This window comes from Lissotriton helveticus, chromosome 10, assembly GCF_964261635.1.
Source record: "Lissotriton helveticus chromosome 10, aLisHel1.1, whole genome shotgun sequence".
Lineage (NCBI taxonomy): Eukaryota > Metazoa > Chordata > Amphibia > Caudata > Salamandridae > Lissotriton > Lissotriton helveticus.
This window is the reverse complement of record NC_136071.1, coordinates 190,843,500-191,062,120: the sequence shown is the minus strand read 5'-3', so window position 1 is coordinate 191,062,120 and position 218,621 is coordinate 190,843,500. Positions and strand designations below refer to the sequence as shown.

At 42.7% G+C, this 218,621-nt stretch overlaps 1 protein-coding gene across 1 annotated transcript; it reads right to left on the bottom strand.

The window, feature by feature from the left end:
* Positions 1–29,844: 29,844 nt before the first annotated feature.
* Positions 29,845–217,749, bottom strand: LOC144783975 (uromodulin-like). Its single transcript, XM_078662698.1, has 18 exons — positions 217,743–217,749; positions 217,302–217,420; positions 202,626–202,676; positions 182,134–182,289; positions 180,772–181,010; positions 180,533–180,655; positions 152,816–152,996; positions 149,101–149,238; positions 148,991–149,005; positions 124,437–125,234; positions 124,249–124,353; positions 106,479–106,687; positions 88,481–88,638; positions 82,193–82,438; positions 67,704–67,866; positions 67,526–67,610; positions 40,837–40,863; positions 29,845–29,963 (listed from the first exon to the last, which is right to left on the bottom strand). The coding sequence occupies exons 2-18, from the start codon at positions 217,402–217,404 to the stop codon at positions 29,845–29,847; spliced, it is 2,916 nt and encodes a 971-aa protein (XP_078518824.1). The 5' UTR covers positions 217,405–217,420; positions 217,743–217,749.
* Between the last annotated feature and the right edge of the window lie 872 nt (positions 217,750–218,621).

The following is a 218,621-nucleotide window of genomic DNA, read 5'->3' as shown; positions in this document are numbered from 1 at the left end:
CTTTTAACAGAACCAGCGGTGCCAGGGAACAACACCTATAACCTTCATGGGATACCTGTTTCGGCGCACAACTACAGAGACACGGGACACTTCCTTCGGCGTCAAAGATCAGCGTTTATTACTGCAGGGAAACAAGAGTCATTAGAAGTACATAGGCATGTAGGTTCTGCGAGTCTGCTTCGAATTGCATATGTAGGTCGCTCTCTTTTATACAAAATGCTGCCATTGCACAACATGTGAACAAAAGGTTACAATTCAGTTCCCACAGTAAAACTTCAAAAGGGTCGCTTTCATGTGTTCAGAATCCCGGAACATAATTACAGTAGCAATGTCGGTTCCCAACTGTAAAAGTACATCTTCCCACCACTAGGCACACCCATGAGAGTTGTAAATGACAAAGAAGAAAAACCAAGGGCAGCTGCAAGGAAGTCAGACACGTGTAGAGAAAAGAGGGTGAGGGTAATATCGGAAGCATGATCGTAGGATCAAAGAGCTGGATCCATCGCCTGCACGGCTGTCACAATAGGCCGGTACAACCAGATCACCCTCAAGCTGGGCCATCTGCCTTCGCTGTGTCATTCCTCCGGCCATAAAGATGCATGAAAGGAATATGCGTCTTCCGCAAGGCTTGGGAACTAGAGGGTCAGGGGGCGAACAGTTACCTGCTCGCTGACTACATGAGGGCAAGAAACAAAATGGATGCCGTATCTAAAATGGAACCCAAGGGTTCAGATGAAGAACCCGTAATATTAGACGAACCCTGGCAGGTAGTGTAGCGAAAATACACACTCTTGCCGAACTCACCATTTACGGTTCGTAGATACCAAACTCGTCCATATTCGGTAATGCCCAGAACGCCGTAATAATTTTTTACGGAACCTCAGACGGTCCTTTTGCCCTCCTGTAGGCAAGCACTAGTCGGAATCATAATCGATTTCGATACTCATCAGATCATTTAGATGTTGCTGATGCATTATTCTATCCTTCAATGCCTCTTTGGTGACAACGGGCTGTCTTATACACGTCGTAGCACAAAGGCCACATAAGGCAGGACCACATTGCACACAAAGACAACATGAGAACAGAAATGTCACGACAACCCCTATGATCATCAGAATCTTCCAACCCCAAGTCGATATCAGACCCCAAAACCATCCCAGAAGCGTCCAATTTCCTTCGTCCACGTGTATGGACTCCGAAATTTTGTGCAACTTAGAGATGGCTTGATAAACCGTTGGAGCGTTATCAGGTATGAATACGCAGCAGCTCGAATGGATGACTTTACAAACCCCACCTCTATCTGCTAGAACGATATCTAGAACCATACGGTTCTGCAACGTCATTAGTCTATCCGCCTGAAGTTCGGCTGTCAAATTACCAAGGGCACTTGCAGTTATATTGGCAGTTGATTCTACTACACGAGTTAACTGCCTCAGGTTCCTGCTATTAACCATCGGTCCCCAGAACGGTAGGAAACCCTTAAAGAAGTCTCCCGCTTCTTGTCCGGCAGTATCTTCTTTGCTAACCACACCTCTCACAATTCTAGTTCTGTGATAATCAGAGGCCACAGTGAAAGTCGGGGGCAAAAGATTCGCAATATAGCAGGTACCCGAGAAGTCATGAGGTAACCACGTATAGGCTCGATCATAACATACAAAGTAGGTACCCTTGGCAGGCAGGAAGACAGGGGAGGAGAGCGTTGGTAAGACATATGTCTCAGTACACGCGCTCTCCCCAAACTGAGCTCTCGGATTTCGACCAAGACCTTTCAAGCAGAAATCACCGAGGTGAGGTACAATCCATATCGGTAACGAGCTTTTAAGCTGCCTCTCACCCACTGATAAGCTGTACTCAGCCTCACTTAGTTCCTTATATGCTCGCACCTCTTCCTCTGGGATGAGCGATGCGTCAAAAATATCTCTATCTAAGTCTGCAATGGCTCTCGCCAGAGTCTTGTGGTACGGGCCAGGACCAAAGTTTGCTGATCGTGGTTCTCGATGGGGGTAGGAATCTAGTGCGCTACGGAACATGGTTTGCAATGCTCGAGCTGACCCTTGGGCACTATAAGGCAGAACTAAGTACGGAATACCCTTATCCATGGTATGTGGCATTAACCCACACACCCAACAATTGGTGGTGTTTACCACTAACTGATGCTGATGCAAGAGTTGAATAAAAGAGTTGTTTCTGAATTCCGCACGTCTGACTTGTTCGTGTTGAGGCAGAAGATAAAAGGAATGTGGAGAGACAGTTGAAACGGAATATAGATCACGAGATGCAAGAGTAGGTGTAGCAGCAGACAATAAGAATTGGGACCCATAATATACTCCCCCTACCAGTAACATAGATATAGTCAGGAACAGTATGATCACCTGTAAGAAGACCCATTTCGTATGAAACATTTTATGCAATGCAGATCTTTGCGCCAACATTTCCTCTCTTTTCGACAGCTCTGACAATGATGATTCCATCCCCTAACGACCGTCCGCGACGTTCTTGACGCACTTCGTTCTGAATAGCGATTACCAATTCCCAGGAGTTCCCAGAAATCGATAAAAGAAACCGACCTTGTGTCGATAGCTGCTAAACAGAAGGAAGTACCCGCACGGCCCTACGGCCCACCTGGATGGTAGGTTCTGGCTAAATAATGTTCTTGGCTGTACGAAAAAGGAAAAAGATACACAATATACAATGTCCACTATGTTCAGAGCAAATGTAGAACCTAAAAAACAAAAAAAATCTTTTTATTTGTGGCTCGTACGTGAACGGAGAAAGTATCGGCTGCTCCCAGGGCGAGTCTGATCTTCAAACAGTGGATTGGATGGCAAATGAGTGTTTAATTGTTCAGGCAATTTTTCAGAGTTCTCCAATGGCGATGGCAAAGAAATTGTTCGAGGGGTGTCAGCTATGGACTGAGCTTCGCTGAACGGAACAAAGTGTTGTGGAGTGTCTGTTTCACATGAAGAAAAACCTCTTCTTATCCAGGTGTCCAACGGCAAAGGAAGCGGGACTTTTTTGGTGTGGGTAGCATGTACCCAATTTTTGCGTCCCTGCAGTCGAACCGCCGTCCTCGTAGCTAGCTGTACTTGGAACGGACCCACAAATCTCGGTTCAAGATTCCGTTTTCGTCCGAAGTTTCGGACGAGAAGCCAATCTCCGGGTTGGAGCCGATGACCAGGACCCTCTGTTTGTGACGGCAGAGCCTCAAAGACCTGTTGATGAATCAAACTCAATTTAGCAGTCAGATCATAGAGATAATCAATCAACATAGGATATTCGACTCTATCAAACTCCTTAGGCCTTGGGACTCCCCATACATTAGCAGGACGGCCGAACACAATCTCGTATGGGCTGAGCCCTACTCGAGAGTGTACAGTTGCCCTGGTCGACAGGAGAGCTAGAGGCAGAGCGTCGGGCCATGATAGACCAGTTGTTGCCTGAATTTTAGCCAATTTTAGTTTTAGGGTGCCATTATATCCTTCCACCAAGCCTGCTGATTGTGGATGGTTTGCACTATGAAACTTTTGCACTATCCCTAAACCACGACACACACTCTTCATCACACTCCCAACAAACTCACTTCCGTTGTCCGACCATACGACCCGAGGCATTCCGTAGCGGGGAAAATACTCTTTGAGCAAAATTTTTGCCGTGGATAAGGCCGTATTATCCTTAAGGGGGTAGGCCTCAATCCACCTAGAGAATGCACACACCACAACCAAAACGTACTTCAAGTTGTTACATCGATCCATGTGGATAAAGTCCAACTGGATGACTTCGAAAGGGTACGTAGGAGGGGCAAAATGGCCAGGAGGAGTGGGGGTGCCCTTACCAGGATTGTGCATCAAACACACCATACAATTTTTAACCACTCTCTCTGCACACTTAGTGATCCCATCATTCTTCCATACATGAGACAACAACTTGCATATACCTTTCGTGTTGATGTGCGCCATACCATGAGCCATTGTAACAACAGCGAGCACATACGCATCCGGTAACATCCATCTCTGCTTCTCTGATAAATCAACCCAACATCCATTCCCATCCAATCTTCCCGTGCTCTCTTTCCATTTAGTCCTTTCCGTCTCAGTGGCTTCATTCTGTATTCCCTTCACACTCTCAATTGTGTCTTCACACATACCAGTCTCTGTTGGCCATCTCACTGAGCTCGTAACATACATTCTGTTCGTCAAATCTTTAGCTGTCTCTTTAGCCGTTTCATCCGCAAATGCATTACCACGACCCACATCGTCCGTTACTTTCTGATGCGCACTACATTTGACTACGGCCACCTGTTTAGGCAATGTGAGTGCATCTAAAAGATCATTTACAAGCTGACCATGCTGAATCTTCGTGCCATGCGACGTAAGGAATCCTCTCTCTCTCCACAGTCGCCCAAAACTATGTGCCACACCAAACGCATACTGGCTATCTGTAAATACATTCACCCGTTTATCTTTAGACAATACACACGCTCTCGTCAATGCGATCAGCTCAGCAGCCTGAGCCGAATTCTGACTCAATCTTGCGCTTTCCACAATCGTACTCAATGTTACTACAGCATACGCAGTCGTCACATCACCATTCGGCAACTTGAAACAGGAACCATCCACATATAAAGTACCATCGGGATCTGCCAATGGAGTATCTTTTAGGTCAATACGACCCTTAGTTTCTTCTTCAGTTCTGAGATAACAATCATGTAGTGCTTCACCACTTGACTCCGTGTCGATCGGCAGCAATGTTGCTGGATTCAACACATTACATCGTTTTATCCGTATGTGACTGGCCAGTAACGTCAACTCATATCCAGACAATCTTGCGCTCGTCAAATGTTGAGTTTTCGTTCGATTCAATAGAGTGTCAACTGCATGCGGAACCATCACCGTAAGCATATTATCCATGACTAGACCTGCGGACTGTCGAATGGACGCCGCAGCTGCCGCTGTTGCCCTCAAACAACTCGGCAAGGCTCTAACTACTGGGTCTAAAGTCGAAGAAAAATAGGCGCATGGGCGTTGCTTGCCGCCAAAAGGTTGTGTCAGAACACTCAACGCACAACCATCCCTCTCGTGAACGTATAGCGTAAACGGCTTACTGTAGTCAGGAGTGCCCAACACAGGAGCCGAACACAACGCATCACGCAATTCAGAAAAACTTTTCTGACACTCTTCAGACCAAGGCAATGGGGATGGAACATCCTTGCACGTAAGGGCTATCAATGGTTTCGCCAACAATGAAAAATTTGGAATCCATTGTCTGCAATAGGACGTAATACCTAAAAAGGCACGAACATCTCTCTGGCTCTTAGGCACAGTCATTCGGGAAATCGCTGCGATTCTTTCTGGGGTCAACCTTCTCCCCTCTTTTGACAATAAGTGACCTAGATAGGTAACTTCTTGACAACAATACTGTAGCTTTGAAGGCGATACCTTGTGGTGTAAGTCATGTAGATAGTGTAATAATGATACCGTAGCCGTTTTGCAAATAGCTTCTGTATCAGCTGCCACTAAAAGATCGTCAACGTATTGAATCAAAGCCGCACCCGTTGGTAAAACAAAGGCATCAAGCTGACCTTTAAGTGCTTGGCTGTAGATTGACGGACTCTCACAGTAGCCCTGTGGAGCGCGTTTTAGCCTAAAACTGCGACCACCTAATGAGAATCCGAATAGGTCTCTGCTTTCCTCTGCAATCGGGATGCTAAAGAAAGCATTCTTTAGATCGATCACTGTGAACCAGGAGGCAGATGCCGGAATCATTGTTAGTAAGGCCGTGATATCGGCAACCACAGGAAATTGTGGAACCACTATTTTATTTACCTCTCTCAAATCTATTACAAAACGATACACAGGAGGTTTAGTTGGGTCAGTTCGTTTCAGAATAGGCAATACAGGGCTATTACACACGTTTCCACGAGTTTCTTCAACAACACCTTTTCCAATTAGATCATGAACAATCGCTAACAGCGCTCGTTCGCCATCAAGAGAGATACGATATTGAGGTAAACGTGGTAATCGCACGTTCGGTTTCAATTGAATCACATAAGGTGGAATGTCTAACAGGCCCACATCATTGGGACCTGTGGCCCATAGGGACGCAGGGAGGGAACTTAATTCCGTTGGGAATTTATCGACCGACAAATACATGGGAGAGATCACTTTCCGTCCCAATGTAAGCTCCACTCCTTTGGGGGAACAATACAATGTTGCATATAGTCGTTTCAACAAATCCAGGCCCAAAAGATTCTCACCACAACCTGTAGATAGAATCAGTGGAGCCGTTAGCTCACGAGGTCCAATCATAAGGGACAAAGGACTAGAGACTGGGTTGCTAACAGGGGCGCCGGAGAATCCAACGGAAACATTTGTTAAGCCAGACAAAGGTGCGCCAGGGAGTTTCGAATGCATGATGGAACTTTTCGTCGCACCAGTGTCTAACAGAAAAGGCTCAACTACGCCCGATGTAGCCACTGCAACGTAAGGCCCACTCTGATCAACCGGAACTGATACTACTCCCTCTCTTTGCCGTTGGCTGTCCTAGTAATGGTCGTTTGCATCAGTCTCATGTTCTATGTAATAATCGTCCACATTATATTGTGCAGATCGAACTGACCCCGCATTTCGCTGGTCAAAGCAATTATTCGCATCCGATTGATTTTGATGGCGATCAATCTGATTTTGGGATGAACCACGACCTCTACCTCGTGATGCCTGTTGAGGACCACCACCACGGTTTCCTCGTGTTGACACACCATTCAAACGGTCCCGTAAGGCAGGACAATCATATTTTATGTGTCCCTCTCTCCTACAATATGCGCACTGATTATACCCAAGTGAAGGTCTATAATCAAAGTTATCAGAGCGCGGCTGCATCCTATCGGGCTGTGCCCGTGGTCGATACTGCTGTTGCGAATCATTTTGGTTTGATCGTGGAGGATATGCTTGCTGCAACAAAACCTTCGTTTTGAGCTCCTTCGTTTTCTTTTCTACACGATCACTTTCCTCCTTTTCCCTATTCTCATAATATTGGGCTGTTGCTAATATCTGTGCAGTGGTTGAAACCGCCCACGCACTTTCTGAATTCTTCAATTTGTTGCTTAGCTCAGGCAACAAATTCGACACGAACTTGTCAACAAATAACCGCTGGCCTCCCTCAGCGCCCATGTCCTGGCCGCTGTGGTCGACAAATGCTTCCTCAAACCTTGTGAAGAAATCCGAGACACTCTCGTCTTTCTTTTGCTTACAAGCTGATAACTTATCCCAGTTCACCTTCATCGCTGGCATGAGAGTTTTCATGAGCGTAATGATTTTCTGAGGCAAATCCAAGATCAGCTGTTCAGGCTTAGCCCCTCCAACTTGTAATGCATCAGCCGCTATCAGTGCAGCCCAATCACCCCCTAGCTCAATTGCGTGGTTGGCTTGACGAATCTTCGCCCAAACTGGTTGCGGTACAACATTACCGAACAACATGTCGATGTCGGCAAGGTTCATAACAGAAGCTTCCACCAGTTGGGATAACTCCTTATAATAACCAGCCGGATTTTTACGCGGATCGGGCAAGGATTGCTTCACTTGCAAAACTTCCGATCGTTTCCATGGTAGGTGTATCCACACTCTTCGAAAATGCGGTAAAACCGGAGGGGCAGCACCAGGGTCACCAGGCACCCAAAGTGGCGGAACCTCTCTCATAGGATACTGACCAGGAGCCGCTTTCCAATTCTCAGTGGTATCATCTAATGATACCCGAGAATGCGTTGTGGATCTGACTGCTAACAAGCGTTCCACGGCACGTCGTACATCTTCACCTACGATCATACCGTTCGAAAAGTGACTCTGGAGTTCAATTATGTCGGGCGGTACATTATCCACATCATCGTTATACCATTCTTCCCTCAAAAAGTTACACATCTCTTCAAACACGAATCTCTGCGTAGGCTCATTAAACTGAGAAAACGTGTCAAAGACCACACGAGGAGTGTAGTTAGCAGGATGTCTTATCCACCTATGTGCCATGGTTACTAACGTCTCTTTCTCCCTACCACTAGGGATCTGACTCCGTCTCTGAGGAGTTTCAGATAAATCAGACGGGAATAACGGACCAGAAAGTGGTGAATAAAGGGTAGCAACAGAGTTAGGAACACGCTTACGAACAGAAGGAGAAAGAAAAACAGGGGCAACAACACTGGAGGTGAAGGAAGGCATAGTAGGAACGGACAAGGTAGTCGGAGTAGCAGAAACAACAGTCTGCGAAGGTACAGGTACAGGGGCAGTAGGAACAAGGACAGGTGGTGGAACAAACGTAGGGTTAACAACGGGCTGACCCGCAGCCGCTGGAGCAATAAGTGGAACAACAGGAGGAACAACAGGAGGAGGTACAGGGGCAGTAGCACCCTGTACATAAGGAGGTGGTGATTTCATTAAATACGATAACAAGGAATCCTCCTTCGAATCTTCTCCTTTCTTATCCAGACTAGTCGGTAAAACCGGATAACATTTATCTATTTTCATGTGATGCAATCTAGTAGAAATTTCCATTTCCTTTTCTTCTTTTTCCTGTTTACATTCTCGTATAGTTTGCATTATCGGAACGAACCCTTGTTTTTGATCCTTTTTAAGTTGTTTGATTTCTTCCTGCTTGGCCTCTTTACGCCATATCCGAAAGGAATCAAACATAGCTGGCCTAGCTTTCTTTAAAAATAATTTAGCCTCAAGATTGTCTAAAATCGAAAGTTCAAAAGTTCCATGTGGTGGCCATCTAAGGTCACCGTCTTTCTTTGTATAGCGGACCCAGTAATCATTATATATTATAGGACCCACCCCATGTCGACTATAAAGATCATGTATCGGAGTTCCAACTGGAGGTATCGGACACGAGTCCTCCAACCGGGAATCCATTGCGCAACATTTGAAAATACGAAACAAACCACTATGGCTAGGCATCGTGCACACTAACCTAGTATCAAACTTCAAGGATTACCGAAGTAGTTAAACCTCGTGTAAGTCAAAACCCTCGGTTTTTGGCAATTGCAACTGTCAAATAATACTAAGAACCAATACTAAGAACCACAAATGCAATGGAACCATGCAATACAACAAAGCCTTAAGGCTACCACAAAGCTCGGAGAGCTAACAACAAAGCCTGAAGAGGCTATAACAAAGCTCAGTGAGCTATTACAGCAAAGCCTTAAAGGCTACAACAAAGCTTTCGAGAAGCTAGAACAACCACTAAGGACTGGGAGCGACCCACAAATACTTAACTCAGAACTTCAATGGCGTCACCAGGAAGGCCCGTCTATCGTCTCGCTTGTACGTAAGGTCTGCGCCGGGCGTCGAAGACAGGTCGACAGTCAGGGCATCGGTCCGTCGCAGCCGTCAGGAGGCGGGAATCTTCGCAGGGAAAATCTTCGGGCCACTTATTTCGACAACAGGATCGATGAAGCGGGGTGCACCTTCCCTCGGAGATTTCACACGAAGTTCCTCACGATCATCAGGCTTTGGACCGGTACCGCTGAAGTCGCCCCACGTTGGGCGCCAACTGAAGGACTGGACTTTTAACAGAACCAGCGGTGCCAGGGAACAACACCTATAACCTTCATGGGATACCTGTTTCGGCGCACAACTACAGAGACACGGGACACTTCCTTCGGCGTCAAAGATCAGCGTTTATTACTGCAGGGAAACAAGAGTCATTAGAAGTACATAGGCATGTAGGTTCTGCGAGTCTGCTTCGAATTGCATATGTAGGTCGCTCTCTTTTATACAAAATGCTGCCATTGCACAACATGTGAACAAAAGGTTACAATTCAGTTCCCACAGTAAAACTTCAAAAGGGTCGCTTTCATGTGTTCAGAATCCCGGAACATAATTACAGTAGCAATGTCGGTTCCCAACTGTAAAAGTACATCTTCCCACCACTAGGCACACCCATGAGAGTTGTAAAGGACAAAGAAGAAAAACCAAGGGCAGCTGCAAGGAAGTCAGACACGTGTAGAGAAAAGAGGGTGAGGGTAATATTGGAAGCATGATCGTAGGATCAAAGAGCTGGATCCATCGCCTGCACGGCTGTCACAATAGGCCGGTACAACCAGATCACCCTCAAGCTGGGCCATCTGCCTTCGCTGTGTCATTCCTCCGGCCATAAAGATGCATGAAAGGAATATGCGTCTTCCGCAAGGCTTGGGAACTAGAGGGTCAGGGGGCGAACAGTTACCTGCTCGCTGACTACGTGAGGGCAAGAAACAAAATGGATGCCGTATCTAAAATGGAACCCAAGGGTTCAGATGAAGAACCCGTAATATTAGACGAACCCTGGCAGGTAGTGTAGCGAAAATACACACTCTTGCCGAACTCGCCATTTACGGTTCGTAGATACCAAACTCGTCCATATTCGGTAATGCCCAGAACGCCGTAATAATTTTTTACGGAACCTCACCTTGAATTGTGATCCCCTTCTTTGTATGTTAGAGAGTGCCTTGGGGGAAAAAAGTTGTTGTGGTTTCTGATGAGATATGAGGTGACAATTTAGGGCAGAGATTCAAACATGCCCATAGAAATCTCTGAAACTGGAGTGTGTCCCTCTCGGGTGTGTTCCTCACAATGAACACCAATGCAGGCAGACAGGAGTTGACAAGGATGCCTTCCTCCTGGTGGATGTAAGGAAGGGCAGCCAGTCCTCAGCTCTAAAATTACAGATCAGTGTTCAAAGAGGGGTTTGTACTAGGGAATATTGAAGGAAGAATTCCAAACTGTCACAATACTCTGACCAGACTATGGAGGGACATAATATTAGAGCGATAAGTCCACATCTACTTACCTTGAATATGTATGTAACACCAAGGTATGTATATGTGTGAATTAGGTATTGAAAATATATACAAACTTACCTTTCTATAGTTTGTACTTTGATATTCTGATCATGATATTCTGACCCTATAATATTCAGCCTTTGAAATTCCTGACCTGCACCCAAAGAAGGTACCTCTATTTGATGTGATACAAGGTACAGGATTGCAGAGAAGTGAAAAGGAACATTAGGACTCCTGTGCCATATCAAGATAGTACATAAGCACTCCGGCAGTACTCCACTCATACAAGGTCCACCAAACAGCTGGGGTTCACATATTTGTTGTGGCAGTTTCATGTACTTTGTGTCCATGGGACCCAGAAGTGAATCAGCAGTAAGTGGATTAGAGACATCCGCTTTTACATCATTCTCATGCAACCCACCTCAGCGATAAAGCAGAGACTCGAGTTTTCTCATTGTCCATAATGTCTCAGCTGAATCTACATCACCTTTATCCTATGATGTGCAGGAATATATGCTGCATGCCACTCCTGGTGTGGTTCCATACTTTAAGTGTAATAAACATGGTCGGGTTGTGAGGGAGTCATTCTTGGGTCCCATAAGTATGTGATGGTATGGGCCACCACAGTGCTTCTCTCAGTCAGGGGGGGGTTTCTCTGCTCCCCTAGATGCCCAGTTACTTGCCTTCAAGCCTCCATAAACACCACCCACCTTGGTGCATGTGGGTGGAATGGTCTTTACCCATTACCGCTGTACCGGAACCTCGCTGACCAATGTCCACCAGGGCTTCAACAGTGTACCATACATATGAGATAGCCTCTTTCAGGTCCCCCAAGCAGTTGGCCACTCTGCACTAAGACCCACTGCATTCAAGGCCTGATCCAAGCATGCATGGGTATGGACAGGGTATTCTTAACTCAATTCAAACCAATACCAAAGGGACACAGCAACACTCACCATCATACCACACAGTGTTGATCAGGATCTCCTTCAGATGGCTAGCAGTCCAGTCTCCTAATAATGCCTTTTTTTTAAAAGATGAGAGGGCTTCAGCGGGAATTGGAAGAGCTTTATAAAGTGGGGACAATCATGAGTGCTGCCAAGCCCCACATCCAAAGATTAAGTTTGGATGATCTTGCATTTGATATGGTCATTGGACATGAGAGCAACTCTTTCTCCAGCCTTTAGGTATCAGTGTTTGCAGTACAGAATCTTCACCTTATAAGTGTACATTTTAGTTGGGACAAAATATGGTAGAGTGTTGAAGTATATATGGTTGTAAGATTGTTAGGGCACACTGATCTGGGGGTTGTTCTGTGATGTCAGTTTTTGTCAAGGGCTAGTATTCTAGGTGAAGATCGCATCGGCTTATTTGTCTGGAGAAATGGCTGCTTAATCCTCAAAGGCAGTACCAGACCCCACAACGGAAACAAGCCATCCAACAAATCTCCAGAAAATAACACAGCAAGAAAGGAAAAAAAAATTGGTGGCCAGAATAATCCTTCAGGCTGAGCAAACGACAGGAGTTTAGCAGAGTACAGGAATTTGAGAATTTAGGAAGATCAACAGAGTCTAGTGAGTGAGGAATAGAATGAAAAAAGTATGATGCAATTAGATTGGACAGCAAAACTCCTTTGAATAGTGAATAGTAGGATACGAGGTAATATCAAAAAGGTTTGGCAGTCTTGGATTGGAAAAGAACCAATGATCAAAACTGATATTACAAATATAAAGAAATAATTAAAATATCTGAATATCACTATAAATTACTGGATTTATGCTTTTCTAATTGTGCTGATTCTTTAAAACAAGGTTCCCTCATACGGAGTTTACCAGGAACCTGTATGTGGGAACTGCAGTCTTCCAGGATAGCGCCAACTGAGGTCACTACTGAATCCTCAGTCTGGCGCATAGAAAATGGAATCCCAGGGGGATACATGGCGCCTCTGCAGCTGGACTCGCTGTGGCATAATGACTTGGCGATGCTGCAGAAAAATCAGTGACGGTAAAAGGTAAGGACATTTCCTTACAAGTTCTTTGTATGTGTAAAACAACACAATACACCATGTACTCAGGCACAATACTAGCACTCTCCAAACACTCCCGGTGGTGAATTCCACTACATGTGGATCAAGCTGTAGGTGTGTCATGGGCCTTATGGAAGGGTGCACTACAGGTGTTCATGCAGTACTCTTGCTTTCCAAGGCTGCTCACTTGATAAATTTTGCTAGCAAGAACATTATCAAAGTGTATCAATTATATTACAAATATCCGTGGCAAGTGGGCATTTATTTTTGCTAAACACATTTTGAGTAGACAGTTTTATGAAGAAGAATTTTCTTGCCAATATTGCATATTAGGCAATTATTCTCCAACACAACCTACTTTTGTAGTATTTAACTCACAATTCTCTTTTAAAAACATTGAGACTACCCTGAACTTAAAAAATGCCTGCAATACTTTGAAAGAGAATGCACAGAGTTTACAGAGGTAAGCCTTAGCAAATCACCTTCTGTCAGTGTTTCTCTTTTCCTCTTATATTGAGGAATGTATGAGATGGGGTGTGCATGTTTTGTTTGAAGTGTATATGTCTCCCCACTCATACTGGTAGACTGGATTACTCTATGCAATGGCCTTATATAAGATTCACTAATAGAGTTTGAGGTCCTTTTACTATTTCTAGTGTCAAAATGCCACATCCTCATTTCTAAATATCCCGTTACATGCAGAGAAACGGGCTTTATTACTAAAGCTCATACATTCAGTGGAACAGTAAGGAAAGTGAGGGATGTAGGACTGTGATGAGGAAGCATCTGACTAGGAGTGATAAAGATGACCAGTAAGTAATCAAGCATTATCTCCACATTCTCCCTTTCTCTTCCTAATGATGTGAGGATGTAGAAAGCTAAGGGACCATGTGCTGATTGTCATGCCTAAGACTACGAAACAACTTACCAAATCTGTTTTACATTGCTTAAAAACTCTTTATTGAGGCACAGAGTACATTCAGCTATTGGAAAGATAATACCGTCTGAGAGCATTTCTAGGAACATATGACCAAACCATAAACACAACAGTTCTTGGTTGACCTAGAGATATCTGACAGGGAAGCACCTTTGCTTCAGCCCAGGGTGTTGCCATTTCTCTATTCCACCTCCCTAACATCTCCTGGAGAACCTAAAAAACGTCTACCTTATAAGAAGTAGCAATAGCAGCTTTAACCCCTCTACTAACTGTGGTAGTAGAATGGCTGCTATACTTTCCAAAAAACAACAAGTCTTTTTTTGACATCCTACTTTTGGAACTGTTTTTGGAACTCATTTTCTCACTTTGAGAAGGGATATTAAAAATGTATATACCACAATTTCTTGCTCCAAATGAAACTTTGAATTCCTTTTATGACAAAAACCAAGACCATTTTTCAATTTGGGATAATTTGAAACTAGGCATGGTCTATCAAAAAGGCACTCAATTCACTCAGGTGACTCACTGATGTAATGACAAAAATAAAAGCGACCTTAATAGTTGGGAGAAAAAGAGACTGTTAGCCCTATCACAAAACCCTCTCTCAAAAGGAATATGTTCATTTTTAAACAGTTGAGGTGCTGATAATAATGTCAAGGGAAGAGCCCTTAATTTATAATGATCTAGATCCGGTGTGAAGCAAAGAAATCTCTGAGATGAACTTCAGATTGGTATATGAAGATCACCATCTCAGAGATCCAGGGTGGTCTGAAACTCTTCAGGGTTCACACAAGGAATAACATCCTGCAGAGGTACCATCATGAAATTTATTTTAGACAGAACACGATTCACCCCTTTAAGGTGAAACACTGAACGGATTCCTCCCCCAGGCTTGAGGACTACACATTGAATGCATTCTTTTCCCTCTCTCCTGAGATGGAACCTTGACTATTGCTCCCTTCTCTAAAAGGTCTGCCACCCCTTCTATAAGGCCCATTCTTTTCCATTCTGCTATTGGAAGGGTTGTGATATTGAAATGAGGATTCAAAGGAAGGGGTTGGGACTCCATATAGTATGCTCAAGAGACCATATCCAGCACCCACTAGACTGTCACAACTGTCTTTCATTTGGGAGCAAACAAGGAAAGCCAGCCCCTACCTGGTGTCTGAAATATACAACCTAGTCAGGCTTTTGGAACTGGCTAATTAATTGTGGTGCTGGATCAGGATTTGTCATTAAATGTGACCCCCATCCTCGGGCCTCCCTTCAAAGGGCTGTCTGAAGAAATATTGTGTTGAACCTGCCCTTGCAGACGTGGGTGACACAGAAACATATAGAACCGTGACTTAGATGTTTGAAATCTAAAAAACTTAAACAGCCTCTTCTCCTCTGCTGACTTTTGTTTAGTAACTCATGCAATTCTAGAACAAACATTTTGGACCAGAAAAGGGCACGTGATCTATGAGATTTCTGTGATGCATCCAACTTCCAAGGCCTCAACCAGATGTGAAGTAAACCTGCTATAACAGCTCCTGAAGATGTGGTTGTGGCACAGAGGCAAGGCAGCATCAGACAGAAAACATGTCATCAATTCCATAGAGCAGAACAACTCAATCTTCACCCACTGCACTCCCTCATGCAGAGTCTGAAAATCCTTCAGAAGAGTTTGAGAGGCATAAGCTGCACATTTAAAAGGATGGAAGTGGAAACTAAAAGACCTTCACCAGTAGGAATACTGTCCTCCCGAACAGCTGGCAACACATGCTTAGTGAAGGGCGGTCAGGCGTCACAGATAGACTCGTTAAAGAAGACCTCCAAAAACTCTTCTAGGAATCTAACAAAACTAATACTGCACCCTTACAAGTGCCTGAGTGTGGGGTCCTTTTTATTAAACAAATGAGCCAATTGACTTGCAAGTAAAAAAACATCCTGCTACAGCCGTAATAAAATGCACCTATAATACACATTTACCACAAACATCTAACGCTCCTGCTTTCTGAGCTGAGACCAGGAATAACAACTGGACATTTCTCAGCATGGAATGGGATATATGGGAAGAGGGGGTATTGGGTTTATATAAATAGTAAAAACACTTTCAAACTCTGTTTGTCAGTCTTGTGTTTGAGACATTACATGAAGCAATCCTGTCTCATACATAGGATTACCTCTCATCGCGAGGCTTGGGAAGAGGGAGGGAGGGTTTCATTTTCTGGCTTTTTCCAGAACAGATCCCTGGAGAGGGGTCTCTAGACCCCCTGTCTGCAAGGACTTTGTAAATGTGCCAACATGAGACAGAGAACCCGATGGAGTGCAACCCCCTGCAACCCACTGAACAACATGAGTTTGATATTGACCAGTCCTATGAAACTTCACAGGAATAATTTATAATTTATGGAACTCCAATCCTCATTCATCAGTAAGCACACTCAAGAACACAAGGAAGCTGGGAATATATTTTCAAGACTTAAATCAAAATCCTATCCTCGTGCACACAATGCGTATTGTAGTTGAAAAATTCATAATTTTAACAGCAACGAGATTTGTAACGAGACAGAACAAAAAAGAATATTGTAACATTATGACAGTATTATAAGGTTTTTCTGCATTCCCCATCCCTCCCTTCCCTGCGGCTGACAAAGCTAAACATAGCACCAACAAAGGGCCTAGTTGAGTTTTAGTGATCGTTCACACCTGCATACCATTTTAAATAATGGAAGCAGTGCTTAAAAAAAAGAATATAGCTGCTGCTTTTGTATCTGTGCTTCAGAATCTATGGCCCACATGCATCAAGCATTTTTGTAGTCGCAAACGGTGCGATTCCTTAAAATCGGCCGTTTGCGAATGCAAAAGTGCTTTTTGTGATGCATGAAGCAATTTTAGAATTCGTAACATTTTTGCGAGTTCTAAAATTGCGGGTGCTTTTAAGAAGTCGCAGATGTGTGATTTCTTAAAAGCAATGCATCATTACTTTTCAAAGTGTAAATTCGCAATTAGGGTGCCAAATTTACCGAGTGGTTGAACCACTCGGTAAATTTGGAAAAAGTGTTTCAAATGCTGAAAATGTTTGTTTTTTCAACATTCATGTTTCACACACACATGTCCAAAGGACCCCCCCCTGCACCCATGAAATTTTCAAAGTGCCACTCGCAATTTGCTAATGCCTTCCCATTGACTCCTATGGGCCTTTTGGCCCATAGGAATCAATGGGAATTGCGAAAAATTAACTTAAGAATTCGGTATTCATTTGGGATTCGGTAAAAATTGCGATTTTTACCGAATCACAAATGAATACCGAAAATAATGATGCATAGCATTTTGCACTTCTTAATTTGCGATTCCTTATTTTTCGCAAATTAGGAAGTGCAAAATGTCACAATGATGCATGTGGGCCTATGTCCTTGAGGAAAGCACATAAGCCAATCTGCGAAGAGAATTCGATGTGCCTTTTCTGTATCCTTCAGAAACAAAAGGTATTTACAGCCACCCGATGATTCTCTGTCTTGAATCGATGAAGCAAAGTTTCTATCTGTCTAAGAATGCTCAGTTCCAATTTGCACACTCTGTCTGCACATTGTTCAACATATCAGAACAAACAATTAATAACAAAGACCTTTTAACCTTTCACCTACTTAAGTACTGTGAAAGATTACTTTTGTTTAAAGACAATAAGCAATAAATCAAGATAACAAATTGTATGAAATGTTGTTCATTGTTTAAATAGAATAACTAGAAATGTAATACATTTTGCAATACATTTTATCAAACGCTATAATAAGCCACCCTGATTCGACTGGATACGGCTCCATTCTGTAACTTCAATGGATGACTTAGTCCACCAGGCTAGCTGGCACTATTAGTGGCCACTTAAACATGAACAGCAATTTTGACATGTTGTACATTGATGTCACACATGTATGTACCCATGAAATGCACTTCCATAGCTCAGCATTTTGCCAAAATGAAACATTGCTGAAAAGTATATTTTTTCAATTATGTTTTTATTTGCAAATATAGATTGAGTCACGTCATTAAATTTCTATTTTCTAGCCACAGAGTATCTGCACAAACCACCAGCTCCCTTAAGAAGTGAGACCTCGGGGCACACCATCTGTTTCTAGCACCAAGAGGGAAAAGAAACGTAGGGCTAACCTAGTATCAGGCGGGGTAGTGGCTTCACAGAAGATGCCACCTTGCATCATTTCAAGTTTTAGCAGGTGCAGGAACACATCCCGTAAAACCAAATATTTTTATTTGGATATTTTCCACTTGCTAAGTGGGTGTAAAATGTGCACAAAAAAGGATCTGGAATCAGGAAATAAAATGTGGAAATAGACTTAGTAAATCAATGTACCACAGGTTATTCCCCATCCTGGGCCCAAATGCTCACCAAGGCCCAGTAACTGGGATGGAAGTATAAGCCGAAATCAATACCTCATGCCAAGTATTACCACCTCCAGTCAACAGCCATGTCATTATCAGGATCTTTTTATTATATAGCCTCCAGCAAGTAACATTTCTAACATCTGAAAGCCAGGTAGAAAGTTGGGGTAGGGTGTAAACGTGGTCCTTATTGGTGCTTATTCTGGTCCAAAATTAAGAATAAACCTGAAGTCTTGATTTCATGGTCCAATATTTTGTGGTTGAGATAAAATATTAGAAATGTAGGAGCTCAAAGAAATACACAGGCACTATACCAAGTAACTCTACAAAACATGTTTAAAGGGTTCAAGAGATTCTAAGCCAGTGCATGCATTATAAACAAAATGTGTAAATAACTGATATAGTGTGAATTTTCAATCTATACTAATATAAACCTGTTTAAGTATATAAAACATAGTTGAGTAATTGAACCATGTCTTTATTCATATGAGTATACATTCATATGCTGGTATTATGTGTGTATTACATAGTGCAACCTACATAAGAGTAAAGAAGCTGCTCTAACATATGGGCCATCAAAGTGAAATAACCAGAAGTAGAAGTGATTCAAGGTCATGTACATAGATGGGGGAGTGCTTTATCATCTAGGGCTGTTTTTCCCAAACTATGGGGCCGATTAGGATGGCGGTTTTTCCGCATCCTCCGGGCCGGCGGAAGTGTCCGCCGGCCTGGAGGATGCGGAAAAACCGCTGCGGAGCCTCCAAAGACCCACCGCCAAATTAGGATGGCTGGTGGGTCTGGAATTCCGTCCGCCGCTTTTCCGCCGCGGTCGGCTTCCGACCGTGGCGGAAAAGCTATAACATGGCAGGCGGTGTCTATGAGACACCGTCCGCCATATTAGGATGTTCGTAAATACATGCTTTTCCACGGCGGCTTTTCCGCCATGGAAAAGCATACGGACATTCACTTTGGGGGCCCGTTGCGGGCCCCCTGGGTGAATGGGGGGTGGGGGGTGCACATGGGGGGTACCTATGGTACCCCCCTGCATTTGCGTGCACAAAGCAGCAGGCACCGTGCGGTGCCGGCCGCTTTGTGCATGTAAATGTAAAACATGCTTTTTTAACATTGCGGCGGGTGCAGCTTGAAGCTGCACCCGCCGCAATGTTAAATATAGAGGATGTGACCGCCACCCTGGCGGTCACATCCTAATCAGCACGGAGGGAACGCCGCAGCCCCTGCGGACGTTCCCTCCTCCTCAAGGGTGGCGGACGGACGCAAGTCCGTCCGCCATCCTAATCGGCCCCTATATGTCAGCTGCTGGTGGGTCATGATAGTCCAAGCAATAAATAAAGATACCTTTAAATTCTGTTTGTATCTTGTCACATTTGCTACACTTCAAAGACAAAGGTCAAATGTAAGACTATGTCTTCTGACAAACTGCAGCTTATTTAAACATGAGGATTGGTGTTTACGAAGTCCTATCACTTTGCAGTCATAGAAAGAAAAGCAAAGTGAATTATGTGACAATCATGCTGGGGCATAGGATGTGTAAAAGCAAAGGCTCTAAGATGTCACTTTTTGTAACACACACGGAAATGTAAATACCTATAAATTAACTGTATACATTTACTAGATTAATTAAGCACATTTTTGCAATCCTGAAGTGTGATGGAAACAAATATTGTAATAGGATCAGAACAAATCAGGCCACTTTACTTGCTGATGCACAAATTATATATATTCACTGAAACCTGATTTCCACACTTTATTTTGTGAAATACAGTTTTATCCGTCAAACTGTATGTCTGTGCAAATTTAGTCCTCATTTCAATGGGAAATGTGCTGTTGGTAATTCATAGTGCGCTGCTTGGGTTACCTCATATCCATTGAAGCTATGTGAGTTGCAAAATTTCACTGCTCTACAATGTGCAGTACATTAAACAATTGGTCACAGTAGCAACCATTTTACCATACGAAAAAATAGTGGCATTCACAACACCAATTTTACAAAATCAGCAGTGAATGCGATTTATTATCAAAGAATTAATTACTTTTGTTAGGCAACACCGTTGCTCATGCATCTGGAATAATAAATATATTTGTAATGAGGGTGCTCTAGTGTTGGGAAAGGAAGGGTAGGGGTGTTCTGGATCAAAGTGAGTGAATGAGGGTAATTGACAAGGGAGAGATAATGTGAAATATATACATCACATTTACATAGTGTTTCCGGCCTATCACAGGCCAAATGTTCCAGTAAATACACATAGCATTAGAAGACACCGATAATGAATTTCAGTCCTCAGAGCTTGTATAATAGTTGGTAGTAGTCAACGTTTCAACCCCTTAGAAGTTCAAGATGGTTCAATCCTTAGAGGGGGTCTTCATCAGGGCAGTGTAAAAAGAACATTATACAAGCTCTGACGACTGAAATTCATTATCAGTGTCTTCCAATGCTATGTGTATTTACTGGAACATTTGGCCTATGATAGGCCGAAAGATTCCATCTTCACTTTGATCCAGAACACCTCTACCCTTCCCTTCCCAACACTAGAGCACCTTTGTTACAAATATATTTACTATTCTAGATGCATGAGCAACTGTGTTGCCTAACAAAAGTGATTAATGCTTTAAAAATAAATTGCATTCACTGCGGATTTTGTAAAATTGGTGTTGTGAATGCCACTATTTCTTTCGTTTTGTTGCTACTGTGACCAATTGTTTATTGTACTGCAATTTTGTCCTGGGTCTGGTAGCATTTCGTGTAACCCCATTGATACTTAACTGCTCTAAAATGTGGGCATGGTTCAAAAAAATTTGGGAAGCACTGATCTAGAGAATAATATTGATGAAGGTGATCATGGGTTAATTAGATGATCCTTAAGAAATGTTATAATGTCATCTAATTTGCTTAATTGCATACAAAAAAATCATTGTCATGCAGTGTGGAAAATAAACGTCCTAGAATCCAGGTTTCTTCGATAAACCCTTGCACGTTACAAATGTGTTTGAAGTCCCAGCATCACCACTGCAAATAACAACAGTGTCCAGCGAGCATTCATCCCTAAAAAAGAAAAGACAGTTAAATATAGGAAATGGTCCCCAAATAGCAACATTCGCCTTATGTACTAAACAATCAATATGTGGATGACGCTCTTTTGCTTTTACAGAACACACAGATTTTGCTCCTGATAAGTCCCGATAAGTCTAATTAATATGAATTATTAATATTCTCCGTCATATTATTTATTTACTAATACCAAATAAGAAAACTTCTCTATGAAGTACTTTGCGCTGAATTGGCATTGAGATCTCCTGTATTCAGTAATATCAACATTGAATTAAGGACCTCAGCAACATTTTAGTTAAAAAAGTCCCCTTAAATCTGAAAATCAATACAAACATAATTGTTCCTAATATCATGAAGCTCCTACAACAGTGCTCTTTCCTGTAGATGATATGGTGGGGAAAAGGGTACTAAATAAATGATGATTGTACTTCATTCTTCTCAATTCTACCAAACCCCTTGTGCCACAAACCTTGAGAACATCACAATTCTACTCATTTATTAGATTGTGATGATAAAATATAAACAGAGGTAACTGTTGGAAATGGACCATTTTGCAGGGCTTCCCCAAACCTTTTGCCTTCCTCCTACTCTTTTTCTGACCCTGTTTTTGTTGGCTTGTACACATTTTCACTGCTAACCAGTGCTAAAGTGTGCATGCTCACTACTTAAAATGTGGTAACATTGGCTTATCCACAGTTGGCAAATTTAGCTTACTTATAGGTCCAGGTAAAGTACACTTAAATTACATGCTACTAGTGAGACTGCAGCACTGATTGTGCCACCACCTAAGTAGCCCTTCAAACATGCCTTAGACCTGCCACTGCAGAGCCTGTGTGTGCAGTTTTAAACTGCTATTTCGATCCAGCAAGTTAACCTACTTGACAGGTGCAAACCTTCCTTTTATTACATATAGGTCACCCCTAAGGTAGGCCCTGGACAACCCATGGGGAGGGTGGCACGTATTTAAAATTTAGGGCATGTCCTTTTAAGTTTTACAAGTCCTGATAGTGAAATACTGTTATATTCATTTTTACTACTGTAAGGCCTATCTCCCTCATGGGATAACATTGGTACTAACATGCCATTTTATAAGTGAAGTTTTCAATTGGGAAAGGATCCGAAAACAAAAATTGGTGTTGCTGGACTCACAATTTAAATAAACAACTTATGGTGATGCTTGTTTTTAAATTGCAGCTCTGAAAATGCCACTTTTAGAAAGTTGGTATTTTCTCACTTAAAGCATTTGGTGCCTTCTTGCTGTCCCTGGAATACACGTCTGGGGTGGGTGACAGCTGGCTTCCTACAGTCCTTCTGGACAGCCACACACAAATGAAGAGTAGGTATGACTGAGCAGCCATTTGCATGTAGAAGGCTCATCCTGGAGTAGGATGAGAGGGAGGAGCTGACGCTCTGCACCTCAAAGGGCTAGGTCCTGTCCCCACACAAAGGGTTGCACACCCCCCTGTAGTGAGTCTGTGGCCAGCACAAGAAAGGCAGGATCTTGTGCACTTCAAAGCATCCTTTTGAAGTCTCCCTACTTCAAAGGCCAGACAGAATATAAGTACTGGACCTCTGATATATGAACTCAGAACACTGCTGGAACTGAGGACATACTGCCAGGACTGCTGTGCTGTAGGAAGGACTGCCACCTTGCTGAACTGCTTTGCCTGAGAGTGAGAAGGACTGGACCTGCTCACTACATCCTTGAATCTAAATTTCCCCAAGGGTTTGTTGGCTTGCCTCCTGTTGCTGAAGTCTCAGGGATATCAAAGACTTTGCTTTTATCTTCAACTCAGCACCTGGACTTTACTTGTTGTAAGTCCTGCTCTGCCAAGTGGTGCCAATCCAGCCAGGGCCCTTGGAAGTAAGTTTAAAGTGCTGTTGTTCACAAGCCAAACGATGAAGGCTATATGGATAAGAAACGGTATTTATTATTCAGGCCTCTTTAATAGATGCTCATGAGGGCTCAAGATTGCAAAATGCACTACCCCAGCTGAAGGTTTCCATTAAAAGATAACAGTTTGAGGTAGTGAGAAAAGATGAATGTCCCTAAATTTCAGGAACATGCACCTCGATGCCGCGGCTGGACTGGGACTGGCGATTCGCACTCAGAAAAGCTGCATCGCCTCTGGAATCACTGTACCGAAACAAACACATCGCCTCCACTTTGTGGAGAAGATTGACATATCACTCTCCAGCATGGATTAACCTGATGCACCACATTTGTAACCATCACACTGGATTCAAAGCTTCATCCACAGAACTGAAGAATTGCCACTACTGCATTATGTGATACAACATGGATTAAGGTACTTTCCTGTCTTAGAGAATCTGTGAGGCAGAAGAACTCCTACATCATAAAGGGTACAAAAGAGCCATATCATGGAAGATGATAAAAATCTGTAGGCAGAGTCACTAAGAGTCTGGCAAAGCTGACAATCCAAGAAGACTTCTGTTGGAAGGTACTGATAACATTAGAGTAAAATACTATTTTGAATTCCTTAATATCATGAATGAAAATTAAATAGACTAAAAGACTTAGAAAAAAAGCTAAAAAGGGATTTTTTTTAATGTTTGTCTACATGCAGAGGGAACAACTGCACCCCTCTCAGTAAAATCCACACTAGGATGCTGAGCAGGACCTCTGATAGAAGCAGTACAGAGTAGGTTGTGTCTGGTGGTACTTTAGACCCTATAAATATTGAGCAAGTTAGATTTAGAACAGATTCCAATATGGCCAAATTGATTAACTCATAACCGAATGGTCTGGTCAGCTGGGCCCCTGTGGTATGCACATGTTTTCGTTAAGAAGGGTAAAAATCACACCTAGGCCAATCAGCCAGATGTATTTACATATTTGTAAGCACAAAACTAGCTCTGGAACACTGTACTGGTATACATTACTTGGGCTTGGAAGGGGGTTGGGAGATAATCTACAAGATTGTGTACATCAAGTGGGATTACACAAATACATATTTCATTTTTAGACACAAGGATATTAAGTTGCTTCCCCAGAATGTCATTAAGGTAAGCCAAGCATCAAGGACAGGATCTGAACCTGGGTTTCCGGCTTTCAAAGGCTGAAGCTCTTGCCACTAAACCAGATCTCCACACTGACATCCTTTCTGGCATGAGTGGAAAGAAAATCATCTCTCAAAACCATAAACTCCCAACTACCATTGATGATTTGCCTCTAAATATGGTCACTTCAACCCCAGAGATCCACATCATTAATTCCTCTGAGCAAAAACATGTATTGGAAGTAGCTGGCAATTAGAGAGTTGTTCACAAGCCAAACGATGAAGGCTATATGGATAAGAAACTGTATTTATTATTCAGGGCCTCTTTAATAGATGCTCATGAGGGCTCAAGATTGCAAAATGCACTACCCCAGCTGAAGGTTTCCATTAAAAGATAACAGTTTGAGGTAGTGAGAAAAGATGAATGTCGCTAAATTTCAGGAAGGGGCACATAACAATGAGGTTTGCCCCTACTATCGTGAACTAATTGTGATCAGCACTATGCTGTGTCAAAAGATTTTGTGGTCTTTTCACTGTAAATGATTTTAAATACACAAGTCAAATATAATAAAACAAGTTGAAATATAGGAAGCAATGGTTCTGTGTTTCGACCCCTCCAAATGATACCCTGGCAAACCAATTCACCTGTTTTCAGAGGAAGTTTAACCCTTGGAAAATGAAGGCTGAAAAAGGAAAAGGGTCTGAGATGACACCAAATTAGGACAAAACCTCCATTCTCAACATTAATTGCAAGAAGGTTTTTAAATCAGGTATAATGAGTAATTACTCTCCTGATTTTGCATCGGAGTCTAGTTTAGAAAGTAACTTTACGTTACTGACCACTGATGACAGTGCCATTCTCATTGGAGAGGTAATAAGCAAGGCTGCTGTGGAAGGTGCTTTTCCCCTTTTTAGTGTTTAGTGTATTAGAAATCGAGCTTACGCTAACGTTGGCCAATTTCATGCTTCCTTCCATCTTGAAATGACGCCTGAATATACCACATGAGTGCTATCATTGTTGATTTATCTGCTGTAATAAAGAATTATGAGCTTTGCATTGAAAGACTGAGGCTGAGGATATTGGAAACTTCTTCCAGAATGCGTTAGCAACAACAATAGAGCTAACCCCATCTATTATGCTATTGGGGATAAAACCCAATGGGCAATTAAACTGTAAACATTTTTTGTTTGTAGCAATGGCGATTCTTAGACTGTTAGTGGCCTCGGCTTGGCTTGACCCAAACCCTCCCACTTATCATCAATGGCTAGGTAAAGTATTATCAGTGCAAAAACTAGAAACCGCTATCTACGCCAGAAAGGGGAAAAAGGGTAAAAAACTTGGTATGCAAATTTGGGGTCCCATCATACAGTGGAAGTTAGGAACTGTGTGATGAAACATGAAGAATCTATATCCTGAATATTGGAATTTATGAATATGCATGTATATCATCAAGTTTTACTGTCTTGTGTTAAGTATATCGGAATTTGTGTTATATGATTTTGTATTTTACTGTGCCCTGCTCATGTTATCAAGTTATCAAGGGGGAGGGGGAAAAAAGGGGGGGGGGGAATTCTCAATTAAAATATTTAAAAAAAAAAATAAAAAAAAAAAGAAAGACTGAGGCTTTTCCAGTCACACATAAAGCAATGTACCTAATCAAGGGCAGCTTGGCTGTCATAGGCAGCATTACATACAATGTATCAACTCATGCTACCTGAATAGACGCTTAAAACATTTATATCCTGAGTAATAGTATTATGGGAGAATCTTCAAATATATTCTGTAGTAAAATTCTTCTTCGTGGTCGATCCCTACTGGTGCACATCCAGCGAATTAAGTACTTGTGTAGTGAATTATGAAGTCCTTATGAAGTGAAAGATAATGGGAGTTCGCACAGCGTGATGAAATTTGTAGGTTGTAAAGAATTGTAGCGTGCCACTGGATAGAACACTGTCTGACCAAGCAGTGTGAGCACAAAGCTGAAAATGAGAAGGTCCCCCTACTGGGAGGGGAACTAACCAGTGCACAGCAAAAGGACCGTAGTCTTATTCCATAGACATCATAATCACAGCAGTCTGTGTGAAAGGTTTCAAGATTTTTAATCCATTCGTGAAGAATATTCAAGCATATTCAAGTTCAGCCAGAAGCGTGTCGTTACACGCCATATAATCCAACCATTGTGATTAAATAAACAAGTCCCGATGCATTACGGGCAAAAGCCCTTTCTCAAGGGAATGCTCTACAAAGAAATACAAATATAAACGGAATCAATAAACTGTACAAGTTACAAACGATCGAATGCAAACATGCAAAAACCAAATTGAAGTAACTGAAGTGGCTCGTGACAATAGTTACAATACTGTGTGAAATATCCCAAGGATTGCCGAGTCTGACGGCCATATCAGAAGTTGTGCAAAGGACGTTGAGGCGTGGTAAACAGACCACCCGAGGTTGCGTGTAAAACAAACAAAGTGAAGAGAGTATCCGCAACGGTACCACACCAAAGGGTGAGACGGCAAGAAGACAAACATGCCAAGGTGTGCAGGCGAATTGCCGAAGAATTACTCACATGCTGGGATTCTACGGGGTGCCTAGCGGCATAACAGCTAGGTTGTGTTGGTAAGAACGGGGAGTGCTCCTCGCGGTTAACTACCGACAGTGAACACAAACGAAGGACATAGTGCAGGGTGTTAGTGGACAAGGAAAACGGACTACAGAGTGTAACAAAAACATCGCCATTATGGAAAGGTGTGATGTGAGAGGTGAATGACAGTGCACTGAAGTGATAAATGGTGTGTGCAGATAACCAAGATGTATAAATTTTACAGATAACAAAGAAATTCAATTCGGAAACCTACCGATAGAAACTCCACGCTTCACTACAGCAGTTTTCACCGCTCTGGTCTGAAGAACAATCTACCTTATGCACAACTATTACGGATTAAACGTATAGTTTCAGACAAAGATGAATGCAAAGTACAAATGCAAAACACACTTGACAGATTGAAATCAAGAGGATACCCCACACCAATATTGGATCTCGCCATGGCAAGAAGTGCCAAAAAAAACAGAACCACCTTACTGCAACCTAAAACAAAAACTGAATCTGAACGCTTGGTAGTAGTTTCGAAATATTCCAAAACATCCAACCGCTTTCAATCTATTATCCGAAAACATTGGTCTATCTTGACCCTGGAACCAGACTTCAAGGGTTTGTTTAATCAACCTCCCATTTTTGCATTTACCCGAGGTAGAAACCTCAAAGAAATCCTGACTAAATCTAATCAAGAAGACGTACACAAGGAATACAAAGGGCTGAGACCCTGTTACAACTGTTCCAATTGTAACAACTGCATCACTGGTAACATCATGTGTCATCCCATGAAAGGGCATCCCATCAAGCTCAAAGTAAATGCCACTTGCAACTCGAACAATGTCATTTATCTATTGAAGTGTCCGTGTGGCAAATGTTACGTAGGACACACTGAAAGAAAAATCCGCATCCGGATTTTAGAACATAAAAGTAACATTCGCACCAATAACCTAAAATCCACTGTGGCTGTGCATTTTACCGAATTGAGACATTCTGTTGCTCAACTCAAATTTCTGATTCTGGAACAAGTACCAATAACTTTCAACAACAAGAACACTTTACTTAAGCGTGAAAACTTCTGGATCCGTTTCCTCTCAACGATGGCGCCCAATGGGCTTAACGATCGAATTGAATTTCTTTGTTATCTGTAAAATTTATACATCTTGGTTATCTGCACACACCATTTATCACTTCAGTGCACTGTCATTCACCTCTCACATCACACCTTTCCATAATGGCGATGTTTTTGTTACACTCTGTAGTCCGTTTTCCTTGTCCACTAACACCCTGCACTATGTCCTTCGTTTGTGTTCACTGTCGGTAGTTAACCGCGAGGAGCACTCCCCGTTCTTACCAACACAACCTAGCTGTTATGCCGCTAGGCACCCCGTAGAATCCCAGCATGTGAGTAATTCTTCGGCAATTCGCCTGCACACCTTGGCATGTTTGTCTTCTTGCCGTCTCACCCTTTGGTTTGGTACCGTTGCGGATACTCTCTTCACTTTGTTTGTTTTACACGCAACCTCGGGTGGTCTGTTTACCACGCCTCAACGTCCTTTGCACAACTTCTGATATGGCCGTCAGACTCGGCAATCCTTGGGATATTTCACACAGTATTGTAACTATTGTCACGAGCCACTTCAGTTACTTCAATTTGGTTTTTGCATGTTTGCATTCGATCGTTTGTAACTTGTACAGTTTATTGATTCCGTTTATATTTGTATTTCTTTGTAGAGCATTCCCTTGAGAAAGGGCTTTTGCCCGTAATGCATCGGGACTTGTTTATTTAATCACAATGGTTGGATTATATGGCGTGTAACGACACGCTTCTGGCTGAACTTGAATATGCTTGAATATTCTTCACGAATGGATTAAAAATCTTGAAACCTTTCACACAGACTGCTGTGATTATGATGTCTATGGAATAAGACTACGGTCCTTTTGCTGTGCACTGGTTAGTTCCCCTCCCAGTAGGGGGACCTTCTCATTTTCGTCCTTATGAAGTGGCCTATAAATGGACCTGCTTTGTCACTGTTGTATGGTTTACCTTTCCCCAGTTTTAGAAAGCAAATCTGTGCTGTATTGTCTGCAGAACTTTTTTGGGTTTTGTGTACTTATGATATACATGTCATTTTGATAACCAATTGATGGTACAACTTCTGTACTTTTGCTCTTAAATTCTTTAAGTAAACTTTTAAACTTTAACCCATGTCTGTCATTCTTATTGAGAATGTCACAGATTTATTTCAATGTGCTAGACTTAATAGACTAGAGGTAGTCCAGTCAGAGAGCACCAAAATCCCGACAGGGACTACACTGTTCCAAGTCCATGTAGATGGCATACATTGGGTATGCAAATGAGAGATGGATTTGCAAACTGACACTGTCAGCATGCTACATTGCACAGATACAATCTGTGCAATACAATCTGTGTTTAATCCTAGGAACTTCATGCATCAAATACTCACTGCTATCAAACAATCAAACTCTAATCAAGAGGCAATCATGAAGGAGGTCATGAAGATTACAGGGTAACTGAAGCAAATCGACAAAAACTAGAAACGTTTGCTGAAAAAACAGGAATATAGAGTAAAAGACTGACACCTTGAAAAATACATGCACAGTGAGAAAACAGAAGTCCGACACTGCCTCAAGAAATTTCAGAGAAAGAATCAGGATTTGCATTTTGCTCAAGGAGATTGACCATAAGATTTGTAGGGATACCAGAAATTCTCAGTGAATGAGAAACCATTGAAAGTCTTCCTTAAGAAGTTGCTCATAAATGTGATTTCAGCCGACTCTTCTGATGTAGCAAGGGACCTACGCATAGCCAAGGCCCATCAAGCTCCCTTTCAGAAACCTAAAGCTGACGCTTTCCTTGTACTATAATTACCTAGCTCACTGACAACCATATCAAGGAGCAAATACAGGCTTAATTAAGCTAGAGCCTTTAGATCCAGGTAGGCAAAGGATTATCTTTTTGTAACTTTTCAGATTTCGCTTGTGAGACAGCTCAAAGAGGAAAAGCTCTGATCATGTTAATACCAAACTTGAAAATGGCCGTGACCAATCCAAAGGTCTGTGGAAAGGAGAATTTTACATATTTGAGGAAGTTCTTAAAATGTAGACTTTCTAGAACAGAAAAACAAACAGGAACGAAATAACAAAAGTTTTATATACCGCAAGGGTATGTCTATATATTTTTTATTTTCGGAAGATGTGTGGGAAGGACACTTCTTTTTCTTTTCAATTGAGTTTAATCAAGGTGCAGGGTACTCGTAGGATGTTTGCAAGAGTTCAATATATGAGAACTTATAACGTTCTTATATTAATGGATTTCGGAGTACCTTAGACTGTATTACCAGCCAAATTGACTTTTGAATATGTAAATGCCAATTATTTTCTTCTCAAACAGCCAGATTCATCAATGTCCCAATTTGCGAGTCCTTAATGGCGATTATTAAGGAATCGCTATTAAAGACTCGCAAAACGGGATTCATGTAGAAATCGCAATATTATTTGCGATTTCTACAGCTTCCTTATTTGCGATTAGCAAATTGCTAATCGCAAATAAGGAATGACTCCCCAATCATTCCTATGGGCCTTTAGGCCTATAGGCCCATAGGAATGAATGGGGAGTCATTCCTTATTTGCGATTAGCAAATTGCTAATCGTAAATAAGGATGCAATTTCAAGGGTGCCAGGGGTGTCCAAAGGACACCCTGTAGCACCCCTGAAATGTAAATGTAGACTGATGTTGCGCACACACATGTCCAAAGGACATGTGTGTGTGTAACATACAACTTAGAAAAATGCACTAAAGTGCATTTTTCTAAGTTTTCGCTATTTACCGCGAAGTCAGAGTTCGCGGTAAATAGCGGCCAAAAATAGCGATTTCGCAGTTCAAAAATGGTTCATGAATTGCAGTTAAGGAATCTCAAATAGAGATTCCTTAAATGCAATTCCTCGCAATTTGCGATTTTTGCATTTGGGGTGATGAATCCCAAATGCAAAAATTGCTTTCGCAAAGGGCCAGATTCTCAGAATCTGGCCCTTTGTGAGCCGATTTTCCATTGATGAATCTGGCTGAAAAAGTTTTGCAAGTTGCTTCGCTTTCTCGAAGCTTCATTAATTCATCCCCTTCTATTCCGTGATAAAATCTGGATATAAACCCTAGACGTTTCCAGTTATCAGAGATTAACTATATAATGATCCTTGATAGGTCAGAATTCAATATTCAATATATTGGGGCAGATTTACAATTCCTGGCAAATCAGCAGGGATGCACCAGGAAACTTGCAACACGCATCACAATCCTTGCACCACCACGGATGCGCTGCATTTACAATGCGGCACAGCACGGCACAAGGAAATGCAGATGCGTGTCGCATCTGCCATCGTAACATTGGTGCAGTGTTGGAGTTGTGTCACGGGTGTGACACAACTCCAGCATTGTGCCAACCCGGCCTTTCCTGCACATGGTGCGTCACACCTTACGCCTGCTTCAAGCAGGCGCAGGGTTTTGACGCAGCGGGGTCAGAAAAGTGACTGAGTGAAATCTTGTCGATTTTACTCAGGCACTTTTCCGAGGCGTTCCTGCGCCGGAACGCCCTGCCCTGTGCCGGAAAGCCTACATGAAACCTGACACAGGTTTCATGTGGCGCAGGGCTTTACAAAATGACGCATCTCCCTAGATGCGTCACGTTGTAAATCCCCGCAGCATCGCGCTAGCTTTACGCCGCCACTGCATCACAGAACTGACGCAACAGCGGCGCAAAAGTGGCACACTGGGCTTGTAAATCTGCCCCATTGTGTCTGGTCAGAATCCGGAAATATCTGTATTTATGTATGTACGTATATCAGTAATTTTCTAGTTTTACATGAGGACGGCATAAGAAGAAAATCATGTGTAAAATGATATGCAAAGTCATAAGCAGGGCGAGTAAGCATGAATGAGCTGAGGAATTAACATTCAGGAAAACAAGCAGGTCATCCTCCTTTGTGCTTTCTAATTCAGGTTAATTATACAGCACAAGATTGAAGGCTTCAGGATGCGTAGTAGTGGCCCAGATTGGCCTGCATTTATATGGGCCCTTGTTTCAATGAAGCCCTATGGATAATGTATAAGCTCTTAAAAATGACATGTTTATTAAGGGGGAGCTAATGTGGCTGTTTCACAACCGGAACATAGGGGTTTTGCTGGACAAGATCAGAATAGTCCATGCAATCAGTTTTGTAGAAAATATGATTTTGCTAGCAACCTTAGGAAGGCCAAGGAAAATGCACTGCAATAGTCCTGTCATGCAAGAATAGTACCCTTGTAACCATGGTTCTCCCTTTGGCTACCAATAAGAGTGTAACCCACACATCCTATGTAGCATGCTTCATCATTGAGTCCTATGCAGGTACACTTTTAAGTTACTGATGAGCTCCCAGTGCAGAGAGCACTTGTTGTTACCTGCAGATTCAGTCAAGGGGACCGGAAAAGGGAAATTAAAAATGTCTAAGTTTGCTCATTTTGGAAATCCTAACTTTAATATACTCTTGTCTCCAATACAAACAGGGATGAGGTGTATAAGGAGAGGTTAATGCTTTTCCCAACCCCAAGTCAACATGTTTCACTTTCACTGGTTATGTAGTAGCTTATAAGGTCATCCATGTTTCATTAGCAATAATTAATGGTATATACTGCATAAATATGTGTGGCTGAAGACACATTCCATGCACTCACTTATACTGTATAATAATACCACAAACCTAGGTACACCCCATCTATTTTAGGGCTTGCAGTTTTCTTCAGGTATTATTAGAGTGACCTTCATGGCCTTTTTAATTCAGAAATATGTGAGTGACAGTCTGCTAAAAATAGGAATCCTGCCCTCCTGATAGCGAGGTATTGTTGTATGTAGGTAAGCTCTCTCTTTTGCTATTGAAGCGACCCAATGGGGGAATTCAAGTAACTCCTCTTTCCCTTCCCTCTCTGCCTCTGGTGAGCTGTTGATACCAATAAGACTGGACACATTACTTCAAATGGAAGAAGAAGCAAGTGGAAGTGACTCTAATTGTAGTGAGATTTAAAAGAGAGTGAATTATCTGCACTAACGCCCAGGTCTTTGGCCTCCATAGCTTGGGTGGGCGATGTTACAAGTTGACAAAACTACCAGTCCTTAGTCAAGATCTCAGAACATTCTCTTAAAATAAAGATTTCTTTTTAAACTGAGTTCAGCTTTAGTTCGTTATTGCTTCCGAGCCTCTTCTTATAGAGTTCTTTTGCATATTCCAGGTGAAATGTCAACCTTGTGTTGTCAGCATAGGTCCTAATGTTTAATCCAAATGTCCTAATTTTCTGAGCCGGAGGACCAACATATATATGAAATAGGTTGGGGCTTAGAGATGATCCCTGGGGCATATCCTGTTTCAATGACTTAAAGACTAAATGGAAAGAGTGTCTTGACTGCTTCGCTTTTGCCATTGCGGTATCTCAATAAAAGCATTGCTCCGATAACTGCCTCATTGAGCAGTGAGTAAAGATACTACTCACAGCTAAAGGGAAAGCTGTCTATATGATTATTATTTTTGTAATTTTGGTGTGTTTCTTTCAAATGTTTCCAGAGTATTTATTACCTTGTACAAATTAGTTGTTATACCCATAAGAACCATTTCTATTTGCTATATCATTGAGCCACACAAGCAAGATGTCGAGACACATTGTATGAAGGCGGCAGAGAGGTCTGATACAATAAATAATAATAAAGCAGAGATGACTGCTTGCTTCAAAGCCCTTAGCCACTGGTGCTATCCTTGTATGGAGCGTTAGAAATTGAGGCAATCCTAGTAGGGGCTATATGTAAAACTTGCACAGAACACTTTTCTAGTGGTGAATCAGATTTACTCAAAGTGAGACATACTCAAGCTAGATCCAGGGGTCAGAAAATCAAATTTCAGTAAATACCTATCTATGAGGCTGCTTGAGAAAGAAACCCCATCGCTATCAAAATCTGCATTAGGAGGACATTGATTAGGAGGACATTTTAGAGTAAAGCTTTAACACGGAGAAGGAACTTTGCTAACACAAAATCAGCTATGCAATCGCAGTGTTCTTGTTGCTCAGGATGAGGTATCGTTTCGTAGGTAGGACTCATCAGTGACATAGGAATTCTGAACAGTTGTTAAAATGAATTTGATGTATTGGTGATTTTAATTCCATAGTAATCTGCTTTTCCTTTTGAATAGGAAGCATGCAGTATCAGAGGGCAGCAAAGTAGATTGTTTACAATAGCCTTTGCACCAGGTGGTGCTCTAGTTTTTTTTACATGTGCCCATGGTGTTTTTCCCCCCACAAAGTGAACTGTTCAAAGTTGTGGTATCCAGTTTATTTACAAATCATTGTGCGACTATGGGGAATTAATATCAATGTCTTCATAAAAAAAGGGAGGCAGTGGAGTCAGAGTCTGGTCTAGCCTTTCAGATGCAATCTTCCTCCAGACCTTTCCCTTGCCAAAATGGATGAATGTGGTCTTACAGGGTAGTACACCAATATTTTGAAATCTCTGAATATGTGGAAGATTGCTACCCCAAAAAGTTAGATGAAAGTAATTTTAGGAATTCTAAATTGAACTCCACGCTGGACCCGGTGGTCAAAAGAGTAAAATTCCTAACTAAATAATTTAAGATGAGAGAGTGAGTTTGAAACCCAATATCTCAACCCACTGAACAGGCTCACAGCTGGGATATTGAGAAAACATTAAAAAAAATTAACGCAAACTCTCTTCCTCTAGTGTGAGCTAATTAATATGGTTAATTTGAAAACCATGTGAAACTAGAGCTGATGAATCAGTATATGAAGTGTGAAGCAAGGTTTACAAGATTGAGAATATCTATGTTGTGATTACGAAGAAGGTAATGAATCCCTGTCTTGCATTTAGGTAAAAAATGTTATCTGAGCATGGCAATCTGCACAACTATCCCCTCTCTGGAAGCAGGTTATGGACAAAGACTTGCATATCTCTCTGGCAGAGGTAGTATTACGATTTAGCAATCTCACAATGGCTGGATTATAATCCATCAACTCCATCGGTGCATAGAATGGGAAACGGGCACTACAACGCGGCCGTTTCTACAAAAACATTTACCACGCATGCATTACAACGCATGCATGGTTACACCGACAGCCTTTACCACGCATACCTTTACTACGAAATACGTAGTAAAGGCATGTGTGGTAAATGCTAAAAAAAGAAAAAGGGGTCTTGGGGGGTCTCCCCTAAAAAATAAAAATAAAACATGGGATTAAAACGGTGGGTTGGGGGGGTCTTCCCCCCAAAAACGCACCTGATGTTCCAAAGCAGAGGCAATCAGCGACGTACGACGTAACAAACGAAGATGAAGAGGAGACGACGTGAAAAGGTAAGGGGAATTTTAGTATATAAAAAAAAGAATAAGGGTTAAGGGCAGGGGTAATTATAAGGAGTTGGGGCTGGGGGGTCATGTAAGGGTACAGGGGAGGGGTATAACCTTTACCAAGAGTATGCCCTTACCACGCATAAATTAACAACAAAAATCGTTGTAAATCTATGCGTGGTAAAGGAAAATTCGTGGTAAAGGTTATGCGTGGGAAAAGAATTCCGTTGTAACGCATACGTTGTAAAGGCATGCGTTGCAACGGAATGCGTTGTAACGACATACAACCGCGTAGAATCTGCATGGTAGTTTATCCTTAAAATGAGCAGCATGATTTTCGCTAGGCATTGGTCAGGAGTGGATCACTGCAGATGGGTTTGCCATTGGCATGCCCACTGCACTGAATATAAAATGTGATGCTGTTGAACAATAAAATGAAGGAAAGATGAACAGCATCATAGAATAGTGTAGCCTCAACAGAGGTAGAATTGCTATAAGGTTCCTCAGTTTTCACGACACCTTATCTGATATTTTACCCTAGTGGTTAAATATATATGATATATTTAACTTAGGCACCAAAGCTTTACTGTTGAGCAGAAAAACAACAATTACTTATTTTTTAAGATGTTAAACCATAAAATAAGGGTTGCCCTTTGTTGTTATCCTCATGTACAGTTGAAAGTAAATATTGGCTTTGGAGCAGGTGAACCATGGCCACATAGCCAGCTTCTGATTATTAAAAGATAGATCTAAGAAAAGAAAAAATTGAGTTGTTGATGTTATTCATGTATAGAAATGTTGAATCATTTCCCTGTTTTTTTCCTTTCATTGCAATCAAGGTAGCACCCATGGTAGTTCCTCAGAACTGTTTTTATATTTTACGGTATGATGAATAAGTGTGCTTAAGTAGTTTCAGTGCTCTGGCCAAGATGGCAATCAGGTTGCCAGATATGTAAAAGATTGTAAGATTCTGCTTGATTGGAAAGTTGCATGGCTACCACATGTTTTGCGAACTTTCCTAAGTACAGCAGTAAAGTGATAGGTCTGTGGTACTCTGATTTAAAACAGTCAAGATTATTTGTTTTTAGAAAAGGAATAAAATGTCCACTTTTTCATTCAATGTGGTTCAAGTCTGAGGAGAGAGAAAGATTTATAATTGAAAACATTTCTTGACCAATGGTCAAGAAAATCGAGTGGAAAATAGTAGCTGAGCATAAATCATCAGGTGATCCTTATTTAACCAATTTTCCAAGAGGAGATCTTGTTTAGCTATTTGGAAATAAAACTAGTACTGGAGTAAGAAAATCACGAGCCTGGGTAATAACCCCAGTGTCAGGAGACTCAGTTTGCAAGTTCTTGATATTAGAGAAAATAAGCTGTAGTTCTCCAGGCAAAAAGAAAGGAAGCTTGTCACAAAGCTTGTGAGATGGTTGTAAGTTTAGGATGGAGGAGGCAGGCCTACAAAAAGTATTTAAGGTGTAAACATTTGCTTCAATTGGATGTCAACGTTTAGAATATATCTTTGAGGAATTCCAATGGATCTATGATGTTACAACGCGTTATTTTACAACGCAGACCGTTACATCGCAATTTTTACAACGCAGGAACCATTACAATGCAAACCTTTACAACGCATGTCATTACATAGCAGATGCTATTACAACGCATGGCATTACATCGTAAGTATATGTAAGTATACCTTTTTTAAAAAAATGTAATTAAGTTAATATAATTAAATTAATTTAATTAAAATACATTTTAAAATAGTAATTATTTTTATTTAATAAATTTAAATTTATTTATTTAAATTAATTGTAATAAAAATTGTAATTAATTTTATTTAATTAATATAATTAAATTAATTTAATTTAAATATTTTTTTGATTGTAATTAAATTAAATTATTTAAAATAATGTATTTAATTTAATTATTTTAATTAAGAAATGTAATTAATATAATATAATTAATTTAATTTAACCTAAAAACACCCCTGTACCCCAAAACCCAAATCCTACCCTGAAACCTAAAAACACCCCTGTACCCCAAAACCCAAACCCTACCCTGAAACCTAAAAACACCCCTGTACCCCAAAACCCAAACCCTACCTTGAAACCTAAAAACACCCCTGTACCCCAAAACCCAAACCCTACCCTGAAACCTAAAAACACCCCTGTACCCCAAAACCCAAACCCTATCCTGAAACCTAAAAACACCCCTGTATCCCAAAACCCAAACCTAGCCCTGAAACCTAAAAACACCCCTGTACCCCAAAACCCAAAACCTGCCCTGAAACCTAAAAACACCCCTGTACCCCAAAACCCAAACCCTATCCTGAAACCTAAAAACACCCCTGTACCCCAAAACCCAAACCCTACCCTGAAACCTAAAAACACCCCTGTACCCCAAAACCCAAACCCTACCCTGAAACCTAAAAACACCCCTGTACCCCAAAACCCAAACCCTACCCTGAAACCTAAAAACACCCCTGTACCCCAAAACCCAAACCTAGCCCTGAAACCTAAAAACACCCCTGTACCCCAAAACCCAAACCTAGCCCTGAAACCTAAAAACACCCCTGAATACTCATACTTATTAAAAAAATTACTTAAATTAATAAATTTAATTTATAATATTTAAAAACATAATTAAATATTTTTATTTATTTTTATTTATAATTAATAATAATTAAATCAATTATATAATATTAAATAAAATAAAAATAAATTATATACTTACCAATACTTACGATGTAATGGTATGCGTTGTAATAGTATCTGCGTTGTAATGCCATGCGTTGTAATGGCATCCGATGTAATGGATCCTGCGTTGTAATAGCTGCGTTGTAACAGCATTACGACGTAAAAGTTGCGTTGTAAGTGATACACACCATTCCAATTGATACTCAAGTTGTTGTCAATTTATTGAAAATCTGTATGATTTCATTAAGAATATGCACTAATAAATTTGATTCAACTAGCATAGCTGCTTGTTTTGAAAGAACATCCTTTTCTCTTAGTGTGTAACAATATACCACAATCTAGAATATTTTGCAATGGATTAGGGTATAATGCTTGCTTTGGGTCTTTTGCATCTCCTTGCCAGTGTCTGCCTTTTAATTTTTATTTTTAATTGAGAACCCTCTTGAAAATAAAAAAAATGTCTCTCTTCATCCACTGACCCACAGATGGCCATCACTAAACCCTGCTTTCCCACATTTTTTCAAAACATGAGAGACACCTCAGAGAAACCCTTGTCTCAATTTCAACCTATGTAAACTCTCTCTCCTGCTTCTCTCATCACCACAACCCATCACCTGCCACCTCCCTTTCCACTTAAGATCCATTTGCACATTTGTGTTCTGTGCTCACTGTCTCTTGTACTTTACCAAATCTGGCAATAAATAGGAAGATATTAAATACCTACCATGCGAAGTTCATTAATAAGGCATTTAATAATGACAAGGAAACCAAAGGGCTACTTGTCTACAGAGTGAGAACAAGGGCATGTTATTGCTATCCAAAGTACCTAAAGGTTTGCGTCTGGAATATCAAGTAGGGAATACCTTAATATCGTAGCAAAAATATCAACAACAAAAATATCGACAGGTAAGTATATATAGATTTTCTATACCTAACCCCTGTGTACCATGATAATATATATCTTCAGGGTAAGTAGATGTTGAGTAGAGAATAGTACATCTATACTTCCCTACAAGCACTTTCCATATTTTAGCTATGATATTAAGGTATCGCCTGCTTAATACTCCAGGCTACAAGTTCACCTTAATATTCACAATGCTAACATTAAATGATCACATGGCATGCACAATTGAGTGGTGCTTGTCCACAATTACCCATTCTAAAGGGGCAATGACAATGTGCAGCTCAACGTGAAACCTCTACTTATTTCATTTTATTTTATTACAATTTTGGAAAATATTTTTATTGAACTTGTTAAAAAATTATAACTATACAAACAAAAGAGATAAACAGATGACATTGCACATTTGACCGAATACTGCATACCAGCAATTTACAAATCATAAAATCATATGTGAAAGAAAGAGTGAAATACTTGGGGAAGAAGTTTTTGTTATGCATTATTGTCTCCTGTGCTAATGATGAAGTAACAGTGACAGGGGTCCTGTAGTGTCAGAAAGTATATGCACTTGTTCTCAAGTGTTTTAGTATTCTGCAAAGTAAAGGAGGAGGCAAAGATAATATTGCATTGTCTAAAGCAAAAGAGCCAACAAGTGCTTCAGCTTTGTAGTGAAGGTAGTGCCAAGACCATTGCCCTGTGAATGTTCATGGTGAGTTGAAAGGACCCTGCATTTTTTTCGACAACTGTATACACTGCAAGTTTATGAAGATTACTGTTAGTTCTCAGGGAAGAGAAGCGCAGTAAAAAGTAGGTCAGTTGGATGGACAAGGGCTGGGGTTGATTAGAGAAGTTCTAATTCATTTTTTAAATTTAAATTAAGTTAAATGTCATGAATTCGGCCATTAGAGCGCTTTGCATGAGCACCAGATCATATTACACATTTTTTGGGCAGACGGAGTTTAAATGATTTTCCAGAATCACAGGATGTTGAAGGAAGGGCCAAGATTTTAACCAGGTCCTGCAGTTCCAAGGTGGGTACCTCTGGCCTTTACACCAGGGGGGTCATTAGGATGACGGGTGGACTTAGTCCGCCCGCCATCCTATCGGGACTAGGGACCGCCCGCCATAAGGGCGGGGGTCCCGTGGGTGGTATTAGGATGCGGCCGCCACAGTGGCGGCCGCATCCTGCATTTATAACATTGTGGTGGGCGGTGCTCTCTGCACCGCCCTCCACAATGCCATAAATGCATGTATGCATTTGCATGCACAATGCGGCAGGCACCGCGCGGTGCCTACCGCATTATATAAGCAAATGCAGGGGGGTAACACAGGTACCCCCCCGTGTGCACCCCCCACCCCTCCTTCACTTTGGGGGCCCGCAGGGGGCCCCCCAAAGTGAAGACCACATGCCTTTCCGTGGCGGCATTGCCGCCACGGAAAGGCATTGAAAAATGCCCATCATAATATGGCTGGTGGTGTCTGATAGACACCGCCACCATATTATTCCTTTTCTGCCCCATAAGCGGCAGACAGTCTTTCCGTCCGCCGAGGTCCCCCTCGCCATACTAATATGGCGGGGGGAAAACGAGTGTAGATGTCAGGCGGATTGCCCCCGCCAGGCTGGCGGTGGCTACCGCCAGCCTGGCGGGGGCAATCCGCCCGACATCATAATGGGCCCCCTGATCTCCTCCCCAAAGAAGTAGGGTCTGGCTTCAACTACTTACTACTTATGTCCTCTCAAGTGTTCTTAATCCCTCTAGTTTCCGCAATACTACATTATGTTTTGGTCACATCAGCATTGCATCAACTGTTCCTATGGGATTCTTTTAAAAGGGAAGAATGATATGTTTTATTTTTTAAGTTTCAATCATTCTTCCTCAAAATGGGGTTGAAGAGTAACAGATACAAAATATTGCTGCCAAGCTGCATCTCAAACTGACACTCCCACACTAGGAGTAACACATGCTCTTTATTAAAAGAGAAATACAACTTCTCAAGAACTTACCTTCACTGCTGCCAGTGGGCGCTCCAACTACAATAGAAGAAAAATATATTGATTTAGATAAAATTGTTCTAAACATCATACTTTACATTAGATAATACATATAGTAAGTACTTTCTTATGCCATGGAGAATTTTACACTGGAGCAATATGCGGAAATTGATTGTGAATCTACTGCACAAAACCATGACACAAATGTTGCACATTAATCATTTTACCAAGAGCAGTAAAGCCTCATCCAATAATAAATGTTCTTTAAATGAAGCAAACATTTTATACAACAAATGTTCTGCATTTCTGTAAAAATTGTTTCACATTTTAAAAGTAACATGGTTCCGATGAGTGAAATTCTCGGATGCTGCAGACATCTAATTCTACCCTGAGTTAATATTTGTGAATTGGATCAAAGAAGATTAAACTGCCCCCTCAAATTCATAGTTTTGGAAATGTGGTCTGCATCTAATACATGAAATATGAATATAGAACTGCATGATCATCATTTTCTTTGGGTGATAAATTAACATTTGCATTTCTTGTGACAACTACCTTAACAATGAACAGTCATGAGATTTCCTGATTACCAAGTTATCCTTTCCACTTCTTAGCATTTACAGGAGGTTGACATATTTTTATATTGAGAATCAAAAAAAGTAACACATTCTTATTCGATACTCTGTTATTCCTCACTTAACATTTACTAAATAGTTATTTACTAGAAAGATAAAGTTATATATTGCATTGATATTTCTGTTTGTTTTCTTCTGTTTTTAACAGTTCTAAAAAGTTTTTAAGATCAATATGTCCTAGAGAAAGTGGGGTAGACCATTAATCCCACCGAAATGACTCATCAACACTTTTTATTTTTAAAGTACATAAATCTAATTGTGTATTTTTTAGAATTTTATGTGTGTACAAATGTTATGTCTTGCAAATGAACCAATTAGTTAGTTTTGCTGAAGAATTAATGAAACCAATTTGTAAAAATGAAACCTTTAATAAACAGTCAAGTACAATTGAAGATACAAATGCAATTTTTAAATGTGGATGAAATAATCTGATAGCATATATTGTGAACTGCGATACCGGTATAAAAATAACAGGATATTTATATGTGCTAATTTACATCTAGGTTAGTGGGAGGAGCAGGTGCTTGGGGGACCCACATTAAATCGATGGACGGATAAGATTCTTTTATGTCTAAGGTATATCGATGACATCTTTGTGCTGTGGCAGGGCACAGAGATGGAAGTGGATGAATTTATCAATGACCTTAATGTAAATGATTTAAATTTGAATTTTGTGAGGCATAAAAGTACAACATCAGTAGACGTCTTAGACATATGAATAATGGTGGAAGGGTAGAAACTGGAGGCAACTATTTTTATGAAGACGACGGCAGGCAATACAATCTTGCATGCTAGAAGTGCACACCATGCCCCGTTAATAACAAGTATTCCCATTGGAGAATTTTATAGAGCTAGGAGAGCATGCAGCTCACAAAGGGAATATGGCAGAGTAGAAAAGGAAATTAAATCTCGCTTTTTACAAAGAGGGTATTCATCTAAACTACTAGAAGCAGCACCTAAGAAATCTAGAGGAATAAAAAGAGAAAAGATACTTTTTAAACCATCAAACACACATAAGAAGAGAAGGAATAAAGAACAGAAATCACTCATAGATTCATTACAACAAATAACAAAGAGCATTTGAGAGTACGACAAATTTTACAAAATCACTGGCACTTTATTAGACATGATCCAACAATAGGACACCAGGTCGCTGGGAATCCACAGAACACTTACAGAAAGTCAAAATCGTTAAGGGATTATCTAGTTAAGAGCGACCGGCTGGGAATAATGCAACAACATACCTGGTTCCAACAAAAAGAAGGGTTTAAAAAATGTTTGAAGGGTAAGGCCTGTTTACATGGAGAGAACATTACAGCTTTCAAAACAGGTAAAAGGATTTTTAACGTGTGAATCAGATTTTGTTGTATATATTTTAAAGTGCCCATGTAATAAGATTTATGTTGGCAGTACAACTCTACCAGTACATAAAAGAATCCTTTAGCACAGAAGAGCAATAGTGAACAAAGATCGCAGCTACCCAATAGCCAGACACTTCGAGAAGGAACATTCCAGTAATCCAGCAACACTGAGATGTAGCTGCATAGCACAGGTGCCCAAGAGGAGTAGAGGAGACAGGGAGAAAGAACTATGTAAACTTGAAACATACCTCATCCTAGAGTTGGATAGTAAAGAACGGTTTCAACGTGGATGAGGTGTGGTATACCTGTCTTTACTGATCCTCCTGTAGCCCTTACAGAGCACTCACCAGAAGAGCAAGAAAATAATGTAAATAGATTTTGTAAGATAAGAAATTGACAAGAAGGCACTTTCAGAGCACTTTTTAATAAAGGGAATTATGTGGTTTTTTCACTTTTTAGTCTGGGTTTTAGGTGAACTTTTTAATCTATGAAAAGGCAGTGGGATAAGTAGAGGCAAATACTATCAAAGTAAGGTAAATTTAACTCAATTACCACCCAGAGTATACTTGGATATACTGTAGAGTAATGAGGAGATACGGTTTAGATTTATGAAGCACTTTAAGAGGAAGTTATTTGCACATTGTCACTGTTTTGCACTATAGCACTTTAGAAAGACCTCTGAAGTAGCAAATTAGCCGTAAACACTTAGGGGTTTCCCGAAATGTGAGATAAATTGGTTACAAATTAATTTTAGTCAGTCAGTCAGTCAAGCTTTATTTTGATATACATATCATAAAAGCAATAAAAAGTTTCAATATAAGATATGATTCATCAAATGGATAAAAACATGCAACACAATTCTCCTTTGTTCAATAAAAATTACAGCTTTAAAATATAATTAATCAAATGGATAAAAACATGCAACAAAATTCTCCTTTGTTCGATAAAAATTACAGCTTTTAACAATGTTATAAATAATCAATTTGATTAGAAACAGTTTAAGACAATAAGGGCAATTGGATTTAAGGTGTAAAACATTTGTTATCTAGGTCAAGGTGTAGCATCAAGAGCTTCAGCTGTGAACCACTGTGTCAATTGTGGGAGGCCCTTCGTATAGCCCTAAGCCTGATTAATCAGGCTTGTCCCAAAAACTTGGCAACGGCACAAACGTATAAAGTTCTTCGGTCTGTTCTGAGTATATGTAGGGCATCTCAATGGATAGTGGTGCCTAGTTGCTTACAAATTGGCGCAAGCCAACAAGACCTAGCACTAGCATAAGCAGGGCAGACAAACATAAGGGGTGCAATGCTCTCTTTAGAATTCCCACAAGACGGGCATTCTGTGGCGGTCTGGTTGAGGGGGGCCACTTCATAGTAAATTCAGCAACTGGGATTGTGCCAAATCTTAATTGGGTATATAGGGTGCTATCTCTTGGGGTGTGGATCACATCTAGATAAGGTTCAAGGGCTCTAGAGAGTTTATGTTGAAAGAACTCCTCTCTAAGCCTTCCTGAATTTAGGTTACTGCGATCTCTGGCATCTATCCAATCCCAGTAAGTACGTTTCAGCTCTGCTTTGCTCGGCGGGTTTTGGGAGTCCCATGACTCTTTGAGTCCCAAGGTTATCAGCAGTGCCTTGGCACTTGAAATCCATTTTATGTTTTTGGCTGTGTCCAATCCCATTACCTCAGTAAAGGCTTTGGCATAGTTGGTAAGTTCTGGAGTACGCCTAAGGCGTGCCCAATACAACAGGGGGCGAAGTTTGGCCAAATCTTTAATATGATGTCTGCCCAGATCGTATAGCAGGGAGGTTAAGGGTGTTCCCTGTGGCAGCATAATGAGGTCCCTGAAGATCTTATTTTCTGATCTACCAAGGTCATCAAGATTATCAAAGCCCCATAATTTTGCACCATAAAGGGCCGAACTGACTGCCTTAGCTTCATACACAATGAGTGCTGGGGCAATAGGTCTGCTATATGACAGGCAATGCTCTTTGCTTAATGCCCCAGCCGCTCGCTTGTGGTTCAAGAGCATTTTATCCAAATGAAATTTCCATCGCACTTTGTCAGAAAGGCGTATCCCAAGGTAGTCAAAGGTCTCGACTCTCTCGAGACAGGTTCCATCTAGAGTGATGTTATTCTTAAAAGATTTATGGGGATTGAGAGTCATATCTGCTGCTTGTGAAATACCTTTTAACTGCTGTTCTCATACTCGCACAATAAAAATCACTCCAAACGCACTCCGCTACTTCAGCGGGTCTCGGGGAATACTATCTACCCCAGCACCATCTTTGTTAGCGCTCTAGTGGTTGGATCGCCTGCAACTGCTCATCTATTTAAGCAGTCCGATGCAGGCGTGCAGCGAAGCGCCGGAGATGCGCCAGAGATAAGCCCGTCTGTTCCCGTCTGTGTCCCGGCCGCGTCGAGCACCATGGGGGCTGTCAGAATAAGGTATTCAAGGGAGGCTCTATTGAGTGTAGGGAAGAGGGGAAGGGACGGGCCCCAATATGGTTTAACACATACCTCTGTCAGCTTGGGGTGTGGTTTGATTAACAGCAGATCCCTGGTCAAACACCATCAGGAGGTGTCGGACCTGCTGGGAGATGTGAATCTGGATGCCCTTTTTATTACTGAGACCTGGGCCAAGCGTCCTCCTCTGTTGAGCTGGGCCAAGCGTGCCCGGATGGGTACAAGATGTTCCACAAACCTAGATCCCAGGGAAGAGGGGGGGTGTCGGGGTGATCTATAAGGACAGGTGCAACTTCGCCCCCTTACAGGTCGATGCAGTTGCAGGGATAGAACTGATGGGTTTTAACCTACAGGAAACCAAAGGAAGGATACTAACTGGCATGATCTGTTACAGACCACCTGGCCTGGACACAGGGTACCAGGCATTGTTTGACACTATCGCCGCCCTTGCCCTAACTCATTCCAGACTGTTGCTCCTGGGGGACTTCAGCCTTTGGGACAATGGGGACCTAGGGAGCCACCTGAAGGATTTACAATATATATGTGGAAACTGTGGCCTCGATCAACTGATACTGGAATCTACCCACTTAGGCGGACACGCATTGGATCTGGTGTTCGCATATCAGTCAGAGACTAAGGTGATTGGTATTCTACCCCAAAGTTGGACTGACCATTCCCTGATTCATTTTCAGATCACGCTACCTATTCAGGTGAATAAAACTGCTCGCCCTGTAAACTACCGAAGGGGAAGGGATTGGTCCAAATTACCAAAGGACAAGTCAAATCTTTTCTTTACCAATCAGACTCCTTTTGATCCAAATGAGTCGGTGGGCCACAACTATGATGTCTACTGTAACCGTATCACTGAGACTCTTGATAAATTTGCCCCCCTGAAAAAGATAAAGAACAGAAGCAAACCATCTGCCCCCTGGTTCAGTGAGGAGCTGAAATCACTACCTAATCAATGTAGACAGGCAGAAAGGAAGTGGCGAAGACTCTATTTAGAGTCTGATAAGACACTGTTAAAGGTAGTACAAGCTAAATATAAAGAGGCCATTGCTAAAGCAAAGGCACTTTTTTATGCTACTGCCATACTTCAGTCTCCGAACAGCACAAAAACTCTCTTCAATATTACAAGAGACCTCTCCAACCCCACCTGCATGAGCAATAAGGTGGTTGCAACTCAAGAACTTTGCGACGAAATCGCCGTCTTCTTTGAAGAGAAAATTGCCAAAATAGTGGGGGGGTTTGCTCAGGGTGAGGCTAGCTGTCAAGACGCACCTCTTCAGATGGTAGAGGAGGAATTACTGGTGGTTTCATCTATGGAGAGTTTTCCCCCTCTCACAGATGAGCTATTTACCAGCTTGGCGCTCAGCATATCCTCTGGGTCCCCTTCTGACCCCCTTCCCCACAGGATCTGGAAGGAGTATGGCCCGAAGCTTTTTCCCTGGATGTGTATGATTTGCTGCCAATCCCTGGAGGAAGGAGTAGTGCGGGAGGCATGGAAACAGGCAGAGGTAACCCCTTTACTTAAGAAGCCCTCGCTGGATCCAACAATCCCAGCCCATTTTAGGCCTATATCTCTTCTGCCCTTTCCCATAAAAATTCTGGAGAAAGTGGTTAGCAGGTCCCTGTCAGGCTACCTGGAAGATAACTGTCTATTGGACGGGGATCAGTTTGAATTCCGCCCAGGCCATGGGACAGAAACTGCATTGGCAACCATGTTGGACACTCTGCGAATGCGAGCCGACAATGGTAATTCCTCAGTACTTGTACTGTTGGATTTGTCAGCAGCATTCGACACGGTTAGCCGTGCAGTTTTGTTAAACAGACTGGAGAAACTGGGCGTGAAAGGCAAGGCTCTGAAATGGGTACAATCTTATCTGTCCGATAGACAACAGATAGTGACCATGACTCCGTTTGCCTCCCCAAGTCCCCGGTCCATTATGGAGTACCACAAGGCTCGTCGATCAGCCCTATCCTTTTTAATATATACTTGCAGCCTCTGATCCCTATTATAAAATCTTACGGGATCGAACTGATTAATTACGCTGATGACACCCAACTGGTGTTCTCTCTGGAAGGTAAACATGCGGTACCCATTGAAAATTCCAGGATTGCATGGGTCGGGTCTCCGCCTGGCTCAAAGTAAACTCCCTTCAATTTAATGAAGGGAAAACGGAGGTAGTCTGCTGCTCGATGGTTAAATTAAATCAACAGTTACCGTGCGAGCTTAGGCTCTCGCCGGGGGCAGACCCCTGCGTCCCAGTAAAGACCGTGCGGAATCTGGGAGTGTTATTTGATGAAAACCTTCAAATGTTGTCACAAACTAACAAAACAATTAGTGTTTGTTTTGGTCTGCTAAAAGCACTCAGGCAGATTCTCCCTCTCCTGCCCGATGACACTAGACCCTTGGTGGTAAGGAGCATAATCCTGGCTAGACTGGATTACTGTAACTCTCTTTATTTGGGCGCCCCCTTATACATCTTGCAGGGGTTGCAGAGAGTCCAGTCGATAGCGGCCAAGTTGGCGCTTTACAGACCACGTAGCTCATCTAACACAATGGCCCTGAGAGACCTTCATTGGGTGCCTGTACGGGACAGAGTCACCTTTAAATCTCTGTGCATAGTGTACAGAGCATTACACAGTACGGGTCCTCTACCAATGCAGGAAAGATTCACATGGTACAAGCCCACTAGGTCTCTTCGTTCCTCTAATCTGAGTCTGGCAACTACTACCAGATTTAAGAGATCCAGGATGGGAGGCAGAGCCTTCAGCATAGCAGCCTCTCGCCTATGGAACGAGCTGCCTCAGAACATCAGGCAAGCCGACTCCTTGATAGATTTCAGGAAGAGCTTAAAGACATGGCTATTTGCCAAAGTCTGAGACCCCGGTGCCCATCATTTAGCCTTTCAATCTGCAGTTTCCATCTGATAATATTTTCCCCCAGAGCGCCAGGATACCCGTAGGGTGGCAGTCGCGCTATACAAGAGTAAATACAATACAATACAATACAATAAACTTTGTTTTGGATGTATTTATGACTAGTCCCCAAGTACTACAGAAAAGTTGGAACCTATTCAAAAGCTTCTGGAGGCCTGCTGGGGTCTTGGAGCTCAGTAGTGTGTCGTCAGCAAACAGGAGCGTTGGCACATTATTGCCTGCCAGGGTCGGGGTATCTGCTGGTACTTCTTGCAGAAATGTAACCACCCCGTTCACATATAATGAGAACATGGTGGGTGCCATAACACAACCCTGGCGTACTCCCCTGTTTACTGGGATCCTGCCAATAAGCTGTCCCTGGGACCCCCACCTGATCTGCGCGTAGTTACCCTCGTGTAGCCTTATAAGAAGGTAAAGGATCAATAGAGGAATGCCCATATCTTTCAATACAAGCCATAACTTATCCCTGGGGACCAGGTCGAAGGCAGTCTTCATATTGATAAAGGCGACATAAAGGCTGCCTTTACCAAGTGCTACCACTTTCCAATGGATCATAAGAAGCCTAAAGACCTGGTCCACCGTTCCTGAGTTAGTCCGAAAGCCCGTCTGATATTGTGAAAGAATGTCTTCTTCCTCAGCCCACAGTTGAATCCTCTGCAATATGACCCTGCCAGCTAGCTTCCGCATTACATCTATCAGGCTGATTGGCCTATAGTTGGAAGGGTCTTCTCTGGCCCCCTTTTTATAGATAGGGCCTACCTCAGCTCCCTTCCATGAATCTGGGACTGGGCATCCTCCAGAGATGGAATTAATAAGGAGGAGAACGTACGCGGCCCAACTGTCCCGGTCAGCGAGGAACAGGTCCCCTGGTAAGCCATCAAGTCCTGGGGCTTTTGCGGGCACTATCTTACTTATGGCTGACTCGACTTCTTTTAGTGTAAATAAGTCGCAGACGCCTTCTTCGAGAGTTAATGTGGGTTGAGCGGGTTGGGCTTCCGCATTTGGGCTACTGGACTTCGGAGTATAGATTACGTAAATGGTGATACCAGACCTGGGATAATTAATTTTAGTGACAACAGAGGCATTTATCGAGGAACTATATTTAATTAGCATTTAAGCACCAGTCACTTTATAGAAAGAATAAAGTGTACAATTTAAATTTGGGCCGAAATGCATAATCAATTGGTAATACAATACTTAGCAAAGAGGTCTTCATAACAATGATACTGCCAGAGAAAAGGGGCACTTGCCCACAATCAATCAATCAATCACAACATTTGTAGAGCACGCTATTCACCCGTGAGGGTCTCAAGGTGCTGAGGGGGGGCTGCTACTGTTCGAACTACCAGGTCTTGAGAAGTCTCCTGTAGGTCAGCAGGTCCTGGGTCTGTCACAGGTGGATGGGGAAGGATCTTCCACCGGTGGTCGTTGGTTGGATGCGTGGGATGGTGGTGAGGTCAGTGGAGTGGAGCTGCCTCTTGGGGTGTAGAAGGTGAGTCGCTTGTTGAGGTATGCTGGTCTGGCGTTGAGGAGTGCCCTGTGAGTGTGGGTGTGGAGCTTGAAGGTGATCCTTTTGTTGACGGGGAGCCAGTGCAGGTCCCTCAGGTGGGCGGGGATGTGGCTGTGGCAGGGGATGTCGAGGATGAGGCGTGTGGAGGCATTCTGAGTGCGTTAGAGTCTCTTCTGGAGTTTGGCTGTGGTTCCCGCGTAGAGGGCGTTGCAGTAGTCCAGCCTGCTGGTGAGAAGGGCCTGGGTGACCATCCTTCTGGTTCCGGTGGAGATCCATCTGTAGATCTTGCGAAGCATAGAGAGGATGTTGAAGCAGGAGGAGGAGACGGAGTTGACTTGCTGGGTCATTGATAGAGATGAGTCCAGGATGAACCCCAGGTTGCGTGCGTGGTCGGTGGATTTCGGCGCAGTTCTCAGCAAGGCTGGCCACCAGGAGTTGTCCCAGCCGGAGGGGGTGGACCAGAGGATGAGGACCTCCATCTTGTCTGAGTTCAGTTTCAGACGACAGCTCTTCATCCATTCGGCGATGGCCTTCATTCCTTCATGGAAGTTGGTTTTGGCGGTGGCGGGGTCTTTGGTGAGGGAGAGTATCAGCTGGGTGTCGTCAGCGTATGAGATGATGTTGAGGTTGTGTGATCGGACGATGTTGGCGAACGGTGTCATGTAGACGTTGAAGAGGGTTGGGCTGAGTGATGAGCCTTGGGGTATACCGCAGGTGATCTTGATGGCTTCGGATCGGAATGGAGGGAGGCAGCTCTCTGTGTTCGGTCGGTGAGGAAGGAGGTGATCCAGTCTAGAACCTTGTCTCGGATTCCTGTGATGTAGAGGCGTGTGCATAGGGTGTGGTGGCAGACAGTGTCGAAGGTGGCCGAGAGGTCCAGGAGGATGAGAGCAGTGGTTTCGCCATTGTCCAGCAGGGGCCCTGATGTCGTCGTGGCAGCAATGAGGGCAGTTTTGGTGCTGTGGTTGCTGTGGAATCCAGATTGGGACAAGTCGGAGGTGTTGTTCTCTTCGAGGAATTGGGTCAGTTTTCTGTTGACAATCTTCTCTATGACTTTTGCTGGGAACAGGAGTAGGGAGATGGGCCGGAAGTTCTTGAGGTCCTTAGGGTCTGCCTTGAGTTTCTTGAGTAGGACGTTGTTCCCTGCGTGTTTCCAGCTTTCCGGGAAGTTGGCGGTCATGCATGAGCTGTTGCAGATCTTCTGGAGTTGGGGTGCAATGATGGAGCTCACTTTGTTGAAGATGTGGTGGGGCAGGGGTTTGATGGTGGGCCAGAGTGGATGGTGTTCATGGTCTTGATGGTGTCTTTGTCGGTGACGTGGTTCCAGGAGATCAGGCAGCCGGTGTGACTGGGGGGCGGTGAGTCCAGGATGTCGGCGGCTGATGGGGGGGCTGGGTGTTGAAGCTGTCGTGGATGTCTGCAATCTTGCGGTGGAAGAAGGTGGCTAGAGAGTCGCAGAGGTCTTGTGACGGCCAGATGTCATTGGAGCTGGAACTGGGTTTGGCGAGTTCCTTCACGATGTTGAAGAGCTCTTTATTGTTGTATGCGTTGTTGTTGATGCGTTCCTTGAAGGAGATCCTTTTGGCAGTTCGAATGAGTTGGTGGTGTCTGTGTCCACAGAATATGAATGTAAATAGAAATGTACAAACATGAAAAATCATTGAATCAAATTGAAGAAGGTAAAGTTTTTATAAGCTTCTAAGTGAGAAAAAGTCTCAATGATGCCCCTAAACTCGTCAGATCAAAAAATAATTTCGATCTATATATAGACAGGTAACACCTTAAAATCCAAGTTTATGATGCACAATCAGCACACATTGCTTTAAAACAAATTATATTACAATAATTGTTGGTTATAGAATCTTTTTTTTTTAATTGATTATCTTGGCATTAGGCTGAGCCCCAACTCGAAAAGGTAGAAAGTAATCTCGAAAAAAAATATAATGTTGACACAACATATAGGGGCTACATCACATTTTGCAAAGAGGCTAATGGGTAAAGGCATATTCAGCGCCCAGTACAAGCAGCGGCTGTTTATGAATTCGAATTATGGGGACATACTGGTGTCTCAGTGCTAAAGGAGACTGAAAAGAAGTTTATAAAAGATTTGCTGTGATTTCCTTTTATCTCCCCTAGCATACCACTTTCGCTAGAACTGGTTCTAAGAAACATAAAAACTGTTGTTAAACTGAGACCTCTTATCCTGTTTGTAAGATGGCAGTGTGTTGATAAACTTAGACCATATCAGATGTACTTAGACTGACTCAGTTCTGATTCATGTCTGGTGATCTCTGAACTTCATACATAGACATACAAGAAATCAAGCCTACCTTTAGGAAATGGGCAGATACTAAGTATTTTGCAATCACCTACAGGCATTTCTGCTTTTAAAAGCAGTTTTATATCAAAATAAAAATCCTTCGTCTGGCTACATTTATCTAGTCCTGGTGAGTGGCCATTACCCAGGGCCCATTTATGATCATTATAGGGCATTTAGGAAATGTCCAGGCTATCCAGGCTCAAGAACAAGGTGGCTAATTCAAAACTTGATAAATGTCATCGTCACCAGATATCAGAACAAGATATGAATATGTAAGTAACACACCTCAAGATCAATGGTATTTGCAAATTTAAAGCATTGACTTTTTGCATAATCAATCTTGGGACAACCTTTTCACCAGATGAATTACCAGAGAGTTAAAATTTTAAACTTTAATTTATTTTTAACTTTTGAAGCCATTTTCATGGTGCGTATTTATTATCCATACGTTTGTGATTTAAGAAAGTTGTTTTTGTAATGTAATTTAAAATGCCTGTGGCTCAACATATCAGAAAAAGTACTTGTGGATATGTGAGAATATCTTTCAAAGTTTACATGCTTATGGAAGTTTTTATTGGAAATGAAGATTGCTTCGAGAATGTATCACAATTCGCATTATAGTTATCTATGTGTTCTTGTGAGATGTTTTATCTTGATAGTCATATATTACAATGTGTATTTTTTATACAGTTTTATGTATTTAAATACCCGAAGGGAATATATCTGTCTGACTGATTGTAGGCCCTATCTACTGCTCTGGTTATGTTGAATCTGGGAAACAGAAAAGTATGAGCATATTCAAATACACACAGCTGAGTGAGGCAGGACTCTTTGAAGTGCTTTGCTAAAATAGATGGGACTGACTAATTTATGATTTTGTACATAATTCCCAATGATTTATAAGCTATTGGTTTTACAACTGTACACTAATTAAGGCCAGTTAGCAGCACTAGTGAGATAGGCTGAAACATGCAAGGCCGAGATGAATTTTGGCGTAATATTTTGAGCTCATTGTAGGTGAGGTTCAGACAGATATTCGGATATGGCTTTCGAGTTAGATAGCCTATCAATATCTGCAATGGGTGGGCTTACTTAGATAAGAGTGAGGAATCCCTAGAGCAATAACATAACTTATTTTGAGTCAACAGAGTCAAATCTGCCCCTGGCTAGTCCGGGGACTATGAGGAATCAAAGGCCCACTGGTAGTGCCACAGACTTTCCCATCAAAAGGAAATTAATTAAAAACATGTTTAAGTGTCAAGGTAAGATCCATCTCAGACACTCAAATCAATCTATCCATCATCTTATGTACATCAAACCCCTGTTCGGTTTAGTCTTGGAAACCAGCAAGGTCACTGAACAGGGTACAAAAGAGCAATCCAACTGATGTAATAATTCATATGAAAGGGAAGTATCTTAAGATCCCAAGGTCAGAAATACCCATCATCTTAGAAAAATCAAGTAGATAACACAGCAGTCCTGTTTCTATATGCTTAGAAACACCACAATGTAGGACCTTTACAGGCTATGGTATTTAATTTTATTAGGGTTTTTTTGTCAAAAATTCTATTTATTAAGCATCAAGAAAAAAGCACAATGGCAGCAAAACTAAAGTAGGGCGTGCAGGCCACCAAGCCATACCAAGACCCCCTAGCAAAGTAAATGATGCTAAGTTTTGAAAGAACAAACCACTGATGAAGTTCTGCAAACTAGAACCTATCCTCCGAACACCCCTCCCCCTCCCCCTCCCCCTAAAGCACCCCCCCCCCCCCTCGGTCCCGGTGGTGAAGGAAATGTGCAGTAGGGGCATGAGATACTGAAGCACTGCCGTGGGTTAGAGTGTGCAGCGTAGGGTCCCCTCTAATCACATATTAAGGGTCACGTTGTTACGAAGGGTGCTGTGGTCGACTTAGATCTGAAAAAGGTGCATAGCCCGTACGGAGGGTGGACAGACTGCAGAGGGCAGACCTTGGGATAGAAAGGCAACCAATGGGTCCGAAGTTCGAAACCCTTATAGTTTTCTCTAAAGATGTCTACCAAGCATTCCATGGAGAGGATCCTCCATAGCCGGGCATGCCACAACGAAATCGCTGATGTTTCTGTCTTTTTCCATGCAGCTGCTATGGTGAGTTTCGCCGCCCCCAAGCTTGTCCACATGATCGCCTTGTCGGCTTTTGTTTGGTGCTCTAATGCCGGGACCCTAATACCAAGAAGAGTAAACTCTATGGTGGTAGGAATGGGATTCCCCAGCATGTCTTTGATGTGGAAGAGAATTTCCTCCCAAAAGGGGCGAACTGTCGGGCAATTTCGACAATCAAATATTAACAACTGCCACATGTGTGAAGTAAGGCTTCAAACCAAAAGAGAGTGGGGCATGTAGTAGAACATAAAGCTTCCAGCATGGTCCAATCTGCCCAAATGCAAACACAAAGGGTTGATATACACATCTATGGTCACCCCTACCATAAAAGACCACAAGCAAGGTGTTAATGATAAAGCATAACAGTCTACCCTTAGTAACAGACCAAGATGAGAATCATAGTTGAAACACTCTGAGACATTAACCTCTCTGTTGGAGTGGGCCTAAAAGTGTTTTAGCCTTTCATAATGCTCTACTTTCTAGCAACTGGATGCAGAAAAGGGGTATAAGCAATTACACCCCGGTACCATACCCTGAAAAGGAAGGAAACCTGCAGAGCAAATTACCTAGCAAAATACAAACCCTGAGGGGTTTAACAGATGCACCCAAAGAAAAAAGGAAGGAACACCTCAAGATGGTCGAAGGGGGAGAAACAATTGTACCTGAACGGTGGAATGTACAGATAGCAGGGTTTCCATATTGTGAAAAGAACTTTGGCTTACCTCTCCCCATCAGCTCTACTTTCTCCTGATCTAGATAACGCACATTCAGTAATATAAAACTGGAAGGAAGGGGAGAAAATGTCAAGCACCACCCTCATCATGAACCTTGCTGCCACAAATACCAGAAAAGTAGACCAATGGGGAGTCCTATTGCTAGTGAACAACCTGAAACCAAAAGGAAACCAGAACTTAAATAGCACTACAACTCCCTCAGTACTCATTGCTCAATACTGTTTCTAGGGAGACCATCAAAAAGAGATAGCTATGTCGCGCTAGTCAGGTCTGCAGACAAGAAGGCAAAGTTAGCTAGCACTTATGTTTGCTCATTAGTGTGGTGAGAAGATGCATCAGAGATGTCTGGCTGCCATGGAATGCATTAAAGTCAAGTTAAGCAGCTTATATTTACCACTGAACTGTACCTATAGCCAGCCAACATGGAGGTGAGATGATGATATGGAAGAATAAGAAGTGACAACATTTGGGAAAAAAAGAGTGTTGAAGGGGCATTCGCGAAAATTCCTACAGTACTCATGTTTGTTGTTGACTAGACAACAAACATGTCTAGTCATAAGCGATTTTTCATTTTGGAACCTGAGATGGACATATTTTATAGCTCTTCGTTATCTAGTATCAAGTAGACAAAGCAAATGCAATGACAAAGGACCTCTATCTCATTCTAAAATTGAACTGGATCGAGGCTCATGGATGATGAGGGGATGAGAATATCAGAGGGAACCAAGGAGGGGTAAAGTGGGTAGATAAGGTAAAGGATGCTGTGAAATGTATGTTTTCCGGAGTGGTGGAATGTGTTATAATGTAATAAAGAACTACCTTGTGATGAATGGCCAATGGGCAAGCTACAATGTGGGTTTTGGTGTTGGAAGATGAGCTTTGTGTATCCCCTGCACAAATGATGCCAGAATCTAAAAGATGGAATGGTTATTTTCAAGAAGGTGGTGTTGATGTGCAATAGCTATGCCTCAGGATGGAGCCTTGAAGGGAGAATACTGGAATGCTTGTTGACGAGGAGTGAGAGGAGCAGAAAGAGAAAGGAAAAGAGTGGAATAAGAAGTAGGTGCAGAAAACATGTATTGTTGTATTTTTGACAGGGACACTCTGTTTGAGTAGCTGAGCGCTCTACAAAACTCGGGATAACATAACATAACATAACAGGCTGTAGTATTAGTAGTAGCAAACTAGTGTGGTTGATTATGGAAAAAGCTCCTGAAAGGTCAAGGAACACAAACGCTGAGGTGACGTGCTTGTAACAGGCAGAAGTGATGGCATTAGATGCATAAGTGAGTGCAATTTCAGTGAACTTCCAGGGAAGAACTCCAGACTGGGGGAAGTTGGCTGGGGTGTTGGAGCCAGCATAGATCCATATGTACACGATTTTAAGAAAAGGAAAAGTTTATAGTTAGAGGGAGAAGATGTGTCCGCAAATATATTTTAAGTAGAGGTATTGTCATTGTGTCCTGGAATCATTGCAACTATGTATGAAAGGAGATGAAGTGGTTGAACAAACTATTGTCTCTAGGTGACCAAGCCAAAGCTTTAGTGATTTGTATTTAATTTCCATAGGGGGGACTAGTTAGTCGCAGGAGACTATTTGGTACTATATATAGTGATTACCTGTTGTCTGTTTCAAGGTCAACATGTTAAATGGATGCATTGGGGGTTCTTAAGGGTCCAGGCCCTTCAGTTTATATCTATGTGGTCTGGATAGTGGCTACATACTCAGGAACTATGACGGTTGAGAGAATATAGATAGCATAAGAGCTCAAATGTACACTGCACCTTCATCATACAGTCAGACTACGAAGTGGAATCGCCATCATTGTGTACCTTCTGGAGGCATCATCCCGTGCTCTACCAATACATGTTTTAGTCAGGCGAGAATTGTAGGCAAAGAGAACGGTTGAAAACTTGAGCACAGCATCGGACAGTCTGGAATAGGTTTCAACTCTGTAGAAAATTCCAAGAGGGAGATTGTGCTGTAGAATCCACCCCTTGTTAGGAATAAATGGCTTTAATTGGACTTTTTTGTCAGAGAAAGTGAAAGATGTTTATGGGTGCTTCTGAATAGGGGCTCAGCCTAAATATATGTTACAGTGCTATTTGTGTGAGACTCCTATTATCATAAAATATGGCTTAGGGAATGTATGTATTTATGTATTTATCTTACATACTATCCACATGTTTCTCACTATAATCAACCTTGTGACCGACTGCTGCAATCGGTGGCCATGTAAGGATTTTCCAGTGTATCATCACAGATGTTAGTGTGCTTTAGGGGGGCAGATATCTGAGCTGCCCACAAAGTGAAACAAAACAGAGATAAAAGGAGCAGAACCAACCTTCTTGAGCAGACGTTCTCAATATGATTCTTATACAACTGTCAGAAGAGCCAGCCATAATGTGGGCTGTCAGTACTTCGAGAAAGTGCTCAATGATTTGTACAAGAGCTTTTAAAACCAAGGGATCTGATGGAGCAAGGTTTTATATGTAAAAAAACTTGCTCGGATTCAATCTTCTCGAAATAACATGTAACCTATTAATCAACATGTTTTGTGAACACTAAAACCTGCATTTCACGACATTTTAGTATCTAGGGGAAGCTTTCCTATGTGCTTTTCATTAACAGTAATACGATTGTCTAAAAATTGCCGCTGAAAACTCGGGAACGTTTCTGCGCATGCGTCTGCCACATCTACGTGGTGTGACGTATCTTTCGCTTTTGGTGGGAATTTCTTTCAGCTGCGCACTAGTAATTCAAGATGGCCGCTTCATGTCTCACACATTTATGCGCTTGCTTCTGCTTAAACTAAACTTTGTATGTCCTGCTTACCTATGCGATAGTAAAATTAAAGTAATGGGGTTAGAGTTGAAATTAGTGGTATACAGTGCATTCATTTATTTTCATATTCTAACATGTCTCTCTTTGACTTTATTATTAGCTCGTATTTGGTCCTGAAAGGTGCCACAAACTTTATTTTGAAAATCCTTGGTCATGCGCAATGAAGCACAAAGAGCCTTGGAGCCATGTCATTGAATAGCAGCCAAAACCCGTCTTACCCGTGATGTTCCTGGGAAACTGACCGTCTGACCCCACAAAAGGAAGAAATATGGACTGATCGAATATATTGTATATGATATTGAAACAGTTATTGCTGGGTGGAATAAAAGTGCATGGGAAGTAAATCATGGACGGGAACATTGATCAACTTTATTGAATGAAAATGATTTCATTCTGGTATGGTGTGATGATCTCTCCTCACCTTTCTGACCAATCAAATAAAGGGAATACACAAATTTGCAACACTGGGGGGTGGTACATTGCCCTGGAAAATAGTATAACTAAGGTAGGCTTAGTCAGTTAGATTGTTCGACTTTTCACAGACCTGTCACTGACCCAACGCATGCTGAAGGAGAATCGAGAGCAGAGGGCTGGTCGAGCACTCTGACAGAAGAATCAGAAGTTTACTGATGGAGAAGAATCAATTGACCCAGTCGGAGTCCAAGTGTTAGCCGCAGAGAGGGGTGTGATGCTGGTGTTACACTTAGCTGAGGATACCTCTCCTGACTGGCACCTGTCCTGTCCTGTCCTTTCGGCACCTGGTTAGTCGGGAACTGTTTTCTTGTCCCAGCCTGTGACCAGGGTTGGCTCTCGCACCATTCTAGGTAAATATAATCTGTGTAGTATTTCCTTGTACCGTTTCCCTTTCTCACCCTTCCCAGGTACCAATGTCTAAAAATATATCCTTAAAGTCTTGCAGAATAATTGCTTTAATAATTATTTTCTTACTCGAAAAGCCTTTAGTTTCCCTATTGTGACTGTCGACTCACAAAATATTGCCTAGATGAAGTGTTTAAACGTACCCGAGTCTATTGTTATTTCATGAAGTTAAAAGTTATTCCCTACTTATTATTCTAACTCCCTTGATCCTTAAAACTTAGGGCACAGGTGACAAGGATTTGGTAAGTCATGGTGTACAGGTATAGGTCCAAAAGTGAATACAATTCTGATAGGCAGCAATTAAAGCAGGATTACCGGTTCCAGATGTGAATGTATATGGGCCCAGGTGAGTATGGTAAACTGAGCTGGTAATCCCGCGCCATCAAATTTTTAAAATCTACGATAGTTTCAGCAACTTTCATGTATGTGTTTTTATATGTATGTAGCCACCACTTACCTCAATTGTGGAACAGTCAGAAGTAATAGATGACATCTAGAATTATAAGGCCAAATGTACGGAATTCCATATTTTGCATTTGCTAAATAGCAATTCCTAACAAAAAGCTATTTAGGAAATACAAAATAAAATTTATAAAAATAGAGATTTCCTATTAGCGACTCCTACATAGTAAAAATCGCCACCAGTAAATTGCTATATTGGAAATGCAAAACCAAGGGTGCCTATGGGCCTAAGCCCCCTCTTGATGCACCCCCCAAAAAAAGTGGCGCACATGTAAAATGCACAAATGCCCTGGGGCAAGTGTGCGCTTTATGGCGCTTTAAAAAAAGCATCTTGGGGTGCTTTTTATATAATTGTACATGGTTACAATCAACTTGGAGTTGATGGTAAGAGCATTTCTTAAATGCCCACTCTCCATTCCAGAAATGCTTTGTATATGTGCCCCGGAAATCGCAAATAGGAAATCCCTATTTGCAATTTCCTATTTAGGGGATCTTTCTACTGGGTAGAAATCGCTTTTTGTAATTCCCTATCTGCATTTGTACATTATGAAAGGTTGCTTTTATTCAGCGGATCACCGCCCATTTGTCGTTCACCTGCACTGTGGTCACTGAAGACTGCCAGAGACTGCCAGAGACCTCTCACGGCCCCCGCTTCGCGGGAGCCGTTCGTGCAGAGGTTCTGAGGGAGAAGGAGGTCATCTGACCGGAGCCCTTTGTGCCGCGGGACTGCGAGGACCAGCATTCCGTGCGGCGTGGACAAGCCGCAGCTGGTCCTCTTCCCGCCCTGACCTCACCTGGTTTAAAAGCTGCTTAAGTCCACTGCCGGTTGTTGCTTTTATTCAGCGGATCACCGCCCATTTGTTGTTCACCTGCACTGTGGTCACTGAAGACTGCCAGAGACCTCTCACGGCCCCCGCTTCGCGGGAGCCGTTCGTGCAGAGGTTCTGAGGGAGATTGAGGTCATCTGACCGGAGCCCTTTGTGCCGCGGGACTGCGAGGACCAGCATTCCGTGCGGCGTGGACAAGTCGCAGCTGGTCCTCTTCCCGCCCTGACCTCACCTGGTTTAAAAGCTGCTTAAGTCCACTGCCGGTTGTTGCTTTTATTCAGCGGATCACCGCCCATTTGTCGTTCACCTGCACTGTGGTCACTGAAGACTGCCAGAGACTGCCAGAGACCTCTCACGGCCCCCGCTTCGCGGGGGCCATTCGTGCAGAGGTTCTGAGGGAGAAGGAGGTCATCTGACCGGAGCCCTTTGTGCCGCGGGACTGCGAGGACCAGCATTCCGTGCGGCGTGGACAAGCCGCAGCAGGTCCTCTTCCCGCCCTGATCCTCACTATTTAATCTTCCACGGACTCGGGCACGGGGGACGCGCGCGGGTCGTAGCACGGGGCGAGGCCCGGGCCAAGGGCGGGCCCGTTCTAGCCCGTTACTGACCGGGCAAGACCGGACCGGGCCACCCCTCTTGGCTGTCTGGTTGTGCTAGATAGCCTCAGTAACAGTTTTCTTCGCACACTATAGCCCTGGGATATTGCTCAACGATGTCTTTGCGTGAAAGTCGGAGCAGGGCTGTTAAAACTGTGAAAAAGGCTACAGGGACTCTGGATGATTTCATCACAAGGACTAATACGAACATTGACATTGAGATCACCAAACTACAGCATAGAGCATCCTTGGAGTTGGAGGCAGCTAGAAGACTGTCCTCACACCTTGCACTGGGTAAAAAATCTTCCTTAGGTAGCATAGCCCTAGTTAAAACTCCCGAGCGTTCAACTGGCCCCACACCCATTATTATATCGGCCGATGTGCACCCCGCACCTGAGGAAACAGCCATTTCTGCTGTTGTCATATTAGACTCACCTCATCACACAGCTAATAGCAATTTATTTCAAAACCCGACTAAAGTGGATATGCTGCCGGAGGATGTTAAAGGGGAGAAAGCCATAGGGAAAGAAGAGTCTAAGACCAAACAGGGTGAAAACAAGGTAGAGCCAAAACAAAAGAGAAAACGTAAAGCCATGTCAGTGTACGCTAGGAAAAAGGCTAAAGTAGCTAAAAGCCAGTGTCTTATAGGGGGGGCTATGAAACTAGGGAGCGTAAGTAGCTCGCAACATCGGACGCTCTCAACTACGCAAATGTCTAATATTAGTGACAAAATGGAAGCGTTGAATTCGGATACAATAGACGGGCCCCCTGTTATTGGGGACGAGAAGATCATCACACCTGTGGTAGAGTTAGAGGGGGGTAAAGAAGAGTTTTTGAAAATTGTGTGGGAGACATTAAAGAAACTTCTTAAGCCGCTGGAAGTTAGGTTAACTTGTATTGAAAATCAGCTCCTCGAGGTGGAGAAAAGTATCATCACCCTGTCTAGTTTAAGTTTAAGTGGCAGTGAGCTACAAAGCTCTGATGCAGTTGCTAGCTCTTCATTGGCTCTTATTGCGACCCCCTTGGCACCATCGAAAGTAAAACCTTCTAACAAACAACATTTGAAGAAGGACGTACCAATTGCAAATAATCAGATTGTGAGTGTCGTCGATACTCCTATTGCGACCCCCTTGGCACCACTTAAAGGAAAACCCACTAATAAACCACTCTTGAAGGGTACTGTACCAAATGTGAATACTCAAATAGTGAGTGTTGTCGATACTCATCTTCCCGTGCACACTGGTTCTGCATTAAATAAGTCCTCGGTCCAGAGAACCTCTGTAAATAAAGCTTATAATCAAAACTATCAGGCACCCCATGTTAGTGATAATCCAAGGGGAGGATTTATAGATCTTCCACCTGATGCAAGGCCTTTTGTAGTTGTACTCACCGGGGTCCCTGAACTAGGTAATCAACATGAGGAAACATTTTTGTCCTTGAAAAAAAGGTGATATATTGGCTGAACGAAAACAAGCCTGTTCCTAATCATATGAAAAGCAGAATTCTTATGGTACGAAGGGTGCCTTGGATTGGCCCTATAAACAAATCAATTCCGGGTGACTGTATTGTTGTTTCATTCGAGGAACCCCATACTGCTCAATATATATGTACACGGAACACTTATGCAGGCACATCATCTATTGAAGTTAGACCCCTAACCTTCTTTTATCCCCCACTGAGGCGTACAAACTATGGGGGTAATTGGGCTATGATCAATCAATATTCTAGGCGTGGCACCGAAATTGGTAGGCAGGGTAATCACAATGTGTGTAATGGAGTCCCTACCTACAATAGATTTAGCTGCTTAGACGGAGTTGATTGACTCGTGCCTTTGCTAAGCTGCACCAATAATTCCTATGGCACACTTCACCCACCCTGTGATGAGAACACTTCCACCAAATATGACAACAGCGAGGTAATATGGGCAAAGGGTGAGGGGGTAATGACCGTTGTAATAATGGGGATGCCCTAGTTAAGGAGTGCCTTCTAGAAGCCACCCTTATGAACCCAGAAAATGAAGAGGGTTGTTTGGGTGATAGAGCCGACAACGGTGTAGTGGGTCTGGCTCCTCAAATGGAACCGTATACTGTAGATGGTACGTCGCAGGACAGTGTGACATCACCAGTGGCACTAATATTGGTCACTGTAAAGCCAACTTGTCCTGGTAGCGGGACAAATCCACCACTGCTCTTGATCTCCTGGAATATTGCGGGGGTAAATAAAAACCTGAGGGACCCAGAGTGGGCAGATTATATTGATTCTAGCTATTTTTGTCTATTGCAGGAAACATGGGCAATAGACACACCTCACAGGATAGGGTTTAAAACATTTGGCATTGGGGCAGTTCAGTCCAATAGGGGTAGGCCTTCGGGGGGACTCATCACATGGGTCAAAATCACACTGAAGATCAAGGCTGAAGTAATCGAAGCAGGCTCATCAGACATTTTGGCCCTAAAATTTACAAATATGAACGGGGTAGAATGCTATATAATTAATGTTTATAATAGACCCTTAGCACACTCTATAGAATCTCCCACTCTTGAAATCCTGGATAGCTTTCTGAAAAGGGTGGTTGGTGATGCCGCAGTGATCTTGGGTGGTGACATAAACTGTAATTTTGAACCCGTTCTAGGGCTTGCAGATGTTTTTGAGGATGAAGATCAAGCTAATAACATTCCTCAGCTTGAGACCACAAACTTCGTCAAATGTTCGGCTTTGGTTGTGCAATTGGTGAGGTTAACGGCAGATCACGGTCTTAGGGCGTGTAATGGTCGCCTTCCCTCTGACCTTTTAAAACAACCCACCTTTGTGAGGTCCGATACTAAAAGCAACTTGGACCTTATATTTGTCTCATTGAGCATCTGGCACCATATGGTTGACCTCGTGGTGGCAAACAGGGCTGAGAGTGATCACTATCCATTGGAACTGTCCATTGATGTAATTATGTTTAGCGAACCCTCTCTATTATCTGCCCCCGAGGTTTCTAATTTCATTCCGTGTGATGTGGTACATGTCAGTAATAACAGACGTGCATTGAAATGGTCGCATGTTCTCGCACATGGTAATGCTCTCGCAATTGTATATTCACTATTTGATACAACTTTTGGGCCCATAGTTGGATACTCTTCTTCACCTAATTTCTATGATCAATTCATTGCATTACACAAGACATTTTTTCAGGAGTTAAAAACATGTTTGACAAAAATGCCAAAAAAAAAGCAGCAAAACGTAAGGATTGGGTGTCATGGTAAATTATGGTATGACCAGTCATGTAGGTCGGCCAAAAGGGAGCTTTTGTTTGCAATCAAAAACAAAACGAAAGACGAAGTCAAAGTTGCCAGGGAGACATATAAGCATATCCAAAGGATCTCAAAAAAGAAATGGGAGGAGTCAAACTGGGCGGACATGCTGGCTGCTGCCAAATCCAAGGACAATGTTGGGTTTTGGAGGCTGGTCGCTAATGGGTGCCATGCAGATAGAGCTGTGAAGGACGTCTTTTTAGACGAACTGACTTGGGTGACGCACTTCACAACCCTTTACAAACAATACGATAGTGGTTTTGATGAGACACCATGGTTGCCACCCCCGATTGAGTGCCTTGATTTCTCAATTGATGAAACCAAAAGGGCAATCGCAGAACTGAAAAGTAGCAAACCTCCTGGTCCTGATAAGATACCGGGTGACCTGTACAAGCATGAGATTGAAGTTTGGGCTCCATATATAAATCACTTGTTTAATGCACTATCTAGTAATTGTCAGTTTCCAGATAGTTGGCGTGCTGCAGAGGTTGTTCTAATATTTAAAAAGGGTAGCAGGTTTGTACCATCAAACTACAGACAGATTAGTTTGATGGACATCTTGCAAAAACTCTATGCCAAGCACTTACTATTTCGGATAAATGACTGGCTAGAGGAAAAAGCAATACTCACCAAACTTCAAGCCGGGTTCAGGGGTAAGGTCAGCACCCTAGACCAGGTTTTTAGATTTTGTTGTATATATTGGAAATATGTACTCATTAGGAAGGGGCACTTGTATGTCGCCTTCGTAGACTTGAGAGCGGCATTTGACCTCGTTCCACGTAACTTGCTCTGGAGGTCCCTTAGTGAGGTTGGGTTGCCAGGGTGCCTCCTGGCTCAAATAGTCGAGCTGCACGCTAGGAATCATGCTAACATTAGGTGGGGTCCTAATGGGGAATTGACGCGCAATATCCCTATAGAGCGTGGCGTCCGGCAAGGAAGCGTTTTGGCCCCTTCCCTATTTTCATTATTTGTCAATGATATTCCTGATCATTTGAACGGTTGTACAAACGACTCACAACAACTTAATGGGGAAAGGGTGTCTGCGTTACTTTTCGCGGATGATACCATCTTGATATCCCAAACTAAGAAAGGTCTCCAGGCACTCTTGAACTCCTTTAGTATGTACTGTGTGAAGAAAGGATTGGAGATAAATGTTAATAAAACTAAGTGTATGGCATTGAATCCCTGTAGGCCGGATAGGGGGACCCTTAGTCTGGACGGCCAAGTGCTAGAAACAGTTGATAACTTTTCCTATTTAGGGGTGGTGCTAGACTCAAACCTTACATGGAAGGCCCAAATCGAGAAAAGTAAGGTGTCTTATGCCCAAAACGTTAAGCCAATTATTAGCAAACTCAATGCTAGTACCAGCAAATGTGTGACTCCTGTGCTTGAGCTTTTTAAATTTAAAATTCAATCTGCCGCCCTCTATGGGGCTGAGATATGGGGGCCTTGGGCAAGGGATAGCTTCCATGGTCTGGATAACAAATTTATGAGATCTATTGTAAGGGTTCCTACTAGTACACCTCTTCAATTGGATTTGAACCTCAAAAGAACTGACAATTATACAATCATTAGACCATTAATGTTCTGGATAAGAATATGGTCTACTCCAGAACTGATTGGTTACAGGAAAGGTCTTCAGGAAATATTGGGTTTAGATTCTCTTAATTCTATTTTCTGGCTCAAACACATTAAAAAATGGTTCTCAATCTTGGGCCTGCCACAGTTATGGGAGAGTCCGGAAAGGCAACCGCACTATGCGAAATCTATGGTGAAACGAGCCTTCTGGTCCTTCATAACTAAACAGTTAGTAAATGGAAATAGAACTGGGTCTCTAACTTATAATTTTCTAGGCTTCAAAGATGAACCCTATTTTGAGGTATTTTTAGATGAGATAGAGCCTCCCCTTGCGAAGTCCTTATTTTTGAAGTTCAGGTATGGGAATCTCATGATAAACTCTAACCTGGAACGTTGGTCCCAGAGAAAATTGGAAGGGCCCAACGCTACACAGCGGAAGTGTATCATGTGCTCAGGTTTTCACAAGGAGGATGAGGTCCACATACTGTTCTTTTGTCAAGCGTATACTAAAGCAAGAAAAAGGTGGATCAAACCCTTGTGCAACCTTCTAGGAATAAGATCTTGTACCATGGCATATAGAATTATTAAAACTAACACTTCCCAATCTATTGTATTCAGCATTAGTAGATTCCTTTATTCTGTGTATATTGCTCGCAGGAAGTTTGGTCAATTACTTTGAGCTGTTAAACTTTTGTTGGTTTATAACGTTATAGTTGCTTTTATATGATGATGGTGTATGATTCTCCCTCCAATTATGGTATATGTCAAGACGTTAGATGTTAACTGCCATGAAGCTCTGTGTTTTTAATGCATTTATGTACGTATTTCTTATTGAGGACGATTACCATGACTTCTGTAACTAATGGATACGTTTTTAACTGTTTTTAGACTTGTATGTGTAAAACGACATGGCTCTGTGTTTTTATGTATGTATCTTTTATGGCGAAAGCAGCCGAAATAAAGATTTTTTTATTTGATTTGAAAGGCTGTTTTGCATTTCTGAAAGGGTTGAAATTGCAATTCGGTCCGTTAAGAAATTAAAAACTTTTTGGTACACATGGCCCATTATTACATTATTGCAAAGTTTAAAAACAAACTATACAAAATGTGTTCACTGTGATCTAGTTAGATATTGTTTTACCCAGTGCTTAATTTGTGCCGGTGTATGCTGATGGTGGGCACTGGAACTCGTTTATGGGAACGAATACTTTCGTCCGACTTTGCTGCAGATCATGAGGGTGAAAGGCAAACAAACATTTTCAAAGCCTATGGGTCTGGCTTCTAAAACGTCTGAGCAATTGATTTGCCAATGCTTTATGCATGGGGCTTGTCATGTGTAGATGTAGCAGTTTACCTTCAAAGGTCCCTAAACACGCATAGGAGAGAGAGTAAAGGAAAGCTAAAATTAAACTGATGACTTCAGAGTGAGAGGCATGCAGCATAGATTTGGAGGTCTGAGCATCGGGGAGCAGGGAAATGGAAAGGAGTGACTAGCAGCACTTTACAGCTGCCAGGCCCTCAAAATAAAATATAGAAAATGTTACACAAGGAGTGGATGGGGAGTAAAAAGAGAGCGCACACAGACATGGTGGAGGAGGCAGAGGAAACACAAGTATTCCCATTGAGTGTTCAGTACAAAATAATAATAAAAACTCCCTCACGTTTGTGGTGGAAGAATACAAAGCATCAGAAAAATGTGAGAAATACTACTTGGCATGGCAAACACAAAAATAGAGTGGAAAGCCATTTAATAAAAAGCATATAACTGAGATAGATAACAGAGTCAAATGCCAACTAATCACGAACAACGGCTGACTTAAAGCCCAATCTAAGTATAGGTTATTCATTGGAATCAAAGGTTTTGCCAACAAAGAGCTGTCTATAGCCTAGTCCTAAAAACAGAGAAAGAAGGAGAAAGAAAAAGATAAGACAACAGTGGCATGGGGATAGGAAAGGAGGGACCAGAATGAACCCACAAAGTGAGAAAAAGAGACAGATTTTATAGGGGTGGGGGTGGAATAAAGAGTATGAGGTTGAAACAGGACTAGGTAGCCTTGGTATTTAGCAACTCCAGCATTAGACTCCTAAGAAAACCACTGTTTTTACCTGCACGTTGCATCATGGGCCCAACCGTCAAATTGTAGCTTTGTTGGTCCCCGTCATCACTGCTTGACCGAACCCCAGAACAAGACTACACAAAACAAAAAAGAATGAATCAGTATCCAAATGCATTATCACCATTCTCTAGCAGGCTGTGGCTTAAAATGGAGATAACTTTACTTACAGGCGCACAAGGTCCTTTACTTGTATCACAGAGGCGCGTTTCGCAGTGTAGGTACACAAAATTGTAATCCCCCAAAAACTTAAACATCTGGACTGAAAATCGACCTTGTGTGGAACGACCGTTCTCTGGCACCGATATCGTCAGATCCTGCTTGTTTGGACAACTGTAAAAACAGTAGAAGACAATTGTATCTGCTGTGATAACAAAAAAGCTAGAATTCAAAATCCAACCACCAAGTAAATTCCTACTGTGCCAACTCTTGACTGGCATGCCGCTTCAAACTGGACTGACTCAAATGATTCTTAACAACACTTATATCATGGACTCTTATACTCTTTACAATTGTTATACGAAACCTGTCTTTAAGGTCATATATTATTATGCTACAGTTTTTAATCAAATATGATGGGAAAGCTAAATCTGGAGTTACAAACTATTGTGGAACAAGGACATGATATAGCTATTCTTATTGCCATCTGCTAATCACATTTTCAAGATCAAGCCTCTACATGACCATGCCACCCCATGTGTCTACACTTCACTCACTCTACTGTAGACTACCAAACACATTACAAAACAAGACACCATGGGGCAGATGGATTAACACTTTGTGCTGATGCAAACTCACAAAGAGTGATGCACACTGGAACAGAGTGTTGACAACATATTTATTTCCCTGCACAAAGCTTTTTTGCCCTGGAAAGTAGCCCTAAAATTGTTGCAAATGGCTTTTTGAGCTGCTATGAATTACTTTGTGCCAATAATGGAACATGGGTACTACCACTCATGGCCTTTGGCCCAAAGGCCTATATTAACTAACAACGGTAGGATAACCTCCCTATAGTTCAAATGTACGTGCATGATTCTAAGCAGGCTGAAAGAGTGACAGGGCTGGGGAAGAGAGCAGCCCCATTTCTTAGCAGACATGGGGTTGACCTGATTTCTCTTCCTACCACAAGGCAGTACAGCAACCTTGGTTGCTGCACTGCGTTGTGCTATAAATTATTAGATTCCCCCTGTCATATATTCCTTCCGAATGACTAAACAACACAGCAGTACCAGATATCATGATACACAGCAGAATACAAAAAAGCAATATAAAATAGTAAATTATTTAGGATCAAATAATATTAAGAATCAAATAAAATCCCCAACAAATCTAAACGATCTCTGCCGTGTCGGGGGTCGCTCTCTGCCGTGTCGGGGGTCGCTCTTTCAGACTATTGGGAGCTAAACTCTGGAACTCCCTTCCCCTGAATATCCGCTGCCTTGACAACTTGTCTGCTTTTCGCAAAGCAATAAAAACTCACCTGTTTCCACTACTATAAGCCTCCGCCTCCCCTTCCCCTCCAAGTAGGCTATGCTATGGTTCTTAGCGCCGGGACGCCCCGTTGCTGGGGCAGCTGTCGCGCTCAACAAACCCGTAACATAACATAACATAACATAAACAGCAGAGATCTGCAGATCTTGACGAACGTTTCCTCCTTTTGTTTGTTTCATCGATTTGCACCTTGACCGTCTGTCAATGTACCACTGGCCACAATTTCCCCCACCACATCTTCCCAACCTGAGTCAACATCTCTTGAAACTTTCGGATGGATCTCTTTCAAGCACAGTATTTCTGAATATTTTCCATTTCTCTTCTTGAACATATTTCATATTCCGATTTTCCTCCATGACTTGTGAAAAACATGAACACTACTATTAGGAATATATTGCCAATCCTACAAAATGTCCAATCTTTCCACCTTGATAAGATTAAAAGGCATTGATTTGTTCTGACCAAATGGACAAACCATTTACCATACCGCTAGGCTTCTGAGTCATTTTCCACTAATTCACTCTCTTGAAAGCCCTCTGCGCTGGCCCATGGAACATGTAGTCCGTTTTTTTGGTCGAGCCTAGGCAGCGTGCATGCACTGTGTGGAAGACCTGTTGTAGTCGATAAAGAATTTTGTTTCCGCCTGCTGCTTACCATTGGTTCACTGCAATGTCACTCTTGGTTGCAGCATCCTAAGTGGTTCACACTGCGATATGTCACTTCCGTTTGTCGCAGAGGAGTAGCACCTAAGTTCAGTTCCCTTCACTTCAATTCTTTACATGTTGTTTCAGATAACTATTTTTTCTAATTTTTGCAGCGTGGCATGCCAAGGTTTCTCTTCAAACATGGCAGCTGCACCTTTCTTTTGTTGTGCACGGCGCGGCTCGCCTTGAAACATACTTAAACTCTCAGTGCAGCACTCATGAAACAGGTGCCGTGCTTTATCTTTTACTTACAGCTCATGGACACATGGTGCTGCAGGCATTCCTGCATGTGCAGATTGGGAGGCTTAAAGTATGGTACCGCTCGCCTTCAAACATACTTAAGTGTGAGTGCTTTTCACATACTCTTTTTTGGGGGTTTCTGTCTTTGACTCTGCCCACGTGACCCCCGCGGTTTACAAGAGTACTGCATGGGGTCTAAAGTGATGCCTACTGCATATGGTGTGCCTTGAAGCTCTTCTCTGCGAGGGACAGAGGGTCAGGCTTGTCATTGGTTTCATTCAAGTGAGTGGGGGTCACAGAAGAGGGAGCCTCTCTTATGCTCCTAGGTGCCTGATGTTAACTTCTGCACCGAAATGACCGCTTTTCTGGGTAGCCGGTAGCGACTTACCAAGCAAGTCATGCCAATGTGTGCATCTGCCTGGCGTAGCTTGGGTCTGGTATAGGAGTCTGTCAATGCTCCCCCTCTCCTCAGGTTAAGGTGCAGAACAGTTAAAGCTTCCTAGCAGTTATCGAGCTTTAAGGTTGGCAGCGCGTGTCGGGTCTCAGCAAGCATAAGGCAAATGCCCCCCAGCATCGGGCTCCTGTGCTTATAATGCGGCCATAGAAACAGGTGATGAGAGGCCTTCCAGGCAATATGTTGTTATCAGAACACGTGAGGTTGCCGGGTACCCCTTGGCTCCCTCTGCACTCTTTGCCTGCACTTGCAATGCTCGTCGGTGACAGTGCTGCACCTAGGTAAGTTAAATGTAGGCAATGTCTAGCTTGCGCCACTTGGATGCATGAATTTGCTGGTATTTAGTTGTCTAATGCTTAAAACAACCAACTGAAGCAGATTCTTATATCCCACCCTTGATATGAGAAGAAGCTGCACTAGGGCCATAGCTACCGACTGTGAACACAGGGAGCAGGATTGAGTCTCTGCATTGGCTTAGCATCCTGTGATTCTGGACACCGCCTCTTAATCGCCCCCTGCCTACAAATGAAGTGCCTTGTGTGTTGTAGTTATTGCTCATATAGGGCGCCCCGGCATTCTTGGGTTGAGCTTGCGCTATAAAAGTGACCAGATATATACGCAGTTGTCTGCACTGACCATTCATCCACTGCAGGAGTATCTCAACACTGCTGGGTCAGAAACATCGAAGAACAGGTCCAGAGCGGGTATTCACATTAGCCAGTTACTCTCGGCACTTGTCACAAAGGATATGTTTATTTTTATCATGCAGAGAAAACCGAGGTGAGTGGTGTTTTACGTCAGCCGCTAGGCAAATCATTTTGCAGGTAGCTCTGGCAGCCACCTTAAATCACAATGTAGAGGAAGGGCAGCAATGCAACTCACTCTCTCAAAACAATGCGCGCAAACTCGCACTTCATCAGACTCCAAAACGCACCAGCACAGCAAACTGTACAGAGATCAATGCATATACCCAAACCCACACAAACTCACACTACACTGCTACTAGTCGGAAACAAAAAGATCAAGAAATACCCTCAGAATGACACACGCAAAACACACACACTCAAAATACAGATGTGCACATTCTGACACAAACAGACACAGGAACCCCTGTTGCCTCATGCTTTCAGAGGTGGGTGTGCCGCTCTAGTTCAAAAAATAAAATGTCCTCAAAGCGAAATATCTGCAAAGTACACTCTTGGCGGCTGCCGTACATGTATGCTTACAGGCCCGTCGCAGCTTGTTTTTTTTTTTTTGTTGGTGTCTGCCTTTGACACCCACAGTTTACCAGAGTAGTGCATAGGGTATTTACAAATGTAATAACTCTAACTCAAGCAAATGTGAGACCTATTGCAATTTCAATGCTTGTTTATCTTTGATGTTTATTCAAACTATGCCTAACCAGCTTCCACTGCTCTGGCTCCTTCTGACTTCCCTCCTTGTCATTCTGCAACCACATAGGTTACACCTCACTTACCATTGCCCCTCGCTTAAGAATTCAAACAGGATCCTTAAAGTGTGGGGTAGTTCTGGAGAACAACCTTTACAACGAAACTTTTACAACGCACTACCATTACAACGCGGTCATTACAACGCAAACTATTACAACGCATTGCTCTGGGGGGCGCTGTAGGATAGGGAATAGGTTAATTTACTATCCAATCACCTTCCCTAGTGTCCACGGGGACTGGAGTTGGAATAGTAAATTAAATTATTCACTATCCAGCACCCCAAAGCGCTATGCGTTGTAATGGACTGCGATGTAAAAACCGCGTTGTAAAGGCAGGCGTTGTAATAGCCTGCGTTGTAACGTCATACATCCGGTAGTTCTGTATGAAATTATAGTGGTTTCCACTGAAACTCAGACAGAACATACAGTGAGTTCCTTGACAAGTTAATTCATGTGTTGGGCTTAGAAAATTGGTTCAATATGATGCAAAAATGTATAGCCATAGATGTCATCAACCAAGCAACAAACCACGCTTCTAGCCACATTTGGCCAAATGCTCCAATTGCAGTATTCACCCTTCCAACAAGGATGACCTGGGAGACCAAGTTGTATGTGAGTAACAAGTGTAAATGGAAGGAAGTTTAGAGAAGGCAATTGTGTTTCTAAAAATCAATGTTATTCTCGCCAATGACAAGGGAGGATTTAATGCATGTGAAACTAGAATAATGCATGGCAGCATGAATTGTCATAGCAAGTCAAGAATCACTGCCTACAAAATCTTTGAGGTGCATATTGTACATTCCCCTTGCACTTTTTGTGACGCTCTGGTGGCGCAGTTTACAAAATCATATCTAAGAGGCCTTGCAAAGCCTCTATGTGTGGTTTTTGAATGGCCTCATAGATATGGAGTAAGGCAAGGCAGTGCACATTTCTGTGCTGCCCTACTCTTCGTTCAGGAGGCGTACCATGGGCGTGGCGGTGGATTTTCCCACGCAACACCAATGGATTTTGACACCTCCCCAGATTTACAAGAACATGTAAGCCAGGGGAAGCGCCTAAACCTTACGCCTCCTGTGGTGAGGCATAACGAGAAGAGATAACTTTATTTCTCTTCTATATTCTTCTAGAAAGAGGAAAACACCTCTTGAAATTGTTTCTGTGGAGGAAGGTGCCCCTTCCTGCACAAAAACAATCCTGCTGACAACAAAGGCCCCCGGGTGCCTGCATTGACGATAGGCTGCCGAAACAGCGTCAGTCCCGGGGGGGGGGGGGGAGGATAGGAATGCATGGTATTGAATAAATACAGTGCAATACTGCCTTTTCACTTTGGCGTAGGGAAGTGCAGCAAGGTGCCTTGCTTCGCTGCCCAATGCCAAATCGTCATAAATGAGGGCCTGAATGTTAGAGAAGGCATTCATTTGGCTGCAAACTGTATATAGACTGCAGGGAGACTTGAGGACAGTCATTGATTCCTCTTGTCTTGAGATGAGTATACCTTTTCTGCCATGAACAAAGTTTAAGTTTCATTGAAGACTACCTTTGATTTCATTATTCCTCGTTGCAGGCGGTAATTCTTACTGGTTGACCAAGTCAGCTGTCTTCTTCTGTTTTCTTGCAAACTAGAAGCTTATTATTCGTTCCTGCTGACTGAGGAATAAAAGTTCTCACATCTTCATCAAAAATCATAGTGCGCATTCTGGGACAAGTTAAGAAAAACTTTGCGCCACATGCTAGGATAACCCAGCAGTTATGATTTTAGGTCTAAGACCACAGGCCACAAATGAGTGGGCAGACATGGATTGTACCTAGTTTTCCAATGTTTGGGGCTGCAAAGTTAGTTCTTGCTTTTAATTGTAAGAAGGGAGAGACTGCCCTAATTACACAATGGTACCACAGGGTGTTTTTATTGCTAGCCGTAGAATATTTGATGCATGCACTGGGATAATCGGGAACTGACTTTGATGGCAAATGGAGACCACTGCTGGATGTATTGAGAAGTGGAATATCACTTACTTTGTGTCCACCATTATGGAGAGCGATCTGAACGTTTGGTCCTAATGTCTGAATGATGCATTCATGGAAGACGGGATGAGGGGATCATATACTGTGAGATTATTATTATAGCGAAACCTACTCTGGCATGTAGAGGGGCGATAATTAGTTATAGTCTGTTGTTTGTTGACCTATAAGTAATGAAAACGTAATACTTTTTTTGTAGAAAACACTCATAGACAGCTTGAAACCTCTGCAGCTAAGCGCGGTGGAGTGGAGCAGGGAGGAAGTTGACGGACGACGGAATAGGTTTTATTTATTTACTTAATTTAACCTATTCTGTCGGCTGTTGACTTCCCCCACCCATCCCTGCCCCACTGCCTCAATGCCTCACCGCGCTGACCTCTGCCAGCCACCGATGCTTGCAAAACAGCACAGTATTTGTGTAATCTCTGTAGAGCTACAGAGTGTATGGATAATATGTGGATTTCCATCAAATGCAAAAAGAACAAATGATGGACAGAATGCTGAACATTGTCAAACATTCACTCCCAGTACTGAGATCTGGGACTAAATCCATAGGTTTTTTTTGCTCACCACGCCATTCCAGTTTGGGCCAGCCATATGCAAATCAGTATTGACCCTGCTCCCCATGGGAACAGTCCGATCCAAACTGCCAGGCCAGGTCTTTCCTGGACCGGAAACAACCACCCTAGAATATGTTTCAGGGTGTCACCCCTCAGCTGCCATGATATATTGACTCCAGTGTCATGGTGAGCACAGGGCCCATGTCTGTGCCTAACCTTCCCACTTAGGGCAAAAAAAGCAAAAAAAACAAATGATGGACAAAATGCTGAACAATGTTAAACATTACCCCCCAGTACAGAGATCTGGCCCTAAATCCATCATTTATTTGCCCACCACGCCATTCCAGTTTGGATCCAGCCTTATGCAAATCAGTCTTGACCCTACCCGTCATGGGAACATTTCAGCCTGAACTGCTAGGCCAGGTACTCCCTGGACCAGAAACAAGCATCTTAGGACTGGTTTTGGGGTATAGGATCAAGACTGATTTGCACAATGGATTCAACCCAGATCTGTGACTGAGAGTGAATGTTTGACAATGTTCAGCACTCCGTCCATCATTTTTTTGATTTGCTATAGTTGCCCTAAGTGGGAAGGGTATGCCCAGATGTGCGTTCTGTACTCCCTTAGTCACTGGATACTGGATTCAAGCTAGTCTGGTTGATGAGGGGTGATACCCCATAACCGGACCCAGGATGCTTGTTTTCTGGTCCAGGGAGAACCTGGTCTGGCAGTTCCGACTGGACTGCTCCCATGGGAAGTAGAGTCAAGACTGATTTGCATATGGTAGTGTCCAAACTGGGGTGGCATGATGAGCAGAAAAACAATGGCTTTTAATACAAATCTGTGACTGAGGATGAATGTTTGCCAATGTTCAGCATTATGTCCATCATCTTTTTGTTTAGCTATAGTTGCCCAAAGTTGGAATGGTATGCCCAGATGTAGATCCAGTGCACATTTTGCACTAGTTTCAAGTTAGCTTGGCTGATGAGGGGCGATACCCAGAAAACAGTCCCTTGATGCTTGTTTTCTGGTCCAGGGAGACCTGGCCTGGCAAATCGGGCTGGACCATTCCCACGGGGAGCAGGGTCAAGACTGATTTGCACATGGCTGGGTCTAAACTGGGGTGGCATGGTTAGTGAAGCAACAATGAATTTAATACAGATCTGTGTCTAGGGGTGGGTTTTTGGTAATGTTCAACTTTCCGTCCACCATCTTTTTGTTATGATTTATATCAACTCCATACCAATGCAATACCAAGAACTTCATACGCTGGTTTGAGACACAATGAACGTGATAAATAGGGTTTTGTATCTTTGGAAGGAGTACTGCTTGATCTAGCTTAAATGAAGCTGAGTTGAAGGCTTTGGTGAAGCCTGACTAGACTGGTCCCACCTCAGTGTTTGCTTTTGTATGAAGCGTGCTGAGAAGGATGGCCGCTTGCGCACAAGAAGCGGGGCATTTTCGTGTTGGAAGTATATTTCACAGTGCATTTAAAATCATCAAAGAGGTGTCTGGCACTCGGTCTGAAGTGTTTTTTTAATTTCCTGGTTTACTGGGAATGGGAAGTTGACAACAGTGAAAAGTCTCAGCGAGTTGTGATCCATGTTCCAAGGATGGTCACAGGTACGTGGATTGAGAGGTCTTAAGTAAGGAATATGTACTTTGATTTGCATGCTGTGCATCAAGGGAAAGAGAAGTGAAAGACACAGCTGAATGTCCTGGATTATATTTTCAGAGAAGAATAAAAAGAAGTGATGGGGACTGGTGGACTGTAGTGGAGCACTGTTTTGACACAGAAGATAGGGCTCAGAGCAGTGATCATGCTAATACCTCAGCACTGAAGATTTGGGGAAGGCACTCTGGTACAGTGATGGAACACCTGTTGATGATAATGGCAGCTGTTTTAATTTATTCATATATCAACAAACAGTAGTGATATTGAGCATCGTGATGAGAATAAATCTGAAGAGCCAATAACATATGGGTGGACATACATTTCTGAGGGTGAATCTCAGGTTAATGGAAGGGCCAGGTTGTAGGGTGGCTGATAGCAGATAGGGTGCAAATAGTGAACTGTCTTGGGTGGGGTCAGAAAACAGAGGTGATGGGATAGATTTGGACCAGGAAGTTCTTTTATTGTTCTTGTTCGTGAGTAAGAAATAAGCTATAGCAGGAGTTCCGTGGGATGGGAGTGGTACAGGGTAATGGCAATGAATGTGTGCGTTGAAAGGTGGGCTTTTTGTGGGGATTGAAGGGGCAATGGACAAACAGCATACATGGATCCTTTGGGGGAGACTTGGGCTGAAGGATGTTTGCTGCAATGTAACGACAGAACAGATTACACGAGGTTATGTTATGTTATGCTATGTTATGTTAAACTTTACTTGTATAGCGCATGTACACAAGGTTGGTTTCTTGGCGCTGCTCTGAAGGAGTTAGACTAAGATGTTACTAGTATGCCTGTTTAAATAGCCGTGTTTTTAGCAGTTTGCGGAAGCTCATGAGGTTTGAGCAGGATCTGATCTCAAGTGGCAGGGAGTTCCAGAGTTTGGGGCCTAGGGTGGCAACCTTAGTCCCCCCAGCGCGTTTTACCCTGAAAGATGGTGTGGTCAGGAGGTGCATATGGGCAGATCGTAGGGTGTGGGTAGGAGTGCATCTGTTGATCAAGCTGTTGATGAATTTTGGGCTTTTACTATTCAGGGATTTGAAGATGATGCATCCTACCTTGAAGGCGCATCTCTGGGGTATTGGAACCCAGTGTAGTTTCTTGAGAAGAGGAGTAATATGTTGGCACCTGTTTTCTTGAAAGATCAGTCTGGCCGCCTGGTTTTGAACCATTTGAAGGCGGTGGGTGAGATAGGCTGGGATGCCAAGGTAAAGAGAGTTGGCATAATCGATGTGTCATATCACCATAGCAAGAATTGCCTGTATTTTTGCTTTCCGAGTGAGGAACCTACTGATTTTTTTTATTTTCCTTAGTTGAAAGCAGCATGTTGAGATCACGGACCCAATTTGATTTTTCATGGTGAGGTGTTTATTGATTATGACTGCCAAGGTTTTTGCAGATGTAGAGGGGACGGATGGCTGTCCCAGTTCTTTAGGCCAGGAGTGGGAGCTCCAGGGGTTCAATGCCCCTCCTGTGAGGATCACTTCTGTTTTATCCGGATTTAGTTTGAGGTGGTTGCAGTTCATCCAGTCCCTGATGAACAGTATAATTCCCTGGAATTCGACAACGGTGGTAGGGGAGACATTAATCAGCAGTATCAGTTGAAAATCATCTGCATAATTGAAGGTTTGGACTTTCCTTTCTTTTAGTGCATGGATCAGGGGGAGGAAGTATGGATTAAATAAATGCGGGGAGAGAGAGGAGCCCTGGAGAACACCACAAGTGTTCTTTAATCTTGGGGGTTGTGAAGTTTCCCAGGCGGACCACTTGATAACGGTTGGTAAGAAAGGAGTTTATCCATTCAACGGCTGATCCTTGGATTCCTGCATCCCTGACACGGTCGACCAGGATGTTGTGGTTGACCGTGTCAAAAGCGGCAGAGAGATCCAGCAGCACCAGGGCTTGGGGGGAGCCCCCATCCGCTTTTTCTCGCAGAGTGTCCAGGACTGATTCTGTGGAGTGAGCTGGGCGGAACCCTGCTTGATGAGGGTCCAGGTAATCTGACTGCTCCAGAAAGGTGGAAAGGCTTTTGGCTACATGGGCTTCGAGTAGTTTGGCCATATAGGGAAGCAGTGAGATAGGTCCGTAGTTGGTGAGAGTTCCGGGATATGCTCCTGGCTTCTTCAGGAGGGGGATGACAGACGCCTCTTTGAAGGCATCAGATACGTATCCCTGGGATAGCAATTTGTTTAGGAGGGTCATGGCTGGTTCTCGGCAGGCCTTAAAGGCTTCCTTTAGAATCCAAGGGGGGGAGCAGTCCTTAGGAGTGACAGATTTTTCTTTGGTCTGTAGGTCTGAAAAAACTTTTTGACTTATCATTGGGATTTGTTCTAGCCTTTGTGTGTTTTTTGTTTTGTTTTGACAAGTGGGCTTTGTGCAAGTGGGGATGCTTGCTTTGATCGTTTTGATTTTGTCAATGAAGAACTTATTCAGGGAGTCACATAAGGATTGCGAAGGTGTGGTTTTTAAGGTCACTCGGTCAGGGTTTGTCAAGTTAAATAATTATTGAGAAGATGTCCTTTGATCCGTTTTTGGAGGTGATGGTTTTAAGTGAAAAGTATTCGGCCTTTGTGGTCTGAATACTTTTTGTATAAGTTCTAAGGGCTATTAGATAGGTGCTTTTGTCGTCAGGTTAGTATTTGCTTCTCCATTTCCTTTCTGCTTGGCGCAGGGTAAGCTTTGACTTTTTCAAATCATCCGAAACAGATTTAAAATCATACAAAAACAGATGTAGAAAGTCTATTAACTGGTGAATTGTTCATAGACAATCTCAAAACAGCATAGACCTGGCCCCTGGCTCAACCTTGGCAGCGACATGCCCTATGTCAAGGTCTGGGTTGTAGTCCTAGGTTTAGCTGAAAATGTTGCTAAACAGTGCCATAGCTATCAATAGTATCATCCTTCAACACCATCTCCAGTCAATTTCAACACATGACCAAAGGCTCTCTAAAATAATTTCAATTCTTCCTCTTTGATTGCTTCCAAAAGACCATCCTCAACAAACACAGAATCACACCACATACCTCTCTTTAACATGTACCTGAAGCCCCATGTGAACCTCCCAAAAACCCACAACTTGTATTTCTACACTGATGCCACTAAAATGTATGTATGTGCCACAGGAGACAAAAACTATTCAATAATGTGATGGAAGGCCTCAAAGCAATAGATACCTGGAAGGGAAAGAAAAGTCTGGAATTTAATGACTCCAGAGATTTAAATATTAGTACAGAGATCACCCTACCCCTTCAAACAATAAGCACACAATGCTCACCCAGGCTCATTTGGGGACAGTGTTAGGAGTAAAATGAACTTAATGGGGAATAGGTCACACTTTCACACAGAAAAGCAAACTGTGTGACGCAGACCAATAATTAATGTGTACTCTCCTTCATCAACACCACTGGTGTACACACAACATTGATATCGTAACCCAAAGCGTATTAATAACATTTTTTATTTAGGGTTTCCTACCGTATCTGTGGCATTTCTAACCCTTTAAATAACAGATGCTACTATTGCCCATTCATGGTACTCAATTTACCGATCTTCCGGAATATGGAAGGCTGAATCAGCCTTGCTGGGATTCAAACTCGCAACCTGCAGATCACTGCCTTGTTGCAGCAGAGAACATTCCTCTCATTGAGTGATCCCTCTTGCGAATTAATACTGGGATATATAAGAAAACTAATGCTAAGCATGATTTGGGCACCAATTAATTTACAATTACATCTGTGTTCTAACAATATTTAGATTTCCCATCAATTTATTCTTGTCAACAAACTTTCCTGATAAGTATTTCTAGAGTTCCACTCTAATATACTATTATACCTGCATTTGAAAACAAGTATTATGTTGTTTCGTGTGAGAGTCACATAAAAATACAGGATCAAAAGTGACCCATTCTAACATTTTCATCATTACACATAGAAAGTGCTTTGTTTCTGTTTTCCTGACCACTCATGTACAGTGCGCCTTGTAGCCGATGATGCATATGTCTTCTCAAGTGCTACAGTCCTTTATGTCAGTATGTTTTAGTACATTGTATCTGGATGCCTTACTTATATTCTCGTTACTACAACCTGTGAGTCCTAGTAAAGCCATAGCTCAAGATACCTCCAAAACTCACTTTGTAAATGTGGTGTCCAGCACGGTGGTCCTTCCAGCGGCACACAATGCAATGTGCATCGAGGCATCCTGCTTTAAGAGCTGGACAATTGATTATGAGTTCCAATGGTGCCCACTATGGGCAGTGGCAGGTGCTGCTAGGTGTATCTGGGCAGGTCTTGCACTGCATGATCATTCCGTCCCTATATCAGGCTGTCTGCAGCCCCGGCATGGTATGGACATGCCTTTCTCTGTTTCATGGAGGTGGCATGCAGAGACAGGGAAAGAAGCAGCCCACCCGGGTACGGACTATCATGAGTCAGTCAGTCAATGAGAGGAGGGTTTGGGGAGGCCAGCACAGTGAGCCATGGAGATGTGTCTCTTGTAGTCATTCACACATCACCAGACCTGGTCTAACAGATTTGCCCATGACCGGTCACAATCTACAATGGTTTAATCGGCAAAGAACATTGGAATGGGATGCCACCCCGAGGGATAGCCAGTGACTTGGATTAATTTAAGCATTCATTCCATCACTGGCCTTGTTGCAGTAGAGAGATACTCAAATACACATCTTGATAACATTGATGCCCTATACATTCACCTACTCTCCTACCAAACACAGATCATACAACACTCAGAATTCAGACATTCTCCTCAATATTGGCCTGTAAACCACTAACCAGGGTCACTGGATCCTCATAAATGCCAGAATCACCTTCAAAACATTGTGCCTAACCTTCAAATGTCTATAAGGTTAAGCCCATGTCTAACCTCACAATAAAATTAAATGCAACAAACCAACTTGTCATGTAGACTTTGGCACAGCCAATCATCCAGGGTCCTTAAAACGAACTCTAAAAGCAGATGTGTCAGACACTTTTAAGTTGTTAGCCCCACCACTGGCATACCTCCCAGTGCCATCCATAATGCCTATACTTCATTGCCTTCAGGTTTCAAGTACGAATTCTCCAGGTCTGACCTATGCCTGCCTGTACAACAAAACCTAACACCAGATAACAGTGTGATAAAGTCTTACTAGGGCAGCATAAAAAAATCAATCAGAACAGCAAGCAATTACATTCAACTCACATAGGGCCCTCACTGAACTATCTAAAAGCCATTGAGTTATGCACTTAGAGCTAAATAAAAGAACACAGAAAGCATGGCAATTCTGTTCATTCTGTAAGTGCCTAGAACCAATCAATTTCGAGGTTTTGTGCTATGAAAGTCTTCATGCTCATTCAATCAGCAGGCATCAGAGTTTTATGTAGGAATCTGGAACCAGTAGCAGGAGTGATTTCTGTATTGTTGGAGGTTACCCCAAGGAGACGGCCTTGGCAATTAGGAGCATGAGAAAAATTCCAAATAGCTAAGCATCCATTGAGTTTGTGATTGTGGCACCACCACACCTTTTTAGCAGTACAGTTCTTAAGATGGAAGGAGAGATACTGGATCTGAAGGTGAAACCATGTACTTGTGATCGCACACACTTTGGAGCAGAGTCAGTGACCTGTCCACAACACATGATGTTCTAACCCATAACATCTCTAATTATTACCACTTCGGTGGAGGCGGAGTACTGCTGATTGCCATGGCTCAACTAATGGTGGCAGCTGGGACGACTGCAGGGGTATGAGATGGCCATGAGTAATAGTCATCTATGGGATTCACATGGAAGAAACTTTATTGTTACCAACATAACAAGCATGCAATGGATAATCATTGACCCATCACAATTTCAAAGCACTTAGAGAATCGACCGCCCTTCTTGATGCAATAGCCCATCAAATTTCCCAAGGTACCAAACTATGCACTGGCAGAACTCTCAATTGGATTGATAAAGAAATATCAGCTGATTGACAAAAGAGCAACTGAAACAAAAAAGAATGGGAGGGAGGGATGGCTGGAGGAAGGAAGGAAGGAAGGAGGGAAGAGAGGAAGGAAGAGAAGGAAGGCTGACTTACCTGTCTTTAATAATAAAATATTTGATGGGATCTGAAGCACTGCTTGAGGGAGTTGCATAACAGTTCCTCATCACCAGGTTGAATTGAGATGGGTCTCCACCATCGAGCATCACTCCAACATACAAGTAGTCCTTTGTTGACAGAGAAACCTCTGCAGCATCATATGGTGAAAGATAACCTGGGTCTCTGTAGATCGCCATTAATAACTTAAATTCCCCTGTGCCTCCATAGCTGATACTCAGGGAACTATATAAGGATTAAATAATTACATTTATATTAGACGGACATTATGCCATTTAAGTCCTTTTTTTATGCCAAAACATAACACACAAATCTTCGAAATCCCAAAAATTAATCAGAGACTTTGAAATCCCAATCTTTGCTTAAAAATAAATACTGATTAGCCTCGTTTATTTGCAATTAACCAAGTTAATTTGCATATCACACTATTATACTACCACTGTATGTTTGTTTTCACGTTGTAAATGTACGTCATTGTGATGTGTGTAATTTAATTTTTATAAAGCGATGTTGCCTGTAAAATACGAAAAATATATCCAAATGCTTAATTTTGGCACCACCCTTATACTTTACAAGTTTTGCATAACTACATAGGAGGTAGGAAGCACTCTGTATACTCAGTGTGATTTAACGTTACTAAAATGAAGAAATTGATTTTCGCAAGTATATGCTTCATGACAGATTAATAAATTCATTAATGCATGTATACTGATGTTTAGACGTATATGAAAATGCAGTTTGCACTAATACATAAACATTAACATATAATCATTTATTAATATTCTGTACTGTTCTACATATGTAAATATATACTGCAACTGCTACAGTCGCCATGTAACCAGAAAGTGCATGCATCATCGAATTTCAGATGCACCATTAACTGCATTACTAATTGAGTGTGATCAGAGACTTTAAGCTTTGGATTCACTGGGTCCGATTCACAAAGGTAAACTGGGTTGAAAGTCTAACTTCACCACTTTCGGTATTCACAAAGGGCAGTTACGAGTAGTAAAGTGAGATCTTTGTCTCATTTTAACTTAAGTTTTGGTCTTAAGTTTAACTGAAACTAAACTTTTTGTCCCAGTTAAACTTAAGTCCAAAAACTCAGGTTAAACTGAGACAAAGGTCTCACTTTACTACTCCAAATGCCCTTTTTGAATACCGAAAGTCGTAAAGTTAGACTTTTGTCTCAGTTTACCTTTGTGAATCGGGCTCACAGTGCTTAACCTTCAACGTGAAAGTAGCTTGCTTGCTTATTTGTTCAGCGTATGTTTTTCATCAACAAAACACACTTCTAAATGTTGGAAAATTATATGCAAATATGTATGTCTGTGTCATATGAGTTTGGGTATACCAGGTATGTATAGGTGAATTGTGTGGGATATCCATGGCCACAAAGAATGAAACAGCAGAAATATGTGATTTAGAAAATCCTGTATATCCTTTACTGTGTGAAAGATAGCAATCCAAGCATATCAACCACAGCAAACCTAGATAATGTCTGCTATGGCCTGCTTTGGGTCTTCTCTGTGGCACACTAGTCTTTCCCTGATTGGCAAGTCAAGAGACCAAACTGAATAGGGGGCCCCAACACTTTTGCACTGAAATGTCAAAAGACTGACAACTCATACAAGGAAATTGGCTTTCTCCCATGCTATTGGAGCAATGCGTAATTTCGCTAACAAATTAGGGGGCCGACCAGTGCACATTCTGGTGGATATATACAAGACAAAATGTGTCTCCACTTTAACATATGGAGCAGGAATCTGGGGGATAGCGGATACCCGCGAAATCCAACTTTATGAGAACGCATTCCTCCGGTACCTATTAGCAGTCCCTAGATAGACTTCTACATATGTTTGTCACAAAGAGTTAGGTCTATTTTACCTCTCAGATCTTATTAAAGTCAGTCCTATCCTGTTATGGCACAAGGTGTGGACTTCTGAGGAGACCGGACTCAATAGAGATATAATCCAGGATTGCTTGATACTCCAGGGGGCTCTCAAAATTGACTGGTTTATATACGTAAAGAGCTTCTTGAGAGATATCGGACATCCCGAATATTTCGATTCCCCCACTACTTTAGCAACAATAGCCAGAAAAGAGCTGAAAGAAACATGTCTCCTTCTTTTAGAGGACAGACGATGGCGGCTAGAGGGTAATAAGATCTCTGTCATGGAGAATCAATTAATTCTACAGGGACAGGCCATCCAGCAATACTTGATTTCTACTGAAAGTAGTTACTCTCGCATGTTATTGACACGCTTCAGGGGGGGGACTTTTTTTAGAATACTCACTTTCCCTGAGATTAATAAGTGGTCAAAAGTTCTGATCTTGTGCCCCTGCGACGATATTTCCCCACAATCGACGCTACATTGTACACTGTTCTGCAAGTTTTTTTCTTTGCCTACGAAAAAATACTTATTCCTTTTGTTGAAAAGGTGGGGTTTGAGACAATGTAGACCAGCCCTTCTTAGATTGCAAATACTAGAGGATGTAACAACTATGTACCTAGTGTCAATGTTTCTAAAAAGTGTTATCAGGCATAGACAATCAATGAACTAATGAATTTTAATGATGATTATGCATATCTCCTTTTAACTGCATATAACATTGTACCTTGATATTGCCTTGTTCCAAATGAATTTTAATGTTCATGATGATTATGCATATCTCCTTTTAACTGCATTTTTACCTGTGCTTTTGTGATCTTCTTAATTGAAATCGAATAAAGTTACTTTTGAATTTGAATTTGATATGCAAATATGTATGTCTGTGTCATCTGAGTTTGGGTATACCAGGTATGTATAGGTGAATTGTGTGGGATCTCCATGGCCACAAAGAATGAAACAGCAGAAATATGTGATTTAGAAAATCCTGTATATCCTTTACTGTGTGAAAGATAGCAACCCAAGCATATCAACCACAGCAAACCTAGAGAATGTTTGCACTGAAATGTCAAAAGACTGACAACTTTGTTTAGTAGAGAGTAGATTTTAGCAGGAGAATCATTAGTTGCTGCCCTCCCCTCTATATGTTTTGCTTCAAATTCTGGATAAGGTCAGCTGTGGAACAAGGGAAGGGGGAAGATAAAGCAGTTGCGAGGAAAGACAAAGCCTTCCTCGTCTAGCCCCCAGGAGTCGAAGGCTTTCCAAAAGTGCCACCACTGGTGTGAGAAAGGTGAAGGACGACAATTGAAACCCATGTTAGCTTGGGTATCAGTACACACAGCAGTAAATGGCCAACAAGGAGATCTGGTGCAAGGGCAGATTCGGAATCATGATCTCATTGGCGGGATCTTGCCCCTGGGTACAGTATCGATAAAGATTCTCTGACAGATTTACAAGCCCCTTGCGCTGCCAGTATGTCACTTTTTGTGACGCACTGGCAGCGCATTTCTTTGCACCATATTTACAAGGACAGGAAAAGCCACCCTGTGTGGCTTTTCCCGTCCTTGTAAATATGGCCCCATTACACGCAGCACTTTATGTGAAAGGGCGGTTCCATGGGTGTTGCTGCGGGTGTTCCCACGCAACCCCCATGGAACCAGACACATTTCCAGATGTACGAGAAATCGTGAACCTGGAAATGTGTCAGTTTGCTACGCCATGTGGCGTAGCCAGGCGCAACGAGGAGAAATGTTTCTATCTCTCCTCGTTTTTTCCTCTTTCAATGCCTGCTGCACTCTACAGCACACATTGAAAGAGGAAAATGCCTGTAGTGATTGTTTTTGTGCCCCTACCTGCACAACAATCTCCCCATGGCGCAGGCATCCGTGCAAGGGTGCCTGCGCATGGCAGCTGATTGTGTGCCAGTGCAGGGAGCACAGGAATGCAACATATCATTGTAGATATGTTGCATTCCTGTGCTGTGAACGTGCTGCAGCGTGGCGCAGCGAAAGGGGCCTGCGGTGGCGTGCTGCGGCACTTTCTTGTAAATCTGCCCCTCTGTTGCTATCACAAGGAATAGAATGTGGGAACATTTCTTTGTGCAAGTTTCAGTACTTTTCCAAGCCATTGTAAAAAGATATGAAGATTGTGCCCTTAGTATTAGAAAGGAAATACTTAGGACATGGTGCTATTGTCTTTAGAACTAGAAGGGGCTAGCGACCACGCTCAGCAAAATAAAGAAGACATTTGAACATGTTTTAATAAAGAGTGGCTGAAAATATATAAAAAAATCAGTTGGTGATTTGTGCATTTACCATACATACCTACCACTCACAACTATGAGATATTTGATATTTTTTAAGGAAACAAATTGCTTGACAGCATCATTATATATTGCAAAAGTGTGTCCTGATAGATAATGACAACTATTAACAAGATACTTTATAGAAAACTGAATAACAACACATGAGAACCAGAAAAAAGGTGAACTCGTCTTATTGAGGAACATCTAATTGATATGAAATGTCAAATGCATCAGAACTTGGTCTTGAATTTTGGGTCAGGCTGTGTTTTTTAGCTTATTGCCTTACACTGAAGAGACATGCTCACTGCTGGTGGTGCTGACGCGTTGAAGTTCAAGTAAGTAATGTTACAATGTACATTGGCCCGAAAATGTTGAAGCCTGTAGTCTTAGACTATAATTCTTTCTTCAGGACATTACTGTATATTGTTTTATTTCGGGGAAATCGTGTAGTCCCAGTGTGCTTAAACATTGCAAATATGTGTAATGGAGTGGTAAACTTGTGAAACACATTGTGTAATTCTAAATGTCTTAAGAACCCATGGGTATGAGTTGTTTTCTTGTTTTCAGTTTCTATTTCTTGCAAAAGCTGGTGAATATTTTTTATAAAATGTAAACATCCGTTTTCAGCAGCCTTTATTCTTTTGTGCTCTTTAATAATCATGGGATGGTGTTTTTCAAGTGCATGTAAAGAAATTAGGTTTATGTCCTTCCTTCCCTCATTTATTTCTACTGTCAATTATACCTACCTTCTTCATTAGGAACTTAGGCAGGCTTGCATTATTCCAAAGTGGCTCTGGGTTAATCATACTTCAGGGTTTGCATTGCCCTTGCCTTACCATTTATGACGCAGAGGCAACACAAGCGCTAGATAAATCTGGCCCCTAGTGTTGAAATGCACATTTAGGGGCATATTATCAAGAAACGGCGTTAAAATTATCGCTGGTTTAGCGGCAGAAAACTGCAGCTAAAGCGGCGATAATGGGCTTGATAATATGCTCTATAGAATTCCAATAGAAGCCCATGTTCTGGTGTGAACATGGGCTTCTATTGGAATTCTCTACGGCATATTATCAAGCCCATTATCGCCGCTTTAGCTGCAGTTTCCTGCCGCTAAAGCGGCGATCATTTTAACGCCGTTCCTTGATAATATGCCCCATAGTTCAGCCGAATTGGTGCTCACGCTGTAGTCAGCCGCGGCCGCTGTAAGTAAGAGCGGTGGGGCCGGCTGGGACGACCAGAAGGGAAAATTGAATAAATAATTAATTGTCCCTCGTGGTAGTCTCTCGAAATCCCCCACAGCCGGCCCCCCTGCCTCACCGCTCTTACCTGCAGCGGCCGAAGCTGGCGGTAGTGCGTCAAGACGTATTTTGGTATGATATTTTAGTAATCTTTGATGCATAAAAAACGAAATAAAATATATATTCAAAAAGAATCTTTACACTAAAATTGGCCTCCATTTCTGCAGTGATTAAAGGCCAGATCACCACTGTCCCACATTTTGCAGGTGCACATTGTGCACCTGTCAGTTTGTGATAGCACGGGGATCACAAATTAGCCAGTGCGTAATTTGCATGCATGTTGTGTACTAGAGGATGGCAACCATATAATGCACCTTATTCCTCATTCCTTAGCGGCTAACTTCACGCTCCTGCTAGAAGCACCCATGATTAGCATTGTTTCTGCTTCTCCGATTCATAAGTGCAAACCCCTGAGTTTTGTGCACAGCTAGGAATTCAGTTTTACACAGAAACTGGAGTTTGCACCGAAAATAGGATTAGCTGCTTATAATTGATCAGGTCTAAATAGACAATTTGATTGCGTTAAATTCTGCAAATTCTATAAGTCATATATACAGAATTGTTTAACCTGTGACCTAAGTCGAGACCTATAATATGTGAAGGAGTTCCCTTCTATGAGTGCAATTATTTCTGTGTGAGATTTTAGGTATAAAAGGAACGCTTAGATCAGTTTTTGATACCATGTTTTTATCTAAATAACTATCCAGTATTCCAGTCGCTATTGGCCTTAGGACATAAACACAGGGCTGGAGAGGATTTAGGAATGACCACTTACCTGGTCATGGGCTTCAGTGCTGTGAGAAGACTGAGCTTCATATCGAGTGGATAGGTGCAGGAGTAACTTATGTTGAGTTCCCTGTCTCTTGTTATTATCTGATCCGATCTCATCGCCAAAAATATCATGTTTGTGTAGGTGGCGTGGGTTTCGTTTGTCTGTGAATAAAGAGAATATTGGAAGTTTAATCATCCATAGTGCACTTTCCAAAATCACCATAACTCTAAAAGGACTGGGGCATAGCTGTCAATGGTGCAGCTTAAGCAGTGGCTCTGGGCCCAGAGGTGAGAGGTGTATCCTTGTGTTTTGCACTGAATGAAGTTTATTCAACGTACTCCCTGCCCCCGTCCTTTATTGAATCTTCAATTGGGGTGGGAGCAGGGCTGGCCATTAACATGTGCAAACTAGGGCGCCGAGCTCAAAAGGGGCGCTGAAGCTCCCTTCAGTAGTCTTCTAACTAAAAAAAAAAGTTACAAACTCTCCTCTTTGAATAGTGCCTTGGTTAGCGGTTCCTTTTTTGAGTGCGCGCCGGTACACTCTTCTGAGTATCTGTGTGCGATATATAAATGGATTTAACATAACATAACATAACTACTTAGGTCCAATGAAAAGTGTTTTTAAAACAGCCCCTGAATTCAAAACTAATGCAATTCAGCCATGCTCTTGAGTCGAAATGCCCATGATTTCAGTAATCTCTAGACATGACTATTCCCAGTAGGCATAAAGCATCCCTATGCCTTATGCCTAGTACCCAGCTTACAGTGCATAGTGGGTCCAGCCTGCAATTGTGCCCAGTGGACATTAAATATGGAGCATCGTTTACACACATGCCCTGTGCTCTGTACTCCTCCATGGAGTATGCATGGGCCACTGGGCATGGCAAATGGACTCATTATTACTAAAGATGTGACGCTTTTGGCATATTTACAAAGAAGTGGCAGAGTGTGTCGTTAGCCTCCTTGGTTTAGCAACACGTTCCGCCACTTCTGAAACGGAGGGCTGCACCATATTTACAAGAATATGGTGCAGCCCTTCTTTTCCCCCTGCACTGGCTCTAAGTTTAGCAGCCTAGCACCAACGCAGGCACCCTTGCACCATAGTGCAAGGGTGTCTGCGTGCAGGGGAAAATGGTTTATGTACAGGAAGGTCCCTAAGTGTGCTGTGTAATGCAGCACACACAGAAGTTGCAAAACAGCATTTTTTTTTAAATGGTTGTTTATGTGCAGGAAGGGGGGACCTTCCTGTACATTAACAATCAATGATCTTTTGCTGTTTTCATGAGTGCTGCATAATGCAGCACACATGAAAACAGCAAAAACGAGGAGAAATGAAACATTTCTCTTTATTGCACCAGGGTAAGACCATGGTTTTCCCTGGTCTTAATTCTGGCGCTGCCTCCTATTTACCCCTCTATTGTAAATAGGAGGCAGCATCAGAATAAATGGCTGTTGCGCTGGAACGCCCACCGCAACACCCACTGCCCACCCCTTTCACACTAAGTATAGCGTGAAAGGTGGCCTTATTTACAAGGCATCATTAAGCTACGTTAAGTAGCTTTACGCTGCCTTATAAATAGGGCGAGGCCCCTATCGCCATCATCGTTGTGATGGTGACAGGGGCTTGTAAATATGTCCCCCTTTTTTTTAATAGTAGGTGGTGGAATGCACACCTTACTTTGCATTTAATCCATTTTTTTTTTTAGATATATCAAAATTGTCAGTACCATTTTTTTTTAGACATATCAAAATTGTCAGTATCTAAAATAGCAGATCTTCAAAACGCTTTTCGCCCACTCCCCCATTCACCGTCATTGATCACCCATGCTTCTTCAAGGCTCTCCCTTGCCCAGAATCCTGAAAGTGGGCCTGCTTGAAAGCTGCATATTTCAATTGGAGTCTCTTTGCAAATATTGTGGGGGAGGTCCAAATTGCATGTGCAATAAATCAAGTGCACACTGAGGGGGGAAACATGTTTCTGTGTCATGGTAATCATGCGGTGCTGCAGGAAAGGGGGGTGTTGAGTGCTGCTTACAAATAAGGCATTGCCCTGTAAAAGAGGCAGCTTACTTGGGTGGGGGACTCTGCCTTCCCAATTTTCCTGTTCTATGTACAACTCTGCCAATTGCCACGCATCTTGGGTTAGTCTAACACATAAAAGTCCTTTCTTCCTCTGCCACTTGCAAATGACAGGCCGAGGTCTTTCGGTTACGCCCGGGATGAACCAGACAGACACTCTATCTCACTGGAGAGCACTGTTCCCCTGTAAAGTGGGCTAGTGACCCTCCCTTTGCTTGCAATAAAATAATGTGTTATTTATTCGCACCAACATGTGCTGGGAAGCTTCCCTGTTGCCTTCTCGCAGTGGCTCTGCTACTCCTGAAGCAAGAAAGCTCTGTGGAGAGCTAGGGAGCCCCATCCATAGTCCCACCTGACTCTGTCCTGTCCCAACAGAAGTGTGGTCATGTCTGACGCCTGGATTCTAGACCACAAATGTTGATGTCCTGTTGTAAGTGACTAATGCTTTGTTATAAATGTGGAAAATGATGAAGGCCCATGCATGTCAATGAGGACATTAGCAGAAAGTCATGTGCAGATGTACGTATTAAAGGAAAAATACAGGCCTAAGTTGTTTGCAGTAATAGAAAAGAAAGGCTACATAAAATGGAGTCAGGTCCCGGGGAAGAGACATAGATGCGAGCTTCCGTAGAATAGGGAAATATTATAATTAGACATAGCAAGGACAGAGAGCTACAGTCCTGCTTTGTTAGAACATGTATTTATGAAAATATGTAGATAAGGTTGCACAGAGGCACAGACTAGGTGGAGATTAGGCCTTAGAGAGCAGTAGTCATGTAGGGAGTTGATCATTACCCGTTTCTAAAGAAACAAGTCAAGGACAGCTGGCAGTACAAGCGGTCGTGCAGATACACAGCTCACATGTGCACATTAATCCCATTTTTTAGACACGTGATCACTGGTTTCATAAAAGTAGTCCTTTTCATATAGCGTTGTGCTTGAGCAGTTGTTCTCAGTTATGCAAATTGTGTGACGTATTTATGCTTTGATCTAGTGTTTAAAATAAGTGTCCGCCAATTGTACATTCAAGCTCAGATTCCAGTTCCACAGAGCTGTCTGACTTTCTGCACGCTTATATTGAATTTTGTACTATATTGCCAACAGAAGTCGTGTAGTCTGCAACAGCTTCTTTCTGGTGATTTAGAGTTCCAAGGCAAATCCCGACTCCCCTGTAGTTAAGCGCCCAGCCGGAGAACATTATGCAAGCTGGCACCAAAGTAATCATGACATATTGTACAGGTAAGAAATGTGCTCTTCCCTTTACTGCTTCTGTTGTCAATGTGTTTATGGTATGTTATATTTATTTATAGCGCGCACAGCTACTCAACAGAGTGTCCCGGCGTGGGCAATGGAAAATGGAAGTAAGAACCGGGAAGTAGCTAAAAGAGAAGGGTTTTGAGTTTTTTCTTAAAAATTGTAGGGTCCTGAAGGCCACGCAATGACAGCGGAAGTAGGTTCCAGGTTAGGGCAGCTGACCTGACAAATGAGCACCCGCCCAGCCATTGGCGGTTGAATCTGGGGGCCAAAACTGAGAGGAGGAGCGCAACTGTCTCGCCGGTGTGTAAAAAGAAAATCTCTTTTGTAGGTAGACGGGACCAAGATCATGTAAGCCTTATGAGCAATGGTTAGAATTTTTAATTTTACCCGAGACAACACTGGGAGCCAGTGCAGGGAGTGAAGGTATGCACGCACACTACTCTTATTTGACAGGCCGAGAAGGAGTCTGGCTGCCGAGTTTTGGACTACTTGCAGTTTCTTGAGGAGGTAGCCAGAGATACCCACAAAGAGAGCATTTGCATAGTCCAGACGGGACAAGATCAGAACCCGGACCACTGATTCTTTGGCAGGTCCTTTGGCAGGTCTAGGGAGAAGAGGAAGAAATTTCCTCAGTGCCTTCAAGGTGCCAAAACAGGTCCCTGCCAGCTTCATAATCTGTGTTGAAAAGTGCAAATTTTCATTGAACCAGACGCCCAGATTCTTAGCAACCTTTCTCTCTGCACTAGGCAGGGGGAAGCCAGGGGGCCATAGTTTCTCTCTAAAGTTGGCCGTAAATGAGCCATAGAGAAGGACCTCAGACTTCTCTTCATTGCATTTCAGTTGCCCCTGAGCAAGCCACTGAAACTCCGAGGAAAGGCAATCTTGTGCCGCAAGGACTGAATCGTCGTCCCTGCCCCAAGTGAACAAAAGCTGGGTGTCATCCGCGTAGGCTATCACCTTAGCCCCTAATGATTCAGCTAGATAGACCAGGGGAGTAATATAGATGTTAACCACTTGGACGCTCATGACGAGCTCAGCTCGTCATGGAGTGCCCATTCATTTCAATGGAAATTACATTGAAATCGTTGGACATGCCTTAGCATCCAAGTTTAAAAACAAGGGGACTAAGGGATGACCCCTGCAGGACACCAGTGTCCACCTGCTGAGGTACCGGGGCAAATGGAGGAAGCCAGACCTGCTGAGATCGGCCCTCCAAGAAAGATATGATCCAATGCAGCACATCCCCCGAAACCCCAATCATCGAGAGGCGGTCAAGGTGTAAAGAATGGGGCACTGTATTGAATGCCACAGAGAGGTCTAATATGACAAGAGCTGCTCTCCCACCTGCGTCCAGACACTCCCGGATCGATTCCGACACCTCTAGCAAAGCCAACTCTGTGCTATACAGAGGCCGGAAGTCAGATTGTGCCGGATGCAAGAGCCCCGAGGCCTCAACATGATTGGCCAGTTGGATCGTAACCACCTTTTCACAAACCTTAGCCAAGCTAGGCAGGAGCGAGATGGGGCGATAATTACCGGGAAGCTGCGGATCAAGATAGGGCTTTCTAAGAAGTGGAAGAATTAGTGCCTGCTTCCAAGATGCCGGGACGACGGCCTCCCGGAGAGACATATTGACCATAGTATTGACTTCAGGGTTAATGACATCCGCAGCAGCAGCCAAGAGTCTAGCAGCGCAGGGGTCATTTGGAGAGCCCGACTTAAGGCCCTTAAGAATTTTAAGTGAGCCTGCATGGTCGATAGACATAAAGGTGGAAAACCACTTAGCTTGGTTAGCCCCCAGCGGTTCCAAAGTGGCCGTAACTGGCCCTTAGCAGGGGCCGCAAAAGTATCCTGAATGCTGCGTATTTTATCCAGGAAGAACTAGGAGAGCGTGTTACACCAACCTTGTGAGACAGGCATGGCATACGCCTGAGCAGTAGGGGACATGAAACTTTGCACAATCACAAATATCTCTTTAGAATTATTATTGGCTAGGTCAATGCGTGACATATAATACTGGCCTTTAGCGACCACAATGGCAGCATAGTAGTTTTTTGTTTAGCTCTAAGAGCAAGTTTAGTGTGTTTATAAAACACATGCTCAAACGGACAGTTTTAATTATTAACGTGTGGTCTTTGCTACGAGATGCACAAGAGTCATTTGGATATACACATATTTCAATGCCACACTGTTGCAGCGAAGAAAAGTTGCTAGCCAAAGTTAAGTGGTAACAGATCGAATGTATAAACAGAGATGAAAGGAACCAAGTGGCAGGAAACGAGGCACTCAGCAGCTAGGCAGAGCTGGCACTGGGGCCTGCTCCCAGACTGAACACACATTTTTGAATGCGATTTGATGCAAAACAGTCACTAGAAGGGGTTCTTTTTCTCTCATTTTACATCAAATGGTAATGCTCTTTCGTTAACTTTTGGCACTTGAAGTTAGAGAGTAGGTAGCAAGTGGAATCCTCATGAAGAAAGTCAAGATGAGAACAGGACAGGTAGAGAGAAAACAGCATGAGACAGAATGTGTAAAATATAGGGAGAGGCAGACAATGTTGGAGTAAGACAAGGGAAAATAGAAACATGGCGTGGTAATACAAACAGGATTTACATTTACATTTTAAATTTGCAATGACCACGCTTTCTATGAGATCATCAATCTAAATGGCATGAAGGTCTTTTAAATTTGACCAACTAGATGCACTGCAGAGACAGCCGTGTGTGCAAGTAAGATAATTAACACCCTTACTTTATGCACTGTACAATTTGCACACTAAAGTAACATGTTGAACATATATAATGCAATAAAATATGGGGTTGTTTTTCATGACTTTAAATATTTCAAGACTACATATTCCCATTTGCTTCATGAACCATGTTTTATCACTATATTCTTTATTAAAAAAGTGCCTTAAAATGCATCGATTTCCACTCCTTTTTTGAACATTTTCTCGGGGGAGAACCCAGCCCGTCCCGAACCACCCTATTGTCAGTCGCGCTTGCTTGCTTCACTCGCTCGCTACGTAATCCTCAGCCCTACTGTTTACACCCCACCACTCTGAAATGCCACCAGCTACCACTGTTGCACTGTTTTCGTATGCAAATCACACACTGAACAAATGGCGACTTAGGGCTTCTGGAAAGAACTTGTCAGATCCACTGCAACACTTTTTTCTGTGGGTTGATAAATGGGCACTCCTCCATGGCAAGAGTGAATACACTTTCTGATTTGTTTATTTGCATTCAAATCATTCCATAATTGCATAGACGTTTGGGGCTTGGGCCCCAGCAGCATTCCTCCTTACCTTACCAGTGCCCCATTACCACCAGGGCTGAAATGGCCACATATGACAATCGGAAAATCCTTGGGGACTGGGGTTCAGTATCTGCAAAGTTTCACTATACTCAGTAGCCTCCAGTCAGCCCTTGTGGGTTGCAGCAGGGCTGCGTGTCCGCTTATGGCAGCTGTGGCGGTTCATTACCTATGGACCCTAGTACTTATTGTAGGTGGTGGCTGTGGATAAAGCCCACTGGCACTCTTTTTCGGAGACCTGGACTTCTTTTTCATCATCCGACTTTGATCCAGAGCAACAAAAGGAATACAATTAATAAAAAACAAGTAGGAAAGAAGGGGGAAGGGAAAAAGCTGTGGCAAAAGGAGGAAGCAAGAATTTACAGGAGTGAGATTCAAGGGAAGGGAGTGTCTGGTGGTGGATTAAAGAGGCAAGAGGTGGATTTAAGTCTTCGGATCCTTGGTATTCGTAATGCTGATGTGCAATTGCACTGGCTTCTCAGCAAAACATTAGTCCCCAGCACATATTCAGATACAAATGAAACACTGATGGGCCATGCACAACCAGGAATGCCTCGGTGCAGTATGAGACAGTGCTTAGTGCCACATACTTTCCAAATCTACCGATAGCAAAATGAACATATGAGTGTGTCCCATGTTAGGTATGAAGGTTGTGTTGACACATGTGCACACAGGGCTAGCACCTCATGCTTTAAGGATGACTTATTGTCTTAACGTTGAATGAAGGTGCCTCCATGTCACAGAGACACCGATTCCAGTCACAGACTCATATCTATGAAATCACATCATTCTAGTTTTACGGGGCCAGATGTACGACCATTCCAAAGTGGGACTCATAAATTGCGCTCAGTTGCGAATTGCAAATTGAGAGTCAAAATTTGGGATGTACTTCAGTGTCAGAGACACTGATTGCGATCCCCAATGGGGTCGTAAAATGCGAGGCTCATGAATAATAATGAGCCATTCGTAATTGCGACCCCACTGGGAAAAGGTGGCCCTCCTAGGGATGGTGGCTTGCTGGGCTCAGCAGATCTCCATGTCTGGGACTGCTTGTCAATGAAACAGTTTTTTTTTAAACGCAGCCCTTTTCGTTAAAGGAAAACAGGATGCATTTTTTTTTTAAAAATGAAAAGTTTTTGTTTCATTTTTTATGTGCAGGTAGTGGTCCCTGGGACCATGCCTGCCCTTAAAACATTTTTTGGAGTCAGTCACAAAGGGGAAGGGGTCCCCTGGTGACCCCTTCCCATTTACGACTCCATAACCACCCTCTTAAAGAGGGCGGTAAATTGCGAGTGTTTTGTGACCACAATTGTGGTCGAAAAACATTTATACATGGCTAGAGACTTGCTATTAGGAAGGTAATGCTCCTTCCTAATAGCGTGTCACAAAACACTATTTTGCGATTTTTTGTGTCTAGCAAAATAGTGTTTGTACATGGCCATGTAGGTTTGTGCGCGCGCAAAGAGGTCGCAAACCTGTTTGCGTGCACGAACGCATGCACGCAAAAACTGGTCGTACATCTGGCCCACGGTCTTTATTCAGTCCAACTGAACAAATCATGTTGCCAAAGTCACACTTTTACTCAGTATTGGCATTTGCTTACTGAGCCATCTTACAGATGCATTTTCAGATGTATTTTCTGGTCATTTCATGTTATTTGATCTAAATTGTATGTTATTCATTGTTAGGTCAAAGGTACAATGATACCATTTCCCCTGATGTCATCATTATGCTCATTAACACTTCAGAAACCTGTAAAATTCTCCCTCTTTTTCGTCACAGAATGTTCCCAAGCATGACATCATAGTTACAGCTGCTCTTGATGCCATCACAGTTTTAAGGACATGGGGACATATTTATGAGGGCTTTGCGTCATGCTTGCACCACGCAACGTGGTACATGCACGATGCAAACCTCTCAGTCATATTTATGAAGCCATGCAAAGCCTCTTTGCTTGACTTTGAGTGGCTTAACAAATATGGAGCAATGTAACGCAGTGCAAATCGTTGTGTTGTGTTGCCTTACTCTGTGCATGGGAGACATTCCATGGGCCGTGCGGTGGGTGTTCTCACGCAACTCCAACGGTTTTTGATGCATTCCCAAATTTACAAAAACGCATAAACCTGGGAATGCGTCGAAATCCTATCCTTCCTCAGGTGAGGCGTAACAAGGATGAAATATAATGTTTATTTCTCATTGTTTTTTTTTACTCTTTCCATGTGTGCTGCATTCTGCAGCACATATAGAAAGGTGAAAATGTCCCCATGGATTTTATTTGTGCAAGAAACGTGCCCCTTTCTGCACAAAAACATTCCTGTCTGTAACACCGGCCCCCTTGCACTATTGTGCAAGGGTGCCTGCGCTGGTGCTAGACTGCCAAAACTGTGCTGGTTGCAGGAGGAAAGTACAGGAATGCACTGTGATGAATGAATACAGTGCAATCCTTCCCTTTCCCTGTGACGCAGGGCAGCGCAGCATGGTAACTTGGTGAGCTGGCGGCACATATGCCAAGGTAGAGTGACCACTTTCTTCCAGGTCCTTAGAGGCATTGTTGCCAGCCTAGAACGGTCGTGCGTTTCTCTAATGCATTTTGGTTGTTGTATTACTGCTTTGTTTCCTTTGAACTAATTGGAGAAACACAGCTGAAAACAATCGTTTGCAGGTGAAAAGGTCAGAACTGGGGATAGTGTACGTAATGGCCTGGAGTGGGGTGGTCATTCTATGCACAAAGAGGACATGACTGTATATTTCCAGCTGCCAACAGCACTGTGTGCCTGCACCTGTCAGCATGGCAGCTCAAGCAGCTGAGGGACGCAGCAAGCTGTATACATGCAAAAAACTGAGAACATCGTTTATGAAAAAAGCAAGCACATATATTTCCCCTATAATCCTGCATCGAAGCAAAGGATTTTTAAGTGGTAGAAACCGTGCTTAATTTGTGCAGGTACTTACAGGTGCTGAGCACCGGCACCTATTTCTCAGGGCCAGGTCTATTGAATTGTTCTCACATGCACAGCCAGCACTGTGCACGGGCCATTAAAAAGCCCCCGCCTCGAGCGAGGCTTGTGCAGCTGTACGTTCAGATTTGGTGCATGCTGCTAGTGTGCTTGCTTTGGCGCGCACCAGTGCCTGGTCTTCAGTGTTGGGGAAGGGCAGGTGTGTTGGGTCATGCGAGTATAAACTGCACAAACGATGAACTGGGAGCATAATTTCAGCTGTGCTACCCAGTAGTTTGCGCTTTCAGATGTAGCCAAAGCTGCAAGGTTAGGTGAGTTATTTTACGCACAACTGTTATCCTACAGGTGACAGAATAGTGCTTGACCATGGGGCACCATCAATAAATTCCTGCACAGTGGCATCTGCAGGAAACTGCCCTGTAGCTGCCTGCCTCAGGAGCCCAGACAAAGCCTTGCAGCGTAATAACAAAATATGAGAGGCAGCTGAGGGTGGTCCGAAAGTGAAAACATTTCTTCCTGCCAGTCAGTGTATTGGTATCACGCTCCTACCTGTCCCAGTACCATCTTGTCTCTATCACACCTGTCTTCTCCCTTCTGCAATGGGCACCGTTGCAGCCACAAGCAGCATGAAGAACACCTCCCATCCCTGCTACTGTGACTGTGCCCCACCGCTACCTCCGACAGTGCCCCTCTCTCCACAGTGGCCTTCTCCCACTATCCCAGCGCCCCACTCTCCACAGTGCCTTTCTTTCCTGTATCTCAGTGCCCCTCTGCTTACAGTCCCCTTCCCCTCTGTATCACAATGCCCCTCCGTGCAACAACACTTGCTCACTCCTGTTACAGTAACCCTTGGCTCCCTCCCTGACTCTCAGAGCAGCCCTCCCCACCATCGCTTTGTATTAAAGCATGCACTGGGCCCTGAGTATCCATACTTTGAGTTCGCTCGTGAGACCGCGAAGCCCTTACCAGTCTTGGCCACTCTGACCAGGAGGCTTTCCCAATTACCCCCTAACCAGAGAGAGGATACACAGGGAATTTCTCAGCTTTGACCTGGAGAAAAATAGCATTGATTCAAAACGTGCTATTAGAGGGGCTAGGCTGTGTTGGGTGCTCTGTACCTACCCCCACCCCCACAAGCCTGCTGACATCTATCGCCCCACACCTTCTCTTCACCTCCAAAGACCCATGTCCCGTAAACCCCTGCTGCATACTTACAGCCTTATGTCCCTGTTGGAGAGAGATCAGAGTTTTGTCTAGTTGAAGTTTTGACTGTAGCACAGAGGGGTAATGTAGAACACGTACCATGCAGATGACAGAACTATATTTATGTGGATAGCTCAGTGGGTTTCTGTTTTTGTCACAGACGTCCTTTTGTTACTCGCTGATCATAAATTACAATCCTAATATAGCACAGGCAGCAGACTCAGTTGAATTTTGTGCTTTATTAGTTAAAAAGTAGGTGTGTACAGACCCCCGGGTCCTCGCGGAGAGCTTCGCCGTGTATTATGCTGATCTATATGCCCCGCGGGAGTGCCTGCCGGAATATATGGTAGATAAGTTCATAGCCGACCTGCCCCCCAAGAGGGTGTCAGACGAGGTGTGGGACCGGTTGGAGCTTCCCTTGAAAGATGAGGAACTGGGCGCGGCCCTGGGCGAGCTCAATTCGGGGAAAGCCCCGGGTCCAAATGGATTCCCCTGTGAATTCTTCAAGAAATATCATTTGCAGCTGGCTTCACACTATCGGGCGGCTGTGGAGGAGGCCAGGGAACGGGTTAGGCTCCCCCCAGACTGGAGGCATGCAGAAGTGGTGGTCTTCAACAAGCCGGGTCATCCCCCAGAACAGCATGCCCCTTATCGCCCGATTTCCCTCTTGAATGTGGAGGCCAAAGTTCTCGCCAAGGCGCTGGCTAACAGACTCCTCCCTCATATCACGACACTGGTGCACCTGCATCAGGCTGGCTTCATGCCCTAAAGGGCGACAAGGCACAATATTCGACGGGCGCACGTGGTTGTAGCGGCGATCCGAGGCACGGGGCCCCCGGCAGCGCTTCTCCTCGCGGCCATAGATAGGGTGTTTGACTGAATGAGTTGGGTCTATTTGTTTGCGCTGTTGCCGCGGCTCAATCTGGGGCCTCGTTTTTTGTCATATCTGCGTCTTCTCTACACTGATCTGACGGTTTCGGTCCGTGTGGCGGGAGCGATCTCATCCCCCTTTCCCATTCGTCGTGGCACTTGGCAGGGCTTCCCCCTCTCGCCCTACATATTCGCCTTGGCTATGGAGCCGCTGGTGGCGTGGGTGCGCATAGATGCGCAGTTGAGAGGCTTTGAGTGGGCACAAGGGCCGTCTGATAGAATCGCACTGTATGCGGATGATGTTCTCTTTTTTCTTACGGACCTTGACAGGTCGGGCCTCGTCTCCTGCAAATAATACAGATTTTCGGCGAGTCCTGGGGCTCTACATGAATCCTCGCAAGCCCACGATATGGGTGCTGGGAGAGCAGACACAAGTGGATGATTGGGCAGCTGCGCTGCAGATAGCCGTGGGGGGTCTTAAGTATCTGGGAGTCTTTCAGTCGGAGGTCCCGGCCATATCATGGGAGCGGAATCTGGTGCCGGTCTGGGAACGAGTCTGGGCGGATCTTAAAGACTGGTCGCAGATGCCGCTTACTATTAATGGGCGATCGGCGATTTTTAAAATGGTGGTGCTTCCCCGCCTTTTGTATCACCTACAGAACCACCCGTATCCTGTATCACCCAGTTGGTTCCGGCAGGTAAACTCTGTCTTAGGGCAAATTCTTGTGGGGGGGTGGGGCGGTTCGTGTGGCCACACGCACGTGCTTCCTCTCCACGTATTGTGGCGGGCTAGCGACTTCCGACATCTTTTCCTATTACCAGGCCTCCCATCTTTTGGTCCTGAATGAGTGGTGGTATAGCGATAGGAGGGATCCGGCGTATGCTATGGAACGTTACTTGATGGGTTCCCATACGCTCCATCCCATTCTATATACAGCGTCGATACGGAGTGAGTTACCAGCAGCCACTCAGCTGGTGTTTCGCTTCTGGCGACAGGCTCTGCGCCGGATGGGGTGGTGGAATACCCTGACCGGAGAAACTCCTCTTTGGCACAATGGGCGGCTGCCCAGTCTGGCGGCACTGCAGGGCTTTAGGGGATGGGACAATATAGGGATCTCGACATTAGGGGACGTGCTGAGGGGTACGACTCTCAAGTCCTTTCAGGAACTCCGGGAAGAATATGACATGCCTCGCTCCCAGCTCTTTAGATACCTCCAGTTTTGTCATGCACTAACACCCAGTCTGGAGGGGCTGGAGGCCCTCCCCGAGTTTAGTCCGTTGGAAGTGAGATTATTCATGGGGGACCTAGACACAAAGAAAATATCCTGCATATATCAGGCGTTAGTCACCCACTGTTCCCCTACACTGCAGAGACTCCGGGAGCAATAGGAGGAGGATGTAGGCGAGCTTGAGGAGGAGGATTGGAGGGAGGCGCTGGCCGCCCCCAGGTGTGCGGCCATAGCAATGCGTCACCACCTTATTCAGTTTAAATACTTACACAGAGTGTACTTTACAAGGGTTCGGCTGTGGAGGGCTGTGCTGATTGCCTCACCGGTCTGTCTCCGTTGTAACAGGGAGGACGGGATGCTTCTTCATACAGTATGGAGCTGTGAATCCCTGACTCGGTTCTGGAGGGGGTCCTGGCCTGCATGTCTGAGGTGATGGGATGGGTGCTCCCCCGTACGCCGAAGTTTGCCCTGTTGCATGTTATGGAGGGGGTGGGGGGTAACCTCTACAAGAGACACCTGATGCTACTTGCCCTTACACTGGCCAAAAGAGACATCGCTAAAGGGTGGAAGGATTCACAAGCCCCGTCGGTGGTCATTTGGAAGAAGGGGTTAGATTATTTTATGGGGTTGGAGCAGTCAATTTTCGTGGCTAGAGGGTGTCCGCGGAAACATTATAAAATTTGGAAGCGCTGGGCGGATTATAGGGGCCTGTGGCTTGACCCCCCGGTGGAGCGGGATGATCTTCGTGTGTGGGCTGCCAGGCATAGATAGTTCAGGGGAGGGGGTCATGGGAGCGAGGGAGGAGGGTGTGCATATACTGCGATGGTGTGTTTTTACTTTGCTTTTATCACTAAGTATGGGTAGAACCTGGGGAGTTAGTGCGACTCGGGGGGGAGGGAGTTGGGGGGAGGGAGCTGGGGGGGCAGGGGTAGTGGGGAGGGGGGAGGGGGTGGTCAGTTGCTTGTGACCCTTTGGTAATTTGTTTGTACTTGCATAAGAAAAGTCGATTGCCATTCGGATGATGTACTGTTTATTTTCACCTACAGTTATCCCTGGGTTACAGGGCCCTGCATAATATGTGCAGTCTGACAATAAAATCTGTTAAAAAAAAAGTATATGTGGAAGCCTCTCTGAATGGAGTTGAATGTCTGACTCCATTTGAAAATAGGTGACAGTGGGATTTTGCGACTTATAGTCTGATCATGTAATAGAACTATTTGTTTGAAGCATGAGAGTGTGGTTCTCCATCAAGGCGTAATCCCAATGGTATAACTGACACGCTATTATGTTTTATCAGGAATACCTATTGTGACATAACAAACATCTTTTTGAGGCATAAAACTTAACACAGTTAAAGAATCGCTAGTGTGTGTCTTGGACAACACTGCTGTGCATTGATGAGACAGGCCAAGAATGATACACTCCTGTCACCTCTCAACTTTACATAATTAATGACTGTATATTTAATAAAGCAGAGGTGTACTATTTGCTTGCTCTATCTCAGTATCTGCTTTTCTTCCTCCCCTTCACACCTCACTCCTTTACTTCTCTCCAATCTTACTTCACTTTCTGCCCTACATCTGCGTTTTCTCTTAATCGCCACCTCCCCTCATTAAATACTTTTAATTGTTCACCTTTCCATCTTTCCCTTCCACTCTACTCTCACACGCTCCCCACTGTCCGCTTTTCTTCCCGTGCCTTTCTCCTCTTTTCCTTCTCATCACATTCCACTCCAATCTTGCAATCCCAATCTCTGCTTTCCACATTTCTCTTTACATTGTCTACTGCATCTATCTTTGCCTTTAAACCTCTCCTCCTCCCTCACTCTCCATTTTAATTTTTTCCTTCTTGCACATATGTTTATATCTACTCCAGGAATCTGTGTTCTATCTCAGGGTCATAAATTTGAATCTTGGTGTAGCCACTCAGTCTTTCATCTTTAGATAAAATTAGTGCAATTGAGCTGGATAACAGCATTTTTAATTTGGTGTCAAGGCCACCCCTAGTGAATATGTGCTTTACAAACATACATGGTGTGTTTCTCCCTATATCCCTTCATTTCTTCCTTTCACATTCTTTTCTTATTTCCTCCTTCTTTCATCCATTACTTATTTATTTGCTTACTCCAGTGCTCCTCTTCCTGCCTGCATTTGTTTCTGCCTTCTTTAATGTATTCTTTCCTTCCTTCATTCTTTTCTTTCTTTTAAACCTCGCAGTGCAAGCACATTTTCTTTTGTTTGCAAAGCTGCCTCAAGTCCTCAAATGACCTTCCTTCAATTTGAGTTCACTTTTAAGTTTTTGTCATAGGCTTCCAATATGTTATATTATGTTATATTGATTTGTATAGCGCACTAATCACCCAGGAGGGTATCCAGGGATTTGGGCAAGTGTGTAGGTATGAGGTGCCTGAGTTGCTTTTGTGAAGAGCCAGCCCTTCATCTTCTTGCGGAACTCATAAGGGAGGAGGTGACTCTGATGTGTTGAGGCTTGTCGATGTGGGTGGAGCCAATAAAGTTAAGTGGGTGGGGGCACTGGAGGGAGTAGGCGGAGCTGGGGAAGTGGGTGTGGCCTCGTTAAAGACTGTGAGCACCTGCACTTCATATTTTACAAATTATGCACTGGGTAGAAAGTTAAAATAATCAATTTGAAGCCACAAAACATCGGGGGTCTGGCACATGTCAGGAGCAGTGTTGGATGTTGGGCAGTGCCACCACTCTCTTTGGACTGGGTGCCGATCTCAGGAGTTGCTGCATTCTGAAATATCATGTTGTTTTAAAGCTTCTGCTTCAGAGTTCTTTGTGTGGCCAGCAGTTTTCAGGAAATAATACAAATGAAAGGATCCTTCTAGTGACTAATGTCCCTGCGAGAGAGATCCAAGTTTTATTTAATAGCATTATTGGCGCATTATAAAATAGTTGTTGGAAAATGGTCCTCTCTGAAGCATTACCCAAGATTTTTTGCTTTCCTCCTATCTTTTTTTCTGAATTCGTTTTTGCTGACTTTATGACTCTGGGCACATTAACACTTCTAACCAGTGCTAAAGGGCATGTGCAATCTCTCTAAAACATGGTAGCATTGCTCATACCCAATTGGCATATTTACTTTACTTATAAATTCCTAGTAAAGTGCATTACAGGTGCCCTGGGCTTGTAAATGTAAAGCTAATAGTGGGCTTGCAGCACTGCTTGTTATTACCCACTTAAGTAGTCCTCTAACGTTGTCTCAGGGCTGCCACTGCAGAGCCTGTATTTGTGGTTACAGTGTCATGTCGACCTTGCAAGTTAAATCTCCTGCCAGGCCAAAACCTTTCCTTTTAATACATAGAAGTCACTACTAAGGTAGGCCCTCCACAACCCAGAAAGCAGGGTGCAATGTATTTAAAAATTAGGACATGTATTTCTAAGTTTGACATGTCCTGGTAATGAAAAACTCTCAAATTAGTTTTTCACTACTGCAAGGCCTTGCTCTCCCATCGGTTAAAACTGAGGTTACCTTATTGTATTTAATAAGTGTAGTTTCCATTTGGCACAACATAGATATTTTGAGTTTGGTGTCTCTGGACTCACAATTTAAAAATCACAACTTATGATAAAGTCGTATTTTAACTTGTAGGTCTGAAATGCCACTTTTAGAAAGTTTGCATTTTCTAACCTTAACCATTCTGTGCCTCTGCCTGCCTCTGAATACACGTCTGGGGTGGGCTCGTGACAGCCAGGATCGAGCCCGGGTTAGCGACGGATAGTGACGCTCCCTGAGGAAGGGCTATATAGTGCCCCAAATGCATTGGAGCCAGTAGAATTAATATGTTATGAAGCAATAAGAAAGGTCTAAGGAATGGAATGACTTATTAATTTCATTTGACGAATTCATGAACTATGTGATATAAATAAAAAAAGAAATTGCAAGAATTGATCAAACTTGTGTGGAGTCCTCGAATTTCTTGGGAGGAACCAACAACTTGAGTGCCTCATGGAAATCTGAGAATGCTTCAGAATACATGGGTGAATGTGTGGAAAAATCCACGTTCCACCAATGTAATGCCCCTTACCAAGCATAGTAATGCAAGGCAACAACTTGTGCTACATTGCCTTACTCCAGCTTCACCAAGCCACACAGGTTCACCCAAGGTGGCCTTGCATGGCTTGGTAAATCTCATTCTAGGTTTCGATGCACCATGCATCCCCTTGCGTGCTGCAAGGGTGATGCAAAACCTTAATAAATCTGGGCCTGAATTTCCCAGCAGTTCCTGAACCCTCACATTCTTTTTTCACGCTGGGCATCTTGAAATATTGGGCATAACTTTCCTTGTTTTTCACAGCATCCTTGCTATGAACTGTTAATGCTGCTGCAGCAAGGAACTTGCTATGTGGACTTTTAATTTACTTTTGCAAAGAACAGTTGCTTCATTTGGAATTTGTTAGAGGACATTTAGCAAAAAAGAGAAGTACACTGAAAGTCGAGTCATGTTATGAAAATGAACTGGAACTGTTTTTTAACACAGTATTTTTGCCCAGAAATTTTTTTCTATTCCACCAAAGGAGCATTACAAGTTCATAGTTAAATGTTCGAGAAATAGTTCTTTACCATAGTTGTGACGTTTCAGTTAGTTTTTTAATTAATAGGGAGGAATGTTCATGAACATATATATATATAAGATACTGAACTCTTGTATGTTTCAGTTTCAGGTTTGACATCTGTGCACGAGTTGGTTATACAAAGAAGCTGCTAAGGGAGATAGTTTCACTGTTACAGTTAGACGCAGGACTATCTCTTATTCCCTTTTAGATACCATTGTCACCCTGCAGACATCAGTGCCCATCAGACGTGATGAGTCAGGGAGGTGGTGTTCAGTGTCTATTTTCTGTCATATCCCATTCCCTTTTACCCAATTCTAAAGCAAGTCCTCATATTCTTGTCCTATGTAGTCATTGGTGGAGGCAGTGAGGGACAGGGGTGTGCATAGCTCCCTTTGGATCCAGTGTAAACAGAGAGTGCATTCTGCCAGAATTCAAAAGACATTCTAACTACAGGTGCAACTTCAGGCAGCAATGTTATTAACAGTGCATAAGGCAAGCATTGCATTTATACTTACAAATAGCTGTGTTCCACATTGGCCAGCTCTTGTGGGGTGCATGAAGGTAACCATGTTTGTGACATTTCTATCCAGAGAGCCAACACACCTGCTGTCTTTTATACGAATATTGGATGTATTGAAACCCATGTTTTCCAGCTGGCATGACTGAAACGAAGCTCCAAATTCATTTTTGCTGCACTTCAATTTAGGCTGCAAATTTGCAGCATCTTCAGGGAAAAAAAGAAAAACAGTTTGAGAATAATTGTCATACTTGGCACACAATTTTGATGTCAATACAACTTTGCTGCATCATTTAAATCACTAGGCCTGGGAGTAATTCTAATTCCGCCAGTGTAATCAGAGTAATTGTGGTCGTTCTGTGTTACTATTTGACTGGAAACTACTAATACTTGTGTGATTATTCCTGCTTGTGTTAGTAAGAGTAATTTGGGGGAAATTGGCTAAGAAAAAACAAATTTAGCGAGTGCCTGCTGTGCCTGTGGTTTTACATTTAGCATTATTTTGGAGCACCAAATGCATCCTCGCATCAATGTTGAATGCAAGGGTGCATTTTGCATTAAGAAAATAAAATAGTGCAAAATGCTCGGAGTAAGATGGGAGAAATCCGACCCAAGAGCAAATTTAGTGAATGTGAGCAGATCCTCACTCTTCTATTCATGTTCTGTTGCAATTAGTTTAGTGCATTTAGTACTTTGTTTGGACACAAGGGGGCATTTTTATCTACAAAAATAGCACTAAATGCAGAATTACGCTTCTTGCACAACCGCGTATAATCTTAGGTAATTCCGCGTGATTACCCTACATGGAATTACGCATGTTAAGTTGTGTCAGATTCAAAGAGACAACTGGCAAAATGACTAAATGTTTATGTTTATGTCAATTGAGCTTAGATCCTAAATTCCCAAGATGTCTGCAAGGTGTTTTCAAAGATATCACATGCAGAAACAAAGCCCAGGATTAGGGTTGAAACAATGCAACATCAAATGCATGAAATTCCACACATCACCAAGGCCCTCCTTTAGAGGACCGGTGTAAAGTTTTGGGTACTACCACAAATTGATAATCGGATTTCTGCAGTAGGTGGATATGACATTACTGCAAATTTACCTTTACATGTTGTTGTGCTGTATTGTGAGGAAGTGAGACATCAGAAAAGCACCATGTTAGAAATGGGATTCCAGGTTGGCTGAGGTTTGCACCCAGGCCAGGCAAGAACCATAACTCTATTCAGGGTAAGCTAGATACACTCTGAAAAATAACTTGTGCTTACCCTCTGGTAGCTTGTCAAAGAGCAGTCAGGCTTTTCTAAAGAGGCACTGTATAAAGTATTTGTGCAACATACACAGACACAGTAACACAATGAATACACCACAAAAGGACTCCATACAGGTTTAGAAAAACAGATTATTATTTTCTGAACAAAACAAGAGCAAAACGACAAATATCCGTTGTGTAGAAGTTGAGATATTGAATGTTAAATGAATAAATGTGGTCAAGTGCTTAGAAGCAAGTAGTGCTAAAAGGTTACTTTACATTGCGTTGAACCGGGGCAAAGTCAAACTTCGAGCTAACCGCAATGGAGCACCAGCTGGCTACAGGACCCACGCTGTGCCCTGTGAACAAAGTATCTTTCCTGGTCGCAAACAGCCAGATGAGTTGATCTTCTCTATGCAGTGATGTCGATGTGTTAGTTACGAAGACGGGTGCCGGAGTCGAGAGGTGTTGAGCAATGCACCAGATTCTGCAACGCAGTCGAGGGGATGCGTCATTCTTATCAAGTGGCAGCGATAATCTGTTTGGTGCATTTATCTCTGGAGGCAAAGCTCTGGATCAGATGTGATACACCAATTTCACTCCTGTAACCGGGCCGATCTGCTACATGCAGACAGGAGATGCATTGAAATCCATGCTGCACGTATCTGGACCACTTCCAGTGAGCTAGGTACTGGACCAGGGCTAGAGACTTTGATATACATGAGTCTCAAGTAACAGGAAGCAAGCCAACAAGCCATTGGAGACCACTTGGAGTGAAGACAGAGTCAAGCTGAGCTCTCCTTCTGCAGAGTCAGAGAGCAGCAGGCAGCAGGTCAAAAACAGAAAAGCAGGCCTTCCAGATCAGCAGTCCAGTTGAGTCTTTTAAGCAGCACAGCAGTTCTTCTAGCAGAGATTCAGTTACAAGTCCAGTAGTGTCTGATTCTTAGCGTCAGAGATCCAGTACTTATACCCAAAAGTGCCTTTGATGTGGGGGGGTGACTTAAAAGCAGTTCTCTGAAGTGCACAAGTCTCCCTTTCAACCCAGTGCTGTCTACCAGGCTATCTGGGGGGAGTAAGCACTCCTTTTTGTGGGGACAGGACACTGTTGATTCAAGTGAAGTGTTAGCTCTCCCTTCCTGCCCAGGCAAGGCCATCCGTATGCAGATGTATGTAGATTTCTTACTCAGAAACACCTATCCTTCCTGTGTTGTGGCTGTCAAGAGGTTATGCACAAAGTATAGCTGTCACCCACCCCAGACGTGTATTTGAGGTAGGCTGTCATGCACACAGAACAGTAAGTGCAAAGAAATTTCCACTTTCTCAAAGTGGCATTTCTAAAACAGTAATGTTATATCCAACTTCACCAGAAGTATTTATTACTACCATTCCAAACATATGAAACATGAAAAAGCTACTCCTCTCTGCCCAGGAATTAAAGTGTCTTGAGCATTCCCAATGCTAACCCATTAGAGGAGTAGGCCTCACAGTACTGAAATAACAAAATAGGCTGTTAGTCACTACCAGGACACGCAAAACAGAAAGGTACTTTTTGATATGGTGGTTCCTGTGACAATGCTCAGCCCCAAGTGTGATGCGCCGATTCTGTTCCTGCATAGCAGCCATGCGTCAGTTCGACTCGTCGCAACAGATGCATTTTTTCCACTTGAGCAAGCACCTGGATTCGCTTCCAATGACTCAGGAACAGGAGTAGGATTAAAAACTTTGATGTCCCTCAGTCTTTGAGAACAGGAGGCTTGTACAGCAAGCCCTTGGAAAAACTCTGAGACAGTCAGGGGTAGCAGGCAGGAAGCAGAGAACACAGCAAGGAAGCAGTCTTCCAGAGCAGCAGTCCAGCAAGAAGCAATCATTAGCACAGCAATCCTTCTTCTTGTCAAAGTGGTTTCAGGTCCAGAAATATACTGAGTTGGTAGGGTCAGAAGTCCAGTACATATACCCAGTTGTGGGGGTGACTTCATATAAGGGTCTTTGAAGTACACACAGGCCCTTTCATCCTACTCTGGCTCAAGACTTGCTACAGTGGGTATGCAACCCTTTCTATGTGGTCAGAGCACAGCCTATTCCGGTGTAAGTGTGAGGCTATGCTCAGCTTCTCCCTCCCTCCCTCCCTCCCTCCCAGGAAGATACATACATTTACACCCAGCCTTCCTTTGTGTGGGACTTTCTAGAGGGAATACACAAAGTAAACTGCCACCCAGCCCAGCCAGTGATCAGAGACGGTGGCAGACACCATTGGCTAACAGCGGGAAAATGTCTAACTTTCTAAAATTGTCATTCTCTCAATTAGGAATTACAGCTTATTAAATGCAATAAGGAATCCTCAAGATTAACCTGTGAGAGGGGTAGGCCTCTTGGTAACAAAAAACAAATTTGGTAGTTTTTACTACCAGGACAAGTAAAACTCAAAAGTTCATGTCCTCCCTTTTAGGTACAAAACACCCTGCCTTATGGGCTACCTAGGGTCTACCTTAGGGGTGACTTATGGGTAATAAAAAGGGAGTTTACGGCTTGGAAAGGGGGTTTAAATGCCAAGTTAATGTGTCAGTGTAAACTGCACACACATGCTCTGCAGTGGCAGGCCTGAGACATGTTTAAGGCTATTTGAGTGTGTGCAAAAGGACAGCTGAGGTTCCACTAGCAGCATTTAGTTTATAGGCCCTGGGCACATGTATTGCACTGTACAAGGTACTTATAAGTAAATTAAATATGCCCACTGGGTATAGACCAATGGTACCCTGTTTAGAGGAGAGAGCACATGCACATTAGAACTGGCTAGCAGTGGTGAAGTTCTCAGAGCCCTAAGCAAACAAAAACAAGGTCAGAAAAAGAGGAGGAGGAAGGCAACATTTTTGGAATGGCCCTTCAGAGAGGGCCATTTTCTAACACGACCCCCTCTAGCCTGAAGCCAAGGTAGTCTAGTCAATAGCCTGATGGAATTCCCTGCTAAGGGTTATATACCATGCAATGGCACACTAATGCAGGGGTACATGCCAGTCCTACACCTCTCTGAACCAGTTGGATCCCTCTGCCTATACTCTCTGGGTATGCAAAAGAAACAATTGATGAACAGAATGCTGGACAATACAAACATTCACACCCAGTCACAAAGATCTGGGTTTAAATCATCCAAACAAGCTTCCTGGGACCGGTTTCAGGGCATCACCCTTCATCAGCCAGGCTAGCTTGAATCCAGTGGTGTAGTGAGCATGGGATCCACTTCTGGTCATACCCTTCCCACTTAGGGCTACATTTGCAAAACAAACAATTGATGGATGGAATGCTGGACAATACAAACATTCACCCCCAGTCACAAAGATCTGGGTTTAATCCATCATTCTTTTGCTCACTGTTAGATTTGGGGGATTTCTAGTTGGCATAGGTAGGTACCTGTGACTCTTGTGTATAGTCAGGGTAAGGGTAAGGGGATCACTCCTAAAATAACCCCTGCTCACCCCCTCGGTAGCTTGGCACAAGCAGACAGACTTATGTCAGAGGCAGTGTGTAAAGCATTTGTGAACACATACAGTAACCCAGTGACAACACTACAGATAGTACCACACAAGTTGTAGTATAAAAAGAAGTATTTGATATAGACTTAACACGAGACCACAAACGACAAAAATCCACAATAATACTGTACTTAAAATGGTAGAATTAGCTTAGTTCTCTTTAGAACTTAAAATGTGACACTTTGAGTCAATGTACCTTAAGATGCGTAACGCTCCACAAAGAAAGTGTTGCAGGGAAGGTGATGGGTCGGTTCCTTACACGCAAGAACGGTGATGTGTCGGTTCCCTACTGCTGCGTAGGGGACGGTGATGCGTTGGTTCTTCTCTGCGAGGGGGAGTGATGCGTCGGTTTCTTACTGCGCTTCCGTGAAGATGCGGATAGCAACGCCGTGATGCGATGAAGGTCCGGTGTAAAGAAACAAAGATGGCGTCTACTTCTTGGTGCAACACGATGCGGACCGCATCAGGCCCTGCGACACGCTTCCCGGTGATGCGGCGGCATCTGCTGCGACGTCGATCCTCTTCCCTGGCGATGCGCGGTGCTTCACCCATGATGCGAGATGCGACAGGCCCTGCGACATGCCCCCGTTTATGCAGCGGTGTCTGCTGTGATGACGATGCTCTTCGACGGCGATGTGACGCGCTTTGGGGGCCCTGCGATGATTCAGCAGTTCTTCTGGGCCGCGACAGGCCCTGCGACATGCCTCCCGTTGATGCAGCGGCGTCTGCTGCAACGTAGATCCTCTTCTCCGGCAATACGAGGCGCTTTCGTGTTTTAAAGCGGCAGTTTGGCGTCACATTCTTGCTTGTCAGTCGCACTTCCAGCTCCTTGCGACACGCAGTTCCTCAGAAAGCCCAACACAACTGCAGGCACTTTCAAAAAACTCTTGGCAGCTGGTGGGTGAATTCTGTTGTCCCTGAGACTTCAGCAGGAGGCAAGCTCTTTTTTCAAGCCCTTGGAGATCCTTACAATTTGATGAAAGCACACACAAAGTTCCTCTCTCCTTTCTTTGGCAGTCAGTCAACCGCTGCAGGCCAATCCCCCAAGCAGCATTTCAGCTTAGGGATAGTCTCTCCTCAGCCCTCTGATTCCTCTCCTCAGCAAAGGTTTCTTCTTGTTTCCCAAAAGTGATCTAATTCTCTGGGGTCTGGGTTCCCTCTTTTATACACAGTTTCACTTTGTTCTCTGAAGGCAGAGAGGCCTTTGCCTAGTCCAAACAAGTTCAGGTCAGTTCTGGAGCACTCTGTTTACTTGTCTCCTTCTTTCCCTTCACAGTGCAGGGCAGAGACATCAGACTCTCCACAGGAGGTGGACCCATCATTGTGGAGGGAAGGCACAGCCCTATTCAGGTTCCAGGTGCAACTCCTCCCTCCCATCTAGATGCAGATCCCTATATTCAGCACTGTGCTGACTCACCCTGTTGCCTGGAATCCCCCAGGCAATTTATCACAGTTTCTCTTTGTTCTCTGAAGGCAGAGAGGCCTTTGCTTAGTCCAAACAAGTTCTGGTCAGTTCTGGAGCACTCTGTTTACTTGTCTCCTTCTTTCCCTTCACAGTGCAGGGCAGAGACATCAGACTCTCCACAGGAGGTGGACCCATCATTGTGGAGGGAAGGCACAGCCCTATTCAGGTTCCAGGTGCAACTCCTCCCTCCCATTTAGATGCAGATCTCTCTATTCAGCACTGTGCTGACTCACCCTGTTGCCTGGAATCCCCCAGGCCCTGTCACTCAAACTCCAGACAAGGAATACACAACCTAGCAGAGGCATGCTTGGATAGCTAGACAAGAAAATACCTACTTTCTAAAAGGGGCATTTTTAAACACAGAATGTTCAAACCAACTTCACTAAGGGCCAGATGTAGGTCGGTCGGTAACGGCCGAAAATCGGTATTTTTGGCCGTTACGGACCGGTATTCCAGAAATGGTATGTAGGGCCCTTAATTTTACAGAATCGGTAAACTTACCGATTCTGTAAAATACCGAATCGGAATTTTTACCGATTCGGTAAATTTGAGATGTAGGTGGGACTCTTCTGAGTCCCACAAGCCTTACAAAATCGGTATTTTACCATCAAATCCAATTTGATGGTAAAATACTGATTCCGGTGTGCATGCACATGTGTGCATGCACACCTCTGCCATATGACAGGCAGACCTGCCCTTGGGGCATGTATGCCTGCCACATGGCACCCGAGCCTGTTTTGGGGGGGCCAGAGGGTGTCAAAGTGACACCCCCTGCACCCTTGCTAAAATCGGTAATTACCGATTCTGTAATTACAGAATCGGTATTGCCCATTGATTCCTATGGGCTTCAAACTTTAGCTTTAATTTTCTTTCCTTCCTCCTGTCCTACAGCTCCCCTGGTGACAGATTCCTCGATAATACGCTGCTCCCTGCCCTGGGAGAAACCACTACTTCCGTTGTGTCTTGAACCAGCTCTTCCTCACCATCCAGCACCTCATTATTCTCCTCCCCTAAGGTTACAATTGTTGTATCAAAATCTTCTGTCCGGGCCCTCAGCACCTTCTGCAGCTCCACTTTCCTAGTGAAGCCTTTAGTAGACAGCTCAATCCCTTTATAGAAACCTTTAAGCTGGGTCACATTATAACTCTCAAGTTTGACAAGCTCAAAATCCATTTTTGCAGGTGTCACTCCTTCATACAGAGACATGATTTTGGGAAACATTTTAAATGCCAATTAGTGAGTATTGAAAAAGGTTCGAATAGGTCTAGATATGGAGTAGTAGTATACACCAAGTCTCTGTACGGCACTTCACAAACACAAGTCCAATCGGCACCGCTGATCCCCCATTTAAGAAATTGGGTTTCTGGTTGGCAGAGGTATGCAAACTATCAAAGCAAGAAGCACAATCCTAGTGAAGGTAAGTCAGAAACACACTTTAAATTAACCTATGCTCACCCTCTGGTAGCGTGGCACAGAACAGTCGGGTTTAACTTAAGAGGCAATGTGTAAAGTATTTGTGTAACACATCAAATAGTAACACAGTGAAAACAACACAAAAACATTCCATACCAGTTTAGAAAAACAGATAAATATTTTATAAATAAAATAAAACAAAACAAAAACAACCAAAATTCAATTAGTAGAGGTTGAGATATGAGTCTGTAAAGATTAAATGCGAAAATAGCTATTAGAAGCAAATAGCACTCAAAGAGTTAATTGGTCACGCTGGACAGGGACAAAGTCAAGACTTCAGGCTGACCATGATGGAGCATGGGTCGGATACAGGACCCACACAGGGTCCACTGAGCAAATGTACCTTCATCCTTGGTCGCAAATAACGAGATGCAGGGTGCAGCCAAGTGATATGTTGGTGTCATTCCTCCAGTCAAGGAGATGCATTGGTTTTCTCCATGCAACTATGGCAATGCACTGGTTCTGAAGACGAAGCACCGTTTCTGCGGTGTGTTGATTCCATAGCCGATGCAACAGGTAAGGGATGCATTGGTCATCCTTCAGCAGTAACGGCGATGCAGTGGTTTCGATGCAGCAGTTCCAGTGACAATGCTTAGGCCCCAAGTGCAATGTGCCGATTCTTTTCCTGCGACAGCAGCAATGAGTTTGTTCTGCTCGTCGCAGGGGAAGATACATCATTTCTAATGGAGCCAGCAACTGAAGTAACTACCAATGACTCAGGCACAGGAGCAGAGTTGAAGACTTTGAGAGCTCCTGAGTTTTTGAGAACAGGAAGCTAATCAGCTAGCCCTTGGAGACACTATTGGACAGTCAGAGAGAGCAGGCAGGTGGCAGAGAGCACAGCTAGGCAGCAGTCTTCCAGATTAGTAGTCCAGCAAGCAGGAATCCTTAGCACAGTTGTCCTTCTTGTCAAAGGGGTTTCAGGTGCAGAGGTGTACTGAGTTGGTAGGGTCAGAGGTCCAGTACTTATACCCAGGTGTGCCTTTGATGTGTGGGTGACTTCAAAGAAGGGGGTTTGAAGTGCACACAAGCCCTTTCATCCTGCCCTGTCTCCAGACTCACTAAAAGAGGGTATGCAGCCCTGTTTGTGTGGTCGGAGCACAGCCTATTCAGGTGTAAGTGTGAGGCTGTGCTTGGCTCCTCCCAGTTAAATGCATTAAGTCACACCCAGCCTTCCTTTCCGTTGGACTGTCTGGAAGGAATACAAAAAGTGAACTGTCACCCAGCCAAATCAGTGATAAGAGACAGGTAGCAGACATCAAATGGCTAAAAGCAGGAAAATGTCCAACTTTCTAAAAGTGGCATTCTCAAAATAGTAACTACAAATCCACATTTACAATTAAAGAGGATTTGTCATTACCATTCTAGAGGTACTAAACATGACAACTCTACCTTCTCTCAGCTAGAAATGTCAGCATATTAAATGTAATAAGGAATCCCCAGTGATAACCTATGAGAGGGTAGGCTGCTGAGTAGTGTCAGTCAGTCAGTCAGTCAAATACCTTTATTCGGCACTTCAGAAGATACCATAAAAGAGCATAAAAAATAAACATGCATAATTTAAAAACATCATTTAAAAAAGACCAGTTAAAAAAGGAGATAAAATATCCTAAAATGGGGCGACACATTCATTAATGGGATTTACTAGAGTCTTGGGCTAGATTTACAAGTTATTAAAATCCACTGCTTCTCGTGTGTTTCTTAGTCTCATAGCCATCTTAATGAAGCTTATAGTACATAACAGGGTGTGGGGATCTGAAGCTTCTTGCAAAAAAAGTAAGGCTGCCCTCGCCTGTCCCAACTTCTTTTTCTTCAGAATCCTTACTAGAAACTTACGCCTAGGGACTGAATAAAAGGGGCATAATAAAACGAAATGAAGGGTATCCTGCGTGGACGTAGTGTCGCAGCCGCCGGTACCCTTCAACTCCACAGATCTTGTAAAACCCGAAGGGACGGCAAGTAGATGGTGTAGGAGGTTTAGTCTGAAGCGAGTCATGTAAAATCTTTCCTGCGCATTATACATCACTGCCAGGTATGGTTCCATTCTGCTTGATTTTTTCAACATGCAATGCGCCATGACAGACGATTTCCCCCTTTCCTTGAGGGCCCTTTTTGAAGACATCCAGTCTGAAAAAAGTTTTTTAACCTGGGTCCTATTCTGGTTAGTCATAGACTCGGGGTCCGCAAAGGAATTCTTGCAGCCAATTAAATCAAAGGAGTCTTTTATATACTTTAACCTCGGGATCTGTCCCCCTCTGTCCCGGCTCATACAGTCTTTAATAATTTGTCGGCTAAAGTTTGCCTCTGGGTTAATCCAAATTTTGATCCAAGCCAGGAGTGATCTAATCATTATTTTCTCTTCAATGTATGCTTCCCACAGTTCATTATGTGTGATATAAGAGGGGGTGCTCTGGGGAACCTTTAATAACCTTTTAAAGAGCTTATTTTCCTATTTTTGGATCTGGCACACCTGGTTGATCTTTAAACCCCATACTTCGGCACCATAGGATACCTTGGAACAAACAATTGATCGATACAGGTTAAGGATCTGCTCCGGCGACCATCTGCCCAGTCTCCTCCCGTAGGCCATTATGGCACTCGTTGATGTCACCAATTTGGCTGCATGCTTTTCAATGAGACCTTTAAAATCCAATTTCTCATCAAAAAGAACTCCTAAATAGGAAAAGGACCTCACCCTTCCCAACCTGTGGGATCCTATCGTGTGTGCAAAGTTCCTTTTGGTACTTGTGCCTATTGTCATTATATACGATTTTTCCAGATTTGCTGCAAGGTCAAGCGAGTTCATGAAGTTGACAAAGCCATCAATTAGTTTTTGGAGTCCCAGTGGGGTGCGGGCCAACAACACGGCGTTGTCCGCATATAAGAGGACTGGTACCGGGCGCTGCCCTATTTGGGGGGAGTCCACGCCCAACTTCACTAGTTCTTTGTCCAAGTTGTTAATATAAAGTGAGAATAGGAATGGGGCTAGTATTCATCCCTGGCGCAGCCCACTGGTGCAGGAGAGTAGCTCTGTCTTCATTCCTTCTTGCGTGTATCTCACTGTAGCTGTAGTCTCCCAATGTAGGGCTTTTAAAGTGTCAACTAGCCCCTGGTCCACCCCCAGATTTGTCATCAAGGCCCATAGTTTTTGTCTATTAACGCGGTCAAAGGCCGCCGAGAGGTCCATGAATCCCATATGGATAGCCCCTTTGCTGGCAATGGTATACTTCGCCGTCAGAAGGTATAAATTTAAACATTGATCTGTTGTTGATCTCCCTTCTCTGAAGTCGTATTGCGTGTCAGATAATGTGTCATTATCCTCAGCCCAAGATTGTAAGCGGCTTAGGATGACACGCCCCAGGACCTTGGCCGTCACGTCGATTAACGATATGGGACGGTAACATTGTGGGTCATCCCGATTCCCCTTTTTATAGATGGGCACGATGGTTGCCGTGGACCAAGAACGAGGTAGTCCTGCCACTACTGCCTCATTCAAGACCCTCGTGAGAATGGGGGCCCACAAATCGGTGTTGCTCAAGTAGAGGTCCGGTGGTATACCGTCAGGGCCTGGCGCTTTGTTTTTTGAGAGCCCTGAGATTGCAAGTTTCACTTCTGTCAGGGAGAAGTTTAAACTAACGGGGACTAATGGTCTTACTCCCTCCTCCTGCTTTGGCGCTCCCGTGTGACTATAGAGGCTATGGTAATGGGTATGCCATTGTTCGGGTAATATTGTATTCACCACCTGTGGCCTGCTCGAGTCTCTAAAACATGGATCGTTGATTACTTTCCAAAATGCAGCCATGTCACCCCTCACTGCCGCCTCCCTTAGATCCTCCCATGCCTGGGTTTGCAGGGTAAGTTTGCGTGATTTCAGTTTTTTTTTGTAATTAGATCTACAGCAAGCTATTTTAGAGTTGTCCCTTGGTCTCTTGCTGAGGCATTTGTTTAGATCTATAAGTGCCTTGGTGCAGTCGTGGTCAAACCATCGTGGGGTCTGGATTTTTTTTGGGCCTTTCGCTGACTTTATTAGTCCATCCACAAGGCAAGCTATTTCTTCAAATGCCCTGACCACACTTTCTCCTGCCATGCTTTCATCAAGGCAAACGTTTATTTGTTTCTGACCTTTTATTACAAGATTACGATAGAATTCCTCTCCGTTTATCTTGGCCCACCTCAGTCTCCTCCCCTGGTCTATAGCCTTTTCTATGGTGCCAGATCTGCCCTCTGATTTTTCAAAGCTGAGACATTTTAGGTCCACAACCAAAGGATTGTGGTCACTAAAGGGGCTGAGTTCAATATTGAAGTGGCCAATCCATTTTCTGAGAGTGGGGGAGACCATGATGAAGTCTATGTAGGAGTGACAACCTCTACCTTTAAATGTTGGATTGGGTTCACCCGCGCTATCTACCTTTATTAAGTCCATTACATGTGTCAGATTGTGCTTATTAATAAGGTTATCTATTTCCCGCCCTTCTACAGAATGGACAAAATGTGGACCGCTTGCTACTGTACATCCTGACCATTCTTTGTTAATTGGTCTTAACCTCTCGCACAAATGACAGTTAAAGTCTCCTGCAAGGATGACATATGGGTTTCTGATAGACTTATTGGATACTAGCTGTGCCTGTAGCTGACTATCCAGTTCTTTAATGGTATTGGCACTGATGTTTGTTCCCACGGCATTGTACCAATTTATCACCATGATGTTTAGCCCCTTGTTGCGGAAGCCTATCGCTTGCATGTTAACTGATTCCCATTTTAGATTGGACCATGTCCCTTGTATGCGAAGATCCACATAAATAAGCAATCCACCAATTGCTCTCCCTGATGCCGCCCTTACAGCTGGGACCGCAAAACATTTAAACCCATCCAATATATATTGGCCAGGCTCAACAGCCCACGTCTCCTGGAGACATATAATTTGGAAACCATTTATGTAGTCCCTCCATTCCTTACATTTAAATTTGGCCGCCACCCCAGCTATGTTCCAAGATATAACTCTCAATCCATCCTGATCGCCAGGCCCGTTTGCGTCCTCCCCTAGAGTGCTAGGTCCCCTATCCTTCCCCGGCATTGTAGGGCTATCAATTTTGGTCTGGATATTACCTTCCTTTAGCTCTGCCCGTTTTTCTATCCCATTTATATCTACCCGTTCAGTTGCTAGGGAATTTGAGGGAAAGCCCCTATTACTACTAGTCTCTGCTACTACCGTAAGTATGGAGCTCCCTGATTGTGGGTGTCCTTTCGCTGAGGAACCGCTAACCGGATGAGGAGGACTTGTTTGGTCCTGGGCGAGTCAATCCACCTCATCCAGCACACAGAACCTATTCCAGTGTGCGTGCATTGCAATGGCTGGCTCGTATGGAGAAAGAGCCTGCCACGGTGCTTGCCACTGTTCCCGCCTGTCTTGCAGTCCAAAATCAGGGGCTCTGCTCATCTGGGCCCTGTTTATATATAATGGTCTCTCGGGTACTGAGGGATAAAAATATGATAGATGTAATGGGTAGATGTTGGAGGTTGAACCATGCATTGGGACCTTACAAATGTGGTTCACTACTGAGGTGTCCCTAAAATGTATAGCTATAATGTCTCCAGCTATGGTTTTTATTCCCTTCCCTATCCATTCCCCTCTTCTCACAGAGAGTATTTCCCCGAAAATGTAAGGCGGTAAGGGTCTATTTATTCTTAGCCATTGTGAGCATTTGTTTTTTAGCTCTATGTCATTTTCTTTTTTGCCCTCCTTCAGCGGGGGAACCCCAGTTAAAACTACTACATAGGGTAGTGCCTGCGGTGGTAAATCAATTGTATGGAAGCGTGTTGGGCCTTTTTTCACTTCTGTTTTTTTAGGGAGGCTATTCTTTGCTGGGTTAGTACTCTTCTCCTGAGTAATGCCTGTAGTGACTTTACGTGCGATCAAACTGTTGTTTCCTTGTCCTTGGCTTGCTTGTGGCTGCGATGTATTTGCGCTTGGACAAGATTGTGCAGCTACTGTTGGTTTAGGGTTGATAAGTACTTGAGGCACTGCACTAATATTTTGTTTGGGTGGGTTAGTGTCTTGTACTGCCTTGGCAATATGTATGGTAGTTAGTGTGTTTGGTCTTCCCGTTGTCTGGACCTGTGGGGCTGGGGTGGTCGCTGGCTTGGCTGATCCAGTCCGTCTATTATTTATTAACGAAGTGAGTCTATCAATTTTTGATATCAGAGGTTTAATGTGGGTAATAGTAGACTCTTCCAAGCCTGCTTTAAGGCCTGCTACCATATTAGCTATCCAACAGGGTATGCCGGGCACTGTATTTGCTATTGGTGTCACCAAATTATGGTTAGTTTTGTGGTGGACCCCCCCCTTTTTTTGGGCTTATTTCCATAGGTATCTTTCCTCTTACCAATACTAGAATTGCCTGGATGCGGCTTTTCTATATTAGGGGAGGGGGACACATCTAAATGATGTATCTGTAGGTCTCTAGGTGTATTTGTGACATCCTGTGCACACAGTAACTCTACAAATGAAGAGGTTAGAGAAAAGCTAGTGTCTGGTTCGTCTGGAATTACCATCACAGGGCCATCCTCTGAATTCTGGATCGCTATTGTTGATGCTATTGAAAGCCTTCTTTCGGTATTAACAATAGCGGATGCCACTGCCCCTATAGTTTGCTGCAGCATCTTGTCAATTGCTGTTAGGGTTGGTACTGGCTGTGATGTGTCAGCATTCTGTCTTGTGTTGGACCTTAAAGTGGGCATCCTACTCGTCTTGGCCCCTTTCCTCATACTTGGGCAATATAGGCCTCTTTAGTTGTTGACTAGTAACCCCCTATGCAGTAGCGGTCACTGCCGAGCTCACGAGGTAAATATTGCAGGAGATAAAAACAGGGTATGGGGATTGGGAGACAGTACCTTTGTATGTGCCGGGTCGTGTGGCCTCTGACTGAACGTTAGTGGGGTGGCCCAACCCAGCCTTATCCGGCCTTGGAGGGCCGTAGAGGGCCCGCCCTTTGCCCGGGCTTCGCCCGGCGTCCCGCGGGGATTTGTGCGCGATTTAAAAGCGCCGCCTGGCGCAATCTCCTGTGGGGCGACTTCCTGTCGCAGGGGCTCTTGGGGTTTGTAGTTCTTCTGAGGCCCCCTCGCTCTCCCCCACTCGGCGGCAGCAACGAGGATGGTGAAGGTGCTGCAGCGGAGGGAGAGCGGTCACAGAAGCTGCGGGTCCCGCCTGATGTAGGTGACTGGCAATGGGTCCTGCGTGTGCTCTCGGGTGCTGGATGTGGGTCCCCGCTCCACCGGGATTCGTGCCCGATTTAAATGCGCCGCCTGGCGCAATCTTCTGTGGGCAACTTCCTGTCGCAGGGGCTCTTGGGGTTTGTAGTTCTTCGGAGGCCCCCTCGCTCTCCCCCACTCGGCAGCAGCAACGAGGATGGTGAAGGTGCTGCAGCGGAGGGAGAGCGGTCACAGAAGCTGCGGGTCCCGCCTGATGTAGGTGACTGGCAATGGGTCCTGCGTGTGCTCTCGGGTGCTGGATGTGGATAGTGAAATATAAGTGTGGGAGTTTTCCACTACCAGTAAATGTAAAACTTAAAGGTAAATGTCCTGCCTTTTAGTTGCATAGCACCGTGCCTTATGGGCTACCTAGGGCCTACCTTAGCGGTGACTTATATGTAATGAAAGAGGAGTTTAAAGCTTTGCCAGGGCTTTTAAATGCCAAGTCAAAGTGGCAGTGTATACTGCACACGGGACTCTGCAGTAGCAGACCTGAGATATGTTTAAGGCTACTTTAATGAGTGGCTCAAGAAGTGCTGCAGTCCAACTAGCAGAATTTAATTCCATACCCTGCCAGCATGTAATGCAATGCACTAGGGACTTACAAGTAAATTGAATATGCCAATTGGGTATGAACCAATGGTACCATGTTTAGAGGAGATAGCACATGCACTTTAGCACTGGTTAGCAGTGGTTGAGTACTCAGAGTCCTAAAGCCAACAAAAATATGGTCCGAAAAAGGGCTGGAGGAAGTCAAAAATTTGGGGTGACCCTTCAGAGAGGGCCATTTTCTCTCCAATAACTCAAGGCTGCTTACAAAAGGTAGTATCTACTACGTAGAATCTTTCCCCTGTTGAAAACCTTTCTGCCGAACCAAAATGTTGTGTTGAGCATAATCAATGCAAGTCAACTGTCACTCACATACGGAGTTACTCAAGAATGCAAAGATTAATAACATGTTCAATACCTCTACACAGATATGGTGCATTAGGAGCACACACTTGTTTTGTAAATACTTACACCGATTAGCTACACCCAAGCTCTAAAAAATTGCATCCCCACTCCCAACCTGACACCCAAGATAGACCTCTGTCTGAAACATTTAACAACCTTTGACTCCTCTCCCCACATCATTGACTCCGATAAATCCTTGGGAATCACCTTAGACAAACACATGAATATGCATGTGCATAACAGTAATACTACCAAAGGAGCTAATCTTCAGTTGAGTGTCCTAAGGAAACATAGACCCTTCCTCCCACAGGCCAATTTAAAAATGGCAGTACAAGCCCAAGTGTTGCTAAGATTGGACTACGGACGCACCACTCTATGCGGATTTCCCAAATACTAGCTGGCCCCGCTGAGGGCATCTCATGGCGTTGCAGCCAGGCTCGTCTCTGGAACAAAAAGAAATAACCAAATTTCACCGACCTTAAAAGAACTGAATTGGCTACCATATGAGGCAAGAATACAACTAAAGAACACCTGCATGACCCATAAAGGCCTTCATCTCAAAACCCCCAATTACTTAGCACAAAAGCTAGTCCCATCTAGAGGTTGCAAACACTCGCAGAGCATGAGCTCACTACTACTGAAACCACAATCCTTCCACAAAAAGAGAATGTGTTGCAGAGCCTTCTCTGGTATCGCACCGAAGATTTGCAACTCCTTACTTCCAGATAAACGCAGAATCCCTTCCTCCTTCTTCAAAAAAGAAGTGAAAATGCTTCTAATGAACAAATTCACTTACTAAAACGTTAAATCATACGTCACTGTTAGCAACTTATGTTACCTTATCTACCACTGTCTACCTCTTTTTGTATTGAATGTCAATTACTGAATGTATGTATAGTACCTCTCAACCAACTAATGTGTCTGAACATTGTAATGTAAAGCGCTCTGATACCCTCTAGGGTCATGTTTGCGCTATATAAAACCATATAAATAAATAAATATAATTTCTGGTAGTTATTTGCCACTATGTAAACTGCAAAAAAAATAGCACTCTCATTGGATGATGTCTTGAGTGATGTCATCAATGATGTAAGTTGATATGTGATGAGTGAAGTCATAAATGATGTCATAGTACATTTTATGAGTGATGTCATATGTGAGGTCATTAGCAGTGCATGGCTGGGGAGCAAGTTCTAGTTAGCACAGCTAGTTATAACTGGTGAATTTCTGTGTTTTATTTAGTTCAAACGCTAACAATATCACTGAGAAATTCACCTTGCTATACCATGGCTTTAACCATTAAGTTTTTCAGTGTGTGTTTTGCCTAGTTTGTGCATGAACGTTTCAGGGTGACCTGTCAAGTGCAGACCAAAAAATCCCCATGCATTTTCCACAGACTTTTTAAAAAGCTCCACCACAAAAACTACTGAACAGAATTACACCAAATTTGGCAGGAAGCTAGATCTTGGTTTGTTGTAAATCCATTTAATAGTTTTTGGGAATCTAAGGTGCAAATATATTTGTATATCTGGATGGTTGAGGGACTCTTGCAAGAGTCCCTCCAACCCCAGTGTCAGCTCGCAGAGGGAGTGCTGCGGGCGGTGGGGTGGGGGAGCAGCAGGGTTGGGGTAGTGGAGTCGGACATACGACGGCAAGGTGTAAATTAAATAAATAAATAAATGTTATGAAATTTTATGTAACAACACTAGTTTGTTCATTGAATATATATATATATATATATATATATATATATATATATATATATATATATATATATACTTATTTCTTTATTTCATGTCATTTGAAACTTATTGCGTCCATATGAACTTTTTAGTAATTTACATACCTGTGATTGACCCGTTTTTTTTGCAATAGCATCCTTGCACACCATTCACTTCTTTGCATTCCTCTTCAGCTGTGCAGGAGCAGGGATTATCCACATAGGTAGGATCTGAGTGAATGTATAAAAGGGGATTATCATGATGCCATTTGTTGTAATTAAACAATGTTTTGAAATAATTCTGTTATACGTACCTGTGCAATAAGTCAAATGGCAGGCTGGAGTTGAAGTTATGTTATAGACGAAGTACCCACCGGGACACATCTTTATCTGCACAAAGGTTGACCAGAAGCAGCAACTTGAGCCCCAGTTGGCACAAGCAGTACGGTTGACTATTCTGTCTGTGGTTGTTGGGTGGGATCCATTGATCCACATGGGGGCATGCGTGTTGCATCGCAGTTGTGGTACACACACTTCTGACATACGTGCACCGCCGCTGCCAATAAAGCGATACCACCCTTTTTTTACACTGTCACAATTGACAGAAATTGATCCAGAAGTATACAAGGTACTTCTCCAGGGTTCATTGAGAACAGTATGATTCATACAAGGGTCGAAGCAAGAATAGGACCCGAGGCCTTTAACACAGTCTCTTCCAATACCGCAAGAATTTGTGTTGCATTCATTTGGTTCACAAGCATAGCCATCTCCAAAGAAGCCAGGAGGACATGTACAAGCATATGACCCAGGGTAATTAGTACACATTGCTACTGCATGACATCTGCTTAAACTAGGTATCGAACACTCATTAATGTCCACACAGGCATTTCTGGCATCTAATGTGTAACCATAGTAACAGCTGCAGGTGAAGGAGCCGAATGTGTTGATGCAGATGGCATTTGTACAGTTGTTCGACCAGGGGTTCAAACACTCGTCAATATCCGAACACTTGAAGCCATCGCCAATGAAACCATCTTTGCAGGAACATTCTGGAACACCGAAGTATACTTCACAAGTTGCATTGCTGTGGCAATCTGAGCAGCGTGCTGGAGCTGGGAAAACATAAACATTGTCCAGTGAGCTGCCTCAAGTATGTAAATCACATAATCAAATTACCCTGTATGTGTGTAAATTGCTGTTAAAGCCACCCCACTTATAGGACCCAATATATTACATGAACACAATATGGTTTATAGTCATAAGGAATCAAAAACAAAAATTGGGATTTTTTTTTAAAGAGTTTTATATAGCGCGAACTTGACCCGAAGATATCAGGAATATATGTACATGAGCACCAATTTCATTTCAGATGGACACATACATTTTTGTTAGGCACGGGGAGATTAAGTGATTTGCCCACAATCACAGGATGTTGAGCGTCGTTGCCGAGACTCGAACATCTACCCACAATCAAAAGATGTTGAGCGTGGTTACTGAGACACGAACCCGGATCCCCAGCTTTGAAGTCGACTGCTCTAGACCCAAGGCTACATCCTCTCCCTAGTTCTTTCCCCGACTTTACTAATTATGTGCTTTCTGGGGTGTAGCCACACTATACCACATATCATATCACATTAAAAAACTATTACACCCACTAATCTGACTTAACTACATTGCGGAATTAGTATAGGTGAGTATATTTGGGGGCAAGGATAACAAGGACAACAAAAGTTTAGGACTTAAAGGTTAGCTACTGATGACAAGTCCATGAAACATGGCCCACACACCTGAGAATTACTTACCTACAGATTAAGACAGGACTACTGTTTGGTTATGAAGTGGTTTTAGCTTATTTTAAATATAAGCATAAGTCTAAGTGGTATGACACCGCTGATAAATGCATCTTGACCATTATAACACGGGTGCATAAAATGGGTGTCATGTATAAAACATGATATATACTTCACTGACATAAGCTACAATCTTATACACTTTGATTCTACTTCGTTTAACATCAAAGACGAATGATAGACATCATAAACAGCGTAAATAGTTCTTTAGACTTTGGCATGTAATACCAAATAACAAAAAAGGCTACCTATGATTAAGTCCAAACACAACTCTCCCAGCAAATGAAGACACAGTGATGGGCGCTTCCCTGGATAGGATTAGAAAGCATAGCCCCCTAGCAGGCAACCTTGCTGTGCAAGCCAGCCCCAAACTCACATTAAAGTCCTTTTCAACCAGTTTTAAAAGGAAGGAAGTCGTCATAAGTCTGTTCATTATCTATGATTTTCAGTCTTTCCTGCCTGATGGTACCAAGAAACCATCTATAGGATGAAAATCTCTTCTCCAACAAAGATAAGTAGGCAAAGATGTAGACAGTATAGCTTTACATGTTATACAGAGGTAAGTTATTAACATCAGGGGTCCCCTGAGGAGTCACAAGGCTTTAATCAATGGTAATCCTCATTCAATACATGTATTTTCAACATTTCTTTAGCATGTTTGCTGAAAGATAGACTGGACGATGTGGCATAATGCTTCTTCAATAGACTTTCGAGCTGCGTTTGCCTATTTTCAGTGTAGGAAAGGGATTCCGTAGAATGTAAATTGCCAAAGCGCAAAGAAAGCGTAAGATTCAGGGTTCATTTACTAAATGGTATGTAATAGTGTTACCTGGATTTGCATTTGAAATCTACTTTGTATCTTCATATTGTAACTTTTAATTAACTAAACATTTGTGCATATTTAGAGTCATTTAAATTAAACTTCCTAAGAATTAAACGTAAAGGTCTTTTCTCAACATATGTTGATTTGATATTCGATTTTAGTTAAAGAATTTTATTTAGTGCATTGGGCAGTTGCCATTCCTACAATACAAATATAATCAATATGAAAGGAAAATTATTAATAATTAATGCAAGACAATTTCAAGTCATTTAAAAGTGTTTTAGTGTGGGAAGGGGAAGAGGACTAATGTTTAAAGGGAGAGGAAGAGAAATATTGTAAAGAGAACACCAAGGAAAAAGTGACTAAAAACATAGGGCCTAATTACGAAGTCAGTCAGTAAGCCTCAGTTGGAGGCTTACCAACCGACATGGTAGGTTTACATTCCGACCGCCGAATTACAATGTCGGTGGATGGAGTGTAAACCGTCCGGTCAATCCGACTCAGTTCCATTGGTCGAAGAGGCCTCATGATTCCCTGAGGACAGCATTTTGGCTGTCGGGATTATGATGTCGATTTCCGACAAGCTTTCCATATACTCCTTTCCGACATGGAAAGGCTGTCAGAAAGGGGCCTCTTCCCTCCAAGGCCCATCGTTGTGGCCCTGGGGGGCACCTATGGTGCCACCCTGCACATTCCTGCACCATGTGGTGCCTGCTACATGGTGCAGGGATGGTTACAAACTTCAGTTTTTCAATGAGAGCTTGGCTGCGGATGGTTTCCGCCCGCCGCACAAGCTCCCATTGAAAAATGTATGTTTCCGACCTCACCATGTGCAGTGACATCCAAATATGGTGGTAGCAACTGCTGACCTGAGGTCGTCGGTTCCCAATTCGCAACGGTGTCAGTCAGAGACAATTCCAACGACATCGCGATTAGGCCCATAGTAACTTAAGGATGTACACATTCTATGCAATATTCTTTTACATTTCTTTAACAAAAAAATTGTGATGCAAAATTTTGCAAAAAAATCTTGAGAACACAAACATCAACTTTACATACTTTGCATATAAAGGAACAAATAATGACTACAAAAATCTACAAGACCAAAACATAATTATAAAATAAGATTAGTACATCAAATTTTAAACATTATATAAACTAAAAAAAGACCATTTACAATACTAAACATATAATATGAAAAGTATATAAAAATTGTTATTACTTACAAGAATAAATTATATACTTTAAAATCAATGCAAAAATGATATAATTTTCAAGTAAATAAAATTGTTAAATAAGTGGAAAATATAAACTTACAATATTAATATTTCATAATAATTACACACAATGGCAGCAAAAGGTCTAGCTACGCCACTGAGTAGACAACGGTATGGATTTTGGAGGGGTCAGTTTTACTATTCTCACTCCGTTATAATCTATAGTAAGGAGCGTGTTGAACATTGGAGGGGTCTGTTTTACTATTTTTACTCCATCATGAGCACCATTAGGGAATGTGTTCCACATTTGAGGGGACAGGTCTATTATTCTCACTCCAACCTGAGCAACAGTCAGGAAAGTGTTTGACAATGGAATTACCATATTTACTATCAGTAGGGACTCTGGAGGGGCTAAGTTTACTATTCATAATCCAGCATAAGCAGACGTAGGGAAAGTTTTGAGCCTTGGATTCACACTCTTGAATTAATAAAAAAACCTAAATATACATAAAATAAATAGACAAAAAATTATTGCCACAAATAAAGATGTCATTTACAAAAATAACTAAAAGCTAAAATGACTAGATTAACAACTAAAATTATAAAAAACTATTTAAACATTTTACAAATTAAAAACATTAAAGAATAGATTTTAAAAATGTACTACCCCATTACCAAACAAATCGCAGAAGACAAATAAAAATAAAGCTAGAAAACAAACAATTAACAGTCCACATTATCTAAAAAATATTAACACTGTAAAAATGTATTACAGGAAAAACCTAAAACATGATAAAACAATTAACTACATTTAGAGAATCAATTATCCAATTGATTAAAAAAAATAACAAATCTATTCGCTGGGCCGCACCGGGGTGAGAGCATGATTTGAGACTTCACTGCCCAGGCTCCCCTGCACCGCTGTTGCCCATAGGCACATAAATTAAAGCGCGAGCTCCGCCTGCGCGGGTCACTCGCCGGGCTGCACCTGGGTGAGAGCAGGATTTGGGACTTCACTGCCCAGGCTCCCCCGTACCGCTGTTGCTGTTGCGGAGGCATTGCTGTTGACGGTGCCCAGAGGTGCATAAATTAAAGTGCGAGCTCTCGCTGCGTGGACATGCGAGGGCTGTGCTCGGACGAAGCCTGGGCCAAGGGCAGGCCCGTCCTTGCCCGTCATTGCCAGGAAGAGGCAGGTCAGGGGCAACAATCTTACATCGTGCAGCCGGTTTTCCTTGCTGGTCAGTATCCTGTACCGTGAGGTGCTTAAATTCAGCCTCGGGCTGGAGCAGCGTGAAGCAACGCGTTCTGTGTTTGTACTCTGGCAAGGATAGAGAGGAGCGAGGAGGCGAACTGGGGCTGGCCACAGCCAACTGCAGGACAGTGATGCTTGCCCCATGCTTGTACCACCTGATCTGAGTAATTTCACTTGTGCAATCTCCCCTCCTAAAGCTCTTTGAAGTATTTTTACATTTTCATTAAGGAGGTGGGTCCATTGGTTTAACTGTCCAAATTATACCATGAGAAGAGGAAAGGTCCGCCCGTGTGTTCCCCACAGGACTTAACTGAGAGAACAATTGACTTGTTTCTCGTGAAAGCAGTTGGAGCAATTACAAAAGAGGTATACATGGTGGAGAGGCGCCTCTCTTTAGAAAAGGCAGGGGCTTTTGGACCAGTTAAGAAAGATCGCATGTCCGAGGTGGCAGGAAAGCCAGCAGGAGGTATTCTGGGACAAGGCCAATGTCAAGATGAGCTTGCGGACGTATCAGGGGGTTCCAACCCTGGAACCAGTCTTACACCTATTGACTTTGTTACTCAATCCACTCACAATAAGACCAGATCAACCAATATTCACAGGGAGGAACTAAGTGGCTCACCAGCCCTGAAGAAACAATGGAAAGCAATAAAGAAACCAATTCCATTTTAAAAAGGGCAAGGCACCTTAAACCTAGATACAAAGGGCACTGAGGGTACTAGGGACTTTGAAGACTTTTGGGGGCATTTGAAACACAAAATTGTAGAATTAGTGTCTGGCCTTTTGAATGATTTTTTAAAAGAATTTACAAAAGTATTGGTAGAAATGAGGGCAATGCTTGATAAAATTGGTAATACACTGCCCCCCCTACTCAGGCGGCACAGAGCGTGGTACCTATTACTCAGGAGGCGCAACAAGCAATCCCGCTGGTATTTACCCTAGTAGTGAGGCATACAAAGTCTCAGATCCCCCAAATTACCCCGGTGGCAACACGGCCGGAAGCACAGGTCACAAATACGGGGTTAAGGCTTCAGGGACCATTAGGGGTTGCAGGGGGATTACCAATGGGCCCAAAGGGAACAACTATTGCATCATCATCCGCATAGGGGCGGATATCTCAACCGCCCCTAATACCCGAGATTTACCAGTTATAGACCACCCACCAGCAAGCTGCCCTTACGCAGTAGTCCTGATAGGTGTACCAGGACTCAATAGTACACATGAGGAATCCACCATCCAGTTAAGTAATAAAGTGGTGCACTTGTTGTGTAAGCATGCATGCCTTCACATCACTGAGTACAGGCACAGCTTGATGACCAGTAGGGTACCATGGATTGGCGGGCCAGGATAGTTTTCCCAGGAGACAGTGTGATTATTACGCTTAGGTACCCTGAATTTGCTCATAAGATCCTATCTCACCCCTCCAGCCTATTTCTAGCAGAGTGAGGGATCAAACTCTTACTGTTGGGTTTCTTTTACAGGACACCATCTAGTCTAAATAAGCGTCAACATTTTGTACGGCAAGAGGAGGGTATAATCTTGGGTGGGGCACCCCTGGCTTTAAGCAACACTTTTGCATCAATGAGGGACCTGCATGACATCGATTGACTAAATAAAGGTGAGGACTTGGGCAGAGTCCTGTACCTGCCGGTTTTATTTCGAATATAGACCAGAGAGGACCCTGTGGCTGCGACAAGACATTGCATTTTGTCCTACTCTGTCCGCACTATGCATATCCCAGAAGAATGTTCCTGGAGGGTCTTTTAAAACGGCTTAAATTTAAACAGGCGCGTGTTGCCTTGTTGTTTTCAAAATTGTCATCAGATGTTTTTACACTTCTCTGTGTTTACAACTTTTTAAGATCCGCTTTAAAGTTAAGAACTACGTGGGCTCCTAACCCCTTCGCTGCGGGGCGTATTCACCTGCTGTGCGGGGGGCCGCCGTGCTTGTGACGAGCTTGGCTCGTCACGGTGCACGGTTGAGCTGTGGCTCGTCACGGCCACACCCGTTTTGGAACGTTCAGCACAGCGGGGAAATTATCCCCGCGTGCGAACGTTCCAACGCCCGTGATGAGCTCAGCTCTTCATGAGCACAGCTCAACCGTGCCTCATAACGAGCTGAGCTCGTCATGAGCACGGAAAGTGTTAAATCCCAGAAGAATTCCTGACATTTTTGCACTATGTTTTGCTGCTATAAAAGATTAGCTGAGTATTTTATTGTTCTTCTGTATTTTAAACTTGTATCAACATTTTTGGGATGCACGTTGATATTAAGTGATAAATGGGGAACATAGATAGTATATAAACTTGGGGCCATATTATCAAGCGTCGATAATGGTTTTGATAAATGCCCTTGTGAATTCCCATAGAAGCCCAGGTTAACACCAGAACCTGGGCTTCTATGGAAATTTACAAGGGCATATTATCAAGCCCATTATCGACGCTTTTACCGGCAGTTTCCTGCTGATAAATGCGGCGATAATGTATCGCCCTTTCTTGATAATATGGCCCTTGGTTTTAGCATGTATGTGGCTGCATCAATGAAGACCGCCGTCGCCTGATGTTTGTATATTTTAAGATGTTTCTTTTATGGTCCTGTTTTTATATGCCGAATAAAGATTATTTATAATTATTATAATGTAAAAAAAATACATAATTAATAATTGCATTAAGAAATAAAAAATTATCAAATAAGGAAACTATTTATAAACAATTAAAGAAGAAATATTAAAAACATCCCACCCTATTCCCTCACAAACCCACCAACCTGCTAATGAAAAAGTAAATACAAGCAAAATAACATAAAAACTCTTTAAATATATTTCCAAAACAAAAAACTGGTTGTTTGAAAGCTTTGGTGTGATCACACGTATGGTTTTTGACTAATGCTGCTGTTCATTTATTACTCTGTGCACTGGTAAACTGCTAATCAGGCACCAGTGCATGTGCTCTGACCCCTAAACTGTGGTCAAATTGTCTAACTCCTAATTGGCATATATAACTTTCCTATAAGGCCATAGTGTATATAGGGCAGAAATACACCCATGGCATGGAAATTTAAATGGCTTCTATGGACTGCAGCACTTATTGTTCCATATACTAGTGGGACAGGGACAACATGGGTTCAGGACTACTAGAGTAGCCTTGCTGTTGCAGTTTGGCTACTCAAAATACCTCTTTTTGAAAGGGACAAACCACTCTTTTAAATATTAAAAAGTTACTCTTAGTGGGATATGTAGAAATGTATTGTTACCATGTACCTACAGTGACAAGGCCCCAAAAGCAATATTCACGGTTGAAGGCTCTTGCTGGCCTAAAAAGAAAACTAGAGTTCAAATTAAAATATTAATTCTGCTATATCAGGTTTGGTACCAGCTAGAAAAATAGCTCAAACTCTGTTTTTAAAATATATTAAAGCCCAATTTACTGAATGGAGATGCTTGTATTTGTAATAAATATTTAGGAAACTTAGCTTTGGAAAGTCACGTTTTCACTGCCTGCAGGTTCCTGGAGCTAATTAAGCCAGTTCCCCAGAGGCTGGCTCGCCACTTTTTTGATCTTAATGAGGTATGAAAACTATTCGGATAGGAAAAGTAGCTGTTAGAAAGTTACCATATCCCTGCCTGAAGCTCCTGGAGACCAATTTACATGAGCTCCCGAGTAGCTGGCCAGCCAGTTCTTGATATTTCTGAGGTGTGACAACTGCTGCCAGAGTGCAAACAATTGCCTGGGGATGGAAAGGTGTTTTATCCCCTTGCAGGGAGACTAGTCAGGGTGAACCCAGAAAGCTCATTACCTTTTTAAGGGGCATATTCGTTCACAAGAAAATGTAAGGTAAGACCTGGAGAAGTCAATCATTTGTTCCACTAGTCAGAATGGCACCAAGTCCAGTTGAAAGGGAGCTAATCCCGGAACCTATTTTGAGTGATCACAAAGGATGAGGCTGCTTAACTTTCCTGGCAACACTTCTGGGTGGGCACGCAGGCTATGCGCAAAGGTGGAAGGGTTTCTACAGTTTTCATTTTATGAGTAAGGAACACTGTAATTGTTTGCAGTCGGACAAACAGGAACTGTTGCAAAAAAGTGTAGGCTTGCCCCAGGGAACTTTTATCCCAATAATTAGGAAGAAGTCATCACCATCCACTAGCTGGTTTCAGTCATAAATGCGACATTCCAAGGCACCCTCCAAATAGCACTCTCCTGATCTGTGAAAGAACAGAAGGACTGCACTTGGTGCTTGAGATCCATCAGGTGATCTAAAGGGCTGGGCCTGATGCCACATGTGTCCTTGGAGTCCAAGGGACCTCCTGCATGGCTATTGTAGTGTAGTTCCTATTATCCCAATAGGCTCTGCGCATTGGAATAATATCTTCAATAGTATAGACCTAGGGCAGAGGTTAACTAGGTCTTCTACCGACGATATTAGACTTAAAGTTTAGTGTTTGCCAGCTAGCTCAGAGTTCACTAGAAACTTTCTCGAATAGGCAAGGAGGATTTTAACCTCCCTGGATAGACAAGAAGGGATTTAGTTTCTGACAACCATAGAACATGACAACTTTGCTCTCCCCTAATCAAGAGTGTATCTCTAGAGTCGTGTGAAAACAAAAGACAACTTATTTTACTCAGTCAGTACGTGCATTCTTAGTTTCACCAGTTTGTAGAGAAATAAGAGATGGGCGTGGTTCAATAAAAGATGTTATTTATTGATCAGTCTCTTTTCTCATACAAGAGAAATGAATCGCTATTATTGCAATACTTGTAGTTAAGTAAAGTGCATACAGTAGAGACAGAATTATAAAATAATACTGTAAAAGCATTGATATGGTTTCTGAGCCATATGATACTTTAAAATGGATAAAATAGATACATACATATATACATTTGTCTAATCATACTCAACTGGTGCTTCTAATCACACCTACCCCAATGTACCTGACCTAAGCCTAATACGTGGGCGGGAGTAGATAAGTAGCAGTTTAAGTTAAGTTTGTTTTGCCAAGGGACTGATTCGAGAATTCTCTGCGAGGGGTTATTCAGTTCTGTACCTGAGATCTAGAATGGTGGAGGGCTGGTATCTCTTATCCCAGGTCTTGATATTCCAGCTGCCTGCGAGGGCTGCTTGGAAGCGCCGGAGCTGGATTTCTCTGCAGGAGAAAGGCAGCGTCTCGTTCTCAGCGCGTCAGGAAGGCGGGGCAGCGTCTGTGGGCTTCGCTCTCTGCTGGGCTCCTCAGCACGTCTCGCTGCTCCAATCTCGTCACCACCGCATGTGTTTGCTTAAGGCAATGTCGGTAATATTTATACCTGAAAGGTGCCGAGATTGACGTAAGGATGGACATATATACGTCAATAAGGATGTCATATGAACGGGCTCGTTCGCACATTCTTTTGCTGAAGTTCTCGGTGAAATCAAAACAATGGCTATGGGAATTTCCCAGGTCGCTGTAGGTTTGATTTGTTTTGAGAACTCCGTATGCCTTATCAGGGGCTGGAGGAATATCGCTTGTCTAATTAGATGGCATGCGTTATGACCTAATCAAATAACGCGCTTCTGTGCCGTGGTGTGGCTTAATCAGATAACGGTTTTTGCACCGTTGGATGGCTGCTAGTTAATTATTAACCAAACCAGGGTCAGGATTAGGGGAATCGATACAGTACCTATAGGAATACATCACACCCACTCCACGTAGACTATGTCCATATTTACAAATCTAGGCATAGTGAATACCAGTAGTGTTTGTGTATACCGTACCACCCCAAAATACATTTATATGCATTTCCGAAAATTGGATTTTATAAAATATACGAAACACAATCACATGTACTGTCACGTATACTATATGCACAAGCAGTCTAATAATGCTACTCATATGTTAAAAAATTCAGCATAATCTAAATGCGAAAACCACACATGAAATGGCTCTTAATACAGAAAAAAAAAAGTGCGAGACCATTTCATCACAATCATAAATTTATGTATAACAGTGCTAGCATAGCGAATGTCTTGTGACTACCTAAAAATAGAAATTTAGTTCTCTAAGAATAATGTCTACTTTAAGCAGAAGATAAGTGTCCCAAAAAGCAAACTGATGAGAAAATATTTCATATCGCTTTTCTTTAAAAAGTTGAAGGCCAAATTCAGGATGTGGGGAGCTCCAAGTGCTAATTTGCTCAAAGTTATTCCTGCTGTTCTGGTGAAAACATCATATCATTTAGACTGTTGAAAAAACTGTCAACAGCTTCTTGCGTAAGTTCCACTAACTCGGAAAAAGTTGTTACCATGCATTCATGAGCCTGAGCATGATTGCCTCCATTGATGTTTTGATCAGCATAGCTGACTGAAGGTCGTACCTGATTGATGCTGCTTTCATCTTGTACTTCACTACCCCTCAATCGTAGTGGTGAAGACTCCACGAATGCCGTTATCAGGATTGGTAGCCGCTGGGGACAGCACAATGCATGAGCCGTTACCGGACCCAACAAGGTATCTGCATCCATTGGCACATCCGATTGTAGTGCCAGACAGGTGTCCAACACGCATTCTTCGCCGCATAGCAAGCACCTTAATACAGGCATAACACAACTTTGCCACATTGGTCTAAATGAAAGAAACCAAGTCATGTTCAGGTCCCGAAGCCGTGCTAGTCCAAGGACTTTAGATATGCGGTCCCGGTAGCCAATGGCTAGGATCATTTCTTCCCTTGTCGCAGGTGTTTTGTCTGTGACATGGTTTGCCATAGCGAAATAACAGGATCAAAAATAGAATACCCGCTACTAGTCCTAAAAGGAGAGGAAGTCCGCCAAAAATGGAATAGACAAAGTCTGGAAAAATACCCAGGATGGCTTTGAATGGAGTTAAAGCACCCGAAAACACTGCTTTAAATACACTGGAGATACCAGTGGTATCAGAAATATTTAAGATTTCGTTCAGTATTTCTGCGAAATGTATGGGGGAGTTAGTTGATAATAATGAATGAATCTCTTCTGTTGTCCTTGCAACTTGGAGATCATACGTTTCTTTTGATGACGTGAGCCTGGTCAGCGTCTGTAGGAGCACAGTCTTCATTCTGCTTAAAGTATCAATTCGAATAGAAGCAATTTTCAAATCTGGCCATAACCTTGCCTCCCTGTCTGGAGAATCGCTGGGGAACAATACATGTTCACAGCACATGACCTTCCTAGTCACAGTTATGAGATAAGGTTTTCCGGGCAGCAAACTACAACATCTGCGATCTACTATTAGAATGTAACTCCCGTTCGAGAGTCTCCTAAAGAATGGTTCTATTCGTGTTGCAGGTGTGCCTAGCTGGTAACGTGAAAGGTTATTTGAAGTCCCTTCACAGGCTCCGTGCAAACTAATACCCTGACACAGAAGTGTACCACTTAGTGATCTTGCACAATTATCGCCACTGAGAAACACTTTCTGGCCTTTATTACTTACACATTCATGTGTATAGGGCAGGTTACATATTGACTTAATGTACCCTTTACCCAACCTTTCATACTGGCCTGCCTGTATATATTTTTGGCAGTATTGAAACTGGAAAGTAGTTATCCGAATATTTATTATTCCATGTATTATCCATTCAATGACAGGTCGTTCTGACATTGTCAATGGTAATCTCTCAAGTTTTTCAATGCTCAGAATTGTATAGTCAGCACCCTTCTGTGCCAAACTGATTTGTTTATCAGTGAGGTTAAAGATATTAAATAATGACGTTGTGTTGATTAAACGCCAAGGCACATAGCCAGAACGCAGATTTTGTAACGTCCAGCCAAGTTGTACAATAGAACGCAATTGGGACTGACCGTGTTGTAACATCAGTAAGTCTTGCGATATTATATCGATTGCTGAAGACACAATGCTGTCCAGAGAATATATTCTGGAGGACAGAGTCATTAACCCATTGTCCACCACAGAAAGTGATTTTTCCAAATTAATACGGTCAATTTCCCGTATTTTTTCTGCTGTCTCAATTTGAGTTACTTTCCAAACTTCGTTATAAGCTGCGTATATAGAGGCCGCTATGAAACGTTTTTGACGCTGTTTGCGTGGTCCCAATATGAAATCACGCAAGTCAGCACCTTCTGTAAGTAAAGTTAGGTGTTTCTTAATTTCAGCCAGTGTGGACGTTTGTAGCCATTGAAGGCAGAGCTTGCCCACGCTGTAGGTGGTTACTATCCCTGGATGTTGTCTTTGGGAATATCTAGGGTCTGGCCTAGTCAATGTGAACCCCTGTATTTTGTTCAGGAATCGGTCTTGACAGTTATTTGTATCTGTGGGCCAGATCAACCATTTTTTCCATTCAGGATGTGTTCTGTTTTGGTTTAATATATGGTTTACGTCTATCTCATCATCTATAGAGCTATTAGTGTTCATTGTTGACTTTGGAATAGACGGTTTGTTCAAATCTTTGATTTTGGCTAAGCCAAGACAGGTAGTTTGTTGAATAGTGTCATTCAAGAATATAATTTGTTCTGGGATCATGCAGGCTCTAAACAATGATTCTATACCTTGTACTTGCCAAGCTCTTGTACCCCAAACAGTTTTTGCTTCAATATTATTGTTCCAGAAATCAAACCCAAATGTATTCATTTGTTCAAAGAATGAATCGGAATATATCAATTTTGTGTTTGTAAGCATGGTCTTCATACCTGTCTTATTTGACAATTTGAAATAAAATGTTTCTGCATTACTTGTGTTAAACCCTGAAAAGTATGAATACTTATCATAAAATGTTTTTGAGCTGTCTTTTGGAGGAGTAGCACAATGTTCCCATTGGTTATAATTTAAAACATTTCTAGGTTGAGCAGATTTATGTAGATAATGGTTACCATAATGGTTGTAGCAGAACATCTGATCATAATTAGACGAACCCTGCAAATAATCATGTTCTGTAAATTTAGCAGACATCACAAGATCAGACATCATATCATTAATACTTTCAAAGTCCCAATCATCTGCAAATGTGCTTGGTTTTACAAAGTCACTCAATGAGATCTTGAATTGGTGTGGATACTTCAGGATTTCAACCGGACCATAGATTTCATAATCAGTTTTGTCCCATGCTACACCGCCTGGTATAGGATTGGCTGTGAAGTTTACTGAAGAAAGTTCTCTTTTCTCGATGTGTGAAGATGTGTGTGGTTTAAGGACCAAGTTGATCTTCTGGCTTGCTGTGTCCATTTTAGCATATTTTCCTTCAATGAAATGTCCCAAGCATAGTACTAAGATGAGCCAAAGAATGAGGATAAATGCACCAAAGGCCACCCAAAATTCAATCCATGGAGAGATCAGATAGGTTTCTTTCAGCTGTTGAAAAAGTTCCTTAGCTTTGTCTTTAAAAGTTTTTGTTGATGGCTGTTTCTTTGCTTCACTCAGGTCTTCAGATGAATCATCGAAGTTGATGAAGTAGCCGGATGCTGTTCTGTCAATTGTTCCAATTGCTTTTGGATTTTGCTTTGTTTCATTAGCAAAGTCTGCAGTTACATCATCATAGGTTGTTTTTTTTTGATGAAAAGTTTTAATTTGGGTTTTAAGAGGTTCAAGCTCCATTGCTTTGTTGCATAGTCCTTGTTGATTTACTGTAGATTTTCCAAATGTGATCAGTCTTCCAGTTTGAGCCTCTGTATTTGTAGCAAACATTGGTTTTCTGCTACTTCTCGGGAGTCCACTTGGCCTACTGTTTGTTATCGGCCACATGATTGTGGTTTTACCAGGTCGATGGATATGACTCGGTTCTCCTTTTTACCAGCAAGGGGCGGTAGTACTACTGATCTCGTCCCGTTGATAGACAAGACAGGAACTGCTTTTCTGTAAGAAGGCCCAAATTCCTTCTTTACCGCGATCTTTTCCCTGACTAGATCCCCGACTTTTGGAATCCAGACAGGCCTTGCTGGGACAGGTGGTTTCTCTTCAGTGGTTGTTGGCTGTTGTTTCAACTTTATGTTGCTCAGGTCTTTCCTTGTTTCATTTAAGTCCTGTAAAATAGCCAAACGATCTTTGATATCAAAGCTTTTGTTTTTAACCACTGAAGTCTGACTATCAAGATCTTGGATCATCATTCTAGTCCCGAACAATAGTTCGTACGGACTGAACCCTTTCAGAGAATTCCTTGGCAGGTTATTTAGACTACGTTGGACACTTATTAGATGTTTGACCCACCCAGCTCCCGAACCTAATACCTTTTCCGTCATAGATTGCTTTATGTCTTGGTTTTTTCTTTACACCATCCCGTATCCCTCAGGAAGGAAGTGAGAAGAGTCCCGCTATGCAATGCTCATTAGGCCATGCTTCCCCATAAGCTTGAAGGCTAAAAAGGAATACATTAGTCAAAACGTAGCATGCTCCTAGCGTATATGCCATTATAGACTCGCAAATCTTTTTATAACAGTCCAGACGTCAGCCGAGCACTGGGGTCTACATTATAAGTGTAAATTAGTCTTTTTATGTTAATACGACGCATTTTCATGATGGGTACTTTCATGTTCTTGTTGTTTATCGGTAGCGAAATGCCATGGCAATAGTCCTCCTCGCTCGCCACTGCGATCTCTATTGCAGTCTGGGCAGTTTTTTACAAAAATGTGATGATGCAGGCTCATGCCTGGCCACCAGTACACTGATTGTAATTCATCCAGAGAATCTTTTTGCTTAAGGTGTCTGAGACCCTCACCCATATGTGCGTCTGCTATTAAAAGCCTCTCCTGTCCGTGTTTGGAATTACTCTATCCCCCACTCCAGGGATTCGAGCAAAAGGGACTGTGTTTGCATCGATTATGTATGTATAATTGAGTGGGTAATTGATCGGTAGTGCTGAGCAGTCGCCTTTTGCTGACGTTTTTACTGCCAGCACTGTTTCACCGTCAATGTGTTTTACTGCACGCTTTTTTGTAGCTACGGAAGCCGATTTAGTTGCTACCGCTGTGGCTGTCTCAGCCAATGAATTCCCTGCAACGTGAACGCCATCACGCTGATGACTCAGTGAGTGTATCACGTGAGTTTTTGGTAGTTCTTTCTGTAAAAGAGCTACTTGTTCCCAAAGCGCTTTCTGCTTTATTGTGGCACCTGTGTCATCTTTGTAACCGTTTTGAATCCATTTCTGCAAATCGTTATTGTATGATTTGACGCAGTAATACGAATCGCACACAATAAGTGTCGGGAATTCCCGATCGGTATTATCTAGCGCCATTTTTAATGCTATTATTTCAGTTTGTTGTTCTGAATTATTTTCCACTGAGTGTGTTTTTGTAAGTAGAGGTCTTAATTTGCCTCCGCGCCACACTTCTTTTACAATTTCGCATGTGGCGTTGTAAGCCAGCTCTCCCCAAACTGAGGGCTGAGCATGACCGTCTGTATATATTACACAGGCGTACTGTCGTAAAGGCAGAATGTCGATTGGCAGAGGGTATTCTCTCTCATATTCTAGATATTTTAATTTTTTCATTTCCGGGTCAAAATAGTATTTTACTTTGTCTGTAGCAACAGAATTTACCCATTGTATCCATTCTGGATTCAGTGCAGTTGTCGGTAAATTACATGGTGTTGTTAATGCCTCAAAAGCTGATTCTGCTGTTCTGACTGTAACCTGTCTACCGTCTGCTTGGTATTTTTCTTTTGCTACAGCTGTTTGAACCGCACGAACAATGCTTTCCTTAATGCTAAAAAAAAATTCAGCTTTTGTGTACAAGTGTGATTTGTATGCTATTGGTACCTTCTCTCCCTCATTAGAGGTCAGGTATGTGAATCCGCATCTTCCTGGGATGACTCGAATCACAAGGTTGCGTGTATTCTCACGTGTTTGTAATTTTGTTTTAACTAACATATCTGTTTGTAAAGATCTCAAAATTTCTGTGTGTTTTTGAGTCCAATTGATTCTTTTAAAATCTGGTTTTATTAGATCATAGAGAGGTTTAATTCTCTCTGCATAATTTATAATGTAAGTTCTTCCGAAATTTAGGAAACCTAGAATTGATTGTAAGTTTTTTAGTGTTCTTGGTGCTTGGATTACAGCACATTTCTCTAGGAAATTGTCAGCCAGGCTTTTGCCTTCACTTGATAGTTCATATCCTAAAAACAGGACTGTTAGATGGGCAATTCTTGACTTTTTAAAGTTAAATTTGTAACCCTCTGCTGCAAACCCAAGTATTATGGTGTTCACTCTTTTCAAGTGAGTATCCAAGTCATCATCTGTTAGATAGATGTCGTCGACATAAGATAATGCCTCGTCATCATATGTTTGTAGTAATTCTGTTACTCTCGCTGAGAATAATCCTGGGCTGTTCTTGAACCCCTGGGGCAAACGACAGAAATTTTTTTGCGTGCCATTTATTGAGAACGCCGTCAAATATCTGCTCTCTGGTGCTATATTTTGACAAAAGAATCCATTAGAAATGTCTAATGTGGTTTTGTATTTTTTGCGCACTATGTTATTCATTAGTGCAGCACTATGCGAGTTTTGTACTGCACATGTTTTGCAACATGAGTTAAGGTGTCTGTAGTCCAAAACAAGACGATATGAATTGTCTGGTTTGGAGACAGGAAACAAAGGGTTGTTCATTTGTGAGGTGCAAGTTTCAATCACCCCCTGGTATTCAAGTTGATCTAGGATCTCTTTTACCTGTTTTTTAGCTTCTTGCTTAATCGGGTACTGCCTCTGTGCAGTAGGTTGTGATTTTAACTGGATTTTATGAGGAGGAGAGTCCTCATCCCATCCCACATGATTTTTATATAATGCAGGGGCTTGAGCTACTGCCCACTTTCTTGCAAGTGTATATTTTTTATGAATTGGAATATGGTTTGAGAAGGCAGGCATAATTATTTCTTCGCCATGTGGGCACTCCCTGACAAACTCTGGAGGCCAGTCTCGTTCAGCTAGAAGGATGTCATAGCCCTTGGACAGATTATCCCAAAATAGTCCCCTTATTTTTCTAGTCTTATCCCCCTCTATACGCAATGTTATTTCATATATTTTATGAGGTTTGCTAACTCTGGTATCTGCAGTTTCCACCTGAATGTATTCATTCGTGTCCACTGTCTCCAGATGATTCATAAGGACTTTGCGAGCTATGCTCACTTCTGCTGCGCTGTCTAGCATTGTCTGAGCCCATTCTCCGTTTTTCAGCTGTGTCCTCAGTATTCTCGGCATTGTTGATTACTTTAATACTGGCTACCTTCTTTTTTTGAAATTGTAATTTTTTATTCAGATGAGCAGGTTCTTTGTCTTTGGACTTGACGTGCTCTTCCCTGTGTTCTGATCGTCCTCTTCTTTCCGATTTCTGCGAGGAAGTCTGAAAAGATTGAGAGGGACGTGTATCAATATCTTGATATCTATCAGGTTTTTTTATATTATCCCTATTTCTAAGGTTGTATTTTTTCACAGAGGGCTCCCTTTGGGGAGACTTGCATCCTTGATCAGGAGATCTTTCTCTCCGCCGAGGACACCTTCCTCTGGACTGGAATCTTTTTTCTTTAGGATTGGATTGCTTATTTCCATCCCAGCTCTTTTTTTGAGTGTTTAAATTATTTTTTATAAATACCTTTTCAGGACTTTCAACTAGTTGGGGTTTCACTGGTATTCCACCCAAACTATCTCTTCCTAGTTCTTCATAGGATTTTTCTATGATTCTGGCAATTTCAGATGGTTGGTCTGCTATATTTGTCTCCTTTAACCTCTGGCGAATCGCCACATTTGCTGCTTCTCCCTTTATGTTGGCTAATAATATTGCAGAGACCTGCTTGAAGTCTTTCAGTAATTTCATACCGAGAGTTAAAGCGGGTTCTGGACCGTATTCATCTTGAATCTGTTTTAGCACATCTGGTATTACTGACATGGATGGTACACCATGTGTTTTTGTGTAAATGGAAGCAAAGACTGTTCCCCAAGTGTCACAGTCCTCCACATGTGGTGCGATTCCCATTGGAAGACAGATAGTCAGAATCCTATGTTTCTCAACAGGGGTGGTATCCGGAAACACCGCCTCTATTTGAGTGATTTTTTGTGCTAGCCAGAAAGGAAATTGTTCCCGTTTTGCGGGTACCTTACCTAGACAGGACTGTATGTTCTGTGGTGTAATTGTATTTGTGTTCCCCTGATGACTGGTCAGCTGTGGAATTTTAATAGCTGGTTGGATTGTTGAAGTCCGCATTACATATTGGACTAATTGTCTATGTATTTTTATTAATTGTTTTAGCTGTGCTAAAAGTTCTGGTGCAGGCATTTCTTCAATGTCTGGATGTGGTGTGTATCCGGCTAGGACCGGCCACGTTGCTCCTGGTCTACCTAGTGGACCGAGCCTGGTGATGTGATTAGTATGTTTTAGTGCGCCATTAAACAAGAGCAGGTGCTCTTGGAATTTGAGTGGTATTTCCACCTCCTCGAAAGGAGTGTACTCATTAGGAGGTTCCTCTATTTTGTAATAGTGGAAGTCCTTTGTTACAGCGTTTGCTGCTGGAAAGTTTATCCATGAATAGAATACCTCTGTCTGCCGATATTCGTGTGCCTCAATTACGAATATGACTGTACCACCTCTTGGTGTTAGTCCATTTTCTATAAGTTTTAAGGTTATAGATTTTCTTACGTTGACCGGGATGAGTATTATATCCGGGTCATTTTGCTGCAGAGTATTATCTGCATCTAGGAGTTCACCTGCTAGTCTAACTGTCTCCCTTTCTTCTTCACTTTCTGTCATTTTACTGACAGAAAGGTTATTCTGTTTGTTTGCAGATCAGGTTTCTATGAAACAAAGATTAGATGCACAATATTTTGGAACAGTGTATCCTTCAACGTTGAATATACCAAGAACCATACATAGGAGTCTCCTCCTGCGAGGTTTGGCGGATATGACCTTTCACCCACTCCAGACGTCTTTGGAGTATTATGGGAAAAAAGGGGTCTGTGTGAAAAAGCACGACTGAGTTACTCTAATGTCTTGCGTTAGTTTTATCGCCTATCCAAACCGTTGGGCGCCATGTAGTGTAGTTCCTATTATCCCAATAGGCTCTGCGCATTGGAATAATATCTTCAATAGTATAGACCTAGGGCAGAGGTTAACTAGGTCTTCTACCGACGATATTAGACTTAAAGTATAGTGTTTGCCAGCTAGCTCAGAGTTCACTAGAAACTTTCTCGAATAGGCAAGGAGGATTTTAACCTCCCTGGATAGACAAGAAGGGATTTAGTTTCTGACAACCATAGAACATGACAACTTTGCTCTCCCCTAATCAAGAGTGTATCTCTAGAGTCGTGTGAAAACAAAAGACAACTTATTTTACTCAGTCAGTACGTGCATTCTTAGTTTCACCAGTTTGTAGAGAAATAAGAGATGGGCGTGGTTCAATAAAAGATGTTATTTATTGATCAGTCTCTTTTCTCATACAAGAGAAATGAATCGTTATTATTGCAATACTTGTAGTTAAGTAAAGTGCATACAGTAGAGACAGAATTATAAAATAATACTGTAAAAGCATTGATATGGTTTCTGAGCGATATGATACTTTAAAATGGATAAAATAGATACATACATATATACATTTGTCTAATCATACTCAACTGGTGCTTCTAATCACGCCTACCCCAATGTACCTGACCTAATCCTAATACGTGGGCGGGAGTAGATAAGTAGCAGTTTAAGTTAAGTTTGTTTTGCCAAGGGACTGATTCGAGAATTCTCTGCGAGGGGTTATTCAGTTCTGTACCTGAGATCTAGAATGGTGGAGGGCTGGTATCTCTTATCCCAGGTCTTGATATTCCAGCTGCCTGCGAGGGCTGCTTGGAAGCGCCGGAGCTGGATTTCTCTGCAGGAGAAAGGCAGCGTCTCGTTCTCAGCGCGTCAGGAAGGCGGGGCAGCGTCTGTGGGCTTCGCTCTCTGCTGGGCTCCTCAGCACGTCTCGCTGCTCCAATCTCGTCACCACCGCATGTGTTTGCTTAAGGCAATGTCGGTAATATTTATACCTGAAAGGTGCCGAGATTGACGTAAGGATGGACATATATACGTCAGTAAGGATGTCATATGAACCGGCTCGTTCGCACATTCTTTTGCTGAAGTTCTCGGTGAAATCAAAACAATGGCTATGGGAATTTCCCAGGTCGCTGTAGGTTTGATTTGTTTTGAGAACTCCGTATGCCTTATCAGGGGCTGGAGGAATATCGCTTGTCTAATTAGATGGCATGCGTTATGACCTAATCAGATAACGCGCTTCTGTGCCGTGGTGTGGCTTAATCAGATAACGGTTTTTGCACCGTTGGATGGCTGCTAGTTAATTATTAACCAAACCAGGGTCAGGATTAGGGGAATCGATACAGTACCTATAGGAATACATCACACTATAGACATACAACCATCTGAAAAAGGCATTTTGACCTAATGTTCCCAGCTGAACAGTAGCAATTGAGTTTCGACCCTGCTGGTGGCCTCTGCTGGAATGAGTCTTCACCCCAAGTGCTGTTCCTTAAGTCCTGGGATCCATGGCTGTAGCTATCTGAAATCTCCTATCACCCCTTAAAAGTTGGAACTTTGAAAAAGGTTTGGACTTCCTGACATCCGAACAGCAGATTCCAATCACCAAGCCAATCTGTCAAAGGCATGACTACTATGAGCTAAAAAACAGGTTTCTCCAGCTTAGAGCTTCTTTGCAGCAGCAAATTCACTTAAGCAGGCCCTCGGTGATTAGGTATCTAGCCTCCAGTAACTCATCATCAGTTGCAGCCTGAAACCTTGCCCTGCTGAAAGATTCTGAGCCCTGAAAAGGAAATTAAGCGCAAACATAGAAATAATATCTAGGAGAAGGCACTTTTCCTGCCAAAACCAAAGACTTCAACCAAACCTCATCCAACAGCTATCCAACTTAGCAAGGACTTCCTTTGATATAACCTATAACCTTATCACCGCTGGAGGATTTCGACTCCCATTCAGAGATGAAGTCCCAAGGTAAAATCTTCTACCAGTATGAGCCTGTTTGGTATAGCAGACCCACGCTTCATTACGGTCAGCCTGAAATCTACAGTGGGTCCCAGGATACCATGACAATAGACTACCATTTGTGGTTTGTTCTTTTTTGGTGCTATTTTATTTTACATGTTCCAAAATTCATGTCTCTGGTTCCATTTATTAGAGTTCTATGTTTGGCGTTATTCTGATTGCTTAATTTTATTCTAGTTTTCCATATTGCAGTTGGATTTTTATTGTGTTGTGATTTGGATTTTATATCTGTCTTGGTACTTCTAAATGCTTTACACAGTGTCTTTAGGTTAAGTCTGTCTGCTTTGTGTTACTGAAACCTTTGACTGGACCTAGCAAGTTAGTCATTTTATTGTGGTGTAGTACCATTGACTTCCATAAATTATTCACATTAGATATATGTGGCATTCAAATAAGAACTTAAAACACAAAACTTGATAAGACCCAATACATTTATTAAATATCAATATTAACAAATACCTATATTTAAAAATGAACATTAGAAAATATTCTTACCTTTATCATTCAACCATGATATTCTTGATTTCCGAATATTTTTGGCACTATATATGTGTCAATCGATATATATATATCATGATGAAACACTACTCTTTTAACTACCAATTCTTAGCAAACATCTGCACATCCTAAGGTGAAAGAGTGATATGAAAAGTCTCTGAATGAGTAGGTCATTCCCAACATTTGAAAATTGAGAATATTCAATTTGTCCGGGATGTATTACTTTGTTGTGCAGGGAAAAGGTAAAAACCAACAGGGTAAGTGATGGTACTTTTATCTCTTTTTTAAAACGTAACGGGGCAGACTTCCTGCTTTAGGCCTCATGCCTAGGAGTGATGGCCCTAATTAGTGGGCAGAGGAGACAGAGCTGTAGGCATTGTTTGTGCTGATGGTGCATTGGCACCATGGCCCAGTGATCTGAGGGAACAACTAAATCCCAAGTACAGCTATGTTATTATGCTTTCCTGCATGCATTATGGTCCAATGCACCCTTGCTGTGCTAGTGCTTTGAGCCTCAGAGCAATGACCCATGGGAGGGGGAAACTGAAGCAGAGGAGACACCTTATCTTGGACTCTGAGAGATAGTGTAGGGGCTGGAGCAAGCCAAGGACCCATATTTTTAACAAAGGGCAGACACAACCCACTTTGCGTGGCGGTAGCTACCATTAGTGAAGCAGGTACAGTGGCACAGGTTCCTCAGGCAGGGGTGGGGTCCATTGCATCACAGTTATGACTGTGTTACTTTACAAAAGGAGTATGGGGACTCAATTTCTATGCTACCATTATGGCTGTGGATACCTGTGCTATACATAAGGGGCAACACCTGGGACTTAATTGTTTTTCTGAATTAGTGACAGAGAGACTGTTTCAAGATTAGAGTGATGCTCAGGCATGGTTCGGGTAAGAGTAAAAGAGGCAAGTGAGACAGCCTTCTACTCAGAGCAGCTGAGTGTCAGGGGTTCACCACCCCAGTCACGAGGAGCAGTGTTTTAGTTAGTTTCTGTTATAAGTCTCATATTTATTATAAATGATTGACTCCATCCACTTCTAAATTTATAGTACATCCCATATAATGACCCCCCTTCTGCCCATCTCTTTGACTGGATACATGGATCTGCTCCTTTTCTATTTCTTCTGGGCAATTACATTGAGGTCCTAGGGGTCGGGACTATCCTGGCTCTGCAACTGAAAGCAACCCTGCTGTTCTCCTCTCTGCCACCCTATCAACTCATCTGAAAAGTCGTCTGTAGGTAAACAGAGGCCGAATTAGGAGGGATCTATGGGGACCCCCCATGCTTCTTTAACTTTTCAAAAAGTGCTCTCATACTTTTTGTTAAACGACAACCGTACCAAGACGTTTAATGCAGACCTTGAGATGTCTCTGACTGAAAATTAAGAGATTTGTGACTCCTGTGCTGTGTAGCAGAGAAAGGAACAGAGAGCTAAAAAAACTAGTTAACTCACCAGTGTGCCTGCTACCTGAAACAAATGTAAATATGTGTAATTGCTTAATCAGCAAATGCAAAGGCTGATTGGAAGCTTTACAGACTTTAATTGAATAAGTCACTTGACGCTTCAAGGTGACAGAGATATATACATTTTGAGGAGTAATGTAAAGGGTTATCAGCTAAGTTCTGCAATGCATTGTTTTAATGTATACTTTTAAAAATGTTTGCACTAGGTACAATCTGATTGCATACTGCTAAAATATATACATTGAAAATATTTATTTTACCTTAATAATTAAGGGGCATCTTTATGAACCCCTTGCTGTGCCATACCGTCTCTTTGTGTGATGCTCAGATAGCGCAAATCACAAAATCATATCTATGAGGTCACGCAAAGCCACTTTAGCTGGCTTTGAATGGCCTCATATATATGCAGTAAGGCAAGGCAGAGCAAAACGCTGTGTTGCCTTACTCTACAACACACATAGAAAGAGGAAAAAGTCACCCAGAATACTTTTTCTGCAGGAAGGTGCCCCTTCCTGCACAGAAACAATCCTATTGACAACACAGCACCCTTGCTGTGCTGAAACGTGTTAAACAGGCCAGAAAATGAACTGCTATTGCACACCTGCAATTGGTTTCCTGAAATAGACTGAATGAGTCTAGGCGATAACATATAGACACATAAAGATCTGTACATTGCTATTGCTACCAACTCTCAGCATAGTTACCACCAAGGAGAATGTCATCTGGATGCCCTTCGACCAGTTTCGAATAAATTCCTTCTTTATAAAAAAGCACACTTACTTGATATGTTTGTAGCTGTAAAACAATGAGAGAAAATTGAAATTAGAAAACCATTCCTAGTAGAAAGAGGTTGGTTTGACAATTTGTCTGTTGGCTTGTTCATGGTGTACCTGTGAACCCTTCAACTCGAATGCTATGAGCACTTGCAGCACTTATGTTCATCGACCAGATGCCCAACTGAGGGTTCTTCACTTGATACATTGATCCCCAACTTTCTGAGATGATTCTGGTTGGCTCCACTTCTCGAGCTAGATACATGAATAAAAACATTTGGTAAGAGTTAGCTGTGAAACTGCTATGTGAATAAATTACCAGAACATTTTGAACTGGAGGTACAGAGCCTCCCTTGGAACTCGGTTGGCAAGAAGATTTCCTGATAGTCACTGTGAAGGAATAAAAATGTGGCATCATTTGGTGTGAGATTAAAAACCATGTTCTGATGGATCCAGCAAGTATGAATTAGTTTGACAGTGGTTTGACGAAATTGTATGAAAGAATGGGAATGTGCATGAATTTGGGGAAACTGAGTTAATTATTAATTAAAATCTCATGGATGGTATAGTCAGCAGTGAGTAACTCTGGAGCAACAGTAAGCCTAGGGTGTAGTGGGTAGACAGGAGTTAGCTGTGGGAAGCGTCTGGTACTGATGGGTTGTGTTTTTATAGAATTTCAAGCCCAAGGGTGAAAATATATTGCATCCCTCTGAAAACTTTGCAAGTTCACAGTCTAATTGTGACTAATAGAAGCTTGTGGAAAAAATACACATTTTCAGAAAGATGATGATATTTAGAAGTTTGTAGCCCAGATACAAAGTTACAATGATAAAGTAAGGTGTAGATTGAGACAACCATCTGCGTGGGTGTACTTTGACTACTCCAGGCTGTAGAAATAATAAAATCTAGCATTCCACGCTTGACCATCCCTGATTTTGCCCACAGGAATCCCTTGATGTACTGATTTGAATCTGTCTGTTGCTCTAAAGAAATTGATCTTCGCCAAGGGACAAATGCAAGGACACCAGAATCTGGTTCTTCCCTTGCATTGGACTACTGTTCTAAAAGAAATAATGGCCAGCACCCTACGATACTAGAAGGTTAACATCCTTCACAGACATCGTGGCAGAAAAAGAATTCAGGGAGCAACATTTCCTGCAGCCAGTTTTTTTTTTTCCTAAAACTGGCAACTGATATGGAGGCAAGCCAATTGTGACCTTTATGGAAAATGTTACCCTTAAATGTCTCCCTACTAAGAGCCCTATTACGAGTCTGGCGTCCCAAGGACCGCAAGACTTGTGGTGGTGCAGCAGTGGCGGACCCAGCCACCACCGCACCGGCAGTTCGACTGACCGATTACAACTCGGGCAGTCAGACCGCCCCAGGACCACTGGCTCTGGCAGGGAACTGCAGCTCCCTGTCGAAGGAGCGGAGGTCAGAGGCTGTAATATGCTTGGAGGGACCGCCATGAACCCACCAAGCATATTACGAGTTTCCTCTTAGCCACATTGCCATGAAAATCCTGGAGGAGAGGAAACAACGGGGGCCCTGCAAGGACCCCCTGAGCCTCATCTGTATGTGTATGCAAAAAGGGCTGGATTAAATGTGCCCCTCTGAGTGCATGCAAATAGGTTCCAGCACTGCATGGACTTTCAAGTTCATGCCGTGCAGGAACATTGTAGTGGGGTCCCATTGCAGTGAATTTTTTTAGGTTACTGTCTCCTTTAAAAGAAGTACTACTATAGGACCGTCACACCGCCCGCCTCCCAGACTACTAAAAAGCCGTAATCTGGTGAGCGGGCGGCCTAACCTTTTTCTCCGCTGCGCCACCGCTCCACCAAAAACTTTGGCCATAAGGATTTTAGCTCTAATATTTGGGGAAATAGGGATGTTAGTAGCCACCAGGAAGAAGAAAATCATGTATTTTGGCGTCTGCTAGGGGTAACCACTAGGACTTCTACGTTTGCGATCCACAAGGAACTAAGAGCAGGTTATCTAGAAAAATCAGTGCAAGCTATCACCACTTTTATCGTGGTGTTACTAATGGACTACCCAGTATGCATCATTAAAGAAGGATATCATTCAGGACTGCTGGCCCTTTGAGCATGGATTAAAGATCCATTACATTAAGTCTGGTGTTGAATCCCTGGGAACGGGTGTGTTTTTCTGTAAGCCTGAGCTTGGTTAAACTGTAGGTAAAACAGAAGTTCATTGATAACTAGAGGTGCATGTTGTAGGTCCAAAAACAGGAAGATATAGAAAATCTGCGATTATGTCAACTTCCAGATGAAATCAAACCTAACCCATCAGAGATTTCTATTTTAACCAGGCTTAGAACTGGTTCTATATGTTGGCATTTAAGTTTTCTTCTGGACCAATTTGATTCAGACATGTCAACTTTATGTCCATGTGTTGAATCATCACAGTAATCTCGGTTGCATCCTCTATGATGGGTATTACGAATTCTTTAATAAACTAATTGTGAAGCATATGGATTTTAGAAGGTGAAAACCGGTCCTCATGTTTTTCATTTGTATCCTTTGTATTTTGAATGTTTCGTAACTGGAGTCTTCTAAATGTCTTATGTCCAATGGGTTATATGGACTGTTTTATGATTGTATAGATTTAAACGTCTTTTAAACAAGCGAATAAAGCATCTTGATGATGAAATAACCTACTCTCTCCTCTGTGTTCAATTCTCAAAGACCTGCTATTGTCAGCCATTATCTTTGGTATGTGCTTCTTAGAAATTACCAATATTAGTGGCAGTAAGACTCTTCTTTTTACAGCTGGTCCACCACTTTCCCACTATATGCAAGATACCACAATCTCATCTATTGCTTCACTACAATAATCCTACACAAAGGTATCCCAAGAATTAAAGCTGCAAACCTATTCTCTGCAATTTATAAGGAAAGAAGAACATTCCAAGATTACCAATATCCATACATGCTTCTGGGCACACATTGTTGGCCAACTTTGGATGGTTTAAAATCCAATTAAAGATGGCTGCACGCTGCTGCAGTGGAGGGCAGTGGTGAGTGTTGATGAGAGCTGTGAGCAAGCAGACACTGGGCGGATTAAAACATTATAAATAGAGTGGGACACCCTACGTAGTCAGAGGAGCAAGAAGAGAAACACAGAGGGGGAGGAAATAGTCCCCACTGCACTGCAACGCAAAGGTATGACATCAGCAGTAGAATTATATACTCATCCAATTATAACATGATGCAACCAAACAAAATACTTCGGTGGGACAAACACAAGGATATGGAGGAATGCCTCTGAATCATTGATAAGGGGCAGCCATAAGGTCTTCTTAAAGTTTATACTGGATACAATAAATCTATTTGAAAAAAGACAGCTAAAGATGTATGTAGGTGAAAACTAAAAAATACATCTGATGTACTGAAAAGTCAATAACTGATGCCATATGTTGTAAATATGTGTAATACAAGAATGTATATTTGCCTAACTAGAAATAATTAAGGCATTGCTCTAAAAATGTGTATCTTCACGAGTCATATCCATTCACAGGAGCACTTATACAAAAATATAAACTGTGATCACTGCATTTAATGTCGACCCCGCCATTCTCTGCCAACGTACTGCCATTCTTCTGTGTAAAAACATATTTGATTGTCCCTAATAAGTAAATAACTTAATTAAGTTATCTGCAAAAATGAACCCGGTGTGCAAATTCTAAATTCAACCATTCTGTCATTGCACCCCATTTCACCCCTTATTAGAGGCAATAATTGGTGCTATTGCAAGTAACACTTGAGATATTGTGTTCTTATTTGTGATACTCATACAGAATTGAATTACTTACCATTTGGCCCTATAAGTCTTAAAGTTGTATTCAAGCCATCTGTAGTCAGTATCAGTGCAGGGTATGGTTGTGACACCGGAAACGTTTTGGTATAACTGCCATTGGTGTTATAATCTCCAGAGAACAGAGGGGTTGAACTGTTAACGGGCCTTGAAAGTGTGAGGTCTAGGTAAAAAAATACCTGAAAGAAAAAGATTTGGATCCTGAAATCAGTCAGAACAACTTTATTTCGCCAACACAATGAAGGCATAAAAAAGTATACTACAGTTAAAAAACAGATATTTTCACAGCATTTCATGGCATTAAAATAGAGTATAAAAAAATATAAAAATGATTACATTAAAAGCTACATTAATGTAAATGAATACATGTAAGATTCGTAATCCCAAATCCTGGCATATACATGCTACAGAAACTAATAAAAGCACTTGTGCGCAACGTTGAGGACCAGATTTAGAACCCTTTCAGGCAATGCAGCGCAGCAATGCAGCGCAGCAATGCAGTGCAGCAAGGCAACTTGCTGCGCTGTGTTACAGAAAAGGGAGAGAGTAGATAAGTGCCATATCTACTAAACTATTGCGCACATTTGCTTAATCCTTGCAGTAGTGCACTTAAGACGCCTAACACCAACACAGACACCCTTGCCCCATGGAGCAAGGGTGCCTGGGTAGGTGCAGGATTATTTTTATCCTGGAAGGATTACCCTCTTGCACAAAACACCTTAAGGGAATATTCCTCTTTCTATGTGTGCTGCAGAATACAGCATGCACAATATGAGGAATTTAGATATTTCTTATTGTTATATCTTTCTTGGGTAGGTGCACCAATTTGGCACAAACTTGGACATTCTGCCTTTAGTAAATCTGAGTTTACATCAAAATACGTGGGTGGATGCATGGGAACACCAGTGCTCCACCCTTGGAATGCCTACACAATGTAGTGTAACACATCGCACAAAGCTCTGCACTGCCTTTGGTTTTTTTTCATAAAGCCATACAAGGCAACGTGTGGCTTTGTAAATCTTGACTAGCATTGTGTGTCATGCTGTGTCAAAAACTAGCACAAACATGATGCAAAATGTTAGCAAGTCTAGGCCCGGGGTTCTTCAGATGCGTTTGAATCTTTTTGACAACGTCCTGATTCACATCTGAAAGTAGATTTACATAATATTTCTAACTTCTCAGAAGTGACTGGACTGGTGCAAAAGGCATTTGGACTAAAGATCTAATGCAAACATTTCAAGAGGTATCTAAAGCAGAAATGTCAAAAGGTATCTCAAGCAAACATTTCAAGAGGTATTAAAAGAGGAGCAAAATAAAGACTTTATTGATCTTTTCAATTTTTTTTACTATTAAATCATTTAATACACGTTTGAAGACCAATTAAAAAATTAAAAAACAAACTCACAAAAGAATTAAAGAAGCAGAAAAGCTCATGAAAGGAGGTAACAGATGGTGGCACAGTTCAGAAGAAGAACTAAGTTAAACATGGAAAGAGGGGAGAAACAGATTTGGGCATTAACAGGGAACTCCCCATGTAATGGCAAATTCAGTCAGTGAAACATAAAGGACCACGTTCACAAATACATTTTTGGCCATGAAACTAGACTTAAGAAGGTGTGGTTAGCTTTTTAAGTTTCACAACCACAAACTTGTACATTTGTGGTCATGCGCAAACTCCAATCCAACCGTTTGCCACCCTGGAAAGGGTTGAAGATTTATTTTTACCAATATAGACTTATAAAGCACACTTAACCTGGGGGTATCAGTAAGCTGAACATCTAGCATAGATAGATGAAGTAAATACTCACAATACAAAAAAGCAGTAGAACATAAAATGGCCAAACTGGAAATAAGAAACCTGATGAAAGATCAACGTAAACACAGGGTTGAAAGGGAAGGCAAAGGCTAAAAAAAAATTGACACTGTAGTGTGTGAGGCAAGAGGTTAATTAGTACTAGAGAGGAGAAGCAAGATAAAAACACGAGGCAGTTGACTATAGCTAACTAGGCATAGTAGCAAGAATAAGAGAGAGATACAAAAGAAGATTTATGAAAAGGTGAAAAGGAGGGGGGGAAATGAGTAAGAGAGGGGAGAGAAGGAGAGAAGGAGGAAAATAATGGGAATCGGAACCATTTGTTGGGGGGAAACAAAGAAGAAATGACAATTGTCCAGATCATAAGTAGTTATTCAAAAAGTTTCAGTTCAGATGTAAGTCAAATTAGAGGGTTTCAATTATTTTTCTGCATGTTTAAGAGCAAGTTCCATATTGAGTTAGTGATCCAGAGAAAGAATATTGCTGCTCTTCTTGTGTGGAAATATTTGAATGCAAGCATGAGGTACTGCGAGAATCTCAAGTATTTGGGGCCGCTGGATTTTTTTTATAGATGAGATGAAATAACAACATTTCTTGAGATGTAAACTTTTACATGATGTACGTGATTTACTGTCCAGGATCCTGTAAACACAAAAAGGAGATTTCCCAGTTTCTACGCAAAGTTCAGTTAAAAATGATCTTTGCAGAATTAGATCTGACTAATGGGGAGAATATTACAGGTTTGAAATACACATCTGTTTTGTGTCCTCCCACAACTTCTATGGGCCCAAAAAAGTAACTATCCTTGAAAATATGGCCCTCATGAAGATAGAAGGCCTAAATACCAAGAGAATGTATTTCAACAATAAATTTCAGAAAACTGAATTTGAAGCACTTCACCACCTATCAACAAATGAGTAGAGAGTGATCCAACTGGCAGACAACGGTGGGGGAATTGTGATACTTAACAGTGAGGCATACGATCAAGAAGTGCTTCACCAACTAAATAATTGAAAACATTATCAGAGAATTCCATCTGGTCCTACAAGAGAGCTATCTCATAAACTATTTAAGATAACCACAAGGGCAATAGGAGAAGGATGGATATGTCCTAAAGAATTTGAATACATTAATAAAATGATCCCTGGATACCTATAATGTACATCCTTTCCGAAAGTCCATAGAAACCCTGAGAAATCACCTGGAAAGTCAATTATCTCAGCATGTGGCTCTCTGTTGGAGCCTCTAGCTAATTATGTGGCGTTTTTTCTAGAACCATTTGTACATTTGACTCCTGCTTATGTAAGAGACTCTATGGATTTTATCAATAAAATGGAAGGAAGGAGTTATGAACTTGAAACAAACATTCTAGTGACCTTCGACATAGAAGCTTTACACACAATATCCCCCAGCATGAAGCCATTGCAATCATTAAAGCAGTTTTCGACTCAAAGACACCACCCGATAAAATTCCAACAGTATTCATTGTTGACCTGGCAGTTCTCTGTCTCAAGAACAATTTCTGTATTTTTGGCAACAAGCTTTTTCTATAGATCAATGGAATTGCAATGGGCTTCAGCTTCGCCCATGAGGCAGCTAACGTCATCATGTACTGTTTCGAGAATAAGTGGATATATGCAGAAGAGAATAATCCCTTCAATGTGATGATTAAGAGGTGGTATCATTATATAGACAATGACTTCATGCGGTAGGCTGATATTGAGGCACAACTTCAAATACTCTTCCAATGGTTGAATCAATGTACTAAAGATCTTAAATTCGTGATGACATACAAGATATATTTTCTGGACTTAACAGTACAAGCACATGAAAACATTGTGACAGTAAGCCTGTTTACAAAACCATTGGAGCACATTGTTGCACTTTTCGAGTGGCCATCTGAGGCCCCTAAAAGAGAACTTGCTATATGGTAGATTTTTGAAGATTTGGAGAAATTGAAATTTTAAACAGGATTATTTTAATAACGTGAGCATCCACTGAATGATGCTAACAAAGAGAGGTTACCCAACAAAATTAGTCAAATGTGCCATGAAAAAAGCAAAGTTTACTCCTTGACAGACATTATTAGAGCCAGAGGCATGAAAAAATAATAGCCCATTAACATGTGTTCTAAAATGTAATCCCAAAGCGAAACAAATCAAACAGATTATTAAGAAACATTGCAAAATTCTTTCAAGCTTCAAGTTGACCAAGCCTCTATTTTATTTTAAAAGAGGAAAATTTAGGGAAAGCTAATAGACTACAACAGAAAAGAAACATCTCCCAAATGCCTGAAACATCTGGTATGTACATTCGCAAATGACAAAAACATTTTCACTTAATTGTATTTTGATCACTCAAACTGAACTTTCTTACTGCAACAAATGTGGTCTACTGTATCAAATGTCCTTATTCGAAGGTATACATAGGCCAGACCACACAGCCAGTAGAGTCCCGGATATTTCAACATAGGTCAAAAATCAAATGCTGAACTCCTAGGACTTCATTAGTTCAACATTTGCAAGAGATGAATCACTCAGAAAATTATCTTGTTTGTTCAGTACTATGTGTTGTAAAAAAAGATAGGAGAAGGGGTTTTGTATCTTCCATATTAAAAATCAAGAGCAAAGAATGAACGAAAAAATTCATACCTCGAATATAGGTCTTAATGGTTTTGATAAAATGTGGTATTTGATCTGTTAAAACAAGCATGCTCCCTGCATAATCAGTGAAATATCATGAATTAGTTTGCCTTAGCTATCTACAGAGAGGGTTTTGCATTCAATATTGATCATCATTGTTTAAGGTTCTGACACAAAATTCTTCAGTAATGGATTTTTAAGTAGGTTCAGTCTTGTAGACAATTATATGAGGTCTCTCACTATAGAGTATACTTTTTAAAATTGTTTTATATACAAGAAGCACCATGGGGGTTATATCTGTATACCCCATAGATACAATTTACAGACATCAATGGGGAATGTTGTCTTCCTCCAAAAACTATTTCTTAGAAAAAGAGGTGTAGCGCCTTGGGGGCCGAAAGCCTGGTGTTAATGCAGTTAAGGTGAATGATGATAAATACATGAAAATGCCTTGTGTAATTGTAAAGCATTTTAAATATAGCCTGGTAAGATAAGAACAAAGGAGGAAGTATACATTTTATGATAGCCGCCATTACCACATGCACCCGTTCACCAGTCCACACACATCCCTGCCTTCCTGTTCGGCGTGCCTCGCTTGGAAACTAATGCCAACAACATTCAGGAGGGCTGGGAGGAGCCCCTGCTTTGATATGCTTTTCAAAGGGCCCATATGGGGATAAGACACTTGACACTGGTCGTAAGTAATCCTTTAAGATATCTTGTGTTACTTAGACGAGATGCATCTTATGTGTTCAGGGAGGAGTTTATTCTTTCCCATGCCTTGTATTTGTGCCTTGCAGGTTTTAGCATTCAGGGACTGGTGTACACATTGATGATCCCGGTATACAAATTGACAATACCAGTGGTCTAGAAATATATGTTGTGTGACCAGTTAGATGAGAAATCACTTGCAGTTTTGGTTCACATGCATGGTGGCCGCACTTCGAATTTATACTTCATTGATTAAAAAAAGGAGTCATTTTGGGGCACAGCCATAGATGCATGTAGCACACAGACTAGGCTTAACCACTATTGGTGATCTTGCGGATTTGGTCTGTATGGAATAAGCCACAGAAAGAGACTAAACCCCCACACTCAATATATTGATTTGGCTTATTATCAGTTCTGATGTTAGCGGCACAGTTATAAGGCATTATGTAAAAGAAAGGACTCAGTTTCTTGTCCCTTTACTATGGTTGGTCTCAGTTTGTGCACTTTATGAAGCTTTAAAAATGACTTCAGCTATCACGTGCGATACTGATTTTATTTGATTTACATAGACAATTCTCTTGTGTTTCCTCGGTCCTAAGGAGACCGCATTGGACTTGGGCTGAAATGCTTCAATCTAAAATGCCATTTGAACTGACTATGAACAAGGCACAAACAAAAGTTTGAAAGGCTGTTCTTCACCAGATTGCCTTGCTCACTAATTAACTACCTCCTAGTGGATTAGATTTTTAAATAATGTATCTACCATAATATTGTGTTGACTTTACATTGAGAGACAAGAAAATCACAGTGTTGGTTCTCTATAATGATTGTTATGTAAAGTGCATGTCTAACTTTATGTATATATATATGCATCAGCAAGTGGATGGCAAAAAGCGGCTGGAGTAAAAAGTGAAGGTTCAATTGTAACATAATAATTCCACAATGCACTTTGAATAAATATAGATTCACAAAATGTGAAAAATTGCTGAAATATATACAGGTGCTATACAAATAATCTACAGTGAGTACAATACAATAACACATGTGACACCAAACATTATTGAATTAAGAGTCCTAACTATTAAACATTAGGAACCAGTCCTTTCTATTGGATACCAAGAGACAAGCGGACCTCTTAGTCACAGGGAGCTACCTGCCTGTCTCACTGAGCCTAGGATAGGAAAAACTAATTTACAGGGTTGCACCACAAGGAATTGCACTGTATAGATCTAGATGATCCTTGTTGCACCCAAACTCTTTCACCGGGGCTCAGAGTCAACGCGTTTCGAACCTCAACGCTAGTAGGGGTTCTCCTCAGGACACGGACTGGGTGAAGCCGGAACTGAAAATAATAATAGTAAAACCTGGTGTAAGTATTATGTGCTCTAATAAACTACACTCTCGGACTGTACACTCATATCTCAAGGGGGGTAAAAAATTAATGGTACCTGTGAGTGATGGTTGATTCTCACTCATAGATGGAAACACCTCGGGCGGACCAAGATTTCAGTCAGGAAAGTGGAAACACCTCCAAAGAAGTGTGGTTCTGTAACCAAATGGGGAAGACATTCAGTGCCACTGTATTGTACCCACGTTGTTTCCATTAGCACTTGTTGTATGGAGTGCCTACCTGTTGTATGGAGGATGTTAATAGCACTACTTGTCAGGAATTCAAGAAGCTCGTGAATTGTATTGGGGGAAGCGGGTCTCAGCTGGCGCTGCCCTAAAACCGAACGTAAATGAAATGTAACGTTTGTATGTGTTTCTATCACAGCAGAGGTTTAAACACATTTAACACGGTTCAACTGCTCGGTGCCCCGTGTGTAGTTAAGCTGAAGAGGACAAGAAGGAGAGAGAAACGACTCACGTTTTTAAAGGGCGCCCTTTGTCATGGCTCCGCATTATTTCATTTTCAGCAGAGGAGGTATTTCTGAAAACAATGAGGATATCATATATCAAAAGAGCTGAACCCAGGCCCATTCTGATGTATACTGCGCCGCCGGGCAGCGATGAACATCGTAAGCTGGCTTACTTGTTAAGACGATTTCTCTGGGTGATTGATTTCCTGCATCAACGTTCGGCGCGAGGCGTGTGGGCGCCGCGCGTGTTGGATATCAAATTAAAGGGGCCTCCGCGGGTCACATGTGCCTGGAGGATTTATGGTACTTGTAGTGCTCTGAGTGTGGCATCATTCACAGCTTAAATGAAAGGTGGCAACACTTCATATTCTGTGCCGGACGTGTAGAGTTAAAACAAATAGAAGCAAGGCAGAACAGACTGAGCACGGACATTATTGACACAGAGAGAATTTCTGCATACCAGTGATTCCAGTTTTTTTTAAAGATTGCTTAATTCAGACGAGTCATTAAGCCCTATATTCGCGGTGTCAAACTTCAATATAAGATACGCCTCCCTCTGTGAGAGGCGTAAGTCTGGATCACCGCCATCACCAGCTTTGATCACAGAAAGCACAGTCCATCTGAATTCATCCGCTTTGTGATTCTTCTGCAAATAATGTGCCACTAGCGGGGCAGTGAGTGTTTTATTGTTAATTCTGGACCTGTGTTGAATTATTCGTTTTCTGACTTCTTGTGTGGTTTTGCCAATGTACACCTTTTGGCACGGACATATAATGGCATAGACGACATATTTGGTTTTACAGTTCGTATGTTCATCATGCCGCCACCATTTCTTGCCATCCGTGAACAATGAACCTTCCACTGTGATGTTACAGACCGAGCATGTACCGCATTTTCTGTGGCCCTTGACTGGAGTGGCTCCAAATATTGTACTTTGGGAATCGCGCTTCTTTTGTGGTCTTGTACTTGTAATCAGTTGTCCAATGCTGCGATTCTTTTTAAGTGCGAACAGTGGTTGTCCCACGTCTGGTATCACTTCTTCCACCAAGTGCCAGGCATTCCGGATGATTCTTTGTATGGGATGTGTATGCGGTCCAAAGGTGGACACACATACCATACGCTGGGTTGGCAGTCTTAGTCTTTTTTCTAGCAGATGCTCCCTGGGTGTCCATCTCGCCCTCTTCATCGAGTGCTTAAGAAGCTTTTTTGGGTATCCTCTCTCCTGTAGCTTTTTAACCAGGGCTTGGCTGTGTATGTCAAAGTCCTGAATCCTCGAATAGTTTCTCCTAACCCTAATAAATTGTCCATAGGGCAGGTTATTCTTTAAACTCCTAGGATGGTAGCTTTTAAAGTGCAGGGCGTTGTTTTTGTCGGTCTTTTTTTGGTACAAGGTGATACCGAAAGAGGCAAGTAAGGTGCAGAAAAAGGCAAGAGAGGTGCAAAAAGAAGCAAAAGAAGTACAAAAAGAGGAAAGTGAGGTAAAGAAAGAGACAAGAGAACCTCATAAAGAGGCAAGAGAAGTGCAGAAAGAGGCAGGAGAAGTGCAGAAAGAGGCGAGAGAAGTGCAGGAAGAGGCAAGTGAGGTGCAGAAAGAGGCAAGAGAGATACAGAAAGAGGCAAGAGAGGTACAGAAAGAGGCAAGTGAGGTGAAGAAAGAGGCAAGAGAGGTGCAGAAAGAAGCAAGAGAAGGGCAGAAAGAGGAAATAGAAGTACAGAAAGAGCCGAGAAGTGCAGAAAGAAGCAAATGAAGTACAGAAAGAGGCAAGTGAAATGCAGAAAGAGGCAAGAGAGGTACAGAAAGAGGCAAGTAAGGTGGAGAAAGAGGCAAGAGAGTTGCAGAAAGAAGAAAGAGAAGTGCAAAAAGAAGAAATAGAAGTACAGAAAGAGCCAAGAGAAGTGCAGAAAGAAGCAAGAGAAGTGCAGAAAGAGGAAAGATAAGTGCAGAAAGAGGGAAGAGAAGCGCAAAAAGAGGGAAGAGAAGTGCAGAAAGAGGCAAGAGAAGTGCAGAAAGAAGAAAGAGAAGTGTTGAAAGAAGAAATAGAAGTACAGATAGAGCCAAGAGAAGTGCAGAAAGAAGCAAGAGAAGTGCAGAAAAAGGCAAGAGAAGTACTGAAAAAGGCAAAAGAAGTGCAGAAAGGTATAGGAGATATGCAAAAAAGAGGCAAGAGATGTGCAAAAAGAAGGAAGAAAAGTGCAGAAAGAAGCTAGAGAGGTACAGAAAGAAGAGAGTGAGGTACAGAAAAGAGAAAGAAAAGTGCAGTAAGAGGCAAGAGAGGTGAAGAAAGAAGAGAGTGAGGTGGATATAGAGGCATGAGAACTGCAGAAAAAGGCAAGTAAGGTGCAGAAAGAGGCAAAAGAGTTACAGGAAGAGGCTAGAGAAGTGCAGAAATAGACAAGAGAAAAGCAGCAAGAAGCAAAAGACGTGCATGGAGAGGTAAGTGAGGTGCAAAAAGTGGCAAGAGAGGTAGAGAAAGAGGCAAGTAAGGTGCAGAAAGAGGCACGAGAGGTACAGACAGAAGCAAGTGAAGTGCAAAAAGAGGCAAGAGAAGTGCAGAAAGAGGCAAGAGAGGTGCAGAAGAAGCATGAAAAGTGCAGAAAAGAGAAAGAGAAATGCAGAAAGAGGCAAGAGAGGTACAGAAAGAAAAGAGTTGCTTGCGGATAGGCAAGAGGACTGCAAAAAGAGGCAATTGAGGGACAGAAAGAGGCAAGAAAAGTACAGAAAGAGGCAAGAGAAGTGGAGAAAGAGGCAAATGAAGTACAGAAACAGGCAAGAGATGCGCACAAAAAGGCAGAACAGTAATGCAGAAAGAGGAAATAGAAGTGCAGGGAGAGCCAAGAGAAGTGCAGAAAGAAGCAAGAGAAGTGCAGAAAGATGCAAGAGAAGTGCAGAAAGAGGCAAGAGAAGAGCAGAAAGAAGCAAGAGAAGTGCAGAAAGAGGCAGGTGAGGTACAGAAAGAGGTAAGAGAGGTACATAAAGAGGCAAGCGACATGCAGAAAGAGGCAAGAGAGGTACACGAGAGGCAAGTGAGATACAGAAAGAGACAAGAGAGGTGCAGAAAGAGGCAAGGGAAGTGCAGAAAGAGGCACGTGAGCTGCAGAAAGAGGCATGAGATAAAGATGGGGGAAAAGGTACAGACAGAGACAAGAGAAGCGCAGAAATAGGCAAGAGAAGCGCAGAAAGAAGCAAGAGTGATTTGCACACCATTCGTACCAATTTAACACCTACATTTAGCAATAAGTAACAGTTGACCATTCCAGCGTTGCAAAGGACCTTCCACCACATTGTAACACTTGTCGTTGCATTTAACGTTTGAGCTCTATGTGCTAGGAACAAGTTTTTTTTGTTCAAGTCTGCAGATTAAACAGCAGATGATGGATTATGCAGCAAATTCAGAAAATTGATAAATATGCAAAATCAGTGCTGCCAAACAGTCGCATAATTCCAGTGGCCTTGTTCATACCTCTGACTAGGTCCGGGTGTGCTCCTAAGTGGTTCCTTCTTTTTTTTGTCTCATTGAGTTTATAGTTTAACTTCTAGAGATGAGGAAGACTAAACCTGAGGTTACCACTCCTCAACACAGACTACCATACCACATAGTTACTCACTTTAACACATAATCCCAATCTACATAATTCCTATAAATACCACATACTTTCTAGCCACATAATTTCACTGCACTATTTACCACATAATTCCACTACACACATCGTACATTCACTCCACTCCAAAAAACAATTGTAAAGATCTTTTACATTTACAATGCCAATATGTCTAACTCTCGCAAATGGAAAACCTATTACATTGCAAATGCTTCTTTAACTACTAGTAGCGTTTGCAGAGTGGTGGAGAAAGGGGGCAGGACCTCCGCCCGGCACTTAGGAATTCCGTTGCAAAGGACTTACAGGAGGTACCAGGAGGGCTTCTTGGCCCCTAAAGTCCCCCAGGAGTAAAGTGGACTTCATACCCCAAACCATAGTGTGCCAGGAGGAGCATTTGCAGAGTGTTGGAGAAATACCACTGTGTGGGACTTGCTGGAAGTAATAGGATGGGTAGTTGGCCCCCTTAGGGGCTAACTACCCCTCCTATTACCTTCAGTGAGTCCAATACAGCAGCAATGGTAAGTTCTCAAAGCATGCTAAACCCCCTTTGCCCACCAGTCTGCAAAAACGTTCCTGGGTGCGCTCTTAGATGGGGATTGAAGTCCCCTTCGCTGCTGGGGGTCATTAGGGGCAGACTAGCCTACCTGACACCTCCAATATGCCCCAGATAGTGGGATTGCTGAGAGTGGACACAGTCCACGCCCCCTTTCTCCACCACTCAGAAAACGCGCCTCCTGGCATGCTCTTGGTTGGGGGATGAAGTCCCCTTGCCTCCAGAGGGTCCCTGGGGGCAAACTAGCCCACAAGGTACCTCCAATAAGTGCCACACAGCTGGATTGCAGAGAGGTGGTCCGAGGCCCCCTTTTCACGCCACTCTGCAAATGTGCCTCCTGGGGCACTGCTGCTAGGGGGATGAGGTCCACTTGTGTCCTGAGGTCCACAGGACACAAGAGGATCTCATCGCCCCACCAGCAGTGTGCCAAGAGGCTTGTTTGCAGAGTGGTGTAAAAAGGGGCTTGGCCTCGGACCACCTCTCCGCAATCCAGCTGTGTGGCGCTTATTGGAGGTACTTGTGGGCTAGTTGGCCCCCAGGGACCCTCAGTATTCAAGGGAACTTAATCACCTAACTTGGAACGCGCCAGGAGGCACGTTTGCAGAGTACTACAGGGAGAGGCATTGCTTCCGACGAGATGCCGTTTTTTTTTTAGAAAGGGGGCTGTGTGGCCCCCTTCTTTTAATATTTTTGGGGCCCTTGGGACCCTACCCCTGAAGGCCTGACCCCTTTAAAAAAACATTTAATGGAAAAGGGGCCAGTTGGCCTTCCTCCCGAGCATCCTGGACCTCATCCCAGAGGCATGGGCTCCTTTTTTTACATATATAAAGGGGGTGCATGGCTCCCCTTCCCTGGGCCACGTTTGGACCCCATCCCCCGGGGCACAGCCTCTTCTTTTTCAAATATTTACAGGGAAGGGGGGCCGCATGACCCCATCCCGGGGCTTCTGGGACTCCTGGCTCTGGGGACCCCATCTCCCGGGGTAGGCTCTTTGTGTTGGGGATCATGTGGGGGAGCCCGAACGCTCCCTACGGTCCCTGCCACCTCCCTGCCTCCGGTGGGAGCTGGCATTGCTTTTGAGCAAGGGGAGCTGCTGAAATACAGCTCCCTTTGCTCAAAAGCAATCCTGCTTTGCTTCATTGAAGTGAGAGCAGGAGCCCCACCCACACTTTCATTTCTTTAATTAAGCCCCAGGGAGGCGGCGTCCCTGAAGCTTGAGGCGGCCTATGAGGCCCCCGCATATAATTAAACAGTGCCCTAAGGAGGTGGTGGTCCTTGGGGCAGTGTGGGGGGCAGAAGCCCCCCCACACATTTATAAAACAAAGCCCTGGGGAGGTGGTGGCCCCCGGGGCTGTGGGGGGCCGTGCGCCCTCCGCATATAATTAAAAAAAAGCTCCAGGGAGGTGGCGGTCCCCCAGCTAATTTACTAGGTATAGCCCCCGGAACCTGGCCCGCCCGGGGACTTACAGATAACGAAGTGCGGGAGCCCGCGCTTCGTTTTTTTAATTATCTCAGCAGGATTCGGTCACCCAGTGCAAATTCTGCCGATTTTAATAAAGAGAATTGTTTTTTTTGGGCCTGGGGATCACTGAGGGACCCCCTGAGCATGCCTATGGGGTCAGGGTGTTTTTACCCTGCCCCCTTTTCTTATTTTTGTATCTTTATTCCACTATTAACCGAGTCACAAGATGGCTGCCAACACTTCCAATTTTGGAGTGCTGACAGCCAATCAGATCTCACGATGAGATGTGTGGTTAGGCTCCGCCCAGATATCGATATTTCTTTATTTTTGAATTTCTTAGAAAGTACTGAATGAATTTACACCATTTAAAAAAAGCATGCTTTCTAGACCAAGACCTACCTTTTTGCCAAATTTGGTGTAATTACGTTCAGCAGTTCGAGCTGCAATCTGTTTAAAAATTCCTATTGAAATTAACATGGAAAAACGTGTTTTGGGACCACCCTTTTTTCTCGGGCCCCGCTTGACTAATCTATATATATATATATATATATATACACGACACACAGTTCCTGACGTTCCTCAGAAAAAGAAAGGACACCTTGGAAGTTTGCAGTGAAAAGATATTACTGGCTGCACCAGCTACGCGTTTCAGCTTACGCCTTGGTCACGCTGAAGGCTAAGCAGTAACACCATCTTTTTATTTTGTTTTGCAAGTGCACCAAACATAGTAAAAGGACAGTTTGTCGTTTTCATTGATTATTAAGGCAACTTAACTTATGGGTTGAGTGATGTATATACTGGAGGTCAGTAAATTGTGACGGAAGGCTGGTAATCAGAGGTAACAGTGAGTGAGGTGCTGTTGAATTTGGTTACCTTAAGATGCGAAGAGGTAGGATATTTTACCATTAAATACTACTGTCCCCGGAACTCAGACTGAGTAATCTCTGAGGGGTGTCCAGACAAGCTTTAGCGCATGCTCCTTTTGTGTACCACATTGTACCATAATCGTCGATGCTTGTTGTAACCACTGTTTTTGAACTACAGAGCATGATCATCGAAAGATGCCATGCTAATTTTGATTTACTCCAGCAAATGAAATGATGTGTTTTAAAATGTTTATCTTTTTTAAAATGTGTTTTAGATAGTATTAATGGATCTCGTATTTATGTAAAGTGGATCTAATTGTAGATCTATATCTTTGAAAAAATATAGAAATTTAATTTGAGGATGTTGGATCGAATGTTGCATCTTTTTGCAATGTCAATAAGCTGTTAGGTTCACTTCCCTGATCAATTGCAGTGCCTCATATTTAGGGTGATAATAGGCATTTGGGATTTTGAGTGAGTTGCCTTGATCATTTTATGGGTGGCTATGGGTGCAGGTGACAATGGAAGGAAAATACTGGGCACCACCTTCCTTAGGTTGCTTGATTACATTAACGTTATGAAATATATAGTTTGATATCACATACTTGTCTCATAATTTTTCGAATACATGGTTACATGGAGTTTACAAGCCCACTCAGAGCATCTGTGGCTGGAGTTTTTCCTTCCATTGGCAACTTTGGTGACTTCACAGATACTAAAAAAATATGTAACCGCTTTCAAAGGTCTTTGGTCAAACTGAATAGAGAAGGATGATTAGCATTTTATTGATTTTAGCACTTTATTGATGTATTGTATAGTATAACTATTTTTCAGTTACAAAACGTATAACCATAAAAGTATGTTTAAAATCACAATTAAAACAAAGACACAGGGTTCCACCGATAAAGTCACAAACCAATTACAGTAATGAATAGTCAAAAGACTTTCGGTTCAGAAAGGATAGCTCACCATGGCCTAGTTAAAAATTCAGGGAATTGGCAAAAACACAGGAAACATTTAAAATTTCATATCACTGTTTGCTCCAATGAATACTACTAGAAAGGCTCATACAGCCAGGCAGCATACTTGACTTCATCATTAATCTAAACATAACATATAAAGGGGTTTAACAATTGCCTATCAGCCTACAGGATAATTTGTCAATGCCACATTAGAAAACGTTCTTTGCTAACGTGTAAAGTATATATTAAATTAACATACGTTGTCCTTCTGTAAGCAATATCTAGAAAAAACACAGAAAGGACAGATGATCAAGATAACAACCTAATAATCATGGAGATCTCAGAGTAAAATAGACTGCCAGAATGCAATCATAGTAGAAATCCAGAATATATTGTAGCAAAAAATAGATAATAAGTGGCACTTGCTTTGTCCTATATGAAGCAAAACGTAACTCAAAATAGGTGCAGGAAAGCCAAGCTACAAATGTTTAAATAATGGATAACAGACCCGCTACAGTCAAGAACATCACATTGTTGGTGCCTCATTCCCCTTCATGAATTGAATCAAAAAGTGGGCATACTACTTAAGGTTAATAGCCCTTATATACCAGGCTCAATTAAAAGATTTAGAAAGAGCAAAACCCAATGAGCCATATGTATACGATCTAAAAATACTCACTGTCTCTGCACAGTGATTGACATCCAGTTGGCGGCAGATTAGAATAATCCACGTTGAGTGGGGTGACAAATACTTAGGGCAAAAGATTGAAACATGGGCCTTGGTTTCGCTGACTAACGGCCAAAAGGGGCAATCTCCTGAAACATCTTTGATCCGCTTCCATTTTACGGTTAGCAAATGTAGGGGAAGGAAGCTAATTCTGAAGTGAAGGTACAGGGTTTTAGCTGAATGGGGCAACATCATGTCCATAAAGGGTTCATATTTGGGTGCACCCTTGGGTGTTGGAAACTTGTCTATCAAACCCTCTGGGCAAGGTTTACGTTAAATTTCCAAGAGGGTTTGATCCCAGTATAACCTCCTAATTTGGGTACCCATATTACTAGTCAGATGTTCTGGATGTCCCACACCTCCAACAGCTGTAGACCAAGGCAGGGTGTTTTTACTCCTTTGAGCTAGGGCATGGAACACTTTTTATCAAGTACAATCAGCTCCTTCATGGCCAATCTATAGTACTCCAGCTTTGGGGTGGTTCAAAGTTTGATCCAGTATTTTAGAATCCTTAGGTGGACAACATGATCAACCCTCTGAATGTTTAACTAACATCTTAATGGTAGCATAGGGGAACTACAAGATACATTTAATAAAGACCTTAAAAATCTGTTTTCCATACGTACTAACAGACACGTGTTGCTGTAGTCCTGGAGTTCAGCCCCATAGAGGGCCCCTCCAAGAGCTATTGTTCTGTATACCTCTAGGACAGGGGAAAGCGCCCTGCAGGAGGTGTGTCTGTTCTTCTTTAAAATAATGGCAGATCTATGCTGCAACAAGGATTTATTCTTTTCCAATTGAGGGGTCAAAGAATGTTTATCAGATAGTCTCACACCTAGGTAATCAAAACTCTTGACCCGCTCAATGCGTGACCCATCTATCATCAACTAACTTTTGGAAAAGCGGTGGGGATTTAAGCCCATGAATTTAGTTTTTCTCTGCGTTAATTCTAAGGCCTCTGTCTTCACAAAACTTCTAGATTCCCCAAGCAAAACTAGAAGGCCCATAGGGCTATGCGATATAAGCAGATTATTATCGCAAACATTAGCACAGGAGAGCTAGGATTTTGGAGCATCATGCTTATTCATGTTTTACTCTGCTGAAAGTTGTTTCCCATGTTTACATTATAACAGAAATGCTCCCATTGTTGTTACACAGACTCAATGCATCTGAGCATCCCCTCCCACCACTTAACTCTCCATGACCTAGAGAAATAAATATAACATACTTTCTTAGACCCACATAGTTAGTTAAACTGTAAAAGGAGAAAGCATTAAAACAACACATTTTAATGTTCTAGTCCTCACTTGGTAGGGGTGATAGCATCTTGCAATCCAAAACAAAAATAGCAATGAGCACTTATATCTTATCAGTATCTAGTCATAGTGCAGGAGAATGAGGATGTCTCATTCTGCAGTTGGTCAATGAAGGGTTGTCATGATGTGCAGAATTTATTTTTCATTTAACAAGTCAAAGGTTAACATTTCCATAGTCATATTTATCCATAGTCTTCTTGACCATTCCCTAACTGACTGTGGGGATGTCCTTTTTCCATCTAAATGCAATTTCCTTCCTCACCGCTAAAAACATATGAGTAGTAAGAAAACAATCATTTTGGATATTCCATTCATCTTCATGGATCGCATCCCAGAATGTTTATCAAGGATCACGTGATTTGGATATTCTATTCCAGTATTAGTATGACTGAGAGTTTCTTCCCAATATGTTTGTACGATGGGGCAGGCCCCCCCATATATGCAATTCATCTCCCATCAAACACATTGCCTCCAGCGTTTATCATCAGCATCGGAAAAAGATCCTCTCCAACCTACTGAGAGTCAGATAGCAGCTACATAATTCCAGATATAAAGTCTTTTGGTTCTGTACGTTTTTGACAGTCCATCCGATATCTTACCACATGGTTTGTGTCAGTCAGTCAGTCAAACAAAACTTTATTTGATTTGTTAAAACCTTAAAAGTACATTCCACATTCCGTGATAAGAGAAAGGACAAAAGCAAAACATGGTAATATTCAACAAGAAAAAGAGCAGCAGCATAACAAGATAATATTAGAGCCACAATTACACCTCAAGATACTTAAAATTAACTTCTCTTGTTCCTTTTAAAACGGAGTATTATAACATTATTTGTTAAAATCGCTAAAATTTCCTCTTTAAACCTTCTTCAGAATGCAGTTTTTACTACTATTGTCCCTTAGTATCTCTACCTTTATTCAGGGATAAGGGCTACACTATACATGTTCTTCTGCGCCTTTGAGGAACCACCTAACTTTATTCATATATTTCCCCAACGCGCAGGCTATATCTAAAGTCTCCATTTCCACCAAAAGAGAGGCAGCTTGCATTCTGTACATAATCTTATATTTTTTAAAAATCTGACATAAAAACTCCTTTCGAAAGTCTAAAAATCTCGTACAATCTAATAGAATATGTGACATATCACAAGTGGTTCCTAAAGTGCAAGTGCATTTCCCATTACTTCCTATCATTGAATTTCGAACCCCATTATTTGCATAGCATGGGTTTATGCCAATTCGCATTTTCAGGACTTCTCGCCTCAGACTATGGCTGGGTAACCGATCCACGTAAGGGAAGTGTTGACTGCTCTCCCAAGCCACTTTCATATGTGCTACCGAGAACTTTTGAGCAAGGTATTCCCGGTCATAACTACGGGACATATTGACCCCCTGAGTCTTTAATTCTTTTTTCCCAAATATTATGGGGTCTTGCGGCAGACATACCTTCAGATCTAGCACCCCATAAGCCTTGCTTATTGAGGCTCTTACCTCTTTTGCCCAGGGGAGCTCACTATTGATAATTTCCTCCTTAGCCCATTGGGAGATTTTAGCAATTTCCCCTACTCCCAACCGCTGCCAGAAGCGTACAAGGCTCATACAAACTGTAATAGCCCAGGAGGTTATTCCCAGCTCCAGTCGTGCTGCCTGCACCATAGAGGATTTTGGCAGAGCGAATAAGCTTTTTAATATATTTCCCTCTTCACTATCCCAGGAGGTCTTGCCACTGAGATAAATAACCTCGGCTCCATACAGAAATTGTGGGGGGACCATTGCTTGATAGGCTTTTAAGACCGGTCTATCTGACCTTTCACCATAGGTGTTATTAAAGCTTTTTAGGCCTTTGACCGATGCCAGTGCCCTTATTTTTAATGCTTGCAGGTGTGTATGCCATTTCAGGTTACCTGAGAACCACATTCCCAAATATCTATAGTTGGTCACCCTCTCAAGCAAGGTTGTGCCAAGATACCACGAGAACTTCACTTTCCTTCTCCCAAAACATACTATTTTGGTTTTATCCATATTTACCACTAGTTTTTTACTCGTACAGTAATCTTTAACCACTTGGCTGCTAAGGCACCTGATGAGCTTCCATTGACTTTCCATTGAAATCAATGGAAAGTCCATGACGAGTTACCCTTGTCATTAGCGCTGAAGTGGTTAAACCTATTGAGTTTTCTCTGGAGGCCTATCTCCGTTTGATCCATTATTACTAGGTCATCGGCATAAAGGAGGCACGATATGTGCCTTCCTCCCAACTTCGGGTTCGCCCCTCTGACATCTCTTAATACTTGGGGTAGGTCAGCTAAAAACAGGGCGAACAGCAGGGGGGCTAGAACGCACCCCTGTCTTAAGCCGTTTCCAATAGGGATTCTCCTGGTCAGTCCTCCATCCGTGTCCAATATTATCTGTGCCCAATTTTCTGTATGTAATGCTTGGACAATGGCCAGCAGGTCATCCTGTAGTTCATACCCTATTAGTGTAGACCACAGCTGATCCCTGTCCACAAGATCAAAGGCTGCACGGAAGTCAACGAAACAGCAGAATAGATTACTCCTCTGATCAATTGACTTCCGTGCAATGGACCACAGAGCAAAACAATGGTCAATCGTTGAGTGGCCTTCTTTAAACCCCCCCTGCTCTGGGGGTATTATCTGTTTGTCTTCCACCCACTCCTTTAGAATCCCTAGGATTACCTTAGAAAAAACCTTTTCGCCTATATCCAAGAGGTTTATTAAGCGGTAATTTTTAGGGGTGTTTACATCACCTTTTTTATGGATTGGCCTAACAATAGCCCCTTTCCAATTTGCAGGGAATTCACCTGAATTTAGGATCCATAAAAACATATTTGAAAGGAACTCTGCCCACCATTCTATGTTTGTTTTTATTATGACAGCTGGCAGGTTATCAGGGCCGGCTGCCCGTGTTAGGTTTAGTCTAGATATTATGGTTCTAATTTGATCTGGGAGAAAATGGGTTTTTAATTCTTCACTTATTACTGGCCAGGCATTTACCATTATTCCCTACCTCATTGGCCATTTCCCATAGATTTCCTCTAGATAGGCCAGCCACTTATCCTCTGGGACTGCGCACTGCATGGTCCCTTGTGCTTTCCCCATACAGTCCTGTATTAGCCTCCAAAAGCCTTTCACATTTTTGTCTTCAATTGTCACGAGGAAATTATCCCAACATTTGTCCTTAAAACACCTTTTTTTATCTCTAATAACTGACTTATATTTTAGCTTCATTTTTTTGAGATCTGATACCACTACCTCACTATAGTTACCTCTGAGTCGTCTTTCTTGTTTCCTAATACCGGCCTTTAATTTCCGGCATTCGGCATCAAACCAGTGTTTGTTATTATTAGGGTATAATGTCGCATTATTTACTGGTTTTTGGTTATTGCACTTTAACTTAATCCGGAGGCATTCCACCAATTGCCTTATTATGCCCTCGTACCAGGCTATACTTCCTTCTGGTACAAGGTTACCCAAATTCACAGTTAACTGATATGCACTTAGTTTCTGTATATATTCCTCGGTGATTCGTGTTGTTAACCGCTTGGGGTATTCTACATCTACTGATAACACTTTTTGTCTTTGCGGGTGGCTATTTACCTGAAGTTCAAACTGCAGTGGATAGTGATCACTACCCTCCACCCCCAAAATTTCGAACTGCTTGATAAGGTGGAAATGCCAGGCCTGTATAAATACATAGTCTATGGGGCACATTTGTTGCCCTACCTTAAAGGTACGCTTCGCAGGCCTGTCTGCTTCCTTTCTACCGTTGGTACATACAAATCCCATAACCCCCAACAGTTGCCCGAGCTTATCATCTTTACTTGAGGTTTCACAGCTGGGGAATTGTGCCTGCTCTATTTTATATGCATCCAACAAGTCCTTCAACCAAGAATTCATTGATTTAGGATTCAATTTATGGTTGAAGTCTCCCAATATTACGAGCACATCCTTTGGAAACCGGTTACACACCCCATCTAGGTCAGTTTTTAAGTGTTCCAAGTCTGCCTTATATTCATTTACTTTCCCTTTCTGAATATATACATTTATAATGCATAGACTTTCACCCCCCAACATGTTGTTTGTTGTTCGCACTCTATTGCCCAGTGCCCAGTTACACTGTAGTTCCAGGGGTTCAATGTCCTTGGCAATCCTTGTAGAGATCAGCGTCATCAAACCCCCTGAGGGTCTACCCACCGTGTTCCTTTTAGCGGCTTTTACATAATGAGTGAAACCTACCGTAGCTGGGATTTCGCCACACAGCCAAGTTTCCTGGAGGCAAACAATATCGTTTTTCCTCAAGATATTTTTAAAATTTTCCTGTATCGCTATTCTATTGTACCCGTTTATGTTCCAGGTCATTATTGATAGGCTGTGCGGCGCTCCTGCTTCCTAGTCGATCTCACTCATAAAACCATCTTCCTCACTACTCATATATGCCAGCTCTCTGTATCTGTTCCCAGCAAGTACTTCTTCCATGTCCCACCTTTGGTCATTGGGTCTTATCGTGATTTCTAGGGCATCATTGGTACCTCTCCCCAGATTGATCATTTTTATTTGTCTGTCCCCTAGAGCTGCGTGATTTCTAAGGAAAGGAGTCCCTAACTTATCCGAGAATACATCCTTCCTTTTTAGTATTCTAATGCCTTCCCTTAGCATCTCGGACTCTGCCTTTTCTATAGCTTCCTTTATTAGGGCTGAGTGGAGTAAAACCTTAGTTATTTCCTCCCCCTTACTGTTTACTGTGAACCCCACTTCTTTTAGATCTTTAGTGCTAACATTTTTAAGACTGGGGCACTTTCCAAATGAGGATAGTAGCTGGGAGCGATTCAAGGGATTTAATTTCTTAGTTCTTTTCCCCCCTTTCACCTGTCCTATAGACTCTACAAATATCCAAGTGTCAGTGGGTAATACTATCTGTTGATGTTGGCGATTCCCTCCTATTGTTACTCCCCTTGAGTGCCAACTAGCTTCTTCTCCTCCCCCTTTTTTAAGCCCTTTCCAGTTACTTGGGTGGGGTCCCTCCGCACTTGGGGACATCTCACTCTCCCGCTCTACTCTTACACTCTTTTTCACCCCTGGGGGATTTCTCCTATTAACCTTTTTGTTCTCTCCCATATCCCTCCTCATTATCCCCTTACGTTGTACCTCATGTCGGCTGCTATTTGCCCCTTTCTCTACAAAGTCTAACTTTTTAAGTCCTTGCCTTGCTATCTTATTTATTGACTTATATATTGGCGTTTCCCCCCCCTGTGATCCTGGTTCTTTTTAGAGTAGCAGCTGGGTCGGGCCTTAATCCCTTTCCTTCTCCTTGGTATATTAGACCTTCTATATCTCTCATCCCCATACCTCTTTATAAGCATGGGGCGGTAGGATACATATTCTGTTGGTTCATTCTCTGGGGGGCTAATCACCTCTTCCACTTCTTCCCCCCTATCCACTTTATTATCCTCCTTTGTTTCTACAGGTCTTACAATTAAGGGCATCAAGTTTTTAATCTGTGCTAATTCCCCATTTATGCCCTTAAATTGATCACCATGTCTTTTCAGAATGTCAATATTTAATACTGTAACCTCCAGAATGCCCTGCAGAGTCTTCTGGAGCATGAGCATTACTTCGAGCATGGATTGGCCGTTAGAACCCGTCACCTCCAGGCTACACAAGGATATGCCGGATGCATCTAACCCACTATTTTTGGGGATCCTAGACTCTCATGATCCTTTTGACAGGGAGTCTCCCCAGTAATGTTCCCTTCTCCCAAGGAGTCACTACAGACTACTCGTTCTTCATTCATCATATCTGCACCTAAGTCCTGGGTGCAAATCGACTGAAACATCCTTGGGGAAGATGGTAGACGCGGTTCCATTGGTATCTCGGCGATATTAAAGTCAGTCTGATTCAAGGCCTCTGTGCTTGATGCGGCCGGATCCTCGATAGATTGCGTGGTCTCAATTTCAATTGTGTCCTTTTCTGCTCTCTCTTTCCCCATGAAATGTTTACCGATAAAATCCTTAATGGTTTTTGATACCACCGACCCCCCTTTTGCGCCTGTTGACCTGGCAGATGCCGGCGCTGGCTGTGGGGTTGTGCTTGAGGAAGGGGTTGCTCTGATGGATATTGTTCTGCCAGCAATTGGTGTTACCATCTCATTATGTACCATCTCAATATTGACGTCAGCCAAGCCTTTGGGTGAGCCTGTCGCGTCCACTGTTCCCGATTTATTTGCGGTTTTTTTACTATTTCTTACCACTCTGCATGGTTTACTTTTCCCTAGGGCCATTGTTTTTCCTGTGTTCTTACTTTGCGTTCTTCTTCTCAGCTTCCCGCAGGTTACGGTGGGGTTTCCTTCACCTTAGGGCTTTCACCACTTATTTGGTGCACAGCAATCCCCACTCCGCATAAGCTTCCCCTGGATAATTATTATTTATATATCTATATGTTTATGAGGGGAAGTACAATGTTAACTTCACTTACCTCTGTTTCTATGAGCCAGCACTCTTTCCTCCTCCTCCCCACTTAAGCTCCTATTGGTTGTTCCATAATGTTGCCAATTTGCAGCAGCAGCAGCTTTATATTAGATCATATGCTCCTCTCTGCTCCACTCTCAGTTCTGGTCCAGACGTTGACCCTTCTTGATGGAGGCACCCAATTACTTTCCTGGATACTGTTCTGGGCACTCTCCTGAGGTCACCACATCTTATACGCGACTCCTCACGCTGACCTGGGCCACACACAGCCTCTAGACGGCCGCTGGAGGTGCAGCGCTGCGCTCCCTCGGACCCTCGGCAACCACCTTTCGCAGCTCCAAAACTTGCCTCCTCCCGAGGAATCCGACAATCTGCCAGGGCTCCGGCTATGCCCCAAATGAACCCAGCACCACTCCAGCACCGGCCGTGGCGACGATGGCGGTAACAGCAGCGGCCAAAAAATGGCCGGTAAACACGCCCGCGGCAACCCGGAATCGGAAGTCCTGGAGCGCCACCTGCTGGTGATCGGAAGTGGGGACGGGAGGACGGGAGGATCTGCAAGTGCTGGTGCGAGTGCGTACAATCGGCTCAGAAACAGAGAACCAGAGGACCTGTAGTCAACAAAACTGTTGACTGTTGTGTCACTATCCTCCTGGTTTGCTGTCACTCCTTTAAACCTTTTGTTTTTGACTGCTTCAGGGTGTTTTGCTGTGCTTTGTGTTTTCCCAGATCTGTTTGGCAACTCAAGTGAGCGCTTCTGCCAGAGTTTTCCTTTTGACAGGTTTTTTTTTTTTGTTGAGTTTTATATAGCGCGAACTAGAACCGAACCGAATCAGTTATCAGAGTGCTTTACATTGCACAAGTTACTTTTTTTTTTTTTTTACTTGAGGACACACACTTTCATGTTTTTTAGGTTATATTGCACTTTGCATCTCCTTGCTCTAATGAGTTTTACTTGCAGGTGGGTCAGGGCTGCAGTTGCCCAGTTGCATCCTCAGTGACATTCCAATTGCCAGTTGCATGGAGCTACTCATCTTGAACTGATAAACAACTTCGGCTACACATTTTTGCCTCCAGGATGGCCTTAAGGGATGTACCCCGGATTTATATTTCCATATGTGGGCACTGATGCACTTCCACTTGCTGCCTTTTGTCTGTTAGTTGTGAGTTGATAGTGGCCTTGAGTCTTCCCTTTGTTCTCATTGGGTAATCTCAGCTCCATGTTCCATTTTTGAAGCCATTCCTATCTGGTTTGTGTCTGTTTTGGTAAATTCTCTCTTGGTAAACACTTGGATGAGGACAATGGATGAGGTGGTATTCCTCTGATTGCATACCAGTAATCCTCACCACTCCTAGCTTCTCGCCCTCCCTGTCTTTCCATAGGATCAACCAGAGGGGAGAGAGGTTGCAGGTGATTCAGAGTATCTATGGGGATGTTCCCATTTGCAGTTTTCAGTAGTGGGAGGGGCTAGGTTAATATTTAGCTAAAACAAAGTTTCTGATTGGACATGTACAACCTGTCTGTAGCAAGAGGCAAACCTTACTTAGTAAAGGGCTAGGATGAGGATAAGGAAGATTAGGACTTGGAGTAATAAAGAATACTGGTATGTATTCAGGGAATTTGAGCTATTTATAACAGAAGACAGATGTGCAAACTAATGACTAGACCTATACTTCATAGAAATGTCACTTCCAGTGTTCAAAAAGAGGTGACAAACCAATTTTTGCACAGTGGCACATTCTTCACGGTATGGCTACATTTCCCTTGTCATATTGATAATACACTGACCCCTTTGCATTCAAGTCAGCATAGACAGTTGCCTAAGATCCATATTTTCCATTTAAATTTCTTTACAATAATGACAAAAAGGCATTGTATTTTGGTGGAAACAGCTTTATGACAATAAGCAGTATGTGTATCTGATGTGAAAGGTTGATCTGTGATTTTAATGTGATAGAAATGTCTGGATTCCCATCTGGACCCAAAATTATACTAAGGAATTGTGTATTGATTGAAATCCACCCTTTTGTTCAGGGTAAAAGCAAACTATTTAAGGCCATATTTATCAAAGGTTTTGCATCACCCTTGCACCATGTGAGGGGGCACAGGGCAATGCAAAACTCATAGATTTACCAAGCCACATAGCCACCTTGCATGGCCCTGTGTGGCATGGTAACTTTGGAGTAACGCAAGGCAGCGTATGTTGCTGCCTTGCGTTACTCTCGTCCAGGGTGGTGCTCCATGGGTGGAGTGTGGGTGGTCCCACACATCCACCTATGGAGTTTGGTGCATTCCCAGATTTACCAAGAGTGGTAGACCTGTGAATGAGTCGAAATGTTATGCCTTCCCAGAGGAGGTGTAGTGAGAAGATATATAATTTTTTCTCCTCGTTGTTTCCTCTTTCTATGTGCACTGCATTCTGCAGCACACATAGAAAGAGGGAAGAGCCTCAGAGGATTGTTCATGTGCAGGAAGATACTCCCTTTCTGCACAAAAACAATCCTCATAGAAAGAGGGGAAAGCCTCAAAGGATTGTTCATGTGCAGGAAGATGTCCCTTTATGCACAAAAACAATCCTGCCTGCAATGCAGGTGCCCTTGTACCATGGTGAAAGGTACTTGCGTTGGGCTAGGCAGCCAAAAGTGCACCAGCGGAAGGAGAGAGCAGGAATGGACCAGATCATGATAGATATGAAGCATTCCTGCCCTCTTCTTTTCACGCATGAAAAAATTATAAACATGGATCTTACTGTATAGAAGATCCTGCTCTATGGCAGCCTTATTTATGGCTTTATGAATTTGTGACTTTTGTGCAAAAACTGTCGATTTTAAGAATGTAAGCAGAAATGTAAGATGAAGAACAAAATTCAAATGTCACTTTATGCTGATTTTTTGCGGTTATATTGGTGAATTAAAATGACATTTCATGCTGATATTAAGAGGCGCATAGTGCTTTGAAGAGCATTTTACATATGGGATGGAGTACTTTCTGCAAATGTTTACTGTTTTTAGTTTATAGCCAATTTGTGATGGTTTTGGTAACACTGGCTGGACTGTGAAGCTGTAACTAGGCATGTGGTGTTCGCTTGTAGACCTTACAAGGTTGTTTCCTAGCATATGAGGCTACACCTGGGCATAAGCCGTCATACTTGGTAGTATGTTGTCTGACCTTTTTAGGTGGTACATGTGCTTTTGAGAAGAAAGGGGCACGTGAGGCTGAAAATCTCAATTGAATTTCTTTACTACTGCATATGAAGGCTGTGCCCCATCACTAAACTCATGGCCTTTTATGGTTTAATGGGTACGATAGCTGTGATGCACTCAGATAAACAAATGTGACCTGTTTGTGCATTGTATTCAAACTCAGTGCGGAGTGCTGAAGCGGGCCCTGCCCAAGCCCGTGAATTAACAAAAGTCCAGAAACAATATTCATTGCTTTATGATGCATCATTGCATCATAAATCATTTCTGAAATGTGTGTCCATGAAAGCCTTAGGGCACCGCTTGTGTGTGCTGTATCTAGGACACTGAGGTGATATAGTTTTCTCTCAAGCCATTTCATGGTTTAACCCATCTCATAGTGTAAAACAAACTGTTTTTAGTTAGCAATAAACTGAACTTAGATATTTCAGAGTTCCTTTTATAAATTTTCACTTGTCTTTCTTTCATACTCCAGTGATGTCACTTCCTGTGATGTCATCAGAGACAAAGGTCTCTTAATAACAAGGGCTACATGTATCAAGCAATTTTGCTTTTACAAACAGGCCAATTCACAGAAACTGCCAATTTGCATAGGCAAAAAAGGGTTTTCTCGTGTATTAAACCCTATTTTGAGAATCGGTAACCTGTTACTGAATAGCATAATGGGTTTGTGAATCAGTATTTGGAAGGGGGTTGTTTAGGGCACCCCAATACCGAATCACAGCGGTATGTATGAATGTTTTGTGGCCCCGAATGCGGTCACAAAACAGTAGCATTTTACCCCCAAATTCAAGTTAGTCATAACCCATTTGCAAATGGGAAGGGATCCCCAAGGGACCCCTTCCCACTTAGGAATGGTGGCGAAAACATTTTTTGAGAGCAGGCTGTAGTCCCACTTTAAGGAAAATGGGCTGCATTTGAAAAAAAAATATTGCTTTGTTGAAAAGCAATCACGAACATGGTGGTCTGCTGACACCAGCAGGCCACCATCCCCGTGATATTAGCGATTCCTAGGGGGTCGCTAATTGCCACCTACCTCATTAATGAGATAGGTCGATTGGAGAACCCCTAGGACTCGCTAAAGGAAACTCTTGGAGTTTCATGCATTAGAAATAGCAATTACTTAATTGCTATTCACAGGAAATCGCAATTAGGTAATCGCTATTCCTAATGTTGATACATGTGGCCCTAAATCTTGTATCATTGGTACCCAAGGTCAACTGATGTCACTTGTTGTGATGACATTGTGAAGGAGCCTAAAGAGCATGTGATAACACTTTTGCTACCCCTGGAATTTCATGATTCAATATGCAAGGATTAATCTTTTTATGTTGGACGACATCAATTCAGGCAGTTTTTAGGAAGACAATGATCAGAATATAATAATCAAATTGAGCCCTTTTTTAGCAAACATTTTCTTCTCCCTCTGTGGTCGATAGCTTTTATGTTCTTCAGATGTCTTGCATAAATACCTGAGTCTTTTACCTCTGTATTAAAATCATTAAACATTAAGAACATACCTTTCCCAAATCTGCAAGGGTCACTTGAAAAACGTGGCCGAAACTTCTTGATGAAATGTTTCTGTAAATCAGGAACTGGGGATCAGTCAGCCCTGCGCAAAGACCTGTGATCAAAAAGGAGACCTGGAACCAGAGGATGACAGAAGCAAATCATTGAGCTTACAAGTATAGGTTTCATAGGTTGAATTCAGATATGCTGTACGTGTATATATATATATATATATCAAAATCACCCATACCTGGCTTTTTTTAGAATTTATCAAAGAGTATATGTCATTTAATAATACAGGGTCACTGTAGTCCTTTGCAGAAGCATCTGTCAGAACCAGGATGAATGAGGAGGGGGGTGAAGTCTCAAGTGCTAGCTTTAATCCGCTCAATGCTAGTTCTGGACAATCACCTCCCCCGTTGGCTGTCAGATTTTTGAAAAACAATGAAAACTGTGTCTTTGAATCAGTGGCATAACTAGGCCCAAACCCTACGAGACAAAAAACATGAATCATGAAGTTGTCCATATCCTGGCTATCAAGCACAGATCTAGAAAAGATAGAATAATGTTAGATTTTCTACATAATCACTGACTACATAAACAATTTCCATTTAGATACATTTTGTGAAAATTAATCTGAAGTTATCATCTCAAAACATGAAATGGGTGTGGGCTCCATCGGCATCCATTGAACACAATAGATCGACATAATAAGGTTTTCGATTAGTGGGCTTGTAAAACCTTTTAAACAAGGGTTGTTTAAACATGTCCAAGCGGGCAAATCCCTGGCCATTTTTTCAGGAATGCATTTCCATAGATTGAAACTCTGTGCGACTCATTGTCCTAATCAGTAGATTATTGAAGACGTGATTGCATATTCACATGCACGATTTTGTTTCAGATTACATATTTAGAGTATTGTTTTTTTCAGTCTTATGAGGTATAAAATGTTAATTTTTCACTGTGATTTAGTACACTCTGGGGCATATTTACAAGAGGATATCACCACCATATCTTCACTTTTAGTGACGTTCTGGTGGGGATATTCCCTTCTCCTTATTTACAAAGCGGCATGGATTAAAGCCGCCTCATAAAGAAGGCCCCTTTTCATGCTTCATTTAGTGTGAAAGGGGTGTGCAATGGGTGTTGCAGTGGGCGTTCCACCCAACACCCAATGCTTTTTGGCGCTGCACCATATTTTCAAGGCTGGGGCAGCGCCAAAAACTAAGACCAGAAAATACCTGGTCTTAGACTTGCGATACAAGGAGAAATTATTAATTTCATCTTGTATTTTTTTCTTTCTATCTGTGCTGCTTCTTTAGCACACCAAGAAACAGAAAATACCCTTTAAATGTTTTTTATGTATAGGAAGGTGGACCTTCCTGCACATAAACAATCGCCCCTGTAGCGCAGGCTGCTTTGCAACATGGCACAATGTTACTTGCGGTGGCGCTAGGCAGCTTTGTTAAGTGCCAGGGGAAACTCAGGGGTGCACCGTATTGTTGTAAATATGGAGCATTCCTGCATTTAAAAAATGCCGGAGCACAGCTCTATCAATTTTGGCGTAACACCGCACTCCGACATTTTGCTCTAAGCAATTAAGGGTAAATACCTGGGTCGTTGAATTCCACCATGGTATACCTTCTTACACCGCAGGGAAATCGTGCTATGACTCGGTCTAGCAGCCAATCATTTACTATTTTGAGTTGCTGGAAGTCGTCAGCCATGGAGCCTGTTGTATCAACCAAGTATGTAAGAGAGGACGCCTCTGTGGAGTGAAATAAAAACAGTTTAAAACAGTAGTTACCTTTCAGGAAAACCTGTTCTTATTTCCCTTTTGTTTAAAAAAAAAACATCCAGCTCATTCTTTTAATTTTTGTACATTTTTTATCACAAAGAGGTGCTGAATTTATAGGATGGCATGTTTTTGCATGCTGCATTTCACAACTTTGACAAATGTTATTTAATGCAAACGGAATGTAGTAAATATGGCTTTTTTCTGGGTAACAGCAGTATTTTCTTTCCTGAACATATTAAGCAAATAGATTGTCTTGATACGGTTTAGGGGCAAGGCAACCCTCTGTGAGAGATCATGATCATCAGCATAATAGAATTCCACATTTAAGGGCAAAATCTCAAAAACCTCTGTGTAAGTGTGACTTACTTCTGCAAAAAGTAATAGAACTAACATCAATCTGGTTCACAAATATCCATAAATATCTAGAACGTGCATGCAGTGCTGTGATGTCTGATGTTGTGATGTCTGTAATAACTGCATTAACTGCACTTAGAGGAGCACAATCTCAACTTCACTGCGATGGGCATGTTAGAGGCAGGCAAAGTTGTTAGTATGTCTCAAGGCTGTAAAGCCAATTGGTATTGTATGACCGATGCTGTGAGGTAGTGGAGCAACATGCATTGTGCAGCCTAGTCTTTCAGAATGTACACCACTTATATACTGACAGCACACAAGTTGTATATGTTGTCTGGGCACAACAAAGTCTAAGTGTTTTGGTGGCAGGAGAGGGTATACAGCCTTTACAACGAAACTTTTACAACGAACTACCATTACAACGCAACTTTTACAACGCAAACCATTACAACGCATAGTGCTGGGGGGCGCTCTAGGATAGGGAATAGGTTTAATGTACTATCCAACACCTTCCCTACTATCCACGGGGACTGGAGTTGGAATAGTAAATTAAACTATTCACTATCCAGCGCCCAAAAGCATTATGCGTTGTAATGGTATGCGTTGTAAAACTTGCGATGTAAAGGTAGGCGTTGTAAAAGTATGCGTTGTAACGTCATACATCCCAGGAGAGTGGTGTAGCAACCTTTCACTATCCCAAGGGAGCAATTGGTGTTCATATTCCCATGTTCTATGGCACATTAACAGGTCAGGTTGCACTTTATGTTGTCAGGCACATTCAAAAACCCAGACGGTGCATAGGGATAGAGTACCGCTTTTCTACAGAAGCTACAACAGTCACATGATTCAGCCTTCACAGGTAGTTTCTGCCATGTAAACGAAGCAATTATCATGCTCCAAGCTCCCTGTAGACTAACGGCAATAAGTGACGGAGTAGCACCAGTCCAGGATTGGACAGATTTGGGGGCATATTAACAAGGGCTGGCGGAATTTGACGAGTGCACAGATCGGACACCACCGGCCGTCCGAAGCACACCCCCACCGTGATGTCCGACGGCCGGGGGCCGTCAGACGCATCGAAGAGGCTAATAAAGAAAAAGTGATGACAATAACTTTTAAAACATGTCAAAATGAAACAATGTCTACAAAATAAAGCACCCGAAATTATTAAAATGCTTAATTTAACAATGACTGATAGTATGGAAACTTCCTGCTTATTCTAATATTGTGTGATAAAAATGTGTACTTTAGAATGGAATGTAAATATTTTGGTTTTAAAATGATAAACATGCAAAAGATTTTATTAAGTAATGACTAATATTGACATGTAACCTTTATAAGAAGAATATATATTGAATTATTTAAGAAAACTTGAAATGCAATTATTAATATGTGATTTATATTAATCATAACATGGCAATGATTCAGCGAATTTCATGTAGGCCTCAGACGCTTCTTTCCTTGCTCAAAAGACAGACTCTAGCTGAAGTAGTAGTTTTCAAACGGTGTAAGACATTTTTATGAAGTTTCTTTCCTGAGCTCTAGGACAATGGATTTACTTTTGATTCAGCAACACTTTTGACAGAAATGTATCGATAAAATTACAAACCCCGAGAGAGAGTGTCTGGGAACAGAGAGACTGTGAGCAAGGTGGAGTTTCTTACTTCTGAGAAAAGGATGGAAATAATAATATAAATGAAATTGCAAAAGGATTACTTAATGCTTCTGTGTTCTTTAGTGAGGTATTGTGCACACCATAAGCAGCCCACTGTGGAAAACCAATGGAAACCATAAGGTATGATGGAGAGAATACGTGGTGGGCGTAAACTATGACATTTTAGAAGTATAATTGCATCTTGGAGGAGGAGTTGGGCTGGCTGTCATTTTTGATTTCCTTGCCTGGCATGCTGTCAGACTGAACTTTGAGTTCCCTCTAATGCCAAACCATTTGACTGACTCGAATCTGCACTTTGCCGGCTGGTAAACTGAGCAGGAAATAACCGTTCGGCTTAAGAGTTGCTTCAGTCGCGCATACTTGGCTTGTATAATCTAAATCCTGATACTCGATTCCTCCATGTTTTCTCTCTCATTCCTTTTTTGGGCAACTGGCAAACGTTTTCTCCTACTGAATCTGTATGACATTGTGTGGCAAAATGTAATAATTGATTGTTATTAAATCCAATTAAGAAATGCGTTGACATGTCTGACCATTCAAACTGAGGCATTAGACAAATGATTTTCATGAGCAAACTTTAACGTATTTTAGTCATTCTTGGAGTAAACTGTTTTTGTCTTAAGGCTTTGTAGAAATTAGTATCAACTGTGAAATGGTGATAAAAGTGATATGAATTTGGAATATATTTTATTCCAGGTCCTCATAAGAATTGCTTAACGTTTTCTAAGTATCCAAGTCCATGTTTGCTCACAAAAAGATCCATTGGAGGACCAATGCCTGTTGACTAGAAAGGTATACTACTTTTAGGAATATGTTAGTTATGTTATGGGCCCAGTGGTAATATTGAAGAGGCTGAAGTGAGATTAAATTTTTTGTCCAGCTTTCCGCTGCATCACCTGCATCAGCTTCAACTGTGCAAGGTTGAACATATAGTGTAAAAGATGCAGCACTATGGCGAACATGTTAAAGCCAGGAAAACACTATAAAACCAATGATATCTGCCAGACTTCATATGACCACTACTGTTAGCTTGTGCTATTATCCTTCCAGTATGGTCTGGTCAATGTGAATGTGTGCTGTTTGTCAAGCAGCCCCACAACATTTATAAAATGAGCCATGCAAAACAAAGTCCACATGTATTCACAGATATAGCCCAAGGGAAGAAACAAGGCCCTACCCCCTCCTGGCATGAGACATTAATGGGCTAGAAATAATGTGGTCAGACACAGTGCTGGAGCCAAGGTGGTGTGAGAGCATGGAGCACTCCAGTACCAAAGAATCCGCCTTGGTTGCATGAGTTGCCTTGTCTGTCAATCTCAGTGGCTGCTATGGCAACGCGTGGCTTCCCTACAGCCAGGGGAGAAGACGGAAGACCCCCAATCAAGCACTGGGTACTCAATGTGCAGTATCAATGGCAGCAACGTCTACATTAACAGGCATGTAAATTAGGAGCTTCAAATACAGGTGGCAAGCACGGGGTAGCCACATAATCTGCAAACAGACATGCATTCAAGAACAGTGCATATCCACACAGTGCATACTTACACACCAGTACAAGCACACATATGCACGAAGCTGCATGTCAACAGCTACCATTACTTATGAAACTTCCTTTAGTATCACGACAGCCCTTAATGGGGAAGCAGATGACTCCATGCCAGGGGACATAACATTTCCAGGCCTGTGCTTCGAATTCACAATACATTCATTAGTAATGTTGCTGAGGTCTCAGCCTGCAAGGTTAGGGTAAAGTGGATGTAGACATCCACTAACTATTCACTCACTAATGTATCCATCCCTTCAACCACATGCTCAGGTATTTAACCATTCATCCATCCGTACATGAACTCAGTAACTCTCTCATTCATTCATGTACTTATTCCTCCATCCAACCAATCACTCATTCTCAAATTCACATTGTCATCCATTCACACAGCACCACATACAAACTTTTTCATCAATGAAGTGCTCATTAACTCAAGCAGATTACAGCGTATTCTCATGCAGCAAAACGAATGCACCCTAGCTCTGAAAACATTCGTCGTTTAATTGCAAAATTCTGAGACAATTCTGCTGAGATAGTCTGCTAATGCTCTAACAATTAGCCAGGGCTAAACAGCTGCAAAGAAGATTAAACTACTTAAGCACCCAGACATCCAATGGAAGGATGTGGGCGCTGGAAGAAAGTCACACCATAACTGAGAGGTTAGAAAGTAATAACCATAAGCTGTGTATGGGCAACTAAAATAAAGAACGGGAAATATATTTGATTGGAGTGATCAAAGCTTGCAAATTGAAACTGTACAACACTCCAAAAAAGACTTTTTATGTAACAATCTAAGCAAAATCAAATACATGTAAATATAGTGCACAACTGAATAAGTAAGCAAGAAAGAGACGGTAGCACAGTCACCGGTTGCAAAATGTATCATGAAATTTAACCAGCTAATAAAATACTATACAAAATATTTTCTAATGCTCCTTCCAAATCTAGGACTTTAATAGTATTCAATTATTTCCATTATCAAGAAAATGGATATGGAATGTAATCGATATAGCTAGATAGAAGCTTCTTATCTCCGGGGTAGCTTTAGGTGATGTTGCATTAGATGTCCCTTAATAGGCTTTTTTATTTCAAATTTACCTACATTTAGGGACCGATTCCGATCTTGTTACGAAAGCCCTCCGAAGGACTTGGTTCCAGACATCTTTCTAAACAAATCGCACTCCGTGAGTCCAAACATCCAATTTCGATGTGTCCGTATAGTGACGGACTCGGTTTGGCAGGACTCCCATTGAACTCAATGGCAGCCTGTGTACCGAACGCGTGCACAGGTTCCCATTGCAAAAAAGGGGTGGGTGGGGAAAAGCATGAACCATGTGGTGCCCGCCACACTGTGCATGCATGGAAAGGGGGAACCCATTTGTACCCCCCTGAGACTGATAGCAGAGGGCTCCAGGTGAAGGGGGGCCTGCTACGGCCCCCCTGAAGTCCAGTTCCCACAGCCGTTTTGGCTGGTTAAAACCGAGTTCGTATGGCTGTCAGAATCGTGCATCACACTGGTTCGTTCGGAAAACCAGCCTCCTAGAGCTGAACGAATCGGCTCTGAATGAGTCAGACTGACTGATTTGGGATCAGAACAGATTCGGTCGGTGCGGACTGCTTCCTTGCATAGTACTTGGTCATTCGGAACGGGGGATGGTTCAGTTGAAAACATACGCTCCGAATCGGATTTGCTTCTTCTGAATCCCGTTTGGAGCCCATCCGAATGAAATTGGATCCAGAAAGCCCCACAGGCAAGCTTTTTAGCTCTCACTCACTTCTCCTGCATTTCAACTGGTTTGACCCTGTTTTCACAGTTGTTGCCTTCCTCTTGATAATCGCCCTTTTTGCTATCGGATTTTGAAACATGTCTCATAGGATCCACTGCAATTCCTGGTTGGCATCGTCTTAGGAACCCTATCTTCCTTCCTGAGGGATGTTACCAGCCTCCTTTATTCTGGTGTCTCTTCTTATCCCTGCCTCTTGCTCAGGCTTATTCGTAGTCCAGTGAAACTTCCTCACCACCTTTTCTGGCAATGTAATGGGGTCAATCGTTTTTCCTCTCTGGGACTGTAGGACTAGTTCATTCAAAGGATGATCAACAGTTTAAGCCCCTGGGGTGTCTCCTTCTTCAAAGCTTTGCAGAATAAATTTCTGCATTCACTCCTGGCGCAGGTGTAAGTATGAGCAGTAATACGGTTTTCTGACTGTAGAGTTGCTGTCTTCAACTTGTATATGCAGAGACCCATCCCAGTGTAAAAAATTGTGCCGGTTCCCCAGGTAACCTAACCACTTAACGTGATCATTGAATACTGTCAGCATATGGTGCAAGCATGTGACCTACTTGTCAAAAGTTTGAATCCTTGCAATACAAAATCAAATTTCACGTCTTAAAATATTAATACAATGAATGCCATGGAGTCTGATGGTAAAATTCTTAAATGTGCAAAAGAAATGTGTTTTGTGTGCTGTCAAAAGTGCCATTATTAGTTTAGTTTACTTTCACACCATTAAATGTTTGTGAAAAGTAGGCATTTATTCTTGCCTCTGACAATTAATAGAAATTACATAACTAAGGGTCATATGTACATAAAATAAGAGTTAGGATCTACAGGTGACCAATTTTGACAAGGGAAAACCAGACGTAAATGCAGGACTTAAGCCTATAGCCTTACTTTTATGCCTGGCCTGTTCCAAGTGTTCTTAGCCTTGAAAATGTTTACACACACACACACATATATATATATATTTCTCACCGAAGCAAAAATCACACAGTACTCTCCCAGTGGGTAGATTTCACAAACGGTTTATTTCTTTTAGCAAACCACATACTCCTTCCTCCACCAACGCGTTTCAACCGACAAGTCTTGATCATGGTGCAAACAGTAGTCCTTCTACAGTTTCACTTATTTATACTATACACCCAGTTAGCACATTATGGTGCATTCTGGGACTAGTAGTTTCAACATGTCAATTACACCCAAATTGTGCCTCTAAAAAACCTTATATATACAGATTGTCACCATTGTCAATAAAGTTGTTGGAAAAATTGTTGAAAGGAAGTTTGTTATTAAGGGCATTTGGCACTTGTCCCCGGTTAAGTAAGGATGACCTATTGTACCAGGGGTCGGGATTACCATGGGAACTAAATGAAATTCTGTCTCAGTGACTTTGTTTTCATTCTTATATTTTGTGCTCTCCACAAAATATATTTCCGCCCCATCTGTATACTTCAATAATGGCTTAGTGTCATAATTCATCCCAAGTTCCACACTTCCAAGGCTCAGTGCCCCATCATTTTCCACAACTCTATTCGGGCAGTTAGCCGTACCCTTGTTTCCTTGTCCATTGTGCACCATAATTTATACATGTTCTAGACTCAATGTATGTTACATTCTGCTCTTTTAAAAAAAGAAAATCGGGATTGCTAAGCCTCTCACAGGTGTACATGCAACTCTTCATCCCCATTTAGCCCTATCGGGAACTTAGTTTTAAATCTAATGATCAGTCTCGATTCTAAGTGTCTCAATTTGAGGGTTCTGTTCCCCCCTCTTTGGTGCACAGGAACCGTTGCCAGACCAAAGTATGTCATGTCTTTCCATGTTCTTCTACTGTGGGTTAACATATGTCTAGACATGGCATATGTTATGTCTTTGTCCTGAATTGCCCTTGTGTGTTCAAGAATCTGTTTTTTTAAGGGGGCCGATCCTGCTTCCAATGTAGCATTTGCCACAATGGCACTCCAAACAATATACAACTTATGTGGTGTTGCATGTGATGCTATCATTGATGTTAAAAATCTTTCCTTGTGGATTGATAATATCTTTCATATTTCTGCCAATTTTACAAGCTTTGCAGTGACTGCATTTGCTAAATCCCTTTTGTAATCCTTGTAACCATGTTACAGGGCGTTTGTTCACAAAGTGGCTTTTGACTAATTTGTCCGATAACGACAGTGCTTTTCTATATGATATTTGAGGCCAATTTGCCAGTTGTTTGCCAATATACGGGTCTTTCAATAAGATGTTCCAATACTTGTTCAGGGAGTTTCGGATCTTAAAACTTTATTTACTGTAAGTCAATACCATTCTTATTGGTTCTTTGGATTTGCTGTTATGTTCTTATCTTTTCCTCTTATCAGTGTATCAGCCCTTGTAATTGATCTTGCTTTCATTCCTCCGTTTTTGATGTCATTATATTGATAACCTCTCTGTAAAAAGCGTTGTTTTGTTTTGTTTCTCACACACATATATATATATATATGTATATATCAGAAAAGCAAACTCTCACCACTTCCACGCAGGCGAAATGAGAGAAAACGGACCCAACGGCTCCGGCAGGTAGATGTTAACCTTTTCACCTGTTACGCGTTTCGAGCACCCAGTGCCCTTGCTCACACCATATGTATATATATATATATATACATACACCTACACACATACATGGTAAATGTGCGTGTGCCTAAATATATATATACGCCACACATTTACAAGCTACATAAACATAACATTAGCTACGCCACGACCTCTACTCTGAACCTCCCTGCCTTCGATCCCAACTCTGTCTCCTCATCTGCTGCAGCATTCATGCAACCTACCTCCTATGCTGCCTGAAAAAAACAAAAATTCACTTAACAAGAGCATACCTTTTAATTCTTCTTTCAGGATGACTTGACCTTTCTCCCAAAAACTGTTCTCCCAAAGACCAGACATATGTTTAAAATTAGGAAAAGCGTTGGGACAGTCCTTAGAAAACCGGGTGTGTACAGGGAAATACGGGGTGCCTGGATACCCTATCCGTGGAACCACTGCTTGTTCTTAAAAAATATTTGTTTCATCATTCACAAAGGGAAAGGGGTCCCCTAGGAACTCCCTCTCATTTTCAAATGGTTGCCACCTCCTTTGAGGTGTCAGTAAAAAATTAAAATTTTGCGACTGTAACTCGGTTGCAGAATATTCATATTTACTACTTCGATTCTGTATTTGGAAGATATGTTCTGAACAAGCTCCTTCCAAATACCAACTCACAAACACTAATTTGCTATTTGGTAACATGCTACCAAATCAGAATTTGTTATCTGTACATGTGTAAAAAACATTTTTGGGTCGGAAAATGACCCATTTCTGACTGTAATAATAAGTTGTACATATAGCCTTGATTTCTGTCCTTGTTCTGCTATCTCACACATATGTTCATATCTTTTTGCCAACCTGTGAAGTAACAGAGCCTTTGTTTCTCTGGTGAGCTGCTAAATCCGTCCTCAATGTGTGCCCAGGTGGCTCCATCTGGATTTATCCACGTAAACAATTTACGAAAGCGAGGATAGAAGTTTATCTTCTCTCTTTCACTACTCACGGCTCTGCTAAACAGAGTCCTTTATGCTGTGAATCTTGGCACCCTGCTCCCTCCTGAAGTGGCGCCAAGTCCCCCAGGGAGGGCACACCCCAATGTTTGAAGCTGTGCCATATGGACCTCTGTCTATGGCTGAGGTTTCACTGGTTTCCATCTCTTTCTTTTGTCTTTAAGAAACGTGCTCTTGGTAAATTAATCTCCTGAGCTTTGACAAATGTTGATTTAATTCAATGCAACCTTAATCTGAGCATATCTCCTTTCCTACGGAACCATTTATGTCACTATTGTCTTACCTTATTCACATCTAAAGATGACAAATTTGAAAAAGACGTATCTATACATCAAAAGCAAAAACGGTCTGACCGATGGGTAACGTGTTTAGACCCAGAATGAAAACAACAAACAGAAAATGCAAATCACGCATGCAGGCGGATGTATGACGTTACAACGCATACTTGTACAACGCCTACCTTTACATCGCAAGTTTTACAACGCATACCAATACAACGCATAATGCTTTTGGGCGCTGGATAGTGAATAGTTTAATTTACTATTCCAACTCCAGTCCCCGTGGATAGTAGGGAAGGTGTTGGATAGTACATTAAACCTATTCCCTATCCTAGAGCGCCCCCCCAGCGCTATGCGTTGTAATAGTTTGCGATGTAAAAGTTTTGTTGTAATGGTAGTTCGTTGTAAAAGTTTCGTTGTAAAGGTTGTTCACCATGCAGGCACACCTAGGCAGCATAAATTCAACATGCATGCAGACATAAAAAGCATACAGACACACATAGGCAATAGAATCACACATTCACATACATTCCACATGTTGCAGATACCAAGCGTAAACAGAAACCACCATATGAATGTGCATATAGACACACAAACGAAGATGCACCCATAGGCAACACATACACAATATTCATAACAAGTCATGACTTCAAGCACCTGTCCATCGGTACATATGCACATACATAGCACACATATGGTCATGAGCAGTTACTCCCACCAAACACTAGGCTTTGACTTGTTTACCGGCAAAAAACACAGTTGATGGACAGAATGTAGAACAATGTCATACATTCACCCCAGTACAAGGATCTGGGCCTAAATCCATCGTTTTTTTGCACTCCACACCACCCTGGGTTAGACACTGGCTATAAGCAAATCAGCTCTGACCCTGTGCCTCATGGGAACAGTCCAGTCCGAACTACCAAGCCATGTCTTTCCCAGACCGGAATCAAGCATCCAAGGACCGGTTTCTGGCTATCAGCCTTCATCAGCCTGGATAGCATGACTCCAGTGGTGTGGAGAGCCTGGGACTCACGTCTGAGCATCCCCAGCCCACTCGGGGTGAAATTGCGGCAAAAAACACAGTTGATGGACAGAATGTAGAACAATGTCATACATTCACCCCAGTACAAGGATCTGGGCCTAAATCCATCGTTTTTTTTGCACTCCACACCACCCTGGGTTAGACACTGGCTATAAGCAAATCAGCTATGACCCTGTGCCTCATGGGAACAGTCCAGTCCGAACTACCAAGCCATGTCTTTCCCAGACCGGAATCAAGCATCCAAGGACCGGTTTCTGGCTATCAGCCTTCATCAGCCTGGATAGCATGACTCCAGTGGTGTGGAGAGCCTGGGACTCACGTCTGAGCATCCCCAGCCCACTCGGGGTGAAATTGCGGCAAAAAACACAGTTGATGGACAGAATGTAGAACAATGTCATACATTCACCCCAGTACAAGGATCTGGGCCTAAATCCATCGTTTTTTTGCACTCCACACCACCCTGGGTTAGACACTGGCTATAAGCAAATCAGCGCTGACCCTGTGCCTCATGGGAACAGTCCAGTCCGAACTACCAAGCCATGTCTTTCCCAGACCGGAATCAAGCATCCAAGGACCGGTTTCTGGCTATCAGCCTTCAACAACCCGGATAGCATGACTCCAGTGGTGTGGAGAGCCTGGGACTCACGTCTGAGCATCCCCAGCCCACTCGGGGTGAAATTGCGGCAAAAAACACAGTTGATGGACAGAATGTAGAACAATGTCATACATTCACCCCAGTACAAGGATCTGGGCCTAAATCCATCGTTTTTTTGCACTCCACACCACCCTGGGTTAGACACTGGCTATAAGCAAATCAGCTCTGACCCTGTGCCTCATGGGAACAGTCCAGTCCGAACTACCAAGCCATGTCTTTCCCAGACCGGAATCAAGCATCCAAGGACCGGTTTCTGGTTATCAGCCTTCATCAGCCTGGATAGCATGACTCCAGTGGTGTGGAGAGCCTGGGACTCACGTCTGAGCATCCCCAGCCCACTCGGGGTGAAATTGCGGCAAAAAACACAGTTGATGGACAGAATGTAGAACAATGTCATACATTCACCCCAGTACAAGGATCTGGGCCTAAATCCATCGTTTTTTTGCACTCCACACCACCCTGGGTTAGACACTGGCTATAAGCAAATCAGCTCTGACCCTGTGCCTCATGGGAACAGTCCAGTCCGAACTACCAAGCCATGTCTTTCCCAGACCGGAATCAAGCATCCAAGGACCGGTTTCTGGCTATCAGCCTTCATCAGCCTGGATAGCATGACTCCAGTGGTGTGGAGAGCCTGGGACTCACGTCTGAGCATCCCCAGCCCACTCGGGGTGAAATTGCGGCAAAAAACACAGTTGATGGACAGAATGTAGAACAATGTCATACATTCACCCCAGTACAAGGATCTGGGCCTAAATCCATCGTTTTTTTGCACTCCACACCACCCTGGGTTAGACACTGGCTATAAGCAAATCAGCTCTGACCCTGTGCCTCATGGGAACAGTCCAGTCCGAACTACCAAGCCATGTCTTTCCCAGACCGGAATCAAGCATCCAAGGACCGGTTTCTGGCTATCAGCCTTCATCAGCCTGGATAGCATGACTCCAGTGGTGTGGAGAGCCTGGGACTCACGTCTGAGCATCCCCAGCCCACTCGGGGTGAAATTGCGGCAAAAAACACAGTTGATGGACAGAATGTAGAACAATGTCATACATTCACCCCAGTACAAGGATCTGGGCCTAAATCCATCGTTTTTTTGCACTCCACACCACCCTGGGTTAGACACTGGCTATAAGCAAATCAGCTCTGACCCTGTGCCTCATGGGAACAGTCCAGTACGAACTACCAAGCCATGTCTTTCCCAGACCGGAATCAAGCATCCAAGGACCGGTTTCTGGCTATCAGCCTTCATCAGCCTGGATAGCATGACTCCAGTGGTGTGGACAGCCTGGGACTCACGTCTGAGCATCCCCAGCCCACTCGGGGTGAAATTGCGGCAAAAAACACAGTTGATGGACAGAATGTAGAACAATGTCATACATTCACCCCAGTACAAGGATCTGGGCCTAAATCCATCGTTTTTTTGCACTCCACACCACCCTGGGTTAGACACTGGCTATAAGCAAATCAGCTCTGACCCTGTGCCTCATGGGAACAGTCCAGTCCGAACTACCAAGCCATGTCTTTCCCAGACCAGAATCAAGCATCCAAGGACCGGTTTCTGGCTATCAGCCTTCATCAGCCTGGATAGCATGACTCCAGTGGTGTGGAGAGCCTGGGACTCACGTCTGAGCATCCCCAGCCCACTCGGGGTGAAATTACGGCAAAAAACACAGTTGATGGACAGAATGTAGAACAATGTCATACATTCACCCCAGTACAAGGATCTGGGCCTAAACCCATCGTTTTTTTTGCACTCCACACCACCCATGGGTTAGACACTGGCTATAAGCAAATCAGCTCTGACCCTGTGCCTCATGGGAACAGTCCTGGAGTCAAGCTATCCAGGCTGAATGAAGGCTGATAGCCAGAAACCGGTCCTTGGATGCTTGATTCCGGTCTGGGAAAGACATGGCTTGGTAGTTCGGACTGGACTGTTCCCATGAGGCACAGGGTCAGAGCTGATTTGCATATAGCCAGTGTCTAACCCAGGGTGGTGTGGAGTGCAAAAAAACGATGGAGTTAGGCCCAGATCCTTGTACTGGGGTGAATGTATGACATTGTTCTACATTCTGTCCATCAACTGTGTTTTCTGCAATTTTCACCCCGAGTGGGCTGGGTATGCTCAGACGTGAGTCCCAGGCTCTCCACACCACTGGAGTCAAGCTATCCAGGCTGAATGAAGGCTGATAGCCAGAAACCGGTCCTTGGATGCTTGATTCCGGTCTGGGAAAGACATGGCTTGGTAGTTCGGACTGGACTGTTCCCATGAGGCACAGGGTCAGAGCTGATTTGCATATAGCCAGTGTCTAACCCAGGGTGGTGTGGAGTGCAAAAAACGATGGAGTTAGGCCCAGATCCTTGTACTGGGGTGAATGTATGACATTGTTCTACATTCTGTCCATCAACTGTGTTTTCTGCAATTTTCACCCCGAGTGGGCTGGGTATGCTCAGACGTGAGTCCCAGGCTCTCCACACCACTGGAGTCAAGCTATCCAGGCTGAATGAAGGCTGATAGCCAGAAACCGGTCCTTGGATGCTTGATTCCGGTCTGGGAAAGACATGGCTTGGTAGTTCGGACTGGACTGTTCCCATGAGGCACAGGGTCAGAGCTGATTTGCATATAGCCAGTGTCTAACCCAGGGTGGTGTGGAGTGCAAAAAAACGATGGAGTTAGGCCCAGATCCTTGTAATGGGGTGAATGTATGACATTGTTCTACATTCTGTCCATCAACTGTGTTTTCTGCAATTTTCACCCCGAGTGGGCTGGGTATGCTCAGACGTGAGTCCCAGGCTCTCCACACCACTGGAGTCAAGCTATCCAGGCTGAATGAAGGCTGATAGCCAGAAACCGGTCCTTGGATGCTCGATTCCGGTCTGGGAAAGACATGGCTTGGTAGTTCGGACTCGACTGTTCCCATGAGGCACAGGGTCAGAGCTGATTTGCATATAGCCAGTGTCTAACCCAGGGTGGTGTGGAGTGCAAAAAAACGATGGAGTTAGGCCCAGATCCTTGTACTGGGGTGAATGTATGACATTGTTCTACATTCTGTCCATCAACTGTGTTTTCTGCAAATTTCACCCCGAGTGGGCTGGGTATGCTCAGACGTGAGTCCCAGGCTCTCCACACCACTGGAGTCAAGCTATCCAGGCTGAATGAAGGCTGATAGCCAGAAACCGGTCCTTGGATGCTTGATTTCGGTCTGGGAAAGACATGGCTTGGTAGTTTGGACTGGACTGTTCCCATGAGGCACAGGGTCAGAGCTGATTTGCATATAGCCAGTGTCTAACCCAGGGTGGTGTGGAGTTCAAAAAAACGATGGAGTTAGGCCCAGATCCTTGTACTGGGGTGAATGTATGACATTGTTCTACATTCTGTCCATCAACTGTGTTTTCTGCAATTGACTTGTTTACCAGCACATGAAAAACTGCCTTCTTTTCATGGTGTTAATCATTGTTCATTGCTGGCACTGCATCCATGGAACCGAAGGGAATATTGCACGATACATTTGAGGGGGGTAACAGAGGTCAACACTTGTCAGACTGGAGGAGACAAAGCAATCAGGGCCCATTCAACACATATCACCCACCACAAGCAGGGATACATGCCAACAAACTATGGACAGAACAAGAAGTAGCTTGTTTTGGCATTGAATAATGATTAACTTCAAAGAGGGGAATCAATCACCAAGAGGAAAATCAATCACCCAGCACAGGTCCACGAATTCAATGAAGCATGCACACCAGACACACAGGCCGATGTGTGGTCCAGGTGGTTCACTTCTGCAATGTCAGGATTTGCACTTGATAGGAGAATGTTAAATATCATGATTCAGTCTTGATTCTCGATATCAGGTTCCTTAGCGGTTTATAGGGACATTTCTTCTTGGTAAGGAGACTCTTCCTCTCTATTAGCAAATGATCTAAAAGTGTAAGGATCCATAATGGCAGTGGAACACTGTACGAAATGGGGATATTAAGGTATGGGAGACAGAGGTCACAGTCTTGATGTGGAACAATCTGTACGAAATGGGGATATTAATCTATGGGAGAAAGAGGCCACAGTCTTATTGAGGAAGAATCTGTACGAAATGGGGATATTAAGGTATGGGAGACAGAGGTCACAGTCTTGATGTGGAACAATCTGTACGAAATGGGGATATTAATCTATGGGAGAAAGAGGCCACAGTCTTATTGAGGAAGAATCTGTACGAAATGGGGATATTAAGGTATGGAAGAAAGAGGCCACAGTCCTGATGTGGAACAATCTGTATGAAACTGCGATATTAAGCAACATCTGTACGAAACAGCAATATTAAGCTATTGGCGAAAGAGGCCACAGTCTTGATGAGGAACAATCTGTACGAAACATGGATATTAAGGTACGGGAGAAAGAGGCCACAGACCTGATGTGGAATAATCTGTACGAAACAGGGATATTACGCTATTGGAGAAAGAGGTCACAGTCTTGATGTGGCACAATCTGTATAAAATGGTGATATTAGGCTATGAGAGAAAGAGGTCACAGTCTTAATGTGGCACAGTCTGTACGAAACGGGTCTATTATGCTGTGGGTGAAATAGGTCACAGTCTTGACGTGGCACAATCTGTATGAAACGGCGAAATTAAGCAACATCTGTACGAATTGGCGATATTAAGCTATGGGAGAAAGAGGCCAGTCTTGATGAGGAACAATCTGTACAAAGCGGGGATATTAAGTTATGGGAGAAAGAGGTCACAGTCTTGATGTGGAACAATCTGTATGAAAAAGGGATATTATGCTATGGGAGAAAGAGGTCACAGTCTTGATGTAGCACAATCTGTACGAAACGGCAATATTAAGCAACGTCTGTACGAAATGGCAATATTAAGCTATGGGACAGAGGCCACAGTCTTGATGTGGAACAATCTGTACGAAACAGGGATATTACCCTATGGGAGAAAGAGGCCACAGTCTTGATGTGGCACAATCTGTACAAAACGGGGATATTACGCTGTGGGAGAAATAGGTCACAGTCTTGACGTGGTACAATCTGTACGAAACTGGGATATTACACTGTGGGAGAAAGAGGTCACAGTCTTAATGTGTAACAATTTGTACAAAACTGGAATATTACACTGTGTGAGAAAGAGGTCACGGTCTTGATGTGGCACAATCTGTACAAAATGGGGATATTAGGTTATGGGAGAAAGAGGTCACAGTCTTGATGTGGCACAGTCTGTACGAAACGGGTCTATTATGCTGAGGGTGAAATAGGTCATAGTCTTGACGTGGCACAATCTGTATGAAACGGCGATATTAAGCAACATCATCTGTACGAATTGGCGATGTTAAGCTATGGGAGAAAGAGGCCACAGTCTTGATGAGGAACAATCTGTACAAAGCGGGGATATTACGTTATGGGAGAAAGAGGTCACAGTCTTGATGTGGAACAATCTGTACGAAACAGGGATATTACGCTATGGGAGAAAGAGGTCACAGTCTTGATGTGGAAGAATCTGTACGAAAAAGGGATATTATGCTATGGGAGAAAGAGGTCACAGTCTTGATGTGGCACAATCTGTACGAAACGGCAATATTAAGCAACATCTGTACGAAATGGCGATATTAAGCTATGGGACAGAGGCCACAGTCTTGATGAGGAACAACCTGTTTGAAACAGAGATATTAAGTTATGGAAGAAAGAGGTCACAGTCTTGATGTGGAACAATCTGTACGAAACAGGGATATTACCCCATGGGAGAAAGAGGCCACAGTCTTGATGTGGCACTATCTGTACAAAATGGGGATATTACGCTGTGGGAGAAATAGGTCCCAGTCTTGACGTGGTACAATCTGTACGAAACTGGGATATTACACTGTGGAGGAAAGAGGTCACAGTCTTGTTGTGGAAACATTTGTACGAAACTGGAATATTACACTATGTGAGAAAGAGGTCACAGTCTTGATGAGGAACAAGCTGCACAAACCAAATACCTTAAGCAATGGAAGAGAGAGGTTACAGTCGATGTAGCACAATCTGTAACGAAACATCTATATTAAGCTATAGGAGAAAGAGGCGACAGCCTTGAAGTGAGTTGTGAAAAGCTCAGACAAATCCCATACAATCTGGCTTATTTTGGTAAACTGATTCCTTTTTATTAATTTAAAAGTTTATTATAAAATAAGGTAAGTACAATACACAGGAAAGCGAACATGGTTTACAAGATAAAAGTATATATAAATAGTCAATTAAATGTAAATACAAGTAAATCATATGTAATACTGACAACGCCATAGAGAAATATAGGTAGAAATCTGAGGAACGTTAAACTGGTTTCTGCTAAACATACCTAGTACAAGCTTGATTATCTGGTTCAAGAAGCATAAAGGAAATAAAAAATCCAAACCAAGTAAGTCAAAAGAAGTGTGTTTAACATACAAAACGCCACAAAAATGAATGAAATATTGTGATAGAATTTGAAGTTATTATATCATTGAATTAGACTGCTTTTTGTTGTAAAGTCCAGAATTTGGAGGTAATAATAGCAATGGACTGATTTGGGTTTTCAAAAGCTACGATTAGGGTTCAGCAGTACATTCATTTCTGTCACTGAAACAAAGCAATGCCCTCCAAGGAATGCGCTTAAAAAAATTGTTTAGAAATATAGATCTATCTGTCCATTAAAACAGGTTCCTACATCAAAAGAGAAGCTCTAGCATGCAAGCAGGCTCCTTCAGGGCTGGGTCCGCCTTTTTTCTTTGAGCCTGAGGGTCAGCAAGAGGCCTCAACTCCTACCCTTCCGAATAGTGATTTTAAGATTAAGAATAAAGCTGAAGACACTTTCTTCACAGTCCTACACCAAGTAAGTGGGAACACCTCCAACAAGCAGGCCGTCTTCTCTTTTCTGATTGACTTTCTGTCCTCAGAGTGCTTTGCAGCAGTTTTTAAATGGCAAACTCAGCTCAGATCGGTGGCATCCCTAAATTGAATGCTAAAGTTCCATCTAAATCCTCACTCAAGATTTACTAAAGTGGGATCCAATCCTTTTTATGAACTTCATTTTATTGTGATCTAATATAAATATATTACAATATCAAAATCAATTAAACGTACACAGTTCATGTTTGATACTGACTTTATTCAAGTGCCATTTTGGTACTGAACATAGTGGAAATTCATTAACAAAGAGGTGAGCCAGTTTTAAAAGACCCTATATCCTTCATTTAAGGACTCGCAATTTGCGATTCCTTAAATGCAATGCTAGAAGCACTTTCAAATAGCGATTTCAGACAAATCAAACTTGTCTGTAATTTGCAAAAACTATGAAAAATGCACTAAAATACATTTTTTAAAGTTTTAGGTTACACACGTGTGTGCAACATGGGTGCACATCACAATTTCAGTGGTGCAACAGGGTGTCATTTTGCCACCCATGCACCTTTGAAATTGCATGAGCAATTTGTGAGTACCTCGTGGTACTCTCAAATTGCGCTTGCAATTTCCCATTAATTCTTATGGGCTTTTATGAATGGGAAGTAATTCCTTAATTGCAACTCACAATTAAGGAATTTGTAGGAATCACTATTTTTTAGCGATTCCTACATGCATAGGCTTTTGCGATTCTTTATCAGCAAATCCTTATTTTTCGCTAATAAGGAATCGCAAATGACATGTTTCATGCATGTGCCAGTTACTGTATAGGAAATCATAGGGTGAAATTTGATGCATTTCCCTAAAATTCCAGGTATAAGATTTGCTTAGATCTCTCTCGCTCTCTCTACCACAATTTCACCCAAATCCAGCTGAAAATTGCCTCTAGTGGATCAGAATAAAATCCCACCACTTCTGGCCACCTCTTCTCACACAGCTCAGAGTCAATAACTCATCTGAGTCTGCAAAGCCCCTTCCTATCAAAGGGGACAGGAGTCACACGTCCTATTGGCAGGCAGGTGGGGACTGACTGGGGTCTAGCTGACAGGAAGATAATTGTGTCAAAGTCATTTTAAGCTGGCCCCGTTGCTCCATGGATGGTGAAATATTAAGGCTTACACTTATCTCGGGGCCTCAGAGGACTTTGCTAGAGGGAAATATTTATGTCACCTGTTCACACTGACTAAAACATTTAGGGAGGTTATGTGACAACTTAATGAAAGTCATTTCATTTATTTATGTGCGTGCTTCAAAAAGGGAGCCTGTGGCTAATTCTTAACAGGGGAAAAACAGGTTTTCGGCTAAGGCCTCATTTTAAAGTACAATACGCAGCATACACATGCACATACCAGAGTTTCAACGCCCATGTTAACTTTTCGGATGTCATTTATAATTCCTTACTTTTATGATTTAAAAACGAAGCAACTGTACATAACTGGTTAATGCACTGAAAAAGGGTGACTTAATATAGTGAGTGATAAAGCTGACACTAATTGCAAAGTCATCCTTGCTCAGTCTTTCTAAACACAAGCCTGGCTTGTGCAGAAGGCTTGGTTCTTTTAACCTCAGGATGCAGTTAGCCCCAGATGGAAGTGGGGTAACCCCTGCAGGCTTCTATCTGGACCTTTTAGCAGCCCGAGCCATCTGTGAGCACGTCATAGATAATCTACCAAACAGTCAAATATGCCAATTTAAATGCAAAATTGTTTTCCTTTTTAGGGATTTGGCGATTGTTTACGACTTTTTTTTTTTAACCTATGAAATTATTTTACTGTATTAGATGTTTTTATTCGAGAATGTATGATGAACTAGAGAGGGGATTTCTCATTTTATGAAATTATGTTATCTTTTATCTGTGCTTTTATGATCATTTTAACTTGATCGAATAAAGATTGGAATTGAATTGAATTGACTGACCACATTTCAAAACACCAGAGACAGTATCCAAAAATAAAAACAAGAATTCAGGGGAGCACAGAAAAACAAGGCATTCCCTGCAATTCAAAGGTAGCTGCTTGTATGTTTTATGCTAGTGCGGTTTGTTTTAAGTCGCTGGTGGGGCGCAGCTGTGACTAGATAAAGCTGTTAAATGCATCTATTTCACAGTCAACCATCCTGACAATTGGACAGTTACTGGTCAAGGGTGACAGAGGCAGGCGCATAATGCAGGCCCCCTACGGCGCCTGATGCTGGGGGGGGGCCCTAACTCTTCAAGGGGGACCCCAAACCCTTAGGACGTCCCCAATCAGCCATGGCCAATACATTTTTGTGAGATACAGGAAACTCTCAAGCCTCCCATCGCGTTGTGCGGGAGAGGAGGGTGTGGTGTGGGGGGGAGGGATGGGGGGTTCAATCAAATAAGACATGACAACAGGAGTTTGTTGTCTACAACACTAATGCACATCGTAGTTGCTGAGTTGCAAGTAGCCTCCATGCTTTCAAAATTCGATTATTGATTATAAAATCATCAGCCATCTTACCTGTCTGGGAGGCACAGGAGCTAAGGCTGCCATTGGCCCTCAAAGTAGAATCTGCAAAGATAAACCCAAAGAGATGCTTTTAAGTAATGTTTACATTTGGTGAGGTTGTCCCCAGAGCATTTTCTTTCATAATAATATATAGAAACAAAACTACTGAATTAATATGAACTACAGTTTTTTTGAGAAAAAGTACTTTTATCAGAAGCCTGCAGGAAACATTTTCTTACAGTACAGTATGGATATAAAAATTCAACAACAAAGGCGTAGATGATGCATTTGATTAACAGGTAGAAATGTGAGGAAGCAATGATCACCCCCTCTGCCCCCAGTTGTCAAACACAGCAGTTTGAAAGTTTGAACTTATCAGTAGAAGAAGGAACTGTGCCCTATTGTGGCACCTCTGGGCAGCATTGCTGGCCAGTCATGGTATGTGCTGCCCATTTTCCTACTTTTCGGGTTTGGTGGCTATTCCCACCCATAGTAGGCTTCTTAGGAGCCGCCTTGAATTTGTCTCTATAGGTGCCTTGGTGCTATATCTCGGCAGAGAGCTTTGAACCTTGCGAGAGTCTGACTAAGCCTGGGCAGACTCACACAAAAGTCACCCACAAGGTTTCTACAGGTGTAACGGAGAAAATACAGGTAACCAATTAACACTGACCACCTACACTAAAGTTGAAGTGGTGACACTGAGATTGTATTTACACTTGAATTGTACAAGCTTAAAATTAATAATTCAAAATTCTATCTTTTGTGGTAGAGTAGGCCAGCAATTGAGCCTTATTAGAGGGTAGTGTTAAGCATTTGTTGAACACAGTCAGTCAATGAGACTCACACTCAAGAAGAAACTCTAGATCAATAAGAAAAATAACAGGTAACTTTATATAATATTTAACACCAAGGACTTCGTAATTGGGTAAGTACTTTTGGAGTTATCAAATTTTATAGCTAAGCAAAAATGTCACACAAATGCGTTTTTACACGGAAATGCTTTCCTATGGAGAAATAAACATATTCTGCATACAAGTAGTTGCAATTGTATTCCGGGGTCCCATTAAAGACTTAAGGTGCCAGGGGGTCGAGGTCACAAGATCCACCAACAGTTCGAATATGTCTGCCCTGGGTTGTCTGGGTGCAGAGGTGCTGGATGGGTTGGTAGCCTTGTGCGCTACACCATAGGCAAAGGAGGAAGGCCACCCAGTAAAATGCTGCAGGGGGGACTTGGGGACAAATCCAGGAGCTCCCAATGGGGGGCTCAGTTTATGAGGGTTCTGGAAGCAGGGGGGGCACAGTCCGTGTTGGAGGGCCCATGCTGGGGAGCTCAGGTGCAGAGGGTTTTGATTGACTGGGCCCGTGCATCAAACGCACTCACAGTTCTCGGTCAAACCTGCAGAGCGGGACAAAGCAGGACAGCTGGGCCACTCTTGGGGGTGGCCTCTGTGACACTGATGTACCTTATCGGCTGGTTGGTCTTTGAAGTACAGGAGTCCATATTGAACTTCAAACAAACTTTGGTTGCTGCAAGGGGTCTGATACCATGGGTATTGGTGCAGAGCATTTCTGTGGGGTCCTGTCATCTCCAATCTATCTGGGAGCATGGTGACCTTCTCCTTTATGGCTGCTCTATTGATGGACCCGATGGTCAGCAGTTCGGTGAGCTGAAACTTGGTGCTGGTGCCTGCAGTTTGCTGGGAAGTGGCTTCTCCCTTCAAGGGAGATACTGACTGGTTGCTAAAGTTCTGGCAGCACTCTGAAGCTTTTGAAGGATGCACAGCTGAAGTAGAAATGGGTTGTCGCCATTTGGGGACAGAGTAGGCAGGCAGGGTTTGGCCCAAAAGTTCATGGTTAGTCTACAGTTCTCGCTTCTTCAGCTTTATACTTCTTCTTTAGCCAGGCAAATCTGCATTCCTGGTGTCGGGCCACATAAATACTGAATTAAGTGGTGCTAAGGGAAGTGATAGGTGGTGGTAAATCGACTACTTAGCCTTGGCGTCACTACACCCCCTATATGACCACTATCACAGTGTTCCTAATTACACCAAAATCAAAATTGTGGCGCTCTTGTTTCATGGATCACATCACGCAGGCCACATTAAGGATGTTACGAGCCTGGTCGTGCAGCACGCCTAATTGCATATCAAATGTCCCACCTGTCCTGTTGCCAAATGAACCTCAGGGCAGGGGGTAGCATCTCTCAGGTCTGGGGTATGCTGGGGTCACATATCAAAGGCGGCAGAGGGTTCAAAGCCTCTGGCTGGCCTTGGTATGCAGATTCACCGGCAATTCTGCTGGAAGAGGTGTGAACACCTCCTGCCAGAGCAGGCAATGATTCTGATCTCTGAGAATGCAGGCACTCACCTCTAGGAGGTCAGAAACTTATCTGTGGTGGCAGGCAGAACAATACCGGTCAGCAAGCATACTAAGAGGCTGGTAGATTTTCAGAGGGTACCCTGGGTGCATATCTTAATAAATACACTACTGGCATCAGTATGGATTAATTAAGTTAAGGTGTCAATATCCTGAGGGAAAAGTCCGAAATGAAATTAGGAGTCCACACGATAAAATCAAGTTCCATAGAACGAGATGCTGTTGCAACATGAAGAGGACTCTCCTTAAGGACCTAATTTTCTAAGGATATCATTTTCTTTGCATCTATGGACCTTGATTTTATCAAACGTGAAGATATGAGTTATTTGTACTTCTGCCATACCAATTGACGTAGTGTCTAAAGTTGTTTTGCTGATGGTCGAAGTAGCTGTAACCTTACAGAACTTGGAATAAACAAGACCAAAGAATATTTAGTAACGTTGGTTGGCTGTTGCTCTTTATCCTTTGAGCATCTCTTCTGAAGATATATAAAGTTTGCTGTGTGAGCCTTTCAACACTTAGCGCATACTATACCCATTCACCCGCCTTCTTTTCTGTAACTAAGACACAGTGTTTGATATCAAACACCATAGGTTTCAGTGAAGCCAACATGTAGCTGGGGAACTAGTAATGACCAGTCCCCAGTACATATACTTAAGATTGCTTCCCTGCTCATTTGCACTATCTAGTAATTCAACTCGACAGCATTGGGGCATATCTGTTCATGCAGATATGTCCCCACATGTAATATAATGCACCCTGCCTTAGGGCTGCGAACCCTTCTGTCGGGGTGACTTACTTTTAGTGTGTGCATTGTCTGTGGGCATAGCACACAGGGGGTGTGCCAGGCCAAGTTTCCACATTTGTTTGCACCGTTTCACGCAGCCAGCAATGGCAGTCCGCATGAGTTTGGTGATGGGTCCCTTAGGGTGGCAAAGTACATGCTTAGAGGCCCTCTATAATACCCATACCCTAGGTACCAGGTGCACCAGTTACTAGGGACTTACAGTGGGGCTACAGGTCTTGCCAACTGGGGACAAACTGAGCAGTTACCTTGTTTCTATGGAAAGGGCACTGGCACTGGGGACCTGGTTAGCAGGAACCCAGTGCACTTCAGTCAAAGTTGCATCGAATACCACTCAAAAAGTGGGGGTGACCATGTTAACAAGCATTGGTAATGCATCGGTTTTGTCTATGTAATGAATAAAGAGTTGTTTTAATAAATATAGGAAGATGGCTCAGTATGTACTATACCAACGTAAGGTATAGTGTGCAAAGAGTCTAGTGGATCTCCAAAGGTAGGCAGAGGTAAAATTGGAACATAACGTACTCTCTCTTGGCGGAAGGTGTCCCTGCCAACACATAAACAAACATTTTAAAAAACGATGTTTTGAAACTTCTATGTGTGATGCATTTAGCAGCACTCATAGAAGTTATAAAACACCATTTCAAGATTGTTTATGTGCAGGAAGGGACACCTTGCTGCACATAAACAATGAATGGCATTTTGCTGTTTCCATGTGTGCAACACAATGCAGCACACATGGAAACAGCAAAACGAGGGGAAATAAAGTAGTTCTCCTCGTTTTGCCTGTTTAAGTCCAGGTTTTACCTGGTCTTAGATTTGGCGCTGCCTCCTGTTTATGCCACCCTTGTAAATAAGAGGCAGCATTAAAATCAATGGGTGTTGCGGTGGAATGCCCAATGCAACACCTTTTGATCTCTCCTTTCACGCTAAGTGTAGCTTGAAAGGGTGCCTTATTTACCGAGCAGCCGTAAGTTAATTTAAGTGGCTTAAAGCTGCTTTGTAAATAAGGCAAAACCCCTACTGCCACTACGACGTCTGAAAAGTGATGTTGTGGTGGATATAGGGGCTTGTAATTATGCCACTAAATGTCTTATGATATGTAATAGAATGTTAACTAGAATAACCTGTCACTACCCGCCATTATGTATAAACCCAACCCATTTTTAAGTCGAGCATTCAAGACCTCTTCTATATACTTTATTATATACTTCTATGTGTATGTATTTTGTGGTCTCTGGAGATCAACCATAGGACTTATCTGCTTCCGCGTAGGGACTTTTTTCTGTTCAAAGATTCTATTTAACTGTCTTGATAGAAAATTACCAGTAGAGGTCAGTAAAATACCAGAATTGCTTTCTGCTTGTACAACTGCCTCTATTTACCTATCTTGATAGAAAACGACCAGTAGAGGTCAGTAAAATACCAGAATTGCTTTCTGCTGAGGGACTTTCTTTTTTAAAATGTTCTGGCTACTGCCTCTATTTAACTTTCTTGATAGAAAATAACAAGCAGAGGTCAGTAAAATACTAGAATCACGTTAGCATCATCTAGTTTCCAGTCAATAGAAATTGTCTTCCACGAGCACCCGTAGACAATAATATTATTTTCAAATCTTGTATTTTCAGTGATATGACCACCAAAGGCCCTGATTTTATATTAAAAAACAGAGATTTGGACTATACAATTTCCTGCTGCAAGGCAATATTTGTCTCCATGTGTTCCCATACCTGACATGCCATGCAGTTTGGTGCTTACTTTCCCTCCATGTTAAAGAACAGTAGATGTTTCAGCACCCAGGCTAATGTGCTGCATAGCTAAATGCCTGTAAGGTCCCAAAGGCGAGACAGATTACATTGCAAAGGTTTGCTTACATTACTTTGTAAATCATGCCTGGTGAACAGAGATAGCTTCTCTTATCTGGCATAAGGTGGCTACTAATTCAATTGTGTCTCGTGGTCACTAATATAACACTAATAATATTTGCTCAGGAACATTTTGATTCATTGTAAGTAGCTTCTATCACAATAAATGTTAAAGAACCCTGATCTAGACTCCCCCAATCATAAGTCTTTAAGTGTGCGCATCCTTCTTGGGCAGAATGTCATCTTACCTGTGATAACGGGTCAGAGGGCTTTTTACATAAAGTGCCCCAGGGGCGCTATGGGCGTGTGTGCCCGCTTTGCTCACCCCCGGGGCACTTTGGTATTACAGAAGGGGCAGCAAACGCTTGTGCGGCCCCTTCTGTAATACCAATAGCGCGGGACACATAAAGCACCAGCGCTATCTTCAAGGGGGCTTTCCCTCATTTACATGGTGGCTTGCCTCATGAAAATGAGAGATTCCCTTCGCCTCTGCACCCGCACCATATTACTGACGTGGGGGTAGAGGCCAAGGAACCCTCAGCAGGCGCACTATCAGTGCGTCTCCTGGGAGCAATCCTCTGCAGTGGGTAAGGACCCCCCGACATCCCCTTTAAAAGTGCAGGTGGGTTGCTGCCTGCACAGTGAAACACGGAGCGGTATTAAAGCAGCCGGCCCATATTTCACATGAATGTGCTGCCCAAAGGGCAGCACAAGATGGTGGCTGCCCTGGGGGCAGTGCATTTCCCAAAATGCGGGGCATTTTCCTTCATTTCACCTAGCCCGCCTTTTTAAAGGTGCACCCAGCACACCGAAGGAAAATGCGCTGCAAGTGTAATGCTGCCCCAGGTGAACATTTACACAGCATTACCACACCACATTACAAAAATGAGTAGCACGAATATTCTTCAACTTTGCAGCTGGCTCACGACTAATGATGAAGGGGCTAAATATTCATTTGTAGCACTATCTGAGTGGAGGTAGGCAGGGGCAGTGAGGCTAAGTTCTGAAAAAGTGGCTGGGGCATGTAACTCGTTAGTATATAAATGAGGCAGACATTGACTGCCCACTACATCAACAAGCATTGGCAAAGGCAATAGGTCGCGCCTATGTGAGAGCGGTTGACTTTGTAAAAAATGTTGGGAGTCCCCTAATGAGAGAGACAATGAAGCTAATGAAAGTTTAGCAATGGGCAGGCTCCAAGCCCCTTACTATACGCAATACTCCTCGCAATGAGATGGAATGCGCTGTCAGCAGGTGAGATATTATCATGAGCTCCTGCTATCTGGTCTTACACTGGTATTGAGGTCGCTGGTGTTGCAAGGTTATAGTGACAAAGCATGATCACCAAGAAATTGAAATTAAGTACCTCCTTTGATGCGAATACAAAAACCCCAAATTTTCCCGAATTGAGGTAAATGTGGAGAGAAAGATATGCATTCTGGAGATGTACGCAGAATATTTAAATTTTATTTTAACAGTATTATATAGTGTGAGTTCGGCCCAAGAGGTACTAAGGTGCTTTGGGTACCAGTTACATTAGATAAGGTCAGATTTTCTTGTATTTTATTTAATAATAAACTAACACATGGAGTTTAGTGTCTGCTGCAGAAATCTGCATTGAATCTGACAATCGCAATTTACTGTAGATACTTGTGCATGAAACCTGACTTTACTGAAACTGGGGAGATAAATGTGTGTGTTGTTTAATTTTTTATTTAAGCAGTGACCCTCCGATATGGGTAGGCGTGAGTCCTATTTAAGATGAGAGGTCAAACTACATATTCCCTAATAGAAAGGGCTCCTCGCCTATTGTTAACAAAATACAAAATGTCCCTGTAGAGATTATTTAACCAATATTCACTGAATTATTAGTTTGCCACCACAGTGATCAATTGTTAAACAAAAGCAAGGAAAAAACAGAATTAAACTGTTTTTTATTATTCTTTAAATTATTTTCTTTCTCGCAACAATGTAAAATATGGCAACACAAAAACTACTACATTGACAGAATTGATTCTCAGTAGTATATGGCAACTTTTGCTAAACACATGGAAAAACCAAATGCCATATTAGAGAAAGTACTTTTCATAATACAATCATTAAGGATTCAAATGATGATACATCCATAAGCAAAACGTTGTCAAGCGTCGACGTTTCCGTCCCCCGTTGGTTTAAACAATCCATAGGACCATCTTCAGGACCATACGTTGCACATATTAGTCAAAGACCTCCAGCCGGAAGTCGTGAGGCTTGGACCTTCAATATCCTAGTGTAGATGAAGTCTCAGGATCTTCACCTATCTCGTCTTGCACACCAAATTCGACTGCTACCAGAAATGGAGCTAACACTTAACTTAATTACGTAGGGGGAGCACCGCCGTTACTACCCGCTCAACTTCAGCGTCCGAGACCCTCGCCTATTGTGTTACAAATAAAATGGGGCCGCGAGACAGTAAAGGTCACACGTTCAGTCACAGCAGGGATGATTCAGGCCTTCATCTTTCTAGTTCTATTGAATTATGTAATATCAACGAAACACCACCAACAAACATTTCTGTGCACCACAAGTTCAGTATCCTAACTCACCGAAACCTCCTCGGATCACCAGCCCCCTCCCTTCAACACTGCAGCCTCCATTGCCCTGGAAGTCCTAAGGGTGGGTGGTGAGGGCCCCATCTCACTGCATCCCACTTTAGAGCTCTCTTCGATCACGCCAAAGCCCTGGGTCTGCCTATAACAGGCTCAAGGGTCTTATTAAGGGCTTTTGGTTAAAAGAACCCCCCATTCAACAATACAGTTGTAGTCTCTGAAAAGGAAAGAGAAAGTCAAAAAAGAGAGGGAGGGGAGAGATAAGGAGGAGGAAAGAATGAGTGAAGAGAGAGATTGAGAGAAGAGGGACAGGGGAAAGGCCAAACCGGAGTGACAGACTGCACATAATGGTTCACCCCTCGTGCACTAAGCAAGAGTCAGATTTGCTGCAATGAGACCAGAACAGGAAATCAAAATAACCTGGGTGAATTCTCCTGAAAATTCAGGCAGCAATTGTCACGTGGCATGACGGGATTCACTTGAAACGGTTCAAACTTCTTTCTGCACTTGGTGTGATCCTGAGTAAGTAGCTGTGTTTATCTGTGATAATTCCAATATTTCACTTCACAAAAGCAGTGGCTTCTGTCTTGGACTACAGCTTGTACTATCTGAGCCCCTGTTGGGATAGAAGCTGAGACCAGAGTTTCATAACACTAGATCTCATCGGCCTGGGCCCTCACCTGATACCTTGATCTCCAGCTTCTAAGACAGGTGCCCCAGTCTATAGAAAGTGCCTGTAAGATCTTTGTACCCTGAGAGAAGTTCCTGCCTGAAGGCCACTCTGCACAGTCTGTTTCTAGGTGGATACCGGAGGGAGGTCTCTGCTGAATGAGGCTTGGGCCCGGAAGGTTGGTTAATCCTAATATCTAGTGCCCAGTTACTTCAAAGCAAGCACGCTAAAACTACAACACCTAGAGTACACTAAGACAACACATCAATGGGAAGGCGCAGTAGACTTTGCGCTAATCACATAAACGGGCTGTTACGTTTTTTCCCATGTTGTTTTATCTGATGTACACTACGCTGGCCCATCTTATGGAATAAGGAACACATTCAACTTGCAGCCATCTGCACACTGACCCCCTGGGGACAAGCCACTAACATGGAAAACAGATATCTCTTTATACCCCGTGTGACACTCACCCTGAGCTCCCAGGGAGCCAGAAGCCATACTGGAAATGGAGATGTCGTAAGCCGTTCAGCAAGAGTACTACAGAGAACATTGCATTTGTGAAGATACAGACAAATGACTAAGATAGCTTTTCATTTCCAAACACAAATACGTAAAGCCTTCTCTACATATAAATGAAAGTAAGTCTAAACATTGATATTCTGGGAACTGCTGTACTGAAGAAAATAAGTTAAATATTGTGTCAACTTCACTGATGTTTTTAGGTCAAGCCTAGGCAGCTCATGCTCTGTCTCTCGACATGCTGAATTCATTGGTGGCCAGACACATTGGGCATTCTTTCCACACCTACCAGGAAGGTAAAGAACCTGGGAATGATAGTTGACGATAAACTCAACTTTGGTAACCAGATAAATGCTGTAGCGTCAACAACCTTTTATACACTCAAAATGATTAAGAAAGTACTACACGTACTGCCGGTAGACAGTAGGCGGACAGTAGTTACAGCACTTATCATGTCTAAGTTAGATTATTGCAATGGTCTCTACCTTAACATTCAAGAACGCTTTATGAACATGCTTCAACTGTTGCAGAATGCAGCAGCTAGACTGCTTAACGATACACCAAAATGTAAGCCTATTGCTAAGGAAATCAAAAAACTCCACTGGCTGCCTGTGATAAAAAGGGTACGTTTTAAAGCTCTGTGCACGGTGTACAAGGCACTGCAGGGCACAAACCCAGACTACCTCAAGCAGTAGCCGCAGTGGTACCAGCCCAAAAGAACACTTCCCTCCTTGGGGGCAAAGCTGGTATCAGTACCACCCATAAAAAGAGCTTTATGGGATGGGAGTAGTTTTATTGTTGGTGCTGCAAGGGCCTGGAATGATCTCCCCCTTCCACTTGAGAAACTCCACCAATCTCTTGACATTCAGAAAACAACTCAAATCCTGGCCTTTTAACCTTTAATTTGTGCCTACACCGCAATGTCCAGAGGAAAGCAGTTAGTGCCAGGACACCCTTGGGTAATCGTTTGCGCTTTAGAAATGCCCAGAACATAACTCTTTGGGCTTACAGTCTGCCTCCAGCTTCTGATGTGGCTTTTGTCAGTGTCCTTTAAAAAACGGTGCTTTCAATTGGATAAAGGTTCCTGCTTGTCCCACCTTTTTTCTCATTTGTTGACTCCCATAGATTTCTCCCAGGACTTGTTCTCTTCCACTGTGCTATTGTATGTCCTGTCTTTGGAACTTTTTTTTTACATTGACACTGAGCACTTCCCACTTACACGACACCCGATTCGCGGCTGTCACGCTTCAGTGTTAAGCATCTGCCTCGCATGTTTTTAGCTCTGGATGTTATGCGTTTCTATCTAAACATGCTCAGCTGATGGTATTTCAATTCCTCAATGCGTTCACAGAACAGGAACTACTGCGCCTTCTCATCCACTCACAGCGGGAACTACTGCGCCCCCTCATCCACCCACAGCGGGAACTGCTGCGCCCCCTCATCCACCCAGCAAGGCTTTCTTGTGGTCACATATTTGTGATGTATGTGGTTTTTTAAAAAAACAGCAGTTGCATATTGAGCCTCCCACACATACACAAACTGTTTGAGCTCGAGTGGCGAAGTCATCCGCTCTAGTCTAAACAACACATCCTCTTCCAAGATCAGCATTTAAAATGGTTGGTACTCCTGTGGAATGCATAATTAATCAATTAATATGCTTTCCAAAATAGCACCGGCCATTTTATTTTCAAATTCTGCAACCCAGTTTAATAGTGTGGCACGTTGGATTCATGCAAAACAAGTATGCTTCCAATGCAGGTATGTTGTCGGAGCTTTGTGTATTTTCCGTTACTTTTGTTGTTTTCTTTGCTAAATTAGACAGCTATGGAAAGGAAGTGCTGAACAATATTCTTTAATCATATGCAAATAGAGCAGCCGCTACCCGAAGCTAAGCTGGCTCGGAGACAATGCCAGAGCAACTTGCATGAGAACGCCAGAACTCCCGAGCATGGCCAAGTGAAAGAATATGCCTATGGAACACCCCCACAATACTGCAATCACTTCATTAGGCACTACTGAATTAGGAATAGCATTAATTATTTCTTGTAACATGTGTGTTGTTAACCTGGCATGAAGCAACGTTAGACAGCTACAGACAAAAAAAACAAGAAAGTTCTGAACTATATTCTTTAACCAAATGCAAATAGGGCAGCCACTACCCGAAGGTGAGCTGCCTCGGAGACAAAGCCAGAGCAATGTGCATGAGGCAGCAGAAACTCCAGGACTTTGCCTTGTGGTGCATCGCAGCGTGCATCAATACACCTATGAAACACCCCCATAAAACTGCATTCACTTCATTAGATACTATGGGGCAGATTTACAAGCCCCATGTGCCACATTTAAGCCGCTGTTGCGACACTTCTGTGATGCAGCGGCGGTGTAATCCATGCCCCACGTTGCGTCTTATTTACAACGTGATGCATCTAGGGAGATGCGTCACATTGTAAAGCCCTGTGCCACACGAAACCTGTGTTAGGTTTAATGTGGGCGATCCGGCGCAGGGTGGGCTTTCCGTTGCAGGAACACCTCGTAAAAGTGACGCAGTAAAATCTACAAGATTTCACTGAGTCACTCTTACATCCATGCTGCGTCCATACCCTGCGCATGCTTGAAGCAGGCATAAGGAGTGACGCAGCATGTTAGGCATAAGGCGCCCCTGAGCATTGCTGGAGCCACGTCGCGCTTGTGACACGACTCCAGCAATGCGCAGCCCTTACGCCACACGATGCGACATGCATCACCCTATCCTTGCGCCACCGTGCGCCGCATTGTAAATGCGATGCATTTGTGGTGGCACAGAGAGGGAATTGCATTTCGCATCTGTTCTGGCACTTCCCTGCTGATTTGCAGACATGCGCCAGAACTCGTAAAGCTGCCCCTACAGGATTAGGCATAGCATTAATGATTTCTTGCAGCTTTTGCATTGTTAACCTGGTATGATGCAACGGTTACTTATGTTGGATTTGTAGCATGCTGGAAAAATTCTCAAGTACCTTACCTCTAGGGCGTGCGGGGATTATGTTGTGCCATCTTAGGGTTCGTGTCCCAATGTGTCATACAGCTAAGCCAGTGTTGTTCACCCCTTGGTGCGTGGCAGAGGGATGTTTAGCCAAAGCGCTTCTGACGCCCAGTGCATCAATCTCTTTGGCTCCCCCACTGACCTCTTTCTCCACCAATTCCCTCAGTACCACCATCCGACAGACTCCTTCATTTCTCCATAGACCCTCTCTGACATACATTTCATTTTTTATAGTGCTACTCATAGTTCACTCGCACTCAGTTCTGTGATCTTCATTGTACACATTAGTTGCAGCAGGCACATCAACCCTCTGCTCTACTTAAGGATGAGCCTCAACTGACACTAGACAAACTCGGCTCTCTTTCCAGAAGGGGTATTAATCACCAACGTTGTTGTTACATGTTTAGTTGCTGCCTGAAAACTGCTGGGCAGACAAGGAACCCTGCATCATGTGTAGTTATGTGTAGTTAAACTGATGAGTTATTTTCAAACACCGCCCTCCTCCCTCAGTCAGTGTCAGGTGCAGTTGCACCAGTCGCACCGCCCTAAAATCAGCTGTGAATTATAGCAACGTCCTTCAGCAAGTACACCAGTGCCAATATTCGGGAGTGAGCGCTACTCAACATTAAACTGGAGACATCATTTAAACGATATATTCCAAAGTTCTGTTTGCTGGCAATGAGTATCTGTGGCTCTTACCTGCACTATTTACTGATAGTGGATGTTATGTTTGCCATTTCCTCACAGTGGTGGTTTTGGGATGATATTGCCTCTTCCTGACATTGAGTGCCTGTTGCTACAAGTACCATCTGCCTCGAAAATCATTACAAAATCTGACCATTTGCAGATGACTAAAGGATGTACGTTGTTACAACGCATGCTTTTAACACGCATTCTTTTACAACGCAGGTTTTTCAACGCAAGTCGTTACAACGACTTGCGTTGGGGGGTGCTGGATAGTGAATAGTTTAATTTACTATTCCAACTCCAGTCCCCGTGGATAGTAGGGAAGGTGTTGGATAGTAAATAAAACTATTACCTATCCTAGAGCACCCCCCAGCGCAATTTGTTGTAAGGAGTTGCGTTGAAAAACCTGCGTTGTAAAGGCACTGCGTGGTAAAAGTTGCGTCGTAAAGGATGTTTCCCATGACTGAAGCTTATAAAGGGTACACAATGTGCAGCAATTGTATAGCTCTTCAGTCCCTGGTGGCACAGCACACAGGATAATGTGCTGCATGGCTAAACACTTATAAGTCCCCAAAACCGAGACCTATTGGCTTTGTCAGTGCTTGCCATCTATAAATAGTGATTACTGACTATATGAGTTCACTGCCAACTTGGTGGAAGAATGAATTACACGTAAACCGGGCAAAGCCAGAGAGTAAATTCACAAAGATGCTTCCAACCATAGGTCATACACATTTCAGGTAAAACTAGTAATAGAAATTATTTGTAAACTCCCTGTATGCACAAAGGAAAGCCAACGCGCATTTGAAATGAGTGTTTGCTATATGTGCATAATATATAAAATGTATAAACTCAAAATGCATGCCTCATTTTGGAATAGAGCACGTTCAAGCTTCAGTACTATGCTAATGGGATATATACCATAAAGAACTGACATTTTGGATTTTGACCAGGGCCGGCCTAAGGCATGTGCAAGCTGTGCACCTGCACAGGGCCGCCAAACCCCAGGGGCCGCCACGCCAATATATATCCTTAGATACATATTTGCGTGGCGGCCCCTGGCAGGGATTTGGCGGCCTCGGGCCCCCTACACTCCCTGCTCAGGGCCTCCGTGAGCCTAGAGCCGGCCCTGTTTTGACTCACACTTCATGCATTTTATTGAACAGCAAATTTAGACCCATAGGACCTTGCAAACGTTGTGAACACAGAGTAGACAACTGAACCCCTCAATGCACATGTGCACGTTGTACGTAAGAAGAGATAAGGTGAAAAGACTACTAAATGAGACAGAATAGGTGAGATACAAACAGCATTGATATTTGTGCAGTTTCCTAACTCTCTGCAAATGTGAAGTATGCACAGGATCTGCTGTATAAATCTAGGGTTAGTAGCATGGTATCATTTACTAAGTTGCCACTTAATCGATTGCCTTGCAGTTATACTGGTAAACTATGTAATGCTTGCATTACGCATGAGTCGCACTTAGATTTACATACATTTGCAGAGTTTTGTAATTATTCATGCGCCTACCAGTATCGTATGTTGTTCATCATTTATGATTTTCGACCTGAGTTTTTTGAAACAGCCCAGAGTGGCGAGTGGCTCTGATTCTTCAAAATGTGTAGTTGGAAAGTAGGTTACATCCTGTGTTTATACAAGAGGCCCAGCCCACTAGTCACTGTACGCTGTCTTTCCCTAATGAACAATCAGTTTCTCATAGCTGGGTTTTAGATTACCAAGGTTTGTTTCCTTGGGTTAGACCCTCCCTAAATAAGGTCAGCTTCCTAGAATGAAATAGAATAGCTCTTACAAAACATTTAGCCGTAACCTACATCAATCCGTGAGGGGCTGAAAGTTGTTCTTAAAAGGAGACATTTCAGACTTTTAAAAATATCAAAATGCATGTGGATTAAAACACTGCTGCAGAAAACGCTCAGTGGAAAATCGCAGGATGCATTGAACGTATAGATTAGGTGTGTGGATGAATGAGTGCACATTAAATGGATGGATATAAAGTAACAGACATAAATACACATATTTAGAAGTGCTATATCTCTGTCTTAAAAGTTACACAAACATACATACCAGTTGACAACTTTAGAAAAAAAACATTTTTCTTGTACTTAGTTAAAAAAAAAAAATCATAATACACTTACCTGGTGCTCTACTTGTTGAAATGAGCTGGCACTCGATAACATTCAGGCACAGTATAGAAATAAAAATGCAAAGCATTTTCATCGAGCCTTGTCCCACAGCCATTGGAAGTCTTGACGCCCTGGATGGAAAAGTACATATTAATAATGTATTATTTCCTAATAAATTCGTCTCTTGCTTTACAAAAACAAACATGCTGCCAGTAAACCTAAGGAAAATCTTAGAGGAAGATATGATGGAGTCAGAAACAATAAAACGACCTCATAATTTAAAAAAGAATTCTCCCATAGATGCATAAATCCATATTTGTGTCCATGTTGTGCATTCGTTGAAATTGTGATAAAATAATTCATAATTAGGGAATAATATCCTTTTACAGAGTTCCCATGGTATGGTAACCACTACACAGGTAAACAATTGAAAGAAAGTGAACCTGCACCTACCTTGAAATTGGATAACAGCCGCTCCATTCGGTCGCATTTCTTCACTTATAAAGGCTTTGAAGGAGGAACAAGGTTGGGGGGGTTTCCCAGCTTCTCCTCCCATAATTACAGGAATGGTCTGTGAGCAATAAAAAAAGGATTCAAATCACGTGACGCTGCTGAATTGTGTGAAAGGTTTGCCTTAAACTGCTGGGCTTCATGCCAGGCAATTTGCATGTTGATCAGTCAGTCAGGTACATAAAGCAACAGGGGTAAGCAAGTCATGCAGCAGTACTATGTATTTAGCAGATTCCAGCTGTATGGGAATCAGAAATTAATAAGAAGCGATAAGAAACTGTATCTCCAGATAAGGGACAACAGTTATAGAGTAAAAGTATATATTTTTTATTTTAACATGGCAACATTTTCAGGTCTGTGGTTTGCCCTGTAACGTATAGGAAATAGGGGTGTGAGGGTTTCTGCAGCACCCCCCAAGATAACCATGCTAGAGCTCAGAAGGTGGATGAGCAATAAAATTGCCTTTACTTTTTGTTTTTATTTTGTTATATTTGACTGTGCTTTCAAACGAAAAGGGCACATATCAATCAGGTTACATCTTGTGGCAAATTGCTGCTTATTCTTTTAACATGGAGATTGAGTTTCTTACTCTGAAACCAAAGTTAGAGGATTTTGTAAAGTGAACTATCTGACAATCTTGATGGGGGTACAGTGAGTGAGAAAGGAAAGGCTACAGAATTAATTTTTTTTCTAACACACAACAAAATTTAAATACCTGAAAATGAACTGTAGAAATATTTCAAAATATACCAACAGTGAAGTGCGATGGAAACAAAGATTTTAATAGGATCAAAACAAATCAAGTCATGTTACGTGGTGATG

Excerpts from the sequence above, each read along its gene's own strand:
- LOC144783975 (XM_078662698.1), bottom strand. The coding sequence starts at position 217,404 with ATGGCTGTGGGACAAGGCTCGATGAAAATGCTTTGCATTTTTATTTCT. Across the intron at positions 106,688-124,248 it reads AAAAAACGGGTCAATCACAG|ATGCTGCAAATTTGCAGCCT; the intron begins GTATGTAAATTA and ends TTTTCCCTGAAG. Across the intron at positions 82,439-88,480 it reads GCACTGAAGCCCATGACCAG|TTCCCTGAGTATCAGCTATG; the intron begins GTAAGTGGTCAT and ends ATCCTTATATAG.